Source organism: Lycorma delicatula, chromosome 1 (genome assembly GCF_047948215.1).
Source record: "Lycorma delicatula isolate Av1 chromosome 1, ASM4794821v1, whole genome shotgun sequence".
Taxonomy (NCBI): Eukaryota; Metazoa; Arthropoda; class Insecta; order Hemiptera; family Fulgoridae; genus Lycorma; species Lycorma delicatula.
In genome coordinates this window covers 216,796,561-217,084,918 of record NC_134455.1, presented here as the reverse complement: position 1 = coordinate 217,084,918, position 288,358 = coordinate 216,796,561, and the positions used below count along the sequence as shown (strand labels likewise).

General features: G+C 30.3%; 2 protein-coding genes across 2 annotated transcripts; both read left to right on the top strand.

The window, feature by feature from the left end:
• The first annotated feature begins 4,511 nt into the window (after positions 1–4,511).
• On the top strand, positions 4,512–66,197 carry LOC142328583 (trehalose transporter 1-like protein). Its single transcript, XM_075372357.1, has 8 exons — positions 4,512–4,588; positions 13,203–13,355; positions 21,088–21,356; positions 30,142–30,452; positions 42,678–42,839; positions 49,403–49,600; positions 56,002–56,093; positions 64,635–66,197. The coding sequence occupies exons 2-8, from the start codon at positions 13,232–13,234 to the stop codon at positions 65,021–65,023; spliced, it is 1,545 nt and encodes a 514-aa protein (XP_075228472.1). The 5' UTR covers positions 4,512–4,588; positions 13,203–13,231; the 3' UTR covers positions 65,024–66,197.
• Positions 66,198–130,398: 64,201 nt separating this feature from the next.
• Positions 130,399–287,637, top strand: LOC142328577 (uncharacterized). Its single transcript, XM_075372345.1, has 14 exons — positions 130,399–130,469; positions 160,023–160,163; positions 168,218–168,290; positions 187,701–187,809; positions 192,005–192,167; positions 194,957–195,216; positions 233,896–233,995; positions 259,136–259,320; positions 260,836–261,031; positions 267,178–267,320; positions 272,330–272,495; positions 273,154–273,347; positions 278,812–279,039; positions 282,276–287,637. Exons 1-14 carry the CDS (start codon positions 130,427–130,429, stop codon positions 284,619–284,621), a joined length of 4,347 nt encoding a protein of 1,448 aa, XP_075228460.1. The 5' UTR covers positions 130,399–130,426; the 3' UTR covers positions 284,622–287,637.
• Positions 287,638–288,358: the final 721 nt, after the last annotated feature.

Sequence of the window (288,358 nt, the reverse complement as noted above, 5' to 3'; positions counted from 1 at the left end):
TACGATGTGGTATGGGGTGTGATGGGTGATATGGGGTGATGGTGTGATATGGGTTGTGATGGTGAAAATAATCTGAAGTCGATGCCCACAAAAAAAAAAATATATTTATTTTTCATGGTTATTTATCAACTCAAATAAATTATAGATTATTAAGAAATTTAACTGCTGCAATAAATAAATAAAATAAATTATATTTGCATTTTTCACGAACATATAGTTGCAGGAAAATAAGAAGGGGAATTACAAAAACTCTTGAGGCCGATAGGGAAATTCTGATTTCATATTTGGAATCGGCGCCCAAAAATACCCATAATTCAGCAAATTTCGACCATGTAACAAAATTACTGTTGACCAGTGTTATTATTTTAAAATGACGAAAGATTATTGTATAATCATAATAATTACGTTATAATCATATCATAATTATAATCGTATCATAATAATAATCACAAAATATTAAATTTTGTACTTTTCAATTTTTTATTAAATAACGTTTTTAAAATAGTCGTTTTCGAAAATGAAATTTTTTTAAACATTTTATTACAATTAGTAGGTTATGTGGTTGGTTATATAATTATTTCAGCAAACTGGGTTGTTCAAGGTCATGTATGTACAATGCCCTTACTAGTCAGCCACTTTCAGTTTTGCTGTACCCTTTTCTTTTATTTGCCTCGAGATGTTATATAATACATAGAGCGTACTTGTGTCGTTTTAGTCGTGTAATTGTTAGTTTATATAACGCTTGATTTTTATTCGGTGTTTGTATCGTTAACTGTCACTTAATAATGTAGTCTTCATTTTAATAATTTGATAACATTATCTGAAGTTACACCGATAATAGTTCAATATACTTCTTAGAACAAAATATTACTTTTCTTACAGTACAAATTATTTCTTTTCCTTAGGTGTCTGAGTTGTTTACAAGTAGCTGAAGTGAAAGTGAATCCCAAGTGTAGTAGGGTACGTATAATTTTTTTATTACTTTATTAGTATTTTTTTCGAACGACAACTTTTATGTATTTAATTGATTACCGATATGTAAGATTTTTTCAATTTACAAAATGCGTAAACAAAGTAAAGAATAACTTAATCAACATGACAAAACGATTACTAAAACGATGAAATGAATTCTTGACTGAGGTAGTGTAATAGAATACCGTATATTTATGCGGTTACGGTGAATTTCTTCGATTACACCTGTTTAGAAGAAACTAAAATTAATTAGAATAGAGTTAACACACAAACACACAACGTGCGCGTGTGTTTGTGAGTAATTATATATATGTATAAAATATTTTAACTTTTTATCTTTTTTTTGCGTACAACCGGTTTCGGTTTAATAAATTTTTAGGTGTGAAATTTGTACAGAATTTAAAAAAATGTTAAAATACTTGAAAAACACCAATAATTGAATAAGTAAATCTATTCCTGAAGCGTCGAGAACTTAGCATAGTCAAATAACAATTTTTTTTATTTTGAAAAACATTACATTTTGATAATGTTCAAATAATATTACGTACTTCCAAGTATCAGTTTATTTTGAAGAAGTATTCGGTTGCGATTCAAAATCTACAAATACACTAGAACTGCCATACTTTTTTTCTCTTATTACTGGAATATTTTTGGTCAAGAAGGATGTCTCGTAAAAAGCGTATTATAATTATTTTTTAATAGAATCTGCTACATTCGCGCATGAGCCAATGACCTGTTTATCTTTCCAGATAAAAACAGATTACTGTAACGTTTACAGATTACTATTGTTAGTTTTACGAGTAACAATATTTATTTCATTACTTAAGCAATAGTTTTCAATTAATATGAGGCTACAAATTTGAAGACTTCGTTTCTAAAATTCGGTCCATACAAAATGTTTCGCTGTTTTGTTTTCGGTTACAAAAAAATGAATAACACTTTTAACGGATTAATCGGATAACTACGGGTATTTAAGTAAAATGGTTATATAATGAGTCAGTATTTTCGAAATTGAAATTTCAGCCTTATGAATCTAAAATAGAAGGTGAATCTAAAGTAGAAGGAATAGAAAATAGAAGGTACGGCAATTGTGTTAAACGATACAACAATGAATGTTTTACTAAAAAAAAAAAAAAAAAAACTATTATTATAATTTTTCAAAAACGTAGTTTCCTTTATTAGTTAAAAGCAATTGAAGAAATAACAAGAAATTTGGATGAAAACCTAGGCTACACACGCTTATAAACATTTAACAATCAATATTTCCACAATAATTTCTGTTCATTCTAAACACTATAAATTATGCTCAAAATTTTCTTATTAATACCTTAGACTAGATCAAAAACTTTTCGAATTCTTCCAGCTCTTTAAAAAAAACTCAGCTCTTTATAAAAAAATTATGTCCCTGCAGTTAACATATAAAATGGTATACACACAATACACATAAACAACGGTAAAAATCAAAGGTGTTCTGAATTCATTCTATAATTATTTATTTGTTAACATAAACTATTTCATTTTATTGTATTCCTTTCTTTAAAAAAACTGATTGAAGACGTTAGGAAAGGTACCCATTTTATACTACTATACGCCCGACACTTATTTAATTCGACTTTATATCCAAATGAAACGCATCATTTAGCCTATCAAACGAATATACTATCTTAGTTTTAAAAATAACACCCTGACTGAAATAATTAATATTTTGAAATGGCCGAAAACTATTGAACCGTTTGACGAATAATCATCTAGATCGGGCAAAGAAAACGAGAAAAAGATTTATTTAGCCTTTATAAAAAATTGTGTTTATGATTTCCTTTTTCTATATTTCACAGAATTTAACGTCGAGTAAGGTAGGATAACAGAAAACGATCGGAGAATAAAATCACCCTATTTTTTTATTGCTATTATGAAATTAATTATTGTACTTCAAACTTTCGACAATAGTGACATCACATGCTGGAACCTGCAGTGTAACAGTAAGAAAAACTCATTTTACAGGACTGGAATCTCAAACCTGGGAAAAATAAACCTCTTCTGCTACCATTAGATTAATCTTAAAGTGTTTCCTTTAAGCTCTTCAACGTAAAAACGAATTACTATCCCGCAGAACTAGGTAATCACTGTAAATTCTAATGCCTAATTTTTGCCTCCGAAATCAATTCACCATTTCTCAGGCGTGTGTGATAAAATTAATGTTTTCTTAAAGATTTTATTTTTTCGTACCTGTAAAGACTTAACCTTCAAAACTTTTAAATGAAAATTTTCCATTTTAAGCGTTAGAAATTAAACAAAATATTAAATCGTAATTTCTTAAATATTAATATTTTGCAAATTCTAATAACTACGTTTTATATACAGATATTTCTTGAAATGATTAAATGAAAAGAATAACGGTTTTGAACGCCAGGTCCTGAATGTGTTTATAAAATAACAGAACGACTGTTTAGAAACGTGCATTAGGAAAATGTAAAAACGTTTATATTTACGTATAAGTAAACTTGAATAAAAAATGATATTACGGAAAAATGGTGAATGACAACATAAGATATGTCTCCTTAAAAAATAACTATTACAACTTGTACAGATTATTTTACTAAGTATTTTACACTCTCAGTATTTACGTTCTCAGTACTTTTTTACTCGCTTATTTGGAATATATTTTTTGCTTGGTTTAAGTAAGTAAAAAAAACTTAGGTAATTATTAGAACCTTATTATTTTGTACCTTCAAGACTACTGCTAGTCGATATCGAATCGAATTAATTTGATAGGCGATGAAGTTTATAACGGTCGATTAAAAAACAAGATAACATAAATGTGTATGAAATAAAATATTAATTAAAATAAACATGGTAAAATAGTATGAAAACAGAAATATAGTAATTTCGTTGTTAAAATAGTGCGATTTTATGATTTAAGAAGTTCTTAATGACACCATTGTTTGATCAGAAAGTGTAATTTTTCACAAAAATTTCTGATTTTTGCTTCATAAAAAATTTTTAGTCGTACCTTAACTAACGACAACAATTTTCGATCACTCGTTATCGATAATTTTGAAGCATGTAATTTAAAGAATACTAAAAGGTAATTTGTTTTTTTAATTAAGATATTTATCGAGGATTTATCTTGTTTGTTGTGATAAAAAGGCAGTTGCAAATAAAAAGCATACTTCTAGCTAATGATAGGAAGTATTTTCAGGTAATTAATTTGGTATTATGTACAACATGTAACAAATTTATAAGTACAAATTAAGTTCTAATATCTCCAATCAGGAAAATCTGACATTAGAAGATATAAAATGCAGTTTAAATGTATGAAAGTTAAATATTTTGATGCAAAAATTTATCTGACAGAAATTTAGATAACACGTAGCTTAAAAAAAAAGTAAAAAATAAAAGTATTGGCGCATTCAGAAAATTTACTGGAAAATACATATCACGCGTCATAAACGCATATACATACATATCACGTCGTCATTTAAACCTCTTTGGAATAAATACAAGGTTTTATACTTGAATACGTAACCCTCCCACCATTAGCCTTTTCTTCAGTAAGAACGATGACACTAACTTCCAGAGTATATTTGAAAATCACTCGACAACTTATTTTGTCTAGGTAATATATGAAAATATTGATTTAATTTTGTAAGCAACTTTATTTAAAGTACGATTTTTGTCGGAAGAATTATCATCTTAACTTTATCTTATTAGAATAACCGCTTTTATATTTTTCCTACTCCTATATTTTTATCTATTATTCATTTTTAAGGATGCAAGTGATGATGGTTATGCAGGTGTTTGAACTTAATTTTTATTGTGTTGCTGTTTATTTGCATCTATTGATGAGAGAAGTAGTCTCTGTTATCTTGTTTTGAAGGGCCACATTTTATGTAAGGTACTTGATTTAATCAATATGGGTTCTTATGATTATAATTATCGTGTTATGAGATTATTGAGTGTAATAACATCTTTTGGTCTACGTTTATTTAATATCCTTTTGACATTTTGTTTGTGATTAAATTACGAGCAAACACGATTTCTGATTTTGTTTAAAATTAGTAGTAAAATTCCTTAATATTAGGCAGAACAATATATCTGAAATAATATTTCTTAAAATTTTCCGTTTAAAAATGGCGACTACCAACTTTCTTAGAAAGGAATGATAGAGAGATGCAGTGAAGGGAAAGTTTGAATGTTTCTTAACAGTAGTATAATATGAGATTATTGAGTGTAATAACATCTTTTGGTCTACGTTTATTTAATATCCTTTTGACATTTTGTTTGTGATTAAATTACGAGCAAACACGATTTCTGATTTTGTTTAAAATTAGTAGTAAAATTCCTTAATATTAGGCAGAACAATATATCTGAAATAATATTTCTTAAAATTTTCCGTTTAAAAATGGCGACTACCAACTTTCTTAGAAAGGAATGATAGAGAGATGCAGTGAAGGGAAAGTTTGAATGTTTCTTAACAGTAGTATAATATGAGATTATTGAGTGTAATAACATCTTTTGGTCTACGTTTATTTAATATCCTTTTGACATTTTGTTTGTGATTAAATTACGAGCAAACACGATTTCTGATTTTGTTTAAAATTAGTAGTAAAATTCCTTAATATTAGGCAGAACAATATATCTGAAATAATATTTCTTAAAATTTTCCGTTTAAAAATGGCGACTACCAACTTTCTTAGAAAGGAATGATAGAGAGATGCAGTGAAGGGAAAGTTTGAATGTTTCTTAACAGTAGTATAATATGAGATTATTGAGTGTAATAACATCTTTTGGTCTACGTTTATTTAATATCCTTTTGACATTTTGTTTGTGATTAAATTACGAGCAAACACGATTTCTGATTTTGTTTAAAATTAGTAGTAAAATTCCTTAATATTAGGCAGAACAATATATCTGAAATAATATTTCTTAAAATTTTCCGTTTAAAAATGGCGACTACCAACTTTCTTAGAAAGGAATGATAGAGAGATGCAGTGAAGGGAAAGTTTGAATGTTTCTTAACAGTAGTATAATATGAGATTATTGAGTGTAATAACATCTTTTGCTCTACGTTTATTTAATATCCTTTTGACATTTTGTTTGTGATTAAATTACGAGCAAACACGATTTCTGATTTTGTTTAAAATTAGTAGTAAAATTCCTTAATATTAGGCAGAACAATATATATGAAATAATATTTCTTAAAATTTTCCGTTTAAAAATGGCGACTACCAACTTTCTTAGAAAGGAATGATAGAGAGATGCAGTGAAGGGAAAGTTTGAATGTTTCTTAACAGTAGTATAATATGAGATTATTGAGTGTAATAACATCTTTTGGTCTACGTTTATTTAATATCCTTTTGACATTTTGTTTGTGATTAAATTACGAGCAAACACGATTTCTGATTTTGTTTAAAATTAGTAGTAAAATTCCTTAATATTAGGCAGAACAATATATCTGAAATAATATTTCTTAAAATTTTCCGTTTAAAAATGGCGACTACCAACTTTCTTAGAAAGGAATGATAGAGAGATGCAGTGAAGGGAAAGTTTGAATGTTTCTTAACAGTAGTATAATATGAGATTATTGAGTGTAATAACATCTTTTGGTCTACGTTTATTTAATATCCTTTTGACATTTTGTTTGTGATTAAATTACGAGCAAACACGATTTCTGATTTTGTTTAAAATTAGTAGTAAAATTCCTTAATATTAGGCAGAACAATATATCTGAAATAATATTTCTTAAAATTTTCCGTTTAAAAATGGCGACTACCAACTTTCTTAGAAAGGAATGATAGAGAGATGCAGTGAAGGGAAAGTTTGAATGTTTCTTAACAGTAGTATAATATGAGATTATTGAGTGTAATAACATCTTTTGGTCTACGTTTATTTAATATCCTTTTGACATTTTGTTTGTGATTAAATTACGAGCAAACACGATTTCTGATTTTGTTTAAAATTAGTAGTAAAATTCCTTAATATTAGGCAGAACAATATATCTGAAATAATATTTCTTAAAATTTTCCGTTTAAAAATGGCGACTACCAACTTTCTTAGAAAGGAATGATAGAGAGATGCAGTGAAGGGAAAGTTTGAATGTTTCTTAACAGTAGTATAATATGAGATTATTGAGTGTAATAACATCTTTTGCTCTACGTTTATTTAATATCCTTTTGACATTTTGTTTGTGATTAAATTACGAGCAAACACGATTTCTGATTTTGTTTAAAATTAGTAGTAAAATTCCTTAATATTAGGCAGAACAATATATATGAAATAATATTTCTTAAAATTTTCCGTTTAAAAATGGCGACTACCAACTTTCTTAGAAAGGAATGATAGAGAGATGCAGTGAAGGGAAAGTTTGAATGTTTCTTAACAGTAGTATAATATGAGATTATTGAGTGTAATAACATCTTTTGGTCTACGTTTATTTAATATCCTTTTGACATTTTGTTTGTGATTAAATTACGAGCAAACACGATTTCTGATTTTGTTTAAAATTAGTAGTAAAATTCCTTAATATTAGGCAGAACAATATATATGAAATAATATTTCTTAAAATTTTCCGTTTAAAAATGGCGACTACCAACTTTCTTAGAAAGGAATGATAGAGAGATGCAGTGAAGGGAAAGTTTGAATGTTTCTTAACAGTAGTATAATATGAGATTATTGAGTGTAATAACATCTTTTGGTCTACGTTTATTTAATATCCTTTTGACATTTTGTTTGTGATTAAATTACGAGCAAACACGATTTCTGATTTTGTTTAAAATTAGTAGTAAAATTCCTTAATATTAGGCAGAACAATATATATGAAATAATATTTCTTAAAATTTTCCGTTTAAAAATGGCGACTGCCAACTTTCTTAGAAAGGAATGATAGAGAGATGCAGTGAAGGGAAAGTTTGAATGTTTCTTTAATTCTGTACAACAGCTAGGAACGAGGTCTTCTGTTCACAGAACTACTAAGTACGGGTATGCTATTACAAATAAAGTCGGTGAGTGTGAACTTCTGTGCATTAACTGAATCTGTAAACATATTTTTTAACACTTTAAACATTTATTAACATTAAGTTTATTGTTAATGTTAATGTCACAAAAATAAAATTTTATAGTTTTTGCCATTTTGAGTTTTAATAACAGGAAAACCGTTTAGATAATTTTTATTACAGAGGTTATAAAAAAAGTAAATTAAAACGCTAACGTCTCACGTTTCTTCACTTGTTTAGAATTAAATTAAACAAATATTTTCATAATTTCACACTATTCACAGTTATAACATAACTATTAGTTTTAGGAGTAGAGATTTTGGCAATAATGAGGAAAAGAGAAGATAGGAATAAAAAAAAATTGAAACCGTAAAATTGTGATTAAAAATAAATTAGAAATATTTATTTCCTAACCTTCTCGTCATTCGATTCGTTACTCTTTGTTTTATAAAAATAGAAACTACAAATAGGTGCATGGCGTAGAGTTAAACTTTGATGAAAATTTATGAGATTGTAAGATAGCGTTGTTTTCCCGATAAAATATTTGTTAAAAAATTACTCTAAAAAGGCGTAGTGAAATCCAAATTTGACAGTTGGAAAGGAAGTTAACTTGCGTTGTTTCAAAGTGCTTTTGTAATCGTGTTCAGCGTTGCGGATAGAATATCAAGTAGCAAAACGGATTTTTATTATCATGCCAGGGTCTTTTCTCATTCGCAACTACGCTTTCTAATTTATTACTTGCTTATAGTAAAGCGGTAATAGGTTCAGTTAAAATTTTAATTTCAACATGAGGATTATCATCTGTTTCTTTTAGATAATATTTTTGTACTCTGTGATTTCAAAATTTATTTTTAAATGTTATCTTTAAAGTTTATCATTTTTACAAAATTGTATATGAATAAAAATGACTAAGAAATTGTATAAGAATAAAAATGAATAAAAATAACAATAAAGTTAATGCTAACAAACATTAAAACACAAAAAAAATAAAATAGTAAGAGACTTAAATAACCTCACTTCGTAATGGCGTTTCTTGAAAACGTCAACTGGATTGCTTTTTTTTATTAAGATAAAACTTTTCGTATTGTGGCTTCGTTTATGATAGCGGACTCATTCTAATGTAATAAAATTAGATTTTTTACTACTTAATATGTTTTTATAGTATTCAAATCTAATTTTTTTACATTATTTTCCAATTTTTATGGCTTTTGTAACATTTTCTTAACTGCAACTTATTTCTTCTCCTTTACACGAACTATCAGCTATTCTATTTTATACGATTTTTCACGATCAAATTATTATTTTTAATCTATAAATTTTTGTGATAACTACGTATTTGTAAATGGTATAGAAGTAGATGTAACTCATATAGATTTTTCAAAAGGTTTAGATAAAATAGATTGCCAAGTTTTAATGAATAATTCTATTTGGTTTCTTCATTGATTTCTCAGTGTTTTCTGTTCATACTTTATAAGACGTCTAAAGTCGTTTACAATCGGTTTCTTCAAAGGGTTACAAATTAACGGAATGTGTAATAAGATCAAGAGTTCTTTTATTTATAATCTTTGTTTTCGCTTATTGTGATAATTGATTGCATCAGAAGTCACGTAAATAATTCGCATTATGCAAAAGGTTTATAAACACGTTTGGGTGTGGACGATTTTACTGCTATTCAGGTTTGATATTAATAACTTTCTGTAGCAACCTGTAAATAAAAAAATGACTTTATTTCTTTTTCTTCTTTTTTTAACGGTCCTACTGGTTTTTATATGTGCCAACAATGATATGATAATAAAAAAATACAAAATGTAATACTGATAAAATAGAGACAAAACATTCTTTGAACGTTTATGTAACCAAAAAAATAACATTTTTATATCTGTTAAGCTGATCGACTAGTAGAATTATCGGTTTTAAGTGTAACATAACGATATCATCGACTATTAAAAGATTGGAAAATCGGTGTTACTACTATATTGTCATAAACTATAGTTAACGATACATTTCTTTTAAACATATACCTTCACATTTATTTCCTGATTGAACTGTACTAGCAAATGAAAGGAGAAAAACAAAGCTTCTGCTGCTGCTATACGTATAAAAACTTTGACTTATATAATTTACTAACAAAACCGACTAAATAATATAAATGTTGAATTATTGGAATCGAATTGAGATGCTCACTTGTTGAAAGTGTAAGTATTTATTTAATCGTAAGGATGTCGTTGCCAGGTGCTTCTGAAGGTCCAAATCCTGATCTTTTCAGTAGTATGCTTTCTTTCGATCAGTCTCCTGTTAAGGAATAAGAAAAAACCTGGGGTTTCTTGAGATGAAAGGCTATCAGCCTCAATTTGCGATATCTGTCAGCCTTCCGGTGGAAAATAAAAACTTATTCGCAGGAAAGGAGGAATCGATAATCAGTAGTTTATTGGCACAACTGTCCTCTGGAAGGACAGACCCGAGTCTGTTTCCAACATCCCTTTCTTATAATATTTTACAAGTGATAAAATTTATATTATAAAATTTACTACAGTTAAATAAATACTAAACTTAAAATTAAGCATAAATTTACTTTTTAAAGTATGTGCAGTAAAAAATTAATGTAAAAATATATTAGAAGGTGGACATGGCCTGTTAGGTCCCAGTCGACCGTGCGTCTGTCGGCCTGAAGTTCTAATTTACTAAAAATTGAGGTCTTTTGCAATAAAATAAAATCATAATATAAATTATAATATTAATAAATTCCGTTCTTTAGTTGGGTGGCGATCATTACTCATATGCCGCCGTGTAGGTAATACACCAATCGCCGGCCGTCGTTTATGTCATTAAATGCCTAAATGCCACTTATTGCATGGAGGTAAAAATTTAGTTTCAAGGATGCTGAATAATGATATAAGCAACCTCATTGATGAACTCCAGCGATGTTGAGCGCGTCACGGATTATTACATTTTATTGGTCCCTAGGCTTCCGAGAAAGCCATAGCCATCTATCAGCGTTCTGTTTTCTAATTATGAGCGTGAGTTATCGATTACTAAGCTATCATCCACAAATGCTTGACCGATGACGTCCTCCGGCAGCGGAAGACGAGTGAAGTTAACGAACTAGGTTCCAATATGGGTTGAAGTGTCAAGGATTTTGAACTTAAGTGACGTAAAAAAATTTGAAACAGTTGCAGCCAAGGTAGGTGCCAAGGGACCACCTTAGTTAAAATCAACAGATGATCTGAACATCCCTCAAAATGTTCATTCCCTGAACATTCCTCAAGATTACAAATGAACAGTAGAATTTAGAGAGGCGGTTGTCCTTGCACTGAAAAATGCTGTGCTAGAGCAAGCGTTAATTTTTGATTAAGAGGTAGAATATCAGGTATGCTCAGAATACTCAATTTGAGGAAGATTCCAATAATATTCTTCCTCAAGCTCCAAAACAGCTTATCAGGAAGAAAATTCAGAAACTTCACTAGGCTGCAGATGTTGCCCTGAAATATATCTGAAATGATTGTAGAATCTACAAGATTGGCTGTGAAAGTGCTGAGGATTATTGACTGATATGAACCAGATATACAATATGTTTTGCAGCCAGGCATCAAGGAATCATTTGTAAGATTATTGTGGTCTAGTCTCAACCAGGACTATTTTCAAGATTGTTAGCTACCTCATTAATGTGCTCTTAAAAGGAAAAGATTCCAGATAAATTAGCAGTTATAGAAAAGCAGCACAATTACAGCATGTATTTATAGTAATTAATAATTAGCGTAATTATAGTGAGGGTTGTAGAAAAGCAGTTATAGAAGCTTCAGAAAAGCAGTTACCACCATGGATTAGGTTTGTTGTTTGAGTTCTGTTACGGGGAAAACTCTTACAACCAGTATGTTTTGGCAAATTTTTTTGATAATGAACTGTTTTCTTCTATTAGGTTGTAAGATTCAGCTGACAAAAACCAAGAGTGTTAAATCTTTCTTGCAACAAGGTTCTCAGAGCTCCTGGAACCTACGCTAGTTGTTGGACATTGTATGAAATACTACATTGGTGCAGAGAGCTGAAGGAGAGATATTTGGTTACTTGTTTTTAGAGCCAATGATGATTTATTTTGTTGAACTCAAAGCAAAACCAGATTTCATTATATTGTCCTATATAACTATGAAGAAGAGTTGGCCATCCTTCCTCACTTTGGAAGGATGGCAGATTGAGTGAAACATCAAATATAATAGAGAATCAATATACGAGTATACATATGAATCTATATTAGATCAAAAAATCATTTGCCTCTAAAGCCTTGATTACAATGAGCAATTACCTTTAAATTCTGAATAGGGTCAGTGTAAATTGTATGCACTACCTGGAGGTAGTATATGAACACTAGAGAAACAATACTTTTAGACAGCAGCTAGGCATTATATTGAGAAATATTTATATGATATTGAGGTAAAGTTACAATATCTCTTGTTTTCCTGTTGGAATGGAACTCTTTATACAATGCATACAGAATTATTGTAATGTGGACATCATTATATATAATGATGTGAAAATACAAAACCTTCAATATAATAATATTTAGATTAATAATACACTAATACTAAAGATAGTGGACCATACAATAATCATAAAGTGATTATTTACTTTGCTTATTATATTTTAATAGTTTATTTGCATCATACTCTTTTAATTCATTGGTTACTTTTACAAATTAAAATATTGTTTACCACAAAATTTCCTTTTGTATGTATTTTAAAATGGATTTTCTTTCATAATGTATCCTTTTATTTCAATAATGATAGCTTTATGTAATTTGGGATAATTTCTGACATATCTTGCTGGAATATCCTGAATTAAATATTAATTCTGTTTAGTAGTTTCAGACAAAATGCAATGATGCAGTATCATTGTTGATTTGATTGGTGGAAAAATTGTTTTACTAAAATAGTGTTTTTTTGATAATATTTTATTAAGTATCACTTCAAAATCAGTTGAAGCTGTACTCACAAAGTCTGTGAAACCTGTTAAAGAAATTATTAACAAGATCTATACGATCTGAAATCTTTGGTATTTCTACTAAAGCTATATTTTGTAATTGATTTCATAGTTTGTAAAAAAACCGTAGTTCTAGTTTTCGTAGTTGGTATTTTAGAAAAAAACTAATATTTTTAGGAAGTTAGTATAACTGATATCTGTTATATTCTGTTAATACTTATCATCCAACAAATTTGTTAACTATTTAATTTGAACATTTCTTTATAGAATAGGTTGTTGAGTAAGTTTTTGGAATCATGTTTGATCAAGCATCAGTGATTTCTTCTAGCTTTCAAGTCACAGAGCAAACATCTCTACTTTCAACAGATGTTCCTAGAACTTTTCTACAGCAATGGCCTCAACATTTGGCAGCGATTTTGGGTAGGAACAATTTATTTATACTTTAAATTTATTATTTCTTTATTCATTTAAGTATTTGATGTATAGTATTTTTATTAAGTATGTTTAACTTACCTGATGAACAAATAAGTGGATAGTTATTTCAAAAATATATGTGTAGCACAGAGAAAATTAACAATACAGTATGTGTATCATTTACATCTCTCCTACTTAATAGAGCAGAGCATATAACGAACTTTTTCATCACAGAAATAATATGTTGTCAGTTGCATACTGTCTGTTATTTACTTTATATTACTATGTTTGTGGTATGTGTTATTATTGTATGATATTATGTTTGTGATGTGTGTAAAGCACCTGAGGGTCAAAGAAAATTGTAGAATTGCTTTCTCTTAAAGTGACAATATTCACTATACATCTATTTTTTATGATGTACAGTGACAGTGTTGAATATTACCTGTTTTGGTGATCTTTATATGCTGATCGTTCAGAAGCAGTGCTTGTTGTTTGTAAGAGTGGCTGTGTCATTTTTAGTAGTAAATAAATCATATGAGATACACCTGAAAGTGGTTGGGTAATTGTACCTGACCGTACATGGAAAACTTAAAACTCTCTACTTTTACTCTGTCACCTACTTACATTTATACTGATATTTCTTGGAAGTAACATAATGGAAAAATTTATTTTGATCTCATTAGTACTTTAAACCATGAGTGGATGTTGCACTAACTTGAGAGTTACCCTACTGTAGAGCTTACCCTTAAATACGAGCTCGAGGCATACCATCCCCCAAATCCTGTATAAACTTATACAAGAATCTTCCTTTAGTTGTGGTGTCCCATACCAGCTGTCATGCTTCCATCACGAGGTTCTGCAGCCTCTTCTGCAGGTGGGAGATGGGCAACTGAACAAAATTTAGATCCAGTGCATTGTGATCACCATTCCGCTCTGCTACTGGCCTGGCTCGAAACCACATCCCAAATACCTCGGTCTCCTGGCCTCTTCACAATTTCCACATGGCTGCTCAAACTTTCACCACTAAATCGATTGGGAGAGCCTTTCCCAATATGGTGGTAGCCTCGTACAAGGTTGTTTTAAAAACACTAGTGCATACAATTAAGGCTCTGTGCTGGGCACTCCTTAAATTTTGAAGAAGTGCTCCATTTATATTCAACCTATGTGCCCAAATGGGCGTCATGGAAGAGGTTATGCTTTCGAAGACACCATGTACATTTGATGGCCCGACAACCCATAGTCTTTTCGAGCAATCCTCCTAAGTTTATGCATCATTGAGACTACATCTGCCGCTACTTGCCTAATGTGGTTGCTAAAAAGCAACTTTTCATCAAACAAACCACCTAGGTACTTATGAACTCTTAACTCGGCTGATTACACAGTCTTTATACTTAATGTGGGGGTTACTGCTGTACAATAATTTGTCTGCACCTTAAGAAACATAAACTTCTTCTTGGCCACAGAAATCTTTAAATTTTGACTGTCTATCCAGCCCTCCGCAGTTGAGAAGGCTGCTTGCACCCGATCTTCCAGCTGCGTTTGTGAATTACCACGAATTAAAAGGAGACAGTCATCGGCGAAAGCCTGGCTCTGACGCTTTCAGGGAATGTGAATCCCAGAAACCCGTCAAATACCAGGTTCCACAGCAGGGGACCGAGAACGGAAACATGCGGACTTCTCCTGGTAACGGATTTTTCCACAACTAGGTGCACATCCTTAAACAGAGACGTACGATTAGACAAAAGTCACGTACTATGGCCTGCAGGGCTACGGGAATATTTCGACGTATAGAGGACAGAACTCTAGCACAAGGAAGGAAATGCTGCCTCTATATCTATAATTATTGCAAAAACATATTTACAGTTGGCGCTTTCCACCTCGGCTAGAGCATTTAAGATGCAATCCTCGGTGCCTACCCTTTTTGGTGAAGCCATACTGACCTCGATTTAGAAAACAATTCACCTCAATGCTTTCCCAGAGCCGTCCACAACCAGCCTTTCAAGCAACTTGCCGATTACTGGCAAGGGGCTGATGGGTCGATAACTTTTGACCTGTCTAAGATCCTTTCCTGGTTTTAAAAGCATCCTCACCAAAGCCACTTTCCGACAATTCGGGAAACAGCCCCAGTTTAGGCACTCCGAGAACAGTCTGCCAAGCAGCTCTCTTATGACAGGCAGCAGATGGAATAATATATCCGGGTCAAGTTAGTCAATCCCCGGTGCCTTTTTCTGTGCCATTCGAGAAACCACTCGGTCTATATCAACGGGATCGACAGCCCGTACGCCAGGGAAGGGCATAGCTCCCGTCCTAACGCCTAACGCTTCACCATCTGGAAACAGAGTATCCAGGAATTCTTTGTAAGTCACCACAGATGTTAAAGTGTGGTCACGACCACCGAACCCGCATCGAACACTGGACAGCACATGCAATGGCTTTGGCCGGTAACATGATTTTGCGAGCTGCCAGGGGCTGCGCTGTAATTCGCGTATGAAGTCTTGGTATAACTTGAGTCTGGCTTTGTTGATGGCATGAACATATTCATTACGGGCGGATCTGTAGATCCGCACACATCTCCGACTGCGCTGTGCAGCGGAGAGAGGTGTGAACAAAGCCCTGACACTTGAAGCATCGGGCGACTTCTACATGGTTGACAACCCTACATGAGGTCCACCCGAAAAACAGACGTCTACCGGCCACCAAGACTCTAGGCGATGTCTCTAAAACACAGTGACTCTTTAGGGCTTCCTTCTTCCCCAACGCTGAACCAACTTGGTTTCCCTGAGGAAGTCTTCGACGGCCATATCGTAGAATTTTGATCTTGCACGGCCCTGAAGATTTCGGACTCCTATACCATTATCGCCCTTGGCATATCATATACCAATATCTGCGGCCTCCACTCGGCCAGAAACTGCCTTTAGCCAAGTTCTTCTGAGCCCGACGTTCTACTGCAGAACATCGGCCTCCAGCAGGTGCTTCGTCTGTCGCTCACTAACAACTTTTCCAAGATCACGACGTGGTCCCTTGTTTTCGTGACCCGGGAGACTTGTATCCTTTCTCTCCGCGGTTCAAGAACGTTTTTAATGGTTAGCTCTGTCGCTACCGACGAAGACCCCAGACCAGGTTTAAGCGGGACTACCTTAACAGTAGCCCGCTTAATTTTGGCCGCCGACGCCTGAACTGGCGGTGGTGGACCAACCCGCTTAGGCGAAGGCGTGGCAGCAACTGAGGCGAAAGAGACAGGCTTCCTAACCTTCTCTTCCACCCGTTGAATGGATTTCTGGAATTCGCCCAGAGCCTCACCCGTCACCGGTTTGAAATTCCGAACTCCCTTCACAACCTGGTCGACATTCCCTGACAGTCGCGAAACGACTGAATTCAGGGCATTGTTGACGCCTTGGAGTCCCTCGCATTTTAATGCAAGACCCGCAACCATCAAGCTACACTCACTTAAAAAGGAGTCGACCATCTGTCGAAACTCCAGTGGCACACGCCACTCTTTCTTAGAGGAGACTTTGGACCATTCGGATCGCATCTCCTCGATCCGCCCGATACAGTCGAATCCGGAGCTCACCTGTTTCATAGCAGGCTTCACCCCGGGGACTTCCCGCACCGACCCGATCTCCATATCGCCGGATTCTACTTTCCCCGACTTCGTGAGGAACCGCTCTTCGGCCTTGGCTCTCCCTCCACTACCGCGCGCGCACTCCCTGCACGGTTCCAGCCGCAGCCTTCCCTGCACAGCTCGTAGCGGATTTTGGCAGGATTTTTAGTGCAATCCGCCGGTGCACTTGGGCGCAGTACTGCCTTCGTGGAGACCTCCAAGACCTCCTTATCGGAGGACCGTGTTCTCCGATAAGGAGACTACGGTAGGTCTCCACCGGGCGGCGGAGACCGAGTGACTTTCTCGGCAGGAAGGGGTCGCCGGCATCCAGGTCTTTGGCTATGCCAACAAGGTCCTCTAAGCAATCTCACCCGGATTGCTCCATAGCGTCAGACTGTTACTGATCACCTAACACAAGGCAAGGTGAGCGTCTAGCAGTGAACTATCCCGAGCAAGGCCAACTAAAAGATCAACAGCTAAAAGATCCTAGATCAGACCACCAGCGGGGTCGAAGCGAAATTGCTTCCCGAACCTGCAAGAAGAACGAAAAGATTATTGGCCTCACGAACCTACGAACGGGAATACGATGCAACACAAAGGAAACGTCCTTACTTAGCCTTCAGTGACGCTCCTCAACACACTACGCAGCTGTGTAGCCTAAATTCCACAGCAACGCAGGTTGACTGACAGCCACTGATCTTTGTCAGCCCCGCCGACTTGAACGTAGGAACGCTGCACTTGTAGAAGCAAATGACTACCGGTAGCAGTAAGCACAAGTTATACAGAACGGAGAAGCGGTCCTTGTTATGTGCTTCATCACACACGCATAGTTTGCTGTCTCATATCGAACCGTGGTGAGGCCAATTTGCTGACACCTGAAACATCGCATGTGTTACGGCACGAAAGCGCGCACATCCAAACGGTGTATACCAGCACGCACTTTCTTTGCAGGGTCGGTCTGGTAAAGGAAATGAGAGGCAGAACATAGAAGTTTGTCATTCCTTCTCGTTCTCAGCCTTCGGCACTCTATTACTCCCAGCGGTGACAACTGCTTCACAATTTCCTGTAGATAACAATTTAGTAGAACTCGACAAACCACAACACCCTTTGAGATATTGAGAATGATGTGAGAATCGACGCATACAGCAGCAAACACACTGCGACATCCAGTCGCAGAAGACATCCAGTTTGTTCGTCTCGACGCAAAGATCGTTAAAAGTTTTTCTTTTTTTCCAGCAAAATTACTTATTTCACCGTAGCAGTTCTCTGCAGACTTTTCAAATCACAAAAATTCTTCCTGTTTCAAAACGTTTCTTCCATTTCACTTCCTGTGACACGGCTGGTTCTAATCAAGGGTGGTTTACGTGAAGCCTCTGCCACGATTAGCTGTTCAAAGTGCATGATGAATTAAACCCTGCTGTAGCAAGGCTAGACACCGTTGGCAACCCCACTCCAAGGCTAGCAACCATGAAGGTCCGGTCTGGTACTTTGGTAGAACCAGCAGCATATGTTCTGACTGAAAGTGGATGCGCAGTCTCTGCATGACTTCAGTTTTCTACTCATCGAAGCTTTCAGGGCTCCTATAGAACCGACATACATGGACATTTTGCTAAATGCTTACCATTGCCGAGGTATGCGTTCATTGGAAGGGTCTTTGTAATACTTGCAATCACATTGACCTTGACCACAATTTCACCAGCTGCAAAGATGTTGTAAGTTCGTTTCCAGAATAATTTTCAGTTGTGGATGATCTGCAGATGGAAGAAAAGTCCAGTTCATTCGATGGAATGCAGGTCAATGAAAATTAATATTTGCCAGGAACAGTTGGAGCCCTGTCAGTCACCTATGTGTGTTGTACGTACGTATAGCTGTTGCCGGCCAAGACGTGGAGTGTAGATGGAATGTTCCGAAGGTGAGTATTATCTACCACAGGGCATTTTCTTTTTCAGTGTTTAGAGCATTGACTACTATGGTCATTATCCCTTTTTCAAAACAAAAAGAAAAAAGAAGAAAAATTATTTCCCTTCCTAATAAAAAAACTAGTCAGAAAACTGATCTTGTCAGACAGAACATCCAGAAATAGATCTTGTTAGTACATTAAAGACCCCCAAAAGAACAGAAAATAACAAGGTTGTATAGGGCCCTTAAAAACACTCAATAAAAACAGAATACATTTCTAACGAAATGTTGACAAATCTATCAAAACAACTGTAAAGTCATACAATTATTAAAAAAAACCTCATCTTTTCATTAAATTCATCAAAAGATTGTAAAACTAATTTACATTATTCTTATTTTTATCGCCTAGGTTTACCTTTAGGCCACCCTTCGTCTCTTTTCTTTTCCACCTTCCTGAAAGCCTCGGCGTCTAATTCCAAGGTATCTGAAGCCTCGAATACTGGATCTTCCAGTATTCGACGGAAGGAAGACACGGAAGATGTAGTAAATCACGGAAGATGTTTTTCTGTCGCTACCAGATGATATCTGCACAGATGGTGTGGTGAGCATTGCATATAATGTATGGGAGCGGCTGAAATGTTTGCTCTCTCTTTTAGAGGTCTTTTTGCTTTCGAGAGTTCCATTGTTATTCACAAAATATCCGCTTTAGGTAGATTCTTCGGGTAAACAGTCCTGTAGCAGTCTTCCGTATCTCCTTAACAGGTCCTCCTGTAGCTTCCGAGATCCCTCGAGTAATCACAAAATAATTGATCTTGGTAAAATATCCTTCTTCTTCTTTATCACTAAATATTTTGGCATCGCTTCACTACCTTTGGAACTTAGTTCGATCACTGTTTTCTATACAACTAAAATCGACGGTCTTCTTTCTCTTCGCTTGTGAAGACAAGACTGTCCTAGACGAGGGTTTTTGTGTGGGCCCTCTGCCAAAGAAATCATGGAAATTGAAATGTCTATGAATGAAATGACGCCAGTCAATATGTCGTAAGAAACGGAAAGATTGGCATTTGGGCATGTCCCAGATCACTGATCCTGCCTGGGTTTCCCCAGTCAGTCGCCTCCCACAGATTTAACCCGGGCCATGGAGTCAGGTACTGCCTGACCCGCTATACCAACAACCCAGGGTTTCACGCAGCAGTAAGGACTCCGATACCCTCACCCTTGGGAAAATCCCTGCCAAGGGCCAAAGTGACCGACTCATACTGAGCGGCGCAAGACTTCGGCAGAGCAAGCTTACATCAGCTCACTCAACCCTGTTTCTACCACCAGAAGGAGGGATGAGCGCTCCCCGTCCGCAATCCGCCCAGCATCGGCGAAAAACAGATCGCAGTCATGCCTACTGATCCCACTGCAACCAGCGAAACCGAAAAGCACAACCACGGCCAGCTCAGACAGCTCGAGACCGCCAATCCCGTATTCCACAAGGAAGCTCCTGAACAAAATCGTTGCCCCATTGGTTGACAATAGTGAAAGTACCAAGTCATTGTCCACCCTGGACGTCTGCATAGATATAATAAGTGCACGGTCGTGGGATTGTATTTTGTCGGGCTGTTGTTATTGTTATTGGTACCGAAAGTCTTTCATTGGACGAACTGATGGGGAATCGTGCCCGGAGAAAGATGCAAATACATTGCTAGTCAGGTCAAGGATAATGTTATTTTCAAATTGATCTGTAAGGATCGGAACGCTTCTATAGCACCGTCTACAAACAAAACATGTATAACCGCCATTAAATAGACAAATAAATATTGGGAAAGACCCAGCAATAAGGGACTGATGTCCAGGCTCTGCGATGAATAGGGAATATGTATCTCCCAAAATCCTTGCATTCTGTACATTAAGGTATTTCATTGTCTGTTCTGCTGCACTTGCTTCTTCTTTGTTAGTCAGTCCCGCTTTTACTATTTTCTTCATGGAACTTGGGATGGCTATAAGAGGTGAGAGGAGACCATAAAAAAACTGTTTATTACCTTAATATTCATATAACTTACTTGAAGTTGGGAAGAAATTAAACCTTCAAATCCTTACTTCCTATGTACTTTTATTGCCTTATATTGCCTGTCTATGTAGATATATAAATTTTGCTTTTACTTTACAACTCACTGATCTTAATTATTAAACTGATGAAAATGTTAATACAAATAACAAAATGTGTATAAAAATGTTATATTTTGTTTACAGCAAGTATGATAGCTATGAGTTCAGGATGTGTAGCAGGGTGGTCAGCTCCTGCTATTCCTTATTTACAAGGAAATCTTGGCAACTTGGACATCAATCCAATTACAGATAGTCAAGCATCATGGGTTGGAAGTATAATCACCCTGGGTGCACTGACAGGCGCCATTCCTGCTGGAAAATTAGCTGGTGTTTTTGGTCGTAAATGGTTTCTAATATTCCTTGCTTTTCCTTTGGTCTTTGGGTGGTTGATTATAATATATGGTTATAGAAATGTAAGTGAAGTGAAATGTTTTTGATTATTACTAATTATTATTATTTTTTTCTTTCTTTGACGTTTTAGGGCATCGACTGCTTTGGCCATTAGCCCCTTCCACATCAAAAAAGAAAGAAAAAATAGAATAAGTATCTTTCCCTTCCAAAAAAACAGAGCACAGGTGGTTCAATCAAGGACTAGTCTTGTCAAAAGGAGCATCTAAATATAGACTTGTTAATGGTTATTAAAACCCCGAAAACACAACATAACAAGGGTATAAAGTCCCTTGCTATTTTAAAAACCTTCTAGCCAATTCTTACGAAATTTAGTCATAACTGTCAAAACAAAATTCTTTGTGATGAAAATTAAACCACATATTGAAAGGTTCATTAAACACAAAATGATAAGGGTGTAAAGGGCCCTTGCCATTACCACACAGAATATTTATAATAGAAACATCAAGAAATACATATCAGATTATCATATTAAAAAAAAAAATTAAAAATAATGCCAAGAAAAAATTACAATATTCATCCATTCGTTAAAATTCGTCAAGGCATATAAAACAAGTTTCATCTTAATGCCTATCGCCTAGGTTTTCCCTTAGGCCATCCTTTCTTGTTCCTCTTCTCCATCTGTCTGAAGACCTCGCTGTCAAATTCTGCGGTATCTGGTGTATCTGAGACCGATCCTTCAGTTCCTCCGGTGGAAATTGCGGAGGATCTCCTACTGCCGGCATCAGACGACACCGGCCTCTGTGGTGCGGTGAGCAGTACACCACAGTCCAAACTGGATGCAGTCACTGATAAAACATGTAGGACGTTCATAGTCCTTGCTATTTTTACTAAAGACCTCCGTGATTTGGGTGCTGCTCTTTTGTTTTTGGTAAATCTTCTTTTTCTATGATTTTCACCTCTATCTTGTCATTTACTTGAACGGGGATGCATCTATTTTTGGTTCAGGCTTCTTCTCTTGCCTGCATTCACTGTCCTTCGTCTTCAGAGTTTCATTCCTTAAAGGAGACGAACTCCTTTGCTTAACAGCTAGCGTTGCCTTTTCCCGTTTTAAGCTACCTCTCTGGTTGGACGATTCCTAAATTTGTTGTCGACGATTCATTCAATCAGCCTTGCTAACGCTGGAGCTAGTTCCGCAATCACATCCTTTAAATTTAAAGATGCTGCAGGAGATGACACAGCTTGTGCATATGATATTGCCTTCGGCGATCTAGTTTTAATTTTCTTCGCTTCGACGTAGCTCACATTTCGAGTGGTCTTAATCTCTTGGATTGCTACCTCTTCTTTATATTGGACGTTTCTTGACCTCGCTGAGTGATTCCCCATGATAATTGACGCACACATGTGGATCCCTGCATGAGTCATCAGGATGGAGCGGTTCACCACAAACACAGACCTGTTTCCTAGTACAACGTGCCGCTGTGTCCTCATACCGCTGACATCCAAAGCAACGCATTGGCGTCGGGACGAACGGACGGACGTCCAGTCTGTGAAAGCCAGCCTTTATCTCTGCCGGGCACTTTGGTTTGTTGAATGTTAATACGTGTGACGCAGAGAGTTGTTCTTCTCCATCGCGCCGGGTGTTCAAACGATGGCAAGCTATAACTCCCTGATCACTGAGTTCGTCGTCGATCTTCTCTTCGGTGCAGTTCGCAAGTCTCTGAACACAACTACACCCTTCGACGTATTTAATGTACCATGTGGTGATACCTCAACGTCTAATAAATCAATCTTCTTCTCCTTTAACAACCATGAGAATTGTAGGTCGTTGACCGTTTGAACGGCTCTAATGCGGTCTTCCTTCCATCATTTACCGGTCCACCAGCAGCTTTCGTGATCCCTCGGACTACCACAAAAGAACTTGTCTTACTAAAATGTTCTTCTCTCCCCTTAATTACCAAATAATTCGGTATTACAACTTTGCCTTTCGGTCAAAACTTGGTTCGATTTCCTTCTCGATTTCCATAAACTCTTCTTTATCGCTAAATTCGATGCTCTTCCTCCTCTTCACCTGAGAAGACAGAGGCTTTCCAGAACGAGGGTTTTTACGTGGACCCTTTGCCACGGATATTGTGGATGATGAAAGTTCCATAGCCTATTATTTCCGCCAGTCGACATGTAACAAAACGCGAGCGAAGAGACGGTTGGACGTGGTCCGGATCATAGATCCTGTCTGGGTTCTCCCAGTCCGCCGCCTCCCACAAATTTAACCCAGAACGGGAAGTCAGGTACTGCCTGACCCACGATACCGACATTCTAGGGCTCGCACATAGCAGTAAGGGCTCCGATACCCGTACCCATGGGCAGTCCCTGCCAAGGACCAAAGCAACTGACTCATACTAGACGGCGCAATATTTCGGCAGAGCAAGCTCACAGCAGCTCACCCTCAATCCGGCTCTACAACCGAGAAGAGGGATGGGCACTCCCCGTCCGCAATCAAGCGTCAAGCGTCAGAAAACAGATCACGGTCATGCCTCCTACCCCCGCCACAAAAAGCGAAACCGAAAAGTACAACCGCAACCAGCTCGGACAGCTCGGGACCTCCAGTCCCGTACTCCACAGGGAGCTCCTGACCAAGGCCATTTCCCAGTTAGCTGACATAAGTGCAGGCACTGAAGTACCATTTCGTTGCCCGCCCCGGACGTGTGCGTGGTTGTTGTTGCACGGACGCGGACGTGGGGTTGGTTTTATCTGGGGCATTATTATTATTATTTTTTTTTACGGTTATACGGACATCGACTTCTACGGTCATTAGCCCTCGTCACATTCTTTAAAATAGAAATTAAATCACCATCAGGTTCGTTATATGCAAGGGTATAAAGATCCTTTACATTTTATTTAAAAACACCAAAATACACAAGACAGAACATGTAAACACGGAAAACACTTACAGAGTGTAAAGACCCCCGATATTAAAATTAAAAAATAAATATAACAAAATTATAAATGAAAAAAAAAAAACGGTTTCACAATTCCAACATTTTCTTCTTTTTTTTTTGTTGTCTCCCTTTTTTTATATATAAGCACCCTCGGGGAAACGGGAACCACATCATAAACAGCACATCAGTTGCCCTAAAATGCCGTGGCAGTTGAGTCTCCCGTATAAATAGTCTTGTAGAACGTAACCCACCGGGGTCCCTCCCCCTGCGTCAATGGAGCAATTAGACCATCTGTTCAGGACGGCCAAAGAACCCCCCGGCGAGGAGGCTGCCCTTCCCGGTCCTGACTTAACTGGCTCCAGGCATGCCTTGCGCATACCCTTTGCCCTGCGCCCTCTGTCCACCCTCAAGGGTCCTCCATGTCTTCATCGGATAAGCCCCGACTCCACCACTATTGCATGCAGGCAAGCCCGGGCGTCCTAGGCAAGAGTGCTACCTCCCGGACCTATACGTTCCATGCTTCAAGACTCCCCTTGTATACAAAGAATTAAACTACTACTCACTTAGAGATTCTTTAACACAGCTTGAACTTACTTAAGAGACTTGTCTACTTTCCACTTTCCAAATCAGTAGCACTACTATTTCTTAGTCCGAACCTCTTTCTGAGGTCCTCATATAGTGGTACACTTTTCCATTAGATGCTTGACTGTAAGTGCTTTATTACAAACACCGCACATTAGTCTTTCTTTGCCGGTAAATAAATATGAATTTATTATTCGCGTGTGACCAGTTCCGAGTCTGGTCATCGCCACTTGCTCTCGGCGAGTCAGCTTCACGTCGCTCTTCCATTTATACGGATAAGTTTTAACTGCGTTTAGCTTGGTCTTCTCTAATCAGTACTCCACCTATTTCTTATTATATTAGTTACATCTGCTACTAGTACAAGAATTTTATCCAGGTTATCACAGACTGTAGCCTTTCTGGCAGATTCGTCTGCGCTTTCGTTTCCTGCAATACCAGCATGCCCTGGAGTCCACACAAATATGCATCGCTGTCCTTGTCCATTTAAAACGTACAAAATTGATAGGATGTTTGCGATAAGGACGTCCTTAATATTCTTGTTCCAAATTGCAGTAAGTGCACTTAACTAATCGGAACATGAAATCGCTCTCTCTTCCCAAAAAGTTTCAGAGTAGTGAAGAGCTTGCTGTAAGAGCTTGCCATATCTAGCAGTTTCCAATAATGAACTTCTCCATTTACATATATGTAGTATCCAACACCGTGCTCAGTTTTAGAACCATCAGTATAAATTTTAATATATTCTTCATAATTAGTGATGGTTGATAAAAATTCCTGTTGGATGATTACTGCTGGTTTCTCTTCTATTTTTTAATATTCATTTTTAAGACGTACTTGGAAAGGTACGGTCATTCATATAGTTGCTGAGTAAAACTGGCAGATTTCCGCGAATCCCCATTCATATAATTGAAGCATTATTCCTTAACGCCAGGTCATGTCGAATACCTACTGCAGGTCAAAGAAGATTCCGACACAATGTTTCCTTGTGATGAAGCTGTTATATATGATGTTCTATAAGTTATTGATCTGATCAGTAGTTAAGTGGTATTGTCGAAAACCTGCTTGATGTGAGGATGAGATTTCCTTTTTCTAAAATCCAAACGAGTCGATTATTTATAATTTTTTCAAAAGCTTTTCCCATAGCGCACGTCAAAGTAATAACAGGGCGGTAACTACTGGGTTCTGTCAGATTTTTATATTTCTTTGGAACTGAAACAATATGTGCTTTTTTCTACTGCTGCGGGTACGTTCTCTCCCGCCATATCTGATTATATAGTTCTAAGAATCTACGTTTTGCTGTGGTATTCAGCTGGTTGATCATGTTATAATGAATTTCATCATTTTTTAGCATCTATCCTAAGTCTTTTTGCATACGCCCTTTATTTTTTAAAGGCATTTAGGTTTTCTAATGTCTGACGTTTCTTAAAAGCGTTATAAGCTTTTTTCTTTCTTTTAATAGTTTCACTTATTTCATCGTTCCATCACGGGTGGTCGCTTCTTGAGTTTCCCAGATGTTTTGGTAATATATCGTGATGCCGAGTCAATTATGGCATTAGTTGTAGCGTCGACATCGGTTTCGATACTTCCAGTTGTTTCAGGAAGTATCGTCCTAGCTGTAAAGCTCGTCCATTCTGCGTTATCAAACAGCGATCTTTTGGAGATGGAATATATTTTTCTTGTAACGTCAGTTACAATTTGCACCGGAAAATGATCGCTTCCCTGTAGATCCTCTAAAACATGGAAAGTGTACTTCGGTGCTATCGATCCACCTATAAGTACTAGATCTATACAGGACGTCGATCCATTTCTAGCACTGAAAACAATACCTGAACCATCATTTAAGATAATGAAATCAGAATTCAGTAGGAACTTTTCCAATTCTCTTCCAATGTACTCGATCCGATCCCCGAAGAGAATTATGTCTATTAAAGTCACCCACCAATAGTATGGGTGGGGAAAGCTGAGAAATTAATCGTGCTATGTCATCCTGCTTTCAATCAAAATTCGGCAAGTATATACTGCAGTTAGTGATCTGTAGCGGACGCTTCATTCTGATTGCGACGCTTGTAGATTGTGTTTATTTCAACCCCTTCGGTGGTAGCTCTAGTCGATGTTAATATACCACCTCTAACTCTTATACTTGGCGGTTGATCTCGTCGAAATGTATTGTATCTTCTTAATTGGAAGTTTCATTTCGGTAAAAATGTGTTTCTTGCAGGCATATACAAATTTTGTCTGCATCATCAATCAAGCGTTGGAGCTCACGGATGTTTGACAAACATCCATTAATGTTCCACTGAAGAATCGACTCGCTAATATTTAATTAGTTTATTGTCTGGATTTGCCTTTCGGCCATCCTTTTCTACTCTTTTTTACCATTTTATGAACAGCTTCGTGTTCGTGAAGAATATCATTACCGGTATAGCTCCCGGCCTCCGATCAGAGATCATCGAAGCCGCGGACGACGACGGACATAGATCGGCGCTTGGTGCAGGCGCTGATTGTGAGGCGGGAACCAGGGCGGCCCCCGCAACAGGAGCCACACCAGTCACCACCTCAGGCAGTGGGGAAACATTCCCCCTCCCTGTGTGGTTTTTGTGGTTTGGAAACCACCTCAGTTTTACAAGGCTTAGGAGCTTTCATAGAAGACTCCAAAGCCACCATCTTTCTAGTATCGTCATCCAAAATGTTGTGCAGACTCACTGGAACCTCTGGTTCAGCAGCTGCCTTCTTCTGGTCTGATGTGCTTTTGCTCATTATCAACTTATTCTCTTGAGGCTGTATCTTTATCACAGGCTTTATAAATTCCCAGCTAAATCCTCTTTCATCTTACCAAACCATTGTTTCCTGAATCAACCCATATGGAAGCAATTTGCTGCAATTGAGAAATGAAGCAACTTCATTTTTTTATAAAATAAGATATATGAGATGCCATACTTCTACCACTGGGATACTTCTACTGGTAGTTGGGATAGTCTCATCTAATTTTGGATAAGAAGACAATAATAGCTAAACACAGTGAGTAAAAAATACTAAGTTGGAATTGTAAATAACAGATTACATCATTTTTTAGTGATGAACCATCAATTTATGATGGTTCATAAATTGATGAACCATCAATTAGTGGATAGACAGTTCTTTCAGCTGGACAGATTGATTTTGGACAGGGATATAGAATACAGGATAGATAATAAAAGAATAATTTATTAATTACAAAGAAAAAATAGAAAAACAATTGCATTTATAACTAAAAACAAAGTCTTTAGTGATGTAAGTTTGAGTAGCATCTTTTTTTTGTATAGTTTTAAGGAAAGGAAATAAATTCAATTGGAAATTTAACTTACACACTGTTTATAATTATTAGAGGAAGCCATTCATATACTCACAGTTATAATAATCACAGTCACTGCTTACTTTTTTTAAATTCAAACACAAATTAGGCACATTGATGTTTACTACAAGAATCCATTTCTAATGGTAAGTATACACCCTGTAAGTATCATCATCAGCTACCAAAATTAGAAAACATTTTTCAAAATTATTTTGTAGACAGTTTATTTTAATCTCAAAAATACAAATAACAGTTAGTTTCCTATAAAAATATTCAGTTTTTAATGTATTATTCAGTTTAATAGGCAACTGTAAATCATTTTTATTATTTAGAGTAGTATTTTCTTTAGTTATGTTATTGATCTTTATTCATTGCAATTTTTTATATATATATATATAGAAGTGTATTCTTATTTTTGTTTATAATTTTGTTAAAATTAATTATTTGTTTGGTATAAATATTTAATAAACACACTCTTATTATTATTATTATTTTTATATTGCCATGCAATGTATTATTTTTTCCTACCTTGAGTTGCTGAACGTGATGATGTTAATGAAAAAGTGTACAATTAAAAATATTGATTATTTGTAAGATCAAACTATAGTAATATAGAAGGTGTTTGTCTAAAGAAACTCAAAAATACGTTTTTTGAAAACCATCCAAAAGTTTTGAAAATAGTCATTTTTCAGTCAGACGTTGTCTATCATATCTTTTTTATCAATATAAGTTGACATGGAAATCATGTATGATGTAACAACTTTATCAAACTTAAAAAAATGCTATTTTTAAAATCATCCACATCAAAAGTTACTGCAAGATATTTTTTATCTGCTTCAGTGTAATCCTCAGTTAGCTAATTTTCTGAAAATGCTATTTTAAATATTTTTCTGTATAAAATTCACACTCTTTTTCAGTTTTACTTTCCTTACTCATATTACCTCCATTCCTTGTTTTTAATTAACTAACCTGCAATTAATTCTTTTTATTTTTGGCATGCTTGCAGGAATCTTGTCATCACTTCTATATTTTTGCCACTCTCCTTTCTGGCCTATTTCTTACTCAATTTTAATTCGAGAACATTTTTTACTGAGAGGTGGACATCATATTGTACAGTGAGAATAGAAAAAAAACACATTTTAATAGAAAAAATAACTGTAGTTTTTCATTGTGTACAACTTTGGTGTAGTCTAATCACTAAAATTAAGTTTTTGTTGTTAAGGATTTATCAGTCTGTTAGTGTACTAAACCACTTCTGAATGGGCTCAAGAATCAATCCTATGAATTTCACATTTAAGTTAAAAAGCTTAGTTGTTGAAGTGGATGATAAGAACCTACTGATCTTTATTTTTTGCATTTATATATTATTTTAGTTTATTTAAAAAATGTTTAAATAAACTGACCAAAGATCCCATAGACCACCTGACCATAGATCCCATTGTCTGAGGTAGTAGGTAGCACCTGTAGTATGGCTACTTGCTTTTTAAAGTTTAACACTTTTACCAGCAGAGGGTTCATAATTCCTGAAGAGAGCATAACTGGTTAATTTCTAAACATTTTTTACTGCTCATATGATTTAAATTTGTTTGAATGTTTTAGAAATTTTTTTATTAGGCATAGAAGGATAAAAGAGAAATGGAATATAAAACAAAAATAAGAAAAAATAATTTAAATTATAGGTCTGGGATATTTCATGAAAATACAGAGGATATTTCTCTGGGTAATACAGATTTCAGATTTTTTGGGCAATACAGAGAATATTTCTCTGGGTCTGTCAGATGCAGCAGCTTACTTCTGATCAGTCTGTATATGGCAGCAAATATGGCATAAATATATCATGTACACTTTTATGTATTATATCGATCAGCACAATCTGCCATTACCCCATAACTGTAGACCTAGTACATCCCATTATACATCTTAGACTTCATATTATAAAACTAGTTGTTAAATCAATAACTTATATATATTGTATTACTGAAGATTTAATTTTATTTTCAGGTTTATCTCATATACTGTGGAAGGTTTATATGTGGTCTATCATTTGGAGCTGTGACTGTAGCTGTACCAATGTATAATAATGAGATTGCTTCAGATAATGTTCGGGGTGTAATTGGAGTTTACTTTGACTTAATGTGGTGTGTTGGTATACTATGGGTTTATGTAGTAGGAGCCTACACATCATTCTTTTGGCTGTCGCTCTCCAGCTGCTGTATGCCTATATTTTTTATATTGACTTTTATCTGTATGCCAGAATCTCCTGTATACTTACTAGTCAGTGGTGATAAAGAAGCTGCTGAAAGTTCACTCAGGTATCTAACAATTTTATTTATGATTCATAAAAGCTGAGTAATCTACCAGTTCAGTTCGGGTAAATCAGGATTATTTACCCTCTGACTTTTGAGATCTGATTTTGTAGTAATTATTCAACGAAAATTAAGTCTTTTGGGAAATTTTTATTGAAACATGAGGGGGCCCTTCAGTGGGATCAATGTTTAAAAATGACACATTTAATGCTGAAAATATATATAAGAATAGTACATGCCCACTTATGTTTGTAAAGAAGCTCATGTTATGTCAATTCACATAATTTGAGAAAGAGAGAAGAGAGAACTGAGTAAGAGAGAGGGACAGGGTGCAAGAAAGAGAGATAAAACAACATCATCTGAATTGGTAGATTACTCCATTGTCTATCTTGTCTATCCATTTGTAATAATATGATTTAAAAGTCTTATTACAGTTACAATTCAAATAAAAAGTTATTTAGTCAAATCATATTCATTTGAGAATTATCATAAAATAATACTCACTCATATTATAAGCAATTTTTTGACTAATTTCTTATTTTAGAAATTGATTGTTTGTTTTCAATATGGAGTGTCTTGAAGATAGTGAAATTTAGATGCTATGAATACATAATTAAAACAATAAATCTTTTATATATATATATATATATATATATATATATATATATAAAACCTTTAACTTATTTGTTGCACAAGAAGAACTATCATTTCTAGTATGTTATTACATATAGAGTACATATTGCTATTTGTTTACTGTAGTTACAAAATTTTATGAGTTACTAGCAATACATTGTACTATGAGTTATAAACAACATTTATAACATAAAATCACTTATTTTATATCTTATTAAACTTTCACTTTCAAATACAGACCAAAATTACATTCACTTACAAAAATATAAAATTCATTAACAAGTAAAAAATAAAAGAGAAGAAATAGGTAATATAATATTTAACAGAAAAATCAGATAATGGTAATGGTTTTATGTATAATGCAATAAATAATATTATGCTTATAATAATTGAAGAAAGATAATTAAATGGTAAAAAAGATGATAAATGTTATTATTTAAATAAATTTTAATAATAACATGAATAAAAGTAGCATTGAAAAGAAAAATATATCATGTTTTTAATACACCTAATTGTTACATACTACAAATAATCATTACAAATATAGATGGCAATACAAAAAGAAAACACCTGGAAAAAATATTTAAAAAAAATAATTAATTAATAGTAATATGTTCAATCTGTTATTTTGGACTGATAAGTCATAAAATAAAATTGAATTACCATAAAATGTTTTTTACTGATGTTAAGAATATTTAACTAACATATTTCATTCATGTCCAACACTTGATTTAATAGGGAGTACTCTGGTTGCAATATATTTTGTATAATCTTAATAAAAATAAGTACCTACAACAATAACTAATATATGCATATAAGTTAGACTCCCCTCCGACAGGGAGTCTTATTCTTTAAGACTCTGGGGTTTGGCGTTCCCATGGGCCTAGCCTCTGCAGCTTTTCTTCCCACTACACACTTAGCTGCAGAATACTTTTCACTATACACGTATACTACACTAAGTACACTACATGAATTACGACATATACATTTACTCGACTACACAACAACATCCAACACAATTTTCTCTTTCATTTACACTCGGTGGTGTTGTGACATCGTACGAAACGCAACCGTAACCCAAGGTAGGAACTATCTTTTTTTTTTTTTTTTTTGTTTGTGGGCGAAAAACGCCTGGGCGTTATCATCGCCCGGTAGTTATTATTAAAAGGGTAAAACAATTTCAAAATAATAAACCACACAGGATGTAAATGTAATATTAACCATATAATAAAAATTTACCAAAACAAGCCAAGAAGGCAAAACAAAACCCAAAACTAATACCACAGAAAAGTTGATGTAATATAAAAGCTAAAATAATAGAATAAAAAAGTATAAAAACTTACCCAACTCAAAAATCCCCTCCGCGGATAGTAAAATTAAACACATAGAACTAAAAAATCAAATAGAAAATAAAGGTTAAAATTATTAAAAAAACTCTCCTTACAGAAAAACATATATGAGTATATTAAATCCTTTGCAGTAACCCAGTACCATGTAAAAAGAGAAACATCCGTTCCAAAACCCCGCCATCATTGCACAAGATATCACGAATGTTGCTGGGTATATCAAACTGACGACGCATCGCCGCATAACACACGGAGTCCACGAGAATGTGGTGCACAGTCAGTGGTGCGACAGTTGCATCGTGTGCACAGCGGTGGGTCTTCTCCTGACATTAGATATTCGTGCGTGATCCTCGTATGTCCCAACCGTAACCGGCAGAGGACTACTTCCTCACGACGAGAGTTCCTGCTAGAGGAGCCCCACGACAACACTGAATCTTTAATCCGTCCAGCCGTCCAGCCACTTTGCCACCTCGCCCACAGTGATTGTTTTATATGATTGATAAAACCAAAGGTAGTAACTCGGGTGGTGAAAGGAGGCTGATTACACGCTTCTTTCGCAGCAGAATCTGCCTTCTCGTTACCTAGAATTCTAATGTGGCTAGGGATCCAGCAAAAACCTACCCCCTGTTTCGTTTTTCTAACTCAGCGATTTTATCATAAATGCCAACGACGACAGGATGTCCGGAATAAAGGTTTTCCAACGCCTGGAGAGCATTGTACGAGTCACTGCAAATAAGAATGTTCCTATATTTAGGGCCAACGATACTTAGAGCCCTATCCACAGCGAGTAGTTCCGCGGTGAACACACTCGTAACACCGGGTAGGCCAAACATATAAGTCTGTTCATTGAAAACAAAAGCACAACCAACGTTACCGTCATGCTTTGACCCATCAGTGTATACCACCACGTCTGGGTTCGACTTGGTGAGGAGAAACTGGAACACCTGCTGGAAAACAATAGGAGGTGTTGATCGTTTATCATACGTTGTAAGATCAAACTTAAAATCCACATGGTGTATTCTCCACGGGGGATTCGAGCACGGACATGATGGAAGCAACGGGGGAGTGCCAACATTCATACGCTGCAGCAGACGTCGTGCACGGACACCCATAGGCGCAGTACAACGTGGACGGTCCACATATTTCCTCAAATTAGGATCCCTATGAACTGGGCCAAAAGCTGGGTGATTCGGTTGTCCGTTGAGACGGGCAAAATAAGACAACAAAAGCTGGTCACGTTTATCCCAAAGTGATGGCTCGCCACTGTCTACAAGTAAGCTTGCGATAGTGCTCGATCTAAACGCACCCGTGGCAAGCCGAAGAAAAGAATGATGCACACCGTCCAATTTCTTAAGTACGGTTTGACGAGCTGAAGAATAGGCGACAAAACCATAATCCAAATGGGAACGAACAAGGGAGTAGTAAAAACGCAACATACATGACCGATCGGCCCCCCAGTTGGTGTTACTAAGGACCCGCATCATATCCAAAAGTTTGGAACACTTTGTCCTCAATTCCCTTATATGTGTGACCCAGGTAAGACGGCTATCAAAAAGCAAACCCAGAAACCTGACGTAAGTAGAGACAGCTATAAGCTCTCTGTTCAGAAAAACCCGCGGATTAGAAGGGTTCCGTAGCCGAGAAAAGACTACACATTTCGTCTTGTCGGATGAAAATGTAAAACCAGTAGTCCCTTCCAAGTCTCAAGGCGAAATATAGTGTTTTGTATCAGTCGCTCAGCAGTGGGTGTAGAGCGGCTCGCAACGTAAATAACAAAATCATCAACGAAAAGACTAGAGACAGGAGCCTTTACACAACCGGTAATGCTGTTTATGGCCACAGAAAACAAGGTGGCACTTAATACACTACCTTGAGGTACCCCATTTTCCGAGACGATACTGTCTGAAAGTGAATCGTCTACACGAACACGAAACGTCCGGTGATTCAAGAATCCCCGGATAAAAGCAAGCATATTGCCAGTGATCCCCCACCTCCTAAGGGTGTTAAGAATGCCGCGTCGCCAGGCCGTGTCTACGCCTTTTTTATATCGAAGAAGATATCAACGAGGTGTTGGCGGTTCAGGAGGGCGTTTTTTTATGGACACCAAATGGTCAATGGAAGATCTCCCCTGTCGGAAACCACACTGCTCCGAAGAAAGAAAGCCATGTTTCTCCAAGTACCATGCAGGCCTATGGTTCACCATCATCTCCATTACTTTACACAATACGCTTGTTAAAGAAATAGGGCAGTAGCATAAGGGATCGGTCTTCTCTTTGCCAGGCTTTAGAACTGGTATAATAAATGCTTCCGACCAGTCGGGCGGAAAGACTTGCCCGGAGAATAAACCATTGTAAATATTCAAAAGATTTTGTAGTGCTGAGTCAGGAAGGTGCGAAAGTATACAAAGGCGAAGTATAACAAAGGATGTATAAGAAAGTATACAAAGGTATACAAAGGTTGTCTGGTCCAGGGGAAGTGTCACGTGAGTTCCTAAGTGCGTGTAACAATTCTTTAAGTAAGAATGGAGTGTTCAATTCACCAACCGAATCACCAATATTCAACGCCATTACTTCCATCCGTGCTTTGTACCTCTGAAAGTCGTTACTATATGACGAGGTGAGAGACACCGAACGGAAAGATTTCGCTAAAGCATTTGCTACAGCCGAAGATGATGTAAGGAGTTCTCCCTCATCGACGAGACCGAGAATAGAATGCCCTGGCGACCTGAAAATTGCATGGAATTTTCTCCACACAGTAGATGTGGGAGTAGTACGCGAGATGGAGTTCACATACTTCGTCCATGAATTCTTCTTAGCGGTCAAGAAGACCCGACGGCATAATGCCCTAGCTCTGCGGTACATATCTAGATGTTCAGTTGTAGGTCTACTATTGAATAATAGTTTATAAATTATATATTATATAAATTATTGAGCAAACTTATATGTGCAAAAGTTTAATTGACTGCCTGAGTCTAACAAGATTCTACACAAATGAGAATGACCAAAAACGTTATCTACATTACACAGAGCAGTAGACAAATTACATTTTTGCTTAATTGTGAACAATAGTCATTATTACTAAATTTTTCATTACTTAATTTAGAAACATTAATTTTATCGATATGAACAAGTGTATTGTGTCCTTTTTAACATAAATTATGAACGTTATTTGAGTAACATTGATTGTTACTACAACCTTTGTGAAAATATATGACAACAATTATTATGTTCTAAAAAGTCTCTTTGTTCATCATTGGATAAATTTAAAAATACTTTGCATTTTTGTAATTGATGATTAAGATTACAAAATAAACAATGTTTAAAGTTAGATCTAGAATAATAACTAACATTATGTGTTTTGAATCTTGTTAGTATTTGAAGTAAGATGTTAGTGATGAGATTTAAATGCATTGTTGAAGCCTTAACATTTCCAATACTGAATTGTGAGTTTGTAGTACATAAACCAATATTTTCCAGGATTTGTCATTTGGTTTCAAGAAATTCTAGGAACTCTTAAAAATTTGGACAGCCTTTATTTGGTAACACTGATAGATAAAAAAAATTTAATGTTTCTCTAAGTATGATACCATTTTTTGAATTGCTTTTATGCATACATTATAGATCTGTAAATACAATTTTTCTATCACCCTTACGCTTAAAAAAAATAAGGGAAAATATAGTTAAAATCTGTAAATTTATAATTTTCATTGGCCATACCTGTGTTAGAATGATTTTGGTGATGCTTTTCTTTTATAAATAGCTTAAGGCACATCCTGAATTAATGTCCAACAGTAATTGGCTAGCATGTTGGTATTACATTGTGCTTTATAGCGGCTTTCCATCACCTCTTGGTGGAAACGTTCACTGTGTTCGTCACTTATGTCTCCGAGGTTGTCTAGGAAAAAATCCTGATGTGAGTGAAGTAATTGTATTTTCAAACACATATTACATCCCTAAGCTCTGTAAGAAGTTGATTAAAAATATTGTGGTAATTGTCAGATTTTTGTTCGCCGAGAAAAGTTTTGCAAACACCTTTAAATGAAGCCCAAGCTGCACCTTCTACATTATTTAACATTGAGTTAAATAGATAATCTTTGACCAACTTTCTTATTTGAGAATCAGCAAATATCCCTTCTTTAATTTTTCCTTCACTTACATTTGGAAATTTCTGCTTGATGTACAAAAATCCGGGATTATCTTTCTTCATTGCTTTTACAAATTTTTTTATTAGTTCTAGCTTGATATGGAGAGGGGAAAAATACTTTTTTGGGTTCAAGTAAGGGCTCATGAATAATATTTTTCCCATTTGGAGTTAAAATTTCCTCGTTTCTTCCACTCTTTGGTAACATAATGTTTATCCCTAGCTCTATTGTCAATGTCTGTCTCATTGCAAAAAACAAAATACATGTACTTAGTATAGTCTAACTGCATGGCTAACAAAATAGCTATAACTTTCAAACTGCATGGCTAACAAAATAGCTATAACTTTCAAATCACCACATAAGTTCCAGCTATGTTTTTTATGATTTATTATTTCAAGAATGTCTTTCATCACATTGTATGTCTCTTTCAAATCAATACCATAAGCGAATGGTATTGAAGGATATTTGTTACTGTTATGTAGTAGAACCACCTTTAAACAATACTTTGTCAAATCTATGAAAAGGCACCAGTCCTCAGGTTTATGAACTTGTCCTAAGTACAACATAAGCTCATCACTATTTGTGCAATAAATGAAATTATTTTCATCAATAAAGTACTGAGAAAGTTGTTTTTGTTGGCTTCGAAAGCCTGACATTTTTGTATTTTTTTTAAGTAAATTCCAACCTTGCAGTCTTGATCCCTAACAATTAAGGTTGATTTTTTGATAAATTTAAATCCCTAACCAAGTCATTTAATTTCACCTTGTGATATAAGATGTGCCTTATTGAAAGATAATTCAAAATCAAAATCACTGTTGTCTTCTTCAGTACTGCCTGGTTCTTCATCGCTGTTTTCGAAACATACATTCACAGGTGGCTCAGGAACTGGAATAATTTCACTTTGAGGTACAGGCCTGATTGCATATTGCAATGAAGGATACTTTACAGTATGTTTAGATTTTTAAGAAATTCCAGACACACTTGTTAAACAAAAGTAACAGTTGGTTACATGATCCTTTGGTTCATGCCGTACCTATCAGCCATCCTCTTAAATATACAGAACAATTAGTGCATACTATATGAGGAGTCCATGTCTTATCCTAATCACAATTTTTACACTGAAAGTACAAATAATGCTTTTTAGATTAATCATTAATGTTTTTTTTCCTATTTGATTTTACCATAAACTCACCACACATAACAAAAGGCATTCACATAATTTACACAATTTTGAGGCATAATGACACTGCACTGTTAACAAACTTAAGACATCAATAAGACTGAACAAAATTAATTTATTCCTAAATCCAGTGTTTAACACAAACAACACAGCTGTGTTTTCAGCTACATGTTTTGACCTGCACAGACATGATTAATCTTGTACATGAAGGCTCACTCTTCAGTATTAGATATGATGTCATAATATGTGACTGATATGATTTAATTCTTTGTCTAGTATTGTTTATTTATAGTTTAAAAATTATGTTAAACAATAAAAAATGAGCTAACAAAATACATTATAGGTGCTTAAAATACTAATTGTACATTGAAAAATGAAAAAAAATCCTTTAATTAAAATTTAACAATTTTTGTGGGTGATAAAAAGATTCTGAGTTCATATTCGTTTTCAGCATCAAAAAACAGATTAAAATCATGTATCGCATGTTAGGAAATAAAAATTATGTTTATCAGTGTAATTTTTCTTTCCATAGTTATTACACTTGTAATATGGCCAAAAAAAAAAAAGAAAAACTAAATTACATAAATAATATTATATAGGTAATGGTGTTAATGTAAATTACCAACCCAGTTTCGATGTAGTGAAGAAAATTCCAAAATAATATTTTTGTTCATTCATAAGTTTATTATTATTATTGAAATTCACAGATGAAGACTGAATTTGCCAAACTGTAGTGTATTTATATATCACAATATTAGAACTTCACATATAGCAGATATTTCACATAATTATTTAATTATCCAGCCTTATTCATATTTTTTAATAATCTGGCATATCTATACTTTTTAATTATCTGGCCTGTAGGACCAAAAATAATATACAACAATTTCAGCCACAGAGCAGTTTGTTGGTTGTGTAAACTGTATACATTAAGTAATGCTGGATAACCAATTATTAAGCAGAAGGACAAAGAAACAAATGAATCTGAACACCCTTAATGAGGTCTTTTCAACAATATGTCATAAGTGGTACTTATTTTCATTGGCTCCAGAGTTATAGCCAAATAAAATTACAAGGGGAAGGCACAATGATTCAAATCAAACTTCATCTCCTTTTTTCTTAACTTTTTTTTAAAATTTAAATATATTGACTTATTAACCACTGATTGTAAAAAAAAGTTTTGCGATAAATAATAATAAAAAAAAGAAAAAATATCAGAAGTTATTAATTAAATAAAATTTGATGTACTTTTCATTTAAAAAAAATGTATATATGTAATGTAATAGGTGTATAAGGAAGTCATGTTGTGTCCACATCAAATTTTTTGTTTCATACACAAAATTTTTTTGTTTGAATTCACTAGAAATTTTCTATTTGCGTATCTTTATATTAAAATGAGGTTTAACACAACCCCAGTCACGAATGTTTATTCAAATTATTTTGAAGTTCAATACAATATTAAGTTGTCTTCATAGAACAAAACAATTTTAAATTATCTGTGTAAAGTAGAATGAGATTTTGAAATTTTCTGTGTAATATCATTAATAAATATAAAAAAAATAAATGGGACTGAGTGATTCCGTAGTTTACCAGAATAGGCCACTTTTTTTTTGACTAACTAGCTTAAAACAGAACAATTGCTGATGGTTTGATAAAATATGAAATCATGATAGTTAATCATTATTAACAACTATTGGTTGAAATTTTTGCATCAATACATAATGATCAAATCTATTAAAAGTTCCTGCAAAGTCCATAAACATAATTATCAACTAGTCCTGATTCTTCAAACACTTCTGAAATGAAATGAGTAAAATTTATGAGATTAGAGGTGGTTGGGTAGCTTCTTTTAAAATTGTATTGAGTAGTGCTAATTAAATTTTTTAAATTAAAGTAAACCCTTTTAAAAATAATATATTTAAATACTACATGGGTTTTTTGCATCTGATTTGAATTCTGCAATCTTTAGTGACCTTAGAGTAATTTGGAAATTTTTTGTTCTCATAGCTAAATTGATATAGTAGTTGAGGGAGTAGTAAGAATTTCATTGTATCTTTTAATATGGAAGGATACTATCAAGGCATGAAATTCTTTGTGACTCCATATTTTTTATAGCATTCAAAACTTCCAACAGGAAAGTGAATAATGCCAATTTTGATGTTCACTTCTTTGTTATTTTATATGTTGCAGGTTTATCTGTGTGAAAACTTTAATCTGCAAATAACAGATGTGTTATTGTATATAATGTTATGCAATAATGTTAACTAATTTTTTTTTAGATTTTATTACATATTTATTATGTTTAAATCACATATACTCATATGATTTTCTCTTGTTATTCGAGAAAGACAAATAGTACCTACTTTAATATTTTCTATATTTTTACATAATTTGAATATGATAATTTAATTAAATTAGATAGTTTAATCTCTCATCATAAAACTTTTAATTTATTCATATAACATATTCAGACTTTAATTTAAATTTAAAAAAATAATTCTCTATTTTAAAAAAAAAAATTAAATCATTATAAAAGCAAGCAGAGCATTTTCTCTTAAGCAGCCTTGTAAAGGAACACATTCTCAAAAACATCTTCAAAATTTTTAATAAACCTATTAAACTTATTTTCATTTCTTTTAAACTTATTAACGTATAACCTAGATCTGTAAATTCACAAATTTTATTCCAATCAGTTCATTCTGAAGGCTATACATCTTACAGAATCAATCTTTTAATAAATCATATAAAGCTTTATGAGACATGAAAGGATTTACTAACTTACTTTTCTTGATATCAGAATACTGCATGTCTGAAGTAAAAAGTGTTTAATTATGATTGCTGAATTTTATTTTATGACTAATCAGCACAAAATAGCAGATTGAACATATTATTATTATTCACACTTTTTTCTTTAAATACGTTTTCCAGACATTATATTTTTTCATTGCATTATTTATACCTACAACGATTATTTTTAATACATAACATTAGGAGTATTAAAAACAAATTTTTTTTCTTTTCAATGATACTTTTATTCATGTTATTATTAAAGTGTATTTAAATAATAACATTTATTATCTTTTTTATAATTTTAATCATCTTTCTTCAATTATTATAAGCATAATATTATTTATTGTTAAATAAATAAAATAAAATAAATTAGATTCTTCTGTTAAATAATTATATTATCTCTTTCTTCTCTTTTATTTTTTACTTATTAATGAGTAATGTATTTTTGAAAGCAAATGTAAATATAAAAATTTTATCAGTAAATTTTGGATTTGTATTTGAACGTGAAAGTTTAGTAATTGGGTATAAATAAGTGATTTTGTCTTATAAATATTGTTTATAGCTCATAGTACAATGTATTGTTGTTAATAACTGATAATATATTTGTAACATACAGTAAACAAATAGTAATATGTGTTCTATATGTAATAAAATGCAGGAAGTGACACAGTTCTTCTTCTGCTCTAAATAAATTTAAAATTATAAAATTAAAGTTTATTCTTTTATTTATTTATTCAGAACATCTAAATTTCACAATCTTCAAGGCAATCAGTCTTGAAGATAAACTTCATGTTTTAAGTATTTCATTTTATCAGTTACTAAAGTCAGTAAAAAATTTCAAATGAAAATGAAAAATACATTAGTCAAAAAACTTCTAATAATATAAGTGAATATTATTATTTTATGATAATTCTTCAATGAATATGATGAATCATAAGTGACTGTAATAAAACTTTTTAAGACCTACTCTTGACCTCTAACTATTGTCAAAAATATTTTCATCCGGTGTTTCAGAAATTCCTACACTACCAAATTAATTAGCACAGCTGTATTAATTAGCATCATCAATCATATTTTTAACTTTGAGATTTTTGTTTTTAATGCAATATTTTCATACTTCTGTGTTTGAATCAGTAATTGCTGTCCATTGATTTTTTCAAGAATTTTTTGTAAATTAAGCTTTTGTTTATCTTTTTTTCTTGGGATACACTGAGCGATTTACATAATTTTTTTTGTTCGTCTTTCATGCAATATCACTAAGTAATAGTGCCTGTCTAAATTTTATCCTATGTCAGTAAACTAGCATTGATTAATTTTACAATCATTACACCTCGAAATTAGATAGTGTTTTTATCACTTCTACTTCATATTTAGTATGGCTACTACAGCCAGTCTAATGAAAGATAAGCTATCTGAGTATCTAAGTAATAGTTAATAGAGGTAACCTCCCAAATCATTAACAGTAATGTTTTTTAATGACTAGACAGATTATTTAATACTGCTTCATAATCAATTGGCCACATGTATAATTCCTGAAAAGGTGCATTTTACTTTCTCTCCCCCTCTTTTACAATGGAATAAAAATGTCTAAATTCATAACTGTGAGTTGTTCAAGAGAGATGTTTATAAAAAGTGAAAAATCATGAAATGATTATATTAGTAAGCCAAAAAACTTAACATTTTATTCATTTAGAAATTACTCCCCTTAACAATTCTGAACAGAAAATCATGTTCATGATCAGAAACTCACATTACTACTGGCAATTAAAGAAAACTTTCGTTACTCATCATAGAGTCAATGGCTAGAATGTAGAAGAGAATTTATATTCTTCATTTGATACAAACCATATGTTTTTTTTTAGTTATTCTGTTTTTGAAAACAATATTTTTTCCTGTAAGCATCTAAATTTGAAATCCATAGATAGAATAGTTCACCTTCAATTTCTTGAGCAGACAGATGGACTACCAAAAGAGACATGCAAATGGTACCATTCAGTTCCATAAATATCCTACAATTTTTAAAAGCATCTCCTTATTAACATATTTATGATAAGCATGTGTGAGTTGTAGAATAATAACAATGTTTATTAAATTTCTCAGTTGTAAGCTTATTAAACTTAAATTTTTTTGCGAGGTGATAGGTGGCTGAGAAGAGGAAAAAATGTGGAAAGTGCAGTAACTGCTGAGACAATTAAAATTCAACGAATGATTGATGAAGCACAGGAGAGATCTAGTAAATTTGATGATTGTGCTAAGGTTTCAGATTTTAAAACATTTAGAATGAGAATAAAATATATTTTTGGGTATGTTTCATAAATTAGGTAATTTATAATGTTATGCATGTTTTGTTGTACATAGAGTGGCGCATGAAATGATCCAACATTTGGTTTTGTTAAAAAGAACTTATTTGAATCAAATTCAGAAAAATAAAATAAAACATATGTTTACTATATACCTGGAGATTATGTTCTGCTTATCATATGTTCAATATAATCACCATCACATCTAGCAACTTCTTCAACACGAACTCCTATGTTGTTAGTAAATTGATGATACATATCCTCGGTTATCTTGCGTGTGCCTCAATTATCAGCAGTCGCAGTTCCATCACTGTATGAGAATGTTTAGGGAAAATTTTTTCTTTCAGAAATCTCCAAAGAAAACAATCACACGGATTCAATTAGGGCCAGTTCTGTCTACATGCAAAACAATTAGGAAATCGGTTTGAAATGACATTTGCAGAAAGTCTAAAACAAGATTAGCTGTGTGTGATCTGGCTCCATCTTACATGAACCACTTGTTTTCTAATTGAAACCCTTTTACAAGATGCTGAGGAACAGAATTATTACACAGCATATTTAGATAACATTTACTGTTTGTTAAAAAAAGAACAGTCCTATTACTCCATGACTTGAGATAGTATCATAATTCTTGTGGATTTTCAGAAGCCCAAAAATGCACTTTTGTTTATTAACAACCCTGTCTAGGTGAAAATGTGCCTCAACTAAAAACCAAACACTGTTCAACAATACGTCTTTGTTCACAGCCCGTTCAGCGAATGCCATTTTTTGATGTTTGTTGTCAACTACTAATTTGGGTAACACTGTTATTTTGTATGAATACAAATGCAATTGACTTTTAAAATTCACTGCACAGATCACCTAAAAACCCTAAGTTGTGCTGCTGCTTTGCTTGTTGATTTGCCTGGGATCCTCAACAACACTGCTCTGACAGCTTCAACATTCTGTGGAGAATGAACATCGGCAGGCTGTTCATGCTTACCCACCGGGTTGGTCTAGTGGTGAACACGTCTTTGCAAATCAGCTGATTTTTGAAGCCGAGAGTTCTAAGGGTCAAATCCTAGTAAAGGCAGTTAATTTTATACAAATTTGAATATTAGATCGTGGACCAGTGTTTTTTGGTGGTTGGGTTTCAATTAACCACACATCTCAGAAATCGTTGATCTGTGACTACAAGACTACACTTCATTGCATCTCATCATTACATACATATCACCCTCTGAAGCAATCCTGACGGTGGTTCTGGAGGCTAAACAGAAAAAAAAAGGCTGTTAGTGCTTACTCTCAAATGCTAAACCATCACTATTAAATTTCTCGTAAACTTTATGTATTGTTTTAAATGAGGGTGACCACAGAGTTTGAAAATGTGTATGAAACCGTCTTTGTGTAAGCATCACACTTTTCATTAAAAAAATAGCACAGTCTTTACGTGCTGTTCAACAGTCAGTCTTCCCTTGTCAGCCATCTTGGAACGATACACAAATAGTGCACTCGGAAAGAGAAGAAACTAATATTCATAAACTGCTGTCATTTCTACCAACATAAAACACAATAATTATTAACCTAAACAATTGTTGCCAAAACAAATGTTGGATCATTTCATGCACCACTCTGTATATTGTAGATTGGTCTACAAGGAAACTTGAATAAGAATCACATCTAAAGTTTAATCTTAAAATGTAACATCTTCATACTGATGTCTGTATTATATGTTTGATACTAAAACCAATCATATGATTTTGACCCCTACCAAAATAAAGAATTGTAGTCAAGTAAAATTTTATTTTATGTTTGTACTCGATAATGAGCTATTAACTGAAGAGTAAAGCTACTTATCTATCTTTAGTTTTGTGAACTGGACAAATCATATAAAATTTATCTGTTTAATGTAACTGTGATTAGTAGCTGTTCTTTTTAACCATAGTAGCTGGATTTTTTGAGTCAATCATATGATAATGTAGAAGTTTCCAAAATAGCTAGGGTGGATATATTTAGTTTTGTGTACTCATTTATAAAGTGAAGGTGTACAGATTGTTGTGTTATACCTTATTTTTCAAAGGCTAAGGTAATTACAGCCAAAAATAAATAGGGACCTAGGTGGTAGAACTGAGGGACCAGTGACATTAAAACATAACTATTTTGTTATTCATACTTCTGATTAATCACGCATGCTCTTGAAAAGGCAAAGTCTTTTAAGTTTTTGACTATTGTGCTATCTGACACTAAGAAATAGCAGCCAGAAATCCTAGTAAACAGTTTGTTAAAATTATGGTGTAATTCTATTTAAGTATTACCATCTATAATTACCTGTTCAGGAAATTATTACATTTTCTGCCATCTAAGAGTAAAAGTTTTGCCTGTAATTTTACAATAATAAAACTTTACAAAATAATTTTTTGACAAAATTTACTGCAGTGTTTCACTTCTGTTTTTAAAAATTTAATTTTTTTTTTGTATGCAAATTATTTCCTTAAACTGATGATTCATCACTATTTGTCTTTACCTTTAAAAATACAATACAATTCTATACTATTGTCACCTGGATTTTCTTATTTAATGTAAATGACAAAATTAATGCAAGCTGGATTAAATTTAAATAAGCATTTCTAGTTCAAACTACTAGATAAGCTAAATGAGTGCAACTCATTAAAAAATCGTGCATTTATTAAAAAAACAAAAAAACAACAGCAATAATAAAACACTTAAGTTAAAAATCATGTTAAAAATTAGGGTATCTTTTTTTTTAAAGAAGTAAACAAATGCTGTAATTTTTTTAAAGGTATAAAGCTCAATGATCTCACCAATGACCCATCTCCATAGTCATGTATGCATTGTAATCAACCGGCCAAGCAACATTTGCGACAAGGAGTTTTCTTTTGTCAACTACCACCAGTCTTTTGGATAGTCTTATGGGTAAGAGTTAGTCGCTGACTCTTAACTTATTCATCCAACATCCAACAGATGATCGAAGCTGGAAATATGTGAAATGTTCCAAGTTTGCTGCAAAGGTCATATGTGTATATTTGACTTTAGAAAATTAAAAAAATATAACATCCAAAATACTAAATATATCATAGGCAATAAGCAGAATATTTGGTGTGAATGCAGGTTAAGCAAAGGTATATCCTTGGAAAATGTTGATGCACAAGAACTTAAACTGAGATACATCACACTGTTGAAACACTTCAATCACACATTAAAACCTGAACTGACCAAACTTCAGATGTTCTATATGAATGAAAAGCTTCTGTGGAGTCAAGATCTTTACCTATATCTCAAAATGAGAATAATACAGTGCAAAATTTCCTAGTCCTTTAATATGTTGTAGAAGTATCAATCTCCAGAGTAATGATTAAAACATGTTGAAACATTTAAAACTACTTCAGATAAGTGAAAAAACTTCAAATGAAAAACCTTCTTTAGCTGGCTGAAACTATAAAAGATGAATAGACATCTTTGAAAAGTCACTATTTTCTTTAGTATTTTGATCACATTGTAAGATATCATGATGTCTTTGAAATCTTGCTGCTCATGTTATGAGGAAATTCTTGGAAACCATGGTACTGGTAAAAGAAGAGTTTCATGGCTTGAAAACTTAAGAAAATAAATAGTTGGGGACATCTACTGAAACATTATTCCAACGAGCTATCAATAAAATTATAATAGTGAATATAGTAACCAACAGTGTGTTCATTGATGGCTATGGTGCTTTACAATAAAAACAACAAAAAAAATTTTCATAAAATGAGTAGATAAACCAACTAATAAATTAAAAATAAACTAATACAGAACCTGTCCATATGAAGCATGTTGAATGTATTTAAAAAGCAATACTGTTTTTTAAATATTATTTTATTTACAAATATCTGAAAGGTTTTTTGCATCCACTGGTTTTGAATCTATTTTATACTTCCTTGTATGAAGTAAAGGAAGAATTGTGATCGTGAAACATTTCGGTTTTCAGATTTTAACAGAGATATCCATTTTTATCATCCTTGAATCCATTTTGATTGGTTTCAGAGTAACATCTGTTCATACGTGTATATCTCATATAACTCAAAAACGATTAGCCATAGGTTGTTGAAATTTTGGATTTAGGACTGTTGTAACATCTACTTGTGCACCTCCCCTTTTGTTTGCAATCAACTTGACCAAAAAAGCCAAAAATCCAACAAAAAAAAATGAATTTTAAACTTTTTCTTAACTGCAGTAATAAACTGTCATTGAGAGCTTTTCAACAATGTATCATAAGTGGCACTTATTTTAATTGATTCCAGAGTTATAGCCAAATAAAATTTTAATTAATGAAATTTGGTTCTTACAAGGGGAAGGAACATCAGTTTGAATCAGACTTCATCTCCTTTTTTTAACATTTTTTTTTTTAAATTTAAATATAGTTATTTATTAATAATTATTAACCTCTGGAATCAAATTGTAAAAAAATACTTTTACAATAAATAATAATTCAACAACATTTAGAAGAAGTATGAAACAATATTAGAAGTTATTAATGAAATAAAATTTTATGTACTTTTCATTTTAAAAAAATGTGTACATGTAATTTAATAAGCGTACAAGGTAGTCTGTGGTGTCCACATCAGGTTTTTTTTTTACTATGTCTACAGCTAGTTTGGAACACTTTATTATTTTTATTCTTTAAAAACAATAATTTCTATCTAATAGCATATGTTAAATCACAAATTACATATTTTATTGTAAATTACCAGAACAAAAGGAACACTTAAAAATAAATTTAAGGAACATTTCAGAGCCTTGTAAAATAAAAATTTTGTAAATGCCATCTAATTTTGAAAAACATCTTACCAATAAAATAAACAAATAACTTAAACTCTTTGAAACAGAACATATGTTGCACAAGAAAAAGGCTGAAGAATTCTATAAAAGAAAACTAATTGCCAAATGCAGAAGCAAAGTTGATGAATCCACTGAGGTGATTGCTTTGATTTTCAAAAAAAAATCTCCTGGTTCTGAATTTAGCAATCAATGATGTGTGGTGCTACAGGCGATAGTTATCTGTTTACACTTTTAATACACATGTTTTATCATCAAGCACAAGTGTATTTTATACATATCACTGGCTGCAAAGGAAATAACAATATGTGCTCTATAGTCCACCACTTTGTTTATAATTTCCTGGACATGAACGTTCGACACCTTCATCTAATGCAACTCTTATGAAGGCCAGAACAAGAACTTTATAATTTTTGATTTTTGCACAGTTTGGTGTAAGATTTTTGCACAGATCAACAAAATCAAAGTGTGTTTCCTCATTAGGGAACATTCTTGTATGGAGATGGACAAAATATATGGAAATAATAAAATAAAAAACAAAAGTTGAACTCCCTAGTCAGTGAGCAGATGTGTTTTAGGAGACAAGAGTCAAGCCTTGGTCGTTTGATATAGTCGTAATTGACCAAACTATGTTTAGGAAATGGAGGTTCACTTGATGACAGTGTTCTTTAAAAAGAGTCATTTTAAAATATGGCCAGTCAGAAAAATTAAAATAATGAAAATTCATCCACGATGCACAAAATAAGAAATAAACATTTGGCAGACAATGAATTTGAGCTTCCAGAACTACTTTATGAAGATATGTCGAAGTTCTTACTAATTTTTTAGCATGACTTGTTATTTTTGGTATTCATTACTAAAACCAATAAAACCATAATAAAAAAAAAAGAAAGTTAACTGCACATTTATAAAAAAGGTTGTTTTTTTACATATTTGGTACCAATGCAAAAAATGATGCCAGTCATCATCAATGGTACAATGATGTCAGCCATCTCTCAAAATGTTGTGAGAAAGAAGCTGGAAACTAAGTCTCTGCTCACGACAACTGAAATATAGGGCCTAACATCCCAAAATGTTGTAAATTTCATATAATAAATAATAAGTAAATATTGACTTATGTATTGTTTTTCATTAATAAAATATTTTAAAAGTATTACTGTTTTCAAAACTTGCTTCTTTCTTTCCCAGTAATCAACTGAATTAGCTCATTTTTAAACTGTATAAATGGGTTTTATTATTTTTTTTTATTTATACCAGAAATAAACAAAGCAATAACCTGAAAATTCTCTAGATGATACAAAATAAGTTAGGATTTGAAATAAACTCATAATGAATAAATGACAATAGTTTTTGAAAAACTCAAAGAAATGACTTGGCCCTTTCTTTCCCTGTACTCTTCAATTGTTTGTCTAATCAATCTTATGAACACAATGATGGTGAATTTTAAAGTAGAGGGATTATACTTTCTCACAAAAGGTCCATTATATTTTAACTGTTTAGGAGTTAAATGGAATTTATTAAAACCCAACAAAAGCATTTATACATTCCTGTTGTTATTTATGTACTTATTTTCTTTAGACCTACATGCAACAATGATTTTTATACAAATTAATAGAAAAAATGTACATGCATATTTGTTTAGGTTGTGTCTGTGTGTTTGCAATACATATTAAAAAGTGACTGTAAACCTTACATTTGTAAATGGTGACACTAGAAAATATACTTATAAGAGATTTCTTTGCAATATTTTGCAGATCAACCACTGCAAAAGCTGTAATAATAGGTTTTGGATTAATGACATTTCAAAGGCTAAGTGGAGTTAGTGCAGTGGTATACTATACAGTAGATATCTTTCGTGGAGCTAACACAACAGTAGCTCCAGAAACAGCTACTATTATTGTTGGAGTTGTAGCTGTTGTTGCTTCTAGTGTTTCAGCAATATTTGTTGATAGGTAATATGTTTAAAATAATTATTGTAAAATTTTTTTATTGTTACCCTATGGCAACTTTTTAACCAATATTCTCTATGTGATAATCATATGTTTGTATTGCATTTAGTTCACAATATCATATAAATCAGTTATCCAATTGCATTGTCGATTTAAAGTTAATCTTGAAAGTTTACATTATTCATAAGATTTTTGAAATTCTATAATACCTAAAATGATTTTAGAAATTCTTTAAAAATTATTGTGGAATAATCTAAGAAATAGCCAAACTGAGTAAGTATATCAAGAAATAATGTGAACCAGTGAAATTATATTCAGAATTTTATATTATATTTCAGTCATACTGAAGTGTAATATCATACTTGTTAACAGCACTATTGTTTTACCTTAAAAGCTTAATTAGTAATCAGATTTAAGAATCAATTTTCCTAATTTACTTAAAAATTTAAATGATAGTTTTTTAAATAATTTTTTAAGTAAATAAGTGGACTAATTTTAGAGGAGTGCATAACATTTTAATTTAAAAGAAATACTTTCTATTTCTTAGATAGTACTTAGTACTGGATAGCTATGTATAGTAAACCAGAACTGACTTCAAAAGAATTTTGTTCAAGCAATAAAACATTGGATGAATACAGATTCTTATCTTCTGCTTAATGAAATCTAAAATCGTGCTCTTAATTGCATGTTGAAATTTTAGCAATTATTTTTTTTTCAAATCAATATAATAGTAGATTACAATTATAAAATTTAAATAATTAGTATTTCTTTAATGTAACTTCAAAAATCTGAATAGTTCATTGTACAGAAAAATATTTCTGTTTTTGTGGTCCAAAACTGTTTAATGTTGTGGCATTCTTTGTTTGTCCTTGATATTAAATAAATATCATTAAAGAAATTAAACTTAAACAGCATTAAATTAAATTAAATTTATAAATGAAAATGTAAATTGTTTTACTTTAACTAGTGCTTTGGTTTTATTTTTCTATTCTGTTTTTGTATTTTTTCTTCTGTTGTTTATTTAATTGTGCATAAATTACTTCATTATTTTCTAAAAAAAAAAACTTATGGAAGCTTCTGTCATTGACCTCTTTTAATCAATAATTTTTAAAGAGATTACTTCTCTGAATAGCTGATGAAATCAAAGATACTGCAATCATCTCTTTTGTATTGGCATTTGTGTTGTCCAATTTAAACTGGTGGATGCTACTCAATAGCTGTATACTCATGTTTAAAATACAATATGTAACCTACGCACATGCATAGAAATAGCTCAATACTATTACATAATGCTGTGCCTACAAATAAAATACCCTCTTATAAATAATAAATACTCCTGGTTAAAAAATAACTCGATTTAAATAAAAATTAAAAGTATTAATAAAAAAAAGTATTGTTAGAAGTATTAACAATTGTGCTTAAAAATAGTAAAAAGAAATATTTAGTTCAAGAAAAAAAAATACAGTATTGTCTGTTTTGTAGAAGTTTTGCGTTCATAGATTCTTTCACAAAACATTTATTTTATTCATATGTGATATAGAAAAATTAGTCATCCAGTAAAATAAAACATCAATTAAATAAAACTTTCTTTTTCTGTTTAGTCTCTGGGAATTACCGTTCAGGTATTACTTCAGAGGATGAATGAGGATGACGTATGAGTGTAAATGAAGTGTAGTCTTGTACAGTCTCAGTTCGACTATTTCTGAGATGTGTGGTTGAAACCCAACCACCAAAGAACACTGGTATCCACAAACTAGTATTCAAATCCATATAAAAGTAACTGTCTTTACTAGGTCTTGAAAGCCAGAACTCTCGACTTCCAAATCAGCTGATTTGGGAAGATGCTTTCACCACTAGACCAATCCAGTGGATTCAATTAAATAAAACTGGCTGCAATTAAAACTGCATGTGAAGCAGCATTTTAATCATTATTTTTACCTTCTTTACAACTATATTAATTTTTATCTGAAATGTATAATAACATTTTCAATTGGAGTTACAACAGCTCCATGCACTTGTCAATATTGGTTTTCAATTTTGTTTTTTACATGATTATATTAACTACAATCATCAACAGTAATGCTTTCAAATTTTGATTTGCATGTTTCTATAACATCAAAAATATAAAATATAACATTATGTCACAGAATCAATTTTTGATTTGAGGCCATATTACTTCTATGGAATTAAAGTCTGGATGATAAAGAGAATAACACAGCATGTAGTTTTTCAGGTAAGAATTCCAGTTCTAAAAAAGAAGATGAAAATTTAATCTCCTATTCCTTTTTCTACCTTAATATATATGCAAGAGAGGCAATTGCCTCAGTCTCATCATATAACTCTTTGTTAAGAAAGTGCATTTCCCTTCCACCAAACTAGTGTTCCATTAGGCACACTTCTGCTAGACTGAAAAGTAATAGCACAGAAAGGTCTTCAGAGGATGGATTGAAGGGGAAATGAGCCGGGAGAAAGCTACAAATACTTGCAGTCCTTCCAAGGATAAGCCTGGTATCATAATAAAAAATCCATAATTTTAAAGTATTGGAATGCATTTAAAAAAAAATCTGTTCACTACGAAACAGTTAATTCTAACGTAAGTCATTTAAAATAAAATAACCGCCATTAAATAAGAAAAATCCAATGGCAAGGGACTAATATCCAGGGTCTGAAAAATTGTAGGGGGAAAGTATTCCATTGATATACTTGTTCTTTGTTACATTTTCAAGTTGTTTATTGAATTTGATTTTTTTGTCTTTTTTTCATTAACTTTTAGCAAGTAAAGTTCCATTTTTAGCACATTATCTTCCCTAAAAGTGATTTTATTTTTCATATCAGAATTTTCATTTAATTAGACATTTGGTCCCTTATCTACTTGTGCGTATGGTTCATTGTCTTGTATTACTAAAATATTTTCAGGAAAAAATTAGGAGTAACTTTTTCTGTCACAATGTAATATAGATTCATTTGTGAGTCATAATCCACAAGCATGAATTTGATTTCCATAGAGCAAGACAGTTAAGAAAAAAGCCAGTATAAAACAAAATAACATTGCTTTATAGTATTATAAGACAGAAAATCAATAATATGAATGTTGCAGTATCGTGCGTACAATACTTAAATTCAGAAGCGATGAATCATTTGATGTATTATTACCAATAAAGTACTGTTTTCTTTTGACTTTGTTATACTGCTGTAGATGGACGAGAGGAGCAGACTGGTCTGATGTACACATGTGCAATCATATACCAGTTTGAAAAAATAGACAGTAATATTTTTATTATTCATTTTGGGCTTGAGATTTAATGATTGATTATTATCTTGATGACTGGTTACAACCCAGCTAGTTGAGTAATTATTTAACTAAAATGATACTTTTTCTTAATATCATACAATTTCTTACTTTTTTATTAGCTCTTTATTTTTTCATTAGATCATCCATATCTCCTTCAGGTTACCAAGCAAATAACTTAACTAAAAAATAATAAATAAATAATAAAAAAATAAAAAATAAATAAATGACTTAATTAAAAATTAATTTTATTTTTACTGGTAATGCAGTTCCTTTTTTTTTCTTCTTATAAATGGCTGTTGGGTGTCAAAGAGGTAGTATATTTTATAAAATGTATAAACATTTTTATTTATATCTTGTTCTGTTTGGAAATTTAACCAATCTTGTTTACTTACTTAGATTTCAAAGTTAATGATTTGTTCACAGCAATTATGAAATCTGGAAGTGATGGAGGTATTTTATAATATCTTAAAATAAATAAGACTTTATAAACAATTTTTAGTTACCCCATCAATACCATAAAAGAAAACATAAATATAACAAAATAAAATTAAAATAAAAAACAAAAGACTGACCAAAAAATTATATAAAAGAAAAAACAATTCTATGATCAACATAAAAAAATTGCATTTGGTTTCTTTAGTAAGTTATCCTGCCAAATCTTTCAGAATTAACTGAACTATATTATCATTAGAAAATATATTTATGTGTTTCCTTTGACTTAAAATTGTAGTAGAAGCATAAACATCTTAAAAAAGAAAATCTGTGGTCAGATAATATTAATTTTCTATCTAATAAGTATATCTGGCAGTTTATTTTACAAAGCTGTTTACTAATTATAAGCACTTTTCTTTAACATTTTCTGTGATTTTGATTAAGTTAATGTATGAACAAATTGTAGACTTGACAAATTGACCTTGGACATGTATTTAGGTTAGTATTTTAACTAGGAAGTGTCACTTCCTAGTGAATTACTTCACAAGAGTTGGACTTGTAAATATATCAAGTCCTATATGGAGTATGTGCTATGCATATCCTATATTATCTATACAGCACATTACAACTTCTACACATTATATGTATATATTAAGTTCAGAATTGCAATGGCACAAGCCAATCCCATAAATGATACCAGTTCTCAAGAAGAAAAACCATCCCATATCAGGTTTACTAGGGAAATTGAGGAGTAAACTGGTTTCTCATTGCCTTCTTCACTAAGCAAAATATCTGAATATTATTAAGATAAAAATACTAAGTAAATATTTGGATATAAATAATAAAGCTGTAACCTGCATATAAGTTTAAGCTAAATTCTTGCATATATAAATAATAAATAGTTTCATGTAAACAGTTTCATATCAGTTCAAGGAGCTCACTGAAATGTAGGCGATATTCAGACTTAAAGGTGATACCTTCACTCTGTTCACCTGGACACCTTCATAGACTACTTCGTCTACATTATTATTTTCAGTGAAAGCAACTCTGGTTCCAGTCGGGTTTCTTTTCTAGATATCTCAGTCGCAAAAAAGACTGGGGCAAAAAGAGAAAAGTGACAAATTAATGAACCCTTTCTGTTATGAAACAATGCATAAACTCTTTATGTTAACCATTTCATAACAGTTTATCCCCTTTAATTCAGCAGGGAGGTATCTCTATTCACTAACATACCAAAAAATAGATATTCACATGTAAACTAGAATAATTTTTTGTTAAAATTTTTTTTTTCAAAACTATATTCATTTACGTTAATTTCTTTCTTCATCACCGACATAAAATTTTACATTGATTTATAATTTTAATAGTTTAAAGTTTGTTTTAAGTTAAATTTTATAAAACAATATTCTCATGAAACAGTTGCTTTGTGAAAGTTCTATACTTGGTTAATACAAAAAAAGAAATGAAAAAAATAATTTTAACAAATAATTATGTTTTGGTGAAAGGATCCAATTCACTAAGCAAATTTTTATTGACAAGAATAAGCATAATCATATTATAATGTTAACAGAAATATAGGTGGGTGAATTGTTTCTTAATTTATTATCAAAATTACAAGTATTTTCCTGCACTTTAAAAAAATATTCCATAAATTTTTGGAAAAGATGAATTATTCATCACATCATGATATATTTAGGCTATTCTACAAAGTACAATTTAACTATTTCACAAATTTTTCAACATTCCCTTCTCTTATTTTTTAGAAGCTAGCTTTCCTTATTCTGTTAAATAAGGTAATAATTGTTTATCATGGATCTTCTTTTTATTAATCACTTTCTTATAATAGGATGGAAATTTTGAATACTGTATTATTTAACTGTACATTATTCAGCAAGATCACATGGTGGTTTCTAAAACCATCAACATGTATGTTTTCAGGTATGTAAACATTCCTGTAACCTAGTTTATAAATGAATGATGAAGATGTTGAATAAAATTGAAACTATTATTTACCTAGGGGTGGTCAATTATGTTATGTGTACCTAAATCATGCTGCCCTCATATCTTATATCCTAAAAAAAAAAATTTCCAATAGAAATTAAAAAGAAAAACTATGCCTAATTATAGTTAAGTTTCTTGACATCTTGCAAGGTAAAAATACCATAGGATAGCTCAGTTATGTATTACAGTTATAGTTTCTGATTTCCTTGTGATAATTTTTACCCAAAGATTGTATTGTGCAATAGAATTCAGATTTTCATTTTTATAATTGCTTACAAATACTATAATATGGTACAAACATATCTTAATTTTATTTTAAATAGACTTTTAATAATAATTCCTTATATTCCTTATTATATAGTGTTAAAGTAGTCATTTCAGTTTTAGTCTGGTTTCTACTGTAACATCTAAACACTTGCAAAAAGAAATCATACTTTAATGGGGCTTGCTAGCATCTTACCATCTAGTATTTGTTGGCAGCAGAAGCAGCTAGCACTAGCTCTAAATTTAATAATCTAATAATTGTACTTCATTATGTTCTGCCATATTCCTATGATTCCTATGATGTATATTTTTATAATGTATAAAGAATCTTTTAAGCTAATAGTATAATTACATTATTAAACACTCTTTATGTGTTCTGATTGATTCTAAATTTACTTTTTTGTTTTTATTTTAGGCTTGGAAGGAAAGCTTTATTGATCTTATCTGGTATAGCAATGTCATTAAGTTTAGCAGTTTTAACAGTTTATTTCATTTTAAAATCTTATGGTATGTATATCAGATTTTTTATTTATTTTGATGATTATAAAACCTATTATAAAATACTTATTTAACCTAATTTTTATATATAAAAATTATGATACTGAATATGAACATGAAAAGTTTTTTTTAGAAACTTGAAATTATCTATTCATTATTTTGAAATCATCTATTGAAATGTGGGTAAAATATGAGACTGAATATAAAAGATGCTATTAGTGTGCATAAATTTAATTTGTTTATATTTTTTTATTTCTTAAAATATTATTGCTGTCGTCTAATTATTGTCACTGTATTTTCATATTGCTATTTTGAGATTTACCATTTTTTATCACCCTTTATGGATGTGTAATACAATTAGCTGTTGCTATGGTACCATTTGTTCAACACTAATTAATTTTCAATCACTGTTTATAAAACTAATAATTACAACAATCAGTTGCTGTAATATTTAACACAGGTATCATAAAGGTATCACATCAGATTATTAGTTCATGTTTGTAATTATTTAATGTAGTAACAAGAAATCACCCAGGAAATAAACAGAAAGATATTTTTTGAAACAATTCTTCCCATCAACCTGTTTCTATCTATGTTTTACAACACCATCTGAATACCATGAAATCCCTGCCTTTTTCAGTTAAATATATTTTTTATTTAACTTGTAATAATTTAATTAGGAAAGCTTATTCAATTTGATGTCACACAGGACACACTTAAGTATGCTGATAGTGGTTATTACTTACTAAAATCTCTAATAATTGGTGCAATGGTGTATGCAATAATAAAAAAAGACTTCCCCTACAGCATAGTGACTTCCCGTACATGGTTGTTAACATGGAATGAAGATGTGATGAGCAAGTGTATGACAGCTATAAAGAGGCAGTCTGATTGTAATTGACTCATCCTATTAGTTAAAAATAACTCATTCTAGTACAGTAAGAACATGTATCACACAGTATTGAGTCCTGTCTCTTAGCTGTAATTAATTTCCAAGAATAATTTCAGATAATTTTTTAAATATGAGCACATAAAACTGATTAAAGGTTTTTTTAAGTAAGTAAATTAAGGAAATAATTTATTATGCAATTTGAAAATTTACATGTCCATCAAAATTTTATATAATGAACTTAAAATTACAAATGTTATTTTTTTTTAATTATAGAAATTTTTTTCTTTTTCAATAAAATATTAGTTTTTTGTTTATTTGATGGGAGAAGAGAAATCAAAGAGCTTAAGGAAGAGAGAGAAAGGGATAATTGACTATGACTCTAATAAGTTTTTTTGCTGGATCCCAGAATCAGAAAGGTATTTGGAAAAGAACATCAGAATATGGCAATTTTTACACTTTTGCTAAGTTAAGAATTTAGGGGAGCTAGAAGGCCTGATGAGCAAGAGGCCTTGCAACTAAAAATGACAATTTTTATTAAATGTGTCTTTTACCTTTTCTTGAAAGAAGAATGTACTTTAAAAAAATATTTTATACATTATACATAATTTCATTTTGTATTAATTCAGTTGGGGCTGAGAAGGAATGAAGCCTGATCTTAAATGCTTTGAATATACTTCATTTGCTCCTGAAAGTTTTGAAAAAAAGTTTTAAATATTGTATTATTTGTTAATTTAGGAGGCTAGGACATGGGAATTACCAGAATAAAAAATCAAACAAAATATCGTTTACAAACCATAAGCTTTAATAGGGCTTGTTTTGTTTGAAAGATATGAGGGATTCTAGCATGTTTAGAAATACAATACAGGAATTATGTGATACTATCTGGTTCTTTTATCTTTTGGCTCCAGGACCAGAATGTTTTTTTAATATGGGCTGATTATCACAGTTTTATTTTTTTTATTGAGGAGTTAAAGGGTGATGAGCAAGTGTATGACAGCTATAAAGAGGCAGTCTGATTGTCTACTTATATACAATAGTTTTCTGTGTTACATGCCCATTGCATTATGTTTTGATTAGCATATATTACATATCTATGCTACTTATTCATTGCATGCAGCATGGGCATTTTTTCTTGTCTCAACATATTTATGGTTGGTTGTGTTTCACAGGCACTTTAGTAATTGTGATTCTTATAATACATAACACCTTCACTACCTTTGCTGATGTAAAAACCATATCAATTACTGGTAACTCTTTTTTACCAGCATTAAAGGATATGAGAAAATTTTAGAGATTAGTAGAGGTATTCATCCGCTTATTCAGACTGGATACCTCTACTAATGTTAAGTGTATATTTAGCATTTTTTTGTGTTGGCTATGGTTAAGTTATGTTGGCTCTTAAGTTGTCTTGGGTAGCAAGATGACCAGAATTTCTTGGACATTAGTTTCTTTAAAAATTTTTCAGTTTCCCTTAAGATAGGTGTGCTTTGAAATGCAGTTCAAATAGTCCCAATATTTCATTTCCCATATTAATCTGGAGAGATTTTAGGATTTACCAAATCTGATGATAATCCACTTATGGATATAGAGAAATAAGTGTATCATAAATAGTTTAAAAATTTTTTTTATTTATTAAAAGAGAAGATATCCAAAAGAAAGAACTGTGGGTTAATAGTAGAATGATGTAATTCCTATATACCTTATGAAAATCAGATCAAAATATTTTGTTAAATAGGAAGGAGTTCTTTTCTGATTAGTAGAATAAATTTAATTTTAATAATGTAATATCTCTTTTAGAACGTAGATAATATAAGAACACTACAAAATAAGCCTATAAACACTTTCTACAGTACAAGATAAAAAACCAACTACAAAGAAAGTCAGACACGTTAATTAAACTCTTTTACTGAAAAACTTTATATCCATTTTATAAAAAAGTTTTAAATTTATTTGGTAGCAGTGTGAATGCGTGTTTATAATGACGTAATTTATGAAATAAGGTTGTTTGGTAAGTTATTCTTATTAGAAAATGTTTAAAATAGTTTACAATAAAAATAAAAACTACTACTATTAAGTTGTAAAGCATTATAGCTGCAGTATTAATTTGTGTTATTGTGATGAGCAAAATGTTTTGTTACTATCCTGAGTTTGTTCTTTATCCTTGATTGCTTTTTTTTAACAATCATACAATAATTAGGTTTTTTGTTTTCTGTTTTCTTTTTACAGGTTATTCATCCGCTTATTCAGACTGGATACCTCTACTAATGTTAAGTGTATATTTAGCATTTTTTTGTTTTGGCTATGGTCCAGTCCCTTGGTTTTTGATTGATGAAATAACACCTGATGAAGTGAAAAGCTGGGCAAATTCTCTAATTGTCTGTTATAACTGGCTTTTGACATTTGTTGTAACAAAATCATTTGCTCCTTTAGTAGATTCTGTAGGGAACATGATCACATTTGCTTTATTTTCTTTTATTTGTGCTGTAGGTGTATTTTTTGTAGAATTCTGTGTTCCTGAAACACATAACAGAACTTTTACTGAGATTAATAAAATTATTTCTGAGTTGTTTAAAACTAAAGATGTAGTGTTATATGGTAGTACAGAAAAATACTCTATGAAATAAAATTCATTAACCTTTTAAAGTGTTATTACTAGAACCTTAATGACAAATACTTGAAATGATATGAAAGTTAAAAAAAAATTCACGATTGTTTGATTTTCTTGCAGCCATGTTCTTGCATTTTCTGAAGTTTGTATTTTCTTTAAGTACAGAAAATCCTGTTTTTTTTTTTATAAATTTTAGAAATGAATTGTATATATTGTTGTATTCAAATTGATTAACTTTTTTTGTAAAGGATATGTCAAACAAATACTTAAAAGATACTTATATACAATAGTTTTCTGTGTTACATGCCCATTGCATTATGTTTTGATTAGCATATATTACATATCTATGCTACTTATTCATTGCATGCAGCATGGGCATTTTATCTTGTCTCAACATATTTATGGTTAGTCGTGTTTCACAGGCACTTTAGTAATTGTGATTCTTACAATACATAACACCTTCACTACCTTTGCTAAAGTAAAAACCATATCAATTAGTGGTAACTCTTTTTTACCAGCATTAAAGGATATGAGAGAAAATTCTAGATGAAAATTATTTACAGTTATGATTAATTTTTAAAAACATTCCGTAAACTCCCCAGTCTTCATATGCATAAATGTCCTTTTTAGTGTTATATTTAACCGTTGGTTTTATACTGTGAATAGGATAATCTTTTTAGGAACTACTACCTTGTGAACTGATTATAATAAGGAAAATAAATGTTTTATTATTAGAGAAGAAGGGAGCAAAGCCTAGCCCCAAGGCACTTCTGGCATATTTCAAATCAAACTTACTAATGTGATACTCCTTTTTTGTGTAACATTCCCAACAAGATGAGCTAAACTGGTAGATCTCTTTTCTATTTTATTATTTTTGTTTAAATTTCTTCATATTGCCCATGATAGTATCTAATTTACCTGCTACCCAAAATTTTGTTCTTGTTAGAATGAGAATAGAATATTTTTCAAAGTGCAATGATTTGTAATCATTTGGTTTTCTTTCCTTATATTTTTGCTGCTGGGAACCATGATGTAGACTGATGAATCTGAGTTCCTTTTTTTTAGAGTGATATCTAAGTCAGATATCACTGACTTAGGTATCAAATTCAGTGATTTTCTCTAAGTTACAGTGAAATAAATCTACAGATAATATATTCTCTGAGATCTGCCAAATCTTCAGGATGTAGTCAAAAGATATGCTGTCTCAAAAAATATGCATATTAAATCCATCTTTCCCTTTTTTGCAATAAAACTGAAACAATACTTCACACATCAAGATTTAAATATTATTGTTAAATGGAAAATTTTTTAATATTATTTTTTAGGGGCACTCAAGATAGCTAACCTAGGTTTTTTCCTGTTTAGCCTCTGAGAATCACCATCAGGTATTATTTCAGAGGATGAATAAGGATGATATGTATAAATGTAAGTGAAGTCTTATACAGTCTCAGGTCGACTTGTGTGGTTAATTGAAATTCAACCACCAAAGAACACTGGTATCCACGATCTATATTCAGACCCATATAAAAGTAACTGCCTTTACTAGGATTTGAATGTTGGAACTCTCGACTTCGAAAACAGCTGATTTGTGAAGATGCATTCACCATTAGACCAACCCAGTGGGTCAGCTAACCTAGGTTATTTAATTCTTTTCAAACTATGTTAACAATTTTCACTTCCATCTAAAAATCAGACCTCAAAAATGTACAATTTAAATCATGTTCAAAATGTACTCTTGAAATTGATAATGAACTGTATATTACATATCTTGATATAGACCAACATACAAAAATTTCTCGAGTATTGTCTATATCCAACAATATATTTACTTAAATGAATATTATATATAATAACACATTTATTTTTATCAATAAATAGGTTATTATTGTAATTTTACTAAATTAAATATTTATTCATCTTTTAAATAGCAGAATTATCTTTATGGGGCTACATTTGTAGTAGGTAATTTTTCATCTTTTATAGGTAATGAAAACTGATATCTTTTGAAACTTTTATCCAGTCAGGTCATGAAGCTGAGAAGAGTCTATAAGGTTGATGAATTAACATCTTTCCCCAAACTTTATCATCTTATTTACTCCAGTCATACTGTACTCATTTGGGCTCACCTAAAAACTAGTCCTTGATGCAGTCAAATGAATAACAATAAAAAGGTTTAGGTAAAATAGAAATTTTATAAATTAGGTGCATAGATGCATCAGCTATTTTATAATTTTGAATTCTAGCACTCACTAACACACCTAACTGTGGATAAAAAGAGTAAGTCAAATCTGGAAGTTCTTTCATGCCAGACCAGAATTAAACCTGTTTTTCTCCATTGCGATTATAATTGGCAAACAAAAAGGAGTATTCATATAAAAGTAATAAAGTTTACAAGTAAGGATAAAAAGAAATAAAATACTTGATAAAAAGTAACAATTACAGCTTACATATCCAGAAACTTATTGAGGGCAATTTGTTTTTTATTCAGTAGTCTTCAATTTGCTGACAAACTAGTGATATGCTGCCTTACTAGATCTGCTTATTTATAAGACAAACTTACTGGTACAGTATAGTATCCTATTACATTAATATAATATTCCATAAGTCTTCAAATGTTTTCCAAAACAAAAAAAAAACAAAAAAGTAATATAAAAGATTCATTGGTCTAAAGGCCTTAAGTTACAATAGTCAATTAAACTTTTCTACAGATGATATATTCTATAAAGTCTGCCAAATCTCCAGAATGTAGTCAAAAGTTATGCCGTCTCAAAAAATATGCATAATAAATGTATCATGTCCTATTTGAAACTAAATTTGTTAAACTAAAATAATATATCGTACCTTGCGATTTAAATATTGTTGTTAGGACAGCTGAACAATTTGACCACAAATACCAGTTTACCTGAGTATCAGGGCAGAGCCAGGTCATGGACCTTAGTGCCAAGGACCCTCATCACATTGCAATAACCACTGAATCAGGAAAAGTAAGTTCACTGAAAACTGTTTTGAGGTTTTCAGAGTCTACTTCTTCAGCTAAAAAAAAATAATTATTGATAAAGTAATAATTGTTAATAAAAACTATAATATTTATTGATAAATCATACAATTTTTCAACTAATGTAACTGAGCTTAAAGCCTTGTAACAAAATTTAGGCTGCATGTATATCCTTGAAAAAACTACTAATGCTCACAGTGTGCTACTAGTGAACTTGACAAGAATTTTCTGATGGTTGAAGAAGTTGAAAATAATTACACGATAAAATTTACTTAAAAAACTAAAGGAGCTTTATTTACCCAAAATTTTACACTTAAAAATAGAGGTAAAAGTTTATTTTGTCAAAAAATAGCTTGATAAGAGTATGATAATGATTAATATATGTTGATAATCATATCAATGTACTCTGATAAAAAAAAAAAAACATGACAATTAACAGGATAATATCATGCTTAAATTTACTTTAATTTTAAAATTTATTTAATATATGACATAAAGTTAACTTATATTTTGTTATTAGCAACCAGGAATCGTGGAATGATTCACTGTTAAGTTGATATCATTGAACCCTTAGTTCCTTATTTATGGGCATGGGCATTGCAGCCAACAAATATCTGCCTCTATTCCAGGAAGAAAAGACACATTTATCCAGCTTAGTAGCAGGGAATGAGTCTATGAGTAAAAAAGGTGGTAGAAAAAGTAAAAAAAATCTCATCTGTAATTTTTCTTTAAGTTTTTGGTAACAGGATTAATATCTCTGGAGCAAAATTACTCAAACGCAAACTTGTAACTTATGCTTTACAGTAAGACCTAATATTATTGGTAGAAGTGCTTTGAATTAGCACCAATTAATTGTTTTGCTTTTGCATAACTGATACTTGTGACAAATTCATTGCTTAATTCAGGATATTTGTATTATAGTAAGATCTTCTTTGAGAATGAAGAATAATAGGGCAGCCAAAACCACCCTTTTGTAATGAACGTTGATTTGAAAGATCTTTAGTTTTCTAATTGGAATCTTAAACAATAAGATTAGCCCTCTCCAAGCCCAGATAAACTATGAACTCCAAGACATCTACAAGATCTGAAAAACTTTGTTAATCCTGGGATCTCTAGTTTTTTCAAGTTTCCTCCTAGCCAATTAGATAGTGGCTACACAGGAAACAAGACCAGACTGCAAAAGAGCAAGTTAACATGAGCTTGCTGTTGTCAGCTTAATTCCCCAATCGAAACATTCTAAATAAAGAAGGACTCAGCTTCATCGTTTACATTGTGGTTCCCAGCAGCTAAAATAAAAGGAAAGAAAACCAAAAGGTGACAGATTACTACACTTTGAAAAATATTCTATTCTCATTCTAACGGAATAGAATTTTGGGTAGCAGGTGAATTAGATACTATCATGGGCAATATGAAGTAATAGTATTTTTAAACATAAAAATAATAAAATGTGAAATAAATCTACCAGTTTAGCTCACCAGGTCGAAATGTTATGTAAAAAAAATATCAGATTAGGAAGTTTCATTTGGATGGATTGATTACAAAAGTGTAAAGAAAAGCAGTCTAATATGAGGTGATACTTCCTCTGGTCATGTCTGTGAACATGTCGTATGTGAAAACCATTTAAGAGCCTATTATTGTAGTTTTAGAGGAACCCCTCTATTTGGTTAACCTTGAAGATGAGAGCTAAGATTAAGAAAGTAGAGGGTTCAACATTATCATACAATAATGTTAAAAAAGCACCACCATACGGCTATTAAAAAAAAATAATAATAATAATAATGAAGTTAGGTTCTGTCTCCAGAATAAATTATTCCATGTATGGTCATAGAAGGATTAAATTATAAGTTTTACTATGCTGGAGAAATTAAGCTGTATTATAAAGTTTTTTTCTTCAATTTAGTAAATTTAAACATTATTTGATTAAAGCAAAGCACAAGTGCAAAAATTCAAGAAGAATTTCATTGTGTAGTATATGTGATGCGTTTTTTCTTATTGTTTTTTATAATCTATGACAGAAAAATTTTGTGATGACTAAAACACTTTCTACTTTTACAGGAATTAAAATGGATTTGATGACCAGTATACCTGTGATAGCTTTGTGCTTTTTCATTGCAGCATTTCGAATTGGTTATGGGTCTATTCCATGGTTAATGGCAGCAGAGATTCTTCCAAATGAAGTTAAGCTTTGGGCATACTCATTCATTGTGTGTTTTGCTTGGCTTTTAACTTTTCTTGTGACAAAACTTTATCCGATTCTTGTTAATATTCTGGGATATCATTTTGTATATGGAATACTATGTTTTATTAATTTCCTTGGTGTCTTGTTTGTTTTAACACTAGTACCAGAAACAAAATGTAAAACCAGTGTGGAAATTCAAGAAGAATTAGAGAAGAGATTTTGTTCTCGTTTTGCCACTAAATATGAAAGTATAGAGTCAAATTAAATGCTGAATACTACTTTTACCCTGCACATAATGTTTAGGTATAATGATTTTGTCTAAACATGAGCAGGTGATATAAACAGATCATAAAGCAATCATTTCTGGTACATTCTGATAGTTTTCACAGGATAATTTGTATATATTTAACTAATTAAGATGAGAAATATTGCTTATTAAATTGCTTGCTGTATGTTCTACTTTAAATGTTTGGTTACACTGTTTTTGTTTTTAAATTGGCATCTGCTTTGTTGCTACAAAATAATTAAAAAACACAGCAGACAGACAGCTGTTGAAAAATATTTGCCAATATTTTTATGAAATAGATGTAGAGTATAATGCTTCTGATACTCTGTGTGCAGACAATGAAGATAGCCTTAAAGGAATTTAGTAAGATTAATTATTTGCTACACCTTCAGCTAGAAAATTTGGAGTTTCTCATTATCCTGTTTCAGTATTCAGTAAATTTTCTTTCAGTAAGTCTTCATAGACTTACAGAAATATTAAAGAAAGGTAAAGATAGAAACTTTCTATCTTTACCTTATTCAGGACTTTTTCTTATAAACATTTCATGGAAGGATAAGAAGAGTTTCCCATTTTGTTACCTTCTCAATAAACATTCCGTCTTTTTACCAGTTCAAACCTTGTCTGAATTTACACATTTTACTTGACAGCAATATTATGTAATTTGTGAGTAAAGTTATACATATGTCTTTCATAATGAATTTTGGAGGTATTTTTGTTTTTGTAACACCTTATTTAAGCTGCTTTGTATTATTGCTTTTTAAGTAATAAAATGATGTTTAAGTGTATTGATTTGATAATAATTTACAGATTTATCAAAGTAATGGTAATGTGAGTTTATTTATACAAAGTAAAACCTTCTCTCTTTTTGCAGTGTTGGCTAACGTTGAGATGAGTCTGTACAGAAATAATGTTTCTGAATGTTATTTTATTCTTTTTTTGATAAATAAATGGCCTTCATTTACTAAACTATTTTAATAATATTTTATTTAAAAGCTAAAATGTTTAATTCTTATTTAAACAATAGTGAACATAAAAGAATGGTCACTGAAGGGTTTGTCACCATTCTTTTATGTTCATGTTTTAAAACTGGGATCTACTTATATGTTTAGTAGATCTACAAAGAAGAAATAATAATAAACAGCCTAGAACTTATTTGAAAAAATATTTTAATTTCATTATGAGTTATAGTTAGATGTACTTGTAATTTTTTTAATAATAGTAATTAATTAAAATTCAAAATTAGAATAAATTTTGTTTTACAACTTTAATTTTGATACAGTTGAAAAGTTGTAATTTACTTGTGGAAAATTAAAAAAAAATTAATATTTCATTTTTATTTTTTAAAGGAATATAAGGTTGTTTCAAACTTCTGATTATTTTTCCATTCTCGTTTGCGTATTAAATAATTGTATTTTTAATGATTTTCAATTAACCATTTTCATTCAGTAATGTGTTACGTGCTCTTAACAATTTGTCTGTTTATCAGAGATTGGAATTGTTCTCACATATGTTAATAAAACAAGTGTAGAAATATTGTTCATCAAAATTGAAGGGGAAACAAAAAATCTGAATTACCAGTATCGATCGATTCCTTTCAAATTATTGAGGTGTTGTTATTGCTAACCTATAAAATGTAAAATAAATATCTAATAAAAAACGAAGTAATTTACTTTGATTAATTTTATTTAGAAAAATCAGGTAATAAATGTAAAAAAAAACTTACGCGTATGAAAGTTAATAAAAAATTTGAACATACTCTCCCAACCTCTATGACAGAATGGTAGTGTTCTCTGTCTTTCATCAGGAAAGTTCAGGATTCAAATTCAGATTGGGTTTGAAATTTTTCACATTCTATAAGGTCCATAACTCAATATAAAAGAATCTAACGTGGACACTTCATGACTTCCTTGTATGCCTATTAAATTACATATACACATTTTTGCTGCACTTCACTTAAATTTATTTCATTTGAAAGTGAGATATGATCGTCCAGTTCTTTAATAAAGTGGACATTTACACAATTGCATTATGGTGGACACCACATTAAACACATTTTTTTTGGGTGTTCATATCAGCATTTTATATTAGTTAATATTTAATTTTGTTTCACGCTGCTCAAGTAGTTATGTGGTGTAAGTGAGAACATGTTGGATCCATAACCATGGACACATCGGTTTGAATCCAACTTCATATACATATGTTTCTTAACTTTTTTTTTTAATTTAAATATATTGATTTATTAATAATTATTAACCTCTGTAAAACGTGTTAAAATTAAAATTGGTTATTTAATTAAAATTAAAAGTACATTTTAAAATTAGTTTTATTTATGATTTTTTTTCGTATTTTTTTTTTTTATTGTTATTATTGCATATTATTTGTTATAACATTTTTTTACAATCAGAGGTTAGTAATTATTAATAAATCAATATATTTAAAATAAAAAAAAAGGTTAAAAAAAATATATGTATATGAAATCGGATTCGAACCGATGTGCCTTCCCCTTGTAAGATCAAATATTTCATTAATTAAAATTTTGTTAACTCTGGAACCAATGAAAATAAGAACCACTTATGATACATTGTTGAAAAGCTCTCAATGAGAGCTTAATACTGAAGTTAAGAAAAAGTCAAAAATCCAAATTCTTTGGATTTTGGGGTTTTTTGGACACTTTTGGTTCAGTTGATTGCAATCAAAAGGGGAGGTGCACAACTAAATGTTACAACAGTCCTAAATCCAAAATTTCAACATTCTATGGCTAATCGTTTTTAATTATAGCATTTACGTACGTAAATACATAAGTACAGACGTCACACCGAAACTAGTGAATAAGGATTCACGAATGGTCAAAACAGATATTTCTGTTGAAATCTGAAAACCGAAATTTTTCGCGATCACAGTACTTCCTTTACTTCGTGCAAGGAAGTAAAAATGATCATTTGAAGTAAATAAATAAACTAAAAAATATTCTTTTTTATTAAAATAATTGTCAATTGTGATTAAAAAATAAATTTCACAGTAGATTTTTTTTTTACAATAGAGATATTTTATTTCATTGTGAACTTTAATTTAATTCAATTTAGAGAACCTCATCTGTAAATTGATGATCTAATAATTGTTGTAGGTAGTTTGTGATAACTTATGTCTGAATAATCTCTGTGATTTTTTGGGTGATATTTTGTAATCTCATTAAGTCTCATTTATTTATTTATTTTTTTTTTTAGGGTACATCTACAAAATCTGGTTCTGTTAAGTTATAAGTAGTTACTTAAATGTCTTCTTAGTTTCTGTGAATGTGTAATTTCTGTGATGTGCAGTTTGAATTTTGGTGTTTTGTACAAGTATTTTGTTTTGTTAATATGTGATAAAATATTATTTTTATCTTTGTAATTAAAAGTAACAAAAAATAAAAGCATATATATACATTACCCACCAGGCTGGGCTGGTAAACTCATCATCACAAATCACTTAACAGCCTCAGGATTCTGAGGTTCAAATCCTAGTAATATTTAATACATTTTATACGGATTTGAATACTAGACATTGGATAGAGGTGTACTTTGGTGGTTGGGGTTCAATTGACCATACACATCAAGAATGGTTGGCCTTAGTTTTACAAGACTATACCTCATTTACATGTCATACTATCATCCTTATCTCATGAGGCTAGGGGGTTGCTTATTGTTCACTAGTTGAACAGATTTCAACGTACATATCAGGAATACATGTACATATTTTTTTATCTTGTAAAAAATTATTTAGAAAAAATTTTTTGTGACCATGTATAAGTACTATTGAACATATGCGAGGAAGGTGATTTTTATTTTTATCTAAAATTAATTATAATAAAATAAAATGATTTCATGTTAACAAAATTACTAATTTTATGAAAAAGAATCCTCATTTAAAATTATCCTAGTTATACCCTGCAATGTCAGAAGGAAGGTAATAAGTTCGATCGATCATATGATTGAATGGTCATTTGTCTATGCTTCTGGAACTCCTCAAATAGATCTTCATATTGCAAACATTTTCATATACATTAAACACTTCATACAAAATACTTCAAATATACTAAAAAATTCATTTCGGTTACGTTAATGGAACTGGTACGTCTTTGTGAAGACTAAATGCATCATTTTCATTAACTGTTTTATGAACGTTCTTTGTTAAGAATAATTCTATTTTTATTTTTTATTTTTTTTATTTACGCGATGAGATGTTATGACATTTACCGAGTTAACCGCAATAGTTCGAAAATTCTTAAATTAATGGTTGGAAAAAATTAGTAGTAAATAAACGTTCTGTCGTAATTAAGTAATTTAAAGAAAGTTTCACAAAATCTATATCTAATTTAGAGGATTTCTTAAATAAGCTAGATTTAGAATACAGTTATTAAAAACCTAACAAAGGTGAGAATTAGCCATCTTTTAATCGTAAAACTGTGCAATTTATTTCATCATCTCTTCTTATTTTGTAAAACAAATGTAAATGTGTTTTGAAGATTCGCTAAGTTGGCGTCAAGATAGCAGCACCGGATCTTATAATCGTAGCGTTAGCGACGCAGCGTCTTTCTTTTTTCATGTAACATGTATGATTCTCAAGTTAACATTAATCGAAAAAGTATGGAAACCGTATGCTAACTACTTATCCAACATTTAACTGATATTTTATAGTCATTTAATTCCTGTTATTAATTTGAGTAGCTCCATTAAAGACTGCTATGGCCGTATTGTTACGGTATTATAAGACTGCTGATTTTGAAAGTAGTTTCATGCGTGCAGATAATACATTTTGTAAAATCTATTTTGTTTATAAACGTTCCGAAAGTTCTAAACGTGTATTTGTGGGTAGGAAATATCTGACTTACCTATGTATACGCCTAAATGACTTCACACACACACACACACACACACACACACACACATTATATATATATATATATATATATATATATATAATTTTATCAGCTCGAAATTTGGTTTGAATTTCATCACTGCTACTCAGCTCTAACGAAACTTTAGGTAGAACGTAATTTTAGGCCAAGGTGATACTACACTACCTTCGATGTGGCATGCCAAAAATGTCCAATGGTCATTTTTCTTTCCACCTAACAGGAATAAAAAAATCGGTAAAAATATAAACTCGATAAAAAAACTATAAAAATTTAAAGATTGCTAGGAGTAAAATCTTTGTTTTAGTGTTTGGTGTAGCATTTTTTGAGCGAGTCGGCGTATCGGTGTGTGATTACTATGAGGCTTCTAGATCAGCTGGCCTTGGGTTCGATTCTTGGCAAGGATCTGGCAGTTCACGCCTTTCATTCATTATTCTTCCTCGTCATATAAATTTGCAGAGTCAGAGTCAGAGTCGTAATAGTAGAAAAAAAAAGATTACGTAATAAACCTGTAACTCTACAGTTAACGGTTAACGGTTAATAATCAAGAGCGTGTAAAATTTTTATTAATAAAGCTTCTGTTTTCCTTTTTCGAATATTAGTAAGTCAAAAATATAATTAAGAGAGAGAGAGAGAGAAAAGGTGATTATCTTTATTATCAAATAATTATTCAAAAACCGATGGTAACATAATAAAGTATCTTATTTAAATACATCATAATTCAAAAAATTATAATTACAAAACAAGAAACAATAATGCAGTAGAACACTTTAAAGAAAAAGAAAATAAAAATAAAAAACTAGAGAAGAACTTAAAATAACGTAGCAAACGCTGAGAGAAAACCTAGGCTTTAATTCATCAAAAGATGGTTAACTAAGGTCCTTTTGAAAACATTGATTGTAGAAAATGAAAAATAAAGTAAAAAAAAAAACACAGGTTATCGCTTTTTATATTAAACATACACAAAAAAACGTTATATTTAAAAATAATATTAAACTTACATTTCATTAAACAATCCGCGGGTCTAAACATGATCAGATCAGTTGGCAGATTATTCCACACTCTAAAAATTACGTTGTCACAACAAATAACCCATTGAAAGTTACAGTTCGATATTGGACCGCAAGAAAAATATACACATGCCAGCCTTGAATGCACCAATTTGAGTAATGCGGGACTACTGAAATAATGGAACTGAATCGACGCTGGATGGTGGTCTACTGTAAACAACAATCAAAGCCTTTCCACTTATTATATTTAATGTTAGACCGATAAATAAGCAAGACTACACCAAAATTAGTTTTTTTTCGATTATATCCAGAAATCCCCGTCAAAAATTCGTAATATTTTTGTGAATAGCTTCAATCACAAGATAAAACAACATTTGCACGATATAAACACATTATTAATAAAATATAGAATAAGGCGGGCCCAAAACGGACTGAGGAACATCCTAAGTCACAGAAGTCATACTCTTTTACTGTTGTATTTTTTCAGGCCAGCACCATCCCTACAAGTAGAATGAAAACGACTTCACTAATTTCAAGCTTTAGGTGAAAGATTTAAAGGAACGCTATCAAATGCCTTGAAGAAAAGGTAAATAAAACTAAAGAGGTCCATTGCATAGCGACTGCCATAGATCATCTTCAGCAAGGCAGTAGTACAATAAGGTGAACAAAAATCGAACTGAAATATTGCAGAGTTATAACTAGAGTTTATGTTCCGATTTTGTCAGTTATTTTTTCATTAAATAATTTCTTTTTTATAATGTAGGAACTGTTTTATTTATACTCTGACTATATATATATATGTGGTCAGAGTATGTATATATACATACAATAGGTTATGATAGTCCGGGAAGTTCTTCCCGGACTATCATAACCTATTCTAACCGTGAAAATAATAGTAAAAGTTCTTCATATATACATATATAAATGCATGTCCTAAAATGCTTCATTTGAGATTTACGGCTAGTGAAAGACTTCACTCGGATTTCAGCTACCTCGGTGAAATAAAATCGTACTGAGATTTTTAGAACGGTAATTAAGGGCAAAATTAGTGATTTATTATGATGTTTTACCTGAAAAATTGAATAAACTAGGTCTGAAAATACTATCTGCACTACCTTTTAAGAAATCTGGAGTGGAACGCAATAAATTGGGATAAAAAACTCTGTTTTGTTATATTTGACGTAAAATAACTTTGTTAAATGGGTAATAAACGCACAGATTTAAATAAAACTTGTAAAAAAACTAATTTTGAACAAAATTGTGAAAGATAAGTTGAGTAAAACAAAGAGTTACAAAAACTGGAATTTTATTTAGAAACACTACAATAAACCGAAGTGCATATACTCAATTCACCGGGGTAGTTGAAGTGCGAGCGAAATCTTTTACTAGCCGTAACTCGCAAATGAAGCATTTTAGGACATATGTTAATATTAACTTTTACAATTATTTTCACGAGTAGAATAGGTTAAGAGTCCCGGGAAAACTTCGTGATTCACTCTCTCTCACTCTCTCTCACTCTCTCACTCTCTCTCTCTCTCTCTCTCTCTCTCTCTCTCTCTCTCTCTCTCTCTCTCTCTCTCTCTCTCTCTCTGTGTGTGTGTGTGTGTGTGTGTGTGCGCGCGCGCGCGCATAAATACACGCGCGTGTGTGTATTTACGGTCTTGTAGTGGTAAAAAAATCTCTCTTTGAAGAGACTTATCCAGTACCCGATTATTGTGTTTATGAATATGGAATCTTTGCTAAACAGAATGGTCCCTTTTTCTAAAAAAATAACAATATCCATCTTTCCAAAGAAGACAACGAAACAAACTGCTTTCATATAACTCGACACAATAATTCGTCTAACGAGCAATAATTCGGCCTGTATGCTTCCGTTACCAGTTTTAATAAATTGCCTAATCTTTTGAAATATCTTCCTATCAATTTAATTAAAATGCAATTAAAAGATTTTATTTTACGGAGACACTGTTATTTGTCGAAGAAATGTTTTTTGTGCTAATTAAAAAAAAAAGAATGTGTGTGCTAAAGAAAAAAAAAGAAAAATGTGTCCTCAAAATAATTTTCATCGTTCCTTCTGATTTGTGAATTATTTTGTAGTAACTTTTATTTTTACCTTCAACATTATTTCATGTACTTGAATGGACTTGGATTTTAATCAGAACTATTCTTCAATTATAGTTTATTTTTATGTTTAAAATTGACTTTTATAATTTACGTGATCGGTCGTTGACGTAAATTACAATAATAGTTTACGTTATAATTTATGTACCGTAATCGGTACATAATAATACATTATTACGTGCCGATCAGAATAAAAGATTTATTTTATCGAGGCTTCGGAATTAGAAACAGAACAAAGAACGGTTCAAAAGTCGTAAGGAATAAGATTAAAAATGTTAGGAATAGGCTTAATAAGGAAAAAACACCAGACTTAACTGAGCAAATAAAGAAAAAATAATGGAGGCATCTTTTTATGAAACGTAATAGGTAAGCCATCAAGACACTTGAAGTTCACCCCTGTTATCTTTATTGCATCAGGTAACATAAAAAAATAAAATCTCTCAGCCTGCAAATTACATAGAAAAGACAGAGAAAGATAAATTTTAATTTTACATTAGTAAAATTTGAAAATTTACCCTAAAATGTACAACACTGTTAAAGACTGGGACGAATAAGAGTACATTATATTAAAAGCAAATGCAATATTATTTCATTTTATTGTAGAGTTCATGTACGAGCAGAATTCCACAGATATGAAACGTTTACTTTAATACCAAATAATATAAACTAAATATATTATGTGCTTTCCTGGTTCACCAGGAGCTTTGTTCATCATACGGAAGAACTATATTTCACCGTACTAGTCTTCGGTTAAATAACTTTCTTCTAATTTACAAAATCTTCGACTCTATTGTTCTGCGTTAAATATAATGCCCCGTAACGTTTACAAGCGTATCTTACTTTTGTTTTCTTTCATTCTTTCTGACGTAATTTTTTTCTGTTTTATTACTTTTTCAATCTTCACACATCATATAAAAGATTATACCGTGAGTAATTCACACATCTCCACTAACTTCCTGTCGTTAAATAATTTTCTAGTAGTTAAAGTGAGACTGTTAATTTGAAATAAAGCTAAATAGCAACCAGTTATGTCAGTACGGCTGTATTAAATAATTTACATAATTTATATTTCAGTTAAATTGTTACGTGTATACCGAAGAGTTAATTTTTAGTAATTTAATATCTTTTCAATAAGCAAAACGATCCTGTTTTTCTGATTTAATAAATTTTAGACCCTTAAATGTTTGTGTTAATTAATATCGTACGCATTTGATCTCATAGGTAATATACTCGTAAGTGAAAAAAACTAATTTAAAAAATAGGATTGCGTAAAATGCGATGAAGTTTTATTTTATTTTACTAATTCAGTTATTTTTTTTATTATGTTTATTTCTTATTATTTCGTCATGTTAACTTCTCTCTCTCTCCCTCTCTCTCTCTCATGAAAATTTACCCTAAAATGTACAACACTGTTAAAGATTGGGACGAATAAGAGTACATTATATTAAAAGCATACGCAATATTATTTCTTTTTATTGTAGAGTACATGTACGAGCAGAATTCCACAGATATGAAACGTTTACTTTAATTATGAATCTCTCTCTCATATAATTATAATCTCTCTCTCTCTCTCTCATATATATATATGTAGAGAGTAGTACTGTGATGTTTAATTATATATGCTGTACTTATACTCCTGGCTATTCTGAGGAAAAAAATGTATTGGTCGCCCATTTAATAAATCTAGACGTTGCTGCTTTTTCTAGTATTTCCAAGCTATTTTGCAAAAGCAGATTGTAAACGTATAAACAGTACGGTGAGCTAAAAAAAGTGATAGGGCTGATACATTTTTACATAAAATGGTGGTACTTAATATAGTATGGAAATAAATTTTGATGGAATTATTAGTTTTATACTCCTTAGCAAATCAACATTACGAAAAAGATTAATCTTATGAAGATAAAAACAACTTTTTTCAGTTCACAAGTTTTTCTAAGAATTGAAAGATTTTATGGAGTAGGATTAGAGGTAAGCATGATTGAGAACTGTGAAATTGTACGTATAAGAAACCGTAATTTTTCCAGTTTTCGTAATTTTTAGCTGAAGCTTTGTTTATTTTTAAATTTTCGATTAAAATATTTGACATAAGCTTCAGCTTTTTCCTGAAGTAAAGTTTACAACCAAAAATCCTGCCGGAGGAGATTATTTGAAGGTGCTACTTAAGAAGAAAGGTAACTTAACTTGTAAGTACTGATTCTAAAGTTTACGTAAGAAACTAACAAGTAGATGAGAAGATGCGCAAAAAAAGTCTTTCTTTAAAAGCTACCTTACAACAGGGGTTTCTCTTTGAGCCTTTATTAGGTTCTAAGAGCTTATGCCTTAATTTTTGTAGATGTCTAGGTAAGGAATATAGAAGGAAAAGTTTAATGAGTTTCGTAGGCTATAAGTAAACGGTATCATATATTTGGACTAACTCTAAAAAGGTATTTAGAGTGACATAAAAGGTAATTGAAGTTAATCAAAACAAAGTTAATCGGAAGAAAACAGAATATATGGGAATAAATGTTCAGGTCGGGATGGTAAGATACAGGAAAGAAGTTAATGGGAACAAAAGAATTTGAATACTTTGGATTCCTTATTTTTATCGAGAATATCTGTGCAGGTAGATAATTCATAAAATATGGATAGAATGGAATGGAAAGACGCGGATATGTTGTGTAATCCAATGCAAAACTTGTAAAGAACAGCGATTCTGTATGAACACATAAAGTACTCTTAACAATCCTGGGCCGCAAGTACGTATACCAAAAATTATCATTTTTTATACATTTGGCGTACAAGGGCGTAAAATATAAAAATATTCATTTAGTCATATGATCATTAATAATTCTTTGAACGAACTTTGAACTCCAGTTTCTTGAAATTTACAAAAATACGAAATAGCGGTTGTTGCAGAACTACGCCTAATACTGCTATGATTACTGACGAGATTGTTTTATTTGCTGTTTTATGAATTCTAGCTTTAATTTTACCTTGAGTTACAGTTTGGAATATTCTTTTTTGGGAATTTATTTTTTTGCATTTTTCTTTGGAACTTGGGGAATCATATTCTACTGGAGATTAATTTTTGAAAGATTTACTGGATAAACAATATCATATATAAACACTGATCGGCACTATAAATTCATCTATAATCTATAAACTTAATTACGCGTAAATTTGTTGTCGTATTGATTTTTAAAATAAATATTTATTTCCGTAGCAGATTGGTAAAAGTCTCAGTATTTCATTGGGTTTGCGTTCCGATCAGATTTGAGTCTTTTCATACGTTAAATTTCCATTCAATATTCCCACGTACGACCTAAAAAAAAAAAAAACTATTTATTTGTGTGTAAACAAAGTCGCGTTTGGAGCTCAAACTCCACCTAATCATTTTTTCGTGTTTGAAAAAATAATTTGTCACGCTAGCTAATGGTATTTAATACGGGCATTATACACAATGATAGCATCAAATAAGTACAGTTTTATTCAGGTTGTACTTCAAAGCCCTACGCTGCAAAATAAATATTCGTATCTGTCCCTTGTTTGCGTATTCCGGTGAAATTTGTGTTAGTTTACACGAACTTCACAAAAAAAATATTTTTTTTGCCTCGACCACTAATTTCGTATTACTAGTTTGATTTGTTAATTTATATAAGTATGAAAAATATGAGCGTTAATTTTTCTAAAAATTATCTACCCTTCTCTGTTTACAGGACAGCTCCAAAATTAAAATGCCCTGAACCGAGAAATATCAATTTTTTCATAGAAGTATATCAGTAAGTAATTACAAAACGTAATAATTTATTTTTGCTGCTGCGTTACTGGTCACATATAAGTACAATATTTACAAGCTGAAACTTTATTGTATACCGTAAACGGAATTTTTTTCTTTACTAAAGACAAATAATTGTTGCACACGACTTGCTGCGTTCTGCTTTTCTGCTCCTTTCTCCAACTAATTATTGAATTAATACATATTAAATATACAGAGAATAGGAATAGTTTCCCTTTCAAAACAAACACTTTCACTATGTTCGCGTATCACATACAACTTACGAGGTATATAAATCTTGTTAGTAACCAAAACAGATAACAGTTTAGCTCAAAAACTTTATATTCGATTTTTTTTTAACTGAAAGTTAAATTTTATAATTATCCTTCTTATCTCTATTTCTTTATAAATAGAATAATGTTAATTTTTAAATAAGAATTCTTCTACCGTTAATTTTTTTAAGCTTACAGAAAAAAACAGATTGTGGTTTTTAACGTTAACAAAATTTAAATACATGTAAGAGCCCAAGAGGATATCGAAGAGTATTCGAAGTAAGACGTGATTATATTGATTTATTCAGGAGGATCTTTTCAACATAGTCTGTAAACGTTCTTGCGTTTCTGTATTTTTATTCATACCTGATAAAAATTTGATTAATCAACAAAATCGAATAACAATGTGGAATCGTCTTGGTGACTTTATATAGCTTTATTTAGTTGGCACCCGTAGGTAGTTTTTTTTTTTTTTAGCCTCTGGTACCACCGTTAGGTATTCCTTCAGAGGATGAGATGAAATGGCAATTTTACAGCGTGTGAAAATGTCATGCCTTATCGGTGTTCTAACCCGGGACCTCCGGATGAAAGATCAAGACGCTACCACTCGTGCCGCGGAGGCCGACACCCGTAGGTAGTTGCAACACGTTTTCTTACAGTAACCGTGTACGTTTATCCGAGTTACATTGTTTGTAAGAGGGAATACTGTTTAAATTGGAACCGAAGTATAAGTGGTGGTGAAAAGACAGAACCTAGCGATAGGTGGTGTTATGTTGTAACTTGTTCAATAAACCGAGTTTGTCGATCTTGTACACAGAATGACAACCGTTTAACCTTTAAGCTGTCCAAATATCATTTTCACCAGGATGAAATAGTGTCTTTTTTCCATTCTTCTCAATAAGTGTTGTTAATTAATTACATTTATTAACATAAATGCATTTTATAAACAAATCATGATTTGTTTACGTGTTGTTTTCATTTTCTAAAAAAAAGTTAGCTGACAATATTAACGGCTGCCTATGGAAAATGACACGTTAAATTGTTAATTATAATTTTAGTTTTGGATTTTATTTTTTTTATAAACGGTTCTTGAGCGCTTTCTTATAATTTTGGTTGATAAGTTTTTCATTTTTTGTGTTGTACTGAAGTTAATGAAAAGCCACTCTGGGGCTCATATATCACTCTTTTAGTTTATTTTCATGAAGGTGCAATTTAGTAAAGGACGTAATCGACTAAAAAATACAGTATTTTTTGCATCGTCCTTCCAGTATAGGAAGGACGATGTAATAAATAGATATTTGTTTATTAGAGAAAAATGTTGAGTATTAAAGAAGTGAACCAAAACATTGAATGTGTTTAGAACAATAAAATTACGTATATTATATATATATAAAATTAGTTAGTTCATCTGATTCGTAGATTAGCAGTCAATATAAATTGTGAAACAAGTAAAATAATATAAGAATATAATAAACTACTGTGTAACATTAAGGATAGGAGTGAAAAGGAACTGTTGAAGAGGAAGATTTGTTGAATTTGATGAAATCAACATCTCTCTCGAAAAAGTATTTAGTAGAGAAAAGCATGTAGTCTAAATTAGTCACCTTATTTTAATATTTAGTTTAGGGTCTATGTTGCCTATCTCACAATTATTTAGATTATGATGTATTATAATTTTAGCTCACGAATCGATTACACTCTTAAAATATTTTAAAATGTGATATAAGAAAATACGTTTATTGTATTTTTTTATGTAAGAATATTAATTTTATTCGTGTAAGTTTTTTATTCGATTTTTGTAACTTCTGCGGCCAAAATAAACAATTACTATAATTACTTTTAGCTTTGTATTATTATAAAGTAAAAAAAAAAACTCTTGGTAAAGACAGGAGTAGATCCAAGATCAACCGATCGGCTGATGAGTATAATCTCGTTTTTATATCTCCGATCAAAATCTTACGTAATTTCAATTAATAAGAACAAACAAATATAATTTTTTAGGTAAAAGTAATAAAATTACGATTTAAAAAGTTTTCAGTGGTAAAATAAATCATTATACCTTTCACTGCTAAATTATTCCAGCTCTTTCTAAGATAAACAAGATAATTACATTTCCTATTGTATAATTTATATTATGAATTTTACTTTTCATACAAGTCGATGACAAACTTAAACACTATTAATTATAGAATACACAATTCATCTTACAAAGAAAATAAGAGTTAAATAACGATTTAATAATAGTTGTATTAACAACAATTAGACAAAATGTGCTGAGTATAACCTTGCGGTTTTATGATATTTTATGAAAATGATTATAAAATTATATTTCAATTATATAAATATTAATTACATCTATTTACTTTTTAAATTAGGAGAAGTTGTTGCTTTTAAACTACTTTGCTACAAAATTATCTTAAAAATATTATTACGACATCGATAGGCGAGGTATTCAGCACAAATTTGTATTGTACACTCTTTTCTTTAAGCAGCTAAATTTTGCAGTACATTAAGATAAATTCATTTGCATGCATTACATAAACATTAGAGCAGTTTGTAATCTGTATATCTATATATATATATATATATATATATATATATATAAATAAAAGAAATGTTACGGACTAATTAGTTTTTTTTTTAATTTCTATGTAAAAAATTAAGATATCTTACTTGATTTTTGATGTGTGTAATTTTCATATAAATATAAAAAAAGTCTAGATTTTTTAAAATTCAACCTTGAAAGGGGGGAAGAAAGGTAAAAAAGTTTGAATAGTGCTTGCAAATTTTCCCCATTTCAGATTACACTAAACGAGATAGATATAGATAGATTGCTCAAACAGAGGAGTTGCTAATACTCTTCAGATAAATATCTAAAAACCATTTTCAGGATTTTTGAATTTCAAATTTTTAACGGGTGCGTTGGTGTGCGGTGGCTCAACCAACACAGCCTTTGTTACTCTATTTACGGAAAAAAAACATAAAATAAAGTAATTAAAAAAAATAATGAGAAACTAATTACGGTTACTTCCTAGTGATGTTTACCGGGTAAAATTAAGAACCAAGTAAAATATATTTTTACTCGTACGAGGTACGTACGGGTAATCAGTTATAACTAATATTTTTAAGTTTTGAAACCCACATTCTCAGAACACTACAGTTAAAGCCTGTAATGAACAAAGTGTTGCTGTGTGAATTATCATTGTTACAATACACTGATAATGTTTATAAATTGAACAGGCTTTAATCTTTTTTTGTTACTATTATTATTATTATTCTCACAAGCATGAGTTTAATGAACACAGAGGGTCTAATGGGTAGAGCCTCCTGGCTAGACGGGGAGGATGACTAAAGCGAGCCCTGGCCGTTAAATATCCCATGACCGCGTCGAGAGATCCAAGTAACGTTATAGCGCGGGCGAAGCCGCGTCGGGTCTGGTAGTACATATATAAAACATGTTCTGGCTGATTCATGATGAACACCCAGCAAATACTCTTCAGAGTTTGCAATTACTTTTCAGATAAATATCTAAAAACCAGTTTTGGTTTTTTTGAATTTCAATTTTTTAAGGAGTGCGACGGTGCTCAGCACGGCGGCTAAACCAACACAACCATTGCCACTGTTACTGTATGTGCGACGCGACTGGCTGCACTTGCCTCTGGTTATTTGAGTAAAAAAGATAAAATAAAAAAAATATGTGGGGAAGTATTATCACCTCCTAGTGGTGTTTATTGGGTAACACTAAGAAACGGGCAAAATTCATTTTTATCAGTAGAAAGACGGGTATAACTATAACTGCAGCTATAACTACTATTTATAAGATGGAGGCCGCTTATTTTGAAACACATTCTTCACAGTTTTGGGTCCAATACTGATAAAACTGTTGCTCTGAAGAAATTACAATGCATTGATATTTTTTTATTAATTGAACAGGCTTAATTTTTTATTTATCATTATTATTCTCACAAGCATGAGTTTAATTAACACAGGGGGGTTCAGGGGGCAAAGTCCTCTGAACGGCTATCTTTATAACTTTTTTTCAACTTATGCAAATTCTGTACTCTTTCTGTTCATTTATTTTTAAGATACTTTGTATTTCTGAATAATTACTATTTTTTTTTTTTAATTCAAAAAATAAAAAGTTTGACATTGAGGAATTAATTTTTGTATTAATTTTCAAATTCTGGTTATATATTTCGTGAGCGAAGCCACGACGGGAAATATTAGTTACACAACATTTTATTAAATACTCGTATAATACTCTAAGGATTAACAACATATTGTCTACTCTCCGTATGTTGTTATAGTAGGATCCTTTAATTTTATAGACAACATGCATGACGTTTGATTGTTATCCCAAAAACTTCATTTGAAATATGCAAGGCTGTCGCCATAAATTTGGGCTGCAAATGAATATAACCTATTGAAAACTTCTGGAGTTAATTTTGCCAACGTTATTTATTTATTTTTTTGGATCACAACTCATTCGACTGCTTTGATAATATTATCCATTCTCTTCTGTTCTGTGCTTATATTTTAGTCTCAAAAAATATATTACTACATATTGTATCCTCAATTATCTTTCGCTTTCTATATAGATTATACTTTTTTTTCAATTACCCAATTAATTGCCTGTTACTACCCAGTTAATTACACCTGGATATTTTAATAAGTAGCCCATATTGAGCTCTACATTAAAAGCAAAGGCCATCTCTACAGGATCCTAACAATTTATATCCTCTCTTATTGATTTTCAGGCTATCATTTCGAGTTTTATCGACTCAATTAATTTTCAGCATTCTCCTATAACATCATATTTCAAAGACTTAAGAAGGAAAAATCTTTCCTTTTTTTTTCTTTTTAGCTTGATAATTTTGCCACATTAGCTTGAAGCTTGTGGGAAATGGAAACAAAAATTTTTAGCATAGAAAAATACCAAGCGTGACCGGGATTTGAACCCGGAACCTCCGGAAGAAAAGCTGAGATGCACTCCGATACGGAAAACGGCTATTTTCCTATCCATGTTTTTCTATCATAAAGTGTTAGGAGGATTGTTGGCATAAGTAGTTGCCAATAACTTATGTTTATTTATAGATATCAATTCATGAATGAGAAAATGTACTTATTTTTATTTAGTTTATCAATACTCCTTAAATATACGTCCTTATCAGTTTTTAAACGCTTAAAGAATTACACTAGGAGGTAATCACTGAATTGTTGCTATTACAATGAGAGCATCGCCATGGTACATTCTTCCTTTAGCCTCACATCTTATAATGCAAACAGCAAAATATCTAGTAAAAGAATAGTGTGTATTTTCTTTACTAACACAAAATATGGAAAACCGTACAATCTTTCAAACAGTAAATTTTTTAATGATGAAGAAATAAATGGAACAATTTCAGGAAAAAGAGATTTTGTATCCGTGAAAGGTATTGAAGAAAGTGGTCATAAAGAAAAAAAATTCTGTGCACTCTGAAAGAAATTTATGAAAAGTTTAAGAAAATTTTTCTGTCAATGAAAGTATCAGGGAATGTATCTGTTTTCTAAATTACTTGTTACACCTAAAAATAGTATTTTATAGTGTTTGTGTTTATCAGTTCCATCAGTTTTATTAAAAACTGATATTTGAAGGAAACAGATTAAATGAAGTGAATAAAAATTCTATAAAATCACTACCATCATGCACAGATTGTATGGTTGATTTCATATTTAATAGATCACAACAATGCTGTCATATTTGAAATTAAAATTTATGTCCTAATTTAAAAAAATAATAATCACTGATAATTTAGTAGATGTCACTTATAAACAATGGGCGTTTCCAGCGACTGATTATCTATTAAAAGATTTCAGAAAAAGGCAGATGACTTTCTAGTAAAATCGTATTTTACAAACGTACATTAAAAAGCTTATATCATTAATTAATATACTTTTGAAGTAGATCACACAGCATCATAGGTAAAAGAATTCCAGTAAATGATGAATTTCTACCCTGTGTGATTTTTCAGAAAATTCCTAATTTATTTGCAAGATGATATGTAAAGTTTCCATCAGGTAAAAATCCATCCATTTGTTGTTATACCAGTGAAGATGCATGAGTGGAGATACATGTAACGTTGTTCTTGATAATTTAGTTGTTATAAATGATTATATTAATAATGTTTCATTATTGACCATCTTTTCCAGTGTCACTTTATTAACTCTTTCAGGAGAAATATAGTACTATACCTAAAATATTAATCTGTTTTTTTTATGCTTCACAGCTCAGAATAAATGTAAAATAATTTTTTGAAATATTACCATCTAAAAACTGATTTTCGTTCAGAAGCTGAGTAGTATGTTCTTGCAATCTCCCACAATAAAAATAAATACAATCTGGGAAGTAAGTGGTATAGAAATGCCAATCTTAGCATAAACTTGACCTTTGACCCTCAAGACATCATGCCCGCCAACCAGGTCAAGATCACTTCCTCTCCACAAACCAATAGGATTCTGTTATTTCGATCCTGTGATGCTATCCCCACCCACCACTAAATTTGCCCCGCTCCTCATCAACTAAAAAGGCTATATTTCGGTAACGATTGGGTGCTACGCAACGTGGCAAAGTTTGTTGTAATCAGTATGACGTAATCTATATATATTTTTTAGAGTAAGGAGTACGAGATTTTTTGGCCGGGATATGCATGCGTGAGTTTGAAATTTTACGTTTAATGCGCGCGCGTTTGTGTGTGTGTGTGTGCAAACACTTTCCTCACCAAATCGCGCTATAGTGTGCAATTATCTGACCCGAAACGTAGAACTCAAGGGCATTGATAATGTGCATCAAACCGATCTAGCGGACATATTACCTTACGTAAATATTAATTAACGGTATAAGTATATATAATGATGGTAATAGATTGTTTTGTCAAGATTGCATTCATGAAACTGCTAGATAAAACAGCCGAAGAAGCCGTCAAAGCTCTTCAACTAATTTTGAAAACGAATAAGGTGAAAAAGTTTCAAACAGATGATGTTAGGAGGGATCAAATTTAGAATTGAATCACTTATAACCAAGTATAATATTAATCATTAATCCACTTAGAAGGCAAAAAAGTTATAGAAAGCTTCTTTCTGTAATGAAACGCTTTAGTAGAATTCTGAAGAACAAAATGTGGAATAAGTTTGCTGAAAGAAATAATTACAGGTGAATTGATATTTTGAATGAACTGACGAAAAAGTACAACAATTCAGAACACAGAACTATTATTATTTTCTAACCAATCAACGTCATAAAGAAGAACGAAGGTGAGGTAAGGCATAACATAAAACTGTCTTTACCGAGTAGACGTAGAAGTTCGAAGAAAATATAAGTTTGCGATAAAGTGAGGATAAGTAAGTATAAAACGGTGTTTGCAAAAAAGTATTTGCCGAACTGGACTAACGAAGTGTTTACAGTATATGCCTTGGAGCCCACAGTACCCGTTAGGTATGTATTAAAAAGCAGTAGAGGTGAGGTTATAAAAGGAACATTTTATGCCAAAAAATTAAATAAAACAAAGTACGGGAACGTATTTTTGTTAGGAAAAAACTGAAAATGGAAAGAGAACAAAATGCTCGTTCATCGAACGAACATTTTGTTCTCTTTTGTTCTCGGGGTATATTACATTTTTTTTAATCATCTCACGATTCACGATTCGTGGGTTAATAAAAAAGATGTAGAAAGTAAGCGGAAGCGCTTCTAAGAACTTGTAATTTTTAACAGGTTGTCTGCCACAGTGAAAAATACAACATTTCTAAGGCTGTTTTACTTATTTTGCTAAAAATAAAGTGCAATATAAAGTGGAAAATAAATGGCACCAGTGCTGCCATTTTTTTTTTTCAATTTCAATGAAGATTTTGTTACCCTATTACTAATTTTTGATAGCAATTTCACTTTGCAACTTTTTTTTTGTTGAAATGTTCAAAACTAAGGTTGAGACATCAATATGTGTCTCATAGCAATCGTGGATAACGAGACACCAATTGATGTATCAGAATGTTTAGTATATTTAATGGAATTATATCTTTTACTTAATAACAACTGATTATATTTATAACAACTGATTAATACTACAATTCCAGAATTGTTTGAATACTTTTTTTATTAATTGCTATGCTTTTTTTAACATAAATTACTAAAAGTCACTCTCTTCTGTAATAAAATCATATTTTATTAATAATTATACTTTGAATTGAGATTTTGAAAGTAAAATTTGAATTTAATATTTTTAAGAGTACTTGACATTAAAATCTAACTAAACTTTGTCAGTGGCCAACTACAATTAATCCACATTTTATTAAAGCACTTTTCAATTATGTTTATTTTGCTTTTATCTGGTGATTTTCAAAAATATAAAACATTCTTTCATTTCAAATTTAAAGAAAAACTTCTATGCTACATACAACACAAAAGTATACAGAATTGTATATTTAAAATAATATGCAATTTGATACAAAAAAATTAAAAATAAACAATAATATTGCATCTTAAGTGTGACATTACACTGAGACATGATTTGGTGTCTCATGGCAGTCAACCTGTTAAAAATTAAGTTCAAGGAAAAACAAGATAAGTTTCCAGTGTGGAATTTGGATAACTTAATCGTATACAATGTCGAGATAAAATGAAACAATGCCTACAAGTTACTTCCCAGTAATGTCAGGTGAGTAGTTGTAGGTCCTTTGGACTACGGAAAGACGAACGCGATTTTAATTTGTTATTTGCCATTAACGGTTTGCGTTTTAGCAATGTGTATGTATTTTCTAAATTGCTTTATCAATCGAAATATAAATTTTTACAAGTGTTATCCGCCATGAAGGTATAAATTATTGCCCTCTGGATAATAAAGAGATTGTTCCTACCAAAGAAACGGAACCAAATTCGGTAATTATTTTCGATGATTTTCCGTGAAAAGCAAGACAGTATTACGAATTATTTCGCTATGGGACGTCATAATAAGATCAACATGTTCTACTTATCTCAGTCATACAGCAAAATTCCAAAACAGCTAGTTAGAGACAACGCAAACTTTCTTTTGGTTTTCCGACAAGACGAGCGTAATTTAAGGCATTAGTCGTTGGTAATGAAAGCGCAAAAAAAGTCTATATTACAGAATTTCTTACAGAGTAAAAGAGCGACAATGCTGCTAGCCTGTCCACTTTTAAAAATCCCGCACCCTTGTCTGCAAAAGCCTGCAAAGTTTGCAAAAGCCTACATCCTTGCCTGTATGATTTTGGAAAAGCTTGCGCGCTAGCCAGCCTGGTTCCATTAACGGGTCCGCTTACGTTTCCGTTAGTGGGTTCGCTTCCGCCCTTTGATTTTAACGCATATAAATGGGAAATATGTACTTTTATACGATTACATTACATTATGTTCATGTCGGAGGTTCACGAGCGAATCACAAGCGAGTAATCAGGAGATTACAGAGATTCAAAAGAACATAAAGAAAAAACATGCGGTCTTGCAGCTAGTTTGAGTGAAAGAAAATACGTGTATGTGAAGAAGCTTAAACATATTTCCAAACCAATCACAAAACTGGTTGAGAAAATATCGACCGTTGAAATAAACAAACGAGATAAGCCTGAAGTTGAAGTCGAATCAGCAATTCCGACAGACCATCCGCATCACGCAATAAAAGATAAAGAAAAGCATTAACAAAATTATGATGACATACTCATGGACGATTATCGAGGAAAGATAAAGAGAAGAAAAGAAAAGAAATTATCGAACCTACCGAAAGGTCGTAAGTAAACGCACGTATACTGCTGAGTAGAACAAGCGGTTGCAAATTGACGGGATTGTTGCACCAGTTTACATCATCTGTTGGTCTACAGGAGGTGAAGATGTCGGAGCAGAGGAGGTTGTGCTAACTCCCAAAAGACTTATGTCACCAGAAGAGTATACATTATACCCGTTACGGTAGAATAGATGCTCGAGTCACCGACATGACAGCTGAAGATCTTAAATTAACAAGCAATTCGAAGGAGTGTTGAGTGTTTTATAGTAAGCCTACACGAGAGTGATTTCAGTCGTTAATAAAAAAAATTTCAATGCGCCATGGTAGCTATAATATGAAATTTTATTTCTATTGTGGTGAGGAAATGCAATCGAATAATAATGGTGGAAAAATAAATAAAACGGTCCTTTTTGAATTCTTTTACCGAGTGTAGATTTAAAAAAAAGTTTTTTCGGAACTACAATACAACACATAGAAACGAATACACATTCACTTATACGAATAACACATATACAAATACTTACATGCACACAGACAGTGTTCACTGGAACAAGATGATGGAGGGAAGAGAAGATAGCGTGGACAACATAATAGAGTAGAGGGACAACATCACGTGACCGAAATACTGAAATCCTATTGATTAGTCAAAGGGGATGACCTTGGAATTGTGTGTGACGTCATGTGGTCAAAGTTGTGCCAGGACTGACATTTCTATACTACTGAGATACTATAAAACAATTACAAAAACAATTATGTATTGGCCTTACCGTGAAGTAATTAATTCATTATTTTTTGCCAGGGTTAAAAATAATGTAAAGTATCTTCTAGTGACAACAGGCTCACGCCCAGTTCCAGACAAGTTATTTATTATTTTCTTCTGGGTTGGGTGAAAGTTGTGGTGTGTGAAAAATGTCCACTCTGGTTAGGGCTTAATATTTCACTAAATTTCAAGCCTAAAGTTTTACTTCGTTTTTTAAAAAGTGAGTAAAACCGTGGTTTTATCTACATTTTTTCTACCAATTTTTGTCAATCCAGATGGGTTACGTAGGAAATTGCATCATTTATTAATTTCACATGGAATGGTCCAGGAATTAAATAACAATGTAGGAGAACAAAATGTACTAGAATGTGCAGAACTTTAAAAATTAAGTAATAAAATTAAAAATAATAAACAACGTAAATAAGATATCAAAATAAGACTCATCCAAACGAAGATTAGTTTTATGCAGAATATAAATCTGTTGGCATCAAATATAGCTCTGGAATTAAAAAATCTTAAAAATATTTGTATGTTGTTTGGGACATAATGAAAGCAAACCATACGACGTAAGAAGCCAGAAAAACAATAAGAATGGTTTTTTGACATGTGTTTCAAGAAAAGAAAATTAGGTCCTTTAATACAGTATAAAATTAAGAGATTTTAACACGTGGAAAAACTTTTTTTCCACATGTTAAAGAAATTCTCTAGGAAATCTTGTGAAAAGATGCTAGGCTTTGGGCCACACACTAAGATAGCATTGGTTAGTGAGTCGGTCTCTAGAGGAAGTGTAGTGGGTAAGTACAGTAAAGGAAGGCAAACCTAAAAAATGAAACAGATAAACCAAGGACGCATGATGCATGAAACATTACGTAGAAACTTTTATTAAATTTCTTTAATAAAATTGTGTTGTCGGTTCGATTCGAGTTTGCATACTGTATTTGGATATCCGTTCCTGTATCCAAAGTCAGTTTTTTGGGCTCGTCCTAATTATTAGTTTTTTGGGCATAGTGCTTGGTTAGACATTGAATCAGACTTATTAATACAGCGCTCCAATATTCGGCTAACTGATAGGTAAGTAGCGCTTAATCTTGTTTTTAAGGTCCCGGTGAAATCTGGACAGTAATCAATGACCTTACCAAGATGACGGCAGATGCTGCATAGGCAGGTAATTCTGCGCGGAAATAAACATGAACCTACAAACAGAATTAAAACTCGCGCAGTATATTTTGCTCCTAAGGCCGTGGTTGTATAAACAGAGATAAATATGTTAGGTCCTTTGTTTTAACCCTTTATATGAAACGCATCAACACGTATCCGTACCTACCGTATCATTTCTAGTCACATTTTATATGAACACGAATAGACGCACCTTAAACGGGTAAATGATGTTTATTTCACTGTCGTTCTAAGCTGGATTTATTAACATATGACTATTTATACACAGAGAAAGATTGGATGGAGATAAACGATTTAACATACCTACAAGTGGCGGTGTGAAATTTGAACCAGTTTTTTTATATAAGATATAGTGATGAGCACGGTCTTATACTTTCCTTTTGTTTACATGCTCGATAACTGGTAGTAATATCAAATTCATAATATTTTTCATTAGTAAGTCAAAGGAATGCTAAATTAAATAAAACAATCATGCTGTGTAAGAAAAAAGGAAAGTAACATACTTTTACCGTTTCATGACTACGCCTTATTTGACATAATTACCTGGTGATTAGTTTTACTGCTCTTTTATTGAGTTTTTATATTTTGTATTACCGCGAATCAGAGGACTCAGTAGAAAGATGCGGTCCAAAAAATGCCCCTCCCAAAAAAACTGTTTTAATTTTCAAATGAAGAATATAAAAAATAAGACAAGTTTTCTATTTCGAAAATTTAAGTAATATTATCGCTTAAAAAATTCACAGTTAAAATTCCTTACTCCAGGGTTTTATCAGTTCCCGTACATTTTTAAAATCATAATATTTTTATAATTCTGTTTTATTTAAATCTCATAAAAATCATATTTCTCAATCTTTCACCCATCTTTGGAGATCTCTTAATTGGTTTATTTTATTATATGGCGTTATTTCATTTTTAATGCTAAATACGAAATTAAGATGAAGCATTTTCGAGAATTCTAAAATGGAAAGTCTACAACAAATAAACTGGTACGGATGATTAGTTAGCCTCCTCTCTTTAGTTGACAGATTTAACTAAATTTTCTCGTTTGTGACACCATTTCAGAGTACATTAGTTACAAACTTGGTTATTTTATTGTCACCGTTATAATAGCTTATTATTGTCATTGTTTTATTATTTGATTTGAATTCATATTCTGTTCGTAAAATTTATACGGTCTGAATTCAATTCATTATAAACACATAGATAATTTATAGTAAAATGAATAATTAGCGATAACGGAAAGAAATTTATGAAATCGATTAACAGAACTAGTTAAATACGGTAAATAAATTTTGGGTGTAACAAATTTGTGTGCAGCCGGAAAATAAGCGCATGCACAGATATCATCTATGATTTTGCTCTCTTTCCGGATACTGTATCAGTAATAGTTTCAGTCATTAACTATACGTAAACGGTCTTGTGATTAAATTAGGAATACACTTTGAAAACCGTACTTTAAATTTGTTTTTTTATTCTCTTATCATTTAGATTGAATTGGCAGATCTAACTGAAAAATTTTGAAATTAATTTCACTATTTTTTGAAGCTGTTATGGACAATTTGCGAATATAAACAGGAATGAATCAAAGATTCTTTTCTTAGTTTTATAAGGCAAGGGAGAGTATTTTTTTTATCGCCTCTGAAACACATTTTCAGTGGATTTAGTCATATCATTGCCTGATTACTTGCATGAATATTACATAATAAATATTACACCTGACATATTGATGATTTTAGGAGAAAAATGAAATTTATCTTGCATTATTAAAAGTGATGTGATAATGATTACTATTAATATTGTCATTCGTTTTTAATTTGAATACGTTGTCTCGGAATGAATATAGAGTTTTCCGATGTTGTTAAGATTATCCAAGAACCTAATATTCAATGAATTTAGCCAAAAAAAATTAATGTATTGTAGTTATAATCTACTAATGATTGCTTTAAATTTGAAAATGTATACTCTTGAACCGACAGATAAATATCCCAAAATAAATCTGGATGTACATTGCGGCTATCTACGAAGACGCAATATATATATATATATATATATATATATATAATAAAAATTATATATAAATAAATAAAATATAACAATATATTACATAATATAATAATTTTATAATAAAAGTAAATATTGCGCTTATCTACGTACCCAGAAACTCGTTATTATAACGGTTCGATGAAGAACCATTAAAATGAATGACTTCATTCATCGATACTGATAAAAAAAAATCATTCAGTAAAAGCAACCGGAAAGAAAGTATTGCAATAAAAGTGCATTCATAATTTTGCGTGTAATATGAGGATAGAACTAAAAAACAAAAAATTAAAATTGTGTGCAGACCACACGCGCTCTTAACAATTTGGCGATCTGTTTTCTACCCGACTAGTTCACAAATTTGGAAATGGTTTTATCTAGTGTAAATATTTTAGCTGTGTAACAAATAACTGTTCCATAATATGCAATTCCTTGCAGGCTATTCGGTATATCGTTGAAAACAAATTTGTATACTTACGCGAGTGTTTTACTATAAAAAGTTAGCTGACAAATTTCAAAATAGCTTTCAGGAGAAAAAATGCTCAAAGTGTGGAACCGGTAACATTTTTTTTGTTTGTGTTACGTGCCAAAAACGTAATTTTGTAGTTGATTTACCGTGAGTCGCATGTCGATCCATGTAACGGCTTATTTATTCTCAAGAATAACTGGCATCCCGTGTCAGGCTTATAACTGAAATGAAGGAATGAAGCTGTTTTCCGTTGTCTTCTTCACAGAGCCGAATGTGATGCAGATTTCAGCCGAGGCCGCTGAAATGCAGATACTATTCAGTTCTGCAAACCTTCACTTAAACTGTGGTGAACAGAAACTGTTCACTCCAGGAACTGGTTGTCTAATGAACTCATTACTCTCAGAGAACACAACCCTTGATTGGCTAAAAGAAATATGGCGTAGAGAATAATAGATGAAACCTTTTGTTATGAAATAATGCATAATTGTATTCACTGAGGAAAAAAATTATAATCTATATGCAGTCTAAAAAGAAGCATTCAAATTAGAAACCCCTAATTTTAAGTAAAATTTACTTAATTTTCAAGCCTAATAGTATGCAACATAACAATTTGAATATAAAACATTTATTAATTTAAACTAGGATTAATACTTAATTTTGAATTAAAATAATATACTTAAGCGATTTAGATTTAAACACGTCTATTATATTAGAGTGTTTGTTCTTTATATATTAAAAGCCTTATATGTGTGCTCACGCACAGGGTTTCTGACAAAGGTTTTATTAATAAAATCGAACGGTCTGTTTGCTATTTCATCCAGGGATCGAGGATTTTACGAGGTTTTCTATCATTTCCATGTAAAACTAGTATTAATTTATTACCTTCGAACAAATATATTAATTTGTTCTCAAATGTCCAAATTGTTTTCATAAAAGAACGGCAGAACCGTTCTTGAGGAATGTCAGTTTGACATCGTAAATCAAACCATATTCGCTAGAAATTTTCTAGATGCACTTAGTAAAGCCTTAATTGATATATACGTTGTATCTTATAATTTAAAACATTTAAGACCTACCCTTTCGATTAGTTATTTATTTTTTATTATTTATCCCTCAAATTTTATTCTAGCATGGGATTAAAGTCAATAAAATCTGCAACAATTAAAAAAAATTTAACTCAAACAAAGCTCCATCAAGATAAGATTTTTGCCATTATTTCAATTAAGATAAATTTTACGGAAATATACAAAACTAACAATAGTGATTTAATTTATTTCCATTACAGGATATCGGTAACAAGACTGCATCGTAACACTTATAAAAAAAGCTGACAATAGTGTTGTAATCATTTCCTGGAATTGGTTATTTATTCTTATATTGGAAAAATAATTATTCATGAAAAAAATTACCTAATAATTGTTTTTTAGGGTGAGGGTAATTTATGATGAAGTTTTATTGTAAAATTATCATTATATGTTTAAATAAATAAATTCAAAATATCGCTATATTTTTCTGCCCTGCCACCTCCAAAATCACCTTCCAAAATTTGTTTTTGATTTTCTACGTTTACTCCGTTAAATGGAAGTAACTAAAAAAAAGTTCACTTAAAACTGTAAAACCAATAAAAAATTACCTAAGATTTATTTTTTGTTTGTGCTTGTTTTTTTAATAAGATTACGGGTATCGACTGCTTTGGTCATTTGTCCAATGGAATTTGTAGCGTATGGAAAATACTATGCCTGTCCAGGATTCAAACCCTTTTAGATGAAAGTCCGAGATGTTACCTCTCCGCCACGGAGGTCGGCTTTTTTCTTGTAGGGATGAATTATGATGAAATCTTATTGGAATATTAGTTTATTATTCAGACTTTTAGTAATATTAAAGGTTTAAATAACCAAAAAATGTTTTGAAAAATTAAAAAGATCTATATTTGTAAAATAAGATCGGCTCCCTCACCCCCATTATTGCCTCAAAATATTTTTTGGGGGTTGCTTTCACTACTACTGTAACATTACTACTAAACATTAAAACTCGGTTAAAAAATATACAATAAATAAAAAGTTTTTTTGATTTTTTTGGGGAAGGAGAACGTTTAGACAAAATCTTTTAAATTTTTACCACATATATGCCTAATTTAATATCGGCGGCGAACTCGGTAACAACGATGTGAGCTGGCGCATAGTATACGTACGCCCTGATGCAAGTATCACTCCCACCGCACAGATGACCGTGCTGTTCTCCCACCATAGCGACGCTGCAGCCCCACCACTCACAGGCTCCAATAGAAGAGCATGTACGAGAGTGAATTTTCAATTCATCGACGCCCAACACCTGGAGAAGATCAAGAAGAAGATGGAAAAAGACAGAAGTTCCCTGGCCGTCTCAACGTGGGACATCCCGGTGGATGCCATCATCCCCAACGGAGTAGCAGGCCTGGTCGGTCCGCCGAGGGAGCCGCTGGACGCGGACGCTACCTTCCCGCTCCAGCTCGTCGGGCTTCAATCCCTCTGGCCGGCGGACTCAGCAGCAGTAGCCGGCCCAGCGTGGGATCACTCGGGGAGAACCGCTTCAGCCGCGCCGACGAAGGACGACCGACGCCGATCCGTCACTGCGGGGCTCTGGGGGACACCACTGCCACGCTGTAGTGTGAGGACAACTACCGCTGAGGGAAAGCCCGGTCTGACTTCAATGGACGAGCCGCAATTCCCCGACTTTGCCGGAGACCAGCTTCTGGGGACCCAACAGCTCTTCTCAGAGCTAACGCAAAAAACGGCCTTTTTCAGGACCACCACAAGTTTATGAATTACGAGTCGTCGAAGTCATTCGACGAAAACAGCCCTTCCCAGGGCTACCATCAGGTTAGTAATTACAACGAGCTGTCGAAGCCAATCGACGACATAAATGGCTCTTTTTAGGGTTGCCATAAAGTTAGTAAGTGCCATGTGCCGTCGAAGCCATTCGGCGACAAAATAAATGGTAAGATAAGCATCTACACAGATATTGACCTCAAAAGTTTACCAACAAATTGCCTCTTATACAAGTCTCTTTACAAAATTTCATAAAAATCGGTTTATCCAGTTAAAAGTTATTAAGATTCAAACACGCCAACACACGTTCATATGTACGTACGAATATTAACCTTTTTTTTGTGTTTTTTTTTTGGAGTTCCTGGGTCATGAAAAGTAGAGAATTTCAAAAGACCCGTACCCTATTTTTTGACTGATTACCATACTTCCTTCTTGCAGCGCAGCCCTAGAGCTGTGATGCCAGGAAAGTAAAACGCTAAAACACACGAATATCACAGCTTACGTAAAGGATTTATAGGAACTTATGTAAACATAAGTTCTTATAAATCAGTTCTTGTAAACAGTAATGATGTATATTATGAAATAAGCTATGATACAGGTTTTTTTTTTTTTTTAAATTTGTCAGTTTAATGTGACAGGAAACGATTTCATGTCCGATGGACCAATTATTAAAACTTTTTTTTCTATATGTTATATGTTCGTGTTGCCGTAACTATTAGTTAACGTATCCGTTACAATAGTTAGTTTTGCACTAATGAAGTCAAACAGCAGAATATTTCAAAATTGATGAGTTGGTATAGTAAGCCTGTTTGTGGCTTTGAACAATTTTTGAAATATTTAAATAATGAAATAATTTATTTTTACGGATGCGATAATTATTTCACATTTGTCTTTCTTTAAATTTTGTAATAAATAATAATGATAAAAAAAGACAATAATAGTATACAGACTTTTTACAGCCATCAGTTACCGTACTTCGCTAAAACGGCATTAGAAAGGTCTAACTAGGCCAAAGTTAGGGGTTTTCTTAACTTCATTTCCTAAACCGTTAATTATTAAATAATATACTTTGGCGAAGTCAAATAAAAATTTATATAGAATTAATACTTCTTCAGCACGAAAACTGACCAACGTTACTTAGTTACTTAGTTACTCTTGTAAAGCTACAAATAATTTTATCAACTTAACAAAAAAAAAAAATATCACATGGCTACGAGCGGAAAAATTTAATAACAAGCATATCTACTGTAATATCTGTGTTGAGGGTCGTTTTTGATATTAACGTAATTTATTGCTTATTATAGGATATACTTTCTTCAGCTTATTTCTATTCAAATCCGAAACAATAGCGATCATATGAATAATTTCCTCTATTTTTTTCTTCTTTTTGCTTTTGTTTTTTCTCCTCGAATGAATTTCACTACTTTCCATTTTACCGTATCAGAATTAAATCAATGTCCCTCTCAAGTGCTACACGCTATTTTTTTTTTATACATATATATATAATACAGTAACAAGGTAATGTGTTTTATAAAATTTATTCAAAATTAAGCTTTTTTTCTTCGTAAAAATATAATAAAATAATTTAACAAGATATAAATATTAAAAATTAAAATACAAGACTGACAAAAAAACATTGCTGGCAAACATTTCTTTTTAATACAGAATAATTTCTTATATAGGATAATTAAAGAGCGTGCGGGTGACAATTTTATATATAGTATAATTTTTCTAATTTTTTAAATATTTATACAGCCTTGATACTCACGATTACATAAGGATTCCAATGCAGAGTCATACATCTAAATCGTTTCAGCCGTTGATCTGCTACAAAATACATATTCACTTATAAATGCATTACACTCCTTTTTGGAGTGTAGAGTAAAAAGTAAATTACATAAAACGATGAACTATAGTATAAAGATGATAAAATACAGCATAATAGATAAAACACTATCGATTCAGCATAAATCGATAAAACTCTGAATGAGATTTTATAAAATTTATATTATTTCTTTGTAAACCTGACGTAGGAATCATTAGTATTAAAAACATATTTTTTGTTACTCTTAAAATATACTATCTGAATATGATTTATTCAGATCCATGGTTCATAATAATAATATTTTTCAAAAGTGATTCGTAATTTTTGTATTTTTGTTCATTCTGCTATAACTTTTCTGTAAAATTTTTTTTACGTATTTAACTTTTTAATACTAACTTAATCCGTTTAAATATTTGTAACAATTAGATTTATTTGTTTTTGGGCTTAAGTTCTTTAACTGGAAAAAAGTAACCACATTACTGTTCTAGTGTTTATTTTGAGCAAACTGAAGGAAACGGTCATATTGGAACTATGACTATATATATATATATATATCTCTGATTATTTTGATTACTGAAAATCGGTCGGATAGTTTTTGTGAAAATATGTGAATATATTTTTTGGGCACATAGAGAATGGTATTTGTACACTTTTGTATGCCGCACAATCGGTTATGTTCAAAAATGCCAAAATAGATATCGAAGGGAGATAAGAGCATACGATTCGGATGTTAACCGATAATGTTTTGAAATTGTAGGGAAATCTATTTACGCCTTATCTATTAAGAATCAGCATTCGACAAAGTAATCGGCACACATTACCCAGAATTTTAAAAGAAAATTGTAAGAATAGGAGAGATAGAAGATTAAAAAATTATGCGCTGAACGAAACTGGGGGATAAGGATTGAGGCTGAAGAAACGTGAACGTCTACGGACCACGATCATTTTGGGTTGAATTTAAAAGGCCGACTTCTATAACGAAGTCAGATCGAAAAGGGAGATTAAAATAGAGTGCTCAGCGGAACGTCATCGTGTCTTGGTCGTGGAAATTCAACCGCTGCTTAAATAATCATACTCTATTATCAGTATTTTAACCTTTGCTTCGAGGGACAGCAGATACGACTGTCGAGAAGTAATTACATTACTCCTGAAGTGTTTATTGCTAAGCAAGGTGTTCGAAGGGAACACGATAAAAAAAATTATCGAAAACCAACGTAAGATTAAGAATTAAATAGGGCACTGAGAAAACGTCATGCTGTAAAATAGTAGGAGAATAGTCTCAGAAACAAACATTCGGCTTAAAGATAAAATGAAGATTAACATCCGGGCGTAATCGCTAAACAGACTGAAAAAGGTGGATGACACAAGAGTACAAGGGAGACACACTGTACAGTCTGTTATTAGCGGTAACCCAGGCCCTGAACTTCTACTCGACTTCACCTTACCGTTGACTTCCGTTTAAGAAAGATACCATTTTGAAGCGGAAAATTTTATAAAACTTCATTACACGTACGTCTTTCTGTCTACTGGCAAGGAAGGCGACCGCAAATTTTCATAAAAATCAAAAAATCGAGTTTGGCCTTAAGCGCATCACAAACAAAAACAAACAGACGAAATGCCAAAAGTGGATTTAAAACAGAAACTCACTTCCCTCGGTCGAAAAAATTAGAAAGATATGTATTTACTTATATATAATATTAATGGGAATGAAGTATCAAATAAGCTACGTTGTTATAACGGGAGGAGAGTGTACATTTTATTAAGTATACAGATATTTAAATTGTAATTACAAAGAGTAGAAAAGAATTTTTATAAATGATGAACAAAATACCAGAGGAAAGGATTAAACAGAGTGAAATGAGAATAAATAGAAAAAATATAAAATTTAAAAACATAAAAAAAGTAGAGAATAAAAAATCAGAACCAGTTAGCAGTTTTAAGTGTTTAGGAATCATTATTATATGTATTTTATAATACATAGAGAAAATAAAGTGCAGATTAGAACAAGGAAAATTCTCATTCTAGAATTTAGTCGGAATTTATTAGTAAAAAGAACACATATGAAGAATTTTTAAAAATTGTTATTTTAGACAAAATTTGATATTATCTAGTTATAAAGTTAGAGAAACAAAAGAGAGATTTGAAAAGTTTTGAGACGTGGTTGAGTTTGGAAGGGAAGACAAAATAAGTAATGTAAAGGAGTTTAAAATTAAAAAAAGGAAGAAATATTATACTTCATAATGCAAAACAGAAATACAGTTGGACAGGACATACTTAGAAGAGATTATTTTTAAAAGAAAACAGGAACAGAAGGAGGATAGGCGGCTGGAAGAGAGCATGAAAGAAGATATATTTTGTGTTAACTATGATTCGAATAAAGAAAGAAGTGAAGGATAACAAAGAGAAGCAGGGTAGGCGAAAATGGGTTTTTAAAATTAGCATTGAACTACCTTTGACTTCGGACAAATTCCCCGTTGATGAAGATTAACCTGTCAGCTGAAAATTACTTTTTGAAAATTCGAAGTTCTAAGATAATTATTCTATCTCAAGGGTATTTCAGAAAACACTTTGCTATCTCTATATGTTGTATTAGAAGGTTCAGCTTTTTTTGGATAGAAAGGTTGACTTATTCCTGAAGTATGTTTTCAAGTTTAATACATTATATATAGTACAAGTATTTTTAAGTACTTTTTTTATTTAAGTCAATAAAAAAAGTTAAATATAATATAAAAAGTTAAATAAAAACTAAAAGTATTTTGTACGTTACCCTATTATCAAGAATAATTTACGGGGTATTTAAAAGTAATCAGGATATAGCGAATTCTAAAAAAACTGGTTTGAAGTTGAATCTTTTTAAAGTTATTTGGTGTTATCGGTCAATAAACCTGCAGAAATCCAAAACATATTACATTAATTTCATTTCATTTTGTTCATCGTGATAGTCATTTATTTGAACGACCGTATCTGTATCTGAACGTATTTGTATTCCTCAGTATCAATTGCATGAAAGATTTATTATCTACAAAACATAGATACGGTACCCAAAAGACTAAATACATTTAAAAATTCCCGTGATAAGTTTATATAAAACTTTAGCTAACTATTTTTAAAACTGCCTCTTAAAAGTTTAATTATTCGAGATTACCATCCTTTTTCAACGTTGGGTTCATTTTTTTTTTTTTTTTCATCTCCAGAATCTCATTAATTATATTATGTTATTTACAAGAAAACTCTCCAATAATTGACGCGTTAAATTATTAATTCAAATATTTTTTGTTGTGAATACGGATCGCCGTTTCGGTTAATCTATCATATACATATCAAAGCGATGGTCAAAAAATTGATACAGCTTTGAAATTCATTAGCAAATTTCCGATGTTAGCGATTTTATCACTGAGAGAACAAATTGAGGTCGTTTTTAGCTCGACCTTTTGGTATTGTGTGTTTATGATGCAGTTACGGCCAAATGCCCTAATCATCACAAACCACTTTTTCTTTCTATTAGGTTGAACGCTGTTTGTATAATGAATTTTCAGTTTAAAAATGGTGAATAATAAAAGTGTTGGCAAGAACTTTGACTTGTTAGCTATCATTCGCTTAGTTAACACCTGGAGGGTGCTCTTTTCGCATACTGGTTAGTAAATTTTCAATTTTTGTAAATTTATCTTATATAATATAGTTTAAAAAACTGAAACCGTGAATAAGCAAATCATTCCATGGGGATTATGGTGGAATTACATTCTCAACAGTCATTAGTCGCTGATCCGAGATCCCTGAAACAGTACTTTTGATATTTTTAATACAGTAAGATTACTTCTGACATTCCCTAAACCTTTTGCAATCAATTACCATTGAAAATTGAGTTTTTTATTTTATTTTAATTTTTGCTTAGTTAATCCAAACTCATTGTATACCACAATTTGTTAAATTTAATAAAAAATAAGATAGGCTCATTGATCACAAAACAAACTAGTAAATATATTGTTCTAAAAATATTTTAATTAGCCTATTTTTTTAGAATTTACTTTAGAATAATAATTGTGAAAAATTTTATTATCGAATAATTTTTATTTCTACAGTCTTAGGTTATATCCATTTTAGCCAGCACTACAGGTTTATTTTATGTTAAATATTACTAGTATTCAATGATAGAAATTTGTAAGCAGTTCACAAGCCTGTTATTTTCTGGTTAACAACAAAGTACGGTAAAGTAACCGAACTCGAGGTTTCCGTATATTCTAAGAAATCAACCCGGAACATATTGAATGCAAAACATATGTACAGTTTATGGAAATGTAAGTACATTAAACGTATGAACAGGTCCGTGCCTTTTCTTGTGTCTTTAAGGTATCTCTTGATTGATTTATATGTTGTAGAATAAAACATGACGTTATTGCATGTAAGGTATGTAAGTCGTGTTTTCATACACAATTGTGTATCGTATCGTTAATTATTTAATTTTAAAAATTGCATTTTTTTTAAAGAAAACATGTTATGAGAAAAATGATAAGAAAAAATCTGCAGTTTAATATTAAGGCAACTAAGAATGCGACATTAAGTGTATTCTTTTCTTTGTGGTTTAACACCCGGGAAACAGCATTCGATAAAATAAATAGAAATATTTTTTAAAAAAAAGACTACATAATTAATATGAACGCCAAAAAATGGCTTGTTTTTAGAATTTTATTGAATTCTGAGGTAGAAAAATTATTAAAATATAAACAAAAGATCATGGTAAGGATACATATGCGCGCGTGTATGCGTCTGTTGAATGTCATTTGCGATGCTGATTTAGTCTGTCCTTTATATGGAATAACAACAAATACTGTGTATTCCAGGAATAAATTTATGGTCGCCACAGTCAAAGTAGTACATTAATATATTCATTTCTTCGTAACATTGTTCACATAGATAATCGTATCAACTCTAAAAAGTTAAAAACCAATTCATTCTATTTCTTCATATTTGCAGTAACAAGAGAAATTTTAATTTGAAAAAGTAAACAGTAAGAACTTTTCATTTTGGTTTTTGGGTCGTAACAACTACTCAGCTGCCAAAATTTGAGTTTTTGTAAGTGTAATAAAAATAATTTAATTTATTTCTTTTCATAAATTATTAAGTGTACTCTTTTCCTCTTTTAATATTTTGTTTAAACTTATTTTTTACATTCTACATTTTCAGTTATTTGCTTTATGCATACTAATCTTTATCTTATTTTTCAGATTTTATCTTTTAAATTTTTTTCTGTTGCTTTAATTTGCTCCGACCGCCTTGATGTATGGTCCAGCTGCATAGATCTTCTAGTAAGAAATCGATACAGGGTCTCTTTTCTCTAATTAGTTTAAAACTTTAATTTTCAATTAGTTTTTCGATCTTCAGATAATTTTCCCTTCTAAATACTTTATTTGAGTATTATTAAATTCCTAACTCAATAGAATCTAAAAATTCTTTCTTTAATACTCGTAAACGTTTTGAAAAAATCTAATTGAAAGAAATTTTACAAAATTATAAATTAGCAATTTCTATTATAATAATAAATTCGATCAATGTCAAACGTACATTATACAGCTACAGTAAATAATATTACTGTTAATACAGTATTTTTTTGCACTAAAATTTACAATTAAAATAAGTGAATTAAAATTTGTTGAGTCGCCTTTGTTTGAGAGAAGAATAAACTAAAAAAAATAACTACTCGATATGGACGTTGATAATGATCTGATTACAATGTTAAAATTATACAATGACAATTATTTATTACAATTATGTATACAGGATTTTTATTCATTTTTATAAATATTAACGGTGAAGAAAAGATTATAAAAATAACTAACTAAATATGATAAAAAACATTAGATACGGACAAATGTCAGGTATAACTGTTAAAGTGATAATGTTCGAATTAAAAATATTATCACTTTATTATTACAATAATATAGGAGGTGTAGTTTAAAAAAGGGATATGAATTTACCGATTTGTCACTTCTTTATGACTGACTACTTTTCATCTTGAAGAGTGTAACGCTATGTGAACGGTCACGGCTAATGATCCAACTTAATTACGCAATCACTTTTCTCAGAGAAATTGAAAATTATATCATAATTGCCCTCATTCATTACTTTTTTTTTTTACTGTGGTTTTTTTTATTCATATAAAATATAAATTAAACACGAAATATTTATTTAAGGTAAACTTGAACGGGAAAACCTTTTTAGCAATTACGGCATAAATATAAATTAGTCGTATAAGTAATAAATATTACTTTTCAGATTACTCTCTAAAACTGTTAAAAGAATTAGCAAATAAAAAAAAAAACAAACGTTGCACTGATTTAAGAACGTGTAAGCAAATTCGTGGAGAGATTTAAAAGTCCGGCTAAAACTATTAGGTTGCGGATTTATTTTTTTAATTATTAAAACCTTCGAAGAAGTATTAATATGTTAAATTAGTTTATTTAGTCCAGATTTTTTAATAATGAAAATAAGTAAATAAATGTTCAGTATATAGATTAACATTGAAATCAATTTTTTTTAAAATTAATATACAATTATTTTTTACATTATCTAAAATTAAAATTAAATTTATATACAGTAGATTGGCCTCATGGTATTGTACACACATACGTATTAAATAAATAAACTTTTATTAGTAAATGCAATAATTTTAATTCTTGTTTAGAAATATTAAATAAACCTGTAAACAACATTCAAGAACTTAAAATATCTTTGGATGCATTTTGTATAGAAATATTTATGTTTTTCTTTCTTGACTTATTTTTTCTTTAAGCGCTTAAAACGGTGACCGGCTCATTTATTTTCTCTAGCAGAAAAAAAATTGTAGTTTTATTATAAAAAAAGAATTGTATGTACCCTTTGTGATAATAAATGTGCGTAGTTTTTGTAGTGATCGTGCCGCTGAGTGTTGTGCACTGATTAAAATATGATTAAAGAATTATGATAAAATCCTTTAGTCTCTTCATCTCTGTCACATTCATTTTAAATTTTTTTTTAATGTTTTATTTTTTTATCTGTGTTCCATCAATCTGAAATTTTAGTTTTTCTTGTAAATGTTTTCTACTGTTTCTCTGGAAAAACATTTCGTCAAAAAAAAATTGCTAAATTAAAATGAAATACAGTACTACTTATAAGATAAATTTACTAACAACCGCTGTCGGCTTAGTTAAGATGTGAATCTTATCCTACACAGCTGCCAAAAAACCTGATAAATCCCATAACTTTTCAAGAGACCTCTATCAAAGATGATTTTCCGCGCCATTATTTTAGAACTGGAGCCTGACCTCAACGGATAAAGGGTTTTCATTTTTTAGAAAAGCTAATTTTTCATAGATTTTATATTAGTTCATTTCACCGATTAAAAAATATATTTATTTTTTGTAGTCATAATCTTTTCTTTCCTACTTAAAATATTTTTCCCATAATTTAAAAGAATGCAGAGGTTGCTATAGATTTTTCTCACCCCAAAAAAAAAATCTAATGACGATAAGTCAAACTACCTTCCGAGAGTCCCAAAATTAATAATAGTTTTTTTTTTTTAAAGATAGCTAAATGGGATCGGTTTAATGTGAACATAAATCCTACAATAAGTCGATTAAAATCCCAACTTTCGGTTACAATCTTATAAAAATCATCGAACACCTTAACAATAACTAATAAGCAGCTGCTAATGAGATGAAGAACATATTATTAAGATTGTTATAAAAATATTTTGGCCTTGTAAACCCGTCTGATGTATAAACGAATTTAATCAAAACACCGACTAAAGAGATCAAAATTTCTGTTTATTTATTTATTTTCTTTTAAATACAATATACATCTTTATTTTTCCACTAGGAAAAATAAATGATTCATATCATTTATATTACAGCTGAAATATGTGCTCAGATTGCTAATGCCCTCAGGTGTAACATGTGTTTTTTAATAAAGATGAAATAATTATTTAATATTTAACAATATTCGAAATAAGACACTAAATTAGACGCATGATGAAAAAAAGGAAAATATCGATTCGGTGGTTGAAACGTAATCTATAAAATCATTGTATTTTTTATTCTTTTTTTTGGCAGAAATACTAATAACTATAAATATATGCTTACCGACTGCACTTAACTTTTAATGAATCCAAAATAACGACTCCTTGTAATGTGTTCAAGAAATATGATAATAGTAAAAGATGTTTTTGTTTTGCGTAAATTAATATCTTGTTTTTATGTCGTGATATTCCTCTTTTTTTTAAGACCTTAGATGAAAATTACTAGTTTTAATTTACTAAAGATATCTAAAATATTAAATCGAGATTTCTGTTTGTGCTAAACGTCGTTGAAATTGTATTTTTATTGTATAATATGTTAAAATAAGTTGCGTGTAGTTTACTTAACCTAGTTCTGTTATAAATTATTTTGCCAACATTGGAACAAAATTTTGCAAGCGCTGCAACTAATCTAAGTTTCAACAGAAGATGTAATCAGACAAATGAAACCGAGCGGTCTATGATTACATGCGGTTAGTCTTCTCATTTGTAATGCGTTATTTATTACAGTCCTGCTGAGCTCTTCACAATTAAATTTTATTTGTATTCACTTCTTACTTCCTTAGTAAATATGGAAATATAGATGAAGAAAAAACTGTGACAAAAAAAAAAATTCTATACGTGCGCAACTACTTTATTCCATAGTAAATTACTACAAAGGTAAGATCTGTCACCGCAGCCATTTCACCTGTAGGTTTCTTCATCGTGTTTTTTCTATTGTAACCGATAATCTGCTTTTACCGGTACGTATTATGGCATTTCATAAAGTTCTTTTCATTTAAAATGTTGCCGCAGGGATTGAGAAAAATTTCTTAAAAAACTTTAAATCAGTTATTTGAGATTTTTTGAAAAACGTAGTTTTTTTTCAGAATTTACTGAATAAAATAGCGATTACGTATCTGTAATAAAATACACACGTTGCAATCGCCATTAATACTCGTTTCAGACAACACGCTTCTTAATAAAAAGTCATTTCAAGACATTTCGCTCTTTTCAATTTTTCCATTATTTCTCGAACATTTTTTTAGCAGAATTTTGTTTTACTCTTACTTTCTTAGTATTTTCAGTTCCTACATCTTTCACGTGTCTAATTCTTATTATACTGCTATATGACAGGAGCAATTTCATGATTATTATGGGACTTATTACCTCATATCGAAGGCTTAAACGACAGAATATTCCTTTGTAAATGGTAAAATTTATTCCCACAAGAAACTCATTGTTTACTGATATTTCTCATCAAAACATCTATAGTTTAAATGGAAGCAAAAAATGGATTTTTTACGGAAAGGTCTTATGTGATAGCTTAAATTCAATAATTTCTATCTAAGGCTATCCGCATGCTAATCGTCGTTCCTGTGCCTGAGATTAACTTTACTCAGCAGTTTGGATAAACGAATATAAATGGTACAAATAGGATGATAAACGTATTGTCAACATCTTACTTATCTGTAACGTATATAGCCATAGAGAAAGTGGAGCAGGATTGGAACCATATCATTATTTGAAAAATTAATGATCGATATTTATAAAAATATTGTATACCGGGTGATCATTTGAAAAATTACCACATCTATTATTCAACAGCTATCAGTCCCATCGTATTTTTGTTTGCAGGCATGTACACCATTCTCGGGGGAACCTTATAAAATTATTTTCAAAGGTATGGAACCCACCCTCATCACTACAGCTACACCAATTCAAAAATCTTAAATGGCAATGGTAATATTTAATTACATTAATTGACGACCCGAAAAATTAATGAATTTTGGTGAAAAGAAAATTAAAATAGTGACGTTGTAGCTCTGACACCTCATTGGAAGACCCTTTCAGTGACAAGTAATTCGGTACAAATAAAATATAAATTGGTCTACTGGAATTGAAATTATGATTAAAAATGTATTTTTTTTTTAGGTTATGTTGGGATGCAGTGTTACTGACACAAAGAATTAAGTCTGAAATCGTCCATTCTTTTAAAAATATGAATTTTAGGTTTCTCCAGTATTGAAAAAACGTACCAGTAAATACAGTATTGTAATATCAGTTAAACGTACGAAAAACCAATAATAAGGTGCCTACTTCTTTGCTAGTAACATGTGGAAAAATTTATTACCAGATAAACTTAATGATCCAGCAACTACAAATAGTTTTCACCTGTCAAATTCCCATCGATAAATACTGGACCGATTATGTTATTATCGTAAATCCCGGCCCACACATTTATTTTTTCAGAATGCTGCGTGTTTCCGATATTGAAAATATGAGTATTTACATCGCTCCACTATCGGCAGTTATGCTTATTAACAAAGCCATTTAGAAAAGTGAATTTGTCAGAAAAACAAATATTTTTCGTAAACATTGGAATGGCATCTATTAATTGAATCATTTCTTCACAGAATTCAATCTTTCTGTCAGCATCATTCTCATTCAGTTCTTGAAATAGTTGAATTTTATAAGGAAAAAATTTATTCAATTTTAATGTAGTGAAAACACAACCATAAGCAACCTCAATTTCACGGGTTATTTTATGAATTGAGCTCTAAGGATTTGCTACTACATTTCCCAAGATTTCAACCAAAGATAATTCATCCAAAACCAAATGCAAAGTTAATTTTAATTTTTTTCAACATTTAGCCAGCAAAAAAGTAGGTACCTTATTATTGGTTTTTCGTATGTTTAACTGATATTACAATGCTGTGTTTACTGGTACGTTTTTTAATGCTGGAGAAACCTAAAACCCATATTTTTAACAAGAACGGGCGATTTCAGACCTAATGCTTTGGGTTAATAATCTAATGTTTTGGGTATCCCAACATAATCTAAAAAAACTCATTTTTAATCATAACTTCAATACCAGTGAACCAATTTTTATTTTATTTACACCTAATTACTTATTCAAAGAAAACCTTTTTTACCTTTTTTACTTATTCAAAGGACTTTCCAATGAAATGTCAAAGCTACATCATCTCATAAAAAACAGTTTTCAATCCTTGAAAATTAAGAATACATTTAAGGGCGAAATTTTGTGTTGGTAATTTAAAAAATAATTTTCAGAGTTTTAATCCGTATATCATGATTATTTCAAACGGTTTAAGAAGTAATATCGCGTTGTTTTATAGTTACTTTTGTTGGACTAATATTTAAAAAAAGTACTATCCCAAATGGTTTTTCGCACCTACTGAGCGAAAAGTGGGCGGATTTTAATTTCCTTTTTACCAAAATTCATTATTTTTTCGGGTTGTCAATTAATTAAATTAAATGTTACCATTGCCATTTAAGATTTTTGAGTTGGGGTAGCTGTAGTGATGAGGGTGGGTTCTACACCTTTGAAAATAATTTTTAAAAGGTTCCCCTGAGAATGGTATACATGCCTACAAACATAAACACGATGTGACTGATAACTATTGAATAATAAATCTGGTAACTTAAATGATCACCTGGCACATACCTTGATTTCTGTTGTGATCATTCTCAGATCAGATAAGATCTGGCAATTAACAAATTTATCGCTACATATTATGCTCTATGAATCATCTCATTCTCTTTTTTTAAAAAAAGATTCATAGTATTTGTGAAGGAAGCAGTTTTTATAAGGAAATTTCTCATTAAGCATGATAGAAATGAAAAACTCCCGAAAAAGAAAAAAAGAATCAAAATATTTCATTCTTTGTTGTGGAACACTAACGCCTCAAACAGAAAGAGATACGTTTATAAAATATCAATACATGCGCGGGTCAGAATCTGGAGTAAGTACTTTCTGTTTGCGATGGAGAAGAATTTCTGAAACGATTTTGTAAAACGACTCTTAGAGATAATGCGATAAATGAGGTTATAATAAAATAAATGAAGATCGAATTGTCTGTTTTAAAAAAATAATAATAATAAAGTTTTATTTTTATTATTAGTATGAATTTTTATTATTTGTACAAAATAATAAAAATAATCATTTTTATTTTAATATCAGTACTAAAAGAAGCGAGGCTTTATTTGAGAGGCACATCATCCATGAGGCTTTTGTACACTTTCCAAGAAACTAAATTTCTCTATCCGGCTCGTGTCTTCGGCGATTACCACAGCTTTTCCGTTTAAGTCAGGAACATTTACACCTTAATATGACATAGTATTTGGTTAGATATAATTTATTACATACCTCTAATAAAATCTAACGCGTTCTCTTTACAATAGAATAGTTCTGACTAAAATAACATAATTCAATTTAAAAATGAACTGATATCCAATCATAAATAATGAAAACTAGAATTAAAAAATCTTGAAAAAATAAAAATGTACAAAGTGTATTTCTTAAAAAATCAGTTATAGGATTAATTTAAGGTAGGAAATGGAAATCTGTGCGTGGACGAGATATGATCAGTCAAAGAGAGACAAGAGTCAGGTTTAAATAAATGAGAGTGACTCTTTAGTTTTGCTGAAATTAAAGGTGTCATAAGTTTCAGGTACGTACAGGTGATATGAGCTGTACGACAATTTAACTGTATTATGGAATGATGAAATACGAAGAAGAAACAAAAAAGTGATTTATCGAACGATGTTGGTAATTGTTAGAGATAAAAATCTGGGAAATTAAAAAGACAAGAAGTTAGAGCTAGAAAAAAGTTTTTCGCTCGGGAATAGACGTATAATATGCCTTCAGCAGGTGACTTATGAAAAAATCTGTCTTAGGATCGACATGGCAGGAACTAAAATTACACTGTTTACCATAGAGAGGTTGATTTGTTGTGATCGTTTTTTACAAAGAATGTAACACGCTTCCTTGTAAGAGATAAGAGATGAAGAGCTAGGAAAAACGTGCCAGTCATGAATGAAACCGTTCTACCATATTCAAACCTTACACGGCTGGTGGGAAGTCGAATAAATGGAATTTAGGATACGGAAACCGCCGATATCATACAAAGCTATAGTGTAAACGATATTTCAAGTATTATAATCGTTCTCAACGATTATACACGAGAACGTGTATAACACTTGAAATATCGTTTTTCATATAAAATATGAGTTACTTACAAAAGACTCCGAAAATATATAAAATATCTACTCAATCAGTTTTCCTTCACTTGTTTACGGTAATTTAATGTATTAGGTTATGATTATGTCGACTCTTCATCTACGTCCATAGTTTATCATCAGATGATATTCTGACATTTTAGTTCTGTTTATATGAAGTTAAGGGTAGATGCCTTATTATATCGAAAAAAATTTGTTAAAAAAATATTCCTTATAATTTGGATATTTTGTTTTTACGTCTTTTCCAACTATATCAGTTTTTATGGCATTTTTAATTCAATATAATTTCAATTTCACAATATTTTTAGTTTAATATAAAAAAACTGTAAGTGAAATTTATAATATTAGACAAAGCAGTATAAATTACTAACAGCTTTAAAATGCAATTAAAATTGTTGCACGCTACACTCTCTCTTCAGCATTTATTCGAACATTAACTCACCCACGTTATTAGAAGAAAACATAATCGGTAAACTTCAAACATTGTTGTATCCTACACAATTATTACTGATCGTTTTATTTTTATACTGCTACTACTACACAAATTTAGCGTATTGAAGTTTCGTTATAATTTTTTACAATGTTATTCTTCTAAAAACCATGGTTTTTGAACATGATTCCAGATTTTCAATATTAATAATTTTTTAAAACTAACGAGATGATTTTATATCGTTCCAAATTATTTATTTTGTAAATTACTAAGAAATTACAAGCAAACTAATCTCATCCAATAATATAAATGGATTTACGATTATAAAATGGCCGAATTTCATTGTGTTCTTCCGTTAATCTATATTAGTTAAATGGATTGTTATAAATTGCGAAAAAAAGAAATAGAGTTGTGAGTAAAATTTATTGTATTTAATTTTTGGCCCCTGAAATATTTTATAAAAATTAACCTACAAAAAAATAAAGTACAAATACTGCTCCCTCCTGAAGAGATTGATCATTTTTCGTTCAAAATTTTAGAAAAACCGAGTTTCATACAAACTTTATTGTAGAATTTATGGACTCTAAATTTTACTCTTTATCTTTTATGTAGTTTTATGAGTAATCTTTTACGTAATTTAAATTTAAAAAAGGTTGAATTATTTTGTAAGCTAATTTTACAAGAGAGTATTAAATATTTTAGTTAAATAGAGATTGAACTCCTGTAAGACTTTTACATGAAGATGAACTTGTAAAATATTATAAATTCAGAGATTTAAAAACTTTCAACCAGAGTTAGATAATTTTAAGTAATTAAAATTACTTAAAAGAGATCGGTTCAAACATTATTGCATCATGCGCAGATAATCACACAAACCGATAGACACCAGTTGATTTGGTCCACCAGTTTAAATCTGGAAACGAAAATGCGTATTCTGATCATTGTACTTATGAGACTTTGGCTTCCACTACGTTATTCATCAATTTCTTAACTGCAAATCGCGTGCCGTTGCAGAGTTTTGGCTGATTAATATTCCGCAACAGGATAATTGTCATTTTTTGATCGAACCGTTGCTAGAATTAATCTAATGAGGAATGTTTTCCCAGTACCTCCTGGCGTATCCAAGAAGAATGTCCCCCCCCCTCAACTCCGTACTTTATCATTTGCATTATGCGATCATAAATGCCTTTCTGTTCACGCGTTAATTTGGGAATGTTTGATCGGACATATGACTGAAGATCACCAATGTTGTAACTCTGTTCACGGCGTAAATCTACATCAAATGAAGCAATCGCAACTCGGGTGGGTGCTGGCATTCCCAATCGACTAAGAACTTTATTAGCAATAGCTAAGCACTGGTCTTCAATATTTATCAATGCTTCGTTGAAAATGCCTTCTGTAAATTCCACGGTCATATTGGTATTTTCTAGGCGTACTCTATGCAAAATATCCTAAGCCATATGCGATCAATATCTTTCCCATAACTCTGTGGGAGATGAAGGGAAGCAAGCAGTCAATATAATTGCGAATGCGCGAATTTGGTTTGGATGTGCAGTGTTGCACGCGTCATTAATACATATATCCCACTGTTGGTCGTTTTCTAATAAATTCAGAGCTTGGTGAAAGGCGCAGCTCAATCACGACACGATCACACAAAAGTACCTCGATTAAAGTGAATATTTAATTTAGATTGTCTAATAATCTGAATCAGATGCAAGTGGATACGTTTCTTTTTTGTTAATAAACAATGTAATTGGGAACAGATATTGTTTCAAATGTGACTGCGGTTGTCGTTAGCTAGTATGGCGAGTGTTCCCCTCGCTTCCGGCAGATGACGCGGTCACTAGTACACAGCTGACCGTTAAAAAAACTGTTTTCTCGCGGTCGCGGGTATGTGACTGATGCGAAAATAGATGAAAACAATCTTTGATGCGGGTTATATATCTTGCTAAAATTTGAGCTCAACAGAGCTCAGAACATTTTGAGTTTTTGAAGCGTACACAAACGAACATAACATTTTTATATATAAAGATATATATATATATATAAAAATGCGTGCGCGTGCGCGTGTGGGTGTTTTGAAAATAAATAATGATATTTATTGTTATTGAATAAATAAATAAACCTAACAGTTTCTTCAGAGTGTATCAGAATTGTATGTGCCTTGTAACAGTCTGCGTTGGCAGAGTCCAACACTTGCCTTTCTTTAAAAAAAAATATTAAGCCTAGCCGGCCTATATTTTAAGCTCCTCGACACTGTTCTTTGGCCACCGTTTTGTTGTTGGGTTCTAATAACAGTACATCTTGGTTCAAAGATCTAACAAATTATTCTCACAGGTAAAGCACTGTTTAACAAAGTTGCACCGGCTATCCAGAGACATTAATCGAATTTTAAGGAATATTGTACCGACCAAACGAATCATTCATCGTTCAAAAAATATTAAGCATAACTTTAGAACTAATAGTTTACAGACAGCGGTTTTTAAATTTAATTGTGTAGAATAGCGCGTGAGTAAAAATTAACTTACCGTACCATTTCTAACAGAGAAATATAAAATCAACTTTTTGGTCCATTTTCAAGTAGATCATCTTTAAAATTATGTAGCACTTTCAAACGTAAAAAATTACCTCTGAGGCAACATATTCAGGTATTATTTTGTAACCTTTTTTTCTGATTTAAACATCCCTAAGGGAAGCAGTCCGGCAATTAAGCATCACTCGGTCACCTTAGGGTGTCGTCGCAGCAGCCTGCATTCCCTGACAAGCTCCCTGTTGAGGCATCCCACCGCGGTCTCCCTAGCATCATCAGGACACGCCGATTTCCTCTTCTGGATAGCCAGCCCATCCATCAGCTAGAGAACTGCCCTTCCCGTCTCTAACCAAGAAGACCAGATGTGCGTTTCACATTATACATCTAGTGTTTACCCCACGAGACCCGTTCACTCACACTTTGAGGGTCCCCATACCATCATCGGGTAGCTCTGACCCCCCACTCTTACATGTGGATTGACTAGAACACCCTAGGCATGGGGGCTACCTCCCTAGCTCTAGACGTCGCCATGCTTCGTCCCAGACTACATTATTTTAGTAGATTCCGTCATGAAAGCAATAGATCCCCTCACCACACTACTACACAACAGTCAGCCTGCACCTCACACGTTGTACTCAGATTCCTTCTTCCGCAGGATCACGGCAACCATTCCCGCAATCGTCTTCCATTGCTCGGCACCTCGTAATATAGGCTACTGTATCCTCCGCCGTGATCCGTTCTAGGCTCGCTCGTACCTTGATCTCGTCTCATCTGAGGCACTCATAAATGTATTCTCCGTAGTATCCACTAGTCCACAATAGATACAATTAGGAATTCCTTCTCCGAAACCTGTAGAGGAAGGACCCAAATCCTCCGTGTCCAGAGAGGAGCTGGCAGATGTAGTAATCAACGTCCACATGCTTCCTCCCCAGCCGCTCCTTAAGCCTTGCAATCATCCGGTGGGTCCAAGCACCCGTATTCGAGGTATCCCACCTCTCCTGCCATTCCTGAAGTATGAGGGCAGCGGAATCAGGCTTTGGCCTTCCCTCATAGACTTGTTTCAACTGTAGAGCCCTCAGTCGAACTGGCGGGACACCAGCCAGGACTTCCGCAGCCTCTCCTGACACCGTTCTGTATGCTGTGATGATTTTGATCACGACCCTTCTCTAAAGCGGGCCCAGCCTTCCTTCATTCCTTTTGACGTCTGAGGCCTCACACCAAACCGGTACCGCGTAGAATATCACGGAGGTCGCTACCGCCATTAACAGCCTTCGCTTCGCCATTCTCGGTCCCTTCTTGGTACCATCACTTTGATCAAGGTTGGTATGGCCTTCTCTGCCCTTACAGCAACCTCAGCTATATGTTTGCCGTACCGGCCAGCCCTATCCAACCACAGCCCCAAGTATTTCACTTGCGGTGACTCCGTTATCCTGAATCCGCCTACCATGATTTCAATTTCACGAGCTCGGCGCCGACCCACAACAGCCAGCATCTGCGTCTTTCGGGCCGCCAACTCCATTCCCCACGATCTGAGCCATCCATCGACTTGGCCCACCGCAACTCCACGACCTGTTATCCTTTCCGTCAGAATTCTCTCGTACAGCTTTGCTAAAGTGAAGAGAATATACATCGTTCTATATGTCGTGGTCCTTCCGTTAATAGTTTGCTTTGGTATGAGCAGCAGTTTCCCGCGCTTCCAGTTTCGCGGAAAGCTGCCTGCACTCAGGGCTTTATTGTTGGCGTTTAAGACTACCCATGAGTGTTCTCTGGCTAGTGTTTTAAGTAGCAGCCCTGTCACACCATCTAGACCCTGGCTTTTGTTGGTACTTATTCGTGTAGATCACCCATACTGAACCTTCGTTCTTCGTCACTGATCAAACCAACATGCTCCTCTTTCTCGCAGGGGATTAGAGTCAGGACCACCAATTGTGCCTGCTTCCTGGAAAGAGTGGGCAGGACCTACCAAACTTCTTCATCAAGATCTGGTAGCCCCTCCCCTATGGGTTATTATTCAATTCTTCTACTAACTTCTTCCACGCCGAACGTTTGAACTCCTTAATGGCGAAAGTCAGCTTATTTCTGGTTGCGCGGTATTCTTCGGCCTGTGCACAATCGGGGCTCCTCTTCTGCTTTCTCTGTTGTCTTCTTCGCGGCCCGTAGAGCAGCAATCTCTCCAGACCACCAGTAGACGTTCCTCCTTGGCGCTGAATGTGGTTTCAGATGGTTCTTTTAGAACCCTGACAAAATCGTCAAAGCTCCATTGCTGCAGTCTCTCTGTTCTCATGACCACTGCGGCAAGCCTTACCGATGCGCGCCAACCATTTCTTGCAGGCGCTTGAGGTGCTCCCTTACTCTGAATCTAGAATCCGATGGCACGATGTTCCGAGGCGAACTCCGCATCGATCACTTCCCATCCCACGACATTTGTGAGCAGTCGATCTGGTACCGCCGTGATATCAATGACGGAGCCCGTTCCTTGATCGACGTAGGTCAGCACCCCTGGGGTATTCAACACCGTCATTTCCAGAGTGCCCAGAATTGCTGCTAGGGCATACTCTCTTTCCGTTCACCTTGTCCTGGCCAGCTTCATGCACTCGACGTTGAGGATCTCAGTGATGATCACTGGCCGACTCAGAATGTTATTTAATGTAATTTATAAGAATGTTATTGCCATAACATTCTTAGTTTGGTTTCGTCAGGCGAATTACCTGACTAACTTATAACTAAAATTTATCTAGAAATTTGTTGAATACATTTTGGCGATTAAGATCGTTTTGATGAATAGCCGTAATGTCTTTTTAACTCGCCACATCATCCTCAAATATCAATATCTTAAAGTTTTCTTATATTACAACTTCTTGAAATATTTACACCACTATTCGTCATACTATTTCCAGGGAAAAGAACTCCTAACCCTTCTCGTTGTAAGTTAAACAATCCCAAAACATGTTTTAGTGGGATGTTTTAAGAACTGATGAATCTGTTTCGATGAAACTTGTTTTTGGTCATTCAAATTGGTTTTCATGATGAAAGCGAGTTAAAATATATTTTTCACCGGTTAACTATTTAGCAGTGAAACAGGTAAAACAAAAATATTGATTCACACAAAGTCACAATCGCGTCTAGCAGGCTTTTATAACTCCAAAAGTAGTGTTAGAAGGATTTATTTTAATATTTTAATCACAAATTCATCGTCTCTGGCACTTTGAAACTTTTTTCACTATGGCATTTTTGACGAGGATAAATTGAACCGTTCTCGTTTTTTGTTTAATGATTTCGTTATCTGTACCAGCTCTTATTTGTATCTTGCAGCAATTACTAGTTGCTTTAGATTAATTTTTCACGGAGAGTAATGTCCACTTTTCTCTAGATCTAAGTCATGTAAAAATGTTTCAGAGACCGTTACAAAAAACCTTATGAATTATTTTCACTAATAACAATAACCGAAATTTACAAACTGCAGACTCTAAATGACATTTAATTTATAAATTACATCAAAAATTTTACTGAGAATAAAAAAATAACAATCATAACCTTACAAAATACTGCAGAAAAGTGAGAGAAATATATAAATTTATTACATCCAAACTAAGAAAAAAATTTAATCTCTCTCTTTTTTTTTACATCTACAAAAAAAAATATAAGAAAAAAAATAAAAAAGGAAATATTTTAATGCACCTGAAAGATTTTCAGCAGTTACGTCAAATAAAGATAAAAATTAAAAATTAATTTTTGGTGAACGGTTCGATAATTCATTCACAAAGTAATACAGTAAATTTCATTGTCTCTCTCATTCTCTCTCTCTCTCCAGAAATATTACAGAGTAATAAGTTAATTAATGCAATGCAGCGAAGTATAATAGGTTGATACTATATTGTAGCTTTATACTATATTGCAGTAAGCTGAACTTAGTTTGTTAGTTAAATATATTCGAGTAATGAAAACAATTATGTTGATTCTTTTTGTGGGCATAGTCAATAATAAAACAGTATAAAAAGGTATTTCTAATATTAGCCAATAATAATAAAAATAGAACTGAAATTAGATCTTGAAATTAATTTTTTTTTTATTAATTATCATAATTTATCGAATTATATGAAAATCTTAAAGAAATTGTTTGCTTGTAGTTCAAGTATTTCTAAATTTGGACTTCTGTATTTATCTCTACAATTAAAGTAATATTTAATATTCGATAAAAATAAGAGCTAAATGATTTTTGGATGTTTTAATTCAATCAAAGAGATTAATACTGAATAATTCTGTGTATAAATTATCTCTGGATATTAAATAAATACTCTCTTTCGAGATTACGATATTTATTCAGGATATTTGAAAATTCAATTGCCAGAGTAGCAATTGAGTATATATATTTTTCACAATATCAATCTGTATGTTCTGTAAAAATTAAGTTGTTAATGTTAAATGCAATATTCTATAATTATAATATCTGCTAAATGAAAAAAAACTTGTAAAAACTGGAATATGAAGCTGCACTATTATATTTTTTGTTTCATGATGTACTTAAAAAGGTACTGTTCATCTTGACAGGTAAAAGCAAAATTATATTAAAAAACTTGTTCAATCCTTCAAAACCTTCATTAATTTTAAAAATTCTTCGATATTATTATTCTGTACTGTATTATTGATAATGCGGTAGATCGTATCTACCCGGTAAACCTAAACGATATTTCTGTTCAAGACATTATGTATTAAAATTAAGATTAACATCAGTATGCAATTCCAAAAACGTGTTAAATGAGTGACTGGGATTTAAAGAGTTCACCTCCTCCTCTTCACGTCTTTAAATTTAATTTCAACTCTCCGATTTGGATTCAATATTGGAATTTATTTCAATACTTTAGCTGATAGCTGAAAAGTTAAAAACAAGAGAGTTAATGAGGTATTCTGAATTTAAAGTAACGTTTGAGTATATGTATATATACGAGTACATCCATCATGATGTACATACATCGTCATTAGTCGTGAGTTGATATTGACCATGATGATGGTGACTAATCGCCAAGCATCAATTATTTAACAAACCTATGCGAAAATTTAGATTATTTCTGCATCAAATAACGAGAAGGATCTTATATAATCAGATGTCATATAAGGTAGCAAAATACAAAAAAAAAACGCAAAAAGCTAAAAGTACTCATAAATGTCGGGTAAAGCTGATATTACAATTTCTAATAAATTTTTGACTGTTTTTTTTATAATGTTCAGTTAGAGAATATTTATTTCTCATCAATTATTATATATTTTTTTCTGAATTGCAAAATTTATCGCTTGAATATCCTTTTTCAATTATTTTCACGACTGTTGTTACATAAATGTTTGCACATTATTGTTCAACTATTGTAGCAACTTTTCCAGACCATTTTCTGAACAAGCAGGTTGTTCGAAGCGAAGAAATAAAACCTATTGCTGAATTTTTCAACTAATATAGGAATTAAAATTTGTAAAAACTCGTTAAAGGCGGTTTACTGCTTAAAAGGAGTAAGGGAGCTGGAATTTAGATAAACAATATTTTTTTACATTATCTGCAGTTCTTAATAATTTCTTTTGCTTAAGTAATTCTCTATAGACGATTAAAGATTAAACATAAAAGTTATAAATAACATTGGACACTGATTAATTTTTATGTATGATTAATGAACATTATTATATGACCTTGCTTGTTGACTATTTAACGATCATGTCGCTTCATGACGATTAATAAATCGCAGCTACTTTTTTCGTTACTGAGCTTTAATTAAATAGTACGAGCCACTTCCTCATAACCTAACATCATTTTCTAATATTCTACTCTACCTAAAGTGATTCTAAAACTATGATTTCAAACGTTATTCATTTCTTGTAGACGGTAAATAATAAACATTACAATGTACATAAATCATAATTTTTGTAAACTGATATCTAATTATTAATTATAAGTAGCTACAAGGCATTTTATCTCTTATTTAACAGTATTTAAGTCAATTTTAGCAGCCGACCATGTACTAATAAGTTAGAATAAGAAGGATAGCCGGTTCTAGTTAATGTTATCGTTTACAACTTTCTTGAGGCAACGGTTACCTTGCATGCGCTAAATTATTACACTCTAGGAATACTGTCATAACATCTGCGGACAATAATATAATTATGATATTATTACACAGTGGTTTGTAAAGTCGACTGTTTGTTGTATGTTACGGTTTGAGACAAAATAATTAATTATGAAATGTGTATTTCACTGTCGTCATATGAATTCACTCACGATTTTAATTCAGTCTTGCGCTTTCCATTATCACAAAATATGAAAAAATTCATCGTCTAAATCTGTCACTTAAACGTCAACTATACCTCGGTCTCTCCATACATGTCCACGTACCGATAAAATTAACAATAGCAGAAAAATAGTTTTTCCACTGTTAGCAATGTTTTATTTGTTCAATGGAAATTTGCCGGTGATATAATTGATTTTTTTTCGCATAAAATCCCATTTTATTTTCATACGTAGTTTGAACACGGTCTGTAGAATCGCTATGAACTGAAGCAAATGTATTGTGTACCATACGTCATTGTTATCGTAAGATTTACCGTATTTAGCTTACAATAATGTAACAATCCATCTTTAGTGATGACGTTTACAGAGGCAGCATGAAACGGCCTGTAAACCAATAATCCTTTTACTATAAAGTCTTCGTTTTGTGGTAAAATTAATTTAAAAAGTTAAAAAAATTACTAATTACAATTTAAATACGTTATATTGGTCATTTTTAATCTATGCAACATCGGATTGAGATACTTAAAAAAGAGGATTATTTTGTTCAAGAAACAGGTTACTGAAATAAAAGGTCTGAATAGGCCGGCTCAAATTTTGAAAGGATTAAAACGATAAGGTCTACTCCTATTACTTTTCAACATGCACCTAGAAAAAGTAAAAAATGAGCGAGAAAAAACATTTTGAAGCGGAGTAATAATCCAAGCAGAAAATGAAATTATACATTTTACGTTAACATTTAAAGATATTATTGTTCCTTTGACGGATAAAGGTGATGGTAAAGAAATTAGATATAATGAATGGCAAGAACTTATCGTTTAGAAAGAACTAAAACGACGGTAATAAAATGTAACAAAAAGGAGGATCATGAGGGATTAGAAATTAGACAGGAATATTATACATCAAAAATTGACAGAATTTCAGTGATTAAACAGTAAAATTAGGCAAGATGAGCGAAATAGAGAAGAATCACTATTCAGCGGTAGATCTCTATGGCGCAGTGGCTGCATATTTGCCTCGAAATCAACAAAACCTGAGTTCGAATCCCGGTCAAACTTAGCATTTTTCACACGTTTTAAATATCATATTTCATTAATAAAGATAACTGTAACTGGAGATAATACCCGTAGATACTTAAGTAAATGTCCGAAGCAGGCTGACATTACCAAAGAGAGCTGTTGAGCAGGTAATGTAAGATATGGTTTGATAACTGTACTTAATAAGTCTTATAGACAATAAAGTTTGAATCCTACCACATGGAGGTATAGTGTTTTGTTTTTTACATTAAGTGGTTCAATCATTAGTTACTTACACCATCTATTTTACTTGCATATATTATTGCAAAACATTTGAGACAAAAAAGCATTAATCAGAGCTGTTTACTCTGAGAGTATTGGTATTTACCATACAGCCAGTTCCCGGTGAACAAACTTAGGGGTCACTTGTACAGCTAGATTAGAATCATTATTTTTGTGAACTTGGCATGTTTATAGGACATTATATTCGGCTAACTGGAAAAAAGGCAAAGAGAAACCACTTCACTATCCACTCTTCCTAGGAAGCCTGCCGCAGAATTGTTATTCCTTTGAACAAATATGCGATTTTCAGTGGCAAATGATATGTTATGTCAGGTCGCCTACAACCGTTAGGGTTATGGCATCGAATATACAAAATACAGGCTGATGTTTAGGCGTTTTACACTAATGAGAATGAGAAACAGGAAAGCCGGAAGGGAATATATTCATAAGATGATTGAATATATCGGCATATTATTAAATTCATTTTCGCTGATATAAATACCGGCTTATTCAGAAAAATACCGATCTCATTTTGTAAAATATGAATGAATCTCTGAAGTAAGACAGAAAACATATTAAGAATCTTTTAAAAATCTTTTTTTCTTTCAGATACGTAGCGTTCAACAGATTTAAACAAATAAACTATTAAAGAATACCAGGTACTAACAATTTTTTTCAGTAGGAGATTAGATCAAAACACCCTAAATATAACATTTTTCTGTCATCGTAATCTGCTTCGGCAGAATTTCTATTAATCGCTTCAGGCTGCTCGAGTTACTAAATGATAGTACCAAGTCGAAATATTGTAACTTTGTCTTAGTTTGTCTTTTTTGGTGTTTTTGCTTTCAATAAACCAATACAAAGTAGAACCTTCAAACCAAATAATTTTTGAAAATATTCATTATTCTAATCATCATAGATAGTTATTTTAAATGATAATGCCCGTGTGCTCACTGAAACCAAACACACACCGAATTTATAATTAAAAACTCACGAACACATGTGTACTTATGGTCTGAACCTTTACACGGCTTCGAAACCTTTTTAATACCAAGAAAACATTTTCTCAGGTTGACTTCAAATTCTTTATCTCTGTTTTAATGGTACATTCTATTTCATCGTACATAAAGGTGGTCTTCGCTTGCAATATACAGTTGCAGATCATCTGAATTAACAATCATCATCTCCTTTATAACATCTTGCTGTAAATTCTTTAGGCAATAATATTTCTTATTTTCAAAATAAACATGAATCTAATGGATAGATTTCAGGGTTTCTATACTCATTAATAGTGATATTTAATTAGATTTTTTTTTTTTTTTTTGTAGAGAAATCTGTCACTCGTAATTTAAATATAGTGAAGCAAGTGAGGTGAGAATAGTAAAATTTTGAATCCCTTACCGCCATTGGTAAACAAAGAAAACACTTGGACAACTCCTTTAAAAAAAAAAAATACTTTCCTGATGATAAAAAAGTATCAAAATTGTAATTTTAAAAATTTTTTAGCCCCTTAAAATTTTTCTTAAGATTCTAATTGTATTAGATTGTAATAATGTGTAATTCGTTCACTTCTATTGCAGATATTCAGTACTTTTAGTCGAATCTTCACTTAGACTACTGAGAGAAGAACCACGGAAAATAACATTTTCCGGTAGGGAGAAACTCTGGTTTAATTTTATAACATGTACATATTCGCGGTAATTTACAATTCATTTTTATATTAGTTTTACTAGGATTACACATTTCATAGTCAATGACGTAAAGCCATCGCGGCTTTTTTTGAGGAGATTTTTTTACTTATCTCAAAACACATAAATTTGTTTCTCAGATATTTTGGTAAAAATTGAGTAGAAAATGTATTTCTGTAAGATGTCTTAAAGTTTTTCTGGATTTAACTAATGTATCTTTTACTCAGAGAGAACTAGAAGGTCATATGCTGGATTAGGACTTCAACTACTATGATTACAACGCAGCGGAGAATTCTACAGATACCTCTTCTCATCAAATAATATGAGAACGCAATCACTCTATAGATCCTCAGCATGAGCATATCTTCTCAGCATGAGGGGTTAAATTTTAAATTTAAATTTAATTTTAAATTCAGTTTAAAATTTTTTATTATATAATTTGTATTAGTTTTAAGCATTATTTAGTTTTATTACTTTAGTGTTATTTTACCTTTTTATTAAAAAAATTCCGGGCGATGATAACGCACAGGCGTTTTTCGCCTGTGCGTTATCATATTCATATGTGGTGTATGAAAATAGATTTTTCTACAGAAATTAAAGAGCCAAGAGAGATTAGATTCAGATTTCCTAAAGGAATAACCTATCTCATCTAAGGAACTAAGTTATTGTTTATTGTAATTAATTTATTTAAACGTGAATTTATATATATATATATATATATATATATATATATATATATATATATATTTATATTCACGCTTAAATAAATTTAAAAATTTTATACTACATACACAATTGTCACCAGCACGACCTTTAATTATCCTATATTAAAGAGCAATGTTTGTCAGCAATGTTCCTTTGGCAGTCGTGTTTTTTAACTTTTAATATTTATCTCTTATAAATGATTTTTCTGTTAAATTCAATATCCCTCCTTCCTTTTTCTGTTTAGCCTCTGGAACCACAGTAAAGTGTTATTTCAGAGGATGAATGGGGATATGTATGAATGTAGATGAAGTTTAGTCTTGTACAGTCTCAGGTTAACTATTCCTGAGATGTGTGGTTAATTAAAGCCCAACCACCAAAGAACACCGGTATCCACGATCCAGTATTCAAATCTGTATGAAAGTGACCAACTGCCTTTATTACGATTTGAACCTTAGAACTCTGAACTGTGAAAGATGATTACCTACCATTATTTTTCGAGGGGAGGAGTCTTCGGAAAACAGCTAACATATAAGAACTGTTTTTCGATAAATAATAAAAATATACAGTATTATCGAAAAATTAATCAGAACGTCGAAGCGAAACCAAAAAGTTAAATCCAGTTCCAATTCTTAATGGTATCTGTGCAATATAGTCGACACTTAATTTTAGAAACTATCTGTTTTGGAATGTAATGTTATTACTGTTTATTGATAACTCGTGTGAAGTCATCTGTCGTAATTTAGTAGAACATTATTGTTATTTGACTATTATTATTATAATTATTGTAATTAATTTTCAAAAATAAGTAACACAGTGATTAATTACCGCTGCTTTGTTATTATTATTATTATTGAACCGCAAAAAAAAATTTTTTTTTTAACATTAGTGAATATATTTTTATGTTAATATTTTAATTTACCTTGTAATAAAATAATTAATTGTAGCGATTAAAAAATATATGAGAGAGGATACCATAAAATTGAATGTTCACTTCGATGGCTAGCAATTATTGCTTTTAAGGAGTATGGTATGTGTTAGAAAAATGAAAGTATTTTAATATGAGCATCGGTATTTTCACTAACATAATTAACAATAATTAAATACGGACTGACAATATCAATAAGTATTTAATGACGTTGCATTCAACGTCATTAAATACTTATTGATATTGTCAGACTGCAGTTCATTATTTCCGTCAGTGTTTTACGTATACTTTAAAAAAATAACTTTTTATAAAAGAATGAATGTGTAGAACTTTATGCACGACTGACAATTTTTCAAAATTTACACATATATTTCTCAAGCTTTCATTACCATTTATTGAAAGGTAATTCAGTTACTGCACGGTATTGCTATTACTGTGATAAAACTAAGCACATGCAAAATAAAATTAAACATTTTATAAAATTTAAATTCTAATTTTTAATGGAAAATCTTGTTCATCATTTCATTTGTATATTTATTTCTCCTCTAACGTATTTCAGCAAATAAGGTCTAACTGCATTTGTACTGAAAATAACGTTAATTTAATAAAATTATCTACATTAGTTATTCTGATTAGAACAATTATTTTCAGAATTCACTATTTAGGTAAACTACAGTCAGTCTTCGTAGAAGTATAATACTAGAATGCATTTGATTTTATATGTTTAAAAAAACAGTGCAAATTTTAATGGTTTTTACTGACAAAAAGCTCCAAAAAAATTACAGTAAGAAAAATTAACTAAAAATATCTTATGCGCTGAAATTTTATCAGTAATCTTTGAAAACGATTATAATCTGGAATTATTAATAAATTATTATTAAATTGTGTAACTATTAAATAGCGTAAATATTATACGTAATATTTCAAACTTGTTCAATTCGTTCAGCTGTCGATTATTTCTTCTTGTTCAGATTGTCATGCGGTATACTGCATTTGATAATCGCTGATTCTACTCTGATCCGTTTCACGAAGACTGTGTTGTTTTGACCTTGTCCGCAAGATACAGTAGGGTAAAATGAATAATTCCTCTAACATTCATTACTGTATATTAGTGAGTGATTAAAACATAATTACATAGTATAGTTTATCTTCATTCTATTTTATTTCATTTTAACGGTTTGTAATATCGTACGTGCTCGAAATGCATTGAAAATTGTTACATTCCACGAACATGCCAAAACATTATGACACATCCTCCAACACAAATTCCGGTTCAATATAAATATTCGGTTCGCATCAGTATCCATGAATGTTTCTGAGACTGTTTGGATCTTCCTCTCAAAAACCTTATTCTTTACTGATTAAAAAGAATTTCGTTGTTGTTAAGCCGTGTCGTTCAATCCGACGTTACGGGGAGATATTTTCATACAGTATTGTCAAAGTATCTTCTGGAGTCTGCAAAAGTTAATGAAGGGATAACCCATCTAGGAGAAGCAGTATGACGAAGTTAGTCCTGGCTCAGAGTTCCGGCACTACCGTTTCGTTCAACATGTTTAAGTAATTGTTATTATTACTAGATCGTGGATACCTATGTTCTTTGGTGATGGGTTTCAATTAACCACACATCTCAGGAATGGTCGAACTGAGACTGTACAAGACTACACTTCATTTATACTCATACATATCATCCTCATTCATCCTCTGAAGTATTATCTAAACGGTAATTACCGGAGGCTAAACAGGAAAAAGAAGAAAGGTAATTGTTATTAACCCACCGGGTTTGTCTAGTGGTCAACGCGTCTTCGCAAATCAGCTGATTTCCAAGTCGAGAGTTCCAACGTTCAAATCCTAGTAAAAGGTTACTTTTATATGGATTTTAGTACTAGATCGCGGATACCGGTGTTCTTTGGTGGTTGAGTTTCAATTAACCACACATCTCAGAAATGGTCGACCTGAGACTGTACAAGACTACACTTCACTTACATTCATACATATCATCCTCATTCATCCTCTTAAGTAACACCTGACGGTGATTCCTGGAGGCTAAACAGGAAAAAGAAGAAAAGTTAATATTTATTATCCTACGTTGTATCAAGTAACCGATCCTACAACATCTTTCCATGTTACTGAGACGTATCCTGGTATCCTGGCTCCCACACTATGACGCCTGAATGTTGTAGTTGAGATATGCTGACCGAATGAGGATTTTTATCTGCCCATTAAAAACACAGTTATGTCTGTTTAAGTGGCGTGGCCGCTTCAAAAAAGCCTAATTTGACCAGATCTTATCAAGATTATCTCGTTCGTTAGAAATTTGATTATGTATCAACCTATATCTTACATCACAACATCTTAAAAAATAATATAAAACAAATAAAAATGTAAACAACTGTATACATTCTTTTGGACCATTTTATATTTAAATAATACAATTCATTGGTCAAGTATTGTATTCACGACAAAATAAATACTCATATCAGCAGCAATTATTAATTACTAACTGGGCAAGAGTACTTCTGGGATCATATTTTATTAATGTAATATACGGTGATTTTTTAATGTTAGCCTAGATAATTTCAGGTATAAAATTAATCGTGTAGTCTCTTAATATGCGATAATGACTTCAAAACAATTTACCCTTAACTTCATTCGTACCGAAAACTAGTAATTTAATAACATGTGCAGATAAGTTTTTTTACGGATGGTATACGTAAAATTTTCTTCTTCGTGTTTGTTTGAGGTTAAAACAAATATTTTTATAAAATCCCTGTTAAAACCAAGTTTGTTGTACTCCCTCAATAAATTTGTAAGTCATACAAAACTGAAACTCCAGTACAACCGTTCGTTAGTTTAGCACCATAAAATTGAATATTTGTGGTGAAATTTTTCAGGATTTACTGTAATTAAAAACTATTAACATGAAAATCTGTTTATATTACCTAACTGAATATGTATCTTATACTCTTTTTACTAAGAAAGATATTTTTTTTAAATTACAGGATGAAAAAATAAAAGAATATACGTGTAGCTGTTGCTTATAAAGATATTTCATTTACGTTCCGTTAATTACATATGAAAAAAAGATTTTGTTAAAAATCAAAATTTAAGAAATAAAATCACTAACCATAACTACTAGAACAATAACCGAAACTAGATTCGTGCAGTTCAATTTTTTTCTAATTAAAAAATTAATCATTTCAAATTATTCATTTCTTGTAGGTGTTGTTTTTCATTAATGTTGTTTCAATCGACATACCTACCGATAAGAAACGTTTCTGTCGTTAAATAGACATCCATTTCACCAAACTTGTTTTACATATATCTTATAAAAACCTGAATACCGGTTTTGATAATAGCATATTCTTTCAAGTCTACGGTGCAGATTTTTTTTCTTGAAAGCAACTCTTGTACCGTACTTTTTTTTATTTTATTAGTTTTACATTTTCTATTTTATTCATCTATCGGTTACAAAATAAGTAAGCTGTAATGCGTAAATTTACTATAGTATAAGCTCTTTCTGGACAGATACTTTTAGTAAGAGTAAAAATACCGACTACATAAGAATTGATACTAAAACAAACAAAAATATACGAAAATGATGTTCAACAAGAATAGATCCAAAAAATCCTGTAATATAAGTAAAGTAAAGCTTAAAGCTTAAAGTAAAGCAGTAAAGCTTGTTGCATACTGAGCAATCTGGTATATTTAGAAATTTGTGGGGAAGACTTTCAACCGCTCGAGTTGTATCAAAATACGGTTATAAAGGGAACATTGCTTTCTTTTTTCTTTTGTGCCTTTTTATCGAAATAAATAAAATCTTTTGATGAACATTATCACATTTAAACGATTCTATGTTCGTAAAACGGGACCTAGCCATTAGACTGCATGGGAGAACTGCGTAAAACGGAACCGTTCGGTTAAATACTTGATTTACAGTATTTTCCTCAGATTTACATTTCTTTTGCTATCTATTTTCCTCTGAATTTTCATTTACAGCCGACTAATATTTTATCGTATTTTCCAATCAATATATATTTTAAGTACGCAAGCCTTCTTTACTCCACAGCGTTACCTCACCCTACCGATTTGTTTTACGTCCTACCAAAAACGTTGATACAAACTATTTTATCAGTTCAAGTAGTCCGGTTTTATCCGTTATTCCGGCTTGTCCGCATTACAAAACCTTACAATTTCTTAATCTCATAATTTCTATCTCAATAATCCAGCCGTAAAAAATAAAAGAAAAAATAGCACTTATTTAGTCCGGATTAAATTTTTTTGTGACAAATCTTAACAATGAAAAGAAGAAACTCTAAATTCCAACAGAGAATTTATTAAGAAATAAAATAAATATATTTTTAACGCAACAATAAAAACAGGGAAGCAGTTTTTATTGTTGCTTTTATTAAGTTACAAACTGGCCGCCAAAAACGTCACATATCTATTATAGAAAAAGTGGCGGGCAAGAGTATCTTGCAGGCTCTGTTATAAGGTTCTTACAAATAATTTTATTCACCAATAATTTCGTTCGCAAAATAATTTCCTACTTTTAATTATAAGGTGCTCACAAATAAGAACGAAATAATTTGTGGAAAGCAGAACAGAACATTAATAAATTTGACAAATCACAGAGCAGTTACAAATTTGAACTTATAGAGCTTACAAAATCGTTTAGATTGATTCTGCAGTCAAATTTTTGAAATCTATTTTTGGTTATTTGCTTCCTTTTATGACAAGAAATATGTAAATAATATCGTTTGTTTCTTACTATTGATACAGAGTATTTTTTAAATTAAGGAATTTTATTTTAAGTTTAGTAGGCTTTTGTCCATTTGGAATGTGTGAACAGGCAGTTCTATCTTATCGTAATAATCCCGACTTCTATTAAGGTCTTATTTGGACCTATGACGGCATTCAGTGAGAATCTAATAAACGAGCCGTTAGGCCAGAAATCAGAGTGAGATCTTTCCCCAGTCGACTCTTCCTAATGAACCTCTATTTATACGAACTTTTTTCTTTATTTTCACGAGTCCTAAAGTTTTATTGCATTTTTCGTGAATCACGCTGTATAATGCTTATTAAAAAATATAATATATATTTTACCGCATTTCAGGGTGTTTGAAATGCGATAATATAGTGAATTCTTGATATCACTTTTCTGAATTGCATTTCTTATTTTTATGAAGGTACAGGTTTCTCGCTTTTCCGAGGATCGGCATTTTTTTTGTAGATCTACTCATACAAGTATTTAACAGAAAAATTTAAATAAACTTAATAATAAAAAATCGACTCAAAACTTGTTCAAAAACTTAAGAAATACTACTATTCAGTTATTTTTAAATTTCGAATATTTAAAGCGCAAAATTAAGGGTAGTTAACGTCAATTTTGGTCTTCGTTTGTTTCTTAGTTTGGTACTGACTTAAAAAATTGAAATGTGAATTGAATAATATTATTTTTTTGCTTTTTATAAAATTGATGAAATCGATCTAATCTTTTAAAGATGTTTTTTTTTTTTTATTTCTCTGCTATTTTGATTCAACGTGCAATGTATAATGAATTGTTTCTCAGAGAAAAGGGTAAATTAAATTGTTGATTTACTTGGTTATTTTATTACACCTGTAGCATCTGTAAAGAAACTGAGGTATCTTAGACATAGATCACAGAATTGCTTTCTCTAAGAATAGTGATGTTCAATATGCAACTAGTTTCTACGGTAAACACAGTGAAAGTGTTACTTGTAGATATGAGTGTCGATTAGTAGTTTTTTGATGCAATTTTCGGAACTCGTGTCTCATTACTGGTTGCCTACAACCAATTAGTTACGTAACGTAATAATCAAATCTTTAATCGTTTGATATTACACATCAGTTACATATGATATTATAGCGTTATGAGTACAACAGTTCAACTGCCGGTCTAGTTCAACACCACGCAGACTAGACAAAACATTGCTGTTAATTATTTATAATTTATCCATTCCGTCTGCGGAATGAGCAGATAACATCGCAAGAGATTAGCATTTATAACTCAGTGCGCTGCGAAGCTGCAAGATCATATTTAAGATCGGTTAAAAGTGTACTTAGCAGGTTACTTCTTAACTGGATTTGAATAATTTTCCATATTTACTTCGGTCATTGGAAGTCATTTAACAGCAATTTTGTGACCTATTCTAGTAAAGGAATGGATAACTGCTAACTTTCGTAGAGAACCGACGTCGAGATTTTGGAACCAAAAATGTGCAGTTACATTCGTAATTAAAAACAGAAGTTTGAACGACATATTTTTTTAATTATGCTATCATTTTTTTTCACGGACTACGAAAAATCTTTTTCTGTTCTTTAAAATTCTTTTCTGTTCGTAGGTTCCAGTTAATTTTTTTTTACAAAATTCTCATCTTTTAACTAAGCCGTATTAATACATTTTTGTTAAACATACACTTTCTGTTAAAAATATTAAACACATTTATTTAAAAAAAAGGTGATTTAAATGATATTAAACTAATAATAACAATATTTTTATACAAATCTCGGCATTAACACTGACTGTATGTGTTTCAGAAATATATACCCTATTAGGTATATTTGCCCACGCTGTTATGTGTAGAGAAGCACTGGGAAACATTTTGTCGTTGCCACAACAGCAAGTTGAGATTGAAGTAAGCATTATACGTTTAGGTATAATAAGCACTAATAATTTGAACCAGAATTATTCGGTGGATTTTTTTTCATAGCCATCTAAAGGCCGTTTTAGAAATCACTCTGTATGTTCACATTCGACTTATTCGCCTTGATTGACAGTGTATGTCGGTTATTTTACCTGCTGTAATTAAATATAATCTACATGCATATGCGTTTTATACATACGAAAATTATTAAACATATAAAAATAAGCACGTTACGCATATAAAAACCATTAATTGTATCCCCTGCTAAAACACATATTCGAATCCAGTTTATAATTGAAATTTCATGTGAAATTGAATTTTGCAGCATTGTATCTGCCAAAATGTAACTTAAAGGATACGTAATCCGACCAACAACGTCAAACTTTTCTTTATTATTTCATTCATAACTTAAATGTCACTTTGTTTTTTTTTTAATTTTGTTTTGTGTATATACTTGTATATAAAAAATTAGGACAAAAAGTATCGAAATTATTCTTCTTTTAGACAAAAACATAATTATTTTTAAATGAATTCGTTTCAGTTATTTACATCAGTTCTTTCTTGGATAGATGCAATCTTGTAGTAAGTATTACACATGTGGTGACCTAAATTTAAGATGTAAATTCATAAATACGTTTTGATAAATTAGATGTTACTAAAGTTGAAAATTATCCTAATAGTCTAATCAAACATTTACTCCGTGCGGGGAAGAAGTGAGATGAGAATCGTGTACCGAAGGTGCGGGATGCTGATGACCAGAGCCGACAAGAGTTGAAGTAAGGTAATTACGGAGAGAGGGATAAAAAAGAAAGAGAAAGATTAACCATCAGAGCGAGAAAGATTGTTTTATAGATGGAGAGAGGGAGTTATTATTGTGTGTCCGTGGAAGCCCGGTTCAGTGTTGAACGCCGCTTCACCATGGCAACATTCCTTCTAGGTCTTCTGTTGCCGCTTTTTGCATGTCAGTACAGTTTACCTTGTAACGTTCTATTTATTATTTAAAATACTTTTATTTAACATAAAATAGGTATATTATAGGCATATAATAGGTATTATTATTTTTGTTAAAAACAAGCAAAATTTTAATATTCGATAAAAATTAGTTTTAAAAACAATTTAAGACGGAAAGAATTAATAAATACAAAAGAGAGAAAAACATACAAATTTATATTTATAAAAATAAACAAATAAATTAGGAATGTATATCCTAATTTATGTTCTCACTTTCGGCCAGTAAGTGGGTATTTTAATTCTCTTAGGCATTTACTTTTCGCAGTCCGGTTTCCGGTTACGTGCTTAATTTTATCAGGTATAATTAAAAAACTTAGTTATCAAATTTTCCATCAACAATATTGAAAACGAACTTAACAAAATTTCTATTCGAAGAACAGTTACACATTTATTTGTTTTTATCATAGTTTATATATTTCTGCTTAGCCTATTGACCCATTTTTTTTTTTTTTTTTTTTTATGAACCAAAATGATTAAAAATTATTTTTTTAAAGGGTAAAATTTAAAGAGCGTTTTGATTTAACTTTCCTGTAACAGGTTTACTGCATAATTCCAGCAATATTTTTCAAATATTTGTTCTTAAAACTAATTTAGACTAACATCGACATTTGAATTTTTTTATATATTAATTCATTTTACTAATATTATATACAAATTATTATATTTTTTATGAGGATTTGAAAAATTAATAAAATAATACGTTCTTATGGTCAATATAAAAAGTTTTTGTTAAAAAAATATTACAAAAACGAATTTCATTATACTCGTATAACTTGTATCTGGAGATTTTAACGCGTGTACTATGAGTAGCATTTTGAAAACAAGCACACTTTCTCATTTATTAAATACTTTAAAAGCTGTAAAATTAAATCGAAAGTCTTACGCTTTTCCTGAAAAAAAATATCAGAGGCGTTTGTTGTATTATTCTTGGTTTTAAATTATTTTTTCATAAAATTAATATTGACTACTTTAAACATTTTAATGTAGTAACCAAAGCATTATAAACGGATTAAGGCTACGATACAGTTACTCGATACAGTTTAAAGGCAGAGCAATCTATGGAAAGATAAAAGAATGTGTATGTAATGAAAGAGAACAATGTAAAACGATAAATAAATTCACTATCATATTTTTTTTATAAATATATTTTTAATCGTTATGTAATACAATTTTTACTTTTAAAAAGTTTATATTTATTGAAAAAGTTCTGGAAGTTAGGATCATATTAAAAATTTTTATGGAGTAAACGAGTCAGTTTATTTTGCAACCCGGTTATTTATGTAATGATGTAGAATTATTTTCGTAGTTCAAATCTGTTCAAAATATTACAAAACGTTCAACGAGCTGTATGTCTTAATGAATCCGATATAGCATACCAACATCCGCATCATAAATTTCAATTAATTAAATTATTTCTTTAGTTTACCGATTTAAAGAAATATTAAAAAGAACTTATGTTTCTGATTTGTATTTAAAACTGCGGATTCTACTCCCGTACAAATACCTTCCAGTGAAAAAAGTCACAATAGTCTCCTACGACACTTCCCTACTTACGACAATACTAAAAAATCAAATTCGAATTGTATTTTATGAATATCTTTTTATAACTATTTTTATGATGCTATCTCAATTTAAGTATTAAAAAGTAATGTAATCCACGCTCTTTTTTACGGGTGTATATATTACATACAGTGTATCCCCATAACAAACAGCGGCGTATTCAAAAATGTAACAAATAAAAAATTTAAGAAATAAGAGAAAAGTATTCTTCTTAAGAATTGATTTTACCTCACTCAGACAAATTAACAATAAAAATGTTACATTCAATCATTTATTTTACCTTTTTTTACACCTGAATAATAAAAATGTTAAAAAAAGAGGAAAAAATAACTTTAAAGTTATTTTCTTTATTCAAGATTATGTTTTTCCACATTGTAAATTACATATGTAATATATCACTTAGAAAAATATAATATCTATCAATAAAATAATCATATTATAATCAATATATTTAATCATAATTTGTTGATATATCAGTTTAATAATTTATCACTTTTAACGTTTGCATCATGTAGACAAAAGAAAAATATATTTAAACCTTTAAGTGGCACAATAACCTTCTGTATTTGCCTTTTGCGAAATAAGATCTTATTATTAAATAAAAATAATAAATTTAGTTTTGTTACAGAACTCATTAAAATTACAATCATTTCTCATACTCTACACAAAAAATGTCTTACATTTTCGACTGACATAACACATAAAAAATTTGATGTGGACACCACATGACTTTCTTATCCGCCTATTAAATTGCATATATACATTTGTTTAAGTGACATAAACTTTTATTTTATTAATAACTTCTCATATTTTTTCATATCTTTTATTTATTGTTATTATTGAATTATTATGTATCGAATTTTTTTTTACAATCGTAGATTAATAATTATTAATAAATAAATACATTAAATTAAAAAAAGGAGATGAACGCTGATTCGAACCGATGCGTGTTCCCCTTGTAAGATTAAAATATTTCATTAATCAAACTTTTATTTGATTATAACTCTGAAACCGATGAAAATAATACCACTTGTGATATATTGTTGAAAAGCTGTCAATGAGGGCTTTTTTTGGACACTTTTGGTCCAATCAATTGCAATCAAAAGGGGAAGATAAACAATCCTAAACAACTAGATGTTACAACAATCCTAAATACAAAATCTCAACATCCTACGGCTAATCTTTTTTGAATAATGCGAGATACATACGTACATACACACATACGTAGGTACAGACGTCACGCTTGGATTCAGGGATGGTCAAAATGGATATTTCCGTTGAAATCTGAAAAACGAAATTTTTCGCGATCACAATACTTCCTTTACTTCGTACAAGGAAATAAAAAGAAAGAAGGTATGAATGACTACTTGTGAAAAAATTAACAATAAATACACGATTATATCTACAACAATGAAAGTTGATGAGGTTATTTGTGTATTAAGGAGATCTATTCTATTATATTTTATAAAAATCAGATGAACGGTTGAAAATATTCTTATACGGAACATCATAATTCAACAAGGTGGGACTAAAAATGAAGAAACTCAAATGTATTTTTCTGGGTTACCGAAGGCCGTCGTGTCTGTTAGAAAGTATTATTTCTAACAGAGAAAGAAATATTAGATTTTTAGAAATAGTTTATTTCTAAAAAATTTGAAATGAAAATAATGTTTTTAAACCAATTTTTTAAAGTTGAAAAAATCCACCGTTCCTAAAAATGATTAATTTACAAATACATTGATTTATAAAGTTTGGTGAAAGGCTCTGTACATGAAATTCCTATATTACCTTTCTCTAAAAGAAATTATATTGGGATGGAAAAACCCTAGTACAGATAGCGGGAGTTATATAAATAAAAAATTCACAAAAATTTTTAAAACCGTTAAAATGAACGACTTGTATTTTTTTTTTTTTTTTTGTAAATGAGGTATTAAAGTTGTTTTTAATAAATACGCGTTATTATTACCCGAATATAAAATAAAAACATTTAAAAGTGTTTTAGAATATCAAAGATAAATTTGTTAGGTGTTTTACCACACATTACTTAAATTTAAAACAGAGAATTTTAATGCAGGATTGACGAAGAGAGAATCTACATAAATTTTTACTACTTTTTCGCATTTTACTGGGATTTTTTAATATAAGTGAATAACTAAAAATAAAAACGTGTAACAATTATAGATTACGTGTAAATAAAACAAAAATTATCTTCAACTTTATTAATGAAAGAGGGGTTAAATTTTAAGTTTTATCCATTAAACGGCTAGTTCAGCAAGATATCTCCTAGATTTTTTTGCTTAATAATGAAACAAAAAAAAATACTTTGAAAAATATTAACCTGTATTCAGAATGTCTGTATATTTAGTTCGTTTAAATAAGGATAATTTATATTAGTCACGCATACTGTACTGTAGGCTATTTTATTTATTTATTATTTTATTTGTAGCTATTTTATTATTTACTGTAGGGTGTAGTTATTTAAATTTAAAGTATCACTCAAAGTACAACTTAAATATATATATACTCGTAATTTGCATACAACTGTCCGTTTTTAGGGCAAGGCTATCGTATAATTTCTCTAATTTCAAGGATAATTATTTACCCGACGTTAGTTTTCGTAGATAAAAGATAATGTATTTGTACAGGGAAATTAATCATAGCCTTGCGGATGTATCAGTATTATGCGTATATATTCAATTTAAACGTTTAATTACAAAATCGTTTTAATGTAAACAAAATATTGGCAGTAAGCTGATGCTTGATATCAAATATTATTCGTGGAAGCAGGAAATAATTTAAATCCTAAATTTATTCATTAATTTACTTCCAGTTAATTGCTATTAAACTTGAACTCGTTCGTTACAATTAATAACATAGTTGTTGAAAATCTTGAAATGTAGCTTTTAGATTCTACCATAATTTAGCAGTATAATTTATAATAATCATACACCACTAATATTTTGTTTTCAAAATTTTTATTTAATGTTTTTTTTTAATTTAAGTTATTTAAATGTTTGTCTTCACAGTAACGTCATGGTATCTTTGAGGGACAGCTCCACCCGGGAGGGGTGGGAGGCTTCGGTCTTCCACCTTCAATGATCGGTGGGGACTCCTTTGAGATGCCACTGGGGGGAATGTAAGACCGTAGTTCCGATGGGGGACCCTTTGCGGGTTCCCCACTAGAGGCGAGGCGTCAAGACCGGAGTCCCGTGGGGATTTTCCTTTTGGGAACTCCTCATCTGAGGCATGGCATGCAAAAAACCGAGTACCGGCTGCCTGGGCGGGGCCTTGCGTCCTTCCGAGGTAGTTTGAGGCGAAGGCTTCTCCCGGAGCTGAGTTTATGCTTAATTACGTGTCCGGCTCCGGGTGACGGGGAAACTACAGATGTATAAAAAAACAAAAAAAAAGTTATATAAATAAAGTAAGTATAAGTGACATTCACTTTATTTCATTAAATCATTCTGCAATAAATTTACAAATTACTATCGACCAAGAAATAGGAAATTTTTTTTGTACTCATTGTATTCAATTTTTTTTTATAACACTTCATCGCAAATTATTCGCATAACCTGAATAAATAATTAAGTAGACGCGTCTTTTCATTATCTAAAAGTAAAACAATCTTTGTAATGAAAAAGATTTTAAGAATTTTATCAAATATAAATTTTGCATAATTACACAAGAAAATATTTAGTTTAGTCATAGATATACATTGTATGCTAACGTAAAATTACCGCTACTGTACTTTTTTGAATGAAATGTGGAAAAAATATAGCGATTGAAAAAAGCACATATCTGAGCGGTATTGAACTCTGAACTTTCTAGTGATAGGCAAAGATGGCCACGGAGGTAAATAACTAGTCAGTGCAGTTATTTAAGACTCTAATATAATTAAATTAAAAAAAGTACAACACGTGTTGCTTTACCTAAAAATAATTTTCTACGTTATCTGATAGGAATTGTTCTATTTTTATGATAGATACTTACTTTCTTACCAATCATTAAATTCTCCTAGTAGTACACGAGGGAAATTCCCAAAACATTAATGTTTAATATTTGATCCAAAAAAGAAGAAAGATTTAGACCAAATTAAATTTTGATTTATACCTTAACATCTTCCGTTGTAAAAGTTGGAAGCAAATTAATAAAACATCTTTAAATGGGAGTGATGTACTTCTCAATCCAGATCTAAAAATTATAATTTTATTGTCCTAAGCGTTCAATATTTTAAGTATTTTAAGTTTACGTTTTTTAAATTTGTGATAAATTTTATTTACCATAAACTATAAAAGAATCATATGGAAGAAATCAAGAGTAAGCTCAGGTTCGTCAGGTTGTTCTCACGACTTAAGGCTACAGCCTTTGCCTTATCATTTTCATATACTTTTCTCCAATTTTTATCGTAAGACAGATGTCTTACAATTCAAATATTTTTGGTAAAAATTTTCCTATTTATTACTATTTATATTTATTATTAACTATAACTATTACTGTAAACTAACTATATATTACTACTAGATCAGGAGTTGAATTCTTCAAAAAAAGGAGAAAATATAGCTGTGTATATACATTCATATATATCCTAGTATTTCAGTCTCTTCTTATTTTAGTCTTTAGGCTCGTATGATAAAATGATACCTTAATGCTTTGTTAAAAATCAGTTGTCAAATTTTAATTAATTAGAAACAAACAACGAATAGACAGAAAGAAATAATCTTCTATTCTAAATCTTGGTAAATGTGTTGATAGATTAAATTTTGAATGATTATCACTATCTTATTATGAATTTATTAGGATGTAGACGTCATTTCAAGCTTCCTATTGATTTGCAGGAATTTTCCAAAAAAAAAACAAAGCAAGGGATTAAGATCGTAAATTTGTTACGACTGTTATCTACAATTTTATCCTACGAGATTAATTTTATTTTTATAAGGAGCTACCTTTGCTCTTAATGAATGCGTAATTTTTTTTTATTAATTTGCCTTTTGCCTGTCTTTCAGTTTTAGAAGATTGCACTAGAAGAGATTATTAAAAATTAAACAGAGGTTCAATTTAGTGTGTGCTGCACAATTTTTTATTTACAGTATGGGTTTTAATTTTTAGAATAAAAGTATTTCGTGGAAAAGTAAGAATACTTTGATTCTTCTAATCTATATCTATGTAGAATAGAATAGTGTTAGTTATATACACTATCTACATATGTATATATATATATACACACTAGTGTGTATAATTAACATAAGCAAAGAGAAGCTCTAAAACTCTCTTATAGCTCTCTCTCATGCACTCTCTCTCTTTCTCTTATAGCTGTAAAACTCTCTTGTTTATTAATATTTTCGCGGAATTATATCACGGAAATAAATAAATTGTACTTTCTAAGTTATCTTATGAACCGGTGAGTGGAGCAATAAATAAAAACATATTAATGCTATTTTGGGTTAAATAATTTACATATATATAGATTATACTTATTAAATAAATAATTAATTAATTAATATTTACTGTGGTAATTTCTGTAAAAGACAAAACCTATTTGTTGATTCTAATAGTAATAACTAATAGTTTATAAATTATTTATTATTGTTAATAAATAATAGTAATAATTGATGTGGGTGTTTTTAAGAGAGAAAAATCCATTGAAAACGTTTTGTTTACAGAAACACAAAAGTAATTTAACCTCAATAAAGTAACAGCTATTTTATTAAATTTAAAAATTTGTAGTTGATGTATTACGAAACACATGGAACTTTATGCCGGTATTGTACAATGCAGCGCGTAGGTAGGTAGTATTTAAAAACAAACACGTGTATACACATACAAACACACACCGACTTTCTGACACATATGGCCTACCCATAATCGGTATAACAAATATTTATTTAAGGAATAATTTTAGAAAATGAAAAAATGAATTATTTTTTATTTTATAAATAAAATAAAAAATAAACAATTCAGAAGTAGGTAACTGTATATTTTGTTTTGTGTGTGTGTTTTTTAAATTTTATATAGAAAATACCGACATTCAATATAATATATCTTTAAAAAAAATGTTTTAATATCTTGAAAAATAATAAAACGAATCTTAAAAATAATAAAAACAAGTTCTTTTCTGAAGCAAACTATCTTAATGAAAAGTAAAGATTATCAGGTGGTGTTTAGCGTTATGTGGAAGAAAAGAAAAAGTACATATTTATATAGAAAAATGTTTTTAAGTAATTTTATCAAGTCTTCAAGATGCTAAGGATTACTATTGTTGAAAAATACTTTAAAATACACAGCCCCCTATTAAATACTTTTTCATATTTATAAAAAATTATATTATCATTTTATAACTTAATTATGTAAATATGTTCAAATAAATCTGTGTGTGTGTGTGTCTATATATATGTATGTGTGATATTTTCAAGCACTAAATACGCTCTAACAGGCCTGATGAACTGAGCGATATGTCTAGCACAAAAAAAACTTTAACTGAAATGAAATATTTTAGCAAGAAAAACTCTCTCAAGATGTTCAGGAGTTCTGAATACGTTTTAACATTATGAGTTCTTTTCTTTTACCTACTCCTACGTTTTTACAATTTGTAAAGAAAGAAAGTCTATTGCCAAATCTACTTACGTAAATGTTAAGTAATACAAAAAGTAACTTATTTTTAATGATTCTAACGTAAAAGTTGCATAATTTATGCTTTTGTAATTATAAGTACTACTAAAAGTTAAATACGGTAATTTTAATTTTTTATTTTTCGATAATTTTTCTTTGAACAGTTACAGTCAGGGTATACATTACATAAACTTCAGTTTAACTTAAAAGAATTAAAATATTATTTCATTCTATTTTCTCAACAATGTATTACGGTTATTAAATTTTATGTATTTATTTTTTTTTATGTCACATTCTAATGAATTAAATTTTATATATTTTTAATTTTGCATTAGAAAACTTCTGTCAGAGTGTTTTAACGAATAGGAAAAAGTACTTGTAGTAGCTTCATTGTTGTAATATTACTTAACTTTCTTAAATTTTATATCAATATCTTTGTTAATATGCTATGCGCTTTATGACCATCGAAACAGATTGTGTGGATGTATACTCCCTCACACCCAAAAAGATGCTTTTGTAAATGTGCACACGTTTTCAAATATTTAGTATTTTTATGTATTAGAAAAAAATTAATTTCATATTGACCAGATGAACAATTTCTCTATAATAAAGGGTTATCGTATGTTGTCATTATTAATTATTATAGTAATAAGCAGTTTCTCATGAATTCCTTGCATATATATATTTTTTTCTTGGCTAATAAAAAAGTTACTACATTTTACGTTCGTTGTATTATTGTTATTGACTTCAGATTAGGCGTTGGTACGTTTTAAATTAATATGTTGTATTGCTCAAGCATAGAATAGCCTGTACAGAATAAATCTGTGTCTCATGTACATAGCCGTCTATTCGTTACTCGGCTCTGTAACTGCGTTGACTGCATTTCATTGCTGTTATTCCAAGGTCTGCCACTCCCTCACCGACCTAGTCGACCGGCTCGCTACCCTACTGCATTCATTCGCTAGCTATCTCTCTATTTACCGTCTTATAATGGTTATTATTAATATTCTAATCTAGGGATTGTTCTGGTATACAAACATAAATTATTATCTAGAAATCAGTAAATAAGAAACAGAGTACAGCGTATATTATTTATGTGACCTAGAACTCTCTACTTGACTAATTACTAAATTGCTGATGGTGTGAGATCAGTACTAACCCTAAACCCAGTGAAAATAAAACGTAAAATATTTCCATCACATTTATAAGCCGACCAAAAAATTTCAGACGACTTTGAGATCTGTTCGCATTTTCCGTGTTCATTTAATTATTCTGTGCAAAACAAGAAACGTGTGTTGCGGTTACCACTAAGAATGAATCCTCTTAAAATAAATTACGAAAAAGAGATTAAGTGAGAAAAAAACAGTGAATAATGTACACGCATTTATATTTGGTCGATGTACAAACAAACCTCATTTTGTTACAATCTGACTGGGTGAATGAGAGGGGTAATCTATTTCCGTGATTTATTTCTTGTTTGTAAAATAATGTAATTTCAGACTGGTCGCTCTGGTTTCACTAAATGAGTATCAGACAATTTTTTTGATATCTTGGGTATGTAAAGATTTGAAAAATAAAACCAAAAAAGAGCAGACAGTATACGGTATTTTTCTTTACAGCAAAAAAAAAAAATTAATCTCATCAAATTAAAAATATTTAATAAATATATGAGGAAATTTAAAGTGAAAAAGATAATAACAATAAAAATAAATTATTGGAAATTCTTCAAAAATTACTGAACTAGAAATTATACTGAAAAAAGTAAAAGAAAAATAGATAATAAATTTTAAATTATTATTAATAAACATCCTTTGATTATTGATTTAAGACATTTTTGTGCATTTCAAAGTTTTTTGGGCGGCATTTTTTTGGACTGAATGTGCAATAAGCACAATATTAATTTGAAATTCTTAGAATTATACGTCATACAAAGTTCAACAGTCACCGGTATGGAGTAATTTTTAGTTTACTTTTAATTTCATTCATCTCTTTTTTTATTTTGCTTATTTCAACAATGTTTTTATGTTTTTTTTTATTGAATTTTTTAATTTATTTCAACAGTCTTCATTTTTTTTAAATTTTAATGTTATTTCATCTAAATGATCAACTGACTTCCTAGTAAAGAAATTACGTTTACAATGTAGAACAACTGATTACACTCTGACTTGCAAACATGTTTATTACTATACCAAAAAGATCAGTATTATATTGCGTGGTTATCACAAATTCAACTCGCATAGAAATACATAGTTTGTCTGCTTATGCCCCATTACGCTGCTTACCAACTGATGTTATTTAAATGACTGTGATTTAGATTGAGAGTAAAAGGGAATTTAAAGTCTAGCGGAAGTAAACTGAGTAGCGCACGGGCTTGCAAATTTGTTGTCGACGGGCATCGTACATATGTTATGCAGTTTTAGAAATGTTAGCTCTAAATGTAAAAGTTCCAAAATTTCGGATTTATATTAGTGAGTTATCAAACTATTCCTACATCCTATGAGAGACATAGGGTCACATGTAAATTTGAAAAAATTATAGACTCTAGATTTCAAGTCGAGAGTCCTTTATAAAAAATGTTGCTCTTTCTCATTAATAATTTTCTCAAAAGTTTTTTTTCTTTCTCATTGCTCATAATAAAATATTTTATTGTTTTGATAAATTTATTGAAATAATTTATTAAAGATTCAATGCGGCATTTTTGTAGCCTCGGTATGTTTTAATTATTTTAACATTATATTCATTTTTTACGTTACTCCAAAACTTATGCTGTAATATATAAGCCCTATTATGAAATATTAACTGACATTGTTCATGTTAGGCTGACTAAATTAAAATATGCCGTTAATTAAATTAAATTACCGTATTATTACGGTAATTAATTGCCGTTATTACTATATATATATGTAGTAATAAAAAAACATATTACATGGAAAAACATAAAATTACGAAGGTCTAGTTTACTTATTTTTGGTAGAACATATTTTTAAAATAACTAAAAGCTCAGAGCGATTCAATAGATCTATAATGAATATTTGATGACGTGATTACAGCTTGTCGCACTCGGTTTGAATCACGCCTAAGTTACGTCAACATATTATAGACAAGGTAAGAAAATATTTACAGTTATGAAAATGATTATTTTCTAGCGATGACCGTTACCAGTCTATTTACATTTTCCTACCTGTATTGCCTAATCATGATTAGTTTTTATTCCAATTTTTTCTCTCCAGATGGATATTTTATTAAATTTTCTATGATTAATTTAAAAAAAAAAATTTATCCGTTTCTTGTTTGAAATTTGCCACGCTTATGTCGATTTTCCTTGACTGTACCTTGTACATCTACAGAATGTACCACTTAAGGACATGAATACTGTCGCTTGTTCGCGGCTCGATCAGGCTATTGAGAGACTTACAATTGAGAATGTTTATATAATTACAATTTATTGCTTTAAAACCATAAGTAAAACCAGACAAATCAATAATAATGACAATAATAATAATAATAGTACGACAATCATAAAACAAGTAACAAAAAAAGTATAGTAATCACAACCACAATAATAATCAGAATAATAATAACAGACAATAAAAAAAAATCCCACAATAACAATTAGAATAATGACAATAATGGTAACAGTAAACAATAATAATATTAAATGTCAATAACAAACATCATAAATGTCAATAATAATAATAAAAAAAATAAAATAAACAGAGATTACATACAAACAGAATTTAAAGTAATCGTCAGGATTCATTCACAGATAGATAAATAATGAAAACCAGAATTCAGTCCCATTGAGAAAAAACATAGCCTGACCACTAGTCTTAACACTTTTAACCAGTGGTCTTATATTAACAACAATAGTACAAGATAAGACAAGTATAAAATTTATTGCAGCAAAGGTGTTTTTCCTGCAAGTACCTTTCCTTTTCACATATAAAACTACCCTAACAGTTTATGAATGAAATTTAGAACATTATCTTTTTCACTTATATTCTTACAGTAACTCACCGCCCATTTCTTGTTTTCGTGTACTGGAGTTACTCGTGGCGTCACCTTAGTTACATCGAACCTGCACTCGAAATTCGCTCCTTCACTGACCTCGCAGAATACTCTCGCTGACTGATTCGCAGAACTCACATCGCAGACTCTCCTCGCGTAACTGATTTTTAACTGGTCTTCCCAGGAGTATTTACACTCCTAGACTCTTCACTTGCCGGACCAGACCAAGCTCGTGCGTGATTAGTGAGTCGGTGGGCAATATTACAAAAGACGATTGTTAAACGGACCTGTTACCTTTACCGAAAAGGTTTCTTTAGCCCTTTTATGGATTCCTCCCATTATTTTATTTATTTATTTTCTACTACTCCCATTATTTATTTTCTACTACTTTCTTCTTAATTGGTAGGAATCAGTTACTCAGGTCTGTTATACCGGTCTTATTAGAATACTATTAGTTTCCGTAGGTGTTATCCTAGAACCACTCGGCTCAGGCCATTCTTTCTGTCTGTGTATGCGTAAAATACGGAGAAACTTTTAGTGTAAAATATCATATTAAGTATAGCATGGAAATTTACAAACCGTCTGAGAGATAAAATTACAACCCTCAGACATATAAAGCATAATTAAAGCTTTTTAACAATTTTAATTAGTCACCGAAAAAATAAATCGAGACCGTAAAATTATTTTCAAAATTAGGCTTACGATGAAAGCATAAAAATTCTTGAAGCTAATTTTTTTTGAGTATCATTAAGAGCAACTGTTAAATCTTAAATGGGCTCAGAGCCTTTTGTAATGTTGTTTAATACCCTATTAAAAAAAAAACAAATAAACTATAAAAACCAATGAAAATATTTTCTGTCACTGATAGCGTAACTCTGTTTACTGGAGCGATTTTATTCAGTTACTGCTGCATTTATTTAAATAAAGACTAATTGCTAAATAATGAAACCGTAGCCTCAAGATTAATTCGTTTTCTAACTTCAGTATTTAGAGCTTAAAATGTTATTATTAATTCCACAAGCCATTGGTAAAAGTCGAATCTATTTCTTTTCCCAGAGAATCAAAAATCTAGAAAAATGAATAAACAAATACTTAATGAGTATTTATTTATTTCTTATTTTATTTATTTATTTACTTACCGTTTTATTCTGATATTTGATTATTTTTTGAGATTTAATTTTGATTTACTTTTTAAGATTTAGTAAGCTAATACATAGGGAGTTTTTATTAAAAAAATTTGTTAAATTTACGTAATAAGTATTTAAGATTTTTGAATAATCCTTTAATGTTTTGCTTTAAAATGAACGAAGGAAATGTAGATGTGAAAGTGTGATGCTCGAAGTTCTATCTATATATAAACATGAAATTTTGTGGGACGCTATTTATATCATTAAGTTTTTTGGAATGTTATTAATATCTGCTTTAACAATGTTTCGGCTAATAATTACAATTGTGATTAGTATTCAATTGCGATAGTTTCATTGTTTCGGTGTCAATTAAAAATTCAGTAAGCCAACTCTGATTTACAAAAAACGAAGTGTTGTAAAACTTACTTCATCAAAATGAAATCTTGAAGAAATTTTTTTGTCATGTTATTTGCAGCAGTTAAATTATTTTGAAGATTTATTTCAGCTAAAAATTGTATGCACTTTTAACAAAATAAAAAATTACCTATCAAAATTAATTTAATGAAAACTGAACTGAAGTGGATTGAACCGCATTACGAATTGAATCTTTTTTTTTTTATTTTTTTATTTATCGAGTAAGGTTTTAAGATTTATTTTTTAAAGTAAATGAAATTAACGTAGTTCAGTACTGCCTTAAAATTCTGATTATCTGCTACTGTTTATACTCCAAAAGTATTACGTAGTCAATTCATTTGCAGAACTTTTGGCAGCATTCAAACACGTGAACCGATTTCACAATTACTAGCTTAGGCGAGGTGGCTCCATATAATTACACTTTCACATGTCAAACAGTTGGTCTTCAGCGTTTCCGCCTGACAGACAGAGTTCATTCATATAGAGTTACACATATAAGCGTATATATGTATGTAAGTTTTAACACCCACACACTTACATACTCAGTCGACAGAAACATGCAAGCCATACTTTACACTTCACATTAACGTGCGTATACGTAATACTTATTACAGAAAAAGTAATGACTTGTTACATACTAATCAGTCATTAACCCTAATAATTATGAGATACAACCAATTTTTTAGTTAACAAACAAATATCGTTAATTATGAAGAAATAAATAATAATTAGTAAAATAAAATGAACTTTAAAAAAAACATTAAAATTCCATGCGGAGGTCCCGGTCACGGTTTCTTTCATCGCTACCAACTGGTAGCGTATCTTTTCATATTCTACCAATTTTCAACGGGCTGTTGAACGTCCGCTTGAATGTAGAATAACTGTTGATGTTCGCTATTTCATAAAATAAAAAAACTAAAATCAATTTTTAAAAATCCGAGTAAAAATAAAAAATAATACTTTGTAATATTTTACATCTCATTTCCCGATTTGCAGAAGTCAGCACCACATTGCATACGATAACCAACAATCTGTTTATTGCTCTGACAAGAAAAAAGGCTTTTAGAAAGTATTTAAAATATTATTGTTATTGTCATTTTATTACGTTATTTACAAGTCGATTTTTTAATTTTTTATGTTTATTTTACATTTGGTAGTTTCATTTCTAATTAAAATATGATAAGATCATCAAAAGATTGCAATGATCTTTTTTATGTAAGAAAGTTTTTTGGAAGAAATTTCTTTGGTGATGCTATTGTTATTACATTTTCCCAAATAATATTTGTGGAAAAGTTTTTTCTACCCCAAAATAGAATTACTGATAAAAGGATTTTTTTGTCATCGTAAATTACTATTGGATATTTATAGCGTGCACAGTCTGATATTTTGATCTCCAAAGTATTTTCAACCAAAAACTAAAAAAAAACAATCAACCAGAAAACTTAGGGTAAAAATATAATACAAATGCCAGAATTCCACACAACCTTAGTATTTGGTGTTAGCAATCACTTTGCGTCGTTTTTCTGTCCCATTTCTTAATTTAATCAAAAGATTTCTAGCTTCTGAGTAAGACTCTTACTCTTTACGGTTAACGGTTGATAAATTGACCATGATGATTGATCTTCACACCGAAATTAAAAAAAGAAGTTGCAGTTAATTTATTTTCTTTGTTAATACACAGATTTAATATTTTTGTGACCTTAAACTTGTTTTAACTTATGTTTATTTTAGAATTTAATGCTTAAAAATTACGTATCATAAAAAAATTAGTAAATAAAGATGATCAAATATCTTTATGAATATGCCAGTTAAATAAGATTCAATCTGAGGAATCAGTAGTAGTATTAAGACACGGAAGTTATATTTCAATTTGTACAGTTTTTTAACGGTTAAACAAAAAACCTTACAAGATTAGTGAAAATGAATAAATACTTATATTCTGTATGGAAAGTAAACGTTCCTCGTGCTGATTTTAGCCTTGAAGTAAAATTAAAATGTTTCTTTCTGTGAAGGGTATAATAAACACAATATAATTAATAATAATAACAGTTATAAGTATTATTTTTTTTATTTTTTGTTATACCATCACTTCAAAATAAACTTCGTGCAGTGTTTCGTTACTTATGACACAGGAATTTTTTATAAAAAAATAAAAGAAAATCGCCTTCAATCTCCTTCTATGGAAAATAAATTATAAAAAAGATATTCATCCTTCAAGTAAAATAATGGTAAATTATTTACAATAACTATGAATAGTTATTTATATGATGCAAAATACCATTCTCTTTCCGATCATAAAACTTAAATAATCACTGTTTTAATGAAAATACTCATTGCCGTATTTAATGTACTTAAATTAAGAAGATTATTTACAAAAATATAAAGATGGATATTATTTCGTAATATATTATTATATAACTTATGTACGTTACGAAATAAACCATCGTAGTTAATAAACGTATAAACTTTCATAAAATGGTTAATAAATGTTGTTTCTTACTGATTGATCAGTGATTTAAAAGGAACTATTATACGTAGAACACAGCTGTGATAATTTTAATAAATTAATTTTATAAACGGTAAAAAAATAAATTCTTAAAGCTTTTTATGAGTAATTGTGATTTCAATAAAAACAATATTTGATCATAAAACGCTAATAAATAAATATAAAATTCGTATAGGAAATTTAATTAAGGTAATTTAATCTTATTCATTTCGATTGACCTTTTGAATGCCCTTTATAAATATTAATCGTCAGCACTTTTATATTAAAATAATTTTTAATAAAAGTACTTACTACGCTTTGATTAAAATTTCAACATTAAAAGTGAAATAAATCAAAGCATGTTTGAAAAGCCGTTAGTTATTTGACTGGTTTGAGGAAATTTTCTTAAGGCCTAATTTCTGCTCTATGCTAATAAAACTTTTTTTTAATTCGAGTATATTTTCCATCTAAGAATTTACTTAACGTTTTTAAATTACATCTTTCTGGTATAAATACATCAGTACTTTTTAAATTAACAAGTAGAAATTCTCCAATTATTTGACTCGTTTTCAGATTATTTCGGGATTATATACTTCATAATTTGTTCGTTAATCCGATCACAGTTCAGAAATCGGTATTGTCTAGAATCAGACCAAACGTTCTAGATGAGATATTAACGTTAATTGAACCCTAACTACTAAATTTAATTAGTACATATGTAGGCCGATAAAAATTAACCACATTTTAACTGGGGTTGATAATTTTTTTTTGCCGTTTCAGAACAGCTGATCGGTAATAGATCTTAACTGATCAATTAAATCGATTTTTCGAGGGTTGCCTTACATTTCATTACAGTCAATAATAAATAAATTTGTTTCAGTCTCTCTTATACTGTAAAAAATATAAAACACTTTAAATGCAAGCGATTCCGATCAGAGTCGATTACGCTGAATGTGCCGATGTAGATCTACAGTAAAAAATAATCCCTTTAGTGAAAAGAATAAATTATGGCTGTATAATTTTCTGTATTTTACGTGACCTTTGTCCGGTGTTGAAGTGTTGAAGCGCAAACCTTTGTCCGGTTTATTGAAGAGGACGATGCGTCGTTCAGAAAGATGTAACAATTACTTTTACCACATCGATTCTAAACCGTATTAAAGTCATATGCTTCAAAAATATATTTCACAGTAAAATTTCACGATTGATGAACAGGATTACATCCACTAACAGCAAGAGTACTACAGGGTAGTGTTTTGTCTACATTTATATACAGTTTATACATTTCTGAGCTATCCTTAGCAGGCAATGTAACCGGGCCATTTTTGCCGACGATACCACTGTTGTATGTTCATGTAGCACAATAGTGTACTAAACTAAACTTGCGCTCTCCATCTTTCATTACATTAAGAAAAATTTTGTTACGTATCTAATATTCGATCCCCTTCAATATTTTTTCTTGAAAATTTATATTTAAAAAAAATAAAATGTTAGAAAAACTTTAGGGAATTATCGATACAAACCAAACAAACTTTGGCCTAAAGCCAATCTTCCCCTTCCTTTCTTTCATGATTTTTACCTTCTAAAATTTTATATTAATTTTCCTCATTGCCGCAATAGACTGAAGCGATTCAGCAGTTTTCTCGTCTACAGTTTAGTTGGTTAAATAGAAGGAAATATTCTATCTGCTTTATAGATTAATTAGCTGTTAACAATTATTAAAACCGGGCTTATATTATCATCATTCAAAATTTAAAATTATTTTGCAGTTATATTGTTTTGCATAACACACATCTTAATGAACAAATTACCGTTGAAAATTTATAGAATTATTATTTTTATAGGTAGATTTTTCTCATAATAATAGAAATATTTAATTTAAAATTAAAAAAAAACTTTCTAAAATCACGAATACTAGATAATGTCATTACTCTCATTGAAACATGTAGGTAATATATGAGAGCAGTCGCAAATAAAATAAATGTTCGTTCTCATGAAGTGAAATTAGAATCAAGGACCGGCTAAATCGTGTGTGGGAGCATTTAAAGCCCTGGCGGCTTATGTTGGGAGAAACCATGACACAGGACAAAGGGTTTGACATCTGAATGTGCGTATTAAGGTTGAATGCTTGCACGAATATTACTCCTTTGTGAGAAATCTTAACCATAATTTTTTTATAATAGATAATTCCTTATTGAAAATGAATATCAAGGTTACAAACCTATTGAATATCAGTATCTTCTTTCACAGATTACTCCGTTAGATTTGAATGAAGAATAATTGATATTTAACAAAGAGTACTTTAATACATTATTCTGATTTTAGGATTTAATTAGTTATACCGAAAAAGAAAGTAATTTTTTTTTTTTTAATTTAATCCCTCTGAAATACCGTGTAGAAATTTCTCGTATTTGAAAAACAAATTTAAGAAGAATTATATTTTTAGAAATGTCAGTGAATATTGTGTTAGTACGATTTCTTATAAGTATTCTATAACATCTCATATTTATTTTCTTATATCCTCACTAATAAAAGGATAATAGCATTTCAATCATTTTACTAAATACCTCGACAACGAAATAGTAATAATATTAAAACTTCTGAAACCCCGAACTGCTTACTCAACAAAATGAATCTTAAAAACATGTAGGAGTTTTCTTATTTACGACGAAACCTAATACTTCTTATTTAAGGGAAATGTTTTCGTCGTAAACTTAACTGACTGTGTGATCTTAAATTTAGCTTATGTGAAAAATGTGCGTATCTAGATCACTAAAAATGAATAATATTCCCTACACAAGTACCTTAAAAGTGGATTGATTATTTTTATTACGGGAATTTCCCATGAATTAAATAATGTTCAATTAATTAGAAAGGAACGTGCTTTAAAAAGAATCACAAATCTAATTTTTTATAGATTCACTGATGGGATAATTCGCTTCAAACTGAGACCTTCATCTTTGGTTTTGTACACTATAGTAATAACATTTATAATTGTTACATTCTAAGTCAAATAAGAATTTTTTATTTCTCGAATAAATAAAAAAATAACGGAAGTTAAAATTTTCTCTCTTGCTTAATCCCTCTTTTCTTTTTTCTTTCTGTTATTCGAACAGAAAAGGAAGTATATTCTTGGAAATAATTTTTTTTAATTAATTGATATTATGTTAACAATTTAACTTCATTTTACTTACAAGATCAGCTAGCAGTATACCAGATTAAGTAAGTCAATTGTTATCCGCAATGTAGTTATACATTTTATTGCAATACGAATAGGAAACTTACATGTAAATCATTTTTCAACATAGTCCCCTTGCATTTTAACGCACGTGGTTCAAGCACAAGCTTCACTGCACTTTCATTGCACGAGCTTCCTGATGCCCTCATAAAAGAAGGTTTTCGGTTGAGTTGCAAGCCAGGAATGCACCGCTTCTTTCACTGTTTCGTCCGAGGTAAATCGACAGCCCTTAATGCCTCTTTGAGTGGACCAAACAAGTTGAAGTCAGATGGGACAAGATCAGGACTATACGGATGATGAGCCAGTACTTTAAAGTTGAGTTTCTGGAGCGTTTCAGCAGTGTGGGCAGCAGTATGTGGACGGGCATTGTCGTGCAACAACACAACACCTTTCGACAGCAGTCCTCGGCGTTTGCTTCGAATTGCAGGCTTCAGCTTGGCAGTAAGCATCTCACTGTAACGCGCACTGTTTATTGTCGTGCCGCTTTCCTCATAATATTCCAGTACGGGGCCTTGTGAGTCCCAAAACACCGTAAGCATCAGTTTTCCTGTGGACGGTTGGGTCTTGAACCTTTTTTTTGCAGGGCGAATTTGGATGTTTCCATTCCATACTCTGCCGTTTACTCTCCGGCTTGTAATGATGGATCAATATTTCATCATCGGTGATGTTTCTGTCTAAGAAGATGTCCCGTTCGTTACCATAGCGATCCAAATATTTTTGGCAGATGTCCAAGCGCGTTTGTTTATGCGACTGTGTGAATTGTTTTGGAACCCATCTTGCACAGACTTTATGAAACCCAAGTCTGTTGTGGATGATTTCGTAGGCAGAACCGTGACTAATTTGCAGACGATGTGCCACTTCATCAATAGTTACTCGTCTGTCTAAGAAAACCACGTCACGTGCACGCTCAATGTTTTCCTCATTTGTGGCGGTAAACGGACGTCCGGCTCCTTCGTCGTGCGTAACACTTGTGCGACCATTTTTGAATTTTTCAATCTGTTCGTAGACACTCCGATGCGGCAACACACTGTTCCTGAACTGTACCGAAAGTCTTCGATGAATTTCGGCCCCTGATACACCTTCTCCCACAAAAAACGGATCACTGAACGTTGCTCTTCTTTGGTGGAAACAGAAAGCGGAACAGCCGTGGTTAACGGCAGGGCAGCGATAATGGAACTAACATAGCAGGATCAAACCTGCACAGACACAACAACAATTAAACCACGCATGCGTCATCTACGCAACACGACAGTACAACCAAACATAAACAAAAATATAACTAAATTGCTGATAATAATTGACTTACCCTCGTATTTATTTAGAAGTTGCGCATTCAGGTAGTTTTGAATTTAAAATAGTACATTTCATTGCAATACACATACAATCTCTTTTTGCAGCAGGTTGCAAATTCTAATATCGAATACTTTTAAAATCTATTATACGATTTTTTTTACGGTAATATATGTAACTTTTTTCTGTTGCAACTTAATATTTACTTTTTTCTTCATGTCTGCGTGGTAAAACTTTTTTCAAGGAGTTATGTGAAAAAACAGCTTCTATAAAAATATATCGGAACATAATAAGTTACTACAATGTAATAACTACTAAAAAAAAAAAAAAATTGTGCAGTTCTGCGTATGAAGACCGACTTTTCGGTAATTTAATTTTGTTTTAATATTTTTTAATTTGGTTTAATATTGCTAAAAATGTATACCTAAAAATAGGTACCAGAGATAAACAAACGTCAACTTCCTGCTTGCAGCGTATAACGAACCACGCTTCTTAACTTGCCCTGCTTTTTTCGACCTTATTGTATTAACAAATCTTCATTACATTTTCATACGCACAACTTCAGATACACTACTACATCATAATACTTATTCGAAAGGTCGGTAATAAAAATAGAAAAATAGTAAACTGTCAAATCAGAACTGGGACTCAGCCTAAGCACTGCTATTTTCTTTACAAATGATGGGAGAAAAGCTCTTAAAGCGATTTTTCATTTTATATACTGATTAAAAAATGCACAGAATACTCTTAAATGCATCGATACTCAGTTTACTATAGGAAAATTATTAATCTTACCCTTCAATGGAAATGTAAGTAAGAAAAAGGCTATTTCGATGCACGCTAACTTTATTGTTTCTATTATTCTAATAAGTACAGACGAACTTATCTATAGAGAAACTTATTGTTACTTATACTATATAATATACTTAACTGTTACAAACAATCCGTTCTAGCGCGATGTAGAACCGTTCTTTTATTCGTGGCTCAAGTGGATCGTTAAGTTATATTTGAAACTTATTAGTGGAAACTTATAAGAAACTTATAAGTGGGATGGACTCTGTCCATAATCTACTCTACTAAACAAATTACGTTAATTTGTGTGGAAGTAGCTATTTTATTCGTTCGGTATGTTTGATGACGTCTATATTATTTATAGTACAGCACATGATAACTTATTTGAAATTTTTATATTATAAAAAGTATCAATATTGGCTAGAATTTGGTTCCGGAACGATTCGAATAAAGCAGAGATGCTAAAATTCCGTTATGGAGGTTGGCGAAACGGCTGTTTATTCATTTTCTTTTTTTTTAGATCATTGATAGCTAAGAGTGTAATCTGTATTCCTATTCTTTTTTTCATAAGGTGGATTAAACGATAATATTTCAATACTGTATTTATTTTCTTGATAAGTTTTATTCTGATCTGATTATCGAATTAATTAGAATGATTACTATATCTTTTAGTACATTCTAATTACGGTTAACGCTCAATATAAGCATCATCTCCAGGTTCTACATTGTTTTTATTATTGGTCGGGATATACTGAATACAGTGAAACATCTGCTTCCTTTTTTTACAATTCTTTAGGCATTAGAATTTTCTGTTTTTTGGCATTCTAAAAAAAAGTCCAGTGTCAATGTCATTAAAAAAAAAGTAATATTCGAATTAACTGAAATGAAATATGAATAGTTATTATAAAATAACTCTGAAGTTTATAGTGTAACGGGAATAACAAATTCGTTAACAGATAAAAGTTTATTTAAACTTTTATTAACTTTTTAACTTAATTTATATATTATAGTATATTATATTGTATTATACTTTAACTTAATTTGAATTTTTATTTGAACTGTATAATGCAATCGCTTGCTTTTTTCCTTGATATAATGTACTCCTAAACATTAAATTTTGATCGTTATAATATTGCAGTCAGTGAAAATGTAAGCGCATTACGTATTAATTTTTCAACGATTAGTTTCGCATTTTATATTCAAGTTATTCAGATGTTAAGATTCTATCTGACATATTCCATCATTTAAAATCAAATTTCATCAAGTGAAAGTAAGAAACATCTTCGTTCAGAAAATTTGAAAATATTTTAAGAGAGATTAGAATGAATATATCAGATATGAAGCAATAATTTTCCGATGCGGGACTATTTAGGATGTCAATTATGTTAACACATGTCCCACAAAGAAAAAATAAATTTACTTTAATTTTTACCCTATCCACTTCAATCAGTCACATCTCACTCCGTAATAACAAAGGATAAGTAACAGAACTAAAGTAATAAATGCAATGTAATTGTTGCTGTTTTAAAAGTATGAAAAAAAGATTAGTTTTTGTTTTCAGAAAGTTAAAACAATTTAATTATTTTTCATGTAAATTAAGTGTTTAATCTCAAAATACTTGTACTGAAGTGCGAAATAATGTATCTTTATTAAATATTTCTCTCTGTTTAAAACATAACATTTTTGGAAAAATTTATTTAATAAGGATATTATTTTATTCATGATTACAAAAATTTATCCTTAAAAGTCATGAAATGGGAAGATTCCGGACGTAACCCAAAATAGTATTCTTATCGCGAAGTTCATTTATGATACTGTTTTCTTTTACGTTAATCGCTGACATATTTTGAAACATGCATGTACGTGACGAGTTATTTTAATTACGTTACCTTCATAAAAAATAAAATATCTTACATTTTTATATAGAATTTCTTACGGTAAAAAGTACTTCCATCTCTGCCATTGCAGTGGCCACAGGGATGATTTGTTGACCCACAGAGCGTGCGTCCTTGTCAAGGAAGCGAGTAGAGCTGTAATGTTGTGCTGTCGTAGCCGTTATGCAACGGTGCCGCCCCTGTGCACAGTTCCGGGCCCGGCGCACGATCCAGGGCAGCGGTAGGTCATCCGATCCTCCGTTGGCGCCAGCCGGAACTGCCTCACCCTGGTCTCTTCCGTCATCTGGAACACCTGTAACCTACCTCCTAGTAAACACTAGCATATAGCCGACGAATCCTTGTTAAATTAAGATATCAGACAAACGATCTCTTCAGACAATGCCCTGAAATAAAACTAATAAGCGTTTGACCGTAGTGTTCAATCTAAATCGAAAGTTCTAGAATTTCGTAATGTAAAAATAGAAATATCTATAACTTAAAGTTTGTATATAATTTATTGATAACGCATGAAATAATTACCCGAAAGGTCATAAATACAGTATTTTTTTTTTTTTTTTAGGTAATTTTTCAACGAATGAAAAAGCCATTAAATTTACAAGTTTATGGGAATACATATATATATTTTTTTTAAATTCTTTATTATTTTTTATTTTTGGGAGTTTTGACTTGAAGATTTTCAACAGTTTTCGTGATCTTCCTACATCTTTCTACAATAGGATGAAAAATTTTAAGAAATTTGTTACAATGAGACTAATATTTAATCTTTTAAATATTACGTTATTGAAACAACTTATTACTTCCAAGAGGCTTACTTATGGTTAATGTTTGCCGGCCAGTTATTGTTATGGAAGTTCCGTAAATGTGCATAAATTTAGGATCTCTGATTATCTTACTGAGTTTTAAAGTAAGGATTTTTAATTTTACAATTACGGATAATTTGTTTTATTTTATATTCGCTGGAATCAAAACATAGATAAAGAATCGAGTATGATGTATCGTATAATCGAGGTTGATTTCATTTATTTTCTTAATACACAAGACCTTACGTAAGACTTTTTATCGTATTAAACCAGCCATTCAAATCAAAGTTTATTCGTTACCTCATTGCTCAGTTTTGTATGTTTGTGTCACCTGATATATCTTCATTGGCTTCCCGTACCCCAAGAATCTTATTTTTTATTCCATTCTTCTGCTTAAGTTTGGGTTTTTCTTATCGATTCTAGTCTATCCTCCATATTTCTTTTATTATTCTCTTTCTCTTTCCAGCCATTGAATTCTTCAGCTTAATATTTATGTAAGCACATCTGTTTGAGTTTCCATACTTTTCCTTTTTTTTAACTATCTATACTCTTGTGGAGACAAAGGTTTTTTTATTATCTCGTCTTCAAAGCCTATCAACTTTACCCTTTCCAAAATAGCTACTTTTGATCTTATATATTCTTAACACTTATTCCAATATATTAAAATATTCATATTCTGTAATACTGGAAAATATAGAAAGCGTCAGAAGAAGTTATACTTTCTATCGATCCTCATTCACCCGTATTATTTTGATAATAGAGTCGGTATACAATGTATTTTTAAAGATAATAAACAATATTATTTTTAATAATGTATGTATATAAATGTATTTTTACGAGACCTTGCACTTTAGTAAATATTAGCATATGCATCCAAGTAAAATAAATAATACACATGCTTATTAATAAGTAAGATATTTAATAATAATAATTCGTATTCAATCGAAGTAAGAAATCCCTGAACTTTAGCACTGGTCTATGCACATAATTACTGTAAATTTAGAACTGCTGACGCTCTTTCGAAGCACAGATTTATGACAGAAATATGTTTTTACTACTTACGCAGAATAAAATCGTTTTTGCGAGGGAATAAAATTAATTTTATTATAATAAGAAGATACGCTCACTTTAAATAGTTAATATATATTTCTTAATTTGTTTTTGTGTTATTATTGATCGAATTCAGCATATTTTCTGTAACAACGTAATACTCTCTAGACAGACGTTTTTGAATTTGTTTGGTAATATATTTCATGACCATTAAAAGATTTCAACTTACGGGTAAATAGTAGATAGGGCTGCTCCCTAACTCTTGGACGGAAAAAATTCGTTGAAGGAAAAAGCTTCAACGGCAGTGTTCCGCCATTATCTTTTTGATTAATTATTTTTTTCAACATAATTCCGATTAATTTTAAATTAAAACTTGTTCTCAAAAAAATTAAAGGTAAAAAAATGAATTTGTGTACGATATCATAGAAACTGATAGGTTTTACTTAATTGCAAAAACCGAAATTATTCTCGCCACCTTGTTCCGTGGAGTTGTAGATTGTTACGCTAATGAAAACTGTTAAAACTGTTACTGTTAAAACACAAAATGACAAAAAAAAACACTTTTTTTGAAATGTTCAAAAGATTTCTTTAATATGCAATTCCACTGAACATTTGGCCGTGTTCTGTTTGTTTTTCTAAAATATTTGTTACGTATTTAGTTTGTTAATTTTACTAATGAACGATTTCAAAATAATATACGTACTTCCATATATGAAAATTTACTTATTTAATATTATATTTTTAAGTCATAGTTTCTATGAACTTCATGCATAATTTGCTTGTTGGGTTATATTTTGTGTGTGCTGTGTTGTGTGTCTTCCTTCTATATTGTACGAGTAATACGCAAAGGTTGATGATTGATTCTGTTAGGAGTGGTTTGTTATTTTTCTTTATATCTGTGGTTGAATATCTATCCATTCTGTACAATAAATGCAAAGTTAGTGTATCGCTATTGTTAAATTAATTCAATTCTGATGGTAGCTGTACATCATTGTGAGCTTTTGTTAATTCGACGTACTAAATTGTATATTTTTAAAATTTATTTATTTTTATAATTCTGAAATCACCGTGGTAAAATTTTATTTATGAAATTGCAGGGAATTTTGTTTGAATGCCTGTTATTGACGTTAGTGTTGATTATATACGATTTTAGAGCCAGATATTTTATCAGTAGTTGAGTTTTTATTTTTATGTATATTTTATACAGTTTTTGTCTATTTCTGACGATTTGCGCTAATTAACATGCGTTTTATATTTAATTTACTATCTAAAAATATTTTATATAACGATAGTATGGAATAGTGTCTATAAATGCAGTAATTTTAACAGAAGTTTCACCTCGTCATAAATTAATTTACTTTATCAGTAAAAGAATACTCAAGAAATTTTTTAAACTTTAATGATCTATTTATTTATATAATTATAGCCCACCGGACTGGGTGGTTAACTCGTTGCCGTAAATCAGTCGTTCGACACCTGATTTTCGAATCGAAGGTTCTGAGGTTCAAATCCTAGTAAAATTTACTTCTTTTGTATTGATTTGAATACTAGACTGAAAACCGGATACCGGTGTAGTTCGGTGGTTGGGATCCAATTAACCACACGTCTCACGAATGGTCGGCCTGAGTCTGTACAAGACTACGCCTCATTTACATGTCACATATACTATCCTCATCGCATTGGGCCGTGGGGGGTTGCTTATTGTTTATTAGTTAAACAGATTGAAATATACGTAGGAAAATAAAGTAAAAAACGTTTAATTATTTAAGTAGTAATCAGCTGGTTAATGGAGTAAGCTGAACATAAAAAATGGATTTAAAAATTAAAAAAACTAAATGATTTTTATCCAGAAAAGCATTATTTAATGTTATGTTATTAAAAAATATGGTTGATTTTGTTATAAACTAGGAGAGGAATACTCTGAAAACTACAGAATTTGGGTGTAATTTTATTTTAAAATTAATGGAATCCAAATAAAGAAACAAACTTACTGAAAATCTAAAGCGTACATCATAGTTAGAACAGAGAATTCCTGTATGATTTCGAGTATTTCTACTGAGCTACAAACCATAAAAATGGACAAATATTAATTCATGTAAGGTGTAATAATAACTTTATTTTGTCAAACTACACTCCTGAAGTTTTTTAATAATTGTTAGTATAGAAGAAATACTTTATCTTTAATATAACTAATATTATTTAGCAGCTTGTATTTTTTTAAAAAATGAATCGAGCTTTCTACCGAACGACTTACTAAATACACCTTGCCAATGGTGTTTCCGCTTCGCATAACAGTTATTGGTATCATCGGTTAGAGTAAAACTCTTGGTGTTGATAATTATACAGAAAGTAATTTAGTATTAATATAAGTCTAGAAATATTAATAAAGAAAGTCTAGTATTAATACTGTAATTTTAGATTTAAAATGATACTATTAATACAGTTAAATAAAATATCTATATTTATAAATGTTTTTATAAATATCATTCATAGATTTTTAATAGTCTGATTAAAAAAAAAGTAATTTCTTACCCGTCTAATAGAAATGGATCAATTGAAAGGATTAAATTTTGTTGCTTTTTATAATGTTCCGTTTTGCACAAGACTGCTGCTATGCTCTACAAACGCTGTAACTTCCTCTCGCATCATGACCCACAAACAAACACATTTGCCGGTTCAAGATCGAATCAACACTACTTTATTACTTGAGGTGGTTTTCAGCGTGATTTGTGCTTTATTGAATAATAAATACAAAATTAAAATTAATAATTCAATACTGAAAGTAAATTCTGAATATACTATTTTATTTTTTTTTAAGTTCTTCATTAGCTTCAACTAGTAAATTATCTACTTGTTATTAACTTGGGGAAATATTTGGAGATAAGGACTACTAAAATATAAAATACTGTAATTTAAAAAAAATATTTCTAAACAGACAACATTTAATGAATACTTGTCTTTTTAAAGTTAAAAATATTTTTGGTTGAAAGACAATTAAAAAGTTAGTCTGTTAGATGCATTTCTAGATGAGTAGTCTGTTAAATCAATCAGTAAATTTCGAAAAAGACCTTCTGGTATTCTTACAGATTTTTCGAGAATTAAGCACATGCAATAATTACGTTTGACAGGAAACTACGTAAAACAAACTATAGACAGAAAATATCGCTTTTGATGCTACACATGTTTGTTAAAATTCGTATTGAAAACACAAAAATCTCATAACTTTCCTAGAAAACAATTCTAAAACCTGCTAAACGTTTTGCAAAATATTTCCGAAAATATTACAGAGTATGTTAAGAATTATTATTATGAAAATAATGTAAACCAGTTAAAAACATAGAGGATTTATTTTAGTAAGCTAAATATTTATTTACAAGTTACCTATTGACATTTTTACTTTTGTTCTCGTAACTTTTCCTTAACGAATGTCAGCGAGTCCAAAATATTTAAAAACTCAAGTTTTTTTGGAAAGTTAAATGTAGATTTGAGAAGAGATCTAAGAATAACACTCAGCTCAATAGTCAGTCAAAATTAGGATGATATATCCTGTGAATGAAAGTAAACAAATCGGAAGGGGAAAATTTAAAATTATAGTGTATACAGTTATTATTTTAAGTAACCCTGAGATCCTGCGTTAGGATCTTTAAAACTCTAAGACGTACAAAAAACTTTAGATTAGGAAATTCACTTATTTTCCCCTAAGCGTTAAAATGATTATATTTTATTTTTTTTTTAGTTGGTCCATTTTTCTAACATGTTTAACAATTTTATTTTTTCAAATAACAATCCCTAGTTTTTTTGCCAGCATTCGATATGTCATCGTTTTTTTTTGTTTTTTTTTAATTATTGTAAACGCAACTACACTAAACTTACATTAACTACAGGCTTTCAAAAGTGAAAAAATAGATCGGACCGACTGAAGATCAGATGTAGATCTAACAGTGGATCCTGAAGATGCCATACTTAAATATTCTATCATCCTTGTTCTCCAGAAAACATGACTTAAAAAAAAAGAAGTCAATGTTTAAACAATCAACATTTTTATATTTTAGAATAAGTTAGCCCGTATAATTTTTTTAGAGTTTTTATAAATGTACTAATAATATACAAAAATTATTTAAGTCTAAATAAAATATTTGTTTATTTTTTTAAACAAATTGTTTTTGTTTATCTAATAATGATCTTATTAAGCCTAAATTACTTTTTTCCTTTTATTAATTCTATTAGTAATCTTTCCTTTACAGTTACTGATGGAGCAGTTGAATATTATGGTAAACCATTAGGACCGCTTAGTTCATTACATCATGGTGTAACAGGGAATGTTTTCGCCGTAGACGCTCGAACAATTCACATCAGAGATTTTAATTACGATGGAGAAGGACCTGGTAAGTTTTACACATTTATACGCAATATATTTTCACATGTTTAGTTCTACTTACGTAAAAAATAAAAAACTCACATTATTGTATTAATAATGTTCATTGTTTCTATGAATAATAATAATATTCATTAGTGGATGATTCTCATTAATTTTACTTATGAAAGAACGGATAAATTATACGTTTAGTTCTACTATTTTATAATCGTATTTCATTCTTTGACGTTAATCTAAATAATTAAATGAAAATATGTCTGTTCAAGTATCACTCCTGAACGGTTTATCCGTTTTTAATAAAATTTGCTAATATCAATCTTTACCGAAACTTAGTCTTTTTAAAGTATTAAAAAGACCGTTATTAGAAATTAATACACCAGGGTTATACCTTCCCATCTTGATTGAAAACATGAAAACCTTTAGTCTGAAATATATTTAATATTTTTTTCCGTTATTAATATTTTGCTTATGATATGTATTGCTAACATCTCTCTGAGATGTACGCGAAGGTCTACACAGTAATTGCAGTCGTTACTACGTAAAAACCTCTATCAAAAGAGAAAACAGAATATTTATTTTGAAATAACAGAAAGTAGAAATCATGTGATTTACGATGGGGGATTTTCTGGATCTATAATGGCTACGGAAGTTCATAAGCACTAAATAGTATTTCGAAAGGTTTTCAGATTTAAAGCATTTCAGGTTTGAAATATCAACCTTGAATATTTAAAATTGTTTAAATCTTTTAAAATGATTTTGTCTATACGTTAAAATCTTGTTCGTGTATTTTACGTTTTTTAATTTATACATACATAAAATAAATATTAATTTTTTGTTTTTGCTTGATGAATTAATTCACCAGAGGAGCTTTGAAGCTTGTACTTGGGAATGTGGAAATTAAATTTTTGTATTAATGAAAAATGAATGCCTGACCGTGATTCGAACCCGGAACCCCCGGATGAAAGACCGAGACTACAACTTCGCCACTGTGATCGGCGGATTTGTTCTCATTATCAATTTTTAACTATTGATATTTTTTTATTAATTTATTTTTATGCAATCAATATTCTGAAAGAATTTGCGGATATTGAATTTAAATTTATTTAAAATAACTTCTTCGGATTTTTTTATTTAATTTCATTTGAAGTATTGTCGCTAATATTAAAATGATATAGAACAAATTATATTTTTTTAATAATAATTCTTGACACATAATTTTAAGGATCGAATGACTGTATAACATAAATTACACATATCTTTAGATTCCGTTTTTAAAAACTTTTGATAGATAGCTAAACCCATAAACCATTAGCGGCTATTAATCAAAATTTAATAAAGAAACTTTAAGATTATTTTTTTGTGGCAACCTCTTGTTTTATAAGATAACTTAAAATATTTTTTTTTTTTTAAAAGTGAAAGGAATTCCTGTAGAATCCGCCTTAATACTAAAGCAATTATAATAACTTTCTGATATTATTATAAAAATATATGTATGTATAATAGTACAACGCAACAAAATGATAAAATAAACTGCTGCCACGAACAAGAATTGTACAAAAAATATCATAATTTTTAAGCTTTTACTCGGATAGAGGTTTATGAAAATGATAATTCAATGATATAGGTTATGTTTTATATCCAGCTACTCTCTCCTGTCAATGTCGGAAATCTTACCTATGGTTCAGTGTGGTTCACTTTATATAATTGTAAAACCTTAATTTACAAAAATATGCCGTTAAACTGATGCTCAAATACGACTCACTTCCTGCTCTTCAATCACATACGAATTTCTCCGTCGAATTACATCTAAAGTTTCAACAGAATTTATCACAACCAATACAATTGATAATTTTTATAGTTACACAATTTATACAGTGAAGGTTCAGTTCGTTTGGGTAGATTTAATTCATTTGGCTGAGACGCTTTAGAACATCAACACTTGAATTTGGTCTCCCAATAATTAATTGAGTGACATACCGGTAGAAACTTCTGCCGTTATTAGAAATGAATGGTATTTCCATTCTTTTTTTTGTATTTATTAGGTAGATTAGAGGTTTGTTTTTGTTTGTTTAACCTCCGGGATCACCGTTAAGTATTGCTTCAGAGGATGAATGAATGATTTGTAGCGTGTGTGTAATTACCGTGCCTGACAGTGATTCGAACCCGGGATGAAAGGCCGAGACCCTACTACTCGCGCCACGGAGGCCGGCAGATTAAAAGGTTTGCAAGCAATTAAACGCACTTTAAAACTTAATAGCTGATAATTGATTTAAAAAATATTACATATTACAGAGAGGGTAACATGCATTAAATAAGTTTATTTTCTATGTTTATAAGAAAACGATCATGGTGTAACATTATTTCGTTTACAGGAAGTAGAAGGATGGTTTTGAGAAAGAAGCAGTGAGTATGAGACTACTGGCTCGAGATGCCTAGAAAAGAATACGAAAATAAATAAAATACAATGATTGTTTTAATTACGATGAGCTATTTTATAAATTAATAAATATATTTGCTCCCTCTATGAATCATGAGACCTTGCTGTTGGTTAGGGGGCTTGAGTGCTCAGTGATACAGAGTAGCTTGACCGAAGGTGTAACCATATCGAAGAGGTATCTGTTGAGAGCCAGACTAAGGAATGATTCCTAAAAGAGGGCAGCAGCTCTTTCAGTAGTTGTTAAGGGCGTAAGTCACGTCGACTTAAACGGCCATATCAACATCACTCTGTCCTCTGAGTATTGCGCAGCTGAAAGCAATGGAAAACTACAGCTGCTTTTTTTCCAAGAAAATGTAGCTCTCTGCATTTTCATATAGCAATGATGGAGGCGCCTTCCTTGGTAAAAAGGAAATTCTTAAATCAGCAGAAGCGAACTTAGGCGGAACAAAGAGAACTGGTAGAAAACCTTGGGTTTGAGAGATATATTGTAGCTGATGGATGAACGTAGAAAATATAAGAATGCTAGTGATGAAGAAAGTAAAAGGAACTATCAACAATTAAGAAATACTGTAAACAGGAAGTGCGAACTAGCGAAAGAAGAGTGGATTAAAGAAAAGTGTTCAGAAGTAGAAAAAGAAATGAACATTGGTAAAATAGACGGAGCATACAGGAAAGTTAGGGAAAATTTTTGGGTACATAAATTAAAATCCAATAATGTGTTAAACAAAGATGGTACACCGATTTATAATACGAAAGGTAAAGTCGATAGGTGGGTGGAATATATTGAAGAGTTATACGGTGGAACTGAATTAGAAAATGGTGTTATAGAGGAAGAAGAGAAAATTGAAGAGGATGAAATGGGAGAAACAATAATGAGATCTGAACTTAAGAGAGCATTAAAAGATTTGAATGGCAGAAAGGCTCCTAGAATAAACGGAATACCTGTATAATTACTGCGCAGTGCAGGTGAGGAAGTGATTGATAGATTATACAAACTGGTAATATTTATGAAAAGGGGGAAGTTCCGTCAGATTTAAAAAAAAAGTGTTATAGTCATGATACCAAAGAAAGCAGGAGCAGACAAATGTGAAGAATACAGAACAATTAGTTTAACTAGTCATGCATCAAAAATCTTAACTAGAATTCTATACAGAAGAAGAAGGAGAGTGGAAGAAGTGTTAGGAGAAGACCAATTTGGTTTCAGGAAAAGTATAGGGACAAAGGAAGCAATTTTAGGCCTCAGATTAATAGTAGAAGGAAGATTAAAGAAAAACAAACCAACATACTTGGCATTTATAGACCTAGAGAAGGTATTCCATAATGTAGCCTGGAATAAAATGTTCAGCATTTTAAAAAAATTAGGGTTCATATACAGAGATAGAAGAACAATTGCTAACATTTACAGGAACCAAACAGCAACAGTAATAATTGAAGAACATAAGAAAGAAGCCGTAATAAGAAAGGGAATCCGACAGTGATGTTCCCTATCCCCGTTACTTTTTAATCTTTACATGGAACTAGCAGTTAATGATGTTAAAGAACAATTTAGATTTGGAGTAACAGTACAAGGTGAAAAGATAAAGATGCTACGATTTGCTGATGATATAGTAATTCTAGCCGAGAGTAAAAAGAATTTAGAAGAAACAATGAATGGCATGGATGAAGTCCTACGAAAGAATTACCGAAAAAATAAACAAGAACAAAACGAAAGTAATGAAATGTAGTAGAAATAACAAAGACGGACCACTGAATGTGAAAATAGGAGGCGAAAAGATTATGGAGGTAGAAGAATTTTGTTATTTGGGAAGTAGAATTATTAAAGATGGACGAAGCGGGAGCGATATAAAATGCCGAATAGCATAGGCGAAACGAGCCTTCAGTCAGAAAACTATTTGTTTACATCAAAAATTAATTTAAATGTCAGGAAAAGATTTTTAAAAGTGGATGTTTGGAGTGTCGCTTTATATTGAAGTGAAACTTGGACGATCGGTATATCTGAGAAGAAAAGATTAGAAGCTTTTGAAACATGGTGCTATAGGAGAATGTTAAAAATCAGATGGTTGGATAAAGTGACAAATGAAGAAGTGTTGCGGCAAATAGATGAATAAAGAAGCATTTGGAAAAATATAGCTAAAAGAAGAGACAGACTTATAGGCCACATATTAAGGCATCCTGGAATAGTCGCCTTAATACTGGAGGGACAGGTACAAGGAAAAAATTGTGTAGGCAGGCAAAGTTATGTAAAACTAATTGTTAGGAATGTAGGATTTAGGGGGTATACCGAAATGAAACGACTAACACTAGATAGGGAATCCTGGAGAACTGCATCAAACCAGACAAATGACTGAAGACAAAAAATATATATATATATATTTGCTAAATTGCTACTATTTACAAATTTTCTCATCGTTTCACCGTAGAAAAATAACTGATAGATATCAGCAGTAAATCATAAAGAGCGCAAAACTTTTGCTAAAACAACTCATTCACTATCTGGGAAGGTAACACGAATGTAATTTACTTCGTTATTCTCTGCAAGTTTTTTTACCATATTTTAATTCAAAAATATAAACGAACAAAAAATAGATAATTTTTAAAGGCTTGTAAAGAACTAAACACATTTTGTAGTAATAGCAACTTTGATAAATATCTCAGCAAATTAAAAAGTGGAAATAAATAATTTTCATTGTTTTGCTTTTACAATCTTCAGAACCGGAAGATCATAGTGTATATTTTTACTGATATTGTAATAGTAACTTTACATAAATCTTTTAGATTAATTTATTACTACTACAATATAATGTCTACATTATTAATGCTAAAAACAAGTAGAAGCAGTTTTATACATTTTATTAGACTTAGGAAGTCGGCCTGATACACCTCTTAATGTATAATTTCACTTTCGCTTCACCCTTCGCGTGAGTACATAAACGCCAAATCTACTCCCGGTTAATTTCGCTGCTGCTTACTAAGAGTGAAAGTTATTAATATTTTCATCTCACCACTAATTTTTCGCTCCGGTTGACAATTCTTCACGCAGCAATTATCGTCCTATGACATCTCTTTTATTGAATTGATAGCATAACGAAGAAGTTTATTGATAAATAGTAATAAATATCGATTAAGGATAGCGTTACTAAATCCGAAAACAAGAACGGAATATATGATTCGACATGGAGAAACTATATTTCCAAGAATAATTTTCATGAGTGGCAGGATTATAAGTAAATAAAAGATAAACTATTTATTTATTATTTAACTTAGATGATAGTTTTCACTAATCATAAAGGTAAGCGCATCTTACGTAGCAATCATTACAGATTAGTAAGTCTATTGCAGTCAATTTATTTAAGCACTCCTTTAACAGCATATTTTTTTAAAGTTTAGGGATTTTTACTAAAAGCGAAGAATATAAATCAATTAACGTTATGTTATTAGGCTTGCAGCTATTGGAAAACAATTAAAATCTGAAAATTAAATATCGATAAAATAACCGGGAAGGGTACATAAGCGCAAAAATTGATAATAAATAGAACAAAAACACAAATAAAAAAAATGGAAAAAATACTAATCAGAAATATAGGTCAAAATCATAAATAACTCATCACGGAGAGAAGATGGTAAGGTCGCATTAAAAAAAAAGTTTACATCTCTTGAGTGGTTTACGGCCGACGATTTTAATATGTCGTAGACGGGAACTCCTTCCCGTTTGTGTATGACACCTGTTTAATTATGCTTCTAATCCCAAAACTTATACCTCTGAATATGAATAACTGATATTAACCTGAAACTGAAGCCGATCCTTGTTAAACTTATTTCTTTGTGTGTTGTAATTTCGAACCAAACAAATACACATAAATCTTATTGTATTCGTGGTTTAACGTTCATATTTCCCTTCTATTTCTAATAGAAGAAAAATACTTCTTCTTTGTGCAATTTGATTTTAAACGTAAATTCTAATTGATTATACCGCATAAAAATGTCATTGCAACAACTTCAAATATACTGTCATTACATTTACTTTTGCTACGCAATTCAAAAGGAAGTTATGATCTATACTGATGAAATAATGAAAAAATTATTTTACTTTAGGCACAAACCACACTAATAAATACAATGCGACCCTCCCCCCCCCCCCCCACAATAACATCATATAAAATGTTTTTAGACTTTTAAAGATTTGTTGAAAAGATTTTAGATTTTTTTTATTTTTAATATATTTTTTTATCAGTCTGTTGGTAATGACTAAACCGAAGGCATTCCAATTATTCCTGTTTTATATTTTGTCAGTGAGAGACTGATTACTTTATTAACGTTTTTATATTAATTCTACCAACTGTTTACAGCTGTGTTTGATAACAATTGTATCCATCACTATACCAAACCTATTTAATGAACTATCTAAATTTAGTGTTTAAATTGACTATTTATATTTCAAAAAACAACCTGCACAGTTGAAAACGCTTAAAAAATGTAATAATTATACCATCTGGCATGCCTTTACTTAGTAGCGTTGAAGGAAAATTATGGAATAAAATCTTAGTTTATCCCCGCAGATATACGAGTATTATGAAAGACAGATAAAATCGGATAAAATTATAAACTCTAAATCGCCTATAGAATTTAGACTTTATTTAATTTTTTTTTTCTGTTTTTCTTTATATTTATTTCAAAATTTAGAAAATTTAAGCTGTTTTCTTCATTAAATTAAAAGTTTTTTGACACATTTAAAATACTGAAGTACCACTATCCTCTTTACTTAGTTTCAGAAGGAAATTTACTCTGAAAGAGTTTTAGTAAATGATATTAAATCATGAATTATAAGAATAAATTTATACTCATATATTTTACCTTTCCGCGCAATAAATTCACCTCACATCTATAAAGTAAAATCACTTTAGCAGTTACAAATTTATATAGAATTAATATCTATACAAAATATTTACAATCACTGTGTCGCTTATTGATACTGTTACAATTTTTCCTAATTTTAATTTAAATTCTATACGTACTGACATTAACTTTTATTTATTCCTTTTTTAACTTACGACATGCCATTGTTTAAGAAATCATTAATTTTATTACCGTACAGTTTTTGGATTAACATATATTTGATGTTATAGAAAGTATTTAACCCAAAAATATAAAAAGCTGTATCGCCAATTACACCAATGATTAAAATTCATCAGATTTTGTATATTCCACAAAAAATATAAAGCAGTAAGTGAAGCTAAAAATAAGTAAAACGTGTATTGTAATATAATATCCACCACCAAAAATAGTTAATTATTTTTATTTCGTAAGATCTGGTAAAAAACTATAATTTTATTTATACCATAAATTTCTGTACATAAAATAGTTTTGCATTTAAAAATTTTGTTTATAATATTAAATCAGTTACAGTATTAAAATTAGCAAACTTGTTTATAAAAATCGTCTTGTTGATCTTATTACTCGATATTGTTTATTAACTTATTTCATTCAGAAGTAGAATTTATCGTAAGTTATTAAAATTGTTAAAATTATTCAGTTATTATTACCTAAAAAAAAAAATTTAATAACTAATTATGTGATTATTTTTTATTTGTAATATGTCGAAATAGTAATGAATTCTTTTTTTTTTTCAGCCGCTTATTTTTACGCTGGCAACACAAAATCACCAAGCGCTAACGGTTTCATAATTCGAGACGAGAAAGGATTGTAAGTTATACTTGTGGTTTCATTAATTTTTATACTTAAGTAAGGATTATTAAAATTTTTTGTTAGATTATCTTCAAATTGGTTCATTAAATAAAAAGTAGAAGCTACGGTATCATGAAAAAAGTAAATCTATAGTATTATTAGAAGAGTTTGACAAAAGCTAAAAATCGTAAATGAATTTTTAATTTTTGACATCAAAAATCCTTTGTCTCACAGTTTGCCGAGTCCACTTCAATGATATTTATTTATATAAAATTTAAAACATCACAAAATCAATTTCATACAGTTCACCACATCTTTGGTAGAATTCTTCGGCGTAGAAGAAGACCGAGTCAATTGACCTTAAGTCAATTTCCTAATTTAGCAACCTTTCACATTAAAGTCGCTGAAAAAAAAATTTACTATCACGATATTTTCTACAGAAAATGCTACTTTATAGAACAACTTTTCATCGTATTGAAAAATTGTCATCAAAGCGATGATTTGCTTTGTTCTAACTTCATTTTTTATCCCCCACCTCGGTCCACTATTTCGATATCATGTTAACTTTTTTCCTTTCTTTTTTATAAAAAAACGTTCCAGATAAATGTTCTATGTATTGCTGGAAATCGCATTATTTTACCAGTTTTAATCAGCTTTGAAGTAAAATATATTCAGGCAGATATTAAATTTGTTATACATTTTTATACATAGTGATAATGAAAAGCCTTTCACTTGCATCGATGAATTAATTCAGATCTCATCAACCAGTTATAGGAAATATCTCAAGGATGATAATTATTATGTGAAATTTAGTCACCATGTTTTACTTTTTCTCTTTATTTGATAGTTAAAGGAAATTTCCAAAATTGTTTTCTAAATAAAAATGTTACAATCCTCTAAGCTCTAAAAGGTTAAAAAACACTATGATGTAATTTTAAATTTCAATTTTTTACGGTTAGTAAAGAAAACAGTATTATGACTACTGTTTTTAATTACGTAATTACCCATTTCCTAAACATATAAGATATCTACTTCACATTGAAAGAAGTTGTAAATATTAATTTTCTCACATTAGTACAATAAAAAACGAGTCCTTGAGTAAAGCTATATCCGGGATTAGAGATTGTTTATTGTGTTTGTACTTGCATATATCATTCTACAATCAGTAAACGGCTTAAACAGTGATTACTGGCCACTATCATGCTGAATGAAGTGAAATAAATAACATTTATAATAAATATGGAAAGAAATAATAAATTATAATAGGCATTACAATAACCAGTTATTTTAGCCGCAGTTCATGCAAGTTAAATGTTTCCGAAAAATATTTTTCCCCATTTTTACTAAAGGTGACAAATTCCTTCTCCCTATTTGGAGTATAATAAAACTTATTAGTTTTCTTTATTTTTTTCCTAACTAAAACCTCATATCGGCTATATTACTGTTTTTATAATTTTTTTTTTTTGTGAAACTTCATTCTTGAAAGAGAGTTGACTTTTTAGATTCTTAAATACCTTTTAACGATTGTACAATTCAATATCCTTCAACATAAATGTTTATTTGAGTATTTAATTATGACCTGCTTAATTTTTACTACCTGAATCACATTACAGAATGTTCGGCTGAAAAAGATGTGAGCATGTACAAAAAAATCTAAAGACAATTCAGAATTCAAATATAGTAGAATTTCTAGGGCAGAAAATAATATGAAAATAAAATATGTTTGATGTAAAAAAATTATAATTTTTTAAGTCATGTAAAAACAATAAACAGATGAAGAAAAAATATTTTGCTTTAATTAATAAGAATAAATTAAATTACGTAAATAATTATGTAATTATTTGTTAAATTATTTTTACTTTCGGTTGTTGTTTTATAGCTTACGACAAAAAGATTGGTTAATTTTGTGTTAGAAAGGTAAAAACGGTAAGTCAAGGTTGTAGGTCTAATGCATTTATTATTACACGGTTATGCAATATGTGACACATACCAGTACGTCAAAAAAGTTAGATTAATAGAAAATTAAAAAAACCCCAAAAAAAAAACAGATAAACGGTCGAATAACTGAAGATAAAAATGGATTTTTACAGATATATGAATACGTTTTATATGTTTCTATGTTACGTTTAATAATTTATACAAATAACGGTATTGAATGTAAAAAACTCAGAAAATAAGATAAAGTATAGGAAATATATTTACATAAAAGTTTTGCGTTGGCACAAGATTTGTTTTTATTTATGTTTCATAGTAGACGAATAATTTAAGACTGTATAATGCAAATATATGTAACGCGTATGTTAGTTTCAATTCTTACGGAAATGGTTAAAATATTGGCAAGGTCGATTGATTTATAGAAGGGAAAGTATGAGTTTTATAAGCATTAAAGACTAACCGCGTCTATCGCTGTTAAAAACTGACCGTAAGCAGTATATTTTATTTTTTAATCCATTCCATGGTTAACTTACGATAAAATTAGAAACGAGCTTTATTTCAGAATCACAAAGCTATGTACTATTAAGGCAAAATTGAAATAAAACAATCGATATTTTTCGCATCTTTAATCGTGCAAAAAGCTTAGTACAAAAATTTATTTTTTACTTTACATTCGGAAAAATCACATCATAAAAATATAATTAATTTAGTAAAATATGTCCGCACCTTTAAATTTGATTCATTTTCTCTTTTATTAGTGTTTGCAATCCGAGGAAGGTACTGTGTATCGAAACAACTGTCGTGGCTTTTTAAATATGTTTCGTGAAAATCAAATAACATACTTTGTTTTTCTTTTTATTATGATGGATTTTCATCACTTAAAGACTTTATCAATCTAAAAAATAATACACTGACAAAAATAAATTACACTTGTTTAAAACCAGTAGATCGAAATTATTTAAAATTGTAAATCTTAAAAATCCTCTTTTAATAATAAAATTATTTCTTAAGCAATGAAAATGTTTTTCTAATTGAATAAATCACAAATTTATTAATAACAGTATCAGTCAGTTATTCTTGATAAAAAAATTATTCCCGAATTGGGACATTTCGATTTCACATAAGTTTTACTTCTTTGTTGGCTCTATAAAGTTTCAATCGTTACAGATGTACAGCGTCTTAAACAGCACGTGTACCACACCCAATGTATCTTTTGTTACGAAAATAAGACGCCTACGAAATAAGACAGCTAAGAAGTCGAATAACGATTCCTGCAATTACGCAACGCATACATTTTTAGCAAACGTTTTTATATTTTAAATGTAAGTCATTTTTAATTGATTTCTACATCAACTTGTTTCAGTTCGGTTATTTTCGTTATAAAAGTCTGTATGTACGGCTGTGAAATGGCGTACATCTCTTTCACAGTCGAAATTCAGAAATAATAAAATCTGGATTATAATACGATTATATCGTATAGGAAATATATTTACATAAAAGTTTTGCGTTGGCCCAAGATTTGTTTTTATTTATGTTTCATAGTAGACGAATAATTTAAGACTGTATAATGCAAATATATGTAACGCGTATGTTAGTTTTAATTCTTACGGAAATGGTAAGAAATTACCATTTATAATTTACAAATAATAAAACCTACAGCTGTATTCTTAGTGGTACTTTAAGAGTTTTCCTAGTGAAATCTATTTTAAATTTTTGTTACTCTTTTTAGTGTAGCATTTTTCTAAACTTCAAAATGCGACAATAAGTACACTGAACAATGAAAGTTACATTTTTAATTAACCCCAAATTTGATTTACTATCAACAAGATACACTAATTAATACTAATAGCATGGCAAACGATACTGGTGGTTTTAACCAGGCAAGCCATATTATTCGTTTTTTGAGAAAGAAAAATCTCCCATATTAATTGGGATTTACCGTGATAAAAACGTGTTTCAATTCAGTTTTGTTTGCGTAATTCAATTCAGAGTAAAATTATTAATTTTACTTGGTCACGGAATAAGTGCACCCGTCGGCTGGATTTCATTGAATAAATACTCAATTTTTTTTACTTAATTTTTTTAGTCATAAATTTTGTATACATCGCGTATATTCTTTCTTTATAGTCCAATAATTAAACCTACTACTAAATTCACAGTGGTACTAGGAGGATTTTTTGTTCATTATATATTTATTAAAATCGGATAAAGGAATGGAAACACACTCACAAAAGTGATATAATAAAAAAAGTTAAACTTAATGAAAAATGCAACTGGTACTTGTCTTTAATTCGTTAAAAATAATCTAGCGTATTGACAAATGTTTAACGAAAATGTTAAAATAAAATAGTCCTCCTAAAAATTTGGGGAAGGGGATTTCATTATTTTGTGTACTTTCATTGTTTCATCCTATCAACTTGAATTGTTTAAATATTCTTTTCTAATTAAGGGAGTTTAAAATAAACATGCTTTTTAATCAAAATAATAGAGATAGGACTAAATTTGAAATATTTTTCGAATTTATTTCTTGTTTATGTAATTATTTATTTAAAACTATTAAAAGTACTCAAACCTAATTACAGTAGGTATTGTAACACCTGTAATCCAAAGCAGAATGCGTGTCGTAAGGACAACTCCAGCGAATCCACTCCTTCCACACCTAGCCCACCGGCCGCAACATTTATAGTCTTTTTTCGTCTTTCTTTTTTCGTGCATCTTTTTACATTTAATGTTAAGTATCGTAGGTAGGTTATGGGTGGACACCCCTGACTCATTACCAGATACACAACTAATATTCATCCTTTAAGCAAAAGTAATACAAATGAATCCAACAATACAAAAACTTCAAATCTGTCCCTGAAATAATAGAAAAGAACTAGTCTAACTTAGCAGTTATAATGATAAATGAATGTTTTACCGAAATGTCAAGCCCGATTATCTTTCATAGCCAGAACTTTTCGGGTGAAAGGCAGAAGCGCTACTATTCCGCCATTGATGCCAAATGGAGGTTATTTTAAGTGCTCTTTACGATAAGTTTAAAACAGTAATGTTCATTTAGTGTTCGTATATTTATTTTCTCTTTCCTCTTGTTTAATGATAATTTATGTACTGTTTTTATCGGCGTAAGAAAATAACTAAGGTCGTTAGGGTTAAGGCCGTTAGTAGTCTTAAACTTCTGTTCCTGAAAGAGGTGTAATATTTTAACCTCTATACAAATGCCAAGCAATTTAATTTTAGAGATTCTTTTTACGGCAGAGTATAAAAAGGATGTAAATAGTAGAATAAATTTTGTTTGCTTTAGTCGGATAATTCGGAAGTATCCGTTAAAATTGAATCGAAACTTGGATCAGAGACAGTAAATATGTGATAACACATTCCTATCTAAAAACTACATAAAAGGTAGCTGATGTATATATATAGTCGTGTATAAACTGGTTTAAAAAAGTCACATCTTGGTGTTTAGGTAAGAAAGTAGTTTGTAAGGACGAATTGAGAATGTGAAATTACTTTCTCGTTGTAGAACTCTAGAACTAATTAATAAACAAGAATGCAAAATAGTGACGAGATCAAAAGTTTTTATAATATAAATGTTACGTTATTTCCTACAAAATCAACTGAATTTATTAATTTGTTTTATTTTATATATTTTTTCGAAGTTATAATTAAATTGGCTAATTCTAATTGGTATAAATTTTTTTCTTGAATTTTAAATTATTTATGACGTTTAATTTTCACTCACAGACTGTTAAGATGCATGTTTATATTTTCAGATAATTAAAATCTACAAAAAATCTGATAAAAAGTAATAATGCTGAGAAAATGTTGTTTTTTAGAAATAACGCAAATCATTTTTTTATGACCTGTTTGTCTTCAGTAAACAATATTTGTAATAGCCTGAAATAATTGTGACGGCTCGTTTTTCATAATCTTAAAAGATAACGGATTTATTACGCAGGAAGAGGATAGGATATCTGCAGTATCACATAGTTTTTCATATACTGTGAAGGAATTTTTCATGCAGCTATCAAATATTTTCAACCTTAAATATTAATAACATTGCTTATTCAAATCATTTATTTGAAGAAAAACTTATCAAATATTAAAAAATGGTTGAAAAACTTTTCATACTCATCCAAACGTAACGAAAATCCTCAAAAAATTATAATTATTTTCGTAGTACAAGGTTTTAACTTATGCACCAGATGAATTTTATATGGAATTAAGACTAAATCGTAGAGTCGTAGAGCCTTGTTTGCGTAATTCAATTCAGAGTAAAAGTATTCATTTTACTTGGTCACGGAATAAGTGCACCCGTCGGCTGGATTTCATTGAATAAATACTCAATTTTAAGTCAGTTACGTCGGACGACTGTTTTTTTAGTAACTCGGTAAGTGAATGCGTACAGAAATAACCATTCAATTAAATATCTCGTGTCAGGACGATCATTGAACAAAAATCTTGGTGACAAAATTATTTACCTCGACTCATGATTATTGATGATTACAGTACTCTCCTGTCTGCATTAATGATCTGCAGAATGATAGTTACTGTTAACAGATTTTAAAAAAAAGAGTGTGTGTGTTTTAAAACTTTATTCAAGAGATTCATCTTATGGTTCTATTGTATATTCTCTTCGGATAACTTAAATAGAAGATTTCATTAACCAAAAAGTGTACTGTTTCTATAGGTAACTAGAAAATATATATTTTTTTTTTCATCATCACGCTGCGTACTATTTTACTCGTACAATAGCTTTATAATATAAAGCCTGAAGCATTCTGATGACTTCAAAATATTTTCCAAGAAAATTAAAAAAAAATTGATCTGGAATTTTAGCTTGGTAATATAGTACACATTCCCGCATTTCAGTCTCCCCTCATAGTAGTAAACTTTGTAGTTTCAATGCATTTTTTTTTTTATCAGAACGCAAGGTGTTTCTTGGTAACCGATTTTTGATATAGACTTGATTTCTGTAGTCCTATCGTTATTTACAAAATATGAAAGCAAAAGATTTTATACAAAAAAACTTTTTTAAAAAATCCTAATTTTTGAAAATGTCATAAAAGAACTTAGCAAATAATGGTTTCTAGTAATTTTTAAATGTCTTAAAAGTAGGATTTATTGACTCTTTTTAAGAATTAGTCGAAATATTACATAAATAAAAACAATAAATATATGAATGTTTATGTATTTCTGAAAAACATTCTACAGAATTATTTGGAAGACTATATATTGATACCTATCTCTGAAAGTATATAAGCCTATGCTACATTGAAGAGCTTTCTCATAATGCTTGAAAATCTATTTCCTATGTTTATTTATTCAAGTCAAAAGCGGTTTCAATAATATACTAAACATTATTTAGTAAAAAATTAATTATTAAAGTCTTTAAAACAATATTTTATTACTCAGCATTAGCAGTGAAATAAAAGAAGTTTAATTCCTGGAATAGTTAATCTTCGATCGTGTTTGAATCATCTGTTTCATTGAAAAAAATCAGAACAGAGCAAACGATAATTGATGAACTCAAATCAAATAAATTAAATATATTTAAATGAAAATATCGTCCTTATAATGAAATTACATTTCATAGTTTAAAGGAGGAATGATTGACGATAGATTCTAGTGTCATTCGGTTTCTAACGGTTATTTCCCTAATAATAATTGTTAAAAAAATTATTTTCTATTATATCAGTAGGAGAGACTGCAACGACAATAACGTTAGCTTTGTTCTCCAAAGGAGAAGATTCTGGGATGTTTAAAAGCCAATTTTTTATTTATTATAATATAACATTTTTTACTGTTCTATTAAAATATTAGAACTGTTACACAGTTTATTATAAATTTGCTGATTATTTAGCAAAATAGAAAAAATTAAGTCACTTCTGTAATTTCGGCAATAGGGCTAAGTTACTTGGTTTTATAATACCAGTAAATATAACAACTTTTTGTAAAATATTCTAAAGGCGTCTTGTAATATTTGCCATACAATTCTTTTTTAATAAAAACTTAAAATAACGCCTTATAACATTAAAAAGGATTGTTAACCTCCCCACTTAATGCCTTATTTAATAAATAAAAATAAATTGTATACCAATGATGTTGAACATGCCTCCGTGCATTTGCATAGAACTTAAATCGAATCCCTCTTATAGTAAAAAATTAAATATTATTATTACCCTCATAGTCTATTTTTTAATTTTTCCTTTAATTTCACTACTTTCTTATTTAAATAATAATAATAACTATAATGAAGCTCTAATAAAAATCGTCCAAAGGGTAAAATGTTATATAAATCTCCACATTCAATTCTGTGCTAATCCAATCCATTGTAAAGTATCATTATGAAATGTAAGAGTAGTTGAATGAAAATGATTGTCAAATGATAATCTTTTAAGCTAAACGAAACAAAAATTTATTGATAATAATAGAAAATAATCCTCCACTTAGTGCCAAAGTTCTGAAAGTAAATTAGATTTTTTTGTAATTATAAATTTCGTAGGTGTAATTTTTAGGTGATTTATTCCCAAATGTTGATAGGTTACAACAGTCAAATACTGGTTCCTTAATTTAATTGTCAGTTTTTGTTTCACTAACTATGTTATGGTTTTGAATACCTCGCGAAATCCCTCGTGCCGTCTAGAACCTAACACGAAAACTGTTCTGATATGTAGGTCTGTTCGTAAGATGTTATTTCAGCAATGTAATCTAGTTCAAAAATAACAAATAAAGTCGTAAATTACGATAAATTTTGGTTCTTTGAAATGTCCGTTTGGCTTTTTTTTTGGCGCCCATGACGATCGATCGCCTAGGCATCCTAAGCTATTGCCATACCTAAGATTTTTAGTTAGATACTCAACGACAGTTAAACAGTAGTTAATCACTTTCCAAAGTACATACAACTGGGGAAAAAGTTTACGTGAAAATTTTGGTTAGTTAATAATTCTAATACCCGATATAGACGTAACTTTCTATAATTCAAATTACTCACAGTTTCTCGGCTTATGAAATTAAATTTAATAAATTAAAAAAATAAAAAACCGACATAATACGGAAAAATGTAATCCATATTTATTCTATAGATTGTTTTAGCTAGTCATTAATAGTTCTAAATTGTATATGGGTAAAAGCTTATTATTAAATGGAGCCACCTCACACGATGAGGACTCGTTAATCTGTAAGTAACTGCCAATGCAACACTTTATTCCACCGTATAATATGTTCTTTGCAGCTCATAAACAAGGCTAATATTAATTTATGTACGGAACTTTCTAATATTATGTTTATGTTTAACAATGTTATGTATCCTAATGTTATCAGGATTGCATTAAAGATCTCATACGTTCGGATGTAACCTAATAATACTTTATTTTTAAATATACGTAAATATACATACATCTTTTTACCACGATTTATCGCCATATTTATGCGCTCATCAGATTTATTGATGAATTTTTTATCACATGTAAAGCAAAAACCTAATTTATGTTAGAAATAGAGACTATTTTGTTAGAAATATTAATCGACTACTTAATTTAAATTCCATTCAAAGTTGTTTATACTTTTACTTTTTTGTACAATATTCTGGTTAAGAAATATATTAAAACTATACGTTTTGATATAGTAAATAACTTCTGGTGTTTACAGCAACCGCATCCTATTCATGTGGGGAAAGATAATAAAAGTAAGTTTTCTACTTCGTGAACAGATTTGTGAGAGTTCCAGTTACGTGGTTGTTTCTACTTATTCTGGATTATATTGAATAGAAATCAAAATAAATTAGACCGTGACTGCAAAATTAATCATAGACCTACACCATATCTTATGATCAACATTTTTTCTATTTTTTTTTATAAAAGTAGAATAAATTATTTTCGAAGAACATAATAATATTTTAAATAATTAACATATCCCAAACTTTTGATTGTGAAAGAAAGTATAAGTAGATTAATAATGTGTTGTTTTTGTGATCAAATACAAACAAAGTTAAGCCGTTTTCTTTTATTTAGTATTTGCTTATCTGGAATAATTAAAATATCTTTGTCATATTCAATTAAAATTTTATTTATTTAAAACAGTTAGCTCTTTTATGATTCTTTCATTCATATTCTTTTTTAAGAGGAATAGTTATTATTATTCCTATTTTAAAAAAATCAGTTCAATAAATTACATAGGCATGTCAGGTACTATAACAGATCCCTTAGTAGAAGACCTTCTTTCTTTTTCCTGTTTAGCCTCCGGTAATTACCGTTCTGATAATACTTCAGAGGATGAATGAGGTTGATATATGACTACACTTCATTTGCACTCATACGAGTGCAAATGAAGTGTAGTCTTGTACAGTCTCAGTTCAACCATTCCTGATATGTGTGGTTAATTGAAAACCAACCACCATAGAACACCGGTATCCACGATCTAACATTCAAATCCATGTAAAAATAACTGACTTTACTAGGACTTGAACGCTAGTAAAGTCAGTTATTTTAGTAGAGAGAGTTATTATAATAGAAGATCTAACACGAAACATAGTCACTCCTGAAAATGACATAGCCATTACCTAGAATAAAAAGAATCTCATGTCAAAGCTTAATAAAATGAGAGTTTAAACCAATTCCCCGTTACGTTCTTCATGGAATCGAATATACTGTTGCAATCATCATCCCACTTAAAAGTAGACATCCGGCCTACAAGTGATATATCTACAATGTTTACCCACAGGTACTGGCAGCACGATGAATGTCATTAATTTCAAAAGGGCAGCTCCGGAACGGAACGGACCGCAAAAGTGGCGGGAGTATCACAGTTCTCCCTTCGAATCGCAGATCCTGGACAGTATCCCTTGCTGCTGTATGATTCTATAATTGGGCGTTTCAGGGGTTTCTTTTAATGTCGGTTATAGGTTTTAATTTTTGTTAGGCAATTCCGATACCTCTTGTTTATCAGATGCTTTGCATGATTTACAGACAAAAAATGACTGAAAGGGATAGTCCAAATCAATAAAGTCAGTGTACTTTTCTGTGGGAAGAACTTTATACGCTGCCTCCATCCAGTAGGTAATTAATAAGTCATATACGTTAAATCCTTCTGAATATAACCAAGAAAAAATTTGCCATTTATTACTTTTTTTTATTTTTATTTATTAAGTATAAAAATTTGTTTTCAGATCTCTGCAAGCTTTTCTTTTCCAATGGATGCCAATTTTTTTCTTTTTGTAATTGCCAATTTCATTGGCGGAGTGGTAGCGTCTCTGCCTTCTACCCGGAAGATTTTGAGCTCGAATTTCGGTTAGGCTAGGGATTTTCATTCGCTACAAAATTCATTTGCTATGAAGTAACTGTAATCGGTAATTAGCCTGTTATACTAGGAAAATAAATAATAGCTGTACCTTTCCATTGAGGCTTGTTTAAATTTGTCTTTACTCCTTATTCGGTAAGTTTATTGAAGTGAAATAAGGGGTTTCGGCGTTAAAACTTCTATTTAAGTTTAACAAACAGATTGGCCGTGCAATGGACACCGAGCTTTTACATAAAACTCTTAATAAAACTAGTTGACACTAGTTTCTTAATTTTGTTAATAAATTACTAAATTTGCCTGCGTGAAACATACGATGGAGAAACCTTGAAATTCTTTCTATATAACAGTTAATTTTATTATTACCTATGCAGATTATTAAGATCAGTTAACTTTTGATTAAAAGAATATGCAGCAGCATATTTCAGTGAGTCAGTCTGGTTAGTAACAAATACCAGTAGTAAGGTGGTTCTAATAAAACATATACGCATTCGCTGGGTTGAATTCGACCGATGCAATCAAGTATTTTTTTTTCAGATTATCAGTAGATGCTACCTAACGAACTCAGAATGCACTTGTTTTATTATAATTTTTATTTACGATGTTTCCATCCATGGCAATGAAGTCGGTACTAATTTTTTTAAATTTCTTAAGTTACAAATTACAATTTAAATATAACGGACTGATTTATTTAGTTCCAAGCGCTTTCAGACGCACTCAGGATCATCGTCGGTTTAAGTAAAAAAGCCAGTTAGGTATAAAATTTAGTTGACTCTCTATTTTAAAAAGTTAATCGTTTTGGGTCTTTTAACCACGATATGTAAAAATTATTTCATTATAAGTCATTAACAAGGACTCCAGTTTATCGTTATTTGTTATTATTTATTTGATTTGCCCAATAGTTTATAAAAATTCCTATCGATCTCATTACTAAAAAAATAAAACGAACGTAGACTATTAAAAATGAATTTGTTGAGATCCTTGAGTCGTGAAACGTGGATATCAATCAAAAGATCGATTTCACTTTTTCAGGATTACATGAAAATACAACGTAACTCACGATTTAACTTATGCTAACATACCAGTTAGCATAAAAAAATATTGCAATGAGTTACATAAAGAATTCTTTAAAATATATATTTATTAAAGTTTTTACTAGTTTTACTTAACATGAAACAGATTTGTTTTTTGAGTGATAACCTTTCAGATTTTAATGTTATGTTCGCTTCAGAAATTTTAGTTCCGTGACGTACTTTTAGTATTTAAGAAACTATTATGATAAAATATAATGACGTCTATTATTAATTCGTTTGTTCCACTACTTATATGTAATTAACGAATGGTGGTATAGCTTTATAGTTACTTTTTAATTTATTTTATTACTTTTTGAGCGAAATTTACTTTTCTTCTTTCTGCAATAAGTTATGTCAAAAAAATGTATGAAATTCATAATTAACAAACGAAATGTATATTCCCAAAATAAGTTTTAAAAATGTAGAAATGTTTCTTTAATAATGGAGAAAAACACTGTGGTGCTAAAATTAATGAAACGCAACGATGTCGAAGGTGAGTTACCCCCTACGGATCCCACTGGAATAACAGCCCAGACCTCTTTCACTTATTGCCGGATATTTGTATCAGACTTACGTTTATTTATACAGATTTAGGATCGACTTACATTGGGGAAAATTTCGTTCCGCTACTAATAGATCATAGAGTTTTCTGTCCTATTTGTACAGCACTTTCACGGCATCTAGTAGAGAAAAATGATCGGTAGCGTTGTTCTCTTTGTGACAACTCCTTTTCAGTTCATTCTTTGAAAGTCGCTATGAGGTGGCGAAGAAAACAGCATTAACTAGATGGGAATAGAGATCATTACTCGAATTCCGCAATGGATTCAGAATTACTATTTATAAATATGTACCGCAAAAATATAAATATATGAGCCTGACGCTCAATAGTTCTCATCAGAACTTACATTTCTTATTAAAATAATAAGGTAATCTTAGATAATATTAACCCGAAAATACAAATTAAAGAATAAATAAAAATCTATTTAATACTATATTACACGAGAAATACAAATGAAACATTAAGAATTCAAGTTTTTTACTTCTCAAGTTTAAGCCTTGTTAAATGTTATTTTTATCAAAATTAATTCTTACATTTTAATCATTTACTGTTTATTAAAATACCATATTATTCAACTTACTGTAATTTCTTATTTAATTATATTGACTTTCAGAAGAAACAAGAAATAGTAAACCAAATATAATACAACCGTTTTCCCACTTCATTTTTTTTTTGCATTTTCGTAGTCCCTTGCCACATCTACCCCTGCATTTTCTTCTTCTCTTGCAGACAACTTGAAAACGACAATCTGATGAATTAATTTCATATCAGGCCAAACTGATAATAATAAGTTATGTACATTCTTTTCAAAATCAACTTATTTGGGAATTAAGTCGACCTTTTAAATTATCGACCTTCATTAATAGTTGAGATACATCTTCATAAGTTTTTGCAAAATTTATTTGGCAAGAAAAAAAAGCTAATATTTCACGGCCACTTTTTCACAAAAGAAGCTTGTTAGTCGTTTTTAATCTTCATTCCTTTAATAATATATGTAGTGCCCTCCTCGTGATTAATGAATCAACAGTCCAGATATTTTCCTTTAAATTAAGTAGATAGTATTTTAATTGTTTTTCCATTAAATCTTCAGTCGCTTTTCTCTTCTTAGTATAGCTTAACTGAAGAAAGAAACTTATGTAAATGTTGATACCAAACTTCATGCCATTTATTATAAAAAATATTGTACTATACATAAACAAAAAAGTTTCTTTATGGTATCGGTTCAGTGAAACTATTAAAAGAAACTAACGAAAGATGTCACTGAAATAATAAATACTGACGGACAAGAAAAGGATGTGATTTCCATACTACAAAAACAACATTTTTCAACTAATAACCTATGGCAGGGATCTTTTCTACCGGTACATGCAGCAGGAGGTAAAAAGAGATTAAACGATTGGAGCCCATCCGACCATGATTAAAGGACTTGGGAGGTATTAAATCGGTTATGTTAAATTTACGACATAACTTAGTTTATAATTCAACCAGTAAATTCTAATAGATTTTAACATAAATGGATATAATTGTGTAATTAATTTGTCATAGAGAACTGACGTAACATGCTCTAGTTAATAAAATAGATTTTTTAACCTTACGAGGTAAGTTCGTGAAGGTTTTAGGTTGAGGGTTTTAAAAGGTTTTGAACTAACTTTCCAACGAACATCTCATCGATAAAATTTTCATTACTTTCATTACTTAATATTTAAAAGCGTTTTCATCACTTGAAGTCCTTCTAACGAATAAATTGAAATGATTTTCCTATAATAAAACTCATTAACCAATGAACAAATGTGGTCTTTTGATTTCGGTATTTTCATACGTCTTCAGCTGTAATATTTATGAATTTGATCCGTTTCATAAGTACAATTAATGAATAATCCATTTATTCTAAGTTGTGTGTTACTAAAACGGGAACGTTAGGAAATTAGTGGCAGGTGCATTAAAACAGAAGAGATGTATTTTAATCGTTTGTACTCATAGATGGTGATGTATGAACTGAAATATCTTAAATGGTGTTTATTATGGAAATACATACCACATTATACATTACACTTCAAGTAAATGTTTTTTTTTTTTAAAAACCATAATATTTTGAAAAAAGAATTGAAATCTTCTCTCAACGTTTTTGTTTATAAACATTTTTTATATTATTCTTATTTCTCTGACTCCTCTATCATGAAAAAAACAAGTTATTGGAGACCTTCAATCGACCAGTTGTCTGCTAAAACAAACTAGGTTAACAGAGAGAAAATTTAATTAGTCTTTAACTTAGATTAGACGCTTTGCATATTGTATAAAATTATTTATTAAAAATATTTTAAATACGATATAAAGCGTTTTTCGTCATTATTAAATGGCCCAAAAGACCGTTATAAAACGGATAAAAATACAGCTCAAACAGTCTTACATTTAAACAATCCTAACATTTTTAATTTAACAATAATGAATTAAAATAGATTTTTCTAAAGCCCTTGTAGTACAGATAAAATAATTTTTCTTTATTTCTTTTCGTTAGGTTTTTATTTTCATTCCGATTTCATTTTTAGGTTGTTTTATTGGTTTTATTGGTTGTTACGACAAGTGAAGAGGTGTTGCAGCAAATTGATAAACAAAGAAGCATTTGGAAAAATATGGTTAAAAGAAGAGAAAGACTTATAGGCTACATATTAAGGCATCCTGGAATAGTCGTTTTAATATTGGAGGGAGAGATAAAAGGAAAGAATTGCGCAGGCAGGCAACGTTTGGAATATGTAAAACAAATTGTTAGGCATGTAGGATGTAGGGGTATACCGAAATGAAACGACTAGCACTAGACAGGGAATCTTGAAGAGCTGCATCAAACCAGTCAAATGACTGAAGACAAAAAAAGGGGTTTTTATAATAATTACGAATGTCCTAACTTACTGTAGAAATACGTTTTAAATGGGGAATTATTTCGTTTTAAATGTAGAATAGTAAGTCATTGAGTTAGTTCACGTAGCTTACTTCGGCATGAAATATTCTGTGAAATCGTTAAATATGTGAAGTTATACTTATAAGTGCATAAAATATGCCGTATGTAAAAAATGATAAATACACATTATCTTATCTATAAATTAAACCGGTTACTTGATTTCAACATTTATTTAGGCTTAGCCTAAATTACTAGATATTTCAGGATTTTTATAATTATGAATTCAAATGTCATTATTATCTGCATTATTTTTTTTGAAAGGAATTTATTTTATTTAATATTTAATAAATTTTTTAAAAAATTAACAGACTTCATATTTTTAGTAATAAGATCTTTGAAATTGCTATTTCTTGACATATTTTCTTTTTTTAATTTAACTTTAAGATTTGTTCTAAGTGATTCTCTTAATAAATTGAAGAGACATTAATGGGAACAGTAGACTCATTAAATTATATTGTGAGATCGAAAAACAAAATGAACTAGATATAGATAAATTATATTTTCAACGTCCTGTAATTATCTTTCGAACGATCGGCTTATACTTCACAACAATTTAATTTCTTTGAAGTAGTTGAAATACTAATGAGCATTTATTTCAAATCTTGAAACACAGAAGCAGTGTTTTTATTCATGTTTTTTTTTCTAAACGTAACTCGGTAAAGAGACGTTTAATATAATAACATTGTAATGATTTTGACTTCCTAACATATTTCAGATATTCTATAAAAAATACCTCGGTGTGAAACATTTATTTAATGACACTTATGCGTTAATTATGACTTATAATGATGTTCTATAATTTTTTATTTTTTTATAACACTTATGGTAAATTTCATATCGTTTTCAGTTTACTGCGGTTGAATGGCTGTTAGAAAATCAACAATATAATCATTGAAACCTGCTAGTGACCGGCTGATTATATTGCATAACGTTTCTCTGCGAAAAAATTTTTCTTTTTTTTTATATCTTAATGATTCAGCATCACTAAAGGGTTCTGGCACTAACTCCAAACTGCTACCGCTGTTAAAAATTGTCTTAGCATTCTACTGATAACACAAAATTCCTAATGACTCACCATAACTGGGCATAGATTCAATGTAAAAAAAAAAAACAACAAATTATCTAGAGATGCGAAATAATAACGCTGCATCTTCTGATTTAATTTACACACTGTCTACCCCTGAAAAATAAATAAATAAAATCCATCCAAAACGAGTTTAAGAAGAATTCATAACTCGTATTCCCATAATAATTTTTTACAAAAATTAAAAGCAAAGAGATGGCAAAGGAAGTGTATTGAATTGCTCCCTTAATTAACATAATTTATCAGCGGAATATTATAATAAAATTATGTTAAATTTTTTTATTGCAAATTTAAGTTCTTTTATTCGTTTTTCTGCTTCATATACTTTCATGATAGAGTGATCGTAATTAATAAAGGTAATAACCAATCCGACTTAAATAGAATATTAATGAACAATTAAATTGAAATATTTGTTCATTAAATCTCAATAAATATAGTTTAGGTTTAATATAACAATTTAAAGGTGAACCGCATAGAAGGAAAAAAATATTCCTTTCCGATCATTTACTGGATATATTATTTGTTGACTGAAAAGCATTGCCGACCAATTACAGAGACAAACTGGTAAAGAAATATTACGAAGGTTAGCGGAAGTATAAGATTTTTTTTTATATGTTAGCATTTACAATCGGAACCCCATAGGGAAACATAAGTAAATCTGATTCATGATAATCATGTAAAGAGAGTTCCCCGACGAAATTCCTCCTTAAAGCATGCACAGCTTCAACATCTCATATATAGGTAAAGCAGTCGTATAAGTGGTCCACTTAAACCGCAAGAAAAAATAAATAAAAACAATGACATCAATACCAATATATTAAAACAACACTATAGATGAACAAATATTCGTTGGGGAATAGAAACAGCTGTAATTCGAAGACTTGTAAAGTCAAAGTGATGTTCACCACACATTGACAGTCATCCTGTTTTCTCACTCCTAGGTTACTTCTCCAGGTTACTCCTCTGGTTACATCTCCCAGGTCCAGAAAATGGAAACGTTTTAGTCACCTGATATCATCGCTGTTGTCCAATAGATTCACTGCCAGATAATTTACATGTTTGTCTAACCTTTGTTTGTACCGCGAGCTAAAGTTTTAGATTTCTTCGTAAACAGAAGGTAATCCTAGATAATCATCTCTACCCCTATGGCGCCCTACTTCTCTTTTCCTTATATCTGATTTCTCCTCTCCGACTTTGGATTCCATGAGGGGAGTAAGTCAAGGTACGCTGAAATACAGAAAACTGTAGAAACTGTGGTGGGTCCGTAGTGTAATCTATCCGGGGATATATTTTTTATTCGGTGATCATAAAATAAGCCTAGTGAATGATTCGGGTGCCTATCGAATAACGTCAGCCCTTCTAATCCCAACTAAAATACAAATATAAGTACCTCTATTAACCGACTTTCCAGCTATCCACTACTCCAGGTAGGGTAAAGGTTTTTTTAATTTTTTGAGATCGTTGTTTTAAAAAGTAAGTTACTTTTGCGAAGTGTTTTCTCGTTTATAGTTGATATTAAGAAATTTTAAAGAAGAAAAATAATAAAGGTGTTAAAACTGCTGTAGCTATTAATAGAATATATATTTTTATCAAAAGCTTGTCTAGGCGAGAAGTGGTTAACATTTTTCTATAACTAATATTTAATATGCAGAGGAAAAACTTACAAAATTAAGCTGAGATTGTTTTAGGAACCAGTATTTTTCTTTGGAGCGATATTTCAAAGCGCGTGTTATGTAAAGATTGTGCAATGGGCTGCATGGTACGGACGGATAAATAGATTTTCCGTACGTGATAGAAAGAACCATCAAGCTAATTAATTAATTTTATTAATTATAAGAAAATGATGGGGCATTTTAATTACATTTTACCATTTACCGTTGAAATTCATATAAACTAAGATATTACATTAATTTCGAGATTGTTTCTATAAACGACAGCGGCCGTAAAACTTAGAATATTAAAATACGGTGATTACCTAATGTTTTTAATTCGATTAATACGTAACTTTCAGTTTCCTTCCAGGATCAACATAAAGATTACAATTTTATTGTGGATTAATCCGAAGGTCTATATTTATAGAATTCTACCATGCTCTCATCTCAAACAATAGTATTAGGTTATATACCGTTAGCTCTTACGGAGCTTCTTATACAACGAAAGCGGTTTAAGAGAAAGTTATTGTCTTATTCTCAAATCATTGTTTTATATTTTGCTCTATAATAATAATAATAATAGAAATTACAGTACTTATAACAATTTATGGGCATAAATTTCAATAATTTATAAAAATAAAATGTGTAAATAAATTAAAATTCTATTGAAATAGAAAATAAAACTATGTAGAAAAATTCATTACGTATGATTTCAAGATCTGTTTCCGTTCTCTAGTTGCTTTACCTACACTTATATAACTTTTGTTTACATTTATTGTAAATATACTAATTCCGATAGATTTTTTAAAATTTTATCCTAAACTTTAAAAAAAATAATTTTTAGGCGTAATGGTTTTTATTTATATGGAATCTTTTTTCAGGACGTCTCCTTTGAAGAGGTATCGCAATAAGCACGTTACAATAACTCTTCCAGAAGGAAAGAATTTACACAATATAAAATGGTTCTCCGTCTGGTGCGAAGAATTTGCGGTAATGTAAATTTGTATTTTTGTATTAATTAAATAGCCTATTTATTAAAGTTATAAGTTTTTTGTATATTTGTATTAATTTTTAAAAAACAATATTATTGTTTTTTAAGTAATATTTTATCTAAGTCTTATATGAAATTTTGTTATCTATAAAATTATTTCAACGTTTTTGCTGTCAAAATAAATTTCAACGTTCTCTTCAGGTAGAACAAGAAATTATAACATAGTAATTAGAAAATAAATACATTATGATAGAATAATCGAAAGTCGACCTGAAATTTCAGTTTTTAGTAAGTGATCAAAGTAAATTTTTATTAATGGGTTAAATATTTTTGATAAAAACTGTGTTTGTTTAACTGTACAATTTAATTGATTTTATACGATCATTATAAAATCTATTCTAAGCAGAAGTATCATCGCGTTATTGACTGAAAGTGACATTTCATAACATTAGCAAAGTTTCAATAGGTAATCGAAATTTCTGATCGCTCATAATTTCAATTCATGGAATAAACATTAACTTCAAATATAACTTTTTACTGGAAGTCGACCGTCATCAATCGAATTACCTGTACTGAATACGGGTTTCTATTTTTTTAATTTTCACTTTTATTCATAAAACTTCATCGTTCATAGATAATAATACACAATCCTACGAAGCATAGAATGACTTTTTCTAACATTTAGCGGTAAATAAATACCCGACCGAACCGTGAAATAAATCTTCCTAATAGGACTTTCCGTAACCTCGCCCGGTTTTGAGGCACGGCCCCAACAGTCATCGTAAATCCAATATACTGATCGACGGCTGGCCAATGAAATATAGTTCAAAAAAGAAATCAGAAAAAAATTTAATCGTTTCATTTACTAATTGTAAAGCATATTTTTCAACAACATGAAAAATTTATCGATAGATAGTTATTGTAAGTTTTCTGGTAATAGATTTCAGTCGTCGTACGTATTTCCTTCCCGTTATTTCCGGATCATATTAGCTACGATCGTGTATATTTATATACTTTATCCGTGCATTAAAAAATACGTATTTTTACTTAACTTAATGTTCAGATTACATTATACTTATTGGAGTTAAAATTTCTTTTATTAAAATAATAATAAGGTAAATTTTGAAAATACAGGTATAATTTAAAAATTCATAACGCTGGATAAAGTAAAATCGTAATTAGAATAATTAAAAGATAAACTGTAGAATATCTTTACTACATGCCAACTGATTTAATCACACAAAAAATGCAATTCATTAACAATAATTACAAGAAAAATTTGCCGTTTCAAACATAAAATCTAACTATGGGAATGATAAAACACAAGGAGCATGGAACATATCACTTAAACACACTTAAATTCAAGAAAAAAGGTTAATATATACTAAGTTAAAAATTTACTGATAACCACACACAGTATTTAATTTTACTCATTTCACTACTTACTGACTTTTAATAAAACTTACTCTTTCATACAAGCAGATAATTTTTTTTTTAAATAATAAATAACACTACTTCGTAATCAACGTCCTTACGAAAAATGTTAAAAGCATGAATAAGACTTAATCGAAACCGGGTTCGAATTTGAGACGCGATCCAGGTTTTAAACAAGACACCAGTAGTAAATCAGATTTATCAATCGATAACTTTAAGTGGTCTTTAAGTGGATGAGTCTAGAATAGATAGTTAAAATGACGGTGGAGGTATTATTTGCATTAAAAGACAAACAAAAAAAACACATATTTTTTTCAAGACCCACATATCTTTATCTTTTGTAATTCTACTATCTACTTTTTGACATTTTTCCCCCTTACACAGTACATGTAACGAGCTAATGACACCAGATCGACTTCTTAGTTAAATTTTGTTTCTAATCTTTATTTCAACGTAGATATCCAGCTAATTAAGTGATGAATTTCTCATATGCAAATTTTATTTAAAATTAACAATACTCGTATGTTTCAATAAAAATTGCTGTAATTAATAAATATCACAGCTATTTCTTATATTAACAATATTAAAATTTTTTAGTTATATAGTATGTTAATATAATTAACTATATATGTATATGATACTAACATATGTATGTGTGTATACACACACACACACATACATATGTTAGTACCATGTCGCTGAACATATATTTTCTGTACGTATTCGTTACATAGAATCAAAATACAAAAAAAAAAAACAAAAGAGAGAGAGACAGACCCATTTCTATTAAAATTTTATTTTCAATTTAGTTTTTTATTTTATTGTTTATTAATAACTTATAATAAAATTACTAGAATTGGCGATATATTCTAGATGATATAGCAGAATTCGGTCATGTCATTTAGATACTTTTCTTAGAAAAATCTTTAAATTTATTATTATTAACTTTTTATAGCATTATTTTCCTCACTTCGGATGGCAGTTCTTTACACTCTAACCTCGATTACTTTTGCGATATGAAATTTAAACCGGTTAAAATTTGAACAAACATCTTGATTTGTAGTACCCGTTTACAATTTAAAATATTTATTTTTGCCCATACTCACAGCTTTGACCACCAGCCAATTAAGACTCCAAGCGCTTTAATATGGTGGACAGGTACTTGCTGGCATTCAGCGACCTAGGGGTGACAGCGAATTGCTGCCTAGATGAAGTAAATTTCAATTTATGGATGTCAAATGTATTTTTAGTAGTTGACGGGGTGCGCCTACCCATTTTACTAAATATTTGTTAAGTGAGCGGTTGGGACACGTAAGCCGGTGGTATATGGCACCGCGCTTAGTCCGCTCATGCTGTTAGGTAAGCTCTAGGAGCTGTTTAGGATACTGATCGCTAAACGTTTTTGAGGTTCAGCAGCTGTTTGTGGCACAGACATTTGGTCTTATGCTTTAGGGCGACCGAATGGGGTAGTGGTGGGAGAAATGCCAAGCAAACCACACTCACAGCTTCTTATAAATCTCTTAAATAGGAGTTTTTCAAAATTAAAATTTAATTCTTTTAATTTATATCGCAATACAGGTTAAGAATGAATGAAACAAATTAATTTTACAGCATGAATTTTTTTTTTGAGTTCCGGGCGATAGTGAAATTTCTGATTGTTCGTCAATTAAAGTGATAAATATTATTTTTAGCATTAAAATTGCATGCGTTAAGGATCCTGTCCTTGTCAGCAATTTTTATTCTATCCATTTTCTCTAAATCACGTGCCACGAAGCGTGGAGTTAATCACAAGTAAGAAGTACGGACTTCACTACTTTCAAGCTAAGTAGCGTTATTATGTTAACGTCAGTCCGATTGATTCTCGGCAACACATATAAAAAAAAGGTGACCTCTACTTTGCGTTTTAATCTATTCATAAATTACAATGTTATTTATGATGCATTACCTTATTTATATTGGTTATTAAAACCGTAAGTGCTATTAAGGAGTTTAATGTGATGTATAGTATATTTACTGTTTATACTTCCCGTTGCTTATACATTATCATCTTGGAGAAAAGTGAAAGTACTTAATATTATATTAAACATTCCTTTTATCTGATTTTGCTAACAATATAAAAATATTTTCTCATTTTTCTCTCCGTTTGAATTCATTTGCAATTTAATACACGGTAATTAAAAACGATCAAACATGATTTATGCCCCATCTTGTCCGATTCTTCAATTATAATTTTTATAAATCTGGTATTTATCCGATACTTCCTTGTATATGTGTTCAATATTATTTACCTTTTAAATTTCTGAATTATACAGCTAATTAAAAACGTCAGTTTTTATTTTTTCACCTTTCTGGTTTTAATAGACGTAAAGAAGTAAAATATCTAAATAATATTTCTGCTTTAGCAGATTATTCTTCTTGTTATTCCTCGCTCGGCGATATCTCTACTTTTACTTTCTATTTTTTTTTCTTCTTTACTTACTTCTTCGTCGATCATGTCTCAATTTAAACAAGATTCTAAGATTATGATTTATTTCCACTCCTGTTTTTACTTCCTCTTCTTTTCTCTCTCATATTCTTTCCCTCTTTTCCTGTTTCTCTTCTCTCTTTATTTACTTATTATCATAGTTTTTTTAGGCTTTTGTGCTTTTCATTTTTTAATTTCATGAAGACAATACACAAAATCAAGTCTTTAATGAAACCCTTCTTGGAATGTGACCGAATTAATTCATTTCCTAACGAATAATGTGTTTATCATTTCAGGTGAATTTTGGTGATATTAAAATTCCTAAAAACTTAGATGTACCTAAACCGCAAAAGCTGGCTCCATTGGCTGGCGTTCACGGTGTATCTTCAGAGCCTGTAGTCGTTGTGGACGCTCAAACACTTTTGATTCCATCGTTTTCCTATGACGGAGAAGCCCCTGGTCAGTTATATATTAACTCTTAATTATACAGTACATATACATATATATTGTGTGTGTGTGTGTGTGTGTGTGTGTGTGTGTGTCTGTTGTGTTAATTTATTCTAAGGAAAACCTTTAGATATTTCTATACAATGAAACCTTATTATATTATTATCATTTTTACACTTTCAAACTGCTTAAGATCTGGAGATAAGAAGCAAAAAAAAGATTTTTTCGTACGATTGCAGAACTAATAAATTTGTCTTATATGTAAGTACAGAAAGGAATAAGAGAAAAGAAAATTATTATAAGTTTTCTGTAACCGATTATTGCTAGAATTACTCTTAATTACAGTAAGTAGCGTATGTCATACACATAGAACCTGGTAAAGGGAAAAATATTTATATGAACTTAGATTTATCTCTTAGTTTTAATATTTAGCTATACATAAGCCAATCTATATTTATAGTAGATATACATACATATAATAACACTTCTATTAATCGAAATTTCTCTTTTAATGAAGACATTAAACTTAATAAAAATTCAGTAACAATATGAAATTCAGGAATATAAGATATTAGAATTAAAAGCATTTTAAAAATTGATTTTCATTTTTCAAGTGAAAAAAATTGTTTAAATAATAACATAAAATCATACCTCATAGTTTCATCTCATAGTCTCTACACCTCTGAGTGCGAGGTCATTATTAGCAATATTAACGCTGTTTTAGCGAAGTAAAGTATAATTATTTTGATATACTTGAAAATAAATACAAAAAAATAACAATATTTTCTCAAGTTATTGGAAAGATGATAACATTACAGCTTTGATTGCAACCACTTTTTTTGTCAGAAAATTTGGATTTTGCTTCAACCGATTTTCTATTAAATTCTCTAGGGACGGCTAAATTTTTAGTTTAACTTGAGTTTTTTCATTAGAGCATAAAACTTACTGCTGTTATCTCCACTATTACCCTGATATTTGGTAAAAAAAAGGTTGTATTTCATTTCATTTATAAGTACTTAGAATTAAATTTATTTACGCATTGAAGTAAAATATCAGTTGGGTGAAAGTAAATAAAAATAATAACATTTTATGAATTCGTAAGCAAAAAAAAAAACCTAATATCTACTACTGCCATATGATTTCTCAAAAAAACTGAAAATACTTAATGAGGTGGCGTTTTACAATATTTACAGTTAGTTACATCACTTAAGAAATATGTAAAATTCTAAACATGTTTAATTATAAACATTATTACATGTGTATAAAGTGAAAATACATTGAAATTTCAACTACTTAGCCAAATAAATTTTATGACAATCCAAGGGATTGTCATAAAATTTTAACAAGTTAAAAAGGAAATACAGATCGTTCAAAACTATCTAAAAATATTAATTTTTTTTGAAAACAAAAACAAGAATTTCTGTCTGACATCATTTGACACGTCGTTTGCACTCAGTTTTTTCGTATAACAAAAATAAACGTATCAATTCAGAAGCGAACACCAAATCTTAACAAAATTTTATTTATCAAACATTGCTTTTTCCTAATCTAGAACATAAATTCTAGTGATCAGCAAGTTTCAAGAGATAGTAAAGTTTCAGTGAAAGAATCCATTACATTGCTTGAAATCGATTTAAAAAATTATGGTTTTACGAGCAGCTTTGGCAGTCACTCAGCCAACAAAGCAGTCATCATTTCCTCATAGCAAATTATTTACAAAAAATTTGCCGTACTAAATAGTGACTGAAATTAAATTAAATAATCTAAAACTGTTAAAAAACTAATATTTCGAATTACAAGGGAATTAATAAAAGTTAAAATAAAATAAAAGTATACCTTAAATAAATTAACGATAAAATAAAATAATAATACTCTATTAATAATTAATTTATGAATACTGCTTACTTTAGCATTCATAATCCTTTCAAAAAATTCCACGCCGAACACCCTCACGCAATAGAGCTTGTGTAGTAAATTAATTACTTTAAAAAAATACTAAAAAGAGTGTTTCTACAGCTGTTATAAAAAAAAATGGTAAAAACTTAATCCGTACTTAAAACTAGAAAACCGTACAGTTTTGCTGTGGGCTGGACAGTTCGAAGGAACAATTTAGGTTATTTTAGTCTGTATTTAAGATAACTTTTGACCTTCAGATTAAATATAGTAAAAAAACCTTTTAAATTAAAAAAAAAATTCGAAATAGTCTTTTGTGTGCATTCGAGTGTTTGTGTGTAAATGTAAATATATATATTAGAAAGTTTTTTTAGTGTTTCCTAAGAATTCTACTGATTTTTTTTTTGTTAATATTTGTTTTATATACATTTATTTCTTAAATTTTTTTTTTTTATTTACATTCAATTTTATTATTTTCCTCTGTTTCTATTGATGATGACTGTTTAAAAATCGAAATGAGCACTAGTTATAAATTTATTTTTTGTAGATAGTTTTTGGGCGTTTTCTCTATTAAATTTTTCGTAAAATAATGTTAACTTTTACGGAATTAATGTGCAGTTCATATGTAGTACCTTCGATCTGGATATGTACATCGTCAAATCAAATCTTTTCTAATGTTTAACAATCACGTTCACATCTCGAGATTAAATAAATTTCATTGTAAACATTTTTTTCATTAAATAACGAATACATGGTTTAACTTAAAAAAAAACGAGCAAAAAATGCATAAAAATTCAATACTATCTACATTTAATCTACTCTAATTACAACAGATTAAACGATTTCTAGGTGTATTTCATAATATTTAGTCTAAGCGCTAGCAAAATTGATGATATTTATTTTTACAGACGCTAAATTCTGGGTTGGTAGAGGCAGCAAACCCAGTCCTCAAGGTATAAGAGTCCCGGATGAAAACGGAAAAGAAAATCCATTGAGAAGATACGACCGTAAAACTATCGTTCTAACTCTGCCAGGAGATCTCACAGTTTTCGACATCGGTCACTTTGGAGTCTGGTGTGAAGCATTTACAGTCGACTTCGGTCATATCCAACTCGGCCGAAACTTAAATGTTCCTCCATCGCTTAAGATGCTCGGAGTATCTCCACAGGTAACCGAATACCAACACAAAATTATTTTATCAGGTATTAGTAAGGTAATTCTCAAGAAAACACGTAAAAAAACTTGAACAGAGAATGTCCATTTTATTTATTTATTCTAAACATATTTCAGTTTGTAAATATGTATATATGTTTTCATTTATAATTTATCTTTAGTTTTTTGTAAATATATTTTTATTTACACGTTATCGTATTCGATGCAATTAAAATTTATTTTACTCGGTTCTAGAAACATTTATAATTTTTCGTTACTGTTAACAAAAAATGGTAAATATGTGTCCAAGTGATTTTGTGACAAAATCAAGAGATATATTAACAATGTTTGAGATATTAAAATCATTTTAAAAGCTCCTTTAGCGAAGATTAAAGTAGTAAATGAATTTTTTATCTGAATTAATTCTATTAAGATATATTGATTAGTTTATTACTGTTCTTGTTATCAAGCAACCACACCTTAATCCAATAATCAAAAATTATAAAACTAACGGTCCAAAACGGTAGAAAGTTAATATGTTTAATCTTCTTTTTTTATTATATGTCCATTTTAAAATAATACTCTGAAAACTTTGACATTTACGTTTATATTTCTACATCTACCTCAATTGTTTCTAATTAAAAATAAATAAATAATTTGTCTTTCATGGGTGAAAAATATCCATTTAAATTAATCAATAAAATTCGTTTGAAGTCCTTATATAAAACAGCTAATACTGTCATGTAACAGTTATTTTTATCGTGTTATAAATTTGCGAAATCACTTACAGGTCCTTGTAATAACCATTAGTATTCGTTTTGTATGGATAATTTTCTCAACGATAGAAGTGGTGTCCCCCAGATTTGCAAAGAATCCGTAACTTTATTAAGATTTTTATACTCAAAGAAAAAAAGTTTGAACTATAACTAGAATTTGAAATTATAACAAACGGTAATTTATTACAATGCATCAATAGAATGATGAAGCAAATTAATTAAAATATGATTAATAGTTTGAGTTGAAATTTAGCTACATTATTTTGGTATTAAATTGATAGTACAACAGAAGAAAATTTGTAAGTAGAATAAATTGAAGTTTAATAATAATTTATTGTGCTAAAACTACTTTACCGTAATGAAAAGACATTTGATTGTTGAGATTTAACTTAAACTATGAAACAGAAAGTTTTTTAAGGACACTGTTTACGTCTGCAGAGCCAAAAATAAACAAACAGAAGGAGAAAAACTTGAGCTTAGACAATGTAATCCAGTTTAGTTAGAAAGCTAACGAAGATTTAAATTATTATTTAATTTTTACACGAAGAGTAAACAAATAATAAATTTAATTTATTTGAATTAAATAAATTTATACTGCTATTTTTTTTTCCAATTTCACAGTCTACATTTAAACAAGGAACTTTAATTCATATTAAGGAATTGTACAAAAATCGCGATCTCTCAGCCGAACACAAGGCTTTCGTACAAGGAACTTGGCCGTCAAGAATGTTAAACATCTAAAAGAAATTAACTACTGATACATATACATTCTTTTGAAACGGTGTAGAAAATATTCTTAACTAGTAGTACAATATTACATGATTCTTTCCAATCGGTAACAGATTGTTACAAAATCATATCGAATCAATCTGTAAAACGTTTTGACACCTACTTATATCCTTCTAAAAGTTAGTTTTCAAGAGGTATTGATGAATTGACTAGGAAGAGAGAATCGTGCGGTCAAATTTAGGGAACTGCAATCAAGATTTACATTTATTTCCTCTGAATGTTCCCAGTTTTCCTTCAAGGTACACCTTAGATAGTTTCAACGTTACACCTTACCTATTAGGAAATGGATGACTCTTAAGCCAAGATCTGGTGGATTTATGGCCTTAATGACAAACTTGGTCTTTCAAATATTCAAATTAGTTATGTTAATCCATTTTCAAAAATAATTCCACCACAAAATTTATTGATTTCTTCAAATTATCATCAAACGGAGGTCATTAGCATGATGTATGCTGTTGATAACCGTATAGTTCACTACTCCGTCTCTAAATAGCTATTCTCAGCGCAAATTAAAGAGGAGTTTATTAAGATAGATGGTTCCCTATTTTTTCCGTGAGATTATTATTCACTTTCACAGTTTCTGCATGACCCCGACATTGATTAATTGGAAATTATTCGATTACTGATTCCGTCAAATCCATCATTCCGAAGAATATTTAATTTTTTTTAATGTTTTAAACAATCGTTCTTGAAATGAAAAACTAAGCGTAAACAGTTTTGTTAATATTCCGACACCGTTGCACTGAAATTTTAGCTACAAACAAAGCTATCTTGTTTCTTAACCCTTGACTCGATCAAACTAGGGTTTTCCAATTTTATTTTCAAGTTTAAAAGCAATGAGGTGAAGATAAAAAATCTTCCAAACATGTCCGTACATATTTGAATAATAAATTAATCGTTATTTTTCCATGAAGCTACTTTCTTATATATTCATCTAATTTTTTCAATTTATAAAAATATTTTTTTCAAAATTTTTCTATTGCTATTAGGTTAGTTTGACGTTATTTACAGAACAGCCAATTGTTGTTTCTAATTGTCAAAGTTACTGGGACGTTATGATATCAGTCCAAAACTAGTACAGGCGTTTTGGGTTATTCTAATAATATCTCGTGTGAGTTAATCAGGCGCCCAACCTTATGCAGGCATTTTGGTATTACCCTAATAGAAAAAGATTATAAGACGCTTGTTTTAATAAACACGTAACTCAAAGCATCTTTTTCGTAGCAGATCTCTTGGTTATTATACCTACTTGATGGAGAAATAGTAAAATTGTTTGCGGAAAAAAACAGTAACAAGAAAATATAAAATGATTAATCTAATTAGCATTAAAAACTGATTTCAAGATTAGGATTTTTTTAAATTTCTTTAAGAAAAAAAGGAAAGACCGGTGAATGAAATAAAGAATTTCATTTTTTATTTTACACATTGCATACAAAGATTACACCGTATAACATTCGTAATAATCGTCAATGCGTGAGAGGAATAAATGTCTAATTTCAACTCCTAATACCGGTAATTCGAAATTAGAAGATGATGTTTGCTGTTTAGAGACGAAGTAGTTTCCTACTAGCGCGTGAAAGGTCATTCAGCCAGCCAGCTTGCCGCCTGCCGACCTAAAACTGTGCAAACCTTTCATTGTAATTACTTTACTCCCTATAATCTACCGTATTGCGCTGTTATACACTATTATACACATACTTGTACATGAATGCATCATTTTGTGAATGACCCGCCATTACAACGTTCAGAGCTGTGACCCCCAGCAGAACTGCATTATGCAACTACAAATCCTGTTTTAGTCTGCAAATTAGAATATTGTTACATAATACATATATGTTTATACCATCATTCATATAAAACTCACGGTAATAAATGATTACTGTTATTATTATATTACGGAAAATATTAAAATTTTATTACAATACTTTTATTAAATAAGTACTCGTACATACATGGATTGGGTAATCAGAAATTAAAAAAAAAGAAGTCGTCAGGAAATTATTATCTTCAACGGAGATCAAATCACCCACCCTGTGTTAAAAATAACCGTAACTACAGGTTAACTCTTAACTACAGGTTATTAACCCCGTATTCACATTAAATAATTCTGTTTACTCAGTTTTCAGTCTAATGTATGATAAAAATCGATTATCGTACGATCCAGTAAAATAGTACCGAATACAATTAAATAGTAGAAATACTTAAAGACTGAAATTAATAAATTTCCGATAATAGTTTAAATAATGATTAAAATTTGGAAATCTCATTTCTCTTTATTTAGACCTATTTGCATGTTCTTTAAAACCGTTCTTTGAAGTATGTTTTTACACTTTTTTTAGATTACTCATCATTTTCTATTAGCTGTATAACGATTTTTTTTTTTTTTTATTATTTATCTAACCTCAAAACAGCAACGAACTAGTTCATAAACTAAAAAATTCAAATCAATTTTAGGAATAGATAATGACTTCTTATGCTCCACTTAACATTGTTTTTTGTTACTAGGTGATACTTCTATTCTTTCTTTAATAAAATAGAAACTTTAGTCAATTTTAAGAAAATGTATAATTTAATATAATGCTAATTTTCTACTTTATTAGTTCACTATAACTTACATTGGAAATAAAAACTTATACGGTATATCGTATTTCTAACCACAAAAAATAAATAAAATAGTTCAGGGTTTACCGAATGTAGGCTTTTACTCTACCTGTGTTCGAATTTTACAAGTAGAGTATTAATAAAAAAAATTAAAAAAAATTAATTTCAATCTTTCCTAAGAAATTCTAGCAGACTGACATTACGCAAATACACAAATGATAAGCGGTAATAATCAATCGATAATATTACTACTGTAAAGCTCTAATTCAAAATTCTACTGTAAAGCTTAATTGTAAATAATTAAAAATAATCAATTTTAATTCGGTTTTGTTTTTTAGTGTTAAAACTCCTTCCGAGAAGAATTTCTAATTTTATTTTATGTAACATTCTACAGGATAGAATAGATTCTTTTAAAAACTATTCCATTAATAAAATTCTACTTAGGAATTTTTAAACATTTTAATTTCAATTGCATGATATAATGATGGAGAAATAAAAACAAAACTTTTTTTATTAGAACATTTCATATTACATATATATATTTATTTATTGCTTTTCATAATTCATAAACAAAAATTTTTTTGTAGAAATACTCCTTTGTTTTTAAATTCAATTACCACATAAGCGGAGAGCTACTGCAGAAGTAAAATGCATTATAACGTAACGTAAGTTCAACTTATGAAAAATTATGCGATCAAAAAACACGTATTTGATTAAAATTGGAAAAAATTATCTAGAATTTTATAGAGATAATACTGGAGTCCAAATGAAATGGTATTATAGTAATCAAGGTAATACCTTACAAAAAGAAATTTAAAAAAAAAGATGGTAGTAAACTATAGGTAAAAATCTCAAATTCCAAACTAAAGGAAGCATTTATTCTTTCATGTAAAATATTAAAAAACTTCAAAACATTTCTCTCAAAGAAAATATATCCCTATACTCACGTATTAAGCGCAAGGACCTAATTAAAACTAATTTTTATCAAGAACCAAATTTTTCACTGGCTTACTACTAATAAACAGTTATTGTAGAGCTCTGAAATTATTTTTATACGATCCTTTAAAAGAATGTTTATAACTTCAAGTATCGTTCGTTTTTGTGATTTATTTTTAACCTAAGATTTCTGTATTAGTTTTAAATTTTATTGAAATTTTTTTGCTCGTAATTTTACATCTTCTTTTAATTACTGGATGTTTTTCCAACATATTTAAATACTTTTAGCATGTTTGAATGAGCTCTAAATGCAATAATTCTTTACTTTTATTTATTATGAAAAATACATTAACTTGAAAATGTATATATTATATGAAACTATTCGATGCCCTCACTTCATGTTGCCATACTTATTTTTTTCGAAAAATAAAGAATATGGTATATTTTGGAATTAAAATTCCAAAAAAATTGTAGTTTTATCGTATCATGAAATGGCTAAAGATGTCTAAATTTAATGAAATGTATTGATACTTGATTGTTGCTTTAATTGTAATGCAAATCGCTCAATATATTTATCGGGTTGTCTTTATGCCAAGATGCGAGAAAGCTGTGGAGGGCCGAAGGAAGGAATTACATAATTAAGGTCGCTTTTCTTTTTCTGTCCTGTTGCAGAAAAGGTCTCGATCCCTCCAATTCTCGGCCCTCCAACAGTCCGTTCAGGTGAACAGTGAACAAGAAAAGGGGGGAAATTTCCAACAACAACAACAGCAACTGTATCGGCAACAGGAAGAGCAGCAGCAGCAACTTCAACAACATCAACAAATTCAGCAATATCAACAAGTTCAGCAACAGCAACAGCAACAGCTACAGCAACAGCAGCAGCAGCAGCAGCAGCAACTTCAACAACTTCAGCAGCAGTTACAGCTTCAATCGAATCAGAATTCTTTTAATTACGAAAATGTGTTACCTCTTTTCAACGTTCAGGAGACACTAAGACCGACAACTTACAGACCGCAACTTCTTTTAGGGCCGAACGATCATCGATTTAGTAAGAAACAAACGGAAGGCTATCTTCCGCTTTCTAACGGTAAAGCTCCACCGCAGCAACAAGACGATCAAGTCGTTCAGATTTTACCATCAATTTCTCTAAGTTCAGACGAACACCCCGAGCTGCTCCCACCATTCCAGCAGTTTGTTCAGCAACAACCACAACAACGAATTCAGCAACAGATAATCCCATCGTTTTCTCAAAGTCCTTCTTTCACGTTAGAAGCTCAGTCGACAAATGACGATGCGGCTACTGAATTCCTTACCGTACCTCAACAGGACTCAAACAATTATTTTAATATTGATTTTACAACGGTTCAACCGCAAATCCAGAATCAAAAAGTTGAAAATCATAACGTTGAAAATCACTCACCAGTACCTATTCAGGGACGATCTTTTAGCCGATTCGTCATTTCTAGCGATTCCGGATCTTCAGATTCTTTTGTGCAATACTAAATATATTATTGTATTAAAAATATTATTAATGAAAATAACAGTATTATGTTTTACCGTAAGGTTATTTATAATATATTAAACCGCTAAATGAAGGAAATAATGATAATTACAGAATAAATATTACTAACAATTCACTTCATAATTATGATACGTAAGTTAAATTTAGATGTTTTAATTTAATTAGTAAGATGATATATTTGATGAAATTTGTATTCAAAGACAGCCATAATTTTATGAAATGGTATTGATCTTTTATTGGCAAAAAGATTTATCTTTAACGGCAAACAGATCTTTTATGTTATGAAAGGTATATTACAAGTAAAATACATAATGATAAAGAACTTTTTTTTAAATAACTGAAATATTTATTAGAAAATATTCAAAAATAGTGAGCAAGAGTGCCAAAAAATATTTTTAGTCAGATTAATTTTTTTATCTTTTTTTGTATCAAATATTCATTGAATAATTTAAAATATTTTTTCTTCGGCCAGTTTATAGTACGATAATTAAAAAAATGAAGTTACCATAATTTAATGTGATATATTTTATTATTTATAAATAATACAATTTCTTTGCTACTTTCATAGATTTTATTGTTACATATATAGTGTTCATTTTAATATTATTTATTATAAGAGTTACATAGTTTATTAGTGTAATATTTCACAGACATATTTAACATAATTATTTACCACCGATAATCAAAACATTCATTTATATTATTTCATTAAAAAATCGCGCATCATTTCTCATTTAATCATTAATTTAACCACCAAGTAATTTAACTATCCGTGTTAAACTACATACGACTAATTTTTGTTTGTTTTTTAATGGAAACTTAAGTTACCTTAATCGGTTTTTCTGTCTAAATGAATAAGCTTTTAGTACGTTTATTATTCTCCTATATATATTTTTTTCTAAAAGAAAAAGAAAAAGTAATATTTAACGGTAACTGGGTTTTGTGACGCTGAAGAATTATTTACTTCTTGATTTAAAACGTAAAAGTGTAATATTATTAATTTCATACACGCATAACTTGTACACTATTATTTAATGCACATTTATTAATTTAGGTTATTGACAATATATCTTAAAAATAATTATAAGTAAATAATAACTTACTTTTTATATAATAATACTACATACATTCACCGAAATTTAAGGTCAGATGAAAATAACGAATTGCGTGTTAAACAAAATGAAACCACACAATTACCGCTTGCTTTATTTTCTAAAGAAAAAATAATTTCAAGGATTATATTATTATTATTTTTACCGTTTAATTACTGTCAATATCATTTACTATGATTATAAATACTTAAAATATACAAAAATTGAGAGCATAGTCTACAATTTAGAATAAACCTTAAGGATAAATCTTACCATTAATTTGACGAGTGTTTATACAGAAGGTTAACGGCAAGATTATTTTAAATTTAAACCGGGTGTTCCTGAAAGACAAAATTTAATTCAAATTAGACATTCCTTTCCTAACTATATTCAATGTTTTGTGCTGAATACATAAATTTTCTCCTGATATATTTTGAAAAATCTTTACGTTTTGGTTTACAAACTTCCTACAGTCTATACTTCCCAGAGTGTGATACCACATAACTTCGTCGGTCATAGAAATTAATGAAAGGTATATTTATAATAAATTAATCTTTTATCGCTTAATCAGATAAAATACTCAAAAAAGAAACGAAAAGAAGTGTTTTATATAAATATTAACATTATAACTTCTAAAAGAAAGAAATTAAAAAAAATGGTAACGCATGTTTGTAAATTTTACGTTATTTAGCTGCTTTTAACATGGTACTGAAAATGAAAAGTGAATCTGAATTGTTAGAACTCGTCACCCATACCCAAAGTAAGTAATATGTAACTATCATTTCATGCTTTTAACCTGTCAGTTGATTCAAAAAAGCTATTATAATCTCTTCTAACTTGCATATTTATAAAACTATCTTTGAAAACTTGCTTACAAAATTTAGTTTTTCAAAATTTTACCAGCACGTTATCGATCGTTGTCATTTTATTTTTGTTATAAGATAATTAAAAGTTATTATCCAAATGGAAAATTGTTTACAAATAGTCAAAAGTCTTTTTTAATCTGTCTAATAGTTTTCCTGAGTATTAACAGCACACTAAATTTCATGTCAAAGAATCCTTATTTTTCAGCGGTTTTAAACATAATATTTTTATAAAGATACGGTCAGGATTATATGTATTAAATATTCAAAACGTAAAATGTATTCAATTTATTTATTTGTTTGTTTTTATCGCTGACTCCAACAAAAAAATTATTTTTTCTGATGATTTTTTTTAGCAAAATCAGGATCAGTAATTGCAAGTTACCACACAACCCATTATTTTTTTTCTGACAAGTGATTGGAAATTTTTCATCATTATCCGCCACCTCTAAAAGATAAAAAATTAAGTTCACTGGTCTTTTGTTACAGAACATAAATAAATTATTCCAAGCACGATCATAAAAGTAAAATTTTGATTCGTAATCAAAATCTGTCAATGTTTTGACAAATCAAAATCTCAATGCGTATATGTTGTTCAAACATAATTAACTTAAATTTTAACAATTAATAATGAATTAGGAAATTAAATTTCTTAAGGGCGTGTGAAAGTCTTCGTGTGTTTGATTTGCATTTAATAATTCGTAATGAGTAAAAAAAAAATTACCGGCAGCAAGTATAACCAGAGCTTTCCCTTAGCACAGAATCTGAGGGAAAGTTAATCGGTGACATATATTAAGAATCACGTATTAGAATGAAGCATAATGCGCATTCAGTGCGCTCTTCGATGAATAATTTTTTTAATTTTTTTGAATGACTTTTCCTTATAACTCGTTTTATGAAATAAATAAATTTACTTCGTAATAATAGACAATTTATATAAATTTACTATAAATGATTTTTAAATTGAAATTTTATCCAAAAAACACGAAGGTAAATATCAATTTTAAAATGTAAAATTAAACATTATTTTGTTCTCATTAATTTTAAAGTTATTCTTTATGTTTATTATTTTTTTTTATATTGATACGGAAAAAAATACTTTTTAACACAAGCTTTATAAACCACATACAGATAAATCTGACTTTAAAGAATACCTAAGTTAAATTTTAAAAAGAGAGGTTTAAATGAAAAACACTTTTACTAGAGAGATTTCTTTTTCTTTTGCGGAATGGCAATTTTAAAATGTGGTAAAAGAAAACTAGAAATACATCCTAACAAAATTTAATAAAATATTTAATTATAAATCAATTTTTTGCTAATGGTATCTTATCGTTCTCTTACGAGACCTATGCATTCTAAAGTTAACTAAAGAAGATGACTAATTAAAAAAAATAAAGTAGATGATTTTAGCTTAAAGTTTTTTTTAACATTTGTTTCTGCATAAATATTAACTTGTATTTAGGTGTGAGATAAAATTTTAACTTATAAAAACTACCTAAGTTTATACACTTAAATTTATAACTTTTCAATTTTCTTTCTGTTAAGTAAAAATCTCTTAAATAAATAATTTGCAAGCGTGGGCACAAATAAACTGTAGATCTTTAATCTGTTACTTTTTCAAATAAGTTAATAAGAGCGTTTTGGAATAAAAAAGATGATATGTGATTCGCGATAAACGAACTGCAACAATGTTTGCAAACTAAGGTCATAGGTCCAGTTTCGTAACAGTGAAAGCGAAAGTTAACTCCTCTGCCGAGTAAACTCACGCACTAATAAATATACATCATTTTGAATATCTACGTGGCAGATGCCTAAAAGTTTAAATTCGTAACAATTTATTTGTTTTTCTACAATTGTATTTTTTACAATTTAAAATGTAAATGAAATCAAGTCACTATTTACTAAAATAAAATTTTTAAATAATAAGTTATATAACCACATACATTCCCCGCAATTATCCAGGGTTACCTAATGTCTGTATCGTAAAAGGAAGCCGGTACACGATTTAATCAAAGTAAACAACCATTGCAAATTTTATTTTATTTCTTTTTTATTATCAAAAGGGTTCAATTTTTTCGTAATTAATATTTATTTACAATGAAAACACGTTTAAAACTTGATGTTTATTCTAATAATTTTCATAGTAATAAAACTTAGAATACATTTAAAAGAGAACCTTAAGTAATTATCTTAATTTCTACTAGGATCTTTTATTACTAGCTCTTGTTAGATATAATTGAAAGTATGATAGAAAAATTTGCTCCTACTTATTGTACATCGGAAGGTTAATAAATATTTTTTTTATTTTATATTACCAAAAACATTACAGGTTATTTGTCAAAACTCTATTAAAGTAAAATCTACAATAAAAATAATCTTTTCTGAAAAAAAAACTTCTTGGACTACGCACAATCTTAAAAACCTTTTAGTTTTTTTTCTTACTTTCCTACTAATTACTTTAAAAAATGTATTTTTTAATATTCTTTAAATATAATGATATGATGATCTTAAACTTAGGGTAACATACTACCCAAATAATTGACTGATAATTAAATGTCCTCATTAAATAACTAAATATACTCGTATAGATTGTACAAGAGCCTTCATCGAATAAAAATTATTAAAATAATATTCGCTACTTATGTATTAGGAAATTATTTTTAATTTATAAATTCTTTTTCATAAAAACCCTAACGTGCAAAAAAAATTTATGTTTTTAAAAAAACTGTGTAAAACCCGAATAGTTTATAATCCTACTTTTATCACACATTATTTATCTATCAGGCTAGGTTCGACACAATTCATTAATTTTTTTTGTTTAATTTAATTACCTTAGATTTATTATATTTTTAAATGCTATTTAAATGTACTGAAAAATTGTTTAAAGGTAACAGTTTTTTGTAATTTACCACAAAGTTACCTGAGAGCGTATTAGTTGAACATATTAGCTTAGGCACACCTGTATCTAAATATTAAACTATAACAAATAATGTACAAATTTTTAAATGTTTAATTTTTTATTTTAACTTTTAAATAAATCAGTAGTCAGAGAGACTTCACCGTCCTAATCAGTAACCGAACAGTTTTTACCATTTATTCATCAAATTACAATCCTAAGTATCTTAAAATACTTAGCTAATCTTAAAACTTTCCTTTCAACACGGTTCTTTGTCAATATTTTTTCTTACCTCCTTGTCAAATTCTTCATTCTGTACGCTTATAGCATTTTTCAGCATCTTTTTATAACAATGAGCTCAAATTCCATTTTATTTTTTACTGTTTTCTAATGTATAATTTCTCAAAAATAGCTTGTTGAACACAACAATTTTTGTATTTATTTATTAATACTTTTAAATCCGTATTAAGAGGAAAACATTTTTTTCTTCTTGAAGACATGGTATGACCTGTTTTTTTCTTCGCTCCTTATCTGTTAAACTTTTACAATCTTCCTACCAAAACATAATTCTAAAATCTCTAGTACACTACAAAACGAATTTTAATATTTATTGCACCGATTTATTCATTTTATTTATTTATTTTTTTTGTAGTTAATAATGAGAAATGAAAGATAGAGTTACCAAAAATTATACTCTTACAATCTGTAGTTCACTTTTAATACATCAGATGATCTAAAAGAAAACAGACCAATACGGTTTTTGTTTATATCCCTTTTTTCGTTGATTTTTTTGTAATTTCTAATATAAAGCTTACAGAGATTTCCTCACTTAGTTTAACACGGAATAATATTATTTCGTTATAATTATTTACACTTATATTATCGTCATGAATTATTTAATTTATTCTTAGTCTTTTCATATTACAAAAATTAAACGCCAAATTACTTATTTAATTAATTCTTAAATCACATCAATCTCCAGAGAATCAATTTATATAATTTTTACATCGATTAAATTTCGCCTATTCAAAGTAATAATAGATTTTTAGATAAAAGTTCTGCTTTGCCATTTATATTCATTGTTTCATATTATTTTAGATTCATGTTTTGCTCAAACATGATAACTGTTTAACTACAAATTTAGTAAGACTCTCCATTTATCACTATATTTAGCTTATCATCTATCCAATTAAATCATTTCACTATAACATAACAAACTTATATGAATGCCATATTATATTTTTTTAATAATTTATAATAGAGCTATATTTAATTTTTTTAGAAGTAAATACAAAATGTACGTAAATTATATTCTTGTTCGTATGTATATAACAATGTACTGTAATTTATTCCGGTGAAATTTACTTCTCAACCCGTCTGATTTATTATAATGTGTTAGTTTTAATTTATTTCATATGCCATTTTGTTGCCATTATTTAATAGTAAAATGCATTCATCATATTCATGTAGAATTAGAACTAGTTTGTAAAATATTGTATGAAATTTAAAAAAATAAATAAATCAATACCTGAACCTAACACTGTGTTGCTTTTTCAAGGTCATCATTTCTTTTCAGTAGATTGTAGGCTAGCTAGCTGACCGGCTACATAAACAAATAAAAATTATTTTAACTACCGTCAATTGAAAACTCTTAGTTGAATACTGCTTAGTCAAAACGTAATCTGAAACACGTCTTTCATTCGATTCGGTCGATCGAAAAAAAATCCAACACTACTGTACATTTTTTAAACAACTAATACGAAGAGGAGAAAAGCCATGATGTTACTGCTACCGCTACCACGCGTGTCAATAAATCGCGCACATAACATAGCTCAACTACAGTCCGTTTCAACCTAAGTTGATGCAGTCTGCTTGGACAGAAAGGATCGACCACAGCCTCATCGCTCAATCTACATTACAACTCATCGCTTGTTCCGATTACATATTTGAAACTTTATAACAATTTATATTTATTAAAATATCCACGATCAACTAATGAAGGATTAAAAATTGGCCGAATTAGATTGTACATACACTTTCTTCAATCGATTTAGTTTTAGGAATATATTTTTTAAAAATTTTATTTTCGGGATAATGTCAAAATCAGAAGAGTGATTTAAAAAGTGAAGCCTTAAAGATTTTGTAGAGTTAAAAAATATTTTTGATTTAAAAGATGTTTTGAGGTTACAAATAATTTATTATTTTAATATGATAATAATAAGTCACGTTTTAAGAAAAAAATATATCTTATTAAAAGAGCTATGATTATAAATATAAATTTTAATTCCTTTTCATTTTTGTCTAATCTATTATATATAAAAATGAATGTTTGTCTGTCTGTATGTCTCTTATGCCTGCCTAAACCGTTTATCCGATAGCGATGAAACTTTGGGGAATGGTTGGACGCATGCCAGGGAAGGTTTCTGAATTAATTTGGACCCGCCAGGTGGCGCTGGCGTCGAGATATTTCGAAAAATGTTATTTATGGTCTGATTTGCCTCATATTCAGAATGCATGTTACTTACGTGGAAAGAATTATCTCTCCAAAAAATGAACCCACTAGATGGCGCTGTGATTGAGATATTTAGAAAAATTATATTTATGGGCCGATTTGGTTCATATTCAGAATATGAATATTAGTTACGCGAAAAGAAATATTTTTGCAAAAACTATACCCGCTAGGTGGGGCCGGTGTCGATATATTTACGAAACAAACAAACAAATATACAAACAGACTTTTTTATTCTATATATATATATATATATATATATATATATATATATATATATATATATACATATATATTTATAAAAGGCATGTTCGTATGTGTGTCCGCTAATGACCAAAAAACTAATGGACCGATTTACGCGCGGTAAAAAGGGAAAAAGAGGAAAATGGAAAACGGGTAAAAGGGGAAAGGTGGAAAGAAAAAAGGGGAAAACGTGAAAGGGTAAAAAGGAAACTGGGAGAAGGGTGAAAGGGAGAAATTGGAAAGGGAAAGAGGAAGGTGAATAAGTGAAAGGTAAAATTTGTGAAGTTGAATTTTTTATCAAATTTTCAATTGTGTTCATTTAAACACTCTCTCTCTCTCTCTCTCTCTCTATATATATATATATATATATAGAGAGAGAGAGAGAGAGAGAGAGAGCAATAGCGAAGCATTGCCGGGTCTGCTAGTACAAAATAAAAATAGAAAAGTAATTATGAAAATATGAGTATTTTGAGAATATTTTAATTTCAAATAAAAAGCTAGTATTATTTCTATTTTGTGTGTGTTTTTTTTAATTTTTTTTAATCTTTTATAACAAATTATAGATAATAAGTTTTGTTTTTAGGAGCTTTGTCTATACTTAATGATAGAATAAGAAAGTAAATTTCTTTTAAGACTTCACAACAATTTTCAGTAGTAAAAATTATACAACCTTTTGATGTCAATAAGATTATTTTCAAAATTACTTTATGTTGGAATAGATCCAAAATTACGATGAATATATTTTATTAAATTTTATGAAGAAAGACTTTACTTAAAAAGAAAACATTAAAATTATTAAATTATATCTATTTAAAAGTAAATATGAGAAAAACATCATATTTAAATAATATATAAATACTTTCTTTTTTTTTAATAATATATATATACTTACGTAGCAGTAAAAATTCCTGCTACGTCATAACGCTTCTTAAAAAAAGTGTTGGATACGCATAAAACTGAACGATATGAAAAATCGTCTTACTCATTTCCCGTATTTTGACATTTTTATTCATTTATTTATTTTTAATTTTATACCTTTTTTTATATAGTCTTTTATTATTTTTAATAATCGTTTGATTTATTTTTATTTTTAAATTATTTTTTAGTAACATTTTTTTAAAATGTAACTATTTTTTAAGAATTTTTATTTTAGTTTTTTTTATTATTTATTTATATTATATAACCATTAAATTGTTTAAATGGATAAATCGTTACCCTTAATCTATTATAATTTTTTTCATGAAAATTTGTATCTTTCTTCAAAACTGCATCCGCTGCAACTTAAAATTATATTTCAAGGGACGAAATTAATGCCGTTTAGATCGGTCTAAGGCAAAAGTCTCATATGAATGTTCGAAGACGGCCAACAAGCCTGCGGCCAGAAGTATAAACAAAAAGTATCGCGCGCAAGTGGTTGAGGGAAGGGGGTGAGTGCTTATGTCGCTTATCACATCGGGATTCCTAGATAATACTTCCAGGTTACTATAAAGGTAGGGTTTTGAAGTTATCTTTTTAATTCACTATTAGAAATCAAATACTGAACACATTTAAAATTAATCTATTTTCGAGCTTCGAACTTATTTCATCCGCTTGAAAAAATGTCTTTACTAGCGTAAATAATTTAAAGGTGGAATTCGAATTGAATATCGCTTTTAAGGTTTCCTGGTGATGCAGACCCTGCCTGAAAGGAGAGTGCATCATCGCACCACAAAAAAAAAGTATTATTTCATTTTGATTTTATTTTTTTATCGTTAGCAAGAATTAAATCAACAAAATATTTTACAATCTGTAATCTATTAAAACAACCCTTGGTTTGAATTTTGTTTTCATAAATATAATTTTGTATACAATATAAACTCATTTATAGATCAAAATAACTATTCATTTATCCAAAGGTTTTAAGAATGAACTTAAAAAAGTCGTGTGCAGCAATTCTTTTTTAAATCTTATCTTGGAATTTAAAAATTGCTAGGGATATTCAAACACGGTATTTCGACTTTCAGAAAAACAAGTTTTTTTTTACAGTTCACAATGCAATAATATTATTTGCGGTTGTTAACTGTATGAAGTTAGTAAACGCTAGATTAAACGATAAAAGGATCACATAATGTGAAGGAGGTTCTGGTTCTAGTCAGGTCAGAATCAATTGTGAAATATCTGTGCTATATCACCGGTCGTATCGTCAGTAATGATTACTACATCTTTGATTCCCAGTCTGATGGTTCCAATTAAATCGACGCTAGTAACGGACATTGACCTGATGATGACTGTAAACAAAACTGCTTAATCATATACCTCATCTCTTTCTTAATTTCTTTCTTTTATTTGCAATCTTTTTCGCTGAATTGATAACTTTTAATTGCGTTCTTTTAAGTACGATTTCAAATCATAATATTTGTAACCGACTGGCATGATTGAAACTACATATAATAGTCTACACATGAGTACCTGAAATACTCTCTCCATCACAAGTATAAAATAAATTTACCTTTGTATTTTCATCGTATGAAATGACATACTTTACGGTATCCCCTTTTATAAAGATTCTCTTAGTCTGTTTGTTTTCTTTTGTGAAATAGCAATGAAACTGAACTGCGTTCTCATAAAGATAATAAAATAAATAAGTAAATCATGTAATAAAAAAGTTTTGGTATTATTAAAAATAAAATTAGATAATTTTTACTTTGTTTTTTTTTTTTTTGCTGTAGAAGAAAAATGTTATAATCGGTTTCTCCTGACTACATTAGTAAATAGTATGTTAAAACATCACATGAGAGCGGGCTATCCAGTGATGACTCACCACAAAAACAAACATTAAAATAATTTTTTTCTAAGAAAGGGAAATTTTGTTTTGTGACACGAAGTTGGTAGCGCTACTCAACCGGCATAGATGCGGCAGTGTAAGTTGATTCTCCTTGAGCCGTGTAAACTTTTGTGCCGTTTCCGGTCATGTTACGAACACAACAATGTCTTTTGCCATAGAACGAGTTTTCATTCTTGAACAATATTTTGCTACGAAATCGTACGCGAGTGTAAAAGAATCATTTCAAATTAAATTTGTTGATGTTCCTCCGCCAGAAAAAATTTCAATTTCTAGGCTAGTGAATCGATTTCGAGAGACAGGTAGTGTTTGCGACAGAAAATGTAGTGGTCGACCAACTCGCTTGACAGATGACGTTTTAGAAAATGTGAAAATAAGATTGCTCAATTCTCCACGGAAAAGTTTACGAAAACTTTCCACACAAGTTGGTTTGTTATTGTTCTGAAATCTGCTAAAAAATTGAAATTGTATCCGTATCGCGTACGATTAGTCCAAGAGCTTTAGCCTCCAGATTTAAACAAGCGATTGCAATATTACCGTTGGTTTAGGTCTCTCGTAAATGATAACGGAATCGAATTTTTAAACACAATGTTCTTTAGTGATGAAGCTTAGATCCATCTCGATGGTTATGTGAACAGTCAAAACTGTCGAATTTGAGCGGTTGAAAATCCTAACGCTTTACAAGACAAATCTTTGCATCCTGAAAAAATTGGTTGCTCTATGGTAAAAGACATTCTGTTCGTAACACGACCGGAAACGGCACAAAAGTTTACACAGCTCAAGGAGAATCAACTCACACTGCCGTATCTATACCGGTTGAGTAGCGCTACCAACTACGTATCACAAAATAAAATTTCCCTTTCTTAGAAAAAAATTACCAGACATTAACAATTCGGTAACAGGACTAAAAAATCAACCTGTAGTAAGATTCAATAAACACTCATTCTGTCAAAAGCATTATCATCACTCGATTCTATAAATTGTCCAATTTATGAACCGTTTGTATCAACACATTCAGTTCGCACGCAAAGTTTTTTATTAAATAGAAGATAAATGAATGAATGAAAACAGTAATGAACAAACAGTAATAGCGTTAAAACAATGGTAACAACAAATAGTACCGGAAAAAATAAATTAAATAGACTATCTTCAACGACGATTACTGAGGTCCAGCATATGAACCTTTTTCAATCATCTTTTGACATCACCGTTGTCAGGTTCAAAACAAGGGAATTTACATGTCTATTTAGCTTAACTATGTATTTAGAACCGAAAAAATTTCATCCCGAACATATGGGATTCCCAGGTATTCATGTATTTCGTCAGAATCTCTGACGAACCAAGGCATTCGGATCAGTTTCCTCAACATCATGTTCTACTACCTTTGGAACTCTTTAATATTGCTGTCACTAGTCATCCCGCAGCGCTGAATCCCATACGTTTGTATCAGTTTCAAGAAGGTTTTATATAGAAGGATCTTGCACCAATAACTGAAAACCCCTTCCCGTAAGCCAATACATACGCTTGAATTGCTGGTCAACCTGTTTCTTGTTCTCTAGTTCATGACTTCTTCACATCATACGTTGATCTCGGTGTAAGACAAGGTATCTCACAGTAATCGTATGAGAAATTTCAACGTTATCCAAGTAGAGTGGAGGGCAGTCTCCTTTCTTAGTCGTAAAGGTAGATTTCACCAGATTGTCTTTAATCTTCGCAGAATCAGATAATAAGTTTGAGGAAGGCGATTTGATCCAGACACTTTATAAGGTAACTGAATAATCTCAAAGACTTAGCAGAAAAATTTATTTGATGAAGTTTTTATAAAAAAAATAATTTCACTTCAGTCATGTACTTCGATTGCAGCGTAAAAAATTTAACAGAAAATTTTTTATGTGTATTTATTAAGAATCTTTTGAATTATCGTTGGTAATTTTCACATTTTAGATTTTTTTTTAAATTTTATGTTAAAGGTTATAAGTTCTGCATAATAAGAAGCGAAGTTTAACTGTTTACTTTTTAAATCTAAATATTAACTAGTTTTCAAATAGATTTTTCGTGAATTGTTAAACTTATTTAACAATATTAATTACTGACTTACATTGTTGTTATTTCTTTTTAAATTGGTTTTTTTCTTACCAAGTTAATTCTCAAACTTATAATTCAAATCAAAGGGTGCAGAAGCGAATAATCAAGATTTACTTATATACTACTTTTCTTGTACATTTTGTGTGCTTGAATGTACATATGCACGCAATCGCATGTTATTAATTTTCATTAATTCAAAATATTAAAAAGACTAATTTAGAAAAGTATTATTGTGTTCACACGCGCGCGCATACGTAATGGTACACACACACTCGTCTAGCCCAATTCTACAACAAGCGTATTCATTGCTCAGAAAAGCAGATTGATTGCATTAGAAGAAAGAGAATTTATTATTTTACAAATACAGTAAATAGAAATTGTATTGGAAACATTTTACTCCCAATAATTTTACGTGAGTTATTTGTAACCTGTTCATTTTTTAAATTACTTTATATGCTAACTTCTCCAGAATTACTTCAACTAAATTACAATCATCTACCCAGAATTAATTTTCCCCTTTCATTTAATATTAATAGAAAAGAAAAGGAAAAAATCAGCATCTGCTCAAATGGAGGGTCAATGCCTTTATTCACAGCAGACTATAATATAATAGAATTACTTTTGTTGAGTAAACTATAGGAGGGATACTTAGGTTCAGCATTTTATTCAAGAGTTCTTATGAATCAGTTGATGAGAAGGCTCAAAATTTAAAAACAAAGGTACTAAAAAGAATATTTAATCCCCTTCGTTTCTATTAAAGAAGTTCTTTGACAACAGAGGAAACTACTTCTGCTAACTTTTGCGAAACTGTTCCTTGAAATAAAATTGTTTTCAATAATTTTAGGAAAAGGTCTCACAGAAAAAAATATTTATTCTTTACTGCCCATAAGCATTAAATTTATTTTATTTTAAACGCGTTAAATTAGTAGGTATTACATACACACTTGCGAGAATAACCATCTTTAAAGTTTGTTTTTTCGACGCACCAAAGAATATTATTCGCTTAATATTAATTTTAAGTCAATTTTCACCTATCAATTACTCTTTCCTAAAGAAAAGTATACACCTATATACTTATATATATATATATATATATATATATATAGGAAGAAATATGGTTTTCGAATAAGACATATTTCTTTTATAAATTTGTAATGTAATTTTAACAGCTTCCCAAAGAGAGAAAGGATTAAATAGAATGCCACTTGAAAATATTTTTTGAAAAATAGAAAATTGTAATTAGTGATTTTAAGATTTTTCCCGAAAAGTTCGTGAAAAAATAAAACAAATAAAAGCTGAATACCTTAATTCTATTTTGCAAATTCACTTGTATGAACAAAATGAAATCGAATTTTATTTAATTAAAACCGAACTATTAGGTAGTAAGGTTTTCATCTACTACGCTTTTAAAATTGGTTTATCATTTTCGCGAAGCATATTTCACTCCTTGTGGAGGTCGGGAATAAAAAATTCTTCATTGGAACTCTGAGATTGGCTTATTATTTGCATTAAGGTTAGATTCTGATCGCTTCCTAAAGGATGGTGAATAAATTCTAAGAGGAAGGATTTACATCCTTAGAGAATAAGGATAAGGTGAGTTTTCATATAACATTGCATTTTTATAACCATTTATACGTTGGTTTATGTAACTAAAAATTCAGAGACTAAATTTTCCAGAAGTATTAGCCTATGTTAAAGTTTTTGTAATCTGACTCTCTCCAAAAGAAAATCCTTCTATCTTAATAAAAGAAAAAGTTTCTATCTTAATAGAAAAATGAATTTTGCCGACTATTTAATTAATTGTGAGGTAAAGAGAATCCTGAAAGATCGGTTTAATTGTTTCCATAATATGAGCTCTATCGTTAGTGTCACACGAACTTATAGTACTCATACCATCGAATTGAGGTTTAATTATAAATGACAAAAAGTAGCATTTGTATTTTCAGTAGAACAGTTATAATACACTATCCTTTCAGTGAATAAATAAGACATTTTTTTAATAATAAATCATTTTAGACGAAAAATAGTTGTCACTGTTGAAAAGGTTTTACTTTTAAGAATAATTTTTAACGAAAATTTAAACAAACAGTAAATATCGTTCCAAGTGATACCTATTTTATTCTACTGTCGGAAATATGATACCGTTTTTTGAAAGATGAAATATTTCATGACATTATTTTTTCAAAGGTTAATGCTCCCTGTCTGGAATTTGTTTAATATTTTATTACAAAAATACATTTATCTATAAAAATTAATTTTTTACTGTGGATAAATTTTCCATACCGCGTTTGTATGTGGCTTTTGTTACTTTGAAATGGATATTATCACAAACTTTTGTCGTTATCTTTTTTTGTATTCATCAAATTAAAAATATAGATTTTTATTTAATACATATTTATTTTTATTTCACCTAATCATAACGGCTTTATGATACATTTTATTGAAAAATAGATGACTGCCCTTAAGTTGTTCCTGGATCACTGGATAACTATGTTCAAAAATAAATTTAAAAGTGAAGAGTTTCCACTAAATGGCAGAACAAACAATTTTTTATAAAGTATAAAAATACTTAAAAAAGTATCGTAAAAATTAGTTTACGATAATATCAAAATCTTTAACTGAAGATCTGTGGGAAAAAATAGTATCAAATAGCAGTAAATATTATATTATTTTTTTCAATAGGTAAGTTCTGCTGTTCGGATGTCTTTATACGAGTATTATTCACTTCAAACCTTGAAGTAAAATAGAGCATACATTTTGGAATTACAAAACTTTTATAATAATAACAAAACGAAGAAGAGGAAGAAAAAAAGTTTTCTTTTCGGTGGACTTTTGATGAATTAGTTTTTTATACACTTTTTTTTTTAATTCCAAAAGTCGCCTCGGCAATTCTGTCTGATACGCCCCGATGCCGGCTTGACATTTTTTCACACCATTCATTTCATAAGCTGCATTCCTGTGTAAAATACGTTTGAAAAAATCACAAAAAAGTTATGCACTGGCTACGTTCAGTGAAGTAAATTGATTAATTTTATAGGCGTGTATAATCGCTGCGTGTGAACGTAAACGGTAATATATGAGAACCAACCCCATTTCTTTCCTATTACAAAAGTAGTTTGACAAGTAAAATGCAATGTCTTTAAATTTGTAACATGTCAATCATTTACGATCGACAAATGATTTATTTTAATTATCTAAATATAAATTTTCCTCTACCGCTAATAGTTTTCATCTGGACATTAAATTTTAAAACGAATGGCTATTACTGTAATCGAAATAGGGACAACCGCTTTCTTATACGAGTAGTTTTAAGCCCCATAAATCAAAATATATTATTACATATCGCGGCTACCAATATAAATAAATATATACTTTTATGAATTACCGCTCAATTTTTTTACGTAAAATGTCGGACTTTACAAATCTGTAGTGTAATTTAAGATGATGGAGAAAACTGGATGACCTTGGCCTATTTTTTATTTTCTTTATCTCATGATTGTGTAACAACTAAATTATTAAAATTAGAAATTAATGATAAAACGTAGAGTAATAATTTCGGAACACACTCGTACCTCACAATAATCTTATCTACCATATTCTTCTCGTAACTTATTATTATTATTATTATTACCATAATCATCACTACGTGTTTCAGAGACCAAACAATAATCATGTTTATTATATAAATCGCTTACTTGACCGCGTAACTCTTCTTGAATTGAATTTATTGTTAGAAATAAATTGACATGAAATACTGCGGTTTACTTCGTAATTGTTCATTTAAATCATTAAAAGTTAAATCATATAATATGCGTTTAATATAAGTTTCTATAAGCATTTATACGATATTAGTCAATTTTTTCAGCTTATTTTATACGATAATATAATAGTTTCAAGTATAGTAAATAAATGCAACATTATTTTAATATTAGTTCAGTAATTTTTTGCCGGTTAAACCGCACAGTTATTATTTACTACATATAAACTTTAAAAAAATGTTATTTTTTACAGAAATTATATTATTAGTGATAAAAATAATTTTGAAATTTTGTTTGAGAACAAATTTAAGAGAATAACGTGCTTATCATTCATTACAAGTATTTTATAAATAAATATGAATCTGCATGCATAATTACATTAGAGGCCTAAATATTTGCTTATTAACATGCATGCGGCAATACATTAAATTATCTGAATTTTGCAATTTTATCCTTATTTAAGTACAGGAACGAGCTATGTTTTTTTAAGTTTACTTAAAACAACTTTTCTAATTCTAATAACTTATAAGCAACATTTTAGTAATATTGTAATAACTGGAAAGTATTTTCTTGAGTTCTTTCAGGATTTTACCTCTTATTATTTTCAGACGTGGCAGATTTAACTATTCATAAAAGTTACTACTGCTTTAACCAACGGAAAATTAATACCCAAATTTAAACAGGCAAGCTAATAATAATAGTAAATAAAAGACCAAAAAAGCATTATTTTTCATAAAATATTATTTTAATATACTATTTATTATTAATATTTAATTATTTTTCTATATATAAATTTATCACTCCTATTCTTACCATACGGATGAATAAAAAAGTGTCATTGAATGAATATTTTTCCTTTTTACGTCCACTTCTTCCACTTTTCTCCCAGTTCAGCGGAAGTAATTTAATGAAACCTTTACAACCGAATACTCTTCTTTTCGGACTAATATGTTTCGCTAAAATCAATTAATATATTTTTCTTAAGGCTCTGTCCTATACACGATGTAGAACAAAATAAAATCATTTTCATCCTGATTTTATTTTTATGCGGGAACTATTTTACAAAAATTCTAATCTGTATAAAATAGATAATCGATGAAATTTTATTTTAATATCACATTTCAGCAACCGCGATAGTTTTCATAAGTTCCAAAACTAATACGTTGTAAAATGCCGTTAATTTAGTTGTACAAACTAAACTACATCGGTTATACAGACATTCAAATTAAACTGCTAGAAATTAAACAGTTAGATGCGTAAATGATGATATGTAAATTACTTTATCGCAGACGAAAATACTGATTCACCAAAGGAACGCTAAACATGCGGATTATGATGATGCCCAAAATAAAATCTTGGACTGAAAAAGTGAAATAATTGTAATGCAGGAGGCTTCAAATTCTTTCATTTTTTCCTTCCTCTGTTCGGTTCAGTCATGGAAACTCACGGTAGGTTTATATATTCATGATTACGTGCATCGCACGTAATTTTACCAATAAACGAAGTAATCTTTAACAATGTTTCACCACACACTAAAGTACAAGGAAGAATGTAAAAGTCTCGTCCGTGAAGGAAGGGGCAATTTGATTAAAATCACATAAAGCATAACGACAAATTTAATTAATTCGTTTCAGTTTATTATTCAAGTGAAACTGGATGAAAAGAGAAGGATTAAATACAAGGAGTATCCTAACTGTAAAATTGAAGCAATGAACCGAAACTACTTAACTTAATCTATCTCTAATAGCCGCTTACGAAGTAAGTGATATTCACCGTTTTTTATGTACGATTCTATGTAGACAGAATCGTAAAATCGGTCGTGAAGTTGCACATTTTTTAAAAGAAATGTTTAAATCTACATTCCATCATCTTCTTATAATAAAATATGGTAAAAATAGTCTAATGTTGCAGAAAATATTTCATTGAATTACATATAACTAAGAGCAAAATTAGATAGGTAAAATATAAGGTTCTATAGATATTTAACTACATAACATTAAAATGAATTTAACTAATTAATGTTTTAATGTTTAAATTGTCTGAAAATGTTTTCATATTAAAAGGTAACTTGATATTAAAAAAAAGTATACAGATAAGTATGATAACTCTATAATAAATAGATGCAACCATCAAGTCGTTCGGTAGAATGACGCAGGCGAGAGATTGTCCGACGGCGGAAACACCGAAGACTTATTTATTCTGACTAACTCGCAAATCGATATTTCAGAATTTTTTAAATTGTTTAAAATATAAAAAAATAGTAATTTTGAAGAATTAAAGCTGCATATCATTGCAGAAGTAAATGATCTTAATGAATATAGGTTTTTTCGATAAATATCTAATAATCTTTGTAATTTCACGTTTTTTAATTGAAAATGTGAAATTTTTGTTATTCTAACCTTGAGTTTTTTCCTAACCCGTTTACGAATCGTGTCGCTAGATAGCATTACTTGACAGTACTAGGTAGCGTATATTTGAAATAATAAAGTTTAAAAGCGATTATACTAGTTTTATATTTTTGCAAAAAAAATGAAAAAAAGATTTTCATTCATGAAGATCGAGTACTTTATTTGATGAGAATTTTGAAGTTGTTTTTTCATAAAAATAAGAATCTCATTATTAACAGATGACTAGTTATTGACTAGACTTGATACATCGTCCAATCAACGAATTGCATGATTTTAGATTTAGTATATTCTTGCTGTTCTACTTGAGTGGAATCTTTCTCTAGGTTTAAATTTTTTTCAGTGCATTTGGTAAAATCTTTTCAACTTGACCATAGCTACATAACAGTAGTTTCATAGGTAATTTGAATTATAATTCTGATGCTCTCATTCTTAACAATATTAACATAAAACAAAAGTACTTTTTAATAATAGCTTCTTCAGTGCAACATAACCTATCATTTGAAGTTTTTACCTTTGAATAAATAAGTAAATATTCACGAGTAATATTTAATGTATTTTAATTACTTCTTTATTAGGTTGATTATTGTACATAGTATACGTCCAATTCATATTTTTTTCAATAATTATAAAATGAAATACATTCTAGCAAATAAGATAATTAAAAATTTTTTTTAATCATCAGTAGATATTACATATCGTGGTTAAAAAACGTCTGAATATGATCGTAAATTTTACAATTGTAATGGTTTTATTTTGAATAAATAAAGTTGGATAACTTTGGAAACGTTTGATAACTTTCGTAACAATTTCGGAACACTTTCATGATATATTGTTGAACAGAGTACACTAAAAATCTAATCTTCCTCAAAACTTCATTGAAGATGACTTGACTTTTTTCTGATATATCTTAAGCATTTGTTAGTCAAATAAATAGTCGAATAAATAGAATAACGTTTTGGATATTTCTAATATTTTAATGAATAAAAATACTTTTGTGTCTAATTTCGAAATTAGAAAAGCGTTTCTTTACAATCTTGAAAATTATATTTTGATTTCAATAGGCATTTTCATTTTTTTTCAGCTCGCAGTATTAGCTACATTTTCGCTCCAAGTATTTCGTATACGTATAAAGCGGTCGTAAAATTTCTCGGTTTCGTATACGAATTCTTTTTTAAGCATAATAATCAATACTCCGAGATTTTCAGCAGATTCTCGTTGAAGCATTTATATTTTGCTCCAGAATCTTCAAAATTGATTCTAGTTGAAGCAATTAAATTATACTTGCTCCAGGTTTCAAGAGATCTAAACATTTTTTGAGTACCCTAAAATTCATAGCGACATAATGAAAAATAACATTTTGGTGAGTCAAAAAATTCAATCATTTGATGAACCTGTAAATCTCATGGATACTAATGAAGTTGGTGATAAGCAAAAGGATTTCTCGGATGACTCTAAAACTGTAAAAATCGAGAGTAGACAACAAATAGAAGAAGCTAAAAGGCTTCAAAACAGAGCAAGAGCAAGAAAATTTTATGATCGCGACAAAGATAACATTTTACGTACTCAAAAAGCAACATATAACAGTTGAAAGGAAAAGATATTAAATAACAAAAAAAAGCATACCAAAGAAAAGTAACTGAAACTGAATCTTTATTAAACATTTTCAAAATTCAACAAAAAATAGAGTCGTATGTCAAAAATATTTCAGAAAAATTAAGTATGGGTACCGCAATAGAAAATAGCATTGAAGCTAAAACAGTAATAAAATGGTGTATGGTAGGTCGAAGGGGATATTTTTGTAGACTAATTAGAACATTGCAATTGATTAATTGCAAACATTGAATGAATAATCAGAAACGTTTATCGGAAAATCTAAAGTTGTAAGTTTTAAAATAATATTGAAGAGAAAGTATTAGCATTATATGGAGTCTCAAAACATAATGCATCATCTGAAGCTTATTTCTAGGATACGCTTACGAAAATGGTCACATACCGTCTATGAATATTTATCCAACTCATCATACAGAGAGTAAACGGTCGATGTGCTGAATGTGGAAACACAGATTTCATACATAGAATGGAAATTCATTCTTTAGGAAAACTGCTGCTGATCATTCAATTAAAATTATTCGAAAACGACGCAGTATGTTTACGCAAAATAACTGAAACTAAAGGAATAAAAAAAGTGTCTAATGATGCTTGGAAACTATTCAGGAAAAAATATAAAGTTATAAGTGCAATATAATCATCACGGGCAGTCAATGAAAGGACATTATAGTAGCATGATCAAAACTGGGAAAAACTGGATTGAAGCTAGTGATTCAAAATTGGATTGCAAAAAAAAAGTTGGCCACGAAATTTCAAAAACATTTATGTTTTAGTTTTAGAACAAATTTGATTTTTTATAGATACGTGAAAACAATCGACGAAAAGTTATTAGGAAACACACTCCAGATACCAGAATTTTTATAAATATAAAAATAAAAACAAATTATTTTAACAAATATTTCAATTCAACGAATGAATAGAAAACAAAAAACAAATGTTATTCAAACTCTCAAAACAATACAATTGTTAAGATTTCGGCGAGAGTTTGCCGTCAATTGAAAACATCAAAAATCAAAATTCAACAATTTATTTATTTATAGTTATTCAAAAAGACATTGTCCGAATCAAAAAAGTACAGAAATCTATGAAAGACAATAATTGTTATATGTTTTTCCTACTTCATTTTCTCAAGCACAGTAATATACACCGTTAAATATTTTACTCCTATATATTGAAAATTAAATACTCATAAATATTAAATATTTTATTCCTCTACTAATATTGTTACTAAATAACAGAACGTTTTTAGTACAAAACAAATATGAACTCATCGAAAAATAATTGGAGATAAACAATTTTTTTATATACTTGTATATATACTTAATAACACAAATTCGTCAAATTTTCTCAAATATGTTGATTGAAAATGCAAAAACTCTTGCCGGTCCGATTTCATACTTTTAAGAACTAATTTGAACGAAACTTCAATATTTTACGCTTAACATTATTATTTATTGTTCTACGCAAATGCATTACGATCTCAAAAATAAGTTCAACTTTGTCGCTTAGGGCGAAATTATTTTATAAAGAACTATAATCAATTTCTGATTTCAGTAAAAGATCACTTAATGAACAGATCAAGTGTTGATCAAAAATCAACAGTAGAGGCAGTACGGGTCGTTGTGACAATTTACAGTGAATGTAACACACCTTATGTGAACTAATTATCATTCGTAGGTTTCTATTGATATATTATCATATGTTATTAATGGTTAAAAAGTCACACAATATTAGTCACAAGTAATTTTACCTTTAATAGAATGTTTCCTTGATATTTTGAAAATTCAAAGTGAATAAAATCATTTCTAATGTCACCTTCACTTTAAAGTATCATACTACCAGTACTGCCTCTAATTGTGGGTTAGTTAACTTGGAAAAAATTAACTTTGTGAATAAAAAAATTATTAAAACATATTTCAATTTTGTGAACGAAATTTACGTTTTGTTTTGCTACTTGAGATCATACAACATTTTTCCTAGAATAGAGTTAACTTTTGAACATTGTAAAAAATCCAAAGATAAGAAATTAAGTATATTTTCAAGAAAAATTGAAAATAATTATATAAATTAAGATGCACATTAGTTTGCATGATACTCCCGAATTGCATCATATTATTTTATACCATAGAAGTTCTTATAAATGAATAATTAGGATTTAGAACTAGAGAATATCACTCATATGATTTACATTGGGAATTATCGTCTTTCAAAAGCAAGTAAAGAAGTAGAACACTCACTTATGGATCATAAATTATTAGGATTTATTAAGTTGTTTAAAGTATGAAATCGGGTTGACAAGAGTTTTTGCATTTTCAATCAACATATTTGAGAAAATTTGACGAATTTTTTATTACATGATTTATGTTATTAAGTATATATACAAGTATATAAAAAATTGTTTATCTCCAGTTATTTCTTGATGATTTCATATATAGGAGTAAAATATTTAACGGTGTGTATTGTGTTTGAGAAAATGAATTAGGAAAAATATATAACAATTATTATCTTGTCGTTCATAGATATCTGTATTTTTTTGATTCGGACAATGTCATTTTGAAGAACTATAAATAAATAAATTGTTGAATTTTGATTTTCGATTTTTAATGTTTTCAATTTACGGCAAACTCTCGCCGAAATCTTAACAATTGCATTGTTTTGGGAGTTTGGATAAAGGAATAACAATACAACACAGTAATATTATAATGTATTGTAAACTAATAACAACGTAACCTAAGTTACTCCATTGTAGCATGTGAGAGCCGAGAGTATACCCGACAGAATGAAGCATATAGAAAGAGAATAAGAATAGAGCTGCGGATTCTATACAAATTACAACATATCGCCCTAAAACATGAAAATATATTTAATTAAAAATTGTGTCATTAGTGCAGCATACGGTTGATTATTTCGTGGTATTAATTACGTAATTCTTTATATCAAAACAAAAGTTTTATAATAATAAAAGATATAGTAAAACTGTCTATTATTTTTTAATCTTGAATAGGCCATCAATCAAAAATTAATAAATGGTTTAATTATTTTTATTGACTTCGGCGTCAAATTAAAAAAAATAATAAAAATTAAAAAAATTTTCCAACAAAAACCTTACTAATTCTTACTTTTTCAACCAAAATAGTTAAAATTTAAAACGTATTTTTTACTTTTTTTACAATCACAGTTTTAAATTAAAAAAAAAATTATAAAAAGGAAATGAAATCGGATTCTCGCCGATGTGCTTTCCCCTTGTAAGATCCAAATACTCCATTAATTAAAATGTTATTGAGCTGTAACTCTGGAACCAATGAAAATAAGTACCACTTATGATATATCGCTGAAAAGCTCTCAATGAGGGCTTATTACTGCCCTCTTAAGAAAAAAAAATCCAAAATAAAAAAAAATTGGATTTTGGGTTTTTTGGACACTTTTGATTTAGTCGATTGCAATCAAAAGGGTAGGTGCATAACAAGATGTTGCAGCAATCCTAAATACAAAATTTTAGCATTCTACAGCTAATCGTTTTTGAGTTATGCGAGATACATACGTACGCACATACACACGTACGTACGTACAGACGTCACGCCGAAACTAGTCAAAATGAATTCAGGGATGGTCAGAATGGATACTTCCGTTGAAATCTGAAAACCGAAATTTTTCGTGACTACAATACTTCCTTGTATTGTATTATTAGGAAGTATTGCATTCATAATACTTTGAATATTAAAATACCTTTAAGATATATTAAACAGCGTTACGCTGCAACGATTCGGTTCTAAGTAGTAATGACATCTCAGGAATAATCAATCTAAGTCTGTATAGACTACACTTCACTTACATTTATACATATCATCCTCTGAAGTAATACCTTACAGTGGTTCCGGAGGCTAAACAGAAAAAGAAAAGTAGTAATGACGAGAAGAATTTTATGCACACTTGTATCTTTCAGTAGTCTATGTGACTATATGATTCTTCATTTAAAAGATAGTTCGATAAAGTTATCTGGAACGTATAGCGTGCCAACATAAGAACTTCCTTATAAAATTTAAAAAAAATAATAATCGAAATCGGTCCGTTCGGTAAAAATTAATGTTAAACAAACGTACAATTTTTTTTCGTTACTTCTTAAAAAATAAGATGTACTTAATATTTAGCATTCCAACCGTGGCCTCAACCAATCTACAATCTGAATTAAATCTAATCAGCAGGTTGCTGATTAGATATAATAAGATAAGATAAGGGTTAATCAGGCTAAATTGAGACATGTGATATTCGCAATGAGGGGAGGAAACTGTCCACTGTGATGGCATTTTAATCCCGCATACTGAAAGTGTAAGATAGCTGGGTTAAACAAAACTCACAATGTTACCAGAAAAATATTCCTTTATCACCTCTGTATCACTTCTTTCCGAAAATACTAACGCGGCTGATGTTATTTTACGAGCGATTATTTATTTGTTATATAAATTCTCCCCCATAAAAGTCCTGAAATTCGTTTTCTCGATTTTTCTTTAATTAGTTGGCCATTTATTTATTTAAAAACGTTACGTAAAGTAAACCCGATATTCTACGACTACTGTAATTTCTCTTAAGTACTAACAAATTACAAAGTAACAAGTAAGTATTGTTTATTTCGATAATACAAAAATGTAAAATCTTAGTTTATCTATGAAGACCCTTTAAATAAAACAGAATTAGTCAACTAACTATAACTAGGAGCAACCTAATACATAACAGCTAAAGTTCAAAAATAATGAAAAGAATTGTGGCATTAATAGACAGTAAAAATCACTAAAGACTAACTGTTTTCTCCTGAAATATAAGTTTCCAACTATAATATTTGTCTATTTTATGAAAACTTATATTTACGTCTCTTATAATTATTTTTTTGTTTATTTGAATGCTTTTTTCCACTTATTACTTTTTTTATTTTTTAAATATATCATTTAATTGTAATAGGGGTTTCCCATTTTTTTAATTCTGTTTATTGATATTTTCTTACTGAGTAATTACATAGGATTCCTTTGCACAGTTTTAAATGATCATATTATTGTGTAACATAACTAAACATTAAATATAGGTTTACCCATATATGTAATGAGAAGATGTAGTTAAGTTTCATTATTTTGTAATCAAGTAGTATATATATGAAACATTTCTTTATATGAAACAATATTAATATAGTACGACGATATTATAACTAGAAACCGAATGTGAAAGGCTCATCTTAAACGAGGTAACTCTTAATGGAATATTATCTAGAATTTATTACCTTTTACGTAAATGGAACGAAGTGGTATTATCACTATGATTAAATAAATAACATTTACATCAGTAACATAAAATATTATGTCAAGCACAACTCTGCATAAATTGGAATGCAGATTTAAATTCCTTTACTGCTCAATTATCCTTATAATTTCATAAGCAATTGTTGCTTGCAAACACACGTGCACGCGTGTGTGCGCACACAATTTCCTTCCAAATAATTATGGTATATATTTTGGCCCTATTTTTTGATAGTTTTATTGACTAAATTTATTTCAGAATTAATCTGTCACTTACACGTTACTGAATCTGAAGTTTTATACCCTAATATTTAAAAACTAATTTTTCCAAGATGTTTAATTCTGAAACTTTAAACTGCGTGTACTTTAACCTTCACAATATGTTTCGTATGCCGGCCTCCGTGGTGCGAGTAGTAGCGTCTCGGCCTTTCATTCGGAGGTCCCGGTAAGGCATGGAATTTTCACACACGCTACAAATTATTGATCTCATCCTCTGAAGCAATATCTAACGGTGTTACAAAAACAATGTACATTACTTACTTAAAACTACTCATAAATTTTCCTACTGAATCTAAGAAATATATTTGGGTACTAAATATCGATTCAAAAAGAAAGCATATACTGATTTGTTGTTTTATACGATCTGTCCCAGTGCTTTTAACGGTTGTAATTAGACCTGAGTTACAAGAGACCCTTCGGAGAGTAAAGCTATCACTTGTTCACTGCATTTCGGTGGACCTGACATACAAATATACTTGACTAAGCAAAAAACCGCTTACTCATCATTTTCCTCAGTAAGCCTGATGAGGGATACTTATTATTTTTGAGAACGCGGTTATTTCTTGTGATTTTTTATTCATATTAGGTCGTCTACAACCATTTTTTTCCGTGGGTGGAGGAAAAAGCTCTACCAGCCTCAACCATTACCGTTGTAATAATTAACATAATTACTTATAAATTAAATACTTCACTTGCATAGCAAGTAACATGTCTTTTTTACTTACGTACCATCGTACAATGCATTAATAATAATTATATAGGTATAATGCTACTTATACTTTTATATATATATAAATAATATATATATTTAATACATACTGGAAAAAAATCTAATAATTTATCATTGTACAATACAGTTTTGTACGTAACAATAATAATATAGTTTTTTTTTTTTTTTATTATTAAAATGTACTATTAAAATTATAATATGTTTTACATTAAAATATTTTCATTTTGTTAGGTTTCATGATAATTTTGCTGTTAAAGTTAAATTTGAAAAAGCTAATTTTCATTATAACTACAATAATTTGTTTATGTAATATTATTTGAATTAGAAATCCTGCTTATATCTGCAACATAAGTTATACACTCGTGTAATGAATGCTCCCACGTAATGCTCGATCTTTCTTATTGAGAACTGATTACGAGGAGGCGGGGGATGTATACAAAATAGCCAGTTACAATAATTCAGTCCGATGAAGTAAATCTTAAAAATAATAGTACAATAATTAGATTCGGCTATTCTTCTAATAATAAAAACTGACTTAGTGGATTCAATGGGCATTTATAAAGTATTATTAAAACTTTTAGTTACATTAAGCAATGAATAAATACATTAATAATTTATTATGTAATTTCAATCGTTAATTTTGTAATTTTGTAATCGCAACTTTTCTTACCACTATTTATCACTATCACCTTTTCCATTATCATTCGCTAAACGATCTACATCACTCTCACTTCGCTATAATGCATCTCTTCACTTTTCGCTCGTTTTATTTGAGATGCCAAATTTAAAAAAACCTTTTTTTGAATGAGATCTGGAACTTATCTCCACGTCAAAAAAGGTCTGTTTAGTTTTTCGAATTAGTTTTAAAACCTTGCATTAATTTAAATTTATTTGTGTAAAAATATGAAAAAAATTCAGAATCTCAGTGGACATCGGCGATCATCCTGGTCAATATAATTCTATTTGCGTCAGATCCAAATAAATAGATCGATGACAGTCTGGTCCATTGAAGAAAATTCTTTAACTATGATTGCGTCCCCGATCAGTTCCTCGTTTTCCCCTTATTTATCTTGGAATATCACTCAAAGCAGTTCATATTTTTCACCCCTCATGAAATTTTCCTTCTTTTGATGGAAGCAACGACCTCTTTATCTTTATTCTGTTTTTCTACAGTTTTCAAGTTTGTTGCACGGTATATTCATGAAATTCTAAGCAATGGCTGGTCGCACCAAAACTCGGATGCCTCTATACCTTTCACGACATTATCTGATACTACCCGTTCGTCTACATCATAATATTGCATCTAAACGCATAACGGATGAAGAATATAATTAAAGTACAAATATTAAGTATTTAGGTTACTCGGTATACCTTTTAAAGGGTTAAACGACTCTTGCGTTTTTCTATTCTGACCTTTATTTCCTTTGAGTAATCCCAGTCTGCATTTAGAACACATCCGAGATAAGAAATACTTACCGCCCGATGTGAAGCTTTTTCTTCTTCCTTAAAATCAACATCGATCTTCCTTTTAAGTTCAGTACCTACAGACCTCCAACACTATTTGCTAATAACGTAGAGTCATCGGCGTAACGATGACTCAATGTTATTAATCCCCACACAACTAACGGTGAAACCTTTATTTAATCCAGCTGGTGCTTCTGCAACAAAAAAAAAATTATTTTGCTTTCAACTTTGAAAAACTTTCGGGCAAACCATTTTGTTATATCTCGACATTTTCCAGTAATTATTTTCCTGCTGGGGCAGAGGAAAGAATTTACAACATTCATTGACCCCCATGACGGTTGTGGGTTACTCCTTTAATATTGATTTTTCGATCATTACAGCTCTGTAGCTGAAAGATAACAATCCTTCAAAATTTATACCAAAAACTCATTCGGTTTAAATAGCTTTTCTTTCTTTTTCCTGTTTAGCCTCCGGTAACTACCGTTTAGATAATTCTTCAGAGGATGAATGAGGATGATATGTATGAGTGTAAATGAAGTGAAGTCTTCTACATTCTCAGTTCGACCATTCCTGAGATGTGTGGTTAATTGAAACCCAACCACCAAAGAACACCGGTCCCCACGATCAAGTATTCAAATCCGTGTAAAAATAACTGGCTTTACTAGGACTTGAACGCTGTAACTGTCGACTTCCAAATCAGCTGATTTGGGAAGACGCGTTAACCACTAGACCAACCCGGTGGGTTCGGTTTAAATAGCTGTCGAACGGGAAGATTACGATATACTTGCTTTAAATTTCAGTCTAAATCATCAAAAATTGTCACAAAAAACTTATACCTTCTCTTTCGAGATAAGACTCTCCTTTGAGGACGGTCTACGAAAAATTTCTAAACTTTTTATCCATTCTAAGACAAATAACTCACAAATTGTTCGATTTGTAATTTAGTAAGTGATTTTAAATTTAATAAGTGATTATTGATCCAAATTTTTCACCGTTTGTTGCTGCTGGACAAGATTACGAAAGAATGTACTTCTTGAAGGTGTATTACGGCTCGCCTGTACTCATTACCGATTGATTCTCACCATATCTCAGTGGAAACCAAAATTAATGTTAAAATAATTATAATCTATGATTATTTCGTTATTTTAATAAATTAAATAACATAAAATATATTACTTGATGCCCTGAAATAACCTCCGGTTCGGTTTTAATGAGTCAATCACGGAAAGAGAATAATAATTTATATTTAAATTTGTGACCGAAGGATGATGATGTAACAGATAAATAATGAAAAATAGAAAAAATTAAATATATTATTAACGTGAGAGAAGTAGCGATGTCATGGAACCTAGGTGCTGCAATATTTTTATAATTCTTTTTTTCTACTTATTTCACTTCCTGACAGCGAGTGTGGTTAAGTGAAATGCCAAGGAAACAGTCATCAAATATACTGGACATAGTGAAAATTGATAATAACAGTCTAAATCGACGACGAACAAACAAAAGACTACACGTGAGGCATTCAAGGACTTTGGAATGTAACGGTCATAGTATATAATGCTTGATATTTAAAGCTTTCAGTCTTGTCTACATTTACACGATTAATATTAGTAAATCATTTATTTTATTCAAAAGAAAAAATATATACATTATTATCCTTGTCAGGCATAACTTTTTACACAAGCTAAAAAATCCATTTATCATTCATCTAGTAAGTGTAAGAGATCGTAAGCCTGTTGTTATTGTGTAAATAAATATAAACATATATTAATAAGTGAATACCGATCCAAAAATTAATATACACACTCACACACACACACACATACACTTATAAAAAGGAAATTATTAAATAATACTTTCCAGATAGGACTTAGTTTTCTGTTTAATTTTGAAAAAAATTATTGTGATTTCTTGTAATGATCAAATAAATTTTTCAGGAAAGACTCGTTTCCAAAAACGTTGAGAAAGGTTTTTCCTTTTGTTTTTTAACCACAAAATACACATTAAGAAAATATTGGCCTATTACAACTTACCCAACCACTTTATGTTTTTTAATTCACAAAGTATGAATCGGGTTGGCGCAGCGGTTATGTGTTTACCTTTTTGAAAGTTGACAAATCGAGTCGATCTACAAGCATAAAGCAAATTTCATTGTTTCTGTCCTCCGATATCGTTTAGAGTAGGGTTTTTGACAAAACAAATAATTGCCTAGTTTTAAAAAACAAGCTAATAATTAGAGTGTATACACAATCACTTATTTTGGATTTAGAGACATGAGGCCAACCAAATATAAATGTACAAACTATCTTGGATATTTAGGAAGGAATCATACAACTCAAATACTGACAATTTAAATATGCATATATATATATATATATATATGTGTGTGTGTGTGTGTGTGTGTGTGTGTGTGTGTGTGTGTGTGTGTATGTCTTGTGCCTGACTACACACGTGTGCAATCAGGCACAAGACATAATACGATTATAATATGAAACTAGATTATTGCAGCTTCATTTTATACTAATGTCTACATTTCATTCTTTGCTCTCAGTATTTTTATGTTCTCAAAAAGGATTTTCTTCTCATAAATTTATATCTTCTTTTTTCTATTACTTTTGTGATATCCTACAAGCATCGAGTCGCCAGCCTTTTCGATCATCTTCTTTCTGGAATCTTAATAAAACAATGTGTCGGTGTTTCTTCAACTTTATAAGTTTATAAACCTATTAATTTAACTTTTTTTACGTTTACTTTTTTCCTAATAATCCCACGTCTCCGATAAACTTTTACATGATGCAATCTTTCCATACATAAATCAATAAATTAGCACCGCGTGAACTTCGTGACCGGCTATTTTTCAATGCAAATCTTTTAAAGTTTTTACATATAATCTATCGATCATTAGGCTAATAAACAAGTAGGTTGTACTACTAGTGATAGATACATTACATGATTAACGTGATAATACATGTAAGTCTTTATTATATAATTTGCATACATAGTCCTTATTGTTTTTTTGTTTTGCTCATCATAAATCAAAAAAAAATTTAAACTATTTAAAAACACACCAATATGAAAGCAAACAAGATACACCATAATAAAATATAAAAATAACCGTAGGTTTAAAGTCAATAATAACGAGAATTAGTTAACTATTTATTTGTTTATTAATTTCTAACTTAAATATTTTTTATTTAAATATAATTGCGCTAAAAAAAAAAAAAAATAGAATAAATTTTTTCTCGTAAATCAAATTATTAATATATATTTTAATTAATTCTTTTTTTTATTGAAATAAAATTTAAAACCTTTAAAATAATTAAAATTTGTTTTAGCTAACAATATAAATATAAGTGCCGTACTCTATTTCATATGCTTAAAAAAATGTAATTATCTACACTGAGTAATTATTAGATTTTAGAACCTTTTTTTATATAAAATTCTATAGAAGAATCTTTTAATCGTTAAAATGAGTTATGGAAAAAAATGGTTTTCCTTCAATTTCTCATAACATAGCTATCATTTGAGAGAAATTAGTTAGAAATATCGAGAATACTCCACCATGTAAAACGTTAACTGAGCTGCAAAATATAACGGAATATATATTACTAAAAGAAAAAATATGTATGTATACATATTACTGTAGAATTTTATGTAACCACTTAAAAAAAAAAGTATATCGTTATAGTGAATGTTGTTATACGAATGAATTATCAGTAATTATTTTATGGTTGATTATCATAAAATTATTAAGCAAAATGAAGTTTTTAATATTTTATTCAGTATAGTAAGCCGGAGCTACCAAATATATTTACCATATGATGGTTTAAAATCAGTTTTTCTCTTGATATCTACATATATTTTTAACAAGATTCCATTGCTGAATTTTGTTCACGGATTTAAATAAATGCATTCAGAATAAAAGACGATTTATCATTGATTTCAGATGTTTTAAGAAATATGGGATTAGCATTTTTTTTGTTTTAAATCTTCGTTTTATCTTGTCAAAATTTTAATTTCAATTTATTTTTCAGTCAAAGTTGAACTGTGAAGTTATGGACGATGAACTGGGATTCGAAGTACGGTGGGCGATTGCTGGTGACAGTATAGTCATACAACTCGTGGCAAAACTCGGTAAGTTTAACTTTCTGTAGAATATACAGTATTTACATCATATCTACCAGCAAAAATTAATTTCATAGAAAAATGTACTTAATAAGGGTGTATATACGTATAACGTATTTCCGTTTTTCAGAATTATATGTTTTGAAGTGAATCTTAAATAAGCATTATCATAAAACGCATAAAATTAAACTCTCTTTATATTATAAATACAGAAAACCTACAGTTGAAAGCGTTGTTTTATCTTTATTGTTTACTCTAGTGCGGAAGCGTTTAATGAGTGCGATAATAATTTTTAAGCAAATATTGCTTTTTGCGTTGCGTTTCCAGAAGAGCAGCTCCAATTTTCAAAAACAGACAGTATCAAACATACCTCTGGTCAATCGCAGGAAGGATTAATGATTTTTTTTTCTTTTGTATCTCAAATTATATTTACAGTCACTTTTGTAGGTAGAAACTATGAGTACATTTCATCATAATAAGGAAGTGTAAAGGAGTTTCCTTTAAACACCTTAATTAAATACATTCTAAAAATATCAAAGTAAATCAAAGGTAGCACATGCAATGATAAAAGTTTATACAACTAGGTACTAGAATCCATAAAAAGTTCAGTAATACGAATAAAATCACAAAGTAAAATAAAAATTAACATAAAAACAAATGACAACAGAAACATAAACAATCATAAACATTAAATTAAATACTTAGATGATACACAACTCAAGAATAGAAGCATCTTCCCAATTATTATCACGATAGGTTGCTAATACATGTAGCCTTCTAACATCTTCGCCATTGTCCAAGAGGTTAACAGCTAGATTGTCATTAAGTTCAGGTGATCATTAAGCTTTATTTTGTACTTGGTTGCCAATTGATTGACTTCTTCCCGAGCATGCGGTAACTCTAAGCCCTCATGAACTACGGCGTTCCGAACGAACCATGGCGCCTGCGTTATACATCTCGCTAATTTATTCTGGAATCACTGATAATCTCAATATTGCTGGTACTTACCGTCGTCCCACAAAGTTGGATTTCATAGGTCTAAATCGGTTTTATGAACAATCTGGTAGTTGGTTAGATAAGGACAATTCCGATTTCCTACCTATTAAACAGAATTGCTCCCTAAATTTTATATCTACCTGCTTCCTTTTTTCCTTCATATGAACCTTCCACATGTTAAATGACGATCTAAGTGAATACCTAAATACCGTACACTCTCAGCTCGCGGGATGTAACTCCCATATAAATGGATTCCTGGGCAGTCACTCCTTCTCATTGAGAAAGTCATATGAGTCGACATCGCTTGATTCAAATGTATATTCCATTTCCTCAACCCTCAGCTAGAAGGTTTAGTCCCGATTGCAACCTAGCTGAAGCTTGAGTTGGATCATCATCGACCGCCATGATTGTAAACCGCCGTATCATCGGCAAACTATGAAACAGTGGTATTGTCTGTAAGCGGAATGTCCACAGTGAGAACGGAGTAATGGATAGGCTCCCAACAATGAGCCCTGGGGAACACCCTAGGTCAAAGAAATCGGATAACACCCCTTTATATTTAATATGGCAAAAGCGATCGTCCAAGTATCTACAAAATATCAGATAGAACGGTTGAGGTAAACTCGTTTTTAGTTTATATAGCAGACCAGGTAGCCAGACCTTATCAAACACTTGCTGGACACCTAAAATGAACAAAATTTTAAAAGGATAGCAGAACAAAATGTTTTCTCTTCTAAGCATTTGGTGACAGCACGAATGATCCCATGCATCAGTTCAATGATGGATTGACTACTGCGGAAACCGAACTGGTGGTCAGAAATAACTTATTTCTGTTCTAAAACTGGCCAAAATCTCCGAAGGAGTAAGCTTTCGAATACCTTGGACGTAATAGGTAATAAGCTTATTGGCCTGTAAGAGAGCACTTCGTTTGAAGGATAACATTAAATAGCTGAGTCATACAAATTACGGCCTTAGATAGGAGCATAGAGAGCATTTTTTTCGGTAAATCAAGATAAAGCCACCTGGTTTTGTAAAGCATCTGCTTTATGTGAGTTTCGCTCCTTCTTAACGCTTTTAGCTCCTCCCTAGATGAGAAGGGTCTAATCGGAAGACTTATCGGAACTGGACTTTCTAAAGAAGTTCATAATATCCTCTTCACTGGTGTTGTGGACGTTAAGTAGTTGAAAGACTGATCGCACGTGCCTAGCCAACAGGTTTCACTGATACTTCTAGCTCATGATCCATCTGATTTCTTAAGTGGAGGGGATTGCGGCAATGGTGATTGAAATTTCCTCGTGGCCTTTTACAAAGATTAGTCCCTTTTTGAAGCTGATAGCTTACTGAGATAATTTTTAAATGTCTTCTCGTTAAAAGACTTTAGCTACTCATTTTAACCTCCAACTAGCCCTGTTTAAAGACAGTCTAGCCTCTGGTTTCCTGTAACATTGTCATCTCCTCCTAAGACGCCTCTTTGTCAAAATTAGGTTCATTACCTCCCGTGCGTAATCTCTGTCCTGATATTGTCTAGAATCGGGGCTTTCAGCTTCCTAAATACCACCGTTCTTATAGTGAGTAGGACTGGCGAATGATCAGACGTTGAGTCGTAGCTAATCCTCACAGAAGTATACATAGATGATGCCGGAAGTCACATAAAAGGCTAGTAGGTCCGTTACAGATCCGATGGTCAATATGTTGGTTGTAATGCAGATATCACATCGAGCTGCACAATACAGCCCCTTAAAGTTTTATCTCGGGTTGTTATAAGTCGTGATCCCCAATGAACATGTTTAGCATTTGAGTTCCCACCCGCAATGAAATGTGGACCCAGTGTTACAAAAAAAACTCAGAGAATAATTGACTCGAGATCGTATGCCTAAGAGGATAGTAGACCGCCGACAGTTTGAAAACCCCTAGCCAAGTCTAAAATTTCAAGTGAGGTTGCTTGGATATGATTACTCCAGAAGTTCGGTAAATGATGGTGCCTTATCGTATTTTTTATAAGCAGTCCAGTGCCCCCATGCGTTCTACCGTCCGAATGCTTAGTCTTATATATAGATTAACCCCTAAGACGAAGATAGTTTCGATCGGAGAACTGAGTTTCGAGAAGTAAGACAATATCTAACGATTCTGTGAAGATAAACGACTCTAATTCTTGTCTGCGAACAGAAAGATCATTAATGTTCCAAGTAGATATTTAAGAAACTTGGCTATTAATAAATTTTAGCTATCATCTTGCTAAGTATCAGTCTTCAAAATTGTTCTACTAAAAACTCTATGTTTCAGGTCAATTTCTGTAATCTGCCCTCGGGATCCTCACTGGCTTTCCATCCCACAACTGCGGCATAAGATCCAACATTATTATCTGATTGGATGCTTGATCCTTAGATCTCCCTCGGCCTAAAAAAAGGAAATTGGCGTTGCTCAGATTAAATAAAGTCGGTTGTTTATCCCTAGGCTCGTACGGACTAACTAATTTCCCTTGAAGCGTAGCATTTTCTGCCTTTGCTTTCTCTCTAGGATCTCCTTGTAAATCTCCTATAATCTTTATAATTTGCCGGATGATCTGAATGGCGCAAACAGGAGTATTTCGGTCTTTTCTAGAACAGCCCTGTGTAAAAAGTTATTCATTGTATGTCGCAGATAGTTATTCTTTGTATGTCCGTATTGTCGATATCTGAATTATTGGACTTGACCCGGAGCTCTTCTGGGTGTCTCGAATGTGACGCCACAGTTTGCGATGACTCATACATTGAATATCTCGTTGTTCTCATGAATTTAGACAACGGTTCACGAAAGATGTAGACAACGGCTCTTTTGTGGCGTGACGATGGGCGTTTGTTACACTTTGTAACCTATGTCCTAGTTCTTCAATTCCATTCTTGATGACGTCAATCAGGATTGAATAGTGGAGATTTCTCAGTAGTACTCGAAAGAGAAAAGCAATTTTGTCCTTTCACGTAAACGGATCTGATTATCTTGTGCTCATGGACCAACTTTATTATTTTTTTTTTGTAATGTCTGCGCTTTACGACATCACTCGTAATGGTTTATTACTGACAATTTTTATTAGTCGCTTTTAGACACGACTGTCTTAGAGAACACACGACTTAGAAGCAACTTTCTTAGAGAAGCAACACATCAGTGATTCCATAGAGGACAATCGAAGTTGTTTATACCGCGCCTATTGTGTTTCAACTTTAGTTTTTTCCGTCCATAAGTCCTCATATCTGTTCGACAAAGGTAAGTTGCTTGCAACCTCACTGGTATTCTGCGTCGTTCTCGGCTTACGCAGCACCGGAATCGTTTGCCATGATGGAAATCCTGATTGAGAATTTAAGTCGTCAAGGTACCTTCGCTATCTGAGTCATTCGGCTTGCTAACAATATTGTCTCGAATGAGTCTACGCCGGGATAACTTCCTAGGGCCCCTATGCGAAATTGTTAAAGATTCATGCTTTCTACCAGAAGACGAGTTAGTTCCACCAATTGTAATTTCATTGATGTCAAATCGATCTGATGACAGCTGATTTATGTTTATGTTTTGAAAAATTATGGATGTAACCCACTAGCTAAATAGAAAGTAGAATCCTAATAACTAATCAAGATTAATATTAATAATCCAAACCAAACATAATCGTCTGTAAATAAATTATATTCTTTACAAACACTCAAAAAATGAAAATAATTATTAATCAAGAGCAGGATTTTATACACCACTATCAGAAAAAACAACTGTTATTTTTAAATTACTATTTGAAGAAATAAAAATTACTAACGATATCACTCCATTTTTTATAAACTAAGCAGAAATGTGCCGAATAAAACTTCTTGAAAAAGAGAATTTAAATTTTGTATATTTTAGGATTGCCAACAATATTAGTCTATACTTGCAGAATTTTTTTATCCTAATGTTAATTTAGAACCCGATCTTAAAGATTATAGCATAACTAAAGTAAGTTTTAAGTTAAATCTGATTGATTAATAATAAATAAACAATAGCCTTAATATGAAAGTGTAAATTAAAATAAATCTATAAAGAAAAAAAAATAGTTTGGTAAAATTTAAAGTTAAAATAAATGTTTTTACTTATTGTATAAATACGAGTAGAAGTGTCAAATAATTTAACAAAGATTTTAACGATTGCAATTTGGGGTTTACATTACTCGGGTTTTAATTTAAAGAAAAGTAAATTTAGTCGGTAAACAAAACCTACTAATCTTAATGATGATGACTACCTAGGCGCTGATGACTACAGTTACAGGAATAATAATATAAATTAGAAGACTAACTCTCTACCGTCTTATTTACTCAAATTTATGATTCCGTTGACGGAAGTAAAACCTTTATTAACAGACACGGCCGAAGAGCTTCGTTACGTATTACACTCGCAAATTATATGATGCTTATGTTTTCTTTTAAAAGTAATCACAGTCGATAATTCGTAGTTATTGTTATCTAAGAATAGGAATTTCATTTTATTTTTTTATATTATTTATAAAAACGCGAATAAGAGAAGTAGTGGATCGATAACTTTACAGCTGGAAGTTCGGAGAGCTTTTATCGTATAATGTTAAAATTTCCAGGTGAAATCAGTTACTAAATTCCAAACTGGAGTGAAAGGTTACAGTAAATGAATTAGATTCTATAGAAAACGATTTCAAACAAGAAAAGATTTCTTTTACAAGAAAGCTAGAACTACTGATCTTTGACCACTCGTAATGATAAATTAAGAAATGTTTAAAATTCTTTAACTTAGTATGTTAAAAGGTTTGCCACGTTATGTAATAAAATTTTATTTAATTTCCACAAAAGTAATCTAGTCTCAGGTACAGTAATTTTTTTATGAGCGGCGATTATTTCTTTAAAAAAGAAAATTGTATTTTCTCCCGCTTGGTTTATATATACGATTTAAGACAGTATATTATGATTAATAAACATTCATATAAGAAAGTAACTAAGTGAACAATGCTTATTTATTTCCAGCTTAACCTAAAAAGTACGTACACTTTTTTAAAACTAGAAACAAATTACGATTATTTATAAGAAAATATAATAAATATTTACAAGAGAGTTTTAAATAATTTTTTCTCTCAATTTGTTTGATAAAATATTGTGTCATTACAAACTATTTTGCATAGTATGATGAAACACTTTAAAATTATTTTAAATACAGGATTTAAAAACCAAGATATTCTACCAATACGTTTATATACTTACTTACCTACTAGCCAACGCCCACTCTTGGCTGTTGAACCATTTTGTGACGCGCTGACCAGTATAAACGGGCTTCTGTTTAAACGGGGCCTTCATCAACCCTCTGCGAGTGGTCCAGAGCTCTGCAGGTCCCCAGAAGGTCTGCATCCACAGTTTTGTGGACGCAGAGTTGGCTTTCTGGAGAGGTCAGAACCCGTATCCGATGTAGGTGCGAGGCCAGTCATGTCCGGTTTTTAATCTAATTGCAGCAACGCTGACTGCTCGAGGGAGGCTATAGCTTACAGGGCCATGTATGTCAAGGCTCTCCCACTTCTTGCCTCCCGCTGATTCTTTGCGGTTTTCGCTAATCCATTTATCGACTGCAGAGTTTATTTGCACTTTGGCTGAGTCAAGAGAAGGAGTGCTGGATGACTGAGGCAGAGAAATTCCCAGCTTTGCCGACTTTTCAGCCATTTCATTACCACATATGTTACCATGACTGGGATCCCATTGAAATTTCAACTGCCTACCTTGACATCCCAGTTCGTTTAAGGTCTTCCTGCACCCCAAAGTTCTTGTGGAGTCAGTTATAGTGTTACATGACAAGTTCCGAATGGCTGCCTGCGAATCTACAAAGAAAACCAAAGAAAATCCTTTCCATGTGGAAAGGATTTCATGTTGGGTGGCGGCTGCTTGAATAGCGGCAATCTTTCCAACATAATTGCTCTGTGGAGCGCCGATTGCAAGATGCCCCTGGAAGTGGCGGCAGTAGTACGCGGTTTCTGCTCTTTTCCTGTACCCGGTATTGCTGATCCGTTTGTACAAATATGTAACCATTCCTGTTCCGGATAATTTTCAAGAACGGTTTGGAGCGCAGCTTGTTTTAATTTCGCTTCATAAGAGGCGTGTATTGGCAGTTGATGATATTTTAAGTTATATTTCGCTTGTGGCAGGTGGTCGAAAGAATCTTGATAGGTTTAAAGTGGTGTTACATCTACAGCTGTCAGGATGTACTTCTCATATAGATTATTATATGCAGTGAGTGATGCAATTTGGGTTTTGAGCCGGCTTGTTTCTTGCTGGTAACTATCCCACTGTTTCTTATACACTCTTTTTCCCAGAAGCGCAGTGCACTTCTTTCACAGTGGAAATGAAGAGGCTCCATTTGTGTCTGAGCCTCCATAGCTGCCACCGGGATGGATTTAGCAGCACCGGTTTTTAGTCTCAGAGCAGTGTTCTGAACAAGGTTCATCTTATATACAATTGTGGAACCGGCAGTGACTATCACATCACTTCCGTATTCCAGAACCGGTCTATTGTACGTTTTATACGTTGCCATTAACATTTCCTGGTTAGCTCCCGTTTAAATACTAAAGGAGTTTCCTAACCGTTTTAAAACTAATACCGTTAACAACATTGCTACCTGAAACTCCATTGAAGAAATTGGTGATGTTAGCTCTGAATGATCCTTTAGAAAAATAAACTCTTTTAGATCGGAAGCTATTCATTTATTATTTTTAATAATCATTAAAAATGTAATTTAACTGCTCGTTAGTTCGTAAATGAGGAAACGATTTTTTTTAAGTAGGAGTAAATGTTTTCTGGATTTTTGTGGTAACTAACTATATATTTATGTTGGATTTTAAATATATACTTATGGATCATCGTAATAATTTACAGCAAATAGAACATAAAAAAATTGTAAAAATATCAAAGACTCTGGAAAAGCCGAGCGATATTTCGACCATTATTAAATTACGATTAACTCAACACATCTATTTGAAAGAGTAAATAAATTATATTTATTATAAAAGAAGAGAAAAAAGGAAAACCAATGATTTCTGATGACAAGATCTCTACCCAGACATTTTTCTAGAAGCTTCGCAATTATTAAGCATCTGTTATATTAATTTTTCTTAACTTTTCTTTGTAATTAAGAGTTTTAAATATTGTAAGATTATAAATTCAGAAGAAAATTTCTTTCATGCTAATTTCACATAACTTGTGAAATGTTCTCCTAGTGTTGTTTTTTACTGTGATTATATTTTTATTGGAAATAGTCATTAAAGTCTCAACAAAGGCAATCAAGCAAAATAAATTGTTTTTTTTATATATATATATATATATATATATATATATATCACAGGATATTCAATAAATCAGCATTAGAAGTGAAAATTAGTACGAATAGGTACATAATTAAATTACGAATACTTGTAGCCTGAATAATGCAAAACAGCAACTATTTTGTAATCACCGATTACAAATATATCCTCTAAAGTAAACAATTAGGAGATGAGTAGTATATTAGAAAGATTTCTTGACAGAAAAGTCTTAAGATGTAGTGTACCTTGACATCCATCGTTTTCGTTTGTTCTGAAGTAAACAAAGTATAAAGTATCCAACTAAATGGATGCAGGTACTTGAAATAGAATAATTATACTAATAGCCAATTTAAATTGAAAAATTAGGAATCCGTTACATAAATATTTCAAACTTGATACTGAACAAAAGAAGCATCAAATTGATCCAAATTATATTAATTTTAAATAAGAAAAAATATTTATTTAAAAAAATTTAGTATCGTACTAATCTGTTTGTTAATCGTATTAATCTGTTTGTTATGAGTAAAATCTTTAAAAAGGGCTTTAAAATATTCTTCTTATAAAACGAAAATTTTTAGGAGTCTCGAGCACAAGTTAGAGAATCTCGCTATAAAAAATCATATGCTTCTCACTCTTCCACTTCTTTATAACAAAAATAACTTATTTAATTTTTGGACTGGTGTATTGAAAATTTTGTAAGGTTTACTGTAATGTTGGTTTTATGTTATTTTTAAATTAAAAAAACACTTGAAACATTAAAACTCCTAGAAACAGTAGGACGTTTAAATTTTTTTTTTTTTTACCTTTTATCAGAACCGATTTCAAAATTATCTCTCAGAATTTTCGGTAATTAAATTTTAATTTCATATTTGATTGACTCTCCGTGTTAATTTTCATGTTAATTATTAAGATAATTTAAAACTTTAACGAGTTTAGAAATTCTGTGAAAATATTATATTTTAAACGGTAATTATTTTCAATGCGTATTATCAGCATTGGAATCCTGTAATGTAACAATTATATACGATTATTTATGTATTTATTTATACACAATACAACAAAATCCTATTTTAAAACACTTTTATTTGTAACCCACTTTCAGTTTCAAACATTTTGATTTTTGAATATGAAAAATTAGTAGGCCTACGTTCTCTCCTTTTAATGTGCTATGTTCTTGACCGTAACGGCCCGGCGGTATTATTAATTAGAAATTTAAACTTTGTAGCGAGAAACTGAACTAAACTATATAATAAAAGTTTTTAAAAAACTTACTTTAAAAAGTTATCGATTATCTTTGTGACCGTTCTCTCACAGTGAAACAGCAGCATCAGATGTTGTTTTCACACTGATGTCAGTTGATATTGTTGCTGATTTTTTTCATTAGACAAACACTCACTCAGAATATGGTCGAAAATTACAATCACATATGCACTAACATTTTCCACCATATTCTTTATACGTGCCCGCTTAATTAAAAAAAACTATCATAATGAACAATGCCACGCGCACATTTTGTTAGAAATGGTTCTTTTGATAGATGTTTTATTAAAACTAGAGCAATGTTGCTAAAGTGTAGGGAGTAAACAAAATATCATCCAAAGACAGCATCGTCATGTGAACGATATAGAGATTAACTTCATATTTAATGTACGCTTTTTAATTTTTATGAACAAATTAATATTTTTTATTGTCTTTCTTCTTAAAGGGAAGGGGGGATTTAAAACATTTTGTTCAATATAATAAGTAAAATACAATAGTTGCTTTCGTTTTTATATACATTACATAAGTGTACGTTTTTTCTATTGTACATTTTCCTAAACATATTCTTATCAGGAATCTGAAAGAAAGTAAGCGTACCATTACTAAGCTAGCCATTAGGTAACCCATATACATATATACACACTAGCCCGCCGGGCTGGTCTAGTGGTTAACTCGTCATCGTCAATCCGTTGTTTAACAGCTGATATTGGAAGTCGAAGGTTCTGAGGTTCAAATCCTAGTAAACGTTGGTTGATCTTATACTGATTTGAATACTAGACAGTGGATACCGGTATATACTTTGGGTGTTTGGGTTCAGTTAACTACATGTTTCAGGAACGGTCGGCCTGAGCCTGTATACGATTACACCACATTGGCATGTTATACATATCATCCTCACTTCATTGGGCCGTGGGGGATTGCTTATTTTTCACTAATTGAACACATTGCAACATACACATTAGGAAAAAATATATATACATACACATATATATATATATATATATATATATATATATATATATATATGTACACACAAGTACTCTAAAAAATGTTCTAGTCATCGGATCTAAAAAAACTACTCAGAAAGAGAATTAAGTACTTATAACAGAAATAGCTTTCATTAATACGCAAATAAAAATAAATATATTCGTACAAAAAAAGTATATATCCACTGACTAGATATTTTCTTCTTCTGATAACTAGATTGTAAGCTCTCAACACACCAAGAAATGAGTGCAAAACTGAAATAACAATTATATTTACGTAATATTATTGAACATCGCGTGAAAACTAAAGCAGGTTCCATTCAAACAGTGATACTCGAGTAAGAAATTAATGTTTATTTTCGTAACCTGACGGACAATAACCGATGAAACATTCATTTTTTGTTCTATTTATTTTAATTTTTTTTACGATTAACATTATTCTTTTATCGTTAACAAATTAACGAAGACGTTTGCGATAGCTCTTTAGGAACATGGACTTGAATTTAAATCACGTATGGTGTAACTGTATTTCAAATAATATTAGACAATACTGTAATTTTTTTCTATCAGTAAATCAAAGATTAAGTGCAACTTTCAGCTGTCAATCACAATTAAGCTATGTTTAAAATTAAAGCTTTCTCTTACTTTTATTTGGTCGATTTAAATATTATGAGGTCAGCTATACTTGCCGAACTTGTTCATTAGCTGAATAAATTAAACATAATGTTTTACATACTAACTATTATTAATATCTAAAAAAAAGTCACAGTAAAAATAAATTATTAAAAAAAATTTCAGAAAAAGTTTACTTTCTTAATTTCTTTAATTTTAATTTTTTTTATTTTGTAATAACACAAATGTTTAAAATTTCTTACGCGTTAAAACGAAATAAAAAAATATCTTAGACTATTCCGATATCAGAAATTAATTTTATATTTCGTCTACAAATGATTAGTGTTTTGGATGAAAATCGATGAAACTGATATTATAAAGGGCTTTTAATAAGAAAAAAAAACTTTCTGTGAGATCCTTGGTGTCAAGAACAAGATACATCCCAAATTATTTTAAACATATTTGTCAATTAAAACCGAATCTATTCGTATTTAGAGTGAAATTTGTCTGCAATCAGGATAATGTAGAATTATCCATTTTCGGGGGTTTTCAACCACTCGATAGTTAAAAGAAATTTTGTACTTCTTCACTGTAAATATTAAATTTTTGGAATAAAGTTTTTAAATGTGTATGTTTGTACTTGTGTGAGTGTTTTGTGTGTTTATGCGCGCGCGTGAAATTTCACGACATTTTTTACGAAACACAGTTACCTGCAATTTTTAAAAAATTTGAAGGTAATTTTAATGTACGTACCTCATATACGGTAACATGTATTTTCATCTGCATAAATTATTTTCTTTTTTATACATAAATTACATATGTTTAGGCGCAACAGTAACATGCAAATAAAATAAAACAATGTTGTTGAATAGTAACAATTAATTAACGTTCTTTAAAGCCGAATTGTACAATAGCAGAAGGTTCTTAATTCCACCGGCTATATATATATAATATATATATCGGCTATATATATATCGGCTATATATAATATATATATATCGGCTATATATAATATATATAAGATTTACTACTTGAACTGAAGCGATGGTGGTCCCGTAATAAATTTATTCTGGAACTGAGGAAAAGTTTTTTTTAACGTAAAATGACATGGCCAGATGAAAGATTAAAATATATAGGATTTTTTTCGCCATCAGTATTTAGCAGAGAATTGTAGTAGTACATAATTTTCCGTTGTTCTGGTACTAAAAGCATTTTCCCAAGAAGTTTCCAGAAAATTACTTGGGATAAAAAGTATTACTTGGGATACTCCTGCACTCCAGACAGCTTAACTCAAGTTAAGTAATATTTAATTAACCGCTTTCCGTTTATTATTTCTATAAAGAAGTGGTTTTTCTATCCTGAAATTGTTTTTTTACGAGTGGCGTTTGTTCTGTAGTTTTACCTAAAATAATCTTTTAATTTAAATAACGTTTAATTATGTAAATAAATTGGTATTTTTAGTTTTTAATTTGACGCTGACTCCAACCGAAATTTAAAGAATTGAAAAATTATTTTTCTACTCGATTAGTGTTTTTTATGTCGGCTTTATTTTAAAAAGTATTTTAATAAAAGTAATGATAAATAATAATTTTTTTTTTTTTTTTTTTTTTTGTCTTCAGTCATTTGACTGGTTTGATGCAGCTCTCCAAGATTCCCTATCTAGTGCTAGTCGTTTCATTTCAGTATACCCTCTACATCCTACATCCCCAACAATTTGTTTTACATACTCCAAATAATAATTAAATCCGTTTAATTAAATTCTTTAATTTAACTATTAAATACTTTAATACTTTTAATAATTAAAAGTATTTTAATAATTTATACTTATACATTTGATTAAGCAAACTTTTTTTCACCATATTTATTTCTCACACGAAAATTTTGCAAAAAAAATTATAGAATTATGTACATGATGTCCTTATACTGAATTGTTTGTTACTGAAAAAGTCATCATTTAATTATAACAAGTAATTCAGTATAATTCTAACATAAAGACGATGGGGAAAGTGGAATGATAGTGCATTTCAACTCGGATTCTTTCTTGTTTTTATTATTTAAGCTGAAGAAATAATAGTTCAGTAACCTTTCCATATAAAGAAAATTAAATAAGATGTTTCTTTAAACTCTATCATTTTTTGTTTTAATTCGGTTCAAACATCTGACACAATTTCTAGTAGTTTTTCACGTCATAATACAACAGTGAGATAGCTGAAGCAATTTAACATGTACTATTTAATACAAGAACATTTTTTTAAAAGAATATTTTTTGATACCTTTTTCAGTACTGATATTTGCATTCATTTTCTTTTTCCCAGATTATCTGCGTAAATATTTTTATTCCTTGTTTTTCTGCCTAGATTTAATAGGTCTGTAACTAATTGTAATTTAATAATCTTTAAGACGGAACCGATTGTTGAAATCGTTATACGTATTTAAATCCTTTCTCGAGTTGAAAGAGTTTTTGTGATTTGAGTTTTTTTATTATTTCTTACAGCGTTTAGTTTCTCTTCAACTTACTGTGCTTGATTTCATTCCAACCCTAAACCTTTTCTGCACACATCATCATTATTCTTTTATGATTCAGTAACAATCCTCTCTCAGTCTAATTCGAATTTTTTATCTAACTCTCCCTAAGGAGAGTTACTCCCTAAGGAGAATTACTGTGATATTTTAAATACCACTCTGTCGGTCTGTATTTCACTCTGTGAAATATTTCATTCTGTCGTCCTTTTTTCAGCGAAAAAAAAACACGTATAAACTTCATTGTAGCATCTTAACATACGATGGTACGTCGTTAACGCATAACTTGATCGGCAACAAAACCATAGCGCTAGTCATATTATTCTACAATAACGCAAGAAACTCACTATATAAAATGATATGAAAAATCATAAGAATCTTACTTTTTGATCCCAAGTATACATCTGTTACAAAATGCATCTACATTTACAAATTATCTGTTGCAGTAAATAAATTGTTAATTTTCAGTGTATACAAGATTCATTTACCTTCTTATTTATTTCATAATAACGGGCAATACCAAATTATATAGAATGTTTAGTTTATTATTTAAATTTCTGGATGAAAAATCGGCAGAAAAATCAGCTTATATTAAGATATAAGTCTTACGAAAACGTTAGGACTGCTTATTAAAAATCATTCCCCTTAAATTTTTTCGTTAATGTTTTACCTAAATTTCGCCAATCATATTTTTACTAATAATTTTGTAATGAAGATAGCACGATTTCAAAGTAGCTTTTATAAGTTATACGTTAACAACCGTTACGAAAGAAATTCATCTTATGTAGTCAAATTTATCATCTTACAATTCTCTTCGATCAACCTCACCCACAAAACAACAAAGAACGTTATCTTAACCCGACGACAAGATCGGAACAAGCCTTAAAGAAGCAATTGTTGGAGGTTAAACTAAAGCAATAATATCATGCTGCCTGTCGGTAAGGTGTTCAAATTCTGTTGAGCTCTTTTAAGTTAGCGATTTACAAAGCTACATTAAAATCGCTCTGAACACGCTGAAGTGAAATTTACGACGCATCTTACTTTCAGTGACTGTAAAAGTGAGGGTTCTAAAGTGAGAGTGAGGGTTCTCTATTAAGATTCCCACGGCTTAGAGCAGAACTATAAGTATCTATCCAGTTCAACAATATCTAATGAATTACAGTATACTCCCTGCGTTAATGAAATACTTTTTAAATTCTGAGGTTTTAGAAAACTTACCAGAAGCAAAACTCCTTTGATACGAAACTGAGACACTCTTTAACTCAATAAAAATCTCTTTGAAGATGTCTGAAGTGACTTCGGAGTAGATACATCAACTAGTAATGACTACGTAAATAATTAATGGAATACAAAAATTCTCTATCTTTTTATCTTTCTTATTTGGTTCGAAGCAATGTTTTATGGTATTTCTCCTCAACGACCCTACAGTAATATTACGTGGATGATTACTTTAAAAAATTCTACCATTACAGCCGGTGTAGCATAAAATGAAATAAAATCTTTAAAATGTAAACTTCCCTATTACGATAAAATAGTCGAATTCTTAAATAAAAATTACTTTCTAAATATAAAAATTATCAGATCAAAGACGATTAAAAATCCTAAATGCTCAAATTTATAGTCTTATCTACTCGTATATGACATATAGGCACATAAAATCTATATTATCGATTATATAGGAATGATATCTCGATTCTTCAGAACTAGCTTCTCTGGAAAGGTTCACTTCGTTAATAGCTGGTATTTTTAACTACAAGTTGAATAATTTATGTAAGTAGGCGTATAGATGACTAATACCGGAACTAGAAGTTACAGATCGTTACGGCAAAGTCAGTACAGGTTACTTTTACTTTTAACAAAATTAATGATACTTCCGATTCACTTTATATCACGATTCTTAAAAATCATAGTATTTTAGTGTTATAATGCTTTCACACACGATGGTTTAACTCGAACTCGAAATAATAAAATCAAGAATAAGGTAGAAAAATCTTTTAAGGTATTTTAATTTTTAATGTAGTATACAACAAATTTATTATTCCGGTATGCAATATTTTTTTTTTAATTTTTACTTTATACCGAGCAAAAAATCTTAAAGACTGAAAAGTTAACGATTGAAAAAAAAATTCTGCTGAAACATCGGATTTAAAGTAATATTTTATCTACGATTAAAACGCCTAATCATGCATTAATAATAAACTTGATAAATTAGTCCTTTTAATTTAAATAACAAATTTAATGTATCCTAAGACAGCAAAAATAGTGGAATGTGAAGTCGATAAAGTTTATTTAAATCCTCGTGTGTTTTGGTTAATTTTTTATTGGTTATTTCATACAATAACCATTAAAAAATTATGTTTACCTCCAAATAAGCTCATTATTTAGGACTGATTACTGATATAATACCATCATCTTTGTAAAATGTAATCTAATGTGAGGTGTTATACAACACATCCATTTTAAGAACATAAATTATAAGTGTTTCGTTTCAGCTATCAATAATTATTCGAATAGATCAGAATAAACATGATAAAGATTTAACTTTTTTATTTTATTTACTCGATGCAACCTTATTCATATTCGAATCGTGATTTATTCTCTTTATTATATATATATATTTCGACAGAAATTACAATTTATATACTTTCCTTTTCCGTATTCGATATATATCGTATTTAAGGCGAGTATGTTGATGCTAATGATGAGAGAAATTATCGCAATAACTCACGTAACGAATTAAAACGTTGCATAAGAATGCATTTTTGACTCCCTACGCATCTGCTAAACGGCAACAACAATAGGAGGAACGCCTTTCTATCGCTTGTTTTGGAGGCGTGTATCTTAGTCTCAGAACACACCCATATCTTTCGTCGCAATAGAGTAAAATATCGAAGACGCAAACAAAAACGATCTTTATAGTTCATGAAGCTATGTTCGGTATTTTACTATTTCTCAATCGAAAGTTAAATAAGGTCTATTATTCTTTAGCTATATCATCAAACTAACTACTCTACTCTCATTACATTACAACCCGTGAGTTAAAAAGCGCTTGAACGATTCCCTTCATAAGTGATCTTATTTTATTATCGGTCAATAATAATTTTATTAGTGATTGGTATTTTTATTAGCGATTTTATTTCACTGCTTTTTCTTCAAAATAACTGAAAGAAAACTAAATTCATCGATTGATTCGTGCGAGGGGAAATCTTGAGACATACATAGTGCAGTTTTCTTGATTCGGCACCTATACGCTAGCTGCGTTCCTTCTTCGTGTAATAAATCGATCCATTGCGCTCATTAGCTCCGTGGATCGCCAAAAAGATATATTGTTAATTACAATCCGATAACAGAATAGTGGTATTGATGAGCCTTTAATATTAAAATGCAACCGTTTTTCACCGGGCCTTCAAACTATCAACCCCTAACGGAAAGACTAGCGCTAAACGTCTGCCGCATTCCCGACACAGTGAAAACTTAAGAAACGTTTCCTTTTAATTACTGTTAACCTAACTTAAATTTTCTGAATACGATGTGATACGTGCAAGCGCACGTATTCATGTACGCTAACACATCTGATCTTTTGAAAGGATATCTCATCATTAGACGAATTCTCCTTGGATTATTCGCTCTTCAAGTGACAACATTTCACCATAGGAGCTGGCTGAAAAGTGAACATCATGATTGTCAGGAAAAAACTCCGGTCGATGACTCCTGTACATTTTAAATAATATCAATTAAAACGTTCAAAATATAACTAAAAACCTGAATTATCGAATACGTATACTGAATTATATTATACGAGTACTGAATTATCGAATTACGTTTTGCGTAAATATACACTTAAATAATTGTCTTTATTACCTTCTGAATTGTGATTTATTTTGTAATATATATATCACCATATTATTATTTTGTTGGTTTAATATATATATTTAATTTTTTTAATATTATTTACTGCGTTTATAAACACTTTTTTTTAATTCACTACATAAGCTCGAAGTTTGTACATGGTAATATGAAATGGAGATTTTTAACGTACGAAAGATGCCATGTTTGGCCAGTGTTCGAACCCAGAACCTTTCACACTAAAGGCAGAGGACGCTACCTCTCAGCCCCTGGTTAATTTTAAATTAATGTAACGTTATTAGTTTAAAAATAATCTTTTAATTTTATTATGTACTTACCAGGTTAAAAAGTTTATTTTATCTTAGTACAAATTGCATTTCATGCAAAATGTTTGTTTGGTCAGTACTATACTTGTAATAAAGTTTCGCAGACATATGTTTGAATATTAATGTAAGTTAATACTATGTGTTTTACAGTTAATACAATGTTAATACTGTACTAAGTGTTTTTATTTTATTTATTTTTATTCATTTATACTTGTAAAGATACAGTGTTTAAAATCCCATAAGAAGGTCAGATTTATTGTTCTGTATGAAGCTGGGCGACTCATCTAACTGATGAGTTAGTATGAAATTAGAGGTATTAAATTTTTAAACTTTTCCAGTAGTTTTATTTGTGACCTTTTCTCTTTTTATCTCATAAATATATTTTGGATTCAAATAAATCTCATTACGCTTGTAATCCTGTATGTGTGATACGTTTTAAAAATTATATCTTTTGTTTTTCCGAAGGTAGTTCAACAAAACACTTTTAAATAATAATGTTGTTAATAAATAGTACCGACAAAAAAACAGGTAGCTAAAAGTTTCGAAAGTAATTATTTCAGTTTTAAAAAAGTATGGATAATTTACAAATATAATAATAATAAATAAAAAAGCTCATTTGTGAAAATTTTTCAATTTCAGGAAAAATGAACCATATCAAAGGAAATAAATCATATCAAAAATTATTTTTTTGAATATTTTTAAAATAGCAACTTCCCACGGCCCAATGAGATGAGGATGGTATTATGACATGTAAATGAGGTGTAGTCTTGTTGTACATTCAAGTCGACCAGTCCTGAGACGGTAGTGGTTAATTGAACCCCAAACCACCAAATTACACCCATCCACTATCTAATACTCAAATCCGTATAAAAGCAAGTAATGTTTTCTAGGATTTGAACCTCATGCCGGCCTCCGTGGCGCGAGTGGTAGCGTCTCGGCCTTTCACCCGGAGGTCCTGAGTTCGAATCCCGGTCAGGCATGGCTTTTTCACACACGCTACAAAACACTCCCTCATCATCTGCGGAAAGAATCGCTTGACTGCGGATCCGGAGGTTAAACAAAAAAAAAATGATTTGAACCTCAGACCTTCAACTTCGAAAAATAGCTGTTAAACAACTGATTTACGACGACGAGTTAACCTCTAGACCAGCCCGTGGGTTTTAAAAATATAAATACGTAGACATGACACGTGATCGCGGTCAAAGAACAAATGTTATTAACACTGACACTATTTGGAAATAAAGTTCACACAATTTAACTGTTCGTAGGTATCACAGTAGATCAGTTCACAAAAATGTTAATTTGAAGTAATATCATAAAAATTTTGAAGTTAACTATCGAACGTTTTCGGTGTATAATTAATGAAGTTTTTAAGATAAGTATACATATTTTTACGATCAATTCCTACGTAATTATAAATAATTTTTAAACTTCTATGGAAATTTTTGCAAGTTTCTTCCGCAGATTTACAATTAAATTTTACAGGGTATTTTTAATGAATTATATTTACTTGATAAAAATTTGTTCATATTGATTTCTGGTTCATTAACCCGCTGAAAAAAGTTATTAAAAAATACACGAGTTCAATAATTAAACTTCCATATATATCCATATAGTTAACATAATCAGGATAATTTTGTTGGAAAAAACAAAGAAGTTAACCCTGCTGATGTCCTTGGGAGACAGTGAAAGTTAAATCCTGCGACGCATAAGAATACTGGAAAAACTAGTCCTGTGTCCCAGATCCTGACTTGAAAGTCTACTCTGGATTATCTCATCTAACGCATCGTAAAAGTTTACAGAATTTCATTAGATTAATTTATTTTAAGATGAACTTTATCGTCGCTTGAAAAAGTAATCGATATGATAAATAAAGTTAAAATAATTTTAATTCGTAATTTATCTACAACATTATATAAATTGTAGTGTTTGTTTATATTACGAGTAAAACGTATTATTAATAATTATTACATCATTAAAGGATTTTTTTTATGAAAGGAATTTGTTTGTTCTTAAAGTAATGTACAAAGTAATTTAATTCATCTGGCCGGCTAATATATTAATATGTACGGAATAGCATAAAATGCAACTAATAACTAAATGAAAATTATATATTGCTCGTAGATAATTATGATTAAGCTTTATTTTTTTAGCGGTTTATCTTTTTATTGAATTAAAACATATCTACAAATAAAATATATTTTGATGCAATAAACGATTCAAATTATCAGGATTTATGGATATATTTCAGCAAAATAGAAATTGAGTAACACAGTCTGTTTTGACTTGAACATAAAAACTCTTGATAGTGAAGACGAAAATCCACAGGTAGTACAGAATATTACCTCTAGTTTCAATCGTTCTCCTTTTAAAGAAATGAAGTTTTTTAAAATTCAAGGAAGGGCTAGTATTTTTTACCTTTAAAAACATTTCTGAAATAATTTCCATGAACTTTCTTTAGATATGACGTCGAATCGCTCGAGGCATCCGTATTATCAAATACCAAATATTTCAATAATACGTACTTTAATATCCGAAACAAAACAAAAATTTGGTGTAAGAATAAAATACTTAATCACTGTGAAAGTTAAACAGCTCTGTATCGATTGTTCAGTTATCAGAGATAAAAGGTAATATGATAGTTCCGAGTTCAACTCCCGAATAATCTCGTTGAGTTTTCATTTCTCATTAGATTAAATTAGATTCTTATTCAAGATATTTAAAACTTCAAGGATCTTTTCCCATAAAAGTAAATTAAATTCTCCTTCCGTGATAGAAATTGGATTTTTTTGAATATACGACTTGTAAACTAGCTCTACTGGAGAATTTTTTATAATGTTAATCTAAGATGTTTAAAATAAAATGTAAGTCTATTAATCAGCATTTTTTTTTTATTCAGATTAATTTTTTTCATTAACATTTATGTTAGCGATTACTCAGACTTGACTTCTTACAGACTTTAAGAAAATGTACCCGAATACTCTCGAAAAATAAATTTACTGTTCTCAAATTCATTAAGAAATATATTACTTACTTTATTGTGCAGTTACATTTTTATATCCTGCCGCTGAAACAAAAAAGATACTATTAGGAGACAATAGTAAAGAATTTCCTAAGATATTATTTTATTTTATCGAACGTTTTTCGGATTTAATTACTGACTAGAAAACGACATTTTTTTATCGATTATTTTTTAGTGCAGTGCGCTTCTTAACAATGAATTTCAAACATCTATGTAAAAAAGGATATAGATTTTTCTAATTTAAAACGTTTCTATAATTTTTAAAACCATCTTGTTCGTATAATCCGTCATTCCTACGTTGCACTAAACTTATCGGCTTTGTAGCCTACTAACTGACCCTTTCTTACTGCATTTCCATCATCCTACTTAGGAAACGTATTTTAGCGTATGTACGCGTAGTTATTGTATAATATTTAACATTTTATATATATATATATATATTTGTGCATACATAATTACATTATATACATCTAACACACACATGCATAATGTAATTATCTATTAAAATTTTATAACCAATATTCTGGCATATAAAAAAATCTACTTTTACTTTAAATTGCCTTTATAATAGATGCCTTTAATTATAATAGATTTTTTAATAAATTGCCTTTGTATGATTCACCTGAATCTAGTGCTACTTTTATTCAACCCTACTAAACAACTTCAATAATAGGGGTAATTAGAATTTATTAGGGGTAATTAGAAATACGTCAATAGTTGTGAAAATAATAATTATCTTTATTCGTTCGTATAATAAATTAGTTTTTAAATAACAAAACAAAATAAAAAAAAGCAATGGATCAAATTAAAAAATAACTTATTTAATTGCAGGAGTATTCCACTGCAAGATTAAAAGTATTGATACTTTCACATTTTTATCTTCATAATAACTCGTTCAAAATAATTATCTTATTTATTTACTTTTTTTTATATTGAAACTGATAAGAACGGAAATCGTTCCTTTCACATTAATTTTTTAACCGATTGTTAAAACTGGATTCATTTTTTTAGATGTAGCCTTTTATATTTTCTTAAAAAATATGAAGGTAAAACCCCATTGAAAAATTGAACGTGCGTTTTATTTTATTAGAAAACAAATAATTAAGAAATAAAAAACTATTTTTTTCCTATAATTTATTCGGATTTAATAGTTGGCTACAAAAAAGAGGGACCAAGTTTAATTTGCATAGAACAAATTATTTACGTCCTGGCCGAGAAATTATGCAAATACGCTTAGACACTCATACAAATTTGATTTATTTATCTTAACTATAATCGGTAAATTTGTTTTTTTTTTCAATAATTTAAGAGAGTAGATAATTTATGATAATTCTTTTTGTTGTTCTCGCTCGTACATGATATTTTTCGTTTTTCTAATAAATTTATTTTTTGAGGAAAACCTTACCAAATTGTTAAAAAACTTGTACCGCATATAAATTATTGAACTTTTTACGTATTGCATACAGACAATTTTTTTTACAAATTAATTAAAACAGTATTTCGTGTCGTTCATTAAACATTTTAATGTTTAAATAAAAGAGTGTTTCCGTCTCCCATTTCGATAAGTCACTAATTAACCTGAGGATGACTCATACAACTGAAAACTATATCCTGCTAACGATAAAATTCACGCTATCCATTAAAGGTAGCTGGTTTATTAGTTACATACCGATTAGCATATTCATTAAAGTATGAATTGTTTACAGAAAGCGTATAAAAACTACATCGGCTGAAAATAACCGATACGAGTAATTAAATAACTGAATTAAGTCGGGACAGGTGGTTGCCCTCTCGTATTACGTAACATAACGCGCTGATCAGCTAGACGGGATGCTTTTGCTGTAGAGCGTGGGGTATACTATCTACTCTTCACTTTCCCACAAGAGATGAGGCAACTGCGACCGGCCTTCCAACGACTTCAGCTTTTACTGAAAAAAAAAACTAAGTAATGAAACGTTTTATTTCGAAAAAATTATTACCTTTTACGTAATAATTTATTATAAAAGTGTTTATTACGTATAATTGTCTATTATTTTCTTTATTTCTTTCCAGTTTGAATACGTATGAATTCTTTCACTTTTGCACTTTAATCGCGTAAAAAAAGTTACTATTCAATCGGTTGAGGCAATCTCAGATCGTAATTGTTTACGTAAGTAAAAGAAGTAAAAATAGTTAAAAAAACAAATTATTTTGTTTTATTCATCTGCTTCGTCACGAAATATTTTGAGATTCATCCAAATAAACGAACATAAACTAATCGATCTGATTCTGATGTCATTCAGATTGTTATTGATGTCTATGACGAATCTCTAAGTAACACGTGTGCTCGATAAGATGTCTCTCCTAGTTTACGCCCTATTTTCTTGCTACCAGTAATTCTAAATTAAGGATTATGAGGTAATCAGATGCTTGTATTTGATCATATAAAATCCACGATCGGATTCAGAACTTAATTACAACGCAGATCGCGACATAAATGATCCCTGACATCGGAATATTAACATAATTTAGAAAATCCAGTTACTGATCTTATCGACCGACCGTAAGGAATCATCTGTAACAACTTGACGAATTCCATCACTTCACTTTCGACTGTTTTGTTTAATATTCTTTTTTCTAAAAGTAACCTTCAAATCCCAGATTTCAATAAAATTTGTAAAGTTATTGATTGAATGTTAGGCTAACTTAAAATGACAAGAAAATTTCCCAAATGTTTGAGCTACTGCGTTGTAAAATTGCATAAAATTCCTTTATCGACTTTATTTTTTTCACTATTATCGTCTTTCTTGTTCATTTTAAAATGAATGTAATTTTATAAAAATTTAAGTGCATTGAAAAATTGAAGTAGACTGACTTCAAAATTGCTAAGTATTCTAGTCATACAAAGCATGATTTAGGAAATATTTTGCAACAAAGAAACTTCGTTAAAGATAATTAATACATTTAAGCTAGTACATTACTTGCAGTTATATACATTTTTATGCAATTAGTATAAGTACATACCAACATACGTATATTACGCTATAGTTACTTACTAATATTATACTTTTTTTTTGTGGAGTACAGATACGTCTCACAATTCACTGTTGCTATGTTAAGTGCCACAACTTTAACGATTGTAGGCACCCAGATGCAAGTCATAATTCACTCCCTAAAATTACATAACCTTTCTCAAGAAAAAAAGAATCAATGGCGGACTTTTGGGAATAGTTTGGAGTAAAGTGGTTTCCTGTAGACTGATTCATTAAGCTGAAAATGCTGTACACCAAACCCGCTTAAGTATAAGTGAACAAACCTCCACTGGGATTCAGCTTACCGCTGGGATTAGCTGTGCTCATGACCATTATTACTGACAGAGATAGCATTTCTGGCTAGAACCTTTTGAACATCGGGCGATTGTCATGGCTCATGGCCATAACAAAGCCTGGACAGATAGTGTAAAGCAGCAGATTATATCTCCTTCATTTATGAAACGATGCATTATATTCGATATTTTACCTAATAAAAGACATGCCTAACTTTTAGACAAAAACAGTTTCTTATTTCAACAGATTTATTGTGAATAAATAGATAAAGACATAATGTTAAAATTTTGTGCCACATTTTTTCAACGTAGTATAAATTTTCATTTTCGATGGAAAATATAACAATTTTTTCATTTTTATAAGTATCAAAATCTCATAATTTATTACAAGTTTACATGCAATATGTGTATTATCTGTAATATTCTAATAAATCCAAGCTAATTCGTAAATAGTATCTTTATTAATAATAGTCAAATCTTTCAACAAAATTACTCTGAATGAAAGAGAAAATGTCCAAGAAGAGATATACACAATTTTTATTATACAATAGTTTTAATTCGCCAAATCATGACTTTCTTGTTCTCTGAATAAGTTGATACAGGATAACTGAGTTAAGCTTATTGTGCAGGAGCAGCTATTAGAATGCTGAATTATGAAAAAATAAACAAAAGATATATATACAACAGATAAAAAACAAGCACATATATGAGCAGATAGGAGATAAATGATTTTTCAAGTATGTAAACTATTAAAATATAGATTTTTTAAAAATTGATAAAAAACTGATATCAAGAATCAATTTAGTTTTTTTTTATTTATAACAGACTGAATAAGAAAATATAAAAGCAAGAATTATCTTTAAGTAGAGACAATTATAATTTTTTTGCATAAATTATTTTTTACAACACTTTTGATGTATTTCACATCTGTACTTTTTGTGATAAATACATGATGTTTTTAATTGTTTTCTTTATTACAGAGGATGGTGAGTACATGTCCTTCGGCTTGTCAGGACAAGAAGGTCGTAATGAGATGGTGGGTGGTGACGTGGCAGTAGCTTGGGTTGATCACATCACACTTAATGGCAATGCAGTTGATTGTTATCTTGAGTCTAAATCTCAGTGTGCTGGTGGTAGAGGAAGCTGCCCTGATCATGAAATTCTGGTATGGTTTTCATGTGTACTTATAGATTTAGAAATGACTGAAGTTTTAAATACAAAAATCTCAGAAAATACTATTTTTTAATTGATGGTGAAAAAACTTAAAAGATGGAACAATTTTTTTAATTATTAGTTTTCTTTGCATCTCAAATTGTTTCTTTTGACTTTTTTATATTTTCTGAAAATGAATCTTAAAATGGAAGTGAAACAAGATTTACAAGCATAGTACTATTAATTATTGGTATTAAATGCTGAAATAAAAAAAATGAAGGGAGTATTGTAATCACAAAAAATTTCAATTTTGAGATTTCAGAGGAAATAAACATTTTTACTACCCCTGAATTCATTTTGACTAGTTTTGGCCTGATGTCTGTACATACGTACGTACGTATATTGCATAACTCAGAAACGATTAGCTGTAGGATGTAGAAATTTTGGATTTAGGACATCTAGCTGTGCACCTCCTCTTATGATTGCAATCATGGATTGTTCAATTTTTTGGATTTTGGACTTTTTCTTAAATGCACTAATAAGCCACTGAGAGCGTTTCAATGATATATCAAGCGGTACTTATTTTCATTGGTTCCAAAGTTATAGCCAAATAAAATTTTAATTAATGAAATATTTAGATCTTACAAGGGAAAAGCACATCTATTCGAATCCGAATTCATTTTCTTTTTTTTAATTTTTTTTTAAATTTAAATATATTGATTTATTAATTAACCTCTGATTGTAAAAAAAAAAATTTACAATAAATAATATTTCAATATTAACAATAAAAAAAAAGATATGAAAAAATATCAGAAGTTATTAATGAAATAACATTTTATGTACTTCTATTTTTAAAAATAATGGTATTTTAAATAATAATGGTATAAAAAATAATCTATTTTAAAACCATAATGGTGTATATGTAATTTAATAGGCATACAAGGAAGTAATGTGGTGTCCACATTAGATTTTTTTACTTGATACTGATTTCAATCAATTATTGTTAAAAAGGCAACAAACACAAGGTTAGTTTGAGTATTATAATGCAATATATCAATATCAGTAATAATAAATGAACTGTCTTCTTTATAGAATAATAAAATTCAATTTATCAATTGAGAGGCATCTTTCAGCCTTAGATCAACATCAGTCCAGATTCCTCAATTGAAAGAATTAAAAAATAAAAATAATTAAATTAAAAACACAGTTGTTGACAAAACAAGTTATAATATCCTTAAAAAAGTAATTTCTGTACATGAAAAGATAAAAACATTTTCAACAAGCTATTTTATTATAAATATTTCAGTAACATTATTTTTAAGTTCATAAATTAAAGTGAATCAAATAAAGCAAATAGACAATAATTTACTCATTTTTATAAATTTTTATTAATATTTCCTGTTTTCAAAATCCCATAAATATTTTGATGTATAAAATTTTATACATTATATGAATTATTTTTCCTACTAACTAAAAAAAAATTTTTCAGTTGTGAATAGAATATTAAGAGGTAATTCATTTTTAACAGGAAAACACAGATAGTATTCGTCTATTAAATGCAGCACTTGTTAATGGTTATTCAATCGTGACATACCAAAGACCTTTAAGAGCACATGATGTGTTGGATAAACCTATCTTCACCAATGGCAGTCAAGCAGTAATTTGGGCTGTCGGACCTCTCAACTCAGAACAACAAACGTCTTACCATAGTATCACTTCAAAAGGTAAGATCATGTTCATATTTTATACTGTATTACATACATACTTCCATAATGTTGTTTGACTTGGTACATTCTGTAAATATTTTTTACCAGCTACTACTACAAAGATTTTTTTTTAGTTCTTTTTCCCTCTCCAGAAATATACTTGTAATCCTAATAGCACATACACCAACATGCATACCTATTCGATATTACTTAACCTCAAATCAGTTTTACTTTTATTTTCTTTCTGTAGTAATCATATTTTTAGAATATCAATATTTAATTAATATATCAACATGAAAAACATGATAACTTTTTTAAAATACATATTAAAGAGTATAACTATGAATTATCAAATTATCAAATTACATGCAATTTTTTTCTTTCTCATCTTTTACACTTACATAACTAAATAAGTAATTCAGTTTAATAAGTATAATACTGAATATATAATATGCTTGAAATACTACTAAAAAGCACTTTCTGTACAGAATTACTGGTGTCATTATTGTTATCCCTACCTTAGTGTGTTTAGGAAACTTTTAATTTCTGATTGAATAATACATTTGATTATGTTATTTTTGTCAAATTTAGCATTTTTCTAAATTTTACAATGTTGAATTACCTAAAAATGTTGAAATCTTGGTCCTCATGTGCTACACATAAAATTTTCATGAAGTAACAGAAAACATGTGTTTCCTGTTTCAATGAAGTAATGCACAAAGATTGATTCCATTATTTTATGTAGTACAAATGTATGTTCTTCAACAGTGGGTAAATACATTCAAGTATTCAGAGCAACCGTTAAATTTAACCATTTAATTTGTATATTTCTGGGTTACTATGTGTTTTAAAGTGATTTGTTTGTTTCATGTACAATCTTGTATACGTAGTACTTTAGAAAATTACACAGCAACCTCTTTCCTAAAAATGTTACTAGTTTTGTATGATTATTAATTAATGAATTTGTGTTGATTTACTTTCTGTCACTAGGTGTATTTTTAATTATGTTCTGTATTTCATATAATTAATATTAATGTATTTCATTTTAGTTAATGTAAATAGGTTTCTAAAAATACATTGGAAAGAGGAGACACATACACATGTAATATAATACATGAATTATAAGTAATATATTTATAGTAGATCTATTATAAGGTAAGATATCTATATAAGGTAAGGTAAGATATGTATTATATCTAAAGATATCTATTATAAAGATATTATGAATATTTAAAAATGTCTGTTAGTGTGGAGCAATTTATGGTTGCAAGTTGTCAACAGAAAACCATAATTGCAAAGATTATGGTTGATACATGGTTTTACAGAAGAATTCTGAAGGTAATATCAAAAAAGGTATTAAGATTGTAATATCAAAAAAAAATTATTGTCTCATATAGAGCCAGCATTAATAATTTTGCAGCCCAGTGCACTCTTTTCTATTCTGATCTTTATTTTTCTCCTTCAAACATTAATTAATTTTATAAACAATCTAAGTGTATATGATGCACAAATTTAAGAATTTGCATATGAAAAACAAAATTAGAAAAAAGCTAATTTCAAAAAACTCTGTTTAATTTAATATATGATAATATTTGTTTTGACACATATAAACAAGTTACCAATATATAATTAGTTTATTTATAATTGAGACAGTTACAAACAGAAATTTTTTTTTGGAGTCATGAATCAATTTGATTATAAGCAATCATGAATCGGTTTGATACTGCTTGCCATTCCTTTTTGTTCTGTGGTAATCTTTTAACTTCAACATACTACACTCTTATCCCCAGTTATGTGTGTTACATATTCCAGTTTTTGTCTCCAGTTTTTATATTCTACTTGCTTAAGAAAAAAATTAACAAAACCTGGATCTCTTAACACATGCCCCATCAACCTAGTTCATCTCTTTAGAAGGTCTGCCGTAACTTTTTCTCTTTTCTAATTAATTCTAAGACCTCCTTCAGTTAAAATTTTATCAACATAAATAATTCTCAACATCCTCTAGTAACTCCTTATCTAAAAGGCATCTATTATTTTTCTTTTGTCGATGTTTCACTGCCAAAAAGCTCTACACTCCACAAAAATATTTTTGAAAGTTTCTTTCTGATTTTTAAATCTTTATTTGATATTACCAGATTTCTTTTCTGCATGAAAATTGTCCTTTCTTATTCAGTCTCCTTTTGAGCCTGAATTACTTTATCCATAACTTGCAAGTTATTGCGATATTTTACAAAGTATTGCTGGATTGGTATGGTGTCTTCCCTTTCCTTAATGTGCCATTCCTCATTATCCTCCTTCCATCAGACTGCTTTGTATTCCTCTTTTTTATTTTCAAATTGAAGTTCTCTTCTTGAAATAAATTCATGCCATTCAGTATTTCTTCTAACTCATCTTTAGTTTTCACAAAAATAACAATTTTGCTATCAAATATGAAGAATTATATTTTTTCCTTAAATAGTTACTCCACTCAAATATTTCCTACAATTAATGTAATGCTTCTACAAGTTGAAAAGAAACAGGAAAAAACTACATCCTTGCTTCATTCCTTTCTGAATTAAAACTTGCCTTCCTTATTTTACTTTAAGATATCAACCTGATTTTTATATAGATTATAAACAACTCTTCTCTCCCTTTATTTAAATACTGATTTTCTTAAGATTTTAAATATTTTATTCCATTCTACATTATGAAATGCTTTCTTCATGTATACAGATATCAGGTAGGTAGCTTTATTTTTTTAATCCTGCCTCCAAAATTAATATCATATAAACTGATGCCATAGTTGTTTTATATATATATATATATATATATATATATATATATATACTAGCGGATCCGACAGTCGTTGTCCTGATGTGGCATTGTTCTGTAATAAATGAACAACACATAAATATAAGTAACTTATTTAAGTTAAAATTAGCAGGAATGTGGACGAAATTTCATTAATATGACTATTAGTATGATTATTATCAGTTTGTGATTGTTGTATTATTGTAATGGGTTTATTGATTAATTATGGGTAGGATGGTTAATATTTATTTTCGTTAAATATTGCCCTGTGTCACATGGCCATTTCCATCAGGGAATTTTTGACCTCAAAACAGTTCCTCAACCCCCATATTCATCTGATTTGAGTCCTTGTGACTTTTTCCTTTTCCCGAAATTGATACATGTCTTAAAAGGATGTCATTTTGAAACTCTGGAGAACATTCAAAAGACTGTGACCGACCAGTTGAAAGCCCTACCAGTTGAAGCCTTCCAGCACTGCTACCAGGAGTGGGAACAATGACTCTGCCGGTGTATAGCTGCCCAAGGTAACTATTTTGAAGGGGATAATATTGTTGTTTGAAATGTATTTGCTTCTTCTTTCTTTGGTTTTGTAAACAAATCTCATACATTTTTCATATTAATACATAAAGCTTATTCATACCTACTTCTGTTATTCTTTCTCTACTTCTGTCAAAGCATAGTGCTTCAGATAGTAATCTCCTTTATTGCACAAGTAGGTTATGGTAATTAGTATGCAAAAGTTATGAAACTGGGAAAACATCTTTGGATATACTTATCATTAATCTTCTACTTTATTCTTGTTTAAATCTTAGGGACACCTATCAGATTCAGATCAAGGTGTACAATCTTCATTGAAATCATTATCAGTTTCCTTCTCCTCTGCAGAATCCTTTTATGTATTTCTACTTGTTAGATTTTTTAACTGTTAATTTTTTTTCTGCAACAAAGGTGTTCCATTTACAATCTGATATTAGTATATTTTGGGTTATTTTCAGACATTTTCAATGTTACATCTGTCTTTCCAGTAATCATATTTTCTCTTTCTTGTTACATCTCTCCTTTAACCAGTATTCCTTTGCTATTATTCAAGGGGCATTACAAGTCAATATGGGACTTTATGAAAAAAAAATAGACGAACAAATTTCAAGGAGTGGAAATGAATTTATTTTTCCATATAACCTTCTGCTGCAGTTATACATTTATCCCAGCATTTAATTAATGCCTGGAAGACTTTGGCATAGAAAGATTTGTCAGTATTTCTGAACCATTCTAGGACAGCCTACTTCACTTTATCATCACTGTGGAAATGTTGACCTCCCAGGAATTCTATAGAGATCCAAACAGGTGGAAATCACTTGGCACTAAGTCTGGACTATAAGGGGGATGTGGTAATAATTCCCAGCTGATCTCTTGTAATGTAGATTCTCTTCCATAGATTCTTATGCACATCATGTAGAACACGATAGTAATATTCATTCTTGAGAGTGACACCATGAGGCAAAAACTCCATGTGAATAATCCCATGTTTGTGCCAGAAGATATTTTCCATAACTTTACTTGCTGATGAAATTGTACAAAATTTCTTTGACAGTGATGAGTCCACATGTTTCCACTGCTTTGTTGCTCTGCTCACTTCAATTTTGGTTTGAAATGGTAAACCCATGTTTCATAACATCACATAACGCATCTCACAACATGTGTTGATGCGATGTAGGCAATACTGGCCTTCCTTGTCATAGCTGTCCTTCAAATTAGTACAGACCTCAATTCTTCTGTGCCGGCCAAAAGCAGAAAGCTGTTTGGAACCCAGCACGCACTCACTTTTTGGAACAGCAAATGGTCATCAATTATTGCGTTTACTGTTCCTAACAAAAGATTACACACCTTTCAATTTCCTGACAGATTATGTGATGATTGTCAATGATAAGCTGTTCAACACGTTGAATGTTCCCAGGAAAAACTGCCATTAGCTGGGATCGACCATAACAGGGATACTCAGTATCATAACAGTGACAGACGTATCTTTGAAACACTTGCACCATTCAAATGTCTTGCAGCTGAGTGTCTCATCATTCATCTCAGTGTCTCATCACTGTTGTGACTGAAGTCTTCTGTAAATTTCAGCTGATTTTACACCCTTCTTCACTAAAAATTTCATCACCACATGCTGTTCCGTATACACATCCACACTTGTCCACCATCTTGAATAAGAGTCTCTAGACTAGCACATGAAATGAGTTGCCACCTATCAGTAGTAGGACACAATTGCCAGTTCCTACTCTACGCACTATCTCCACCCTGAGATTCAGTTTTAAATCTATAAAAAAAGCCCCAGGTATAATCCAATTGAAGTAAAGGCAGTTACTTTTATACCGATTTGAATACTACATCATAGATACTAGTGTTCTTTGGTGGTTGGGTTTCAATTAACCACACCTCAGAAATGGTCAACCTGAGACTGTACAAGAATACACTTCATTTACACTCACACATATCATCCTCATTCATCCTCTGAAGTAATCCTGAAGGTGGTTCCTTAGGCTAAACAGAAAAAAAGAAGATACAATCCAATTAATTTAATTTTTTATATATGCACAATTTTCTGCCTTTTCATCTGTAACTGACAGACTCATGGATTTGCTTTATTATTCAGACCTTTTTCTACAAACTTAAGCAGAACTGAATATATTCATTAAATTCAAATACCTCAATTATACTTTGAAAAAATCTATAAAATTTGTGGATTTAATCTCTTTTTTAAGTGATACTTTTACACTTATATCATTTTCTACTTTTATTAGCAGATAATGGGATATAAAACACTAGTGAAAATTCTAAGTCTCCAGTTTTTATTGTTTTTGAGAAACTGAACAAAAATGGTGATAAATGTAATCTTTCACAGATGTCCACGAGCAAAAAAAAAATGCCTCTATTAAAATGCAGATTTTGAGTAAGTATAATTTCAGAAAATGTTTCAATTCAGAGGATTCTATATTATTATTGTTCTAAATTAAATTATTATTTTTCTTCTAAAGAGAGGCAAGAGGAGACAACTCATTTCAATGCTGATAGTATACAAAATGACAATTCAGAGAGCACCACAACTGAATATAATTACCTCACTCATCAGTAAACAATTGTGTTGTTTGCAGTAAGGTGGTCATGGAGTGACCCATCTTACTACAAACTTTGACAATCTGCATCTAATTTTAACCAGCAAACACTGAATTAGGAAAATGCCATAGTCAGCAATCCCAACCTTTTAACAAATCCACACAAAATAAAATAAATTTTATAAAGACTTAAAAAACAAAATCAGTAGGAAATTTTATAAAGTAATTATGACAGTTTTTAAATTTAATCCCTTTTTACAGACCTTATCCTACTTGATTTTGGTCGACAACCAGCATGGAACTGTCCAATTCCTGAGCAAGATGCAACTGCAGCAATGTCTGGAAATGAAGAAGAAGAAGTGAATGTTCATGGAATCAGCAATGCTAAACATAACACAAAAAGTGTAAGTATTTCTTATATTCATAATCTTTATTTTAAATATGAAAGAAAAGATTTTTCTTGTTCTACCTCATGCTACAACATAAATACTTTACATACTAAAAGTAGTTTCAATACTGTACGAAGGAAACTTTAAAAAACTAAAATTCTATTAACAATACTAATATTCTTATGTACATCAAAAGAATCCAGTAGAGACAGTAATTTTTTTTTTTTTTTTGTTCAGTTGATGTATAGTAATAATTTACAGTCTAGATTTAAATAAAAAAATAGTACATACTCCCACATTCTTCATAGCTTAACCCATGTTCAATGGTAGTTATTTTTTTATTTTATTAAAATGTAACTTTCTCAGCTTTAGATTTTCTTACAAAATGCCCTGTTTCATTCAGAAATTTTTTATATCTATTCATATTAAAAAATTAATTTCTTAAAAATGGACCACTGATATGTTAAATAAATAAATTAACAATTAATATAATCCACCTTACCAGCACGTTGATGTGTTCTCTAGATCTTTCAGCTTATGTTTTTCGGCTTACCTGGATCTTTCGGATTGTGTTTTTATTAGTAACTGCTTAAAAAATGGAAACAACTTGTTATAAGCTATTTGTAAGCTTTAAACTACTGCCAGCCATTACAAAACGATTTTTCCAACTAAAAAAAGTCTAAAAATGAAAGTCATTTCTATAAAAAATGGCAATACCAATTCTCGTTATAGTAAAGAGACACAGGACATATTTAGAACAGATTATAGTAACATACAAGTGACGCAGCACAAATTAAATTATTGAACTGAAATTCTTACATGAACAGAAGATACAATAGTATAAAAAAAATTTAACATCCAAGGAAAATAGGAAACTTTGCAATCCAAGAAAAAAGATTTTTAGAATAGAAAGAAGTGGTACTGTACAAAAATACTGATCACAAATCAGGGCACCAGAAGTATGACATTTGTGTGTCATACTTGACAGGACCTGGAACTTCCTGGAAGATACATTGCTGAAGTTCAGATCAAGCATTGATGCTGTTCTGTGGAACGCAAGGAAAGAACAAGAAAATGAAATGATTTCAAAAATTGAAATAACAAGTATTCACTACCTTTAATTTGGTGCTAGATTCAAAAAGCTAAAATTTAAGTAAGACTAAGACAAAAAGTCCAACAAGACTACCAACAAGTTACTAATTCTTGATTTAAATAATTGAGAACTAATTAGTGTCTTAAAAATTAAAATTTCAAAAATTGAATAGTACTTTATATTGTTGGCTTTACTTTTTTTAAAAGTTCAATTGTTACATTCACAAATCAGACATTATAGTATGCAATATAGGTGTAATACTACAGATAAGCATAACAAATTAAACCTTAAGCGTAATTAAACTTTTAAGTAATTTAAAAAACTTATCAGTAAATACATGCAAAAATAAGAATCAAAATATTTTTTTAAGATCATGATTCAGTTCCTTCCTCAGAGGTGTTCCACGATCAATGTAGTTCCCAATGGGGACATATCTTGGAATGTAGTTGCTATGGATTACATTGTTAACTGGAAAATTGAGATTTAGACTTTTATGAAATTTGTTTTTGGCTGATTCACATGCATAACATTGCTGAAAAAATTAATTATAAATCTAAATTAAAAAGTAAACCTTTCAGACTAAAAGTGTAAATACCTTTAACTTTTATTATTTCCTTTTGCTATTTATTTAATTTAATAACTGTTTTTAATCTTAAAATCTTAAACTATGTATATACCAAGTTGCTTTATAATAAATGTATATTTTTTATAATATATGTTAATTTAGATTACTAGTCAGTAAATAGGTTGATGTATTGTTACATATTTTCTCAAATACTGCAGTACTTAGAATCATTTATATATATTACTTAATGTTTGAACTTTCATGCATAGGTACAAATTTTTAATAACACAATTCACTTCTGAATTTTATTCTATCACAAATTTATTTTTTATTCATAAATAAACACACACACACACTATGTATATATACTAGCTGTACCCGCCATGCTTCGCTGTGGCACATTGTGGTTGCATGGATGAGAAATGAGAAACAAAACAAAGCATACGTTTCATAGAAGTTTAATTTTGCAATACTTGTGGATACAATATTTTTTGTTTTTCCACTGTCTGCATAGATATAAAGGCTATCTGGTTTGTCGACTCGGGAACACGCACATACAGTTGTCCATGTGAGAAGCAATCCGCATCTAAATCTAAACCACACAATTTTAAAGATTGACCTTGAGCTTTATTGATTGTGATTGCAAATGCCAATCGAATTGGGAATTGCAGTCTTTTAAATTGAAATGGTGTATCGGTCGGGATCATGGGTATTCGAGGAATGAGGACATCTTCACCTTTGAAAGGCCCCGTTAAAATCGTTGCTTCCACTACGTTATTCATCAATTTCTTAACTGCAAGTCGCGTGCCGTTGCAGTTTTGGCTGATTAATATTCCGGAACAGGATAATTGGCACACCTATTTTCAATTTTAGTATGTGTGGTGGCATCCCTGGCAGATCAAGTGAGTTTAAAAATTCCGTTGGATAATTAACTACTTCATCTGCTTCCACAACGGTGTCTATCGACTTATATGTAATTTCCTCACTTTGAATGCTGGATTGAATAGCATTATTAAGTTGATAGACATCTTTATTCTTTGCGGCCAGGATAGCTCGTTCACTGAGCCAATCGTGATTTCTATTATTAATTTGAATATCAGGAAATACTTTTTCGATCAGTTCTTCTTTCGATGTTACTAAATTACAAAAATTATCAGGAAATTATATTCGTCTAGCCGTCTCATCGACTGGCAGCTGTCCGTTTCCAATGTCCAGTAACTGTCGTGAGAATACCTCAGCTGATGGATCATTCTGCAACTGGACACGCATATTCGTAGTCAACTGCAATGTACGTACGTGTCGCCACAGTGTTGAATATTTCAGGCAAGCATTTATTTCGTCTGCTGGTGTCGATCGAGAAATTACAGGCAATGTTTGCCTAAAATCTCCTGCGAGCAAAGCATTCCCGAATGGTTGAAACGTTTCCACACAAATTTCGTAACGATCGATCAAGAGCTTTAAGCGATTTTTTATGTGGCATCGTGCATTCATCCCAAACAATGAGTTTACATTTTTGTAATACTTTTCCCATACAGAATGCTTTGGAAATATTGCACGTGGTAGTCTCGATGATTTGCATGTTTAATGGCAACTTCAGAGATGAATGCGCAGTCCTTCCACCTGGTAACAATGTCGCAGCTATTCCAGACGAAGCAAGAGCTAAGGCTATGTCATTTTTTGATCGAACCGTTGCTAGAATCAATCCCAGTTTTCCCAGTTCCTCCTGGCGCATCCAAGAAGAAGGTCCTCCCAACTCCGTCATTTGTCATTTGCATTATGCGATCATAAATGCCTTTCTGTTCACGCTTAGTTTGGGAATGTTTGATTGGACATATGACTGAAGATCACCAATGTTGTAACTCTGTTCACGGCGTAAATCCACATCAAATGAAGCAATCCCAGCTCGGATGGGTGCTGGCATTCCCAATTGACTAAGAACTTTTGCATTAGCTAAGCACTTGTCTTCAATATTTATCAATGCTTCGTTGTAAATGCCTTCTGTAAATTCAGACAAAAGTGAATATTTAACCTAACAAAGGATTTTTTGGTCATTATGTAGGGATATTATTTTCTGTGTATTTGGTTATTTCGACTTTTTTTGTTTGCATAGTCTTAAGTCTATCTGGGCTATAAGAAAGTTGGGTGTTTTAATTTATTTACTGTAAGTCATCCTTCTTGGTGGCTTTTCTTTTTGTTTTGGTGTTTTTTTTTTGGTTTTTTTTTTATAAAATACAGATGTTTTAGCTGTTAAATATAATTCAAAGAAATTTGTTACTTAATCAGTTGTGATTTTGTTTACATTGGCAACGGCCATAGGGGTCGTTGTGTTTGACAGCGGCCATCTTGCATTGATCTGATTGGTTTTCCTTTGTTTACATTTCCATCTGATTTATTAGCCTCTTATTTATTAAAAAACTGTACAAATTAAAAATAGATAGATAGATTTATTAAAAATAGATGAAAACAATCTTTGATGCGGGTTATATATCGTGCTAAAATTTATTTATCGTGTTTTTAAAAAAAATAAAATACAGATGTTTTAGCTGTTAAATATAATTCAAAGAAATTTGGTCGTTGTGTTTGACAGCGGCCATATTGCATTGATCTGATTGGTTTTCCTTTGTTTACATTTCCAAATTAAAAATGTACAAATTAAAAATAGATGAAAACAATCTTTGATGCGGGTTATATATCGTGCAAAAATTTGAGCTCAATCCGTGCAGAACATTTTGAGTTTTTGAAGCGTACACAAACGAACTTAACATTTTTATATATAGATACACACTCATACATATATACATATACTCATTTATAAAGACATAAATTAACACACACACTTCTTTTTAGTCTCATTTTTCTCCCTTTCTTATTGTACTCTTTGTTCTTGATTTTACTTTCACTAATCATTTAATTCTATATTTTTCCTATTTTTATATTCTAATACGTATTTAATTTGTTTCACCTATCTTCCTCTTAATTTTACATTATAATTAGTTAAATTAATTATACAGTTTTATTCTGCATTAAGCCAAATTAGATAAAACACTCTTACAAAAATTATGGATACGTGCACTGTACTAATGAAATATTCTATAAATACTGTTTATAAATTGATGTGTATAATTGTTACAATTGATGTACAGTTAATTACCATAATTAAGACCACAACAAATCCTGATACCAGATTGTTAACAGTTAAAATACATGGCATTTTTATTAAGTATTAGTGAATTAAAAACCAATGAAAATGGATATTTAAATATCATATTTATATGCAATAAAATGTAGCATATAATATATCTTCATGAATGTAACATTTGATAATTTTGACCTACTTCAATAGTTTAATTTAATTTTGTTTTATAGAGAGATGAAGTTACAACATACAAGAGTGTACCTCCTCCAGCACCTGTACCTCCCAGGAAAGATGTATGGGATATTCCTCCAATACAATGCAATGAGCCAGAGGATGGTGTTTTTTATGCACAGATGGGTCCCACTGGAGGAAAACGTGGTTATTCAGCAATAACAGGTACATTTTTAACTAAAAATATCTTCATATTTAATAGCTTCATATTTGAAACAGTACTTTTTATTGTTCTACTTTTTAGATCAGTAATATATTTCATTAAACAACATGACAAAACTTAATACATTAATCATATTAAATGACTCACTTTGAAAATAAAGGAAATTTTTCTTCCAAAGGACCTTTCAGAGTTGAGCAGTAGCACCTTTTTATATTACAACAGTAATATTTTACTAATTATTAAAATGGCAATTACTAATACAGTGGGATTTTACTAACTAGTTAGCTAGTTATGGTAACTATTAAATACACTTCAAAAAGTTAAATTCCAACAGTTTAATACATTTTTAACAACTAGTAGAGAGATTTTTTCTTTGCTTAATGATATTGCCACATACACTTGAAGCTTGTACATGGGATGTGTAGATGGAATTTTTTAGCATATGAAAAAATGCCATGCCTGAACAGGATTCAAACCTGGGATCTCTGAATGAAAGGCCAAGATGCTAGCCGAGATGATGTTACCACTTCATCATGGAGATCAGTAAATTACTTTGTGAGTACTCTTGAGAAAAAAATTTACTATAATTTTGTTTCTTCAACTGAAATGCTTTATTAAATAGGATGACAGTGTAATCATTATAACTAATCTTTGTTTTAGGACATGTTGGATGGGGTATTTCGTTTTACATAAATGGACTATTAATTCCTGAGATTAATGTTATAAGAGGAAAAACATACACGTTTGTAGTTGAAGGAGGTCTTGATCCTGAAACACCAGCCAAATTTCATCCTTTCTACATTACTGATGATCCTGTAGGAGGTTATGAACATAAAACTCCTCAAGAAAAAGCTGTAAGTCTTTATAAATTTAATATTTTAGAATAACCCACCAATAAAATTAATTAGAAACATTGGTATTTATATTCAAATAAATAGAATATCAATCAATAGACCTGTAATAAAGTGGTAAGAGTGATTTCACTCTAATTTTAAGAAAGAACTTTCAGGATCACCATTTCAGCATCAGTATCTAATGAATGTAAAAGTAACTTTTCTTCTCTAATTCAATATTAATGATTAAAGTAAGATCATTCTACTGTTTTACTACATTATAGTACAATGTTTTTATTTATTTGAGTACAAAATATCTCATCAAGTATAGTAGAAAGAGGTAGAAGAAATTTTAGAATTTAGTAAAAAGTGTAATTTCTTCAAATTGAGCCATCACAACTTTTGGGAGAGCCCCACTAATGATGACTAAGTATTATCAAAGTTATGAAACATCAGTTCATTTTTATCACCACATTATTCATAATCTGAATAGAAGAACATTTTCCAACCTACAGATTGGCCAAAGTGGATCACACACATTCCAGATCACCTGATCTGAAATATGGGTCCTCATAACTTCTTTTTGTGAGAACATATGAAAGCGGTAGTGTATGCTCAAATGATAGAGAATGTTAATGAACTTTCACAAAAATCATATTTGACCCTGAAGAACAATCCAAGAATGATGTAAAGGATTCTCATAAATCTATTCAGAATTAATTAATTTTTAATTATTTTAATTAATTAAAGTTAATTTTTTGCCTATTTTTTCAATATTTAAGAAGGATTTCTCAACAATTATTCAAGTTCCTTTTAAGACAAAGTAGAAAAGAATTTTTGATTAGCCATGAGTAAAAAACAAAGCATTTCCAGACTCATATAAACTCTTCATTACTTTAATCAGAGGAATATCTGTAATGTTTAATAGAAACCTCCTAGAACATATTTTATAAATGATGAATTCTTATGTAACTTGCAAATGATTTTTTTCTCTTAAATCTGGTCCTTTTTTTTGTCTATTTCTATGAATAATTTAGAATTTCACTCAGTGTGGGTTACTGACCCTATGACCCTATGTAGGTGGAAAAGCTGTTCCCTTATGGCTTCCTATTATCAAAATAAAATATCCACTTACAGCCACTACTTTATAATGCCTCACAAGTTATGTGACCCTCAGTTTATGACAATACCACTAAGGACAATTCCCCAGTCCCAAAACTCATATCGGCATACTAATAATATTTCCTGCTTGGATAATTATCATATCATACCTTCTACTACCTTGCTCAGCTTAACAGGCATGTCATATGTAGGCTGTAATTGAAGTCACAGTGTTAAGGCTAAAAGGAATCTCTCACAGATTTTTCATCTTAATTGTTCAAGGACTGCTTCAATTTGAAGCTGCCATTTAGCCAGAACAAAAAGCTGTCACTAGGTAGGTTCCCAGAGCTCTGTTATTAAGCAATACAAGAAAATAGTTAGGTACAAGGTTGGTAACTGGAACTGCATTTCAGTAATAGTGCAGTTTCATGATCATGATCACAATATTGTTCTCATAAAGTGTTGAAGATTATACAGCAAGCTGTTATAGAATGTGCCAGCTTGCTGGAAAAGAAAGTTATGAAGGCAAGTATAAAGAATTAATTTTTTTTACAATTAGAAATTATGAAACTAAGAAAGGTTAGGGAAGAGATCAGATGGATCACCTGGAGAAAGTGGAGACTTTTGATAACTTGCCACAACAATATATGATATTGGAGAAAGTGAGGAATAAAAAATTGACTAAGAAAGAGTTAAGAAGTAAATATTCAATTACTAAAAAATAAAAACACTATTATTAGGAAAAGAAAAGTAACTAGGCATGTCAAAATAAAAACAGTATATCTTCCGATAATGTTGTATGAATCAGAGACCTGGATTATGCTGGAAAAATCGTAGACTGCAGGCTTTAGTAATGTGTTTAAGGAAAGTTATTACAGGAAAAATGAAACAGGACAAAATCAAAATTCAGTTAGTTTTTCTCAACCTGGGAGTCATGGTGATATGAAGGGGAATGGAAAAATTAGCCTACAAACTTTACAGGTAAACAATAATGAAATCATTTCATGAGAAGAAAATATTTATTATAATCATTTTACTTACATTTATAAGTACACATGTAAAGAAAATAAATTAATGACACTGTCCTGTTACTTGACCAGCTATTGATTTGTAAAACAATATATTTTCTTTGATTGATCTTCCCTATCGCATTCATACCTCACAATGTATAAGAATTGAGAAATGCTTGCCACATCTGTTGATTCATCAAATTGAATACTAAAAAATTTACTTGAACTCACTGGCTGAATTATCTGATCACAAACACCAGCAGCCATGTCATCGATTCGCTTTTATACTGTGTCAGTAGAAAACGGAATTTATTTTCAATTTTTTATGCTTCCTCCACACCTATTAAAACACTAACCTTATCAATTGCAACAGGTAGTATATGGTTTTCTGTGATTATATGTGGTTTGGACATCTTAGCTACTCTTAATGCTACAATATAAGATGCTTCAAGTGTATGCATTAATGCTTATCAGTATGGCTTGATTTACAAATAAAAGCTTGTTAATTTGTCTAAGTATATAATTTTCTTTCAAAAAATTCCAAGGGGTTGCTTTTATGATCCAGATGTTTTTTTCCAAGTGTCGAATTAATTTTGATGGCTTCATGTTTTCATCAGAGAGGACAAAAACAAATAAAGCACTGAGGCTTTCCACCTAATGACGTAAAACCATAATTTAAATAATTGTCATTGTACAATCTTGTTTTTTACCAATCAATTCACTGGATGTAATTGGCTCACTTCACTTTTTCAGAAATTTATCCATTTTGCAAAAGAATCTAATTGAAGTATAAGCAGTGGTGGCTCATAGCTAAAATTAGTGAGGGTGCTGCTCCAGAAAATTCTAATTCCACACTTTATCACATTCAAGAATATGGTACACAGTTTTTAAGCATATTGTGCTTAAAAACCATATTGGGTTTAACCGAATAAATAATAAAATATCAGTACAGAAATATTTTTTTGTACTATTAGATAATAACTTAATAAAATGATCACTTAAACACACTACAGTCCAATGGCGCTTAATTTAAATTTCTATGAACACAGAAACAAATCATAATTAGTTTTTACTAATTACCTTCTCTTTCGCCCTTCAGCGTGTTTTTGGACAGATTTGGCAATTAAAGAACTCTTGCTTTCTCCCATCTTCAGACCACTACTGAAAAAACAACTAAACCACTTTCATATTCCTTCCATCAACTAAACTAGAAAAGGGAACGAACAAGGAACATTCCATACACACACAGAGTAAAAAAAAACTACCTTCCACCAGCACGCCAAGGTTGACACTGGGAGAACAATAGTACTCTCTCTCCCTTGCAGCCTCTCATGCAGCTTCCTATGTGCGCATGCACACAACAGCCAAACACCACACTGCTGAAACTCTGAAGTGCACAGTTCCATACAAAGATTTTTGTATCTTTTCATAAAATGGGGGATGGCTAATGACATTAAGCTTAAGGATTATGGATTATATATATATGAATAAAGAAAGAATTAAAGAAAAAAGGATTCTTTATATTAAATGTTATTGATAATATCAAGAGGAAATAGGGAGCGCTACAGTTCGACAGTGCCTAACTGCAAGCCACCACTGAGTATTAGTAGTAAACAAATAATTTGCTTCAGCAACAGAGGATTACACATTTTAACATTGTATTATGAAAATATTTTTAATATGCTATTATTAGAAATCAAGAAAAACATAGTCATTTATAAACTTAAGTGTATAGTTATTTATCACAGAAATACCAAAACTATAATTTGATTTAAATATTACTACTCATAATTTTTATACTGGGAGCAAAAAAATGTATATCAATATTTTGTTTCAATTTCTCATGGATGAGGTGAACAGTTTTGAATTAAGGCTAGAATCAAAGACCAAAAAGGACAGCTTTAGTTGTGAGAATGGCAGTAGATTGTTTCTCTATCTTTCTGCTTGGCAACATCTCTAGCAAAGATGGTGACTCCTAAACAGAAAACCTTCTGTTCTGCAGGTTGCTAAATGTGAATCTGTTGTTACAGTTAAACGTGCATTCTGTAAAAGGTTTAATTGTGATCATCCAGTTGACAATAATACTCATGGCAGCATAATCAGTTTGAAATAACCAGATATCTGTGAAAAGGGAAGAGTACGAAGGTGTGAAAAAAATGTTGAACCTGTCAGGGAGTCTTTCCTGCAATTCTGAAAAGTCTATTAGTAAGGTTGACCACGACTAGCTGTACCAATATGTGAAAATATGGAATTTTTTAAGAAAACACTTACAAATGCATCTATACCATTTACAGCTGTTACACAGGCTTTGAAGCCTCAACTATGCTGTGCATGCCAACTCCACAATCAAAATGACGTGGTGTGAAGACAACTTCCTTGATCATGTTGTGTTTAGTAATAAGTTAACATTTCATCTTAGTGGATAAATTAATATACGTAATCTTTTATGTTTAACACACGTTATCTTTCTACTACTTAAGGGGTTAAGAAAATTTACATGAACTCTTACTTGGAGTACATGACTATACATGGAGTCTTACATTGCAGTCATTCAATGTACTCACCAAATGTAATAATTTCTGTGGAATATTCCGACGGCAAGTTTACAAACCATTTTCTTTTGCTGAAGCAGTAGTAACGGAAGCTGCTTATATGGATATGTTGTGTGCATGACTTTTTCCTCAATTTCAAGATGGACCACAGAATTTAGCTACAAAATGAGTGCTCCTCATTGGCATAACTTGGTATGGATGGATTGAATGATGTTTTCCCAACTGCTGGACTGGTCAGCATGACCCCAATAAAGAGCTTGTTTGCAATGGCCTCCAAGGTCAACCGATCTGACCCCCTGTGATTTTTCCTTTGGGGGTTTATTACGAATTTTGAATATGTGCCTCCACTATCTAATGATCTGCCCAATTTGAGGCACATGATTGAAGCAGCTGTCACTTACATTACTCCAAACATGTTGGTAAAATTATACAACAAACTTTCCCATCGGTTGGATGTGTATGCAGCTTGATGAAGGGTACTTAAATTGAGCACTTGCAGGGAAAACGGTAACAGTTACTCTTTTATTTTATCTGTGATTCTTTACTGTAAATCAACATTAAGGTATATTAAACGGTTTTAAAACCTGATATTCTTTTTTATACACTCTGTATTATAATTTTTTCCAATCTTATAATAATTCTTATGATTAAACAGATGTTTAAATAAAATGATTATTAACAAAAATCTCCTAAGGTTCCAACCAAAATAGCCTAAAATAAAATTACAACTAATTGCAGTGTCACTGAAAATTTAAGAGTAACATTAATTTTGCAGTTAGTAAATAATTGTGTACAAATAATATCATCTTATTCTGATTTTAGAAAGTACAAATTTTTGCTGGTGTTGAACGTAATAAAAGAGGAGATATTGTACCCACTGGTGTTGGACGACTCTGTAACTGGACTCCAGATCCTGACCAACCTCCTGCTGATGAATTTGCTTCTTTTGGTGCATACCAACGAACGCTAACACTTATCTGTGACCATGGTGAGCCTGGTGTTATTCAATGGACACCTGATAAGAACACACCAGACACAGTATATTATCAGGTAAAAATCGTTGAATCAAGATTAATTATTTTTTAAATGAAATCATTTCATTTCAGGATAGTAAAATGTTAAGAACACTCCACTTGTTGAGCCTCACTAAGTTATTTTACCAAATTTACAAATAAAATTAGGACAATTGGGAAATTTATATAAAGATTAGATGGCATTAGATAAAGATCAGGTATTTAACTCAAGGTTTTTCACCATTAAATAATGTTAAATAATGTTGAAAGAGAGGATATTAATTGAGCCTGAAACCAGAAAATGATTACATGATAATATATTTTATAGCAAATTGAATCTCAAGAAACTAAGAGCAGGAAAATCATTCAAAGATATTGTTCAAGATTTTGTTGGAAACAAACAAGTTGAAAAATGGGTATTATTGTATTACCAAGGCAGATGGGATGACTCTATGATGAGTGACTACTAGTAGTTTTTATAAATTATTGTACTGTCTTCTCTTTTAGTTTTTCTCAGTATATTAGTTTGTTCTATTTAAACACATAAGAGTAATTTCTCAGTTAAATAGATGCTGGTTATTGCAAAATACAGACACAAATTTTTCATTTTATTAATTCTTGTTGCTTTGAAATGATATTATAAGGAAATCCTTAAAAAGTGAATATATAAATTCACTTTTATATAAATTGTCTCATTTCACAACTTACATAACATTGAGATCCAAGTTAAATTTCCTGTTATTTTTTACGGTCTTAATTAAAAATTTAAGGGTGATAGAATAAAGATTCAGCATAAAAAAATTGATTTAATTTCACCTACTGGCTGGGAGTTTTTTTTTTATTATCAGTAGACCAGTTAAATTGTCAATTGCAAAAAATAAATGATATTTGAAAGAAGATATCACTAGATGATATTTCTTTAATATCTTTATTAGTTATTTGTTTTAATTTCTAAATGCTCCTGTATCTAATCACTTGACTAGCAGAACAAGATACATCAATTTAATTTTTCTACTTTTAAGTTAAATATTATTTTACTCACAAAAGATTTTGAATACGGATTACCTCAACTAAAAATAACAAAACTAGACACTTGATAATGCGTTTAAATTCTTAGTGTCTTTAGGTTCTAGTCTATAATAACAAATACTGGTTAATTTTTATCAAAGTAAAATTATCATTTTACTGCCATGACTTGTTTACTAAACAAATCCATCACTTTAATTAGGAAATCAACTCAGTGTACAGTCTATGGTTCCACACATGCAAATTTTGGAAGATCAGATAAAAGCAATACTTTGAATGGTTGAGTTTGTCGTATACATAGGACCACCAACCACAGATCAAAATTTCATTACAATAACTTAACTCAAGACCTAACAATATACTCCAGCTCGATACACAAATTGAGTAATGTAGCAATAATTAAATTATAATCATGTTTTGGTATGATTAATTCTTATGGCCAAGAATAGAACAGTTTAAATATAAATAAAAACAAAATACTACTTGTTCAAATTAATATTCAGTCTTTTTCTTTTTTTAAATTTTTCCCATAATTTACTTTTAAAGAAATCTTTAGATTAGCCTTCTTGGATGGATTTTTTTGAAAAATGAATTAAAATCATAATTCAACTTTAATATTATTAGAGGTAGATATTTTTTATTTCAGTCTCTGAAATAAAATATTTTATTTTATTGCTAATAATCAGTTAGTAAAAAATGAAAACATTGTTTTGGTTCCAAATTAAATATATTTAAAAACTGCAAATTATCTGTTCTTGAGGAGTTTTTTAATTTATTACTTCCCTAACCTATGTTAATTTTTATGTGATCGCGAAAAATATCGGTTTTCATATTTCAATGGAAATACCCATTTTGACCATCCCCGAATCCATTTTGACTAGTTTCGGCGTGACGTCTGTATGTACGTAGATATCTCGCATAACTCCAAAACGATTAGCCATAGGATGTTGAAAATTTGGATTTAGGACTGTTGTAACATCTAATTCTGTACATCCCCTTTTGTTTGCGATCAACTTCAAAATCCAAAAAATTTGGATTTTGGACTTTTTCTTAACTGCAGTAATAAGCCCTCATTGAGAGCTTTTCAACTTTATATTATAAATGGAACGTATTTTTATTGGTTCCAGAGTTATAGCCAAATAAAATTTTAATTAATGAAATATTTGGGTCTTACAAGGTTAAGGGCAGGTTCAATCCGACTTAATCTCCTTTTATTAACTTTTTTTTTAAATTTAAATATATTAATTTATTAATAATTATTAACCTCTGATTGTAAAATGTGTTTACAATAAATAATATTCAATAATAACAATAAAAAAAAAAAATATATGAAAAAATATCAGACGTTATTAATGAGATAAAATTTTATGTACTTTTCATTTAAAAAAAAAATGTATATATGTAATTTAATAGGCGTACAAGGAAGTCATGTAGTGATTAAAACTGAACCTAAAAGCTATTTTAACAACTAGCAGAATAAAATAGTAATTTTACATTACATCTAGATACATTAAGAAAAAAAATGTTTAATGGCATGCCTTCAGTTTTTAGGATCTTCAAGTCATTATTTTAGGATCAATTTAAAGTCAACTCTAATACGAACTTTTCAAAAGGGCATACAACACTATTTTTAGGCATGAAAAATTCAAGACTAAATACATTATTTAAAATTACTCAACTAACTTTTGCTCCTGAAAATTTTTGAACTGCTTACACAATTTCGATCTGGTTAATTGAAAACATTTTATTTTCTATTGAAAAGTTTTTGTTATATGTATTCTGTTAATTAGGTCAGCAATTAACTTTTCAAAAAATTTGTTTGAATTTTTTTACTTCATAAAAATTAATGTGTCTGATTTAATTTCTTACATCCAAGTTCTTGTGAACTCTATGATAAATTTATTTCATTTTACTTATTTAAAGAAAAGTGGTTTTTCAAATATATATAAATATATATTTGTGAAATTTCAGATAAATTAGCAGCAGTTTACATCTACTATTTCTTTAATCATTTATTTAACCATTTTGATGACCCTGAGGTACTTATTTCTCCAAATCTTCTTTACCAATACAAAATATAATTTATTTTGTATTACTTCTAATAGTCTTTGAAATAGCAATTTACTAAAACTTACTGAATAATTTTATTACAAATCTCCTATGTGATGGAATTTTGTAAATTCTTCATTATTTTAATTATCTTAAATACTGATTTTAAAATAAATTTTCTATTTTTTTATATTTCAGTGTTTCTCACATCGATATCTAGGATGGAAAATCAATGTTCATGACAGATGTGACTTACCAGTGGCATCAGGAAGTGAAAACGTTCCCACACGTGTTAAGCCTGACCAAAAGGATGAAGATCCAAATGAAGAATTACAATCGAGACCAAGCATTAAAGTAGCGACTAGAGTTCTTCCAAACTCATTCTCTGCACCTGGAAGCAGCAAGCCCAATCAAGAAGAATATTATAAAACATTAGCAGAAAGCCCAGTAAACTTTAAAGATGGATTAAGCCAATCAGGTGCTGGTGCTTATTCTTATCCATATAAGCCAGACCCTCAGAAAAATGGTGGTTATCAGATATTTACTAACTACAATGGTTATGATCAAGATTATAAGAACCTAGGAGAAAGATATCCAAACAAAGATGAGCAAAAATATGACATTACTACAATAAAAAATGTAGAAACCACTCCTCAACCCATTTTATTCAGAATGAACTCATCTACACCAACATATTACATGAGCAACAGTTTCACACCAACAATAATGCACACTACATCACACCCAGGTTTTCTTGTGAATCAAAAACGACGTCCTCCTCAAATTATGACTTTTGTACGACCTCATCGGCCAGTCCCTCCAATAATGTTATTGGCCCAGCAGGGTATGGCTCTTCACAGACCTGTTACATTAGTTCCTACTGGTTCCCATCATCGTCCATTAATTGTTAAAAAACCAGTTTACAGACTACCTCCAATGAATATGGCTCGTCCAGGACTTGTTCCAAGTAATATTATGTCAAACCACCCTTTATCTCAGTCAACAATTCTTGTTCCATCTAGTCAACCATTTCTTCAAAGACAACCTTCTTCACAAGTTACAAAGAGTGTTTCTGTTTCCTACTCGACCGCAAAAGTTAAAAAACCCATATCTATTTTTAGTACAGATGCTACAAAAGTGATTAAAACTGAACCTAAAAAGCGCACCCCAATTGTAACCCAACCAACCTATATTAGTTACTCGACACCAGTTAACAACGGATTCAATCCTGGAACAGTAATATTGGAAACAGGTTTTAAACCTATCATTCAAAATTACACTGATATACAAAAACGTGTTTCTTCTGCTGATGATTCAATTGAGGAAAAAGAATCAGATGAGAAAGTCAGCTCAGAACCTGATGAGGATACTGAAGATGGTCCTGCTATTGACAGAGTGGACACTGAAAGTGAAGAGAAATCAGATATTCTTGAACCCATATTTGTACCTTCTCCCTTAGATAGCCTTCAAAAGCCGACCAAAAAGTCAACAGGTTCAAATGGTGAAGAACTCTCACCATCTAAGAAAAAGTTGTTGGCTGCAAACAAACCTGTTCGCCAAAGTATTGTCGTAATAAGACGAAGACCAGTATTTTCAGAAAATTCAGAACTTAGATCCCAGGGTGATATTTCACAGGATGAAACAGCAATGGCCGCTGAACGTATGGACACATATTATCTTCCTCCTTCAGGACCAATTTACGGAGTCTCCTCTGGTAGTAAAGTGGCAGTACCTGCAAAACCAGAAGTAGAAAGTGCTTCGGTTGTGACTTATGATGGAAAATCAGTGTCTGGAAGTGATGTTGTACCTCCACCCCCTCTGAACCGTCGTAGTGGAGTAAAAAAGCTAAAAGGATCAGCTGATTTAATTCGTAATACTCCCCAATTTGTTCCTTTTAAAGGTGATGCACCACCACCAGTACCAGAACACATCTCCCCTGACAGCATTCCACAACTTCAGCCCAGAAATCAAGGTCGACCAAGTCATTCTCTCAATTTGCATTTAGAACCACGACCTTTACGAGGTAGTCCATCATCATCTCTGATTCGTAACATTGAAAATATTTCAGAAGAAATAGAAGAATTGGAGTTGTCTCCAGAAGCTTCTGAAATTAAAGAATATCGATATTCTGTAAAAGACAAGATAAAATCATCAGCAGTTGTAAAAAAAGAACAGAAAGAATTATCAAAAATTACACCACTAATACACAGAGGAGGTAAAGGTATAAATCAGAAATACAGACAATCAGAGGAAGAATCCGATGACATCACTGCTCAGAAAAGCAGTGAAGAAATTAAGAAAAAATCAAATAACCGAGAAAAAAGGTATGCTCATGAGGGACATAACCACGATCATGATCATGATCATGATCATGACCATGATCACCATGATCACCATGATCATGACCATGAAAATCATATGCAACATGAAAATATGAAGAACAAGACTTCAATGAATAATGCAAATAATTCATCATCCTCAGGACCTTTTCAGTCAGTTTTAGTTTTAATAATATCATTTACATTTCTTAAAACAGTGCTATAAAAAGTAGATATAGTGAGTTATATAAATCAATCAAGAGACAATTGAATAACTCAAACACAGTTTTTTGAGTTGAAAATGCCATTCATGACATTAAAGACATTATAGATGAGGACATTTCTCTATTGTGACTTTCATTTCCTATGGAAACCATAGTTTAGTGTGATTATTTAATGTTTTGTAATCCAAATTACTTCTAATGTTTTAAATACAAAACTCAAATTTCACTGGCTGTAATTACTAGTTAAGTATTACTGAATAATATTCTAAAATATGAAAATATAATAGCAGCTGCAGATCAGATCAAGTCATCTAATTACAAATATATGTAAATGACAGTTTTAATATTTATCATGGAAAGTATTACTCAGTATATAACCATAATTAATTTCTCCCAGTATTAAATGTTTTATAATTACCCTAAGATGCACCAATTCAATAAGATGTAATTGAATAAGATGTGTTCAATTACATACTAATAATACATCATAAACATATATTATTTTAACCCGCAACTATTATCTGTAATATTTTTGATAGTAAATAAAAAAGAATGCAAATTAGATAAGGTAGTAAAATAAAATGCTTAAGATTTCAAGATGTTACACACATTGGAAACTTATTTATCAAAATATTAATAGATCAGTTATGATATGCTTTTGATTAATCTCAATAAAATTTAACAATTTATTTAAAATTTCCTTCCACTATTTTTATATTTTTCATATTCACTGAGAAAATTTTAAGCAAATAATAATTTATGATAAGAATGAAAGAATGAAGAAATTGGATTATAAAGAAAAAAATTCTATTCAGTGGGTTTAAATAGTTAACATACTAAAACTAGATTCTTTTATTGGTTTACATTTACATCAAAAGAAACTAATATTTGTTGCTGATACACTGATTTCATAAATGCTAAAATTCTCTATAGTTTTTCAATTACATAGTAATTATTACAATAGATTTGGATAACTGATTTTCCAGTGTTTGTATTGAAACATGAAGAAGTGTACTGTGTAGAGATGTGTATAAATACATTTTGTTCATTCCTGTTAGATGCAATATTAGTTATCTTGAGAGCTTATTTATTCTTATTCAATGCTGAATAATATGTGTAATTATGTAGCCAAAATATAAACAAAACAATATCATAAATACTGTATATATGTAAAAAAAAATAACAAGAGCTCATATTAAATTTATGTCACTTGGGAAGGGAAAAATTTTCACAGTAGATCTATGTTTATTTATTTGTTTAAAAACACAATTTATATATTTATTTGTGATCAGGTTCTACCATGTTACACATGGAGTGTGTGTATTTAATGATTATGAAAAAATTAATTACTATAATCCCTGAGAGCAAAAATAGTTTTTATTTTAAAAGTAATTTAAATAAAATACAATTTTTATTCATTTATTTATTCTATTATAAAATAGTCAGAGAAAGATATTAGTAATAATGTTTAAAAAAAAAATTTAAATAACACACTTTCAAATATGAAATAGTATGTAAACATGTATTTAATACATCATACATTTGAAAAAAGTTGTTAAAACATGTTTAAAAAAGTGTTATCAAGATTATCAACAAACATTAACTGATATTTTATTTTGTTTATGTGTATACATGCAGTTTTAAGTTTATAAAAATTTGCATCTTTTTGAGTTCCAGCAATTCTCCTCATCTTTGATTTCTTATTTCTATTAGTCACTTCAAGAATTGGAAATAGATTTTTTAATCCTCTCCTAAAATTTTTTATTTCTTTTATAGTTAGATCTGCGTGATAAATAATATTTGTAGTAGCTCCAGAAGATATTATAAAATTAAACTTTAAACATAATTAAACTTTAAAGATCTGCAAAGTTAGTTTTAACCTGGAATCAATAAATTCTTTCAATAATCTTTCCTGTAACTTGCAAAATATTTTAAAGATGTTAAAAAAGGAACACTAGATTTAATGCAGCTTAACTTAAAAGTTTTTTCTCTAAAGAAAAGATAAAAATATTTGGTGACTAAACATTTAATAAGTTTTATAAACAGATCATAAGAACTGAAAAATACAGATCAGTGTCATTTGATTTTCAGTTTACTATATAACTTAACAGTAAAAAAAAAATATATATATATATATATATATGACATCCCATCGTTAATCCCATCTAACAATTATGGCAAATTTAATTTTTGTACTCAAAGTACTGTTTTTATCACATAACTTAATAAATACAGTAAATGTAAATAATATAAAAGATAAGGCAAATAATAACATGTTAATTTTATGTTTTTTGAAGTCTTTATCTTTTGCTGTAATATTATTATATAACAAAGATATGTCCCACTGGCTACATACCATTTTTATGTTTTGTAATATGTTGTTGGAACTGGTACTATCACACAGCATTATTCCTTTTATACTATACAAACTTTTAGGGTAAATACAATATACAAATGTGATATTATAACAGGTAATTGTATTACAATTTTAATCCTCAACAGTTTTATGCAGTGTCTTAAACTAGATATAAAAAATACATTTTTGTTATGTGACTTATATTGCTTATTCAGTAATATTTCATATTTCTGTAAGTAAGCGACAGTCACTCAAAGATAATTTCTATTTTGATTTTTAAGTTTACAAATTACCTAGGATTTATTACTAAAGTTGGTAATTTAGTATATGTTAATTTTATTAAAATGTTATATATTGTATAAAAATTTTGTATTGTAAAATCAGCAGAAAAATAAAAATAATAAATTAAAGAATAGTTCAAATAATTAAGCAAATAGTAATTGTAAATTCAACTGAATACAATTTAAAAATAAAATTGTTTTCATGTATTAGAATAATAAATATTATGTAACATGACATTATTTATATGTAATCAGTAAAGTCAGAGCTCATAATTATTACTGATGATAAGTTAATGCAAATAAGTGAGTTAATATTATATAAGTTAATAAATGTTAATTAATTATTGCTATTACATCAGCATTATGCAACACTGAGTCAAATGTAATGTAGTTTTATGTACAAATTTACCAATAAATGTTCAATAAATTTAATGCAGTTTTATTACTGATAATTAAATAATTACCCATATCAATCATTTTAAATTGACAACAGCAGAACTCACAATTACATGTATCTATTTATCTGAGGACAAACAATTCATTATGAAATTTATTCATCACCAAATAATTTCTTGTTTTTAATATATTACTATAGTCAGAAAAGTGACAGGGTAGAGAAGAATTAAGATGTTTAGCATTATCGGAATATCACTTCAATTATATTTGGAAAAGAATTATAATCACTTTATAAAATAAGTGATTTATTAATTTAATAAATGATGCTCCGATACTTCTTGACTGGACTTAACCACCATTTACCACTTGAGTTAGCAACTTTCAGGTTTATTTTCGATTGGAATCTCTGTGTCTGTTCCCCTCCTCACATCTTTAAAACCACTTAAAATGTGGCGTAACAATAAAAAAAAGAAATTGAATAAGATTATCAATTACTTTGTACAGCTTTCAAAGACGTTTCCTAAAATCTTCATACTCGATTATCAATCTTCACTTCCAGTCTGCAGATGTTAGGAGAAAATGTAAATGATTGCTTTTTTATTACCAGCTGATCTTCATTAACAGCAGTTTTTGTTCATTGGTCTATCCATTCATTTCCTTCCCCTTCATTACAATTACTTCTTTACAACATGTAGCCACTCACTCT

Excerpts from the sequence above, each read along its gene's own strand:
- LOC142328583 (XM_075372357.1), top strand. The coding sequence starts at position 13,232 with ATGTTTGATCAAGCATCAGTGATTTCTTCTAGCTTTCAAGTCACAGAG. Across the intron at positions 21,357-30,141 it reads TAATATATGGTTATAGAAAT|GTTTATCTCATATACTGTGG; the intron begins GTAAGTGAAGTG and ends TTTTATTTTCAG. Across the intron at positions 56,094-64,634 it reads TTTCATTTTAAAATCTTATG|GAATTAAAATGGATTTGATG; the intron begins GTATGTATATCA and ends CTACTTTTACAG.
- LOC142328577 (XM_075372345.1), top strand. The coding sequence starts at position 130,427 with ATGGCAACATTCCTTCTAGGTCTTCTGTTGCCGCTTTTTGCAT. Across the intron at positions 267,321-272,329 it reads CTAAACATAACACAAAAAGT|AGAGATGAAGTTACAACATA; the intron begins GTAAGTATTTCT and ends TTTGTTTTATAG. Across the intron at positions 273,348-278,811 it reads AAACTCCTCAAGAAAAAGCT|AAAGTACAAATTTTTGCTGG; the intron begins GTAAGTCTTTAT and ends TTCTGATTTTAG.